This window comes from Podarcis gaigeae (assembly GCF_964106915.1).
Source record: "Podarcis gaigeae genome assembly, chromosome: 1".
Lineage (NCBI taxonomy): Eukaryota > Metazoa > Chordata > Lepidosauria > Squamata > Lacertidae > Podarcis > Podarcis gaigeae.
Window position 1 is genome coordinate 43,744,348 of NC_139678.1, and position 243,793 is coordinate 43,988,140.

Sequence of the window (243,793 nt, forward strand, 5' to 3'; positions counted from 1 at the left end):
CTGCTGTGCAGCACACCTGGAGTCCTGATTGCCAGATCAAGAGGAGCTGCAGTGACCTTGCCTCCCACTACATTATAAAATAAATATCAGCTGGCAGGTCAAATGCAGCCTTCTAGGCCTCACTGTTTCCCCCTCATGTCCTCCTCATGCCACACACTTTTCACCTCATATTTGCAGTACTTTGCACTCTACAGTGGTACCTCGGGTTAAGAACTTAATTCGTTCCAGAGGTCCGTTCTTAACCTGAAACTGTTCTTAACCTGAGGCACCACTTTAGCTAATGGGGCCTCCCACTGCTGCCACACCGCCACTGCCGCGCGATTTCTGTTCTCATCCTGAAGCAAAGTTCTTAATCCGAGGTACTATTTCAGGGTGAGCGGAGTCTGTAACCTGAAGTGTCTGTAACCTGAGGTACCACCGTACTTGAGTGCTTTTGCTTGGCTGCATTAGGAACCTGCCTTATACCGACCATGGTCCAGCTAGTAGCTAACAAAGTTTATTAATAACTTTACCATGGAAGCTTGTAAGGCAGTTTTAACACAAAGATGACTCTCTGTCAAAATCGCCCGCCACTCAGAGCACGAGTAACATGTAAGCTCTGGAGGGAAAACAAGGAGGGGAAAGCTGGATGAGCACACATAAGGACTCCTCCCTAATGGCCTATTGTGCAGCTGGCCCATGCGAGCCGAACCCTGTGGGGATCCTCTGTGGATGGGCCCTTTGCCCAGAGTGCGAGTGGCCCCATGGTTTTACTCTGACACCAATGGCAGGTCAAGCCCCACCGCATCTATAAACAAGAGCAAGATTTGGCAGGATATTGGTTTGAAAGCTGGACTGGGAGTTCGTTGTGTTCCGAGCTCAGGCCAAGTGGAATTTCAGTTGTGTTTTATGCTGCAACAGGAGAGCGGCGGGGGGAGCAGCAAGAGAAAATATTAATTCCACAGATGGTTTTTCACACTAGCCGGGTTGCTAATGATTAAGGTGTGGCAGCAGATAGCGCCCCCTGCTGGGGCAGCATGGGAGCACAGCCAAATGCAGTCATCAAGTCGCTAGGAACCGGTCTGAGCGCCTCCTTCTTGACCCAGGCAGATGAAAGCCACACGCTGCACTAGCTACAGTTTTGTAATCATAAATCAGCATGGGGGATGCAATTACCAAAGGAAACAAGGCTGGGCTATTTTCTAGCACCAAGTTACCAGTGAGTGCAACCAGCCTCTTTAAGAGGCATGATTGATCTCCTATGTGTGTCACATAGGTGTGAACTAGCTGCAACCTTCATCTTGTCTGCATAGCAAGACCAAGCTGCTATGCTAAGTTGTTGTTAGCCAACTTCAACACAACTGTTGAAGTATTCCAGATTCCTGCTGCTTCTTGGTTTTAAACCACCACTGCCCTGTAAGGCCAGAGGGCAAACCCTACGTACACAAAGCTAGAGTGGAGTCCCTAAAGCAGTTGGGTGGCGCCTTGTGCATCTCCTTCCGGCAACTCCTACAGCCAAGCTGGTGTCAACCATATTGTTCTATTTTCTTTTGGATCACATCAACAAAGCCAAAAGAGGGGTCTTGTTGTCTGGGCAGTCCAGGACCTCCATATACTCCATGCCTAGGCTTGCGCCCCAGGGAGGTCACTTTGCTGCTGCTGACATCGCAGTTTGGCTTCACCCCTGGAGGTGCACTCCACTGTCTCTTGAGACAGATGGATGACGACGACAACAACAACCTGGTATTAAGGCTGACCCTTTGCAAGATTTCCTCACAAAGTGAGCACTCTCTCCAAACCTATGGAATACTACAGAGTTTTACTCTAAAGTAGCTAGGCTTAGGCCAGGGTAGGAGAACCTCTGGCTCTCCAGACGTTCACAGCTCTCACCTTCATAGGAAATGTGTGCATGGGGGAGTACTGCCAAGTGGTGTGGCTTTTCGCATTCCAGGGCTGCTACATTTCATGCAGTTTCCCTTCCTATGGAACTGTTAAATGACAGCCAGGTACCCCTGAAGGGTCTGCATGGTGTATTGAGCCTCATGCTTTAAAGTCAAATCCAGATGTTGCTTTTAATAAAGCTCAAGTCATAGAACTAGAAAGTAGAAGAGAGCTCTGTGCAGCCTAAGGATCCTTGAGGTTTGTGGGCTTTACAGGGGAACCAAAATATCCAGACATGGCTTTCGATAGACAAAATCAGTTTTCAAAAAACATGCCAAGGAATAATAGAACACACACACCCCAAGTCTCTTTCCACCAGTTTTGCCCACTGCAGAAAACAGAAGACTAATATCAAGAACATCAGGCTGCATACACCAGAGATAAGCCCCAGAGAATCAATACTTTCAGGAACTATATTTTCAGCTATTGTTAAATGGCTTAACAGCAGATTTATTTTTATCTGCAGCTCAACCCCCAATCTCGCCTTCTCCCTCTGATAGTACCTAACATTCTTTTCTTGGTTTTCATCTATTTCCAAACAACGTAACACCAGTCACGTCAGTTGCACTATTTCTGTTTTAAACCTGTGTAGGTAGAAGATTATTGGGGCTCAATATAGCAGCACAAGATTGAAGGGGGAAAGGAATCAGGAACACTTATCTGGAATCATAGTTAATGGCATGTAAGAAGAACACAACCCTCACACAGCATGGACCATGTTCAATACAGAAGGCCTTGTATGCGAGCCCACTTCCTATTCACTCAGCCTGCTATCTCCTGCTGGCAATCAAATAGCTTCCCTCCCGTTCTTTAGAGCAAAAGCAATGCTAGGAAAATACTTGATGCATTATCTTCTCTAATCCTCTTCAATAGAAGGCAAACGGAGGACCAAACAGCAACAGTGTTATGAGGTTAAAATGGTAGGTACTTGTTTCAAATGGACAATGCAAGAAATGTGAACATCTTTTAAAAAAAACAAATCTGAGATTTACAGTACTTTTCTCTCAAGGAGCATATGGCAATTTGTGCTATTTTTCTAGAAAAAGAGGTGCCAGAGTTCATCATAAATGCTTCCCTTGTTCTCTTTTAATAGCAATGGCGCCCACCTGAGAGGTGCAGTTCTGGCTGAAGAAAAGCCCTGGGGGGTGAGTGAAAATGAAACTGGGGGGGGAAATGAAACTGGGTCAGATCAGCATCATACCAGCTCTTATACTACTTCATAGAGTCATGGAGAATCTTAGGAAGTGTAGTTTAAGAGTTCTGGGAATCGTGGGTCTATGAGCTCAGTATCCTTGGCAAACCAGGATTACATTGGGAGAAGCCATGACTGTTAAAGTGGAATAAGACTGCTTTTAATGACCTTAGTGAATCCTTAAAAGAATGCTACTGCTCCCCTTCAGTCCTTCACACCATTGCCTAATATTAATGGATTAAGTCAGGCTTCCTCAACCTCAGCCCTCCAGATGTTTTCGGTCTACAAATCCCATGATCCCTAGCTAGTAGGACCAGTGGTCAGGGATGTTGGGAATTATAGTCTCAAAACATCTGGAGGGCCAAGGCTGAGGAAGCCTGGATTAAGTATTTCAATGGCTAGTTAGAAGTTGTGCCACTGGTGGAAGTTAACATTAGAATGAGTTGGGAAGCTTGCTTGTCTTAGCCAGGATAATTTATGAAAACCATAGTGAAAGTTGAAAATCAGAAGTAGGGAATTTTTCAGGCACGGGTTCTTGTTTGGACAAGGAAAAGTCTATTGAGATCAGGTTGCATTCCCCCTGAAGGAAGAAGTCTGCAGCTTGGAGGTCCTCTTGATGTATATTTGTCTTTCCAAAACTTTAATATTTCTAGGCCCCACAACATGGTGACCCTACCCAGGCGTTGTGAATTACAACTTCCATCATTCCTGACTATTGGTCTTGCTGGCTAGGTCTGAGAGGTTGTAGCTCCTAACATCTGGAGGAAACCATGTTGGCTAGCTCTAGCCCAGCCTATGCTCCCAACCACTTTCAGAAGTCTTTGTTTTTCTTTCTGATTTAGGCTAAATATTCTTGTCCTGCGCTTTGTGTACAGTATTTGCAATCTCTGTGTTCAAGACAGGAAATCCTCATAGGCATGTGTCCCAGCTTGCTGTTTGAAATAGCAGCTTGTGATGCTTACTTGTGAGCAAAACCTCATGTGGATAGGTAACTAATTAGGTTGTTGATTAGGTATCATAAGATCCCGGCAGCTTCAACCAAATTCTGGCATTTGCAACATGGTGAGCTGTCTAGTTGGAGCTAGAAAAAGGCACTTCTGGCCACGGAGCCACCTGACACTCCAGGAGCAAGACTGGGTTCAAGAGGATCTCCAAGCTGTAAACCTTCTCCTTGAGGGGAATGTGAGCTGATATTGATAAGAGTAAGCTATTCACCAACTCCTTGGTGTAAGAGCTCACCTACCATCATCATATCTGTTGTCTCTGACCTGAGCTTCCATTTATTGACCTTTATCAGCTTGCACTGGTTCTAGGCTGCTTCTTGGGGATTGGAGGAGAATGATAGGATTGTCACCGTCAATTTACTCCAAAGCCACTGATGTCCTCCACCAACAGTTATGTATCAGAGTGGTTAACCTACAAATATTGTTGGTCTATCATGCCCATCAGCCTCAGCCAACATGGTCAGGGATGTTTTTGGTTGTATTCTAAGAACATCTGGAGGCTACTGGTTAGCCACCCTGTTGTAGATGTTAAAAAGCACATGGGACAGAAGAGAAGTTAGTAGCTCCCAGATAACTCACAAGAAAGTTTCCATGGGATACAGATGAGCTCCACCCCTTCACCCTGTGAGAAGTGAAATCACTGGAAACTGTGGCACTTACTGCCAACCCTGACTGAAGAAGGGTACTATGGTAAATTGTGTCAAAAGGTGCTGAGGGACACATCCCCACGGTCAGTCTCCCTTGGACTATTCCACAACTTTGTTTGCATTAGAAACAGATCCATCTGCTAATGCTTTCTTGAGGTTGGTGAGGCTAAGTAAACGATGAGAGGGCAGGCAGCGTCAGCCAAATAAAGTGAAGCAAGAAAAGCCACTCAGTCAGCTCTTCTTTTTCTCAAGAGGCTCTGTTAAGTAAGTCAATCCAAAGGTAGCTGAAATGTTATTTTCAGAAGTCAGAGTAAGTGGCACAGAGAAGATAAGTGCTGACATTTGCCACTTCTACTGTCCTCCTTGTATGAGGCAACAGATAGGACAAAGCTTTCTGCTATGTGATATTGTAGTTGTGTGTTGAGCAATACTGATGAATATGAACTGGAAGAACAAGGGAAGGGATGAAGACCTAAATGGCCTGGGACCAGATACCATCAGTGAACAGTTTCAGCCTGTTAAAGTCTCCCACCCACCCACCATGGACTTTGCTTTAGATCATCTTACGAGACCCTGCAGCAGCAAATACAGTCCTCGGAGGCTAAGTTCAAGCAGGGCTTTTCCAGTGGTGGCACCTAATGTTTTAGAACATTCTCCTTCTGGAGTACAAAGCCACATCTCAGCTGGCTTTTACGTCCCTTGTTCTTAAAGGCATTCAAGCAGTTTAACTATTGACTATAATGTCACTGCTTTCTGATTTGCTTTCATGGTGGTTTTTAGTGTTTAGCATTTTAATTGTTTTTTATTTTATAGGTTTGTTGACCAGACCAGATCAGAAGATGGGTTAAAGAAGCTTTTTTTAAAAAAAGGAAAATCCTGACTCTCCCAGTGTTAAGAGAAGCTGCATTATCCTGTTTTGCTTTGGTGATAGATGTAGTGGTGTAAAAAAAGAAAAAAAGAAAACTGGACTATCAATATTTTTTAATGAAAAATGGGCGCTATGAATCTGTCTGCAGTATACAATGGCTTTTCCATTTGCAGCCAAGCCAAGATGAATGAACAGAAAATGACTTTTCCTGCTTCCTCATCTCCATTTAAGTCTCTTCGGTAACCTTCTCTGGAAGAGAAACTATAGCTGAGGAAGTGCAAAGTTCTTACTATGCAAAGTTATCATTATGACCCTTGACGCCTGCCTGAATGTTATGATAATCCAGTGCAATGTAAGTAGTAACATATGGCAGGCTATGGCTGTGCTGCTCACCTGACCTCACTCTGGCGGAGTCACTGCTGTATACCAGGACAGAGAGGGAGAGAGGAGAGGCGGCAGCAGCAACACAGTGCAAACACACCGGCAGAACCAATCTGGTGCTCCTCTTGGTACATTTGCACCACACCCACCTTGACCCTCCCTTCTTTGCCTCAGTATGCAGCTGAAGGGGAGTTGGGTAAGCAAGCACAGTTCTACCATACCATCCACCATAGTATGCAAGTACTGGTATGCTCTGTAAACTAGTTATTGGCTGCATACACACCATGCATTTAAAACATGTCCTCTGTGCAAGATTCCTGGGAATTGTAGGGGTAAATTACGGTTCCAAGGATTTTGGGAGGAGGCACATCTCCGTGCTTTAAATGTATGACGTCTACACAGGGATTACGTCCCCACCCACATGTACTTCGATCCCTTTTCCAGTCTGTTCTATTATCTATTTTTAAATAAAGACATCATTTGTAAAATATTCTCTTCACCGTGCACTTAATCTCATCTTCATAGAACAGCATAGACATCATCATAGAACAGCTTCATAAATAAATCTTTACATGGTTTGCCTTGTGACAAGCTATCTGATGGGTGACGATTAGAATGAATGAATCTATCAAAGTCAACATATCTGGTTTCACTTTTGGCTCGAGCGCTGCTTGTGCTTTTTCATACATTAAAAATAAACGCTGGGAGATTAAGTGCATAATATGCTTTGAGCACTATATATAGTAGCATGTGTTGCATTGCTTACAGATTGTAGAACTGTTGAATTAGAAGGGGGGAAACAAGTAATGAGTAGAAGGCAATGATAGCAAATACCATTAATAAAATAAAATTATGTATTTATTTATTATTTTTATTATTATTAACTATGTTGGGTCTTTGCCAGGGCCTCAAAACCAGCAGAAGGTCCACCTCTGTACCAGGGCTACCGTTTCTACTTTGCACAGCATATCCAAAAAGGTCAGGGCAAGAGAATACTTAGCTCACATACTGTGTTACTCTAAGGGTAAGGAGCCTACCCTAAGGTTCCCCAAATCGCTGCTCACTTGGGAATAAATCCCATGAAACTGGGTAAGACTTCATAAGTTTATATAGCAGGGATGGAGAACCTGTGTGGCCCTCCAGATGTTGTCTGACTTCAGCTCCCATCATCCCAAAGCATTGGCAGGGCAGGGTTTTTGAGCATCATTCAGAGGGTGAAAGATTCCCCATCCCTGATATGTAAGGTTTGGCTGTCCTACTGAGCAAACTGCTGCAAAGGTAATGTAAAGGGCAGGATTTTGTTCTTCCAGTGATGACTGATTATTAGATTTCCCTGTAAGCAAAAACTTCATAAATGCAGTTAACATTCATTTCAACCTATAGGAGTCAGAGTTAATTTAATCTTATCAGGATGCAGTAACGCAATCTGAATGAGCTGGAACTGATCACAGGGAGGATAAATTTCCCTTTCAAGTTATCTGCTATAGAACCATCCTGCTCTTCTTTTTCAGGTCTAGAGACTCCAATTTATTCAATAGAATAAATTGGAGTATATTAAGTATAGTTTGCCTGGCAGGATAATTTGTCTTTTAGACTATTCCAATTTCTATTGCATTTTAAAACCTGCCCATTGCTCAGCCAAAGTTAAGAACTTTTAAGCTCCCACTGATTTCACCGGAAATGTTAAGCATGAATTCTTTGCCTCCACTGAAATCAGTGGAATGTAACATTGTTTTTGTTTGATCAGGACTTTTGACATAATTTTGTGTATCTAATTGAATTTTTTTTCTATAAACTTTATTATTTGATAATCGTTTGCTTAAAAAAAAATCAGAGATAGCTAATAGATCTATAAACATCTATATACAAGCTCCATCCCCCAGCCTTAATAAAATAACATTCTTTTTCACAAAATGATTCCATTGGACAAGTTTGTAATGAAAACCAGAAGTATCAGCTCACCAAAAAGAAGCAAGAATAATTAAAATTTAAAGTTAGCATGAAGATTTTGTGTTTGTAGCAAGTGACAAAGGCAAAGGGACTCCTGACCATTAGGTCCAGTCATGACCGACTCTGGGGTTGCGGCGCTCATCTTGCTTTATTGGCCGAGGGAGCTGGCGTACAGCTTCCAGGTCATGTGTCCAGCATGACTAAGCTGCTTCTGGCGAACCAGAGCAGCGCCCGGAAACGCCGTTTACCTTCCCGCCGGAGCGGTACCTATTTATCTACTTGCACTTTGACGTGCTTTCAAACTGCTAGGTTGGCAGGAGCAGGGACTGAGCAACGGGAGCTCACTCCGTCGCAGGGATTCGAACCACCGACCTTCTGATTGGCGAGTCCTAGGCTCTGTGGTTTAACCCACAGCGCCACCCGCATCCCATAGCAAGTGACAGGGAATCTTAAATGTTGGGTTGAATGATTGTAGCTGCTCAAAGACACTGTCTCTGCACACACAACATACACATAGAGCGCATGGTTTTCCCCCAAAGAATCCTGGGAACTGTTTGTTAAGGGTGCTGAGAATTGTAGCTGAGGGGGTAAACTACCATTCACAGGACTCTCTGTGGGAAGCTATGTGATTTATATGTGTGGTATGAACATAGCATGTTTTCCATCCATTCTTTACCTGCCAGAAGCATGTTTGCATGCTATAGGACTGATATAGGACATATCCTGCTTAATATACAGTATTACATATCTCACTTTAAATACATACTTACCAGATAAAGCATACTCATAAAGGGCATAATCTATTCTGCTGCACAAGCCCTCCTGAAATGTTTGCTGCTCTTTCGTGGGGAGGGCCAAATGGCCCCAGAGGTTGAGTTCCTGATAATTTCAGGCAGAGCAGGGCTGGGCTAGATTCTTGTCTGAAACCATGTAGAGATACTCCCAGTCCATTGAGGCAATACTGGGCTAAACAGACCAAGAGTCTGACTCCATATGCGGCATCTTCGTATATACCACACATTTCAACAGCACTTGTGCAGGACAGTGCCTCTGTGGCTCATGCCCTGTCAGGAGCCAGCCAGTAGCAAATCACACAAAGTAAGTGATGTTAACTTCACTAATGAGCACAGCAACTCATCTTCGGTAGGTCTTGCCCCTATGAGGCAGTTGCGGAGACCCCTCTGACCACTCATCGCCGTCCCACCACCAACTCCAGGGCTTTGAGCCTTCTTCCTTGTTCCCCAGCTGGTTCCTCCCACCATTCCTCTGCATCCAACCAATCCCTGACCTGCCCAAATTTTTTTAAAAGGGGCCTTCTGTAGAAAGAGAAATGCTTACATAGCACCTTAGCCTTTGTGGAACCATCTTCTGCCTGAGATGTGAAAAGCGCAGAATTTACTACTAATCATTGCCTTTTTTCAAGAACCTCAGACTTGAACACTTGCTATTTTACAGATGCTTTTGGCCTGGTTCAGACGACCATTCCAGAATTCATAAAACAAGGTTTACAAAGCTAGGAATGAGTGTTAGGGCTGGCACTTCCCCCCTCTCCTCATATGATATTTTAGCACTTGTTTTCTGGCTTGTATTAAGCCAGACCACCTCATGAGAAGAGAAGACTCCCTAGAAAAGACCCTGATGTTGGGAAAGATGGAGGGCACAAGGAGAAGGGGACAACAGAAGACGAGATGGTTGGACAGTGTTCTCAAAGCTATCAGCATGAGTTTGACCAAGCTGCGGGAGGCAGTGGAAGACAGGAGTGCCTGGCATGCTCTGGTCCATGGGGTCACGAAGAGTCGGACACGACTAAATGACTAAACAACAGCAACAACAACATTAAGCCAGAATTTCCTGTTACATCCCAACCAGGAAATATCAGTTAACACGTTTATTATCCTGGCTTGTTAAATGCCATTATACCAGAGTTCTCTAGTTCAGACAACATGGGGAACTCTGGCGTAATATAGTCCAGAAGTCGTTCCCAAAGGGAGAGGCCCTTAGTGCTGATGCTTCCTTGTTTATGAAGCAAAGTTTATAAACCATAGTTTATGAAGCCAGGAATGATTACCCAAATGGGGCCCATACCGTTACGTTCTTTCAAGATGTGAAAGACAGAACTATCCTCTCAAAAGTGTCATTTGATAATATCTCTTCTGCTGATGAAAGATTTCGGATTACAGTTCAAAGGCAGCTTTCAAAAAAAATTCAGTAGACAGATGGAAGGAAAATGATCTTTTGAGTACACAAAGGAGACCCGGGCCAAAGCAAGAATGTGTGATTCAAAGCACATATTAGCAGTAAGAGATTCTCTGGTGTTCATTTCCTCGGAAAGAGGTCAATAAAGCTCTAATTAATGGCTCCAGGAGAGGGAGGAATCTGCTGATGTTCCCATTAGACTGGGGGCTAAAATGTCAGCCCAGCGCAGGCATTAAACAAACCTTGGCAATGGGCCCAGTGGCTGGCATGGAAACTTCTAGCAGCAACCTGAAATTGCTGTACGATATGCATAGTTTCATGATCCAGGACCTAGGGATAACTTTATCCTTCAGCATGGTCAAGTGAACAACAAGTTAAAAGTTCTATTTCAGCCATATTATATTGGCCAAGTTGACATTTCGCAGGTGCGTTAGAGCTGCCATGTTTCACTATCAACTCCTGTCCTGTTTCTTTTGCAGAATTTTGTCATGTAACACTAGCAGGTTTTAGGCTGTGGAAAGCTTCCCGAATACTGTGCGACTACTGCTAAAGGCAAGGGAGAAACCCTAGTACGGTTTAGAAACAACAACAGGTCACTTGGCAACACAATTCTCCAGAAGCTCAACACTTCTATGGGAAAGGCAGAACCTACAGAAGGTCTAACTAACTTCAGTGCTCTTAAAGACACTGATCCTGGTAAAAGACAAAAGAAAAAGGAAATCCTGTATAGGGTACATATAATGAAAGTAGGTGTCTATGCATCTGTAGGAGATATAAATTACAGGCAGGTGTGAATAGGAGGTAGAACTATATATATTTATCTGCATATATCTGCATATACTCAAACCACAGAGTTTTCCACTTTGTTTTTCCCTTTCTGAATTGTACCTTCCACATTGTTTTGAGGTCTTCATCTTGCCCCTGTGTTGTCATGCATGATGGCTTAGGGCCATGATGTCTAGTTGTTAGGATCAATAGCCACCCTAAAGATCTCTGCATTAGAATAGAGTGAGAGTGCCTTGGCCCAGGGCAATGGGACTCCCAGATTTGCTATGTAAATCTATCTCTCCCAAATACAATCAGGATTTGTTTACAATACCTGCCACTCGAAAAGCACATTAAGGCAAATACAGGAATCAGAGGACAACAGGGGTAGAGAGCCTGTGGCCCTCCAGAAGTTGTTGAACTGCAACTCCCATAATCCCAGGAGTCTCCTGTGCAGATTGCTGGCAAGAGCTATACCCACCCCATCTTAACAAAGCTCTAGCACAGGGGTCTGCAACCTTTAAGACAAAAAGAGCCACTTGGACCCGTTTCCGAAGGAAAAAAAAAAAGGGAGCCGCAAAACTCGTCATTATAAAAATAACTTTTTTGTCACTTTTTTATTATTTCTTTGTTTGACCCCTCAGAATTACTCCTCCTCATAGAAATAAACGTTAAATTAACAGTTTACCTTTTTGTGTGTGTGTGTTCTTCACTCCCTTCAAAACAGTGACCAGCGTACATGCCCCCTTTCAATGCAGTGACCAGCGTACATGCCCCTTACAATGTAGCGGGCGGGCGGGGAGGTGACGTCGGGACAGCCATGCGACGTCACAGCCAGTACAGCGCCCGCCACAGTGGGGAGTGTTGGGGCGCACAATGTGCCTCTTCCCCTCGCTAGTATCCGCCCCGGAGCCGCGGCAAAGTTGTAAAAGAGCCACATGCGGCTCCGGAGCCGCGGGTTGCAGACCCCTGCTCTAGCATCTAGAGTTCTCAAACCACTTTCTGTATCCTCAAGAGTGACATCCACTTGAAACTCCCAGCTAGATGCCTGTGTGTGTGTGTGTGTGTGTGTGTGTGTCCCATCATTTTGCATTCCTGCCTGATGGGTGCCTGTTTTCTCATGGGAACAAACAAAAGGGCTGCAGAGGGAAGCAGACTTCAGTTCTACTGTCCATTAGCTGATGGGCGGTAGAGGGGCCTGCTTTCTGCAGACATCAATCCACCATGTTTGGGAGCTGCCACCCCTTCAGCTGATGGACTGTACAGCTAAAGCCTGCTTTCCCATGCCAATGTACAACTGGGAGCACACTCTAAGGCTCCCAACTGTGCATTGGCAGCTGAGTCTCCACCTGCTCTGCACATGGCATCACATATGATGTCAGCTGTGGGCAGAGAGTCATGGTTTGGGGAAACGGCATCTTGCAGGCCAAGTTTGGTCCCTAGGCTGGAGGTTCCTCATCCCTGCTGTACTGAAATTAACAGCAGTTGTTCCAAAGAGCCATGGTCAATGTGATTACAGAGGTAGGGAACCCATTCTGCTTTTGACCTTTAAAGCTCTTCACGGCCTAGGACCCTCGTACCTACGGGACCGCCTCTCCTGGTATGCCCCACGGAGAGCCTCAAGGTCCATAAATAACAACAGCCTAGTGGTCCCAGGCCCTAAGGAAGTTAGATTGGCTTCAACCAGAGCCAGGGCCTTTTCAACTCTGGCTCCGGCCTGGTGGAACGCTCTGCCTCATGAGACCAGGGCCCTGCAGGATCTGATTTCTTTCTGCAGGGCCTGTAAGACAGAGTTGTTCCGCCTGGCCTTTGGCTTGGAGCCAATTTGATTCCCTCCCTCTCTTTTTTTCCTTACTTTTCCTTCTCCTCCTACATTTTAATATTTTAATGTTCCATTATTTTAATGTTGTATTTTATTTTTGTTTTTAAGTTGTAATCATTCATCTTGTTTTTATTATTGCTTGTAAGCCGCTCTGAGCCCGGCCTTGGCTGGGGAGGGCGGGGTATAAAGAAAAAATTATTATTATTATTATTATTATCCTGTAGCCCTCCAGATATTGTTGGACACAAGCTCTCTGGCTACTGACCGTGATAGCTGGCACTGATGGGAGCTGGAATCAAGCAATATATGGAGGGCTCCATGTGTTCCCCACCTCTGACATATGGAATTTAAAGAGTGGGGTGTGTGGATGTGTGGGGTTGGGATGGAAGGTGAGGGGGAGAAAGGCAGAGAGGGAGAGGCAAATCTGGTGTTAGGAATCTTGCATGAGATCTTCAGCCTTCTGTTTAATAAACAGGAAGATGATTTGCCTGCAGCTTATAGCATTTAGTGCTCGGGACACCTCTACATTACAGCATTAATCTGCCTGACAATGCTTCCTCAATTCCTTCCACAGCAGATGACAAAAACATGTTCAAGATTTGTTTACTTCTTATCTAGTTACAAAGAGTAGCCCTGTTTTCTGAAAAACAAGTTCAAGTTCATTTCGGGTCATTGCTCTTGAAACAATGTTGAGAAAGTAGCATTTTCTAACCCATTGAGCACTTAAAACAAATCTGTTGGGGATAGATGTGGAAGGGGCACGTCGTGCTTACTATTAAATGCTGTTGGTAATTCAGAATGACAATGAGAGCCATGAAAAGCAGTGGTCTGAGAATCAGCAGCCTTCCAGTTTAGCCATATATACTGCTTACTTATCAAAAACCTCTAAGCAGTTTGCATAAAACTATATAAAATATATATAAAATATATAAAATATAAGGGACGCAGGTGGCGCTGTGGGTTAAAGCCTCAGCGCCTAGGACTTGCCGATCGAAAGGTCGGCGGTTCGAATCCCTGCGGCGGGGTGCGCTCCCGCTGCTCGGTCCCAGCGCCTGCCAACCTAGCAGTTCGAAAGCACCTCCAGGTGCAAGTAGATAAATAGGGACCGCTTACCAGCGGGAAGGTAAACGGCGTTTCCGTGTGCGGCTCTGGCTCGCCAGAGCAGCGATGTCACGCTGGCCACGTGACCCGGAAGTGTCTCCGGACAGCGCTGGCCCCTGGCCTCTTAAGTGAGATGGGCGCACAACCCCAGAGTCTGTCAAGACTGGCCCGTACGGGCAGGGGTACCTTTACCTTTACCTTTATATAAAATATGCATTTACACATATGTACCCAACCCCAGACAATAAAGGCTATCTATGTTAATTGTGTTCTTATTTTTATAGACTTGTCATAATTTCTATTTTAACAAAAGTTTGGAATGCATTACTAATATCTCTGCCCCCTTTGTCTTCTGCTTTGATATTTCCTACTTGTCTTCTGTGATGATTATTCTTTATGCTTGATTTTGCATTTTAATAAAACAAAACAGCAACATCAAGAAAATAGTAGTATAGACAAAACACTAAGATATCCCCAAGTTCAAAACTTCCCACTTCTTCCCTAAGTTCAAAGTGTGCTAATTAAAAACTCATGTTTTTACTCATGTTTAATTTAAGAATGCTGCCAGTGAGTTGGGGTTCCTCATGTGTTCTGCCAAGATGCAAAAAAATGGAGAGTGTTGAAATCTGGGTGTGTGTGTGTTTATTTATCTTTCTCTGTTACAGATAAATGGATTGGACCCCAACAGAGAATGTTGCAATATATACTGGTCCAGCAGGTGGAAGTAGTAGGCTCCAATAATTTCTCCAGAAAATTAGATTGTTGCAATTCCTGATTCAGCCAACAGGAATTTCAAAACAGATCCCAATTGCTAGGACAATCCAAAACTTTCCTTCCTACTTGAGTAGAGTCTTGGGTTTCATTCCAAAAGGAGACCTAGCATGGGGACTATGCTCCACATATTTGTGTGTATTTGAGACCAGTGGAAGCTAGTCTCCTTTCTGATACAGAGTGCAGTTAAATACATACCATCTCTGATATAGTTGGTTGATTTGGCCCATACCAAAGGTGGTTCTACCTTCGTAATGGCTTGAACTTCCATTTCAAAAGATCTAGCCGGTTAAGACCAGTTGAACTATTGTTAAAAAGGGGAGGGGGGATGAAAGTGGATTGGGGATAAAGCTAAGGATATTTGCTCCCAAACTGGATTTCATAATCTTAGTGCCTTTCCACATTTAGAGTAGTATAGTTGCTGTTTGATTTGACATTTTTAAGGGGGATTTTAAGTTGATTGTGACCTTTGGTCACAGGTTGCTGTTATTAAAGAGTGTAGGGTTTCCCTTTCCACACTAATGGCGGGTTGTGAATGAACTGAGGAAAATTGTATGGCTGCAGTCACACTCCTTATGGGCCTTTGCGTTCCTCCCGCCAGTAAATAGCAGAGTTATGAGCATATACAATGGGATAGCCCTTTCACAGCTAATCTTGCGGGAGTATAGTAAATTAGAAGAAGTACTATGTGTCCGCCTGAGCTATGGCAAATCTGGTTCTTGTGATGAAAGCTTGTCTGCAGCTAATGACTTATCAATGGACAGTATAGTCATCTCTATCTGCCGTATCTCTCCTTTGAACTGGGCTCAAAAACTGACAGCTCACACCAGTCAGAGGAAAGTGGCATGAAACGGGGGTCTCCAAAGCCACATCCACCAACCCCAAACTGGGGGTTGCTTGTACATGTCCCACACAAATGAAAATACTGAGGATCCTTTCCAGATCTTTCACAAATGTTGGGGTTTTTTTGCTGTGGAAGATGAAGCTGCTTTGTTCTTGTTTTTCAGTACATTATTCTGGAATGCTAACTGAATAATGGTGATGCCATGTGGCAGCATGCAAAAATCTGCAATTATACCATTATAAATTGTAAGTGCCCACTCTAGATAGCACTGCTGGTCTGTACAGTGGTACCTCGGGTTAAGAACTTATTTTGTTCCAAAGGTCCGTTCTTAACCTGAAACTGTTCTTAACCTGAGGAAACACTTTAGCTAATGGGGCCTCCTGCTGCCTCTGTGCCGCCGTCATGCGATTTCTGTTCTCATCCTGAAGCAAAGTTCTTAACCCGAGGTACTATTTCTGGGTTAGCTGAGTCTGTAACCTGAAGTGTCTGTAACCCGAGATACCACTGTACTGGAATACTACAGTTCCTCATGTTGTTTTGCTTACATGCAAATGTATCCAGGTTTAATGGATTGAGTGACTGATCAAAATTCAGACAATTCATTAAGCGTGCAATCCTGTGTACACTTACCTGGGAGTGTGACCTGAATGGAACTAAGATTTCTGGGGGAAATCCTATTGGAGTTACATTTCAATGCTCATTCCTACCAAGTGTCAGGCCCAAATGATAGGCTCCCTGCTAAACTGCACACAAAGATAAAGCTAATGGCTGGGAACTGCTACATGCATGACTAGCTAATGTGAGTCAGGTTGTCATGCATGCTGTGAAGATGGATGAAAGTATATGGAACTCTGTGCAATATTACAGTCTCAGGCCTTACAAATGGCAAACCCAAATGGATCTCTCTCACTCACACAAACACACTGCTCAATCATTAATATTCGGAATTTTACAATTTATACACAGTCATTGTCTTCCTGTCCGGCTTGTCTTGCAATGAAGAAACTATGATCTGACTTGCAAGGAATTTAAGAATACAAGGAGCAGATCAGGCATAGTCTGTACATGTTACAGAAGGGGGCAATAGTGAATCCTCCTCAAGCTTAATGGCTCTCCCAATCCTAATGCCTACTAGTCGGCCTCTTCTAAAATGCCACGTATTAGCCATTAATAGAATTTAAATATACAGCTTGGCAGGCTTCCCTGGGGAGAACATCCCATACCACTGGTGCCACTCAGGTATCAAAAGGGTTGCTGTCTCTTGTGTTCCCCTTCTATACCTTCTTTGCCAGGACAAGAGAATCAGAAGTCAAGGGAAGGGGCTGTGGAGCACCTGCTTTTATGCAACAGGTTGTGGGTTCAATACCCAGCCCTTCCAAGTAGGGCTGGGAGAGATTCCATTGGAAATCTTGGGGAGCTGGTGGTTGGTATCAATTCCACACGTCTTTTGCAATTAGTCTTATTTTTTCTAACTTTATAGATTTGTCAGGTTTTCTAGGCTATTGCTTGTTTACTACTTAGACTTCATTGCACAGGTAAAATATAATGTATGTATTCTCACTGAAACATACCAGTAACCATTCCACATGGAAATAGATGTTGACTACGTATCTTGTTTTATTAACTCGATGATTAAGCCCTTTTGTGGGAAGAAACGCTGAGTTTACTGGAACAACATCCAGGTGTTGTCTTATGAGTTGATGTTACTTCTATCAAACACACAAGTTATTGTAAAGAAAAAGACTACATCTATATTTGTCTGCTTGCCTACACTCCTTATTGTGGAGCACATGTCATTGGTGATATATTTTTCTGTGACTTTGTCTGTTGAAGCCAGCCAGGGTGGGCAATACTGAGCTAGCTTCCTGTTTACCCAGGTAATAGGTGATCTGCACTACCTGCATATGAGATTGTCTTGACGTGGGGAGCAGGGAAGTGGAAACAAATTAATACCATGCCTTCAGTCCAAAGTATGGTGTGCAGCATTTTGCAGATTCATTGTTTTTTTATCATTATGAGGATTTATATCCTGCCTTTTCATTGCCAGAAAACACTGAAGGCAGCTTACGTAAGTTTTAAAAATGTACAAAAGAGTCCATCAATGGATACAAACAATAACAATTATTATTTATATTAGCTCTCTGTAGGCTTTAGACATCTGCAGAAGCGAAAAGCTTCCTGATACAGGGCTGCCTTCAGATGTCTTCTAAAAGTTGCATAGTTCTTTATCGTCTTGACATGAGAAGGGAGGGCATTCCACAGGGTGGACACCACTACCAAGAAGGCCCTCTACCTGGTTTCCTATAACTTCACTTATCACCGTGAGGGACCTGCCAGACAGTGGTGAAGCTGCATGCTCTGGCACCAGGGGCGGAGACCAGGCGGGATCGTGGCTGGCGCAAGTCCTGGGGATGTGGTGTGTGGCCTGGGGCATGCCTCCCGCGGGGGGTGGCATGCATCCCAGGGGCATGGTGCGCTGCCCACGGGGACATCCTGGGAGCGTGATGTGCTGCCTGGGGGTGCCCGCATGTGTCCGGGGGGTGGCTGCGATGGTATCCCCCTCCCAGATGGTGCCGGGGGCAGTGTGCTCCCCCGCCCCGCCCCTCCGCCAGAAGGCCCTTGGAAGTGAACCATCACTTCTTAAAACCTTCACTTTTATTTAGTCACAGGAAATGGAAGAAGAACTTGTCCCAGTTTACATCCACGATTGGCGGTAAATAAGCACATCATTTTTATTGCCAGTGTTCAAACAAAATTCAGCCATCCCATTTTACAAGCAATTTTTTGAAACTTTGTTTTTGGCATGTAAGAGAGAGATCTCAACGGTCTTTAGAGAGCGGAACCTTCATAACCATCTGTCATTCATTAAAAGCAGTAAAGAACAGTAGTAATGGCACTAATTAGGCTGCATGCAAACATACACGTGCTTCAATAACTCCAGAGCATTCGGCAGGCAGGAACCAATTTTAATCAACTACTGTCCTTGTTGACAAGTACAAAATTCTCACAAGAGGCAGAATTAGGTTTTTTTAAAAATAGTCATTAAATTGGGGTTCTCAGATTCCTTTCTCTCCTTTAACAGTCCAATCTTCTGTATGTCTACTCAGAAGTAAGCCCCATTTTCAATGGGATTTGCTCACAGGTAAAACAGATTACAGCATTAATGGAGATGAAAACAAGCATTTAAAGATCTCACAGTTGCAAACATAGAGGTCATTCAGAAAGGCTCTTTCCCTCTTCCTCTAGTATTTACAGCACAATCTTATATGGGTCAAATAAATCACATTTAATTCAGTGGGACTAACCCACAGTATGTGGGTTAAGGATTGCAACATTTGCTATTTGATCTGTAGCTACCTCGTCCCAAAAGGTTTGGGGCAAGCAATGTTAACCAGTCCACAAAAATAAGCATAGAGTACAGAACTTTAAAAATCTTACAGATTAAAATATGACCCTCTCATACACCTGTATTACTGGTGAGAAAAGGAAGTAAAAAGAAAATTAAAAATCTAAATTTCAAAAAGATAATTTCACTCAGTCTCCAGGGGAACGGTATTCAACAATTGAGAGGTAACCACGAAGAACAACTCTCTATGTGCTGTTGCAGTCCAGTGCTATTTGTTGGAAATTATTAGGGGGGGGGGCTAATAAATGTTTCAGAAATATTGCTATAATTTTAGCCACAGGATCAAGACATACACCAGTGACCATGGCACCACAGGGTTCATTTCCCTTTTGTGTTTGGCTCTGACTTCTAATTTGCTGATTCTATGCCTATTAAATACTAACAAAGTGCTGCCTGCGCTTTGTTTGTTTGTTTTTTTAAAAAAATCCCACTCAAGAAGCATGCAAAAGCACACAGTCAAGCAATTGTAAATTTGCTTGTGCACTTTTCTGGTTTTGTGCAACTTTCAGGGATCAAAACTCCTGTGGGGGATGGAACGGAAGCAATTGTTAATTCTCAGCACACACTTTTCAGGTTGCTGCCCAATATATCAGTGTAGAAATTTTTAATGTGGCCTGCTTGATCTGAGGGATCAAAAGAAAAAGAAAAATATTCCTCTGCTCAGAAGTGCACCAGAAATCGTTATGAAGACAGTCAAAAATGAAATGAAAGCACTGAAGAAGCCATGGACATGGAACAGGGAGTAGCAGAGAGTGACAAATTATTCACCCACCTCAAAACAAATAATCGGCAACTCCAAGCTTGGAACCTGATTTTCACCCAGTTTATTACCACATCAGGTATGCCTGACTTGACAGGTGTTTGGTATTGTTTGAAGGTGCATCATGTACCCTACACAAATTAAATGGGAATGTAGACTCAGGTGTGGACAAGCCTTATGATCACATCATAGTCACCAAATCTATTACCTCTCCAAAATGTTATTGAAGCCTTGAAAGAATGTTGGCTTTAAATAATGATAAACTAAACCAATAAAAGATGCCTAAGAGAGTGGTGGCTCATATTTGGATCATTACAACATACTCTACCATACACTGCCAATTTCCCTCCCAATGTCTATCACTCTCTTATTATCAAAATGCCAAGGGAGGTGAGTCACATCTGTCCTGTTGTGAGTATTTTGGTTCACTAAAAGAACATCCTAATTCAATCTTCATCCAGATGGTCCAAACTCAAATACATAGTGCCCTTATGGAAAGCTCGTTGGTATTAGCATACATGACAGGCATCGTGCAATTAACAGTTCTAGCAATCTGATGTTTCTGTTAATTAAGCAAATTTGCAATCCTGCAGCAGGATAAGTCAAAGACAGCCAACGTAGGTAAACTCAGGAAATGAATGCTGTATCTAATGTAGCATTAACTCATTCTAGGTTGTACACACGCTGTTGTCTGAAAACGAAGGATGTCGGAAAACATCAGTGGTCTTAGGCTGAGGCACTGTACCAATTAATGTTGAATTGGCAAAGCGTCTATCAAAGATACAGCCAAAGCTGAGCTGTCAAGAGGAGAATAGGAGCTGGGAGCCACCAGGGGACAATTCATAGTAACATTTCCACCTCCATACTGCTATTTCATACTTTCTCATGATGCACAAATGCCACAAACTGTAACAATACTCCAACTTTGGCACATTTCTTCCAGAATTTTTCAAAATGCTTTTATGCTGACTTTTCCTCTTTTTTATAAGATTTTATTCATGCTTTTTATAATACAATGCAATAAAAAACTAAATGAAAACAGGAAAAGGAAGGAAGAAGAATGTGAAGTCTTTCCAAGGTTATGCTGACTTTTCCTACGTGAACCAATCTTGGTGGCAGTGATTTGTATCCCACAGAAGTGATTTGGCAAAAAGATAATAGTAAGGTACAGAAAAAATATTACAGAAAAGGACAAGAAAAGATGTTCTAAACACCAACCATTTTGTTATAAGCTGAGGTTCATACATATGGTTCTTCCAGGTGTGTATACAACATGTAATTATTGACAGCAGAACTACAGGCCAAATCCTGTAGTGAATCAGAGGGTGAATTTAAGTATTCTGTTCAATAATACTGAATATTTACAGAGATGCATTGAAGGGAGATAGTGATATATCCCTAAAATACAGAGTTTGCCGAACAGTCTAGCAGTCCTTAATTCAGAGAAAACTTGGACATGATTGAAAAGCTCAAAAATGATTTAAACTTCATGTATGAAAATGTTATTCCACAACTAGGTACTTACTTACTCTTCATTCCAGGCAGACACAATAAACTGGCTTCTTTTATCTCTGAAGTTACTATTTCCCAGCTAGTTGAAGGGAGATTAAAGGCAGGACAGTATATTACAGCACAGTGACCTGTGAAGGTTGTACTCGAAGAGAGATCAGATTATGACAAATATTATCTCTCCAGAGCGAGACCCTCTAGGCAGCCTCCATGAAATTAATGTGTTTTTTTAGTACGGATTCAGTGTGTTTTTTAAAACCACCTAAGCACACAAGAGGTGCCATTTGTGTTTGTACTACACAAAACAAAGTTACACAGAACATATGGCAAACAGAGCTACAATCCAACCAGGAGAGACAGTTCAAAATTCCAAGTTCATAAATACCGTAAAAGCTTTACTTGGTTGAAAGTGCCATGATATGAAAGAACAAATATTTCTATATTTCTGGGATTCTTTATATTTAATTAGGTATTTTTCTTTATACTACATTGTGCCATATTATCTGTACGTTTCATTATTAAAATAAAATTCTTCTTGTATTATTTGTTTCACACATATTTTAAAGACTTATTTAGTTGCTCATAGCTACTACATTTGGTTACTGAAGTTGAGCTGTGTTTGGTAATTCTGAGTCGTATTGTATCTGTTAATTTCACAGATTATGTGGAGTTTAATGGTCTTACATTGCTGCTTTTATGCATTGAGATTTGTACACTGGATAGAGCTTGTTTTTATATTACGCAGGTCATAAATATTTTAGAATAAATAAATGCTATAAACCTATGTGCTAGCTGAAGTTTATCCTCTGATGCTCACTTACTAGGGAGTAAGGCACATTAAACTCAACGGGACTTAATTCAGCATAAAGTAACGCTCCCATTCCTTTGGATGAAGGACTATTGCCGCTTTCCGTTTCTTCCCCTTTTGGTAGATGGAAGAGGCTATTTGTGGAGCCAGTGGTCAGAGCAATTTTGGAATCAATATTTATAAAGCCGTGCACTCTGAATGCTATTTCACACCTCATTGGACAAAAAGCAGCCTCTCTGTTTAAATCACATACCTGACCTTGCTGATGATCGAGGGGCTTCTTTGGGACAATGATGGGTTACCCACCCAGATCCCATGCTGCTGCATGAACATTGTGTGCACACTCTCCACCGATCTGCTTCCAAATCTTCACCCACCCTCCGCAATGAAGCCCTGAGGCAGGCACTACTTTGTGCCATTATGTTAAACTCTCATTAACAGCTTCCAACAAGGCATGCACTCATTAGGGGCAGCTGAACTGTGTAAAGAGCACATTAAGCCACCAATGTTCCCCACCCAGGGGAATTAGCTTTGTTTGTGCTTTTAATTAAGATTGATTGACTTATCTGTGAGGCATGCAAAATGAGTTCAGAGTGATTGCATTACACAACAAAACAATTATGGATGGATCAGCTGAAAAACAAGACATGGGAACAAGCCCCCCCCCCCCAAGAAAACCACTATAGCCCTCCATTTCCTATTTCTCCATTGTCCACATGATATTCTCCTCCAAATCACTGATTCCCACAATTACCCCTCTCTCAGTCCACATTTTCTCATATCCTCTCCTTGTTGGCGTGTCCCTGGTATGTGAAAACTAAAACTGAGGGAGAGGAGATTATGGGAAGGCAATAGTTTGGAGGAGGATGTCAAATGGGCAACAGAGAGTTCAACTGTGGGTAATGTGTGTTCCAGAGGTCCGTTCTTAACCTGAAACTGTTCTTAACCTGAAGCACCACTTTAGCTAATGGGGCCTCCCGCTGCTGCCACGCCGCCACCGCCACGCGATTTCTGTTCTCATCCTGAAGCAAAGTTCTTAACCCGAGGTACTATTTCTGGGTTGGCGGAGTCTGTAACCTGAAGTGTATGTAACCAGAAGCATATGTAACCCAAGGTACCACTACATCACTTCTGAAAACAGAAGTGGAAGCACACTGGACACAGAGTAAGCAAGAGTATGTACACAGTCTTACACTTTTAGGCTTATTCAGTTAGAATAGTTACCTTGGCATTTCATTTTTACAGTTGCAGTCGCTCAGTTCTCCATTTTCTTCATCCTTTTCCATCCCAACACAGTCCCTTCTTTATTATAAACAAGCAAGCAAACAAACGTTTGTTGTCTCATATCTATGCCTTAAACTATTAAGACATAGATAAGAGACAACACACATTTGTTTGTTTGCTTGTTTATAATAAAGAAGGGTCTTCAGTTCTTAGGCAGTGCCACTCCCCTTCCATAGTATTTTACTAGCTATGGCTGGTTTGATTTTTTAAATTAAGACCCTGGATCTACTTGTCTGAAATTTGGCAGGGTTAATCCCCCTTTGGGGGACTATTATGTCCACAGGTTTCATGTAGGAGGAAAACTGCAAAATCTTATGGCCACATTGGTTTCCTGATTACAAGTCCATTGGAGGACCTAAGCTTCAGGGTTTTTTAAAATATTATTTCATAAAATTTAATTCCATCTTATATGTAAAGAACAACATCCCTCAAAGCAGTTTTCTGAACATTGCTTTGGATTTGGGGTCTGAGGTGAAGCAAAGGCCCTCCAAAGTGATCTTCAGTGAATGAGGCCGATCAGTAGTGCTGCAGTAGGACCCGAAGTGAAGGTGGGGAGCTCACAGCCCTAGTTTTTAGGTAGCCTCTACCATTAACTTGTCCTTCCTGCCTGTCTCTCCTCTGCTAATAATGTGCATAGTTCCCCAAGCAAAAAGCTCTAGCAATTTAACATGCAACAGAAGATTTAAGTTCTATGCAAGAGAGGCCCTAAGGCTTGTTGTTGCTGCTGTTATTATTGTTGTTTTGGAGAATGGCGGAGAAAACAGGGTGCAATTAAGTCAATTGGATAGTCTGAGAAACTTCCTCAGGAATATGCAAAAAAAGCCCAAGTGATTTTGAGAGGCAGATGAAAAGGGAATTTCACATTTCTGTGAGAGACAATGGATAAAGCACCTGGTGACACGGCGGGCTGGAGCTGGGCTGAAAATTCTTAGAATACATTTTTATCAAACCGGTTCTGAGATCTGAGGCCACTTTGCAGAAGTTTATCTAAATAGTCTCCACATTTTTTGTGGCAGACACCATTTTCACTCTACAATGCCCCGGAACATCACTAGGTCTGGGTTGTTGTTGAGCATATAAAATGGTGGCCAGACTGCCAATACAGCTGTTGCTGCTGGCAGCAGCAAACAGAAAACTATTAGGTGGTGGGGAGAAAGAAAGAAGTTGTGCCACAGCAGGCACTGTGATTCTCCAGCGGTTTGACTTCACAACCACCAGAGGTTCACTCCATTGTCTCTTGAGACAAGCAGATGCAAACCACCTGACACCATTACTGTGGGGTCCCTAAATCACTTAAGATTTCCCAGCGCTCAATGGAGCACTGGGAAAGAAATCTGTTGCTGTATTTTAATCCGCCGAGACCATATAACACTGGTCCTGAAAGACCTACACTGGCTCCCAGTACATTTCCGAGCGCAATTCAAAGTGTTGGTACTGACCTTTAAAGCCCTAAATGGCCTCGATCCAGTATACCTGAAGGAGCGTCTCCAACCCCATCGTTGAGCCCAGACACTGAGGTCCAGCTCTGAAGGCCTTCTGGTGGTTCCCTCACTGCGAAGTTGCAGGAAATCAGGCAGAGGGCCTTCTTGGTTGTGGCGCTTGCCCTGTGGAATGCCCTCCTATCAGATGTCAAGGAAATAAACAACTATCTGGCTTTTAGAAGACATCTGAAGGCAGCCCTGTTTAGAGAAGTTTTTAATGTTTGATGTTTTAGCGTGTTTTTAGTATTCTGTTGGGAGCTGCTCAGAGTGGCTGGGGAAACCCAGCCAAATGGGCAGGGTATAAATTAATTATTATTATTATTAATCCAGCTGTTTCAAGTTGCAGTCACCCTTTGAAGTTCCTTTGCTCAGGATGGCCAGTCTATGGTCATTTACAGTCAGGGCTGGCTCAATATATTTTGCTGCCTGAGCCAAACCAGAAAACAGTGCCTCTTCATGAACTCACCTGGGAGTAGGCTCCATTGCACTTAACATCTCTGCTTTAAGTTCCTAAAATTACAGACACTTTGTATTTGTAGACAGGACTTCTGTCTGTGCCAGAAACCTCACCAAACCGTTTTCCTGCAAACTGCCTCTCCCTGCCCCATTTCCTACACAAAGGGCCGCTGACAGTTGCTTGCAACGACTCTTCACAACATTTGCAGGCCATGAGGGAGAGGGGACTATAGCATTCCCTTCCATTGGATCCCCATCTGATTTCTACATTGCAGGGTTTTCAGAAGACCTTGAATATATCTTTTTTCAATTGGCCTCTGAGGCATAATGATTATTAGCTGGGTGATGGTTTAGTTGAATTATGGGGTTTTTTTCTGGCTCTGCTCTGTTAACAACAACAAATATGTAACATGCAGCCAAGTTGTAGTTTTATGTGTTTTTTAAATGTATACTTTGTTGTCTTTGATTGTAAGTTGCTTTGGGCAAGCAGTTTCCCCCAAAATAAAATTAAACAGGCTACAAAGAAAAGCAAAAGGTCCCAAATGTGTTTTAGCCGATGGACTGCATTCTGGAAATGGCTCTCAAATGATAACAGTAAAGGATACTTGTCCTTTAGCATCCTTTTGCATTTAGACTTCTTCGCTGAATTGGCAGCTCTTCAGAGATCTTGTCCAGTGTAAACTTGTTTGCTGAACCAGAGCTGGTGCCGCAGTGCCAGACTTAGCATTAAACAAAATCAAGCAGTGGCTTCAGGCAGTACATTCCAGCAAAGTTCTTTCTCTCGCTTCCAACCAGCATTTCCTTGTTTCATTTATTTATTTTTTAAAAAAATAACACCATAAAATGGTAAGATAGAGTTGTCATTTGGATTTTTCACCCCAAGTTGCAAAAAATGTCTAAGCGTGGTAGTGTCTATCAAGCTAAATAAATGTCTTAAGCCTGGAGAGTCAAAAGATCTTGCATGATTGTGGAGGAGCAAATTATGATACTAAAACACCCCACCCAAACAAGCGAACTAAAGAGGGCCTGGGGTTGTACCCAGGCCCTCTTTAGAGTAGATCAAGTGAAATTAATGGCCAGGACTAATGTAGGCCCATTCATTTCAATGGGTCTACTCTCATTAGAACTTAGTTGAATACAGCTCCTCATCTACAGATAACTCCTGTCTTTGGCAAGATATATATGTGAACTATGAATGGCCCAAGATTACCTTTCACATTGGAGGTGAGATGAAGTTACATACCCATTTTTGTCTTTCGGTTTGTTTAAATTGTTATCTATTTCGTGACAGCCCCATCCAGGGGCCCCATCTTAAACATTTCATCTGTGTTCTTTGGAAACTGTCCCATGCAACCCTGGAGTAAAATCAATATCATACTTATATAATCATATGAAGCTTGCATGTTCCTTGATTCATTCGCTGTTTTGGGTTTTGTTTTACATATCAATGACTTCATTGATTGATTGATTTAAAAAAAAACCTTTCTGTCAAATATAAGCTATGGTAGTTAACAATCCAGAGTTGAAAAAATATTTTAAGCAACAAGAAAAACTAAAAAAACAAAACAAAACCCTACACAGCAATACTTCAAAATGTAGGAGCATCAAAACAACAGGAAATTAAAACAAATATAAGGACAAAAATAAACGATTAACAAAGGGCCTAATATATATACACACACATACATAATCCAAGGAAAAACCACCAGCCCAAGTTTTAGCCTGCTCTCTGAAGTCACTAAGAGAAGAACTCAGTGTTGCACTCAGATAGAACAATCTCCCTTCCCCTCCCACTGTGCACTGTTGTGTTCCAGGGGGGTCTCCTGACACACCAAGCCAATTTTGGGGTGTGCAAGGAGCATGCAGTGGAAGGAGAGGAGGAAAAGCCCTGTTGCACATCATTAGTTGAATCCCACTCATAGTGTGTGGACCTGATGGGTGTCCCACAGTGTGGTGCCACAACCAAAAAGCCTCTGCTTCCACAATACACCTGCCATAACTCGTTTTGCGGAAGCAGCTAAAGAAAGCTCTTTGACTTGATGCAGAATGATGTGCATGGAATGGCACAGATGAAAGGATGCACCATGTTGCTTTATCAGCAAATAACAAAATTTCACGCACATTTACAGCATGCAGTCAACTGCACTAAAATGGGGAAACAAGCTATGTAAGTATAATTTTAACATGAGTGTATCCTTTCAGCATTATTTCAAGATTGTGATGCTGTCAAGCTGATGACGAACCTGATGCACTATGGGAAGTCCAAGAAAGAGCACCACTCCAAAAAACAAAAACTATGCTTTGGAAAGGGTGTGTTGAACGTTCACTGAAAACTTTGGCACTAGTTTACATATGAACATCTCCAAAATAGACTTCGAATTCCAGTTTCTGGACTCAAATCAGGACCTGAAAAAAATCAAGAAAAGAACTGAATGCTTCTTTGCTATCTATGTTCATGCATATAAATATGCATATTAGCTATAGTCCTGGTCTTCAAGATCATGATATCAAGTTCAACCCTGTGCCGCATCCATTTTCAATGGTCTATCTTCTGTGGTTTTATTAGAAAGCAGTCACTTACCATCTTGATAATGGTCCAGCTGTCCAAAATAGCACATCAATGATCCCAGAAATGCCTCTCATAACACCAAAGGCTTCTAGACATTGATTGGGCATTTTTAAAAAGATGCGCTTCCCTTTTTCCCATTAATCTCTTCTGAATGACTTCTTTTTATTTGTTCTGTTAGTTTTCCTGGAATAAATAGCTGAAATCATCCGTGTTTTGCCATTTGAAAATAGCAAGCCTGATTAGAATAATCTGGTTCCCTTGACCAAAGTTAATTGATCTCTGCAAATCTGGAAAGGCTAGCAGGAGAATTCAAAGTTTTCTGCTAACAGTGGTTTCAATGTTCTCTCGTCTTCTCCTTCCCCTCATCTTTAGTAATGATGGCTGTCAAGACACAAGGCCCAGCTTCCAGCAGAATCAAGCCCAAGCTGCAATAGTGGTAGCCTAGTTTTGACAAGCTACAGAGCAGCCAGCATCAACAACTAAGTGGTTCATCCAAGTCAATTGTAAGCAGGAAGAACAAGGGAATATATGACACACACACAAACACTGAGAGAAAGAAAGACTTGCCAGAAGCACATATGAAAAATATAGTACATGAGTACACACGTGGCGCTGTGGGTTAAACCACAAAGCCTAGGACTTGCCAATCAGAAGGTCAGCTCCTGCCAACCTAGCAGTTCGAAAGCACGTGCAAGTAGATAAATAGGTACTTCTCCAGCAGGAAGGTAAACGGCGTTTCCATGTGCTGCTATGGTTCACCAGAAGCGGCTTTGTCATGCTGGCCACATGACCTGGAAGCTGTATGCTGGCTCCCTCAGCCAATAAAGCAAAATGAGCGCCACAACCCCAGAGTTGGCCACGACTGGACCTAATGGTCAGGGGTCCCTTTACCTTTACCTTTACCTTCACCTTACTGAAGGAAAAGAGGTCTGAACCTTATCCTATATTCAGGAAAAGGTCTGAACCTTATCCCATAAGGCTTGGCCTAAGGTAGGGATGGGCTGGGAAGCTGTGGCCCATTGCAGGACCACAGCTCCCATCATCCTGGAACATTAGTCATGCTGGCTCAGTTGTGAGTCCAGCAACATCTGGAGAGTCACAGGTTCTCCACACCTGGCTTAAGGCATGGTCACCAGAACCTGGCTATCTGTAAGCCTTTCTGGATTATAATGGTACAATTGGGTAAGTCAGCATGGTTTCACGGAGACCAAGGTTGCTGTTTCAATATCTCCTGGGCCAACGGTTGGGGTCTTCCTTCTTAGCCTTGTGTGGGTTTTTTTGGTCCGTTCTTGACATTATTTTGCCTAACTTTCTCCCTACCCCCAGCCTTATTTCTTAACTGTGAATAAGTTTTCACCAGCTGATCTTGTAAAAAATTGGAACAGTTGTACCAAAAAAAAATGCGAGTCATTTGAGTAGCCCATACCAAATTCAAAGGCTGCGTACCACTTTGCAATGCCTTGATGTGAAATGCTTTCAAGCAATGCAGCATTACAAAATATGAACCCAAATGTTCTTTTTGGGATCATGTGGATAGATGATGCTCACTTCCTAAATGATTTCTAAATTTGTTCCCTGTTCTTACTTAAGCAACTACTGCAACATGAAGAAAACCAGAATAAAAAGATATTTTTTGTAGCACACACAAAATGTAAGCAGGATGAACACCGACAGGACTAGCTGGGCTTTCAAACAAGCAATACTTTCCCTGTGTTTTTGAAGTCATAAATTTCTGTGCTGCCTTTCTGCATCATGGTCCAGGGCCCCGTTAGATGACTGGAGGTATATAAATTTAGTAAATAAAGCTCTTCTGCTTTCACATGAAAGGAGAGAAATTGCCTTATGCAAAGTCAGTATGCAATTGCAGTGTTATTGACAGATGGTTGTCCAGACTCTGCTTAAATATTTCCAGCAAATGAGGTCCTACCCGTTTCACATGCAGTCTGTTTCACTATCAAACAGCTTCTACTATTATGAGGTTTCTTCTAATATTTAGTCAAAAACTGCCTCCCTGCAATTTCCACCTTCCTGCTCCCTTGAGCAACAGAACAAGAAACTATCTAGAATAGAAACAGACTGAAATACAAAAGATGTTCACTAAACAAAAGGCTGGTGGATCAAGTGGCCTGCTTCCACAATTCACAGCTGTTCAGATGAGCCAATGTGGTGTAATGGTTAGAGCAGGCTTCCTCAGCCTCGGCCCTCCAGGTGTTTTTGGCCTACAACTCCCATGATCCCTAGCTAGCAGGACTAGTGGTCAGGGATGATGGGAATTACAGTCTCAAAACTGGAGGGCTGAGGTTGAGGAAGCCTGGGTTAGAGTGTTAGACCAAGACCTGTAAGACCAGAGTTTGAATCTGCAGTCAGCCATGGATCTCATTGGGTAACGCTGGGCCAGTCACCATCTCTTAGCCTAACCTACTTCACAGGTTTGCTGTGAGGGAGGATGAAATGGGGAGGAGAAGTACGTACACCACCTTGAGCTGCTTGGTAGAAAAGAAAGATGGCATATAAACCTAATAAAATAAATAAATATTCCCCTCACACAGCTACAGTTCTCATTGTGGTTTAACAGTTAACCCCTCTTCCCAAGGAACTGAGAATTGTGGCTCTGTGAGGGGACTACAGGGTCTCCTAATGACTCTCAGCACCCTTAACAGATGACACTTTGGGGGAAGACATGGCTGTTTAATGTGATATTATACAGCTTTCAATTTATAGTGCAGATGGGGCCTTAGTGAGAATAAGGGGCTAACATTGGAATGATCTAGTTTCAGAGAAGAACCTGTGTGGGGAGTTATGTTCTGAGCATTGCTGGCTAGTGACACTTGTGCTCCAAAGCGGGTTATTGCAAACTTTGAAGAAGGGGGGGGGGGGAATATAACCTGACCAAGACTGTCCATATTACGGGGCAGAGTGAGGCAGGCAGAACATAATGAGTGGGGGGACACATATTATGTACCTGCCAAACTAGCCTGCTACCCTCAGGTACCAAGGTGGGTGCTATTCCATTGCCAGTATTGAAGACTCAACTGTCAGACCAGTCGCCTTCTGTACATGAAATGAGGGGGGTGCCATTTTATCCTTTGCCTCAGATAGCAAAAGGTTTAGCGCTTGAGCTATAATACTGTGGTTCTGTTTTGAAATACATGCCTTCTGTACTGTGCCTGTCAGATGAGCCAGATGCATCAAATGAGGCTATTTACCCTGACCTTTTCAGAGCTTGATGCCAGAATGGTGTGACTACCTTACAATTCACCATTCATAAAGTTATTAACCATGAGGTTTTACAGACCACCAGCAGGCCACGTGAACAGAACAGATTACAAATTCAATCAAAGATAATAATGAAATGCTGACTCAAAGGGGAGAATAACTTTTATTTTCTTGAGGCAGAGACCTCCTGATTTCAATTTCATTTCTTTAATTCCTGCTGACTTAAATGTTGAAAAGATCAGCTGATCAAGGGTGCATTTTAGCGCTCCCTGAAGGGTGAAGAAACATAAATGTTTTCTCTTTTGTTGCCTATTCTGGCAAACGGACAAGCAGATGGCAATAAACTACAGCCCCTCTCTCAGCCAGTTAAGGTAAGGTAAAGAACCCCTGGACAGTTAAGTCCAGTCAAAGGCGACTATGGGGTGCGGCACTCATCTCGCTTCAGGCCGAGGGAGCCAGCGTTTTTCCACAGACAGCTTTCCAGGTCATGTGGCCAGCATGACTAAATTGCTTCTGGTGCAACGGAACACCATGATGGAAGCCACAGTGCACAGAAACGCCATTTACCTTCCTGCCGCAGCGGTACCTATTTATCTATTTGCAGTGGTGTGCTGTTGAACTGCTAGATTGGCAGAAGCTGGGACAGAGCAACAGGAACTCACCCCGTTGCGTGAATTTGAACCACCAACCTTCCAGTCAGCAAGCCCAAGAGACTCAGTGGTTTAGAGCATAGCGCCACCCACGTCCCTTCCCTTCCCTTCCCTTCCCAGCACAGCACAGCACACACTGGTACCCTTAAGGTACAGATTGAAAGGGTTCTCTAGCCTTGCTAGGATTCCCATTGCAAACTGATAGTGATGGAGTGGTGGATGGGAAGATCAAAGCACTGCAATGATGCAGGTCTATCACAACAGCAGCCTACTTGGTATAACAGGTCCAGAGCAAATCTCTCTAAAAGGTCATCCATAACCCTAACGGTGAGAATCTTCACAACTTAGTTAAAAACGGGTATTCATTTGTCGGAGACCTTTGGCATGGGAACAAGAAACTGGATGGAGAATAAAATGTATAAGGGCACGAAGCAATCAGAAATTCCTTTAGGCAAGGGGAGGAAAAGGAAGAGTTGCTGCCCGTTTTTACCACCACCACATTAATCTCCTAAAATAGAAGAGCCGTCTAGGAAATGATGATCCAGATCAGCCACTGAGAACAATATGAGTTGTAAATTCAAAATTTTATATGAGGCATAAAACTGGGGGTCTTGACCCCTTTCCAGTCATTAAAGATTACAAGGTCCATTTTCCCAAGACTTAATTCCAGTTACCTGAAAGTATTCCTGCATAGGAAGCTGCTTAGATTCTGCGCATTTGGGGGCTCGGGGGAGCTTAAATTGAACACACAGTATATTCCTCATTTGCATCAAGGAAAACTGTGATGTGGTGCCACTGTCAGCACGTTGTTTGCCAAGCCAGAGAAGTCCTTTTGACACTGAAGGAAGGATGTGGAGAAAGAAAGTAGCATGAGACTTACAGGTAACAGTAACTTATTTGAACTCCTCTTCCAGTCAGTGAAAGTAGAAGTAAATTGAGACACAAACAGAGAAACTGAGACACAAACCCTATGTGAGTTTATGTGTATATAGCTTAAGAGAACCCCCAGGTCCCGGTTCAACACGCTAACCGCTACTCCATACTGCCTCCCGATTCCTGACTTAGGGCCTTCGAATGCTGGCATCAGGAGATCAGCCTCTCTGTGTCAGGTCAACCCCAACCTGCCTTTTACTCTCTCACTCCAATCAGAATGGATTTGCATCACCCAGAACCCAGGAGAATGCTGTGGAATCCACGGGATGATTGATTCTTTCAATGTTGCACTACAGATCCATTAAGATAAATGAGAATTCAGGCAACAGCTTGCAGAGGATTGGGACTGTTTAAAAAGATGCAGTAACTCAATGCTGGTTTGTAAATATAAAATAGCAGGGACGGAAAAGCAAGGCAACAAATGATTTTGTCAGCAGTATGGCCTGCTGTGAGCTCCCCACCACTGGCAAACACACACACACACACACACACATCCCAGGGGGAATGCGAAACTTCAAACGCAACAAAACCTCCTGGCAAATCGCAGCCTGATCTATGGGAGACATGAAATATTGAAGCAATAAAGCTGAGTAGGTTTATTTCAATCAGGGTAAAAGGGTGCCAACAGCTAATCCTGGGAGTGTTAACCCTTTAGAGTAGGGGTGGCTTACCCAGGGCACTCCAGATGCAATTGGAGTCCAGCTCCCATCAGCCTCAGTCAGCATGGCCATTTGCCAGGGATGAAAGGATCTGCAGTCCAGCAACACCTGGAAGGCCACAGCTTCCCCACCCCTGCTTTAGAAATACTGGATATTTATTAGCATGCAGTGGTGCTGACCATTTGCCTGGCTTCTCATTCTTCAGAGGATGCAAAGACTCCATTGTGTTGATGGTTAGCTTCTGAAACAAAGGAGGAGCCAGGTTCAAGATGCTCACACTCTCCAACCTCTTAGGTGCTTGAATATGCTGTTTGATCAACAGGGTTCCCCCTCCCCCTGTGCCCCTTGCCCCTTGAAATAGCCTCAGGGGCTCGAGAGAACCCCCAGAACAGAACAACATGGAATTCCTCCCATATTATTTAACATAAGAGTAACAAAGACCTATACAGCTGCCCGACTACCAGTCATATAGGAGCAATATAATGTAATAAGAGCACAGTGGAATAGGTTTCTTCCCCTTTCTGCTGACATACATCTGAATCTGTGCGTTTTATGTTGTGTTTTTTCTTTGCTGAGTTTCACAGAAATGTGGGGAAATGTGTGCAGCTGCTGATAGGAAAGGCCCGCAAACCAGCCTGGTCAGCAGACCAAAACTCCCCTCTATCAATATTTTAAACCTATAAGGAATTAAAAATGAGCACACTTCAATCACCAGGTTCTTCCACCACCTTCAATGTCACTGGTATCTTTTAAGAAAACGTTTTTTGAAGAAGAAAATGGATTTTAAAAGCGCTATGGCAGCTTTTCTTCAAGTGGATCCAGTGACCTGAGGATTTTGAAGGTGTGTGTGTGTGTGTGTGTGTGTGTGTGTGTGTGTGTGTATCTACTGCCGCCCATCCTAATGGAAGACCAGCAACCACCACAAGAATAAACCCAGCTCAGCAAATGTTATTTGCTTGAGAGGTATGCAGCCTTTCCCAAACTGTTGCATGGGATCAAAATGCCATTACCCCAACTTGCTTTGGTTAGTATAAGGAAACTGCATTTTCCCAACTTTAAAACAAAAAGTTGCATTTGCTGGGAAAACACAGTTCCCTCTCCCTATCATGCCACTTATAGAAAATGGTACACAAAGTGTGTTTATGATGAGTGCTCCCACTCCCCTGATAATAGGCAACACTGATCTCCCTTCTGTCAGAGAACAGTCTGAAGATAGGAATATATTATAGGATAATGCAAATTTCAGTTCTACTTGTTTCTCATCAAAGGCCTTTAACAACAATAATCCATACCTGGGAGCAGCGCTTCTTTATATATAGAAAAAATGTTCCAGTACTGCGTCCCATTGAGTACTGACAGGAAAAAAGCACTGTATATTGTTTTAGAAAGTCCAAATATTCAATAAGTTTGCCTTTAAATGTCATCCTTAGCAAGAATCAACCATGTGAAGAGAGGAGGCCTGTTTCTTCTGTCCCTAATACAATCAGAACTCTCCCCACTCTTAGGAGAGAAAAAATCCTTAAGTGGTGTAGTTGTCTTGGGGGGGGGGTGACTGCAGTTTGGATCAGAAGAAATAAAACTGCAGCTCCTCCCATATTGTCAGCCATATTGGCACCTCTGCCAGCACAGCTGCTGCAATGCCTGGGCCACTGGCAGAGATTTGGCCCTGGCATCAGTGCTGATATCCATTGAGCGATCTCGACAAAATCTCGCAAGATCTCTCAAACTCCATGAGATCTCAAGAGATTTTGGTGAGATCTTGCGAGAGTTCATCAGAAATGGCTGCCAATGCCAGTACTGTTTCTCTGTTGGCATATTGCATCTCTAGTAAGGATCTCTTCCCCATCCCCCAGTGTGCCTGTAATTAATAACAGCGAAAAGCTGAAATTTTATATGTGTTACGCATTAAGCGTAGTGCGTAGTTTGGCCCTTGGTTGTGATTTTTGCTCTGATTTTGATGCTATACTAGCTTCCACCCACGCCTGTGCTTGCAAGCATGTTAGAATTCTTTACTTTCTCCTTTGTGTGGTTCAGCTGCATGTCATAAATAATCATCACCTAGATTTCCGTAACCAAAGCTTTAGCAAATTATACAAATAAGGCTGTCTATGAGAGCAGTGGGAATAATTAACCTGCACATTCACTTTTGATGTGAGTGGGAAATGGCACAGGGAAGACATTTAGAGATACAAATCAGCTGTGCCCTTCTCTGTGCTTTAGTAATGTCTTATTCAGGTTCAGGGACCTAGACTCATAATCAAATTTGGTTGCAAAATGTGTTTACATATTGCAGTACTTATAAAACCTTTCAGTTTGCTCTCTGAGTCTTCTGATTTCTCTTAGGCAAATCATGCCATCCATTTCCCCCGACTTTAGAAGTGCTCTTTTCTTTTTCTAAATACCCCATCAAAGTCTCTTTGAACCCATCATTCTTGACCTCCCTTTAACGCAAGCCCCCTCATTGGCCATCAGCCTTTCTATCCTGCCTTGTGTTCACTCTTTCCTGGGTGAGACAGGCAAAAATGGCCTCTGGAGATGGGAATAACTGTCAAGGTCGTGCTAAAATGATTAGCTTTGGGGGAAACCTGCTCACCGTTTGGATGAAGCTGCACACCCAGTTCTCACAACAAGAGCATTGCTATCACCCTGAGATGTAGAAGAGGCTGTCTAGAAGCTTGCTACTTTCAGTTTGAAAGCCAGGACTATTCTTAGGTGGGATGGCTAAGACAGGGGGCAGTTCCACCTGACTTCTGGATGCCAAACATTGCTCCTGCTTACAAAGAGGCGGAGAGGTGAGGTGCAAGGAGATCCAAGCAGCGTGGGCATAGCAGCAGGAATGTTGGATTAGTGGCAAAATTGCCTTCGCCGTGCTGAGCTCCCTGTGCCTTGTCCCTCTTCCTCTCTTTTAAGTGGCAGCGATGCTCAGTGTCTTAAAGCCCATTGCACAAGGCCACCCCACCTTTGACTGCTACTGGTGGTAAACAGCTTTTTTTAAAAAAACAAAAATGTTTCAGCAAGCCTATCCAGGCATGTAAACAAGATGTGTATCTCAGTTGGTTTTTTAAAAATTAAATCTTATTGGTATATTAATAGTTGTTTTTGGGGGATGTGAAACTTGTAGCAGTCAAGTACAACATTCCTATAGTGGACATGTTAGAAAACTTCCTGTTTCCTCCTGAGCTGGGTCAGACTTCCACTATATGTGACTTGAAGAGGGTGTGGACTATTCTGGGTAGAGGAGCACACCCCCTCCCTGTTCTGTTCTTCTTCTTCTTCTCCTCCATTTTGTGTTCCTGATCAGAAGGTCGGCGGTTCGAATCCCCGTGACGGGGTGAGCTCCCGTTGCTCGGTCCCTGCTCCTGCCAACCTAGCAGTTTGAAAGCACATCAAAGTGCAAGTAGATAAATAGGTACCGCTCCGGCGGGAAGGTAAACGGCGTTTCCGTGCGCTGCTCTGGTTCGCCAGAAGCGGATTAGTCATGCTGGCCACATGACCCAGAAGCTGTACACCGGCTCCCTCGGCCAATAAAGCGAGATGAGCGCCGCAACCCCAGAGTCGACCACGACTGGATCTAATGGTCAGGGGTCCCTTTACCTTTATGTTAGGAGAAGTGACTGCTCAGTCGCAGTCACTTGGGACTAATTCCCTTATGGGACAGTTTATATAGCTATATACTTGTGTAACCTAAGTCTGCCTTCAGGGATCTATCTGTGAACCTGAATGAATCTGTGAGGCAACTACTTTTATATTAAGTTTAATCAGAATCTTGTGTCTATTCTTTTGAGAGGGAATAAAAGGGAATTACCAGGAATCCTATATTTAAAAGAGGCTTAAGCAAACCTGCAACAAGTTAACCGCTGTGCAAATTTAAAAAGGGGAATGTTTGAAACTCTGCTAAGTTATAGAACTTGCTAACGCAAGTTAGGAAGGATATCATTAAATAATATATCCTCTCCTGCCTCCCTAAACATCCCCACAGTTTTGAATTGTTTTACATTTACCACTTACGAGTTCTTTGATCAAGTGGTTTATGGATGCCTCTAAATATAAGATAAAATGAAAGATGGCTGCTCCCACCTTTCGAGAAAAAGAACCTAAGAATGGCTTAGTTCTTCTTTGGGCCTTTCCAGTAATACATGCACACTGGACTCTTCATAGTCCTGTTGAATGGAAGACTTCGCCAAGGTATCTAGATGTCCTGGCCTACTCTATATCATGGTTGTTGGTCAGCCACCTATGTTTGGTAAACCTTTTAGTAAAGACAAGAATTTTAGTCTTTTGGTCATTTATTGTGAGCAGCTTCTCAGTACAGCAGACAAAGAGTGTTCGAAGGGTTCTCCAGAGGTCTTAAAAGATATAATGGCTGCGTACATCTGTGTAAAGTAAAACAGGGATTTGCTAATTTAAGGGGGTGGAAATCTGGGTTTGGCATAAGTTTGGTCTATAGAATTGATGTGAATAATAAGGATGACAGGATGAACCCCTGTTTCATTACCCTCTTCAATGGACCCAGGGGCAACAAATGACCTTGTGGGTTGCACTCTGAGGTAGTTGTTATCATGTAGCTTGCACATGAGGGCATATAGCCTGCAGTCTAAGGATAAAGTTTCCATTTTTGCCCATAGTCTCCCCTGGGATATTAACAAATGCTGATTCAAAGTCAACAAAAGCAGCACAAAGTGAATTTTGCTGTGCAGTTCTCCAAACATTTACAAAAATGCATCTATTAGAGGAGATCATGCATAAAAATGAAGATATTCATGAAACTAGCATACAAGAGAAGAAATTGCTTGCAGAAACGTGTACATTAGCCAAAACTGCATATAAAATGCATTTACCAGGTGAAATTCACACCAAAATGCTGATGAATTTTCATAATTATTTAAATAAAATAAATAGCAAACTGCTGCAAAATGTGAGGAACTGAATTTAAGATTGGAAAAACAAGGAACTTAGAGAACTAAAATTGACAGATCCTTCCATCCCTAGCTGATGGGAGCCGGGCTGAAGGAAGAGCAGGAAACACTACAAAAGTTAAAATACAAAGAAGATGCTGACAGTCTGTAGGCAGATACTGAAAATTATGAACATGCATTGAGATTACTGGAGCTGGTCCTTCCCTGGCATTTAGAGGCAGACCCTTTGTCCCTGTCGCACTGCCAGCATAGGATGGCCAAGAAGGAGAAGAAAATTTCCATCTCAGCATTTGGGACCATATTTGGCTCCCGGCTCAGATTTCCAATTAGTGAGAGCTGTGAATGTGCCAGCAAACCCAGGCTTTCTCTGCTACATTGCCCAGCGATTTAGATATAGCTTCCGTCTTTTCAACTCTCACCTTACATTTAGTTTAACTGTTGTAAATGTCTTACTCCCAACTTCACTGTCAGCTCAAATCTTAGCCACATAAACCAAGTGCCAGTTTGGGAATGCATCTAGGAGAATTATCCACCCTCTGACTCAGGACAGTTCTGGTCCTACTACCTTAGTAGCTGGGATGTCTAATGGTCGCAAAGTGAAACTGGAGGGGGGGAGGGTTATGAAGTCACCCCAGCTATTCAGCTATTTTTCTAAACACTGAAATGTAGTATCTGATAGCCACGACCCATCCCATATCTGAATGAATGAAAAGAGCCCAGCACAAATATCAATGCTGACTTAGTTCACAACTATTATTGCAGTAACTAACTGTATCTAGTTAATTTCTCATTGCTTTGCAATGAATATTTATACCGTTTCTTATATGGAAAGCTCCAGATTCCCTTTGCCCCACCTTTGTATTCTGAACCTGGACAATGGAGCCATATTTTTATGCAGGATAATATATTTGGTAAAAATAGGATATTTGTCTAAATGAGTGCATCTTTGTGCAAGGACATAAGAAAATTCTGTGAAATTTTCTACTGCAAATTGTGAAAATTCTACCGCAAGTTTTCATACACAACAACATAATTCAATGCATAATGAAAAATACAAAGTACCTATAACATAGTTCAAGGCCCTCTCTGGCTTATCTGGTTAGTTGATGTCTTTAGGATATATGATTTTATTTACACATATATACAACCTGAGCATAGCATTAACACTCCAGCAGATGTTGTTCATCCATTAGTCATAGGTTGGGATCCAGCACAGAGCAAGGGTGCCTGCTTGCAAGGGTGTAGTCTGCTTGCAGCTCAGTTTGCCCCTTCTCTCCACCCCACCTCCGGGTGCTAAGTGAGGGGAAAGCCAACCCATTCATTCTATGGCACAATCAACTTCTTTGGTTATGTTAATCATGGTCCTTAGTCCGTCACAACCATTGCCTAGACCAGGCTTCCTCAACCTCGGCCCTCCAGATGTTTTTGGCCTACAACTCCCATGATCCTTAGCTAGCAGGACTAGTTGTCAGGAATGATGGGAATTGTAGTCTCAAAGCATCTGGAGGGCCGAGGTTGAGGAAGCCTGGCCTAGACTGGTTTGGCAGGCTTGCTCTCATACATTCTACCCTCACAGAGACAAAAAGCCAAGAACTGGAAGGGACTCAGGGCATCATGCAGGCTGACACACACATACACACTGCAAACACACACAGAAAACCTGGCATGAGCACTCAAATCACTGGCAACGACAACAACAAATCTCTCACTGGAGTAGCCATTTCCTGCATCTTTCTCCCCCAAGATTTAGAAAGCAAAGATGCCTTACACAAAATGTCTTTCAGTAAACTTAAAATTGAAATATTTCATTTGAAAAACAGGTCAATATCAGTTGCTTCAAAAATCTACTCGCCTTATTAGTAAATATTTTCCCTTTACAAGGCAAACTGTAGATATGAAATAAAAGTGGCTTTCCTACCAAGATAGTAGCAGTGCAATCCTATTAATGTTTATTGAGAAGACAGTCTCACTGTTTCTAGTAGAGCTTACCCCCTGCTCAGCGCATCTAGGACTGAAGCCTAAAATGTCCAAGAGGAATACAGTTAAAAATAGGGAATGCCATTCTTCAGTAATCACAAACAAGAACTCATCAAAGAGGAGACAATCAACTGAGGTTGTAATCCAGTACTTACTGACCTGGCAGTAAGCCCATTGAATCCAACGGGACTTATTTCTATGCAAAGACATATGTAGGATCGTGCTGTGAAGATGCTTCACCTATTATATAACCCCAAATATGATGCTAATTATTCTAAGTTTGCTTATAAAGCAGAATAGAATTTCAGGTTTTTACCAACTGTGGATTTTTCTTAACTTCAAAATCCTGAGCAGAAAAGAAGAGGGAAGTTATAATCTAATATCCACTGTATCACACCTAATAAAAAGCACCAGACAGATAATTTTGTTTCACTCCTGTACAGATTAATTTACCAGTAATTGGTGGACACATTTGACCATGTTCTTTTAATTTAAAAAATCGATTTGATTTAAAAATGGCCATTGTGCCAATTCCTAACAATTGCTCAGAACACCCACCAAAACAAGATTTGACTAGGTTTTTTGAGTTTTAATTTGGTTGTCCAAAAACAGAAAATCCTCTTCTATATTTAGAGGATTTTTACTAATATTTTGTTCAGCAGCACCCTCTAGTGATTTATAGAAAGAACACACCATAACATTCTGCCAATGATGGGTTACCTTTGGTCACACCTGCACCATAAATTTTAAGTGGCAGCATACTATTTTAAGCAGTCATGGCTTCCCTCCAAGAATCTGGGGAACTGTAATTTATTAAGGGTACTAAGATTTATAAGGAGATTCCATATTTGGAAACCTTCTTGCCATAGCTTCTTCTTTATCCAACCTAAACTCTTCCCAAACACACAAAACATTAGTATTCATTTTTAAGTTTCATAAGTTCCCAGAGTATTGCTTGCATAAAACAGGAAACAGGCGTGGTAAATTTAGGAAAAACAATTAGCTCTTAGCTTAGTTCTTATTTTTCTCGGTAATTCAAACTGGAAAGTTGCTCACAGCTCTCAGGAAAGGAGAAAGGGAGAAATCAATGATTGTGCATTGATTTTATGAGGGACTGAATTGCAGCTGAGAGAGGCATGTCAGAACCAAGATTCAGAAAGTAAACAGCTGTCCTGTTCGGATCTTGCTCATCATCCTGTATATCTAGACATCAGTTTAGTGGCTCTTGGTCATGCTGAGCTTCTGTGGGGTGCAGGGACTGCATTTCCAACATGGCAAGGGATCTTGCAGAGAGGAAGCATCCCTCAAAAATCTCACCTTGTTTCCTCCTGTGAGCTGCTGCAGGCTCTGGTGCTCTGCCTCCCATTTGCTACTACTGTAGTTTGCAAGAAAACTTGTAGCAGCGGGTAGCCAACACAGTGGCCTTCAAATGTTTTGCACTGCAGTGTTTTCCCTAGGGAGTCTCATCACTACATATCTTTATGCGCCAGGCAAAACCTTTCCCCCCCCCACCCCACATTTGGCTTTTCATTATCTATGGCATCCTTTAATGAATGGGGTTTTTTTAAAATAGGAATGTCTCTTATGATTTTTTTATGTTTTATGATGGTTTCAATGTATGTTGTTCATTTATTGTTGTATGTTGCTTTAGGTTGCCCTGGCAAAAAAAAGGGGGGGGGAATGGTAATCGCTTCCTAATCACAGGAAGTGTGATTAAATGGCCTTGTCACTCAAACAGTGGCTGAGTTTAGACATCACAGAAAACTAGCTGAGATGGGAACAAGCCCAGACTCCCTTTGGGTTTTGCATGCTCCAGTGTGTCCCCTACAGATCCCTGACATGGCATCCCAGAGCATGCCTTCAGATTTATTAAGTTCCACCAACCACATTCTTCTTCTTTTGCTTTTGGGGAGTTGTAGCAGCTGCCAAAACATCCTGTTATGCGAAAGATAACTTTATTAAATATAATATGGTTAGAAAAACAAAGAGAGAGAAAACAGCTAATGCAGAGAGATTGGGGGTGGAGGGAACAGGTGGCTTGGCACAGAGATGGAGACGTCTAATGTCATTTCCCAAGATGTGTCAGGCGCAGAACAGCTGCAGGACTTAACAGCTTGTTCAAATCACTATCCCATGAACAATTCTGGTGAATCAGTTCCCACTTTCCCCAGATATTTCTACCCAAGTCATTGCACCAGGGACAGACTTTGGTAATCTTTCGGTGCCCTGTAAGAGCCCAAAATTTGGCACCCCCAAATGAATATTCTCAATTATGAATCTTCTTGATTTTACACCCCCTCGGCTCAGCACCCTGTGCAGAGGAACCACCCACTCCAAACTAAATCCAGTGCTGCATTACAGCCTTCCAGCCAAACCATAAGACTTAACATTCCAGGTACAGTGGTACCTCGGGTTAAGTACTTAATTCGTTCCAGAGGTCCATCTCTTAACCTGACACTGTTCTTAACCTGAAACACTACTTTAGCTAATGGGGCCGCCTGCTGCTGCTGCTGCGCCGCCGGAGCACGATTTCTGTTCTCATCCTGAAGAAAGTTCTTAACCCAAGGTAATACTTCTGGGTTAGTGGAGTCTGTAACCTGAAGCGTATGTAACCTGAGGTACCACTGTACATTTCACCACGTGCTACGAGAAAATTAAGCCTTTCTTTTTTCTAGTAAAAGATGCCAATAATCCTACTGGAATCTCACATTTGCATCACCTTTTATTTTTTTCCTAAAATCATTTGTCTTTCATCTTGGCAGAAACACTTGCTTGTCCAATTTCTTCCATCATGAAGAGTCAAGCCGCTTTCACAGAAACCATGCCAAGGCCAAGCCAGGCCAAGAGTGCAGATCCCTTCCTGTTGTGCTCCTCAGGCAAGGCAAGAGACCAGGAGGGTGACCGACCTCCTCTCCGGTCTTAGCACTGCTGCCCCCGCCACTGTCAGCTGCTGAGGTTCTTCTCTACAAATCTGATGCGAATGGCTCCTCCTTGGGCTGCTTCTTAGTCACGGTGTTCAGGTATTTCAGACGAATGGTGGGAAGCTGCTCATAAAGGTCAAAGCCCACCGGGCTCTCTTTATTTGGCAATTTATAGTAGAGAAGATGTCGCTTGAGTACCTGAAGAGTGTAGGAGGAAGCAGAGGGTGAATGAAAGATAAGCAGTTTCCCCAATATGGCTCAAACCCTGGAGATATGGGCCATTCCAGGCTATGCTTTTTCTCTTATGGGGAAAGCATAAGGAGCACAAGGGAACTAAGCAGTAGTCACTCAGATGCTGCAGCCCAAACACATGATGTCCATACTATCAGCACATCTGTTCTGGGGGAATTTGCACCTTAATAATGCTGCAACGCCTGCAGTATTTGTCATGTGACAAAGACACATGAGAGCAGAAGCAGCAAAGCAGGCTGGGAAGTGCTGGGACTGCACAATCCTTTGGGCCTACTAAAGTTATTCAGGCCTAACTGCTAACTGTTGAGTCACTCTGACATGTGACTTAGAAGCCATTTTCTCTCTGTGTTCTCTGTAAGATTTCAGTCAGAGTCAGTGTGCCTCAGTCATGAGCAGAGTCAGTATGTAATCTCAGTCAAACTGTTTGGAACCATGCTGTTTATGAAGAAGTTTATTTTAACTCAGTAAAGTTCTTATTCTTTCAATTAAAAACTCTGCGTTATTAATTTACGCTGCGCGTCAGTATTAGGTTGCTGGTAACTCAGCTGCAAACAGAGTTATTGTTTGAACTGTGCTGTAGTTTTAATGCTTGTTATGAAGGGGAAACAAGATTCCTAGCTATCAGCTTACAATATTGCTTGCTGAATCTCACAATCACATTTAGCGGATTGCCCAAGTCTCTAGTGAATTGGTGGCTGAGGTTAGGTTTGAACTAGATACATCCTGGCTCTTTCTGGTGACCAAGAAAAAGCCAGTGAGTGCTTCCTCCATTTAACTGCTCCAGTGCAGGAATATTCCTCACCCAACAGTCTGCCTTTCAGAAAATTACCCAACTGGCCACACAGTAAAATGTGCTCTGTCACATACCATATAGAATCGGGGCTTGCTTCTTAGTTGGACATTTTAATGCTAAACTGTGATTGTAAGAAGGGTGTTCAATAGTTTGCATGATCAACATCCCTCCATTCCTATGGAAATGATGTGTCCTTTGTGCTGCTGCGCAAGAAGACTCAGGAGAGAAACCAGAGCGATTGTTTGCAGTGAGCCAATGGGCTGAACTAATGTGTCTCAGCCAAACAACCCATAGAGCACTGTGAAAATTCATCATTCCACAAAACTCTCTTTTGTAGTATTACGAGGACTGGTTTTGAGAGCCAGCTGCAGGGTGCCTACCTCATCAGCCAAGAGCCAGGTCCTCTGGAGCATGCTTTTTCGGGCCACATCAGCCTCCTGAGATAAAAGTACCAATAAAATAAAAGTTAAACTTATAGTTGCTGGAAGACACAAGATTTACCCACCCGGGAAGAATGGCAGATGAAATTGATGGACTACATGGAACTGGCAGAAATGACTGGCAGAATCCGAGACCAGGGAGAAGAGTTGGTAGAAGAAGATTGGAAGAAATTCAAAGACTATTTACAGAAACACTGTAAAATTAAGGAATGTTAGAAGGATGCTGGAATGAAGTTATGTGGTTTTAGCAACAATGTTACAAAGGGGTATGTAAAAATGGATTGTTAACAGGTGGAAATGTAAAGTTACAATATATTAAGATAAAATATCAAGATAAAAGCAAAAATGGTAAGGATTTGCTGAAACAACTATTGAACTAGAATACAAAAAAGGGAGGTGTGAGGAGGTCAGGGAAACAAGTAAATGAAAGACAAGATATGGAAAGATTGATTGTTTTTAACTGTTTTTATTTTTTTGTATTTTGTATTTTTTGTTTTCTTTTTTGTTTTTTCATTGTTGTAACTCTTTTGAAACTTTAATAAATATTATTTTAAAAAAAACTTATAGTTGCTTTTCTAAAAGAAAGGAATCCAGCTCTTCAGAATCCCCAAGGGAATTGTTGGCCATCACAGGCAACAATGAACATGCAAGAGCCAAAATCTGTATATCCTATACAGATATATATATATCCTATATATCTGTATATCCTATACAGAAAAGCAACCTTTTCATCTTTACATATTGTTTCTTGGGCTGCTCTTTCTGAATTAAGTTTCTTGGCAAATCAGCTTTCCGCTGGCATGCATGACAAGCGGCCTGATAGACCTAGTGAGGATTCAGTGGTCTGGCTCACACTTCACTCTAAGCAAAAGCATGGCTTAGCATGTGGGCCAACCTTGAACAACCAGAGGTTCTAGTTTGTTCCAGGAGACCATTTCCCCCAAACTACAACTGCACACCCATCAGCTGACATCACTGTTGACATCAGCGGGTGGGCAGGAGGAGAGGATTTAATCCTGCATTGGCTGGGTGCCCTGTTCCCAACAGGAATGTGCAGCAAAGGCAGCAGGATTCAATCTCCTGAGCAGGGAATTAAAGCATTTCTCAAAAACAAAGTGTGAAGCAGCTCACACGCTTCTCCTATGAGCAGGAGGGCAGCAGTGGAGCACTCTGGACAAATGAAAATTTCCATATTGTCTTCAAAAGGCAACCCAACAACAATGCCACAGGCTATTTCTGTTATCTCTAAAAATCCCAGGTCCACACTGACAGCCCAGGACAAGACATTCATCCAGATCCTCCCTCCTAAAAGCTGACGGGCTTTTCACACAACCAATTGAGACAGAGCATCAAAACATAACAGGGAGGAACTGTGTGCATCAAACAACCAGCTTGGTAGAAGAACAGGATGCACCAGGGCCAAAAGATGATCGCATACCTGTGTGGTGCTATCCTGTGAGAAAATGAAGCTGTTGACATGGGCCACAGCAACCACATAAAGTACAGGGCACCAGTTCTGTCGCAAGGTCCCTGTGACCAAGGTCTGAAAGTACTGCCGGAGGAGGTTCAGGTTGTCTTCAGCAGGGGAAAGGTATCGCTCCAGGGACACAGGAAACTGCAACAAAACCAAGAAAGCAACACCACTCAAAAATATGTATTTTATGTTTTTTAAAAAGTATATTTTATAGAAAAATATACTGAAACACATTTATTGTGCACACACACACACACACACACTAATAATTGTACATGAAGAGTGTGTAAAATTTAACTGCGGGCTCTTCATGCATTTGTTCAGGGACGCAAGATAGGCTGGAATAGACCTATGACTGTCTCATGTAATTCTACTCAATATTGATCCAGAGCAGATTCCATCATAAAGTTAGTAGAGTAAAAACTTAAACACATTGCAGGATTTCCAAAAAAATAGACCAAAGGCAATTAATATTTCATCCAGCAGAGCGTTACTGCTACTGAAGGAAAAAAAGCATAATGGTCACAAATCCCATACATTCAGGATTGGCACTGTCCATAAGAAGTCCAGTTGCAGCAGACTTAAACTTACAATAACTTATACTATGTACAAAACACCTCACCAGAAGGAAAAGAGATAGAAAGTGAAACCCAGGCTCCTTCTGGCCTTACTTTTACAGTCAGCATGACCTTGACAGAAGAGATAACAGAACCAGTTTAAACCAGCTGTACTCAGCTTCTCTGAAGGAATAACCCAAACACATAGAACCTTCTGCTTGTTTTTTTCACACAAAAGTTTCCAGAACCCTCTTGAATTAATTAGAAAAGGAAAGATCGCTACACATCAGATCAATACTTTCTACACCAAGAAATGCAAACTGACAGACTGAGCTCCAGCAAAACTAAAAGTGGAGAGGTAATTAGGCTGCTCAGTCCATCCCTAGTGGGGAACAGAATTATGCTCCCCCTAATCCTGCCAGCTACTTCTGCCTCCTTATACGTTTCCTTCCTTCCCTCTCTCATAGTACTAGAATACAGGGACATGAAGATTCAGGGCAGGCAAAAGGAAGTACTTATTCACGCAGGACATAGCTAAACCCAAAGATGCAGTGAGGACCACCAACGTGGATGGATTTATAAGAGGGTTAGACACATTCATAAAGTGTTAAGGCTATCAGTGGCTACTGCTCATGACAGCTTTGCTGGGGATTACAAGTAGAGAGTTCTGCTACGCTCATGTGCTGTTTGTGGGGTTTTCATGGACATCTTGTTGGCCACAGGGGGAACAAGATGCTGGACTAAATGGGCCTTCAGTCTGATCCAGCAGGGCTTTCTTGAGCTTGCTTCCCACCTCCCAAAGACCACCCCTACCCCAAAACAAACCAGACTTATCTTGGGGAGACCTACCTGCTGGAGTGGAACTCCCAGTGCCCTCAAGGTGCTCACATGCTCTCCAAAGACAGCCATCCTTAGCTGCACACTAAACCGCCTCTGCAGAGGAAGAAGCACGAAGACGCCAAAGAGTGGGTCTCCAAAGGAGACTCCTTCAAACTGTTCAAGGAGGTTGATGTAGAGGTCATGGAAAGAAGCTAAGCCAGGGAGGGGAGCATCCAAGTTCAAGGAATCCAGGACTTTGGGCTGGCAGTAGAGGGAGAGTAGAGCGGCTGTGTGGCAATGGACAGGCCCTTCCAGGAACAAGTCGCTGCCCGTGAGGAAGACACACATAAGCCTTGCAAGTTTGGCTGCCGCCGAGATGCCCTGAAGAACCCTGGCTCTCCAAGTCTCCAGCAAGAGGACCCACTGCAGGTTCTGAGTCACTGTGCACACAAGATCCAGTGGGAGAGAACTCAGCCCAGCCCACCGGGTTTCTGCACCAGTCACACTGTTATAGAGGTTGATGAGAGGAAGGAACGGCCAATCGGAAGGCAGGATTGGCCCTTTGACCTCAGGAAGAATCATGGATTGGATTAAGTGTGTTCGGCCTTGGTAAACATCTCTGGAACGAACAAGGCCAGGCTCCAAATAAGCAAAGTGAGAGAGGTAGCAGGCCTGGATCAGTGGGAGATGCTGGTATGCTTCCTCCAGTAAGGCACCACGACTAGGGAGGGGAGGAACAGCAGCGGCTGAGCCTGGCTGTGCTGGCTTCGCCTTTGAGCTCAAGTGCAGGAGGTCTGAGAAATCAGCAGCTTCTGGCCCCCCTGATTTGCCTTCCCTGTACAAAAGAGGGGGTGGGGAGACAGGTGATGAATGCCAATGCTTTCTTGAATAATGCAATGATATTTGCTATTTGCTTATCTATTTCCTACAGCAAAAGAGTAATCCCCAACAGTCTTAGGATCTACATTTTCACAAACAGAGATGCAGCATGACTCCAGGGTGCTGCCCTAAGGAAATATATTCTACAGTGTGGCAGGTGCTGCTTATAAGTATGTAAGAAGTGCCTAGCTGGAGCAGAACAGAGATAAGATTGCTAGAATAAATGCACCTCCAGGAATAGCTAGGGCAACTCAGAAAGGGGTATAAAGGGGATTCCTGGATGTAGAAAGGGCCTCTGAGTGTGTAGCACTCATTATCATATCTTACAGCACCCTTCCCCATCTTGATGTTGCTGGACTCTAACTCCCAGCAACCACAGCCAACCGATGGCCAGGGATGATGGGAGTTGGAGTCTGTGTATGCAGAGGCCACCAACCATTTTTATACATGGGAATCCATCTTTCCAAGGAGACTGAAACATTCAATTCCTTTTCTCATGACTATAAGCAGCCTCAATGCAGTGAAATTTAATAACTTATTTTTGGGATGAGGAATATATTGAAGGGGAAATGGCCTGAACACGTGGCAATTCCTAACGCCCATTTTCAGCTTTCAGACTGACTCTTGTGGAGTGCAGTGCCGAAAGTGCCACGTTTGTGGACTAGGTCACCTTCTTAGGCCTCGGCAAATCTCTCACAGTTTAACCCACTTTGCAGTGTTTACGTTAAGGATATATCACCATCAACATAGAAGAAGTCAATTTTTTAAAAAATTGCACAAACATAACCTCCAACTTTTTGCACAGAAAAAGTTACAAGTGGAAAAGCAATAAAGATGGCACGGAGATTTAAAAGGCTTCACAGCTGGTGCAGAGAAGAGCAAGAAGTCACACTTTGTCCTTCGGGGCCACGGAGCTGCATCAAAATGTTTCTTCAGCTATGTGGACAGCACAAGTATTAGTCATGACGGCTATATATTATCTCCAGGATCAGAGACGGTGTGCCTCGGAATATCAATTGTTGGGGGTCAAAGAGGAACAGAATGATAAGATAGTTGTGTCCTGCTTGTCATAAGCATCTGCTTATGATCTAGACACACTTTTAGTAACATCCAGCAAGACTCGTTTTATGTCCTCAACTCCCACTGCAAGGAAACCTAGAACAGGCTCCCCAGTAGGTTACTGAAACTAAAGCTCTCCTGTAAATCTCTCTTTCCTTTTTTCCAAAACAGTTTCTCTACGTCCTCATCTTTGGAAGGGTTACTCAAGGGGAGTGATGGGGAAGAGGTGGAAAGAGGGAGTGGAACTTACGGAATCAGTTTTGCATTGAAAACAAGGCCCAATAGGAGCTCATGAGCCAGGTGCTCACTGCCTGGCAACAAACGGCTTAACAACGCCATGGCAACGCAGTGATGGAGCGAAGCATGCCGGCTGTAATCCGGACAAGTACCTGCCTGCACAGGAAACAAAAATCCAGCATGTGAAAATGTTGCAGCCATGCGCATTGACACAGATATATGGGTCATGATATGACACAGGAATAAAGGGAGATGCTCTATGCCAAGCTGCAAGAGCAGGCAGTTTTTTTTATCCTGATAAACATCCTCAAAAGACATCCCCCTACACATTGGCTTTTCACCACGAAGTCCGCGAATCAGCACAACACAGTGCAACTTTGCATGGTGTTTATGCAACGTGGTGGGAGACAAGTTAAGGCAGATACTTCGGTTGGCCAAAATCTGGGCTTTACACAGTGGATCACTCAGATTTTCAGCCAGTTTCACCTTATGGTGAATGAATACACATGACACAACCCCCAACTTTCCCACAACCCATAAGTCCCTTCAGATAGAGTCTACTGCTCATGTTTGGGTGGCAAGGGAGTGGGTGGGAGTAGAAGCAGACAGCTTTAGGTCTCTGCAGACTGCTAAGATGATGCAGTATGTTTTCTTTATGGGTGGCAAATTGGGATGGGAGGTGGGGGGAAAACACCTATTGGCTTCTTTTGTCCATTTCATTATCAAAGGTGGGGAACATTGTGTTATAACAGAGTGGGGAACATTGTAAAGTGAATCAGTAGGTGCCAAATACTATTGAGGAACCACGGCCTCATTCACCATATCCCCTCCCCAGCAGGTTTTGTAATATGTACATGGGCAAAGCCACCCTGGTGTTCCCCAGATGTTTTGGACTACAACTCCCATCAGTCACAACCAGCATGTGCTGTAGTAAAACACATCTGGAAGGCCCTAGGCTGGTGATGGGTGGGCTAAGCAAACCAGAAGTGAAGATGGATGCAAAGAGCTTACCATTTTCTGAGCCAGTGAAAGCACGTAATATTGAAAGTGGTATTCATGGCTCAAGAGCCAAGCAGAGGAAGGAGTTATAGAAGGTGGGTCAGCAGTCCAGCTCTGCAGCAGATAGTCTGTCACACCCTTCACGTCCAGTATGGAGACATACTGTGTTAAGAAAAGAAAAAAAGGTAATGTCAGTTCAAAAACACCTGGATCTAGAGGGTGATAGTCTCCTTTAGCTAGTTTTTTTCTGTCATATAGAAATGTCATTCATATGCTCAGCTACTACAACATCCTTCTCATTGTCTGCTGGGATAATTGAAAACTGATGGTTTCCCCAGAGAGAACAATGCATGCTATATTCACATTTTAAGAGACATAGGAAAAGAGCCCATTTGTCTGGAATAGTAATCATTTATGGTTAATGCTCCTTCTTTCTTACCAAGTCTGTCAATTTTACCTGCTCCGGGGCTTTTCAGACTTTTAACAACCCATCTGCAGAAGGAGAAAACAAGCTTGCTCCATCTTCCATGTGACAGCCCTTCAGATATTTGAAGATTGCTATTATGTCATTTCTCAGTCTTCTCTTCTTCTAGCTAAACATACCCAGCTCCTTCAGTTCCCTCAACCATTCCTCGTAAGGGTTGGTTTCCAACTGGAGTTCAAGACTGGAGGGAGGCTTGTACACAAACACGCTTATAAACCACCTACAGAATTTGCCAAGTCGGGGTGTGTTTTTGCATGCGGTTCACATAGCCTCATGCCTCCAAGCTTATAATTTTATAAAACCTGAAGAGGGTTTATATGCCCAAAGGCTAGACTTCAGGCTCTCATATTCCCAAGGGTTAGGCTTTCAGGGCTCACTCAACAAACTCCTGGCTTTATTGCATCTGGTTGCCTGAAACACTTAAATGGGACACTGTTACAGTGTCCTGTTTACCCTTTCTTCTCAGATGCAGGAAGTGTCCTCTGTTCTCTTTTTTGGAAAAGAGCATGTCTCCAACAGAAATGGCTTGAAGAACAGCAGAACAAAACACCAGGAGTGCTCACCTTGCCAACCAGCCCTTTGTGTACTGTGATGATGCTATCGACAAGCACCAGGAAGGCAGTAAGGAAAGGGAAAGGCGATTTAGAGCCTGCAAGGCTCATTGGGGGTTTGCCCCCAGTGCAGCTCAGAGAAACGATGCTGGGGAGAGATTCTGGCGCTGGAGAGCAGGTTAAAGGATTGCACACAGCAGAGCATGGCCTGTGTGGAAAAGAGAGAAAGAGAGGTTATACTTCAGAAGGCAAATACTACTGAGAAAAAAGCAACTTATTAAAAAAAATAATCCATGTGATTAAAGTGTTGCCAGCTAAAGAGAGAAATTCAATGGGACAATAGTACCAGAAAGGCAAGCATTCCCCACTCCACCCCGCATGCTGTTCTGGGAGTTCTGCTGACCAACCCAGGGCCAATTTGGGATTTGTTTCATGTGCTAGATTTGTCAGACAAAGTGGGACTCTACCCAGAGTGCCCTCCTTCACTCATTGGCTTCTTCAGCTTTGCCATATAGGTGGCTGCAGAAAGTACAATCCTGAATGTACGATGCAATGCTATCCTCTTGAAGAGAAGAAGAAGAAGAAGAAGAGTTTGGATTTGATATCCTGCTTTATCACTACCCAAATGAGTTTCAAAGCAGCTAACATTCTCCTTTCCCTTCCTCCCCCACAACAAACACTCTGTGAGGTGAGTGGGGCTGAGAGACTTCAGAGAAGTGTGACTAGCCCAAGGTCACCCAGCAGCTGCATGTGGAGGAGCAGGGAATCAAACCCGGTTCACCAGAATACGAGTCTACCGCTCTTAACCACTACACCACACTGGCAAGAATAAAGAACCCTCTGCACCAAGGTAAACTAATATTCTGTGCCACAAAGGAGGATTCTGTAACCCGTGTAAATGATGCAGTTTAATGTATGCCCACGTTGCATAATTTACTCTGACTTTATGAGCGAGATCAAAAGACAAATAGGGACAGGGGCAGAAGGAAAGAAGACACACAGCCCTGTCCATCCAGCTGAACTGTTTTGGCTGCCCAAAGAATGACAGCACAGCACCACTGCTGCTTGTTGGCTTGCTGCAGCAGCAACAGACATGGGCACAGATTTTACCTGAGCATTTCCCAGAGGTTCTGCATGACTGGCTGGCTGAGAAGAGGCAGCAGCAGCGCTGACGTCAGATGCTCCACTTCCTCTAAGGAGTCAATGGGGTTTACTGATGGCTGTGAGGGGGGAAATGGGAGGAAAAAGGCGTTTTTGTGAAAACTCTGAAATTAAGCCAACAACATATACAGTGCATGAGTCAGACCTATTGATTTCTTTCCTTTTTAAATTCAAGATGCTGCAGGCACATGATTTTGCCTCATGACATTGTCCAGGACAGTGATTTATTATGCATGATCAATGCCTCCAAACATATTTGCCTAGGGATGTTTTATTAAAGAACTTGAGTACAAGGCAAGAGCACATCAAGAAGGGGGTAATGTAGTGGTTCTCAAACTCATTGTCTCTTTCCCTGCTTCACTGGAAAATTGCAGGACATCTTGGCAGATCACTTAATAATTATTCTACCTGTTGTAGCAATTGTATGTTGAATGTGCTAGATGCTGCATGGTTTTTAATTGTATTAAAAGAGACCTGCCATTGTCCACCTGAATGAAGCTTGCAACCACTGCTGGTCCATGGACCAGAGTTTGGGAACTCCTGGGCTGGTGGAACTGCCCTAATGCTTCAAGTGGGACAGCTGAAGAGTCTCCTTACAGGCCCTTGCAAATCCAGGACTCTTTAATTCAGCTCTTTGCAAGATAGAGAGATCAATCACTACTTTTCTGTATGGAATTAGAAGTGGGTCAAGGGTGTCAAAATATATTGAACAACTGGCAAGGAGGAAACTGTTCTTTCCTGTTCATGCTCTACAGTTGACTATCACTGTCTCCTTCCCAACAGGAGCTCTTCCTCCATTCCTGTGCTGTAAGGGAGACATCAAACAAAACAGAGGAATACAGAGATGCACACTGTACTCCTCCTGCTCTAGATAAGCTTTAGATGAATGGGAAAAGTGCTCAGACACAAGCCTGGTTCACACGTAATGTTAATCCATAGTTTCTTTAGGTTAACAATGGCTTGTTTGAAGACTACCCATGATTTGCTTTCTGGCAACAAACCAATGCTTGAAAAGGTCCCTGGCGCTAGGTTTGAAAACAATACAGAACAAACACATATCTTTATTTGCTTTTTGTACGGTTTCTAAAACTATTTTTAGTTGTTTTTATGGTTTGTAAATTCCCTTGAGACTTGATATGTAGAAGGAGATTCGTAATCCCCCTCCCCCGGCATAAACTAATAACGTAAAATGAATAAATAAAAGTGAAGCTTATGAACCACAGCTTGTTTAACTATGGTTTGGTGTCAGGTCCAAACTAAGGAGCTGCTTCTGGCCATCCCAGATGCTCACCAAGCTATACAAGGTATACAAGAACAGCTGGAAAATAAATCAAGTTCTGGAAAAACAGCCCATGGCTTGTTTGCTTGTTGGTGAGTTGACTCATGGCTTGCTGGAAAAGCAATGGGTTACTGACATGTGTGAATGCAGCTACAGAATGCATATATGGCTCTGGCTATGGTCAGGCATCAAACAATCCAAGTATAATCAATAACAAATTTATTTTCATTTGCTTCGTGATTTCATAAAGAATTTTTGACTGGTAGTTGCTTCAAAAAAGCTCCTGAAGGTCATTTCAACAGGGGCTGAAAACTACTGTTAAATCTTTTCCACTTGATTTGGAAAGTTTCTGATGCTTTTGACACTCTCCCCATGAATGAGGGAAGAGATATATTAAGCTGATCCTGTCCAGAGTCATCCTAGTAAAGCCAGGTTAACCAAGGTAGGGCCTCAAGATGTTGTTGGACTCCAACTCCCATAAGCCCCAGCCAGGATGTCCAGTGGCCAGGAATGATGGGAACTGTGGTCCAGCAACATATGGAGGATACCATGGCAAATTATAAGACTGAAAGACACTGAAATCAGCTGCAAGGTTCACCTGAATTTACAAAGGAACCCAGAAGACAGGCACCTGTATCATTTCAGTTAAGACAACTGCACTTCCTTCCCTTGACTGTACCCCAAGCCTTGTCCAGATGGATAGTTGCACTGGGGAATAAAGGATCAACCCAGCAACCAGTTGCAAGAGATATTTCTTTGGTTTTCACAGGCCTCACCTGCTGATTGCAGTGACTGTAATAGGCCGCCATGTAAAGGACATAAGCTGTTGTGAGGGGGTGCAGTGCCTGCCAGATCTCCAGCTGGGTTATTTGTTCAAGGCATGCTTTCAGTTGCATTTCAATGATGGGCCTGAAGCCCGATACCTGACTCCAGGTGACTGGCGGAGGTGGAATCTGGCCACCGCCTTCTGGATCACTCCTGAAAGAGAAAAGAGAAACCATGAAGGGGAGAGGTAAAACTCAAACTGCTAATGCCAACTGACTGATCAGCCTAAAAGATTCAGTGACTGTGGAACATGTTTTAGGATGCTTTCATTGTTGTCCAGTTTTACTATTTAACACATTTTGAGAAGTGGTAGATATTCTGAATGAAATAAATGAACAAACTTTACTCATGAGAGTATCATTTATATCTAGTCTACAACTAGATGGCTTCACAAGCAAGCTGAACTGGTGCATTGCCCTAATCTTATCTATTATTAAATTATTACTACACTTATTTCCCAAGGAGTCAACACTGCATACATGGTGCCTCCCCTGCCCCCCCCCCCATTGTATCTTCACAACCCTGGCAGGTAGGTTAGCTGAGAGGTGAAGACCAGACCCATGTCACCCAGTAAACTACATGGATTAATGGGGATTTGAACTCTAACAATATTTACATGCCACCCTATAACTGTTTAATCAGAGCAGACCTACTAAAATGAATGAACCTAACTTAATCATGATCATTTCAGTGGGTCTCCTCTCAGTAAAACTAAGCTGAATATCAGATAAGTCCTCCGGGCAACTAACAATAATGGCACTATAAATAAAAACCAGAGAGTAAATATAACCCAACAACAACAACAACAACAACAACACACCACTCAGTGTATTAGTATAAATGGGGAAAGCAACATTACAGTCATAAGCTCCACTTATGGATGAGAATTGAAATGACCCTTTTCCAAGTAACTGAGAGAGGGGAAACAGGGGAGCAAAAGAAACAATAATGTGTTATTTCTAAGCAAGGTTTCAGCAGTTGTTTGGCTGGAGAGGATTCATCAAGTTGCAGTTTTAATATTTGTCAATTTTGTACATTCTGTAATATTTTCACTGATGTTTTGAAAGCTGCCAAGAGACTGCGAAACAAGCAGAATAAAAATTCATTCATTCATTCATTCATTCATTGTTTTAATTTAAGATAGGAAATGGTCAAGGCCCTTGGCTGATCAAAGATTAAGAGCCGCTTCACACATGCACAGATATCACTTGATTCCTAATTACAGAAACTCATGTGACTGATAATTTTTGGGCTCAGCCCAAAGGTGTCCCTTCGGCTTGCAAAAAAAGCTTTCAATTCAGATGATGTTACCACAAACAGAAGCAGGGGTTAATTAATAACCCCAGCAGGCTGCTGCATCACCTTCCATTCTGTTCTAGAAAGTTCTCCAACCTTCTGGAGCAGATTTACTGAGGGTGCAGGGGGCTGCAAAGGGAAATTGGCAAAAGTCACCTCCCTTCCTCTTCCACTAGCAGAGGCACACAATAGTTTTAAAGCCCCTCCACAAGCAAAAGAGAACAATGGGATTCAATCCATTTGGAAAACAATGGGATTCAACCCATTATGTCTGCAGCAGCGATGAGAGTTCCATTTGTGGGATGCAGGACACAAGCCAAATTCACACAGAACAGCTCTCATACTGCAACAGCACTTTTCTCTGATGCTGGACACATTGCACCTCTAGCAAAGTGTTTTTCCCTTGGTTTGCCCCTGCAGCCTACCAGGACCATATGCTTTCCTTCAAAGTGCTTCCACCCCAACCCCTGTCACTCTCTCTCATCAGAGCAACCTCTTTCACTGAGCCAGGTATTTATTTACACCCACCCAAATAATTATCTTCTCAATCAAATTCACTGCCAACCTCCACTGCAACAGCACGAACAAACCCCGGGCTTTGCTGGACTCAGCAGTGGATTCCTAGGGAATACCACAATCAGCTGCTCTTCAGCAAAGTCTAATTATTTCCTCCCACTCATCCTAAGAAGAGGGAAATGGAAGAAAAGAGATACAAAAATAGGGGACTAAAGCAGGACACACACAGGGAAGACTAGAATGCCTCTTTGAAGGGCAATTAATCTGACAAGACTGCTAGGCTGAAAGAACATTGACGGTCACAACCTTACTTGCTGAAGTGATCAGTTTTTACTGAGGTATCATCACCACCCTTATAAATACCTTCCTCACAACTATAGAAAGCCAGAGAAGCTCTGTCACAATTCTCATCACCAGTCGTGCACAGCTGTTATGAAAAGGACGGAAACTTCAATACCACTTTCAGTTACAGAACAGCATTTTTTTTGTCTCCAGGAAGCTTCCATCATGTTTGGTTATGTGTTGTACTCACTCAAAAGTTTTCAAAGACAAACAGCCTCCGGTAAATGAACCCTACTCCTAGACTCTCTTTGTCTGTATTCTGTATTTTAAAGTGACCATGTCAAGCAGGACACAGAGACAGCTCTTAAGTACAAAAAAATTAAAACATCCATATTTTTCACATTTAAAGCCCGAAGATGACTTTCCAACAATAGTGGTGGTGTTCACTCATTTTTGAACACAAAAGAATGGGTAAATTATCTTCACTTTGCTTCTCATAAAAGTCCCCGGGATTTATTATTTATCTGTACATATTCAACAGCCATCTCATGTTTTAAAAGCCTATAATAATCTCACACCAGAACCACAAGCATGTGGCTATGTCAGGCTGCATATGATATAATTTAGGAAAGCTGCTTTGTAAACTGTTCTCTTCCCCACCCACCCCACCATTTTGAAGGTAACTGGCTCCCCCCCCCATCATTTTAAATCCTCTCCTGCCCTTCACTTCAAGTGCCACTTTCCCAAAACAAGTGATGAGAATTCTGCACAGCCCATTTGAAAGAAAAACCAGAGAAATTGATTCACCTATATTTCAGAGAGAGCCAAGTCACTAACTGCTAGTTTCTCTTTGTAAGGAAGCACTTAACGGCAGAATTTCAACAAACCCTACATTTAGTGCTGAGTGTTATTTGGGCATTGCAGAAAGCTGACATGCGATGGCACCCTCGATTCTTAGAAGCAGGAGTGCCACAGCTCTCGTTCAAAATGAAATTTCTCTAAAAACAAGAATAAAGGCAAATAATAAGGTTGTGCTCACAAACCCATTCCCTTGCTCAGTTACCCTTTAGACAGAACCTGATATGGTGGATGGTTTATCTTGTGGCTTTGCAAATGCTTCTGCCTGGATGGAATGTGTCTTTGATATGGGATAAGGCCTCTTGGTTGCCAGGTACGGGCAAGTTTACCTCTGACTTTTGCATTGCCATTATGTGGAGGAAAAACATCCACACATACAGGCAGGGAATGGTTTTCAAGCAGATAACGCAGCAACCTCGCTGAAGCTACACAGAGCTGAGTCTGCTCAATGTATGAACTGGAATCTGATGGGAACCCTGCATGCAAGGTCCCCTGACAAATGAAAGGCAGCGTATGACCGTTTGTTGGCTTCTGTGAAGGCTGTTCTTTTTTGGGCAGGCTTTTTAAAATCAATGGCTGCTGTATACCACTTCCACACCGATATTTTGTCCCCCAAATCAGGATGTCAGGAGGGGAGCACTTTCCAGTCCGGTGCTCTGGCGATCGTGTGCAGGGTAGTCCCAGAGCGCCAGACCAGAAGGTGCTCTGGCACTCATCAACAGGGACATACCAAAGTGCCTTCTGTTCCAGCGCTCTGGCACGAGGATTCACACAAGAGCACTGGACAAAAAGTGGACTTGTAAAAGGGTAAAAGTATTGGGAAATGATATACAATGAATTGAAAAAAATGGTTTAAAGTACCTTTCCCCCAAAAAACCCAGAGTCCTTTCTGTCGGGGATAATTCAGAGGGAAATTCCCAGGTGTCAAAAAAGATGTATGCTACTACTGTGGCCCATGTTTTGCTAGTCCAAAAACGGAAAATGAGCGAGGTCCCAAGCTAAGAAGAATGGCAACTTAAACTGATGGAATACACACAGCTTGTAGATTTAACATACAGAATAAGAGAACAAGAACATATGTTTAAGGAAGACTGGAAAATGCTTACTGAATATATGGGTGAAAATTGTGTTCATTTAAAAACGCAGGTAGCTCTAAGATAAATTCAACAGTGCTTTGATGGATGTAATAATGGATTACTGAATGGTTTAGTTCATGTAAAATATGCAGGGATGTGTGGTATGCAAAATGAACCAAGGAAAAAGAAGCAGTCATTGATTTAAGGTTGTCTAAATGAATATTTGGAAATGTAATTTGGAAAAATTTAGTAAAAATTATAAAAAAGGGCACTGGACAAAAAAGAGGACATTTCAGGATCCTAACAGAAGGCATGACTGGCATCTAGGGAACAGCAGGTGAGGGCCAATACCCTCGTGTCTTACTTTCGAGTTTCCCATAGGCCTTTGCTTGAGATGCTGGACTAGATGGACCTTTGGTGTGATTGTAACTTATGTTACTAAGTTGTTAATTCATCATCTCCCTCATGTTTTAGTTTAGAGCATTATATCTGCTATTTCTTATCTCTTTTAACTGTTATTACTTGCGTACTGTTTGTTATATTGTAATCTGCCTTGACATCTGGTTTAAAAATTCAAACAAAAACCTTTACAAATAAATAATAATAATAATAATAATAATAATAATAATAATAGTAATAAAGCACTCCGGTGAGTGATGCAAACTCATGCTGCTACTGCAGAACGTGCCTTTTTAGGAACACACACACACACGACTGGCAAGAGAAGGTGGTGATACCTGCTAAGCTGGGCTTGCAGTTCTGCCCTGCAGCTGGCCGTCTGTGTCACTTGAGTAAGCAGAGTCACCATGGCTGTAGCTCGCTGGACAGAAAGTTCAAATAGAGAGTTGTTCTCCTGAAAACTGCCAGCCAATTGAGCCAGGGTTGGGACCATCTTCATTAGCACAGGATAGAGATCCCTGTAAATTGGAGAAAATGTATGAGGTGGGGGGGGGGAATCACAGGACATTGACTCATTGTTACAAATAATTTGTTTGTACACAATCCAAAATCCCATAGGACTTTGTGACTGACCCATATTCTGCAGAGAAAAGGCTTTCTGCTTCTCAAAGCGTTTGATAAAATGAACCAAAAGTTCATTTTTTAAAAGCAGGAAAAGTTAAAAGCTTGAACAGAAATGAGGATTTTCCTATGCAACCGAAAGACATCATTTCAACCTTACTTACATTGTTAACATCTTTCTCAGTAAAGATAAGAGAATTAACATCTTACATGGTCATGGCAGGCAGAACAGCCTATATGCCAAAATTTGAAGATGTAAAACAAGGCAACTTTGCAGAAAAGAGTATCACTCATTACCAATTTACTTTGGTTGCTGGTTTGAATACAGCTGTTTAGGGATCAGTTCTTGTGGCAATGATCAGCTGCACCTAGTGTCACTCACTGATACAAAACTAGCATTTGAGCATACATAACCATTACAAAGTGGACCCATTCTGGTTTGTGAAAACCAGTCTGGAGAACTGGATTTTCTGCTGGCCCAGAAGCGTCAACACCTCTCCCTGCTAATGAGCAGCCTCAAATCTGCAAGCCTCAGATACGGGCCTCGCTAACAAGCCCAGTGACTGAGCCCACAGATACCTCACCTCAATTCCAACCTCCTTCATTCAGGGGATGTTGCAGAAAAGGAGGCTAAGAGACCATTTCAGAGACAGTCATTATTTGCTTCCTAGATTCTTGTCAAACTGACTTCCCTGGTGGATTGGTGTGGATTGGTGTGTTTTTCCCGCTTGTTAGCCATCCTGGTTTAGAGATTAACAGGGGCAAAAAAACCCTATTGATCTTCTCAGATGTGGCCTTCTAATGTTCTTGATGACATGGGAGAGATATACCTCTCTCCTGCCAAGTCGCTGCTGCAGTTTATACAAGCTCCTTCCTCTCCTGCCTACTGCAAAAGAAAGAATGCAATACGCAGGTGGAGAAGGGAATGGAAGATCAACCACTATGGTGAGCCATCACTATGGTTCACACTAAAACTGCCTCTGCCAGTGCAATTGCACCAAACTCAACCACAGGGATGGTGATGGTGAGAAGAGGTTTCCTATGCTGCAGCTGGGCAAGGGTTTTTCTTTTTTGGCAGGTAGGGAGAAACCCCAGAAGATGTGCCTTATTCTGAAAACACACCCAAAGAGATCACAGGCCTGACCGTAGCCGGTGGCCACAGCCCACAAGCGGAAAGCTTCAGTGTTCATCCTTATGGCTTCCTCTATCCTCAGGGGAAGGTCTTTGGGATCTTCAGCTACGAAGCGACCCAGCCGACTCTTCAGTTCGAACTTATTAAGCTGTGAATAATAAGCAGACAGCAGAGTAAGATGCAGGACCTTAGGGGAGAGTAACCCATACGGACATCCGAGGAGGAACACCTAATGATAGCCACTGGAGGAGAGGGCTTTAAAATGGGATTGGGCAAGTCCATTAGGGATAGAACTGTCAATGGCTGGTGACCATGATGGTTAAATCCACAATCACATGCACTGAACTATGGAACAGCAGTTGCTAGCATCCCTTACTTGTGGACTTTCTGCGTGTAACTGGTTGGCTGCTATGGGAAGCGTGCTAGACCAGATGGATCATTGGGAGTGAGTCAGCCGGTCTCATACCCAATAGCAGATGGCTTGGTGTGGCGGCGGCAGCCACATGACCTCCAGTCAGTCCTATTGCTGCTACTTACTGGGAAGCAGAGGAGGAGGAGAGGAGAGGAGGTGGGGAGGCTGGCACAGTGCAAACACACCAGACTGACTCTGCCAGTGCAATTGCACCACACCCAAACTTGCCACCACCTTGTCCTGCCACCTCTGCATTTCAGTAAGCAGCAATGACACAACGGAACAAGGTCAGGTGAGTGGTGCTACCCTACCACCCGACCTCCTGCCACTGCTTCTACCCTTTCTTAAAGTTTCATGGAAATCAATGGAAGCAGCGTTAAAAATGAACACTCCTTTTCTTCTTACTTCCCATTGTACTTCCTTGGCACTGAACCTTCCCATCTCAGTGCCTGTCCTTCATCCACTTTCCCCTTGCCCTCTGCAACCAAAGTACTTCTTACACCTTCCCCTACCTTACCTCCACATAAAAGTTCTTTAGAAAATCTGAATTCCAAGCATTACTTATTTCAAGCACATGATTTGTTTCCATTGTACCAAAAATTGATGTGTGTCTGTGTGGATCTATAGAGAATGCCAACAGACCGGTCAGCCATCTCTGGGGAAATTGAGTACAATACAATAATCTTTATTGTCATTGTCCCATACAGAACAATGAAATTGAAAAAAATCTACATCAGACATTCAAAATTATTATTATTATTATTATTATTATTATTATTATTATTATTATTATTAATACCCCACCCATCTGGCTAGGTTTCCCCAACCACTCTGGGCGGCTTCCAACAGAACATTAAAATATAATAACCTATTAAACATTAAAAGCTTCCCTAAACAGGGCTGCCTTCAGATGTCTTCTAAAAGTTTGCTAGTTATTTTTCTCTTTGACATCTGGTGGGAGGGCGTTCCACAGGGCAGGTGCCACCACCCACAAGCCTGCTATCCCAGCTATCCCAGCCTGGATAGCCCCTAAAAACTCTGATACCCCATAATTGAATATAATATACTCACATAAAGACTACCTTACACTGCGTTTAAAACCAAAATTGCATTTGGATAGAAACTGTTTCTCAGGCAGCTCAGTAACCAGGCTTCTTCTTCTTTTTGTCTCAACCATCTTTTGAACTTCTGCCCCCCAGTTTAAATAGCTTAAGTGGAGAGGCCCTTACCAGCCTGGCAGCCACATTCCTCCCTCCAGATGCCAAGACTCTCATTAGCTTCATGGCAGTGGCGCATGGAACTCCATGCAGGCTTGTGAGCAACTGCCCAGGTTCAGCTACTCTTGGATTCCACTGGGTGGGGAGGAATTCTCTGATGACCATCTCAACTAGGCGAGGGCAATCCAGAATCTGCAAAACAGACATTTAAGAGAGAATATTTAAGAGCAGCACAAAGCCACTTATTTGTCAGGGCAGCAATGTAAAAAAGTTTACCATCTGGCCAAGTATATCTAAGGAATCTGAAATATTCGCAAATGATCTCTATTCTTCCACCTCAATTGGCATTTTCTCTGACCCAGAGAACACACACACGGGTACCTACCCGACTGCATGCTTCAGTAGAGTGCCTTCCTATGCGCGTTAGGATGTCTAGACTCTCCAGGACTACCAAAGGCACAGGTCGCATTACTTCCAGAATGTATCTCATGCGCTGAAGAATCTTGGTCTTTAGCAGTCCCTTGGAGATAATAATAAGATTTTGTAAGTCTAATACAAAAGCCCCAATTATGGCTCAGCAAACTTCCACTTCAGCCTATGAATCTGTAACAGATTATGTATGTTTTTTGTGTGTGTTTTTTACACAGATACTGCTTTATTGACAATGTTCTGGAAGTGACTAGAGGTTTTACCTTTATGGCATCATATTGTGCCACTTCTGGATCTGGTTTGTTTTCATCCTTTGGTCTTTTCCCCGGTGCCTTCTGGGTTGGAGCTTGTCCCTCATTCTCATCTTCCTCCTCCATCTCCTCCTCTTCGCCCTCGTTCGGGATAAAAGGGTAGACAGTGATACCCTGGTACCATGAAAATGTCTTGTCCAGACACTCCTGCAAGGAAATGAAAAACAAGAAGCTAGTTCTTGCTGAACAGCTGTCGAAAAAGGAGGAGAGGATGCTCTCATGTCCACTCCTAGGCGTCTTCAATAGCAAGGCTTGGAAAGAGCCCTCCCAGAGAAATTACTGGAATAAATGGTGTGAGAGGCAGCACTAGGACTTGAGAAACCATAGTTCAAATGCCCACTTAGCCAGTCACTGCCCCTCAGCCTAACGTACCTCACAGGGCGGCTGCAAGGATAAAATGAAGAGGAGAGAAGTGTGTGAACCACCTTCAGCTTCCTGGATTAAAGGTAGGACAAGAATATAATAATAAACTATAACAAACAAATATTCACAGTAAGTTCTAAAGGCATGGACCCAGAATTGTTCTTCTGGAAACATAAAATGCAAAGGATCCATTTAATGCCCAAGGAGGGAGCTGCCTCATGCAGAGTCAGAACACTGGTCCATCTAACTCAGTAGTGTCTCTCACCAGAGGATGGGAGCCTTAGGCTCAGGGGCCAAATGTGGCTCTCCATGCCTCTCTTTCTGGCCCTTGGAACTCAGCCCCTAGGTCTTACCCCTCATCAGCCCTGTTCCATACTCTCCTTAAATGCTTTTTGCCTGGCTGGAACGTGTCCTTCAACTATGATAACGCCCCTTGCTTGCCTGGATAGCAAAGTTGGAGAAAAATGTGTGGATCGCTGGAATGTGGTCTGCTGACACAAAGCTAAGAGCCACATCAATTGCTCTATCCACTTTCTGTCTCTGGCGCCATCCACCAGTGGTATGGCACACTACAAGGAGATGTGGCCACACTTGGGAGTGGCTCTGCATGATTTCAGACAAGAGTGTTTCCCAGCCCTGCCTGGAGACTGAACCTGGGACCTTCTGCATGCAAAGCAGTTGCCCCACCACTGAGCAGAAGGGAGCAGAAGCCCTTAATAACACGGAGATCTATCCCTACTGATACCAACACTCAAAACTATTTTACATGGATTCTTGGGTTCTACAGATAGACACCTCATCATCTGGAGAGACAAGCAGCGCATGGAGGGCGTGGACAGTGGCTGCAACGACATTATCCACTGGGTCATCCAAGGAGAAGCGAAGCAAAAAGAGGAAACCAGCGTCAAGCAGCACACGCAGGACACTTCCTTTCAGCAAGGAGGCAAACTCCCCTGCCTTGGCCTGAAAACACACACCACAATGACAAAGGTTAAAGAGAGAGAGAGAGAGAGAGAGAGAGAGAGAGAGAGAGAGAGTTGTTGTTTTTAGAAGGCAGCCACCAATGTTGCACAGGGACGCTTTCCCGGAAGTCCTTAGACTGGAAACTGATGGCAGCAAATCCATTCCACTTCTTCCACTTCAAATCATGACATTTTCTCTTTTTTTATGATGAAGATTGATATCTTTTGCATTCTTATCCTCTGGCAAAATGCACACAGCTATAAGGCAACTGAGTTTCTCCCTAGGGCTCCACAAATGAGAGCACTAAATACACCATGGGCAGCTGCATCTCTGGCCTCGAGGGGGAATGTTCTTCCCTTGGAATTCTGCCAAGGTGTGGTCATCTCTCTTGTCTCTGACGTTTGCCCTGTGCTTTGGAGGCCTTGTGAGTGCTTCCAAAGCACAATAATGGAATCAGGCCCCTCCACTCCCACCCGCACATCCTCTATGCATTCCACAAACAATGATGGTCTACCAGTGGGGACTAAGCCAGCCAAGATCTGTAGATTCTGGCTTACATCAATATACAATTAGGGCCAATTTCTGCCAGACTTCATAACCTTTTCTCGTTGCTTTAAAGCACTTAAGAACCTAATTTGGCTGTTCCCAATAGCCAACGTATTCAACTAAACCACAAATTAATACAATGCAGCAGATTTTTCTGAAACTTCACCATTAGCAGATTTGGCAGTCGCTAGTGAATTAAACTGCTAGCTGCCTTTTGTTTCCCTTAACTGAGAGCCAATTCCTATGCATGTTTATTCAGAAACAATCCACACTAGGTTTTAGTGGTGCTTGTTCCCAGGTAAATGTGCAAAAGAACATCACTCAAACCTTTCAGGTTAGATAATAACATGATAACAGCATCAGAAGACTAGTAAGATTTCAGTCTAGTCACCAAATATATGGAGAGATCCAAATAATGTTTTATTTACTCATTAAGGAGGTAGGAACCTTCAAAAATGTTTTAATACGGCCTTCCCCAGGCTGACTCCCTCCAGCTTTGCTGCTAAACTCCAACTTCCATCAGGTCTTAGCAGCACAGCTAGTGGTCAGTCTTAAAGCAACATCTGGAGGTGTCAGGCTGGGGAAGGCTGTTTTGATCACTGAAATGTCACAGTGGGAAGCTTTCTGTTGGAGCACCGTGGTCATTCTTCAACTTTGCAAAAATGACCACTTCAGATCAAACCCTGTGGATGTCTTGCATGTCACCAAACTGTCTTAATTTAGAGATTCCCTAGGGCCAATTAAAAGGTGAACAAGATCAGAAACCAAAAAGCACATTGGTGATTTGGTATATGTGGAGATGGTTTTTGTGACATCAGAAGAAACCTGGCCACGCCGTTTCTCTCTTGTCACCCCTACAAAGGTTAACTCACCTTCTGGACAATGTGACCAAGCACCTGCAAAGCCAGAGTCCTTTGCTGAATGACCTGGCTGCGAGACAAGTGGAAGAGCTCTTGGAGCGAGTAGCCAGCCCTCTAGCATAAAAATAAAACATCCAGACATTAGGGTATCTATCATTGTGTTACATTACATACTACTGAAGAGACACCATCCTTTCACCTGAACAGACTCTGAAAGAAGCAAAGAAGTCAACAGGACTGTCCTCTGCCAATCGCACCACACAATCCAGGTAACAGTGCAACACATGCAGAGAGCAGGGGCCACAAGGTTCCTGTGCTAAGCTTTAGATGAGTCAAGCATGCAAGACACATCAAACGCTACAAAGAAAGCATGGGGAAATATTCCAAGGTCGCTGAGCACCAACCTGATGGAGGTTATAGTAGGAGTCACCCTTTTTTATAAAGCTCCATTAGGCTCTAAGCAAAACACCAAAAACTGAGCCTTCCCAGAAGAAACACTCATTGGAATGCTACACTACACTATCCAATAGTCTGGGATCTACTGTTCAATAGGTTACTGCTACTCAAGAGGAGGGTGAGGGAATTTCCCATCCTCGTATGTGATGAGAAAAAGAAATCTTGCTCCAAGTAGCAATCTTATTTCACAGTAATTAATTCTCTGCTTCTTCCATTTTTGAAAGCATGAAAGTACTTTAGATGCCTTCAACTGAGAATCATTAATGGTCAGACCACCTAGCCCAGGACTACCTAAGAAGGAAAGACAGGAAAGAGAGTCAAACATGCAATGAGATCACAAGCATGTTCTAGCGATCAAGGCTGTTCTCCCCTTACTTCTGCTTCCTCTCCATGGTGGTGTAGGCCCAGATGTGTGGGGAGGTCTTTATCTGGGGGAATAAGATCTCCCTTCAGATTGAAGCGTGCCTGCATTGCCTATTGGAAAAAGAAACAAATAAAATTATAACCTTTATTGTCTACTGTGCCATTCAGCTATTCTACCAATTTAGCTGCTCACACTTAGTAGGATCTAAAACCCTTAACTACCCAAGCCAACTTTTACCATTTTTTGCTGACAACATGTTCTAGGGAAGGGGACCTGTGGCCTAGGGACCAAATGTGGTCCTCCAGGTCTCTCTGTCTGTTAGGGTTAGAAACTCAGAGATATAAAATAACCACCAAATGACACCTTGAACCTAGGTTACGGCCACCACAATGGACTGTCTAGGTGCCATTTTCTTTTACAGTGAAATTATTATTATAATCATCATCTCTATATCGCTTTATATCTTAAAGAAAAAATGTCTCAGAACGGTTTCCAATACATTAAAACATCAAATGAAACAATACAGGATTAAACAGCGACAAGACATCTCCACAGATCAGTCAGCCGGCTGCCACGCAGCAGTGTCTTTAGATGCTGGGATATTGGGGGGGGGGAGCAGAAACTGCTACTGTACACCAGCCAGATGGTGGAGATGTTAGTTGCCAAACCTGATGACAAGACATCTTCACATGGTCACAACTGAACCCGCAACTGGTGCCTGGGCGATTTCAAACACCTCTGTCTGGCCTTTGGGATTCTTTGTAGGCCAAATTGACTCTTCCAGGCCACACCCTCCTTGAGGGCTTCTGCCTGGCTAGAATGTCTCCTTGAACTGAGATAATGCCTCTTGCTGGCCTGGAAGGAGGATGGAAAGTGGTGTGGGGGTGGGTGGGTGTAGAAACAGCTTTTTCATGGCTGGAGTGTAATCTACTGTTACCAAGGCAAGAGTCACACCCATTGCTCTTTTGCCTCTGCCCCCCTACTGGGATGCAGCCTGCCCCCCGCCCCCCGAAGGTTCCCATAAAGGAAGGCAGCCCTCAGGCTGAAAAAGGTTACCTACCAATTTTCTAGGGGGAAGTTAATGTGAAAGCAAGAAAGAAGGGACTGTGTTTTATTCTCCTGACCTTTTTGGTTTTCTTCTGCCGAGGTTCAGGGAGGTCCTTCAACCACTGCAGCTTCTCCAACTCCACAGTGTCCATGTGGAGCCACTCTTTCTGAGGCTTCACTGGAAGGTCACTACCTTTTGGGAAAGCAAAGGCAGACATTGTTATTCTTGAGCGTGAAAGCAGAGCATGCATCACTTTCATTGTCAACATTTGTGGCTCTGAAGAAGTGCATCAAATACTGCTTTTATGACACTACAAGGGGAAGGGGGAAAAGCTCAGAGACTGACTCATCATTGATACATAAACATCAAAGGTCCACCAACAGTTTAATCTTCCATAAGATCTGGAGAAGGAAAGTGGATGGCGCCGTTAATAAAATTTGCAGCTGAAATGAAGATGAGCTGAATATCAACTTGGACGTGGAGTGAATACAATCAGATTAGAAAATCAAGAGCACAGAATAACATGAGGCTAATGATTTAAACTGCACTCCAACAACCCTAAGAAAAGAGTCTCAAAATAAAGATACCGAGGAGAGAAAACCGATAATATTGGAAAGTAAGAGTCTTGAAAGGCAAGTTCAGAGGGCTCCATTATTGCCATCTCACGAGCGATAATGTTTAGAATTCTGGGTCTTCACAAAGAGCCAGTGAGAAATTGAAAGGGGGAAAAAATCAACTAATTATACATTTTGGCTCTGCAGCAACAACTGAATAGGAGACTTTGAGCATAGCCAATAAGTTTTTTAATGGTTGGAACACCAAGAAGATCAATTATTTAGCATTATAGACTAGGCAGCAATAGAAGGAACAATTAGCACCTTGACAACCTCTTGAGATAAATCTACTGAGTTAACTCTGGAATGTTGTTCTAGGACAATGGGGCTTACAATTAGTAATGGAGTAAGCATCCAAATCAAGTTAAACAAAGCTCTAGTAAAATTACAGTAACAGCTTATTTTCAACCATTACCTATTGCTTATCTTTGGACTACAGTGGTACCTCGGATTACATACGCTTCAGGTTACAGACTCCGCTAACCCAGAAATAGAGTCCGATCTTAACCTGAAACTGTTCTTAACCTGAAGCACCACTTTAGCTAATGGGGCCTCCCGCTGCTGCCGCGCCACCAGAGCACGATTTCTGTTCTCATCCTGAAGCAAAGTTCTTAACCCGAGGTACTATTTCTGGGTTAGCAGAGTCTGTAACCTGAAGCGCCTGTAACCCAAGGTACCATTGTACCTCCATTATATATTTTTTAAAGAAATGCTAGAATGAAGAACAAACACACCAGTGGGGTGGGTGTGAAGCAGGAAGAAGCAGAAGAGTCTTCTGGTATTTGTTTTTCCCCTCTCCATTAATCACTAAATGGAGAAGGCGGATTAAACCATGCTCTGAGTCAAATTAGTAATGTGTACCACCAGACACTAGTATTGCAATCTTGTCAACAGTGGGGGGAAGACTATTATGTATTCTAGGATTATCAGCAGATTGTTGAACTGATGAGAAACCCCTTTAGAGAAACACAACCTGGCAGCCCGGATGGTGAATGTGCACTGAACCTTTCCAAGCTTATATTTTGTTTTTCAGAATTGGGCGTGCAACATATAGTCAGCCTATAGTGCCATTTCCTGCAGCTTGGCTCTCTCCTGCACACTGTTTTACAAGCACAGCCCCCACCAAGCCAAATCACTGCATCTGCTAAAGTTCTGGCTCTCTGGTTCTCGGATTCAGCCACAGATTCATCGGCACCATGACAGCATAAAGCAGAGTAGGAGGAAGGTGTTGCAGAGAAATGCCTCCTACATACATTAACTGGAGAAGATTACAGAGGCTTTTGCCAGGCTCCCTCACATGCACCATTACGTCTTCTGGGACACATGGCATAGAGTGCTGTGGAACTTGCACAAGAGGAAGTCTGGTTGAAACCCTGCTCAACAACAGAGGTCCTTGGGAAAGTGCAATAAACCTATTACACTATTTGCTGTGTGGCTAAAATGTTACTAGCCCTTGGGAGGAATAGGGTGCAGATATCACCCTAGGCTTGCAAGCTTCCCCATCCTGTGTTCTAGTGCAGCTACAAGGAGATCAGAAGCCTTTGTTGTTGTTTAGTCATTTAGTCGTGTCCGACTCTTGGTGACCCCATGGACCAGAGCACGCCAGGCACTTCTGTCTTCTACTGCCTCCCGCAGTTTGGTCAAACTCATGCTGGTAGCTTCGAGAACACTATCCAACCATCTCGCCCTCTGTCGTCCCCTTCTCCTTGTGCCCTCCATCTTTCCCAACATCAGGGTCTTTTCCAGGGAGTCTTCTCTTCTCATGAGGTGGCCAAAGTATTGGAGCCGCAGCTTCAGGATCTGTCCTTCCAGTGAGCACTCAGGGCTGATTTCCTTAAGAATGGAGAGGTTTGATCTTCTTGCAGTCCATGGGACTCTCAAGAGTCTCCTCCAGTACCATAATTCAAAAGCATCAATTATTCAGCGATCGGCCTTCTTTATGGTCCAGCTCTCACTTCCATACATCACTACTGGGAAAACCATAGCTTTTACTATACGGACCTTTGTTGGCAAGGTAATGTCTCTACTTCTGATGTCTCAGAAGCCTTAGCTCCTGCTTAACTTCAGTTTAGTGTGTCATTTGAGCCCCAAACCTTGGGTCATTTTTACCCACCTCATCAGTTACCTGTCTATTCTAAGCAGCTATAGTTCTCCAAGGTCTCAGATAGAGGGGTTTTCAATCGCTTGCTAGCCTTTTAGCTCACAGACAGCCAAGAGTGAAACCAGGGATCATCTGCATGTGAAGCATGCACTGGGCGATATATCAATATATAGCTCAGGACCGGTATTGGGAGGAGACCGTGACGACAGCTTCACTCGGCAGTATATCGGTGGTGAAACCACCATTGCACTCTGCCCTGGCAGAGGGAGAAACAAGTTGGATCAGTGAGTTGCCAATACAGCTTGTTCCTCCCTCTGCTTCTTTGAACTGCTTGGGCTGAGGAACGTGCTGCTGCCCTCCCCTCAGCAAAGCAGTTTCAACGAGGCTCCGACCCGCCACTGGCTCACAGGAACCAGTGGTGGGATGGGGGCTCATCGCGGCTGCTCAGCTGGGAAGCGCGAAGCCTGCCCTTCCCAGCTGAGAGAGCCCCAACCCTGCTCCTGCTTGCACTCAAGTAGGAGTGGGAATGGGGCCTGCAGCCTTGCTTGGCCTTCGCCTTGGGGTGCATGCTGTGCCTTTCCTCCCAGAAAGATGGAGCCCACCCTCCTGGTAGAAGGCAACCAGGTGGTGGAGGGGCTCTTTGATGATGCCGGCAGGTCTGCCGCTCGCCAGCAGCCCCTCTCCGCAAGGGGCAGGTAGGGTGGTTTTGCACCACCTTGCGGACTTTGCCCAGGAAGGTGGGCTGGAACTACACTGCCATGTTGAAAACCCAACATCGCCCAGCCCCGAATGTGAAGCGTGTGCTCTGTCACTGAGCTCTGACTGCAAGCTGCAATCTCTGCTTCCACTCCAGCAAAGAAAGTCCACTGGGGATTTCGAACCCCTTTCGGAGGAAGGATGGGATATAAATCAACACACCCTTGTTACGGAAAGCACACTGTGGCCCCACCTGAGAGGGACCTTGAGAATCAGAAGCCCAAATCGTTGACCTTGTTGAGAATGGGTTTCCCCTTCTGAATTAATTGCTCTCTTCCCGTTGCAAGCACAGGCTGCCTTCTTCCCTCTGGCAACATGGCTGCTGCTAAGTCTATTCAAGATGAATTTACTCCTTGGCATCAACAGTGGCAGCTTTCCAATGCTAAGTGCTAATGCAAAATTAATAATACGTCTCCTGCTGGGCACAATGTGCTGCATGCATAACCTCGGGCAGCTTGAAAAGCTCCATTGATTTTTATAATTGCTCCTCTCTTCCCAACGATATACTAAGTCACCCCACGGACAGTTGCCCTTCCTTGGTTCAACACACCTTTCCCTCTCCTCCCAGAACCAAGTTCTGCTTCCCTCCGCAATCACATCTTGCTTCTCCTCTCCCAATATGCAATCTCATAAATCCTTTGCTATCAATCTGCTGCTATCTCCACATTTTTTAAGGCTCAAAGGACCTTCCCCACCCCACCCCCCATCCTGGTGCAGAGGAAATACCCAACATTTCTCTTCAAGCAGTGCACCTTAACAAGCTATTGTTCTAGCGCCAGCCTGCTAAAAACTAAAACCCAATGCAGGAAAGCATATGAAAATGTGGGGGGAAGAAATTGTGGGCAGGGGAGGGGAAGCGGCTCTTGCGGAAGTGCTAATCCACCTGCTCTCGCTTCTTCTCCCTTCCCTCCTCTTGTACATTAAAGCTGCTCTCTCAAGAAGAGAAACAGTAAACACCACCCCTTATCGCACCAAACCACACCGCTCAAATCCAAGAGCGATTCAAAGATCTCATTAAGCAGGCTCCACGAGGCAGGGAGACCCAGAGAATATAGCACAACAAAGGATCAGACAGAAGGAAACAGCCAGCACAAGTATAGGGCCGGGGCAGAGAGGCAGCGGAGAGGTAAAACACTCAAGAAGAGAGGAATGCAACAAGGCGGGAGGGAAAGGAACAGGATGAAAAAAAGAATAAAAGCAGGGAAGTTTCAAATTAAAGCTTACGACAGAGCAGGTCTGCACAAACTGTGGCCAACAGAGCCAGGCACTACTGGCCATGTATCGTGGGCTGCCAGGTATCTGGCAATCCAGAAAGCTACCTTATACCAAGACAGTCCACTGGTCCATCCAGCTCCGTATCCTCTGCACTGATTGAAATTGACAGGGCTCTCTCCCACCAGCCCTATGTGGGGAGATGCCAGGGCCTGAACCTGGGACCTTCTGCGCTCAAAGCAGATGCTCTGCCACTGAGCTAGGGCCCTTCCCCTTGTTTCTGCAGTCCCAAGAACTCAGTAAAACCAAGGAGGTTAACTGTCCTCTTGGATCGACTTCATGGGTTGTGGTTTGTTTGTTAAGGGAAGCACAGAAAGCTGCCTTGTGGAGAGTCAGGCTGTTGGCCCACCTGGCTCAATTATCATTCATGATGGCAGGCAGTGGCTCTCCAAGATTTCAGACTGAGGCCTCTCCCAACCCTACCTGGACAACTCAGAGCCTTCTGTCTGAAAGCTCCTGCTCTATCACTGAGCTGCAGCCCTTCTGGAATACACTTGGAGCTTTATTGCAACGAAATGCTGAGGCAAGGAGCTAAAGAACAGGATCCCCAAACTGACCAAGATGAAGGCCTCAGAGATTCTGGCCTGACCCCTCAAGGTCTCACATTTGCAACTGAAATGAAGCCCTGAGTCTGCTCTGCTTTCTCTTTACCATTTCTTCCTCCCATCACTGTGGAAATTAAGATGTAAGTTCCTTGAGGCAGAACCTTTTCTCTCCCCGCCCCACCCTCAATTTTTTTTTTAATGCCTTCCCTCATTGTCTGGGGATAACAGAGGCAATGAGCAACTGCTTTTGGCTGTCCTTTAGCAAGAACTGCCTGCAGGTAACTCAATCTGGACCCACTAGCCAGATCACTTAAGTACAGGAAACAGAAAGGGACCTGCAGATATGGCAAGAGTACAAAGGGTATTATTGATCCATATCATCATCAGAACACAAGCTCCAGCAGAAGCCCACAGGTCCCTCTTACGGATTTGACTCCAATCTTGAGGCATCATAAACAATGTATTTCCTCCAATGCACATATTATCCCCATTCCTACAATTTGAAGGGGATGGAAAGTGGGTGCCCCTCTAGCCTGCCAATCAACCAATACCTCAAGCTGTGTGCCTTTTAAGCCTAGGTAATCTACACTGAGGACGAATATACCGTAATCTAAACACAGGATTCTTAAACCTCACAGGATTTATCTGTCTTGGGAGAGATTCCAGCTAGCTTTAAGCAGCTACCGAAATCTGCTTCCTCCACCCACAACCAAAGGCCTTTTGTTCACAGCAAGTTCTAGTTTGGGGGAGTAACTCCACCTGGCAGTCAATCTCCTTCCTGAAAACCACAACAATTTCTCACTGGCTTCACCCAACACCGCAGTGCTGTAGAAGCCGCAATGGAGACCGAGCTACATTAGCAGCTTCTGCAGGTGCAGCCACTAAAACCTGTTCCGACTTATCTTCACTCACTTCTGCAGAGCAAGCGGCCAATGATGTGGTTCCTGGACTCATTGCTAGCATACTTCTTTCTCCAGTCCCCAAACTTCCTACTGTTCATCCTTGTTCTCCAATCTCACAAATCAGATCCTTTTGCTGATTCTTCCTACAAAGCCTCTGCCCAATTTGACAGCTCTGTTGTTAACTTCAAACACATCGCTTCTGGGAAGCAAGAATCACCTTGCAGTAAAAATGGGTTTAGGGTCATCTCAGAGTGGAAGCAGAAAGAGACTGTAGCTGAAAGAGACTGTGGGGGCAGGGGGAGTCCCCGAAGCGGGCATATGTTCACAAGGAGCAGGTAATGTTGCCATATAGTGCCACACAGTGAATGAATCAGCAGCAGCAAATATATATATATATACACACACACACAAAAAAAAACAAACCCAAACATATTGATTGTTCCCAAAGGACATGCAGTCTGCCAAGAAGTGAGAGTGAAGGTGCCATTCAAAACTACTCTTATCAGCAGCTGCATCTGTAGTTGCCATACTTTTCATCTCTGCCACCCCTTGCCAGAGAGTACTGCAACACCAGCAAATATATGAAAACTGCATGTAGCAAGTTTCCCACCCCCACACCCCCTGAGGTTGGGTCAGGTAAAACAGCCTCTTCTTAGTTGTACGACAAAGCAAAATTACGGCCCTGCAATTGTTTCATTTGCACAACAGATTTGAGTTGAGAATACTTGGCCTCTAGAATTGAAGCAGTGATCAAAACCCTGGAAGAACAAGCATGTATATTATATGGAAACTTGGAAATTTTGCTCATCCATTGCAACAACGCGTAACTGTTCCTTACCTGTGCTATCCTCCATTCTTGTACCAACTTCTGTTTGCACGGACTCCTCCATGCCCTCCTCCTCTTCCATCACTGGCTTCTGTAACAAAGGAGCTTTCAGAGTTTCTTCTGCTTCATGCTGGGGTCTAGGCTGTGTTTCTGGATGAAGAAGCTTTCCTGGCCTCTCATGCTGCTTTTGGCTTTCTCCTTCCCGAGTTGCCTTACCATCACGTTGTGACTTTAAGAATGCAAGTAAACTAGGATCTGATAACCATGAAAATGGGACAAAATACTGTCAGCATTAAAATTCCTCCTTGATGCATGCGTCAATTCTTTCAGTCAATAGTGATTGATGCTATTACAGTGGTACCTCGGGTTAAGTACTTAATTCGTTTCGGAGGTCCGTTCTTAACCTGAAACTGTTCTTAACCTGAAGCACCACTTAAGCTAATGGGGCCTCCCTCTGCTGCTGTACCGCCGGAGCAAAATTTCTGTTCTCATCCTGAAGCAAAGTTTTTAACCTGAGGTACTACTTCTGGGTTAGCGGAATCTGTAACCTGAAGTGTATGTAACCCGAGGTACCACTGGATTATTATTATTATTATTATTAATTGTTGTTGACAATATAAAAACATAAAAATGCATAACATAGTAACAAGCAAAACCAATATCCCCACTCATATCCTCATCAGGTCCCCTCCCACCTGGCCTTCAGACAGATGACTGCTTTTCAGGTTGCAAGATAAAGACACGATATCACATTTGTGTCTCAGAAGCATCCCGTCCAAAAAAATTAATGTAAGCAGCTAACTTCAACAGACCCATGAGGTCTGTGAAAGAGGCTTTGCAGTTTGTGTGCCTGTTACAAAGTCGGCTGCATAAATTAAACATGCCAACAGGAAATCTTCAAGCGTGGAAGCGAGTCCTGGGAATGATTCCACATGTCTGAAGCTGGCTTTGCTGCTTTGGACAACGTTCTTTTGTGTAGAGTTCATGTTATGTTTTGTGCTTTCAAAACTGAAGGTAACTGCCCTGATCCTTAAAAATCAGAGTGGGGGGGGGGTTAATCCAAATCACTGAATAAGGTGTACAGAAGTCAGCAAGAAGTTCGTACCTAGCTGAGCCAGCAGTCGTTTCTGCTCCTCCAAGATCTGCTCTTGAGACATGGACTGCAGCTTCTCCAGGTTCTCCTTGTGGATGTTCTGGGCTTCTTGCTCTCCTCCCAGGCTTCCAAGACCTTTCCCAGTGACAATACTTGACCGCTGACTGTGTACACTACCAGCAGGCTTATCTAAAAACAAAGGGCACTGTGAGTGGTATTCATAAGTAAACCTAAACTGACAACATACTCCACTGAGTTGATTTACAATCTGGTGCATGTAGTCTCAGACATTAAGTCCCACTGAGTTCAATAGTGCTTACTCCAATGTAACTGTGCGCAGGATCACCGCCTCAATGCTAGGGCTCACCAGCACAACCTTTTAAGGAGATACTTGCTTCTCTATGCTAATATTCAATAAGCATCTTCAAGGCTTCCACATGCCATCAGGAACTGAGAAGACTTGCTCCACAGGTATCAACATTTACCTTCCTCACCCCTGCGGAATTGGGTCTCCAAGGCTTCAGAAGGTAGGGCAGCATCTGGAGCTGCTGATCCTACATTTGTCTGTTCAGCTTCCTCAAGAGAAAGAGAAGATATTTGAGCCACTTCGGCTGCCCTCTTAGCAGCTATCTTCTGAGCAAAGATACTTTTCTTTCCAGCTGCTGATTTTGCCTGCAAGAAGACAAAACAGCAAGTAAACACTCCTATGTCTTTCTCATATAACCAAAAAAACCAATTCATCAACATTCCTGTCACCCACTCCAATTGGGTCAATATGTGTTATCCAGATTTTCTGCTGCCTTCAACATGGATTTCTATATTGTGTCTTCAACTGCAAGCTGTAGATTAGACAATTTTAAGGGGGGGGGGGGTGGAGAGAGACAGAGTCACAGCCCTTCCTCACTCTTTCCCAGATACGATGTAATATATTACTTCGCTGTTAAGTGTTTAAACACCAGAAAGAGGAAAATAAATACATTTCTTGACAAAATGCAGCACGCAAGAAAGCATCTTGTTGTAGGTAAATTCTGACTAGCTTGTTCCACTCTGCCTCTATGATTAATCCAAGAGTCTGCTTATCTGAATGCTTTGCATTTCTGAGGATAAACAGACTTCACTGTCTTGGAAAAGCCATCTCTGAAGATTTTGGGACCGTAAGAGGGCAAGAATTTCACAGTAATAAATTTGATGAATAATGCTTAACTAATGGATTTTAAAATTTGCATAGCGTCTACACTCAGGCTCTATCAGAGACTTACTATTGTTAAGAAAAAAGCAGCATGAAGCATATCCACCTTGATGATACTAAGCCAAGAAGCTGCGATGGAAAGAAAAATGATATATTGCTACAGCCAAGATTGCACGACCGATATGCACACCATGAACTGTGTGGAAACTGGCAGCAGAGTTTCTGTGGATGCAGGTTTGCTTCCCTCCAACAAGAGCCAAAACAGCTGGATCAGCATGCAAAAGCCTGTCTGTGCATGCAGAAGAGACTCTCTGGATCGCGGCCCATGTCTCCCATCAGCATATTAAAAAACAGAGACAAATAGTAGCACCTTCTATATTCAAAATGGCAAAAACCAACATCGCACACCACAATAGAAAACTTTGCAATGCGCTCGAAAGACAGGCTTTTTTATTTAAAAAGCAAAACAGCATTCCCTGTAACAAGCTTTTCAGATGCTCCAGCACTTCAAGTCCATGCTGTCTCCCAGGAGACAAAACTCTTGCATGTTCTCCCCTTCTCTCCGTTGTTTTCTGAGCTGTTGCCTCCTAGAGTTCCAATCAGTAGTCTGATGGGAGTGTCTGCCAATTCTGACTGCAGCTCCCATAGTACAAATGTAAGTGAATAGGCCAGAGGTGCAGGGAAACACAAGGCCACACCACAGAACCCCCCCCCCCCCAAAAAAACCACATTTTGTAGCATGCCAAAAATGCAGTTCAGACTCCACTAAACTAGGAAGAACCCCAGGTAATTTCAGGGCTCTGCTAAGATTCATAAATGACTATGGTAGTAAAAACTGGGCAGAGAACCACTGGAAACACACGTAACTGCACAGAAGTAAGGAAAGTGCTTTGTAAAGGGCACTGAAGGAATGTGATAGATAATGTATTGCTTTATCTTACACTTCACTAATGTGAATCCACCACTCAGTGCTAGCAGGTATCCGAAAGTTTAGAATGGCTTCCTTCATCAATTTTGGAAATATGGAATAAAATGTTCAGTACCGTTAGGCTAAACTTCACCAGGAAGTGGTGTGACAATGACAACAGGAGTCACAAAAACCTGCTCTATTTCCAGACCTTGCCACTAAGGGGATAAACCAAATCAAGGGCATGTCCCACACTTGGGGTCAAGCTGGTGACCCCTCGAGGAAGCCCCATGGCTGTCATGAGCCAGCCACTGCCTCCCAAAATCCAACCAAAGCCCAACAACGTCCCATCCATCTAGCAGACTCATCACACACAACTGAAAATCCAACATGTGCGCTTTTAACGTAACTCACTGCATCCAGTTTGCCGAGTCTCCTATGTAACGCCCTAGAAGCCCCAACACTTCCTCTATTTATTTAAAGCATTTTTGGCTGCACAAAAAGTCCATCAGCAGCAGATTGCATTATGATGAAGCATAATACACAGAACTAAAAGAAGAAGAGTTTGGATTTGATATCCCGCTTTATCACTACCCGAAGCAGTCTCAAAGCGACTAACATTCTCCTTTCCCTTCCTCCCCCACAACAAACACTCTGTGAGGTGAAGGTAAGCTAAACAAAGCAGAAACAGGAGGCGAGGGGGCTGATAAATGTGAAGCTGCTTTTCTTACCTCTGTTTTTATTTCGGACCTGTGAAAGACTCTGGGAAACGCATCTCCAGTGAAGACAGGCATGGTCACGTTGGCAGTGCTTGTGTCACGTTCCTGCCACAAAGACACAATGTCAAATGAATACTGGTTTCATTCATTAAAGCATTACAGTGCTTTACAATGGCTCAGCAGAAGGAGTTTGGCCTTAGACTCCTGCTCAGGTCTTTCCTCAGCTATGAGATAGTAGCTGTTGCAAAAACTCCTCACTTCAGTTTTCATTTTGTACTTGTCTAAGAGTGGCCTACTTCTAAGAATGAAAGAGGCGCTAGGTTCATCAGCATTGGACGAGGACAGCTCCATCCTTTCCCCCAGAAAATGCATAGAATTGTGTCACTTGAGAGATGCCTCACTGAAAGACACTTGCCAACCATCAACACTTTCATGGTTTTTTAAAAAAACTTTCATTATGTATTTTTTAAGACAATGTAGCATAAATTGTAAAAAAGGCCAAGAGACCAGAAACAAATTCTTACTAGACAATAAAAACATTATCTTGGCATTAACAAAACCGGTGTTGAATCGTCAGTTAACCCATGGATTTCTAGCAACAAATACAACAGTGCAGCTGTGTCCTTCACAAGGTGTGATTTCACAACTGAAGCATATCCGCACATGCCTAGATCCAAACAGGCTACTAAATATTTGTAACTTCATTATTTGTAACTGAGGTCAAAGAGACTTGCTTCCAGTTAAGGGGGCAGAGAACTGCAGCCTTTCTAACAGAATGACTGACCGCCTCTGTCACATCCAGAGGCTGCTAATGGAAGGGTGGAGCAGAGATACGTACTTGGCCTCCCAGCAGGTTAGTCACGGCTGTTTACTGGGGGTGGGGGAGGTCAGTGTGGTGCATACGCACAGGGTAAGTCAATCTGGACACCCTCGCCCTGCTCTCTCCTAGAAAGCTAAGGTAAAGGGACCCCTGACCATTAGGTCCAGTCACGGAAGACTCTGGGGTTGCAGCGCTCATCTCGCTTTATTGGCCGAGGGAGCTGGCATCTGTCCGCAGAAAGCTTCCGGGTCATGTGGCCAGCATGACTAAGCTGCTACTGGTGAACCAGAGAAGTGCACGGAAACACCGTTTACCTTCCCGCCGGAGCGGTACCTATTTATCTACTTGCACTTTGCTGTGCTTTCGAACTGCTAGGTTGGCAGGAGCAGGGACCAAGCAATGGGAGCTCACCCCGTCGCAGGGGTTTGAACCGCTGACCTTCTGATCGGCAAGTCCTAGGCTCTGTGGTTTAACCCACAGCGCTAATAACTGTTAGTGAATATATAATCGGTTATGATGTCATTCAAAATATACGAATAAGCCACCTCAAAATGATGTATACATCATACAACACATCTCACAAAATATTCAAGTAACTACAAGTTGTTATACGTATCAGAGTCAAACAAAGAATCAAACAATTCAATGAATAGCGAGGAACGCCAAGCTGTCTCTCAAAGGAAGACGTCTCACAAAAGTCTCAAAAGGACAGTATATCTGGAATAGTTCAACTGTTTCAGAATAAAGTCTTCATCAGTGAATAATTATCAATGAAATATTCATATTAGTGGGGATCATGCTAGTGGGCACTGATCCACTAATGTCCAATGTGTTGCGTTTGCATCTTTGTAGATTGTTACATTTTGCAACACAGGGGTTTGTGTTTCTTCAGATTACTCTCCTAGAAAGCAGCAGTGAGTTACCTGTCAGAAGGTCAGGTAAGCGCCTCCTCCCCACCACCTTTCACACCTAACAACTTGTTCGCAACATGGGCTAAGTTCTGCTTGACCTTTTCTACTGGGGCGCACATCCCCAAATACAAAATAAATGTGTCTCATGTCAAATACCAAGGGCATCTTAAACAGATATATGTACCTTGAAAGAAGGACATGGTAAATGCATGTTGGTAAAATATATGTATACACTGTTTTGATAGCCAATCCATGTGTTTTGCTCTTGGGTATATGAAGCCAAGCTCTAGTGTAGCTACTACACTAAAGATCTCCGGCAGCAGGGCTAAGAAGGACCATTGACCTCATAGAATCATAGAGCTGTAAAGGATCCAAGGGTCATCGAGTCCAACCACCTGCAATGCAGGAACCTCAGAGAGCACCTGTCAGTAAGGCGGCACTCACTCCATACAAAGCAGCTTCCTATAAATTCAGTGGTCAGAAGGTGCCTTTGAGCCCCAGAAGGCTTCATTTCCCAGCAAAGAAGAATAAATTAAACAACAATAAGTAAAAACATGTATAGTTACAAATTACATAATTTCTGCTTTGGAATGCGTGTGTGCAATATCTGGGTTACTCTAAAGGATTATATCAGTTTAATTTTAAATGCATACTGCCCCAGCTTGGGTATTTATCAATAATTACCACAGGTCAATCAGAGGTTTAATCACTATTATTGTAGTTCTTATAAACAGGACGCACAATTATTTTGCTGAAGACAGCTGTGATGTGTTGATCACTGCGATCCAACTGCTCTCCTGGATCCTCATCAAAATGAACATGGGCACTTTTGAATTTGGATTTTTTGGGAGGTGCTGGTGTCAGTGGAGGGGGCACATCAGGGAAGTCTGAGAGAGAGAGAGAGAGAGAGAATATGCAAAGCATTAGTAATCTCCAGGTGTTTTATGGTGTTTTAGTATTTTGCTGGAACAACCCAGTCAGATGGGAGGCATATACAGTGGTACCTCGGGTTACATATGCTTCAGGTTACAGACTCCGCTAACACAGAAATAGTACCTCGGGTTAAGAACTTTGCTTCAGGATGAGAACAGAAATCGTGCGGCGGTGGCGCGGCAGCAGCAGGAGGCCCCATTAGCTAAAGTGGTGCTTCAGGTTAAGAACAGTTTCAGGTTAAGAACGGACCTCCGGAACGAATTAAGTACTTAACCCAAGGTACCACTGTATATAATAAAACTATTATTATTATTATTATTATTATTATTATTATTATTATTATTACTATTATTATTAAAAGATGCCTTTAATTCCAACTGGGTTGCCGTCTAGTCTTGACAACAATCTGGCACCAAAAATGGCTGCTTTGCAAACAGAAAGAGGGATGGCTGGGAACAGTAGCAAGTGCAGGCAAGGTTACAGTAAGAAAGCTGTTCAAATATACCTAGCAACTAACAGGCAACGAATAAGTGATTTTGGTTTTTGTTGACTACTAAACCAGCCTTCCCCAATCTGACATCCTCCAGATGGGACTGAGGGAGTTGCAATCCAAAACATTCAAAGAGCACTAGGTTGGGGAAGGCTGTACTAAACCATCAATACAAAACAAGACAATTTGAAATAAAAAAGGTAAACTTACCATCCAGCATCACCACATCCCTGTCATGCTGCAATGGGGGTCTCTCATCATCTCCACTCCCCAGATCCCCTCTTCTCTTATCTGCTTTCTTAACAACCTTCACCGCCGGAGAGGCTTTCGCTGCCAGGAACTGATTCTGGAACTTCAGCAAATCTGCCTCCGACTCCCCAGGCTTGGGTCTTGACAACATCTTTCTCCTTTTGGAGTCACAGCCTTCCTTTACAGAGCTTAAGGGTTAACCTGAATCAGGTGCAGAGAAAGGGAGGAAAAGGAACTTTACCTGGGAAAACAAGCTTTTGAAGAATTCTTATTACCCTCTACTTTCAGACACTTTTCAAATACCCCGAAGGGCCACAAAGAACAGGACTATTAATGGACAGCCCAGACATGTCAATGGCCTCCCCCTCTCCCACCTCAATTAAGGTGCCCTGCTATGACACTCATTTGAAACCAGAAATTTGTGCAGAATAGTTGTTGCACAATTCTCTGCAAACACATTCTCATACCAAAAAGGGGGAGGAAACACAGTGTTATTGCTGCTGTGGGTACTATTTAGGAAGGAGACAGAATATACACACACACACTGCAACCCACCTGCCTTTGATGTGACCTCTGCACAAACGGCTGTTTCTAAAGTGCTCCTTCCTTTCTTCTGTTCTTCACAGCACTTTCCCCCCAGTTTATTTATGGAAGCTTCAGACACAGTGGAGGAAATAGTAAACAAATCCCAACAAAATGGTCAAGTTTTTGTATGTACAGCAGCGCTATGGGGCTTCAGGGCCCAAGTGTTTGATATCCTAGAGAAACTGACTTCAAAAGACCGCCACAGAGCAAACTGCAACCGCTCACAGGGAAACATACGTGTGATCAAAGTTTCCTTCTGTCCTTGTCCTCCCTTCAGAACAAAATATGACAAATTTGTATACTTATTCTTACCTAGGCAGCAGTGGCCTAGTGGTCTGGGGTCATAGAGGGTTGAAGACCCATTCATTACTATTTCTGCAACAAGGTCCCTGCAAGGTCCTTGTCTCCAGTGTCCTAAAAAAGGTAAAGGTAAAGAACCCCTGACAGTTAAGTCCATTCGCAGACGACTCTGGGGTTGCGGCGCTCATCTTGCTTTACAGGCCGAGGGAGCCAGCATTTGTCCGCAGAGTTTTTCCAGGTCATGTGGCCAGCGTGACTAAGCCACTTCTGGCACAACGAACACCAAAAACAGAGCAGTGCATGGAAATGCTGTTTACCTTCCCGCCAGAGCAGTACCTATTTATCTACTTGCACTTTGCGGCATGCTTTCAAACTGCTAGGTTGGCAGGAGCTGGGACCGAGCAACGGGAGCTCACCCCATCACAGGGATTCGAACCACCAGCCTTCTGATTGGCAAGCCCAAGAGGCTCAGTGGTTTAGACCACAGCGCCAGCCTTCCAGTGCCCTACAGCCACTGTATTGCTAAGCATTTAGGAACACCAAAAACACAAGGTGCTTCTTTTTCAAGAGACCAGTGTGCAGGTTCTGTTACATACAAGGGAACTTCATGGAAAACACAATTTAAGTCACTCTGAAAGAAGATACCGGAGCACTCCAAATCACTTGCCCATGTATGTGCACAGAAAATAGTAGCTGAAAGGCAACCTGTGGAGACCTGCATTGATTGTTGCAATGCATCCCTAATTATTAGTATTGTATAATTTATAAAATTGTTGTATAATCTTAGAAGGGGCGTGGTTGTATCATCAAGGCACTTTGCACTTCTAAATTTCGCACTGCTCTACTGCTAAGCAGTCCAACGAGGTCCTTTGTTTTAAAGCACAACTTAAAACTTTTAAGGCACAACTTTAAGTCAGCAACACCCAACAAACATTAACAGACACCCCACATGTCAGAGCAATCGATACTAGTGGCCCAGAGTGATACCAGAACAGACCTCCTAGCAACTCAACTTTCACAATCTGAAGGCGAAACCATGTAAGGCCTTTGGTCCAAGATAAACGTTATGAAATGTTTTTGCAAGAAGCATGCCAAGGAAGAGAGTAATTTTATTTTATCTCTTTTCAGAATCAGATCTAGACCTGATTGAAACATTACTGAAAGCAGATATTCAGAAAACACATTTGATGTAGTGGATAGTTTTTTGAATAGGGCAGGAGTGGCTTACCTGGTGTGACAGAGTTGCAGCAATGTCTTCCTGGTAGGCATATCACTGCCGCTTAACAGAAAGAGGGACAGGGCAGTGGAGAGGCTGGAGCTGTGTGGGTGCAGCAGCGGGAATGCAAGATTGGGTCCCCTAGTGTACCTGCACAGGCCTGACATCCCCACTGCCTCATCCCTCCCTGTAAGCAGCAATGATGTCTCTTCTGGGAGGCTATTATTACAGCTCTGTCTAGGACTCAAGAGAGCAGAGTTCAGATCCCCTCTTAGTTATGAAGTTCATTGGGTTGACTTCTCACTGTCTTTTGGCCTAACCTACCTCACAGGGGAGGGAACTCTGAGCTACTTGGATGAAAGGTGGAATATAAATATAAATTTAAAAATAAATATATTACACAAATACACATATACACCATATATCTGAAATATATCTGAAGGAGCGTCTCCACCCCCATCGTTCAGCCTGAGGTCCAGCTCCAAGGGCCTTCTGGCAGTTCCCTCACTGCAAGTAGTGAGGCTACAGGGAACCAGGCAGAGGGCCTTCTCGGCAGTGGCACCTGCCCTGTGAAATGCTCTCCCATCAGATGTCAAGGAAATAAACAACTGTATGACTTTTAGAAGACATCTGAAGGCAGCCCTATTAAGGGACGTTTTTAATGTTTGATGTTTTATTGCTCTATTATTATTATTATTATTATTATTATTATTATTATTGATATTGTGTTGGAAGCTGCCCAGAGTGGCTGGGGAAAGCCAGCCAAATGGGCAGGGTATAAATAAATTATTATTATTATTATTATTATTATTAACTTAGTAACATATAAATAAATAAGAATAAAATGCAGGCACACTTCATTGGTTGTGCATCTATGCCTTATTTGCCGCTTACACTTTTAAAATAAACATTAAGCCTTCACTTCTGCCAGTTTTAAATAGGTAAGGGGCAAATAATGCATCTGTTGCACATCAGCAAGAGACATATACTTTGCTCTCAAGTATTAAAAACAGAGTACAAAAAATTGTGTGAGAAATCACCATTAATTACTAATTCCACCCACCTTATATGTGTTCAAACTATATTCTGTGCGTGTAGGCTGGATGAAGTCCAAAGGGTAAGACTCAAGTTCTGACTAGACTAGAAATTAAAATGCTGCTCGAGTTGTGTGAAACAAATTAGCCATCTTTTGATTGTGCATCTTGTATATTACACAACTTTTAGAAGACATCTGAAGGCAGCCCTGTGTTGGGAGGTTTCTAACACTTGATGTTTTAATTTTGTTGTTAGATATGCTGTAAGTTGCCCAGAGTGGCTGGGGAAACCCAGCCAGATGCGTGGTGTATAAATAATAAAATTTATTACTAATATTAGCATTATTATTATCATTTACACTGCCCTGCTGTGTTATAAAGGTAAAGGTAAAGGTACCCCTGCCCATACGGGCCAGTCTTGACAGACTCTGGGGTTGTGCGCCCATCTCACTCAAGAGGCCAGGGGCCAGCGCTGTCCGGAGACACTTCCGGGTCACGTGGCCAGCGTGACATCGCTGCTCTGGCGAGCCAGAGCCGCACACGGAAACGCCGTTTACCTTCCCGCTGGTAAGCGGTCCCTATTTATCTACTTGCACCCGGAGGTGCTTTCGAACTGCTAGGTTGGCAGGCGCTGGGACCGAGCAGCGGGAGCGCACCCCGCCGCAGGGATTCGAACCGGCGACCTTTCGATCAGCAAGTCCTAGGCGCTGAGGCTTTAACCCACAGCGCCACCTGCGTCCCACCCTGCTGTGTTATACCTTCCTGCAATTTTCTTCATGCTTTTTTTATCTCCCCACCCCCACCCCAGGGCCATCGTCTATGGATAGGACCAGCGTCATTCATTTCTGACATCATGCCATATGAAAAGGCACATCAGCTCTGGGCAGAAGAAACCCAGGGCTTGAATCTTTAAACTACATTTTTAAAAAGGAGGAAAACACACTTAAACTTGTACAGTAGTGTAGAGAGTTCATAGAAGGCCACGTGCTACTTCAAATGAGTGTTTGGGCATGGAAATTCTAACCCTTTGTTTTTCTACACAAGTTATGTGCCTATGTCTTTCCATTTGTATAGAATTTGGAATAAGGCTGTTAAATTTAATGAGCAAAGAATATCATGAGGAAGATTACAGCTAAACCATTGTGTATGATATGCAAGTCACCAAAGAAAGTAAAAAATCTATAAGGCAAATATACCGGTAATGTGTTCTGCAATACCTATCTATCTATCTGGACTTCAACACAGGTATTCTTATTGCATGGTACTTCCTTCCTTTTTTCTGTATACTGCAAACCCAGTACCTTAATTATCAGACTTAAACTTCAAGTCCACTCAGACTGCTGGATCTTCCTACAATCTGCTGTTCATAATCACACACAAGGAACTGATGCAATCTGCAAAGCATCCCTTTAACAGTTTAACCCATTGCTCTGGGAGGACACTTCTGTGTTTGTTTAAATAAAAGTTTTTATTTAAACGTGTAGTTTACTTTTCCAGCAGAGGCCCCAAATGCAATTCTGATATCACATTTCTTTGGGGGGGGGGGACTTGTGCTGTTCCTTCCTGGCTCCTGTCTTGCTTCTCCTACTACAACAATGGGGATTTTTCTAAAAAAAACAAACAAATAGGTAAAAATCCAGGGCTGAACATGTGCTGCTACACACATGCTAGAAACCGGTTTTGCCTTTCCTTTCTTCGCAAGTCATTCGCCGATTTCTTTTGTCTATGCAGGTACCATCGCCTCTTCTACTAGCCTCGCAGATACAACGGGCAGCCCACAGGCCCCAACTCGCCATTAGGGGCTCCTAGAAACAAGAGAATCCGATGCGTGGCAAAGCTCCCTTCAACCAATTCTAGCCTGCAGCTGTGGGGCATTTCCCCAGAGAGAGAGAAACCCGCATGAATGCACAGACAGCCCCATTGCAAACAAAAACGCCATGTTAGGGCTCGTGTCTTTAAAAGGAGTCCACGGCCCGCTAGGACGCATGCTCCATAGTCCCAAGCGTGCGGGGACGGGATGCAAAGAGTTTTCCGCGAAGGAAACGCTCTCTAGGCATGCTCAGAGGCACTTGAAAGCCCGGGTGCCCGAAGAAGCGGGCGGGCCGTGAGTCCCTAGGCCGCCACAACCTTCCTCCTCCGTGCTAGGAAGACGGAGGCTGCCCACCCAGGAGGAGAAGGAGGAGACGCGGAGGCTGCTGGCGATGCCCACTGACCTGTGCTGCGTGGGCTGTTTCTGCCATCCTTAGAGGGCGGCAGCGGCGCCTCCGCTCAGCCCAGCAGCGCTTTGACGCACATGCCTCTTGCTTCCGCCGCCGCCAGGATGGGGAGGTTTCCCGGGCGGCGCGTCGAGACGAGGCCCCGCCTTCGCTGCCATTTTGGGATGCGGAGAGAGGCGGCGAAGGGAAGCCCCGGCTGCGGCTGGGAGCGACCGGCGACCTTGCCCCGGGGCACGGGGGATGCACCCCAACCGCATGTCTATCCAATTAGAAGTTCGTCCCACTGGTTTCCATGCCCCCCCCCCCAAATAGGGTCGCATAGCCGCAGTGCCGGATTTACACATAAGCTATGTTGTAAACAAAATCTGCCCCTTTTCCCTTATGGGGTATCCAAGAGCCCGTATAGAGCTTACGTGGGTTCCCTATTGGTAGGAGAAAATAACAGAGGCCAACCAGAGAATATTGAGAAGCAAAGCAGCTAGTAAGCCTGCTCTTTATTAAAGCTGTTGCAACAGGGTCCTCCCCTATAGCTTAGGGCCCCACTCTCTTGGGGCCACCCAAAAAATTTAAAGGGGAAAAAACTGGATGTGCTTAAGTTAGAGCTTAATAATTATTTCACTATTAATAAACTTATTTTTGTATTTCACTATTAATATACTTCTTAATTGTATTTCAGGTCAACAATTGCTTTGATAAAGTACATATTTTGTTCTGTGCAAATGGCTTTAGATACCTATTAGGTTCCTAAATTACCATATAGCATATATTCAACACAAAAGCCAGCGACAATTTGTTGTTGCCAAAAGACAGCTGGACATATAAAGGGCCCCATTACCTTCAGTAGCTTAAGGGCCTCATCAAACCTAAATCCAGCCCTGTGCACCCCCCAAATAGGGTTGCGTAGCCGTCATGTCTCCTCTGTTCTGGCTCAAGGTTTCCCCCTTTCGCAAAGGGGTTCTAAGCCCAGGTGGATAAAAGATGCACAAACCTCTGCCGTGCGATGGGAGCGGGAATGGAGAGGCGGGTCAAGGCCGTGCAGCTACGATTCACCTTGTGAATCTCACTACTGTATAGTGGTTTATAATCATAAGAGTTGGAAGGGACCCCAAGAGTCATCTAGCCCACCCCCACCCCAATGCAGGAATAGGAATCTCAACTCAAGAATCCATGGCAGGGCTGAAGAAAGACGTAGTGCTTCACCATGTTAGATACTGTATTGGTAGGATCCTGAACCGGTGCAGTTTTTTCCAGTAGCACCTTAAAGACCAACTAAGTTAGTTCTTGGTATGAGCTTTCGTGTGCATGCACACTTCTTCAGATACACAGAAGAAGTGTGCATGCACACGAAAGCTCATACCAAGAACTAACTTAGTTGGTCTTTAAGGTGCTACTGGAAGGAATTTTTTTTGTTTTGACTATGGCAGACCAACACGGCTACCTATCTGTAACCGGTGCAGTTTTGTGGCTGGACCCAATCATTGTGCACCGGCCTCAAGTGGGCAGGTGTAAATATTACTTGTAAAAACCAAGTGCAATGCTTACAAAATGAATGTGAACTTTAATCTGAAGTGCATGGTGAAAGTGGGTGAGATGGAACAAAGACAGAGTACTAGCAAAATGGTCCATCTGCATTCACCACGGGGGGCTCCATCAGAAGATGGCAATTTCCATAAAACACTCTCCTCGTGCGTCTTCAATATTTTGCTTATTAGAAAGATTTTGAGAGTTGCCTTTCAACTTGGAAACTGGGTATGTAAGTTGACATATGCAGAAGCATCTCAAAGAGCCAGAATCAACAATGCAGTAAGCATATGCAGCATGATTCAGCAATATCAAAAGCAAGCAGGCGTAATCAGCTAGTGTCTAAAATTCATGACAAAAGAAATGTTTTCAAGTGGTGGCAAAACCATAAAGCAGAGGTTTTCGACCTTTTTGAGTCCATGGCTCCCTTGAGCAGCTATATTCTTTCTGTGGCTCCCCTGTGAGGAAACACGCTCCAAGCCTCAGAAGCCCAGTTATGTCACCCCTTTCCTGCAGAGCTGACAGCCCCTCACCCCTTTTCAAACACCCTCCCTTGTGGAGTGTTCCCTCAGCCTCCTCCTCCCACTCCTTGAGGACAGGTGCCTCCTCATGCCACCCCACAGGGACCTGGAAAGAGGATGTCCCCAGCCTTAACAGCCCAATGGAGACTAACCAAAGGTGACTGTGAGGCAAACAGCCACAAGAATTTGGGAGGCAGAAATGTGAGAGGGCATCAGAGGAGGGAGGTAAGGAAAGTGGGGCAGACTAATGTTGCCCGCAGCACCCCTGACCATCACTCAAGGCACCCCAGGGCACCACGGCACACTGGTTGAAAACCACTGCCGTAAAGTAAGGATGCCAAGTGCCAATTTGATCATCTCAGGGAGCTTATTTTAGGAAGGTTTATACTTTATTACCTGTATTATCTTGACTGCAATTTGTTTTAACTGATCTTAATGTTATACTTTAAGATTGTAACCTGCCCTAGGAGCTCATGGTGAAGTGCAAGTAAGCCTAATAATAATAATAATAATAATAATAGGTACTGCAACAGAGAAGGCCCTACTTAGCATCTTACCACAATACAACTAGACATGGAGGAAGAACTCCTCAGATAACTTAAATGAGTGGGTAAACGTGTGGGGAGAATAGTACATACCTGTACTTGGAACTGTTCTAAAGGGTTCAGTTTCCATGGTGTATTTCTCATGCCAAACAGTGAAAAAAAGGTTTTTTAACCACCTGTGGGTGATTATTGAACACTCCAATTGATCTAACTAAGGAGATAATGTCCCATTCAAGCTGGTGAACAGGGAAGTGGATTCAATTATTTATGAAGAGTGGGTTTCCCCCCACATGTAACACTCTTCGTTTTGCTCTTTGTCTTTAACATGGGTGTAAAAATGTTGCCTAGAATGAACATTTGATTAAAAAATGACCCTCTTTCTCTCTTCATTAGCAACATTATGTGTTACAAATAAGGAAACATAGACTCAAATATGCTTTCATTGATATGTGCAAAAACATTCCAGTGGTGCTGTGGCCTTTGGCCGCATTTTCATAAAACCATAAACCAAAAAGTGTGGCTTAATGATATTAGTAAAAATACTGTGTGTGGCTAGCATGCAGCTCAGCTGTTCACACAAACACTCCTCCCCTGGTGCGAGTGAGGAAACCAGGGGTGGGGGAACCTCAGGCCTGGGGTCAAATGTGGTCCTCCAGGCCTCTCTAGCCCTTGAGACTCAGTCTAGCCTAGGCCATGCCTCTCAGTAGGCCTATCTTGCTCCATCCCCCCCTTGACTGCATTTCCCTGGTACAAATGTGTCTCTGAACTGTTGCTGTGTCTCTTGCTCACCTGGATGGAGGATGGTGTGTTGGGGAAATTAAAAAAGAGGTTCCTAGACTGGCAGTTTCCCATACAGAAACCCAAAATAAATGGATGCAGGCTCCAAGTGAAAAGACCAGCCTTTATTGAAATACAAATGAGCATTGGGACAGCCTCAAAAATAAGAAGGCTGCAGGGAACCACATTCAAGGCAATGTTTTTTATACATTTTCAGATCACACGCATCATTTCATTTCACCAATCAAAGGATCACAGCCATTTTAATAGTTACAACCCAATGCCATCATCCTCAACCAATCAAAATCATTTGGCTCTTTAGATCACCCCTCATCATAATATCATGTGATTATATATAACCATTTTCAGTGTCTTTCTTTATTAAGACTTTTAACTAATTTTCCTATTCATTAAATGTCTTCCAGTGTCCTCTTTCATCTATCTATAAAACAATTCAAGATTAATAACAATTGCCATGCCTAGCTAATTCTCTCTTTTCAGGCATACAATGACCACCATAGATTCTAGCAATTTATTCTTTTCAGTGTTCTGGAACAGACATGCACTACATACAGTACCTAAAAGCAGCTAGTTCTGTACCTTAAAAGGTAGGCAGGCCCTTTTCAGTTTAGCTAGGCCATAGGCTTAAAAGAAGATGGAATCACCTAAATACAGTTTTATGAAATTATTATTTTCTCCAACAGGTGTGTGTGTACACCTCTGATTTAATACTGTGCAAAGTTAATAGGCCCATCCACCGCTCCATCCGCTTTTGCCTCTGGTGCTGCCCATAACTGGTATGTACCCCCCCCCCCGAGATATTTCTCATAAGGGAGTGTCGCCCTCAGGGTGAAAACAGTTCCCCACTCCTAGCATAAATGAAACAAGAAAAGGGATAGCTGAAGCAATGATATGTTGGCTTATGGATCATGGCTTGACAGGGAGCAATAAACCACACTCCCAGGCTCAAGATTAATGCTCAGATATCCCTTTTCTTCGTGTAGAATATGGTATACAAAGTCAAGCTATGTGACTTAACTGTCAGGTGTGAATGCAGTCCTGTCTGGATGTTCATTTTCCTTATCAAATGTACCCCTTTGTAACTATCTGAGGATTGCAGCATAACTGGTATTAAAAGTGCTAAAGCAATCAATCAAAATTAGGTTAAATTTCAGACATAATGATAAAGAAATTGAGTATCTTGCTGATATTATTATTAATAATAATGATTTATTAATTGTCTTCTAAACAACCGTCACAAGGCAATGTACACTAAAGTTAATTAAAAACAGCTAAAAGCTTCCAAACAGCAAATACATTTAAAACCAAACCAAAACCAAACAAAGTAAACACTTGTGGTAAAGACCCATTTATCCAGCTGGGAAAGCATCTCAGAACAAAAATGTCTTAAATTGTTTCTGGAAAGTGCAGATAGTGTCTCTGTGTTGTATCTTGACAGGAATGCTATTCCATGGGGGCTAAGTGCCCTGCAGCGTGGGCTTCCGGGATCTTCAAAAGATACTTCTTTTAAAAGATGTTTGTATTTCTTACACTGAGAACAGGAACAGTTCTTACTGTGAAATGTTGAAAACTCTATGCAATACAATTCGCCCAACCAATAATTAGCTATGGGGCAATTTCCTGACACATACTCAGACCAGACCCAGAGATATCAATGGACCTTAGTTTATAGCCTATAACACTGGATATCACCCAATGAAAATAAAGCAGTTCAAACCTGAATGTTAATGCTACTATTACTGTTTATCACATCTGTGCTTTTTTCAGTTTGGAGAGATTTACAGTATTTGTCATTTTTTTCTAGAATACCTAACTTGTATTACGCACACTATATGGATAAAAAATTGCAGCAATCCTTGCCTCCAGGCTTACTCTCAATTAAGTTGTAGCTTTAAATAACAGGGAGTTAAATGGAATCTTTCCACATTTCCCCCTTTCCTTTCTTTCCACAAAGACTCTGGTTGTCCAAAACACTTTGCAAGTGACCAAAAAGTGATGGAGCAGTTCTGTTGCGAGCCATTTTACCACTGAGATATTTAAAATGAAAAATACCGTATTTTTCGCTCTATAAGCCACGCCCGACCATAAGACGCACCTAGTTTTTGGAGGAGGAAAGCAAGAAAAAAAATATTCTGAATCCCAGAAACCAGAACAGCAAGAGGGATCGCTGCGCAGCGAAAGCAGCGCTCCCTCGTGCTGTTCTGGCTTCTGGGATAGCTGCGCAGCCTGCATTCGCTCCATAAGACACACACACATTTCCCCTTACTTTTTAGGAGGGAAAAAGTGAGTCATAGAGCAAAGAATACGGTAATCCAAATCTAAGGCTGTGTATATATTGCCATCTTAAAATGCATCTAGGCTCTTCCTTTTCTTAATAGAATTATATAATTATATAGTTCAAAGGAACCCCAAAGGCCATCCAGTCCAACCCCCACAATGCAGGAATCTCAACCAGCCATGACAGATGGCCATCCAACCTCGGCCTAAAACCACCAAGAAAGGAAAGTCCACCACCTCCCAAGGGAGTCCATTTCACTGGCAAACAGCTATTACAGTCAGAAAGTTTTTGCTGATGTTTAGTCAGAATCTCCTTTCTTGTAACTTTGAGTCATTGGATTGCGTCTTACCCTCTGGAGCAACAGAAAACAAGCTTGCTCCAACTTCCATGTGACAGCCCTTGATAAATTTGAAGATGGCTATCATATCTCCTCTCAATCTCCTCCAGGCTAAACATACCCAACTCCTTCAACTGCTCCTTATAAGGCTTGGTTTCCAGACCTTTGATCGTCTTGGTTGCCCTTCTCTGCACAAGTTCCAGCTTGTCAATATTCTTACATTGTGGTGCTCAGAACTGGACACAGTATTCCTAGTGGAGTTTGATCAAGGCAGAATAAAGTGGTACTGTACTATGATTTTCCTTGATTTGGACACTAGACTTATGTTGATACAGTCTAGAATAGCATTAGCTCCTTTTTTGCTTCTACATCATACTGTCGACTCATGTTAAACTTCTGGTCTACTAAGACCCCTAGATCCTCTTCACATGTACTACTAGTAAGCCAGGTGCCCCCCATCTTATATTTGTGCAGCTGGTTATTCCTGCCTATATGCAGAACTTTACATTTCTCCCCACTGAAATTCATTTTGTTAGTTTGGCCTAGTTCTCCAATCTGTGAATCCCGATTTTTCTTCTGTGGCATTCTACCCCTCTCAGTTTGATGCCATCTGCAAATTTGATGAGCATTCCTTCAATTCCTTCATCTGAGTAATTTAAAAAGACATTGGACAACAATAGGCCCAGGAGAGAACCCTGCGGCAATGCACTTGTCACTTTTCTCCAGGATTATGAGAAACAATTAGTGAGCACTCTTTGGGGTGGTTCAGTCAATCAGCTACAAATCCACCACACAGTGACTTGTCTAGCCGACATTTTATCAGCTTCTCCACAAGAATATCATGGGGGAATATGTCACAAATCTTACGAAATCAAGATACAGTGGTACCTCCGGTTGCGAATGGGATCCGTTCCGGAGGCCCGTTCGCAACCTGAACAGAATGCAACCTGCGTCTGCACTTCTGCGCATGATGTCATTTTGCACGTCTGTGCATGCATGAGCGGTGAAACTCGGAAGGAAGCCATTTTGTTACTTCTGGGTTGCCGCGGGACGCAACCTGAAGACGTAACATGAGGTATGACTGTACACTACATCCACAGCAGTCCCCTAATCCACTAAGCTGGTAACTCTGTCCAGAAAAAAAGAAATGAGGTTTGTCTAGCAGGATTTGTTTTTGAGAAACCGATACAGATATAAATATCAAATAGCATTAGGGATAAAATAGTGCCCTGTAATAACCCCGTGGCATAAAACCAATCACCTGATGCACCATTTTGGGTGTTTCCTCATAGACAGGACCAGAACCACAGTAACACAGTCCATAAATATTCTTCAGGGCAGGAAAGCCATTATGTTAGAACTGGTTGCAGATTTTTATGTTGTGTGTTATTTAGTGCACACCCAAGCACTCTTAAACCTCCCCCCACTCATGTCTATTGTGTTTCCAAGCTCTTTCAAGACAAAGCTGCTTATAATGGTTTCAGTTAGTCCTTAACACATAATACAGTAGTGTAAAAAGAGCCCTGCTAGATCAGATCCAGTCCATCATCCCTTTCTCACAGTGGCCAACCAGATGCCCATTGTAGAAAGTCCAAAGTGAGACACGAGTACAGCAACTCTCTCCTGTTCGTGATCCCCAGCAACCAGTCTTCAGAGGCATACCATTTTGCAACCCTTTCATTCTCAATTCAGATTGAAACTGGTTTCCAGTGAGATGGAGTGGGGGGCAGTATTTAATAAGAAACAAAAGGATAGAAACAGGATAGATAATGGCTAATGTCATGTGTACACTGTTCCCAAACCAGCAGCGCATTGGATACAGAGTAGACCCCAGTGTGCACACAGCCAAAAGCAATCTACAGTCTCAGGAGGAGGAAGCAGATATTTACTGGAAACATGTAAACAAAACAAAACAGTACGCAAGCAATGAGAGGTCTTTTGGCAGACAGAGTAGACAAAACTAGTGGTAGTATTATCAATGAGCTGACACCAGTATAAGACAGCTTCATATGTTTGTAAGTGAGGCAGAGCAAAACATTTAAAGACTGCAACAGAAGGATAAAGTTGTTGAATGCTCTGATTTCTCTCTACAGAAGTGGGGAACCTGTGGCCCTGCAACATCATTGAGCTACAGCTCTCGTCATCTCTCACCATTGGCTATGCTGGCTAGATCTGATGATAACGAGTCCAGCAACTTCTGGAGAGACACAGGTTCCCTACTCCTGCTCTCTAGCCTTCATTGCAACTATGCAGCCTTTTCAGTGTGAAATATTGCACTGTACAAATATTTACACTTGGCTTATATAACTTTGAAGGAAACTTGCTTTACTGCAACAGCACCAGAAGGGCGATAGCACTGGAATGTTTTCTGACAGACGGGCACTATATCATACCCAGATTTAAAGAGCCTCTCAACCCGAAGACTTCCTATCAAAGCTGTCAGTTCCCTGTATCCTTATTTCTCCCTTCATTAATATTTTAGAGCCAGTTTTAATAATATAGTCAAAGGTACTATGTATAGCACATGATCTATCAATAAATCATGCCCACACATCTTCATATTTGCCCTATAATTTATAACTAACAAGTTGGTTATCTAAAGTCTCTTAAATTATTCTGGTGACAAAAATGCTTGAACTCATTCGCAAGAGTCACCAGAGGTGAACTGTAATGCTCTTTATTTTAAGTGTTTCAAAAAGTAGAATTCTTGGATTTAAAACTGGAAGTGTTTCTCGTTTATCCTATGGAGCTTTTCAGCATCTTTCATTCTTAGCAGTTCAATACCAGTGGGCTGTCCAGCTATGATTTCTGCTGCTGCTTATGGGGGCACACATGTTCCAGGCCTGTAGCTTGATAGGTGGGGGGAATGAAGTTCATTCATAAAAGATTGACTTCAGAATGCTTGTAGATGTGGATGCACAGGAGTTGCCCTGGAGACAAACTGAGCTGTATGTTTCTGAATAGGTTCAGGAGAAATCAGGGAAACTCCCCACCAGGGTAGAAATCATATATCAAACAGATGGAAAGCTCTTTAACTTGAGTAGGCTGAAAGCAGAGAATAAGATTACCATAACTTCTGTCATAGAGCTTCAATATGCTGATGACAATGTAGTGTGTGCACACTCAGAGGATGACCTTCAAACCATTCTAAATATCTTACGGAAAGCTTGACCTATTGCTAAACTTCCAAAAAACCAAACAAGCACAAAACAACCCCTCTGTAGCACCACAAATCCAACTCAATGGTGTAACATTGGAAAATGTTGATCACTTCTCCTGCCTGGGCAGTTATCTTTTCAGAAAGGCCGACATTGATGCTGAAATCCAGCATCGCCTGAGCTCTGCGAGTGCAGCTTTCTCCCGACTGAAGTGCAGAGTGATTGAGGACCAGGACATTTGCAGGAAAACCAAAATGCTTGTTTACAAAGCTATTGTACTACCAACCTTACTGTATCTCCAACTCCTCAAAAGATACCATCAATAGCGTCTCCAAAAAAAATTACATATCACTTGGGAAGACAGGTAAACTAATGCCAGTGTACTGGAAGAAACAAAGATCACCAGTGTTGAAGCAAACACTTCAACATTAACTTTGTTGGACTGGTCATGTTGTTCGGATGCCTGATTATCGTCTTCCAAAGCTATTCCGAACATAAAAATGGAAAGCATAATGCTAGTGGTCACCAAAAGAGGTTTAAAGACTCTCTCAAAGCAAATCTAAAAATATGTAGTATAAAGACCGACAATTGGAAAACACTGGCCTGCGAGCCTCCAATTGGAGAACAGCCTTTAGCAAAGGTGTCATGGACTTTGAAGACACTCGAACTCAAGACAAAAGGGAGAAATGTGGTAAGAGGAAGGCATGTTTGGCAAATCCTCACCATGATAAACTCCTGTCTGGAAACCTATGTCCCCACTGTGGAAGGACATGTGGATCCAGAATTGGCCTCCACAGTCACTTATGGACTCACTGTTAAGAACATGTTCCTGGAAGATAATCTTACTCAGCTATGAGTGATCACCAGAGAAGAAGAAGAAAAAGAAGAATGTTCAAACATGGTTACTTCCCTAGAAGGCACTCATTTAGCCATGTGAAGTGGAAATATTTTATCTATCTAAGGAGATCATGAAACTGATAAAATGGGCTGTGCCTCATGAAGATTTATAGTACAATATATATTCAGTAATCATTAAGGTGCCATTGGACTGTCTGTCATTCTGACTGTTTGAAAATGAGACCTGACTGGATATGTTTCTCAAACAGTCAAATTAGATCAGACCAAACCATTACACTTGTTCCTGAGCAGCTCTACTACACAATGTTTCTACACGTGACAAATAATGGAATATTTCTTTAAAAAACTTATTCTGTAATTTAATGCCCTGCTCATCTTCAGTCCAATAGGCTTCTCAGAGCAGCTTTCGAAACCTGGACATTTGTAGGGAAACCAAAATGCTTGTTTACAAAGCTATTGTACTACCAACGTTTCTGTATGCTTGTGAAACATGGAAGCAATAATACCAGAAATTTGGAGGTTATCAGAGCATGGACAACTGTGGGGAAGCTATTTCTGCCCTGGGATTGCTGAAGCCAGCACAGCAGCCTCAGCTGATGACAAAGATCTATGAAAACCCCAAGACTGCAAACCTGATCCATTAAGCTAGGAAGCCAAAGTGGCACTTTGCAGGATGTGGCAGGGGAGAGTTTTACAGGATGCCTTGGGGAGAATTGCAGACAATTTTAGACACCACCATCACTACCTACAGAACAACAACTAGAAAGGATAGTAGAGAAGAGGAGCAAGAAGAGAATTGGTAGAAATATAATCTAAGCTGATCTCTTAAAAGACTTGTTTAAAAATAGGAGGCCATTTGCAGCCCTCAGGCTTTAGCCACGCCTAAATTTTAGGGGAAGTTCAACATCTAAAATGGGAAACAGTCCCTTCTTGAGGAAAAGAACAACCCACCATCAAAACTCCATTGTGTCAGGACTGAGCATTGGTTTATTGACCTTCAGACAGTCCATTACTGATTCTGGGCACCAGTTCACTTAATTGCCTGAGATTGAGGCTACCTGCAAAATAAACAGAGAGAGTGAACAAATAAGTCAATACCAGGAGTACCAGAAAGGTTGTGAAGGAGTTATGAAATATCAGCATAACCCATAGAGGTTTTGTAAACATGACAAGTGCAGGCCTTCTTTTCCCACTGTTCTGTGGACTGATCTCTGGAGAGAAATAAAAAGTGAGTTCACTCTGACAAAAATCAGAGCAAGGCCAAGCAAATGCAAAATGCTATATACCTGCTGAGATTTTTAAAACCAGACCAGCAGAGTAGATACTTGGGAATGAGTCTGGGAGCGTCTGCATGCAGTGCATGTGATACAGCAATATGCACCATCCTGGCATCAATGTGCTGGGCCATAGGTAACCAAAAGTACTGTCAGGATCAAGAGCCAGGCACTGCCAGGCAGGTCCAGTAGAAGTTTGTCAAAGTGCCAAGCTATGAAGATAGTCCCAAACAAGGTGGTTCACTGGCTAGAATCAAAGGCAGCCATGAGACCAAATTAGCTATTATTTCTGGCAAAGAGAACCCCAAACCTATCCTAGAAGTATCTGTAGCCAGGAATGAAATATAGAATTGGCGGGGCCCTAGAGTCATCTAGTCCAAACACAATGCAGGAATCACAGCTCAAGAATCCCTGACAGATCCAGCCTCTGTTTAAAATCTCCAGTGAAGGAGAGTCCACCACCTTCTGATGTTGCCTGTTCCACTGTTGAACATGTCTTACCATCAGAAAGTTCTTCCTGATGTTCCGTTGGAATTTCCTTTGTTGTGATGTTTTATCCTTTGCTTCAGGTCCTGCCCACGGGAACAACAGAAAGCAAGTTTGCTCCAACTTCCATGTGACTTCCCTTTAGATATTTGAAGGCAGCTATCATATCACCTCTAAGCCTTATCATCTCCATCACTTTGTGTATCCTCAGACAGGAAAACAAACACAAGGACTAGAAGTTTATCAGCACACTCTTGTATTTCTGGTGAACTTGTGTATCTCAGGTGGGATGGGAAGCAGCAATACTTATGAATACAACTAGCTGGAAACTGCTGGATGGGAAAGTGCTCCTGTGCTCAAATCCTGCTTGTGGGTTTCCCACAGGCATTTGGTTTGGCCACTGTGAGAACAATATGCTAGACTGGATGGGCCATTGGCCTCATCCAGCAGGCTCTTCTTAAACTGTTATGTGGCCTTCCAGATGTTGTTGGAGTCCAATTCCCATCGCCCCCCCACTGTTGTCTACTCTAGTTGGAGCTGATGGGAGTCCAACAACATCTGGTGGGCCACAAGTTCCTCATCCCTGTGTTAGGAATTTAGACATAATAAAAATTAAGTCCCAGCTTGATAATTCTTTGGAAGTTAAAACAGCTATTCCATGTTCTGCTGAATATCTAATTGCATTTTCACAGTGTTCACAAAACACAGGTGAAGAGAAGGTGAAGTGCCAGGATTTGGGTGTTCTCCAAACTGCCAGGATAGAAGCAGAGTCAAATATATTTTCACTGAGCTTGAATGACAAGGAAGAAACTGATGCTGTCAGCTTCAAATGAGGCAGATTGGGGCTGATGAAACTTCAGAACTTCAGTTTTGGCCATGTTTAGGTTTGAAGCCGAGAAGAAGTTATCAGAGAGACAAGCTGAGCTGTGAGACTGGTTGAAAGGGAATCAATTAGCAGCAAAAACAAAGTCTTGAACTTCCAGGTTCATAAGGATGCTTCTTGTATTGCATACCTCCAAGTGTCCTTATTTTCCAGGTACTGTCATGGAATTACAGAAGCTATCTCGGTTTCTGATTTGATCCCAGAATGTCTCGGTTTTCCTTTTTCCTCCCCTCCACGTCTAAGAGAACAATTAAAAGTGGTGTGTGTGTGTGTGTGTGTGTGTGTGTGTGTGTGTGTGCACCAAATGAAGGAAATGGTGATGTTGGCATACAAAGCCCTTTCTACAATTTTGAAGGGAAAGGTCACCAATCCACTTATTGAATTTAATTGAATTTTTTAATTGCAATGCTTCATCAGCCAGCCATTTCTTAGGAAATGCAGGGAGTGTTGATTCCTTTATTGTAAGTGGAGCCTTACACTGTCTACTCAGAAATAAGTCCCATGGTATTAAATGGAGCTAAAACTGGGCAGCCTTACACTGGAACCCTGATCATTTTTACTCAGAGGTAAGTCCCACTGAGTTCAACAGGATTTACTTTGTGGTATGTTCCTGAACAGTCTCACAGTTTCCATCATCATCATCATCATTGTCATCACTACTACTGTATCCTGCCTTTTCAACAATCCTGTGAAGTAGATTCAGTGGAGAGGATATATTTGACTCATGGTGAGTGGTGTAGATTTGCATAGGATGTCTACATGTTCAGCAAGATCAAACATGGGGGAATCTTCCTGGTGTAGAATAGAATGCCCCTATTTTCATCGGAGAAATGTTGGAGGGTATGGTGTTGCATATTAAAACTCATGTGAACTATTCTGAGAAACCCTCTGATTGGCCCATTGGCTAATATACGGCACAAATGAAGCCTTGCTCCTGAAGCAATTCCAGGGACATGTGGGAAGCCATGCAGAATGCATCCTATAACAGGAAGGTCACAGGAGGCTCGCTGAGCTGTCTGCTAGATCACTGGGGAAAAGCAATGCAAAGGGAAATAGGAGATTGAACAGGATGTGGCGGGGAGGTTGAACTTGTTCCTTAGAGGTGGAAATATGACTCTAAGGTGCAAACTATCCTTTGGGTATTGTGCACACAACAATAGTTTGAGAACAGCATACACAGTGGGAGTGGAGTCCAAGCCCGGCAGTGTCAGTGTCTCACCTGCATAAGGATTATGCTGGCAGGAGACTGCAGAATGTTATCCTTACACTTGTGCAGAACAGCAGGCTCACTGTGCCAGTGTATTGATGTATACTTTTCTTTTCAATTAATTGCTATTGCTTGTTTCCAAATATCCAGAGAAATACAAAGCAGATACATAACCAGAATCTCAGACAACAAAGCCCATATGAGACACCCAGACCCTACGTGAATCAAGTTTAAAGACAGTGGAGAATAAAAGCATTGAGATATAAAGATCAATCTGTCATGATATCCACAAGTTAGAGTACACCTTAGCGATCTTTCTGTTATTTTCTGAGTTGTTTGTAAAGGTAGTAACATTCCACCAATCTGCGGCAAACCTTTCTTTGTGTTTTCCCCCTCTAGCTAGTCTTAATTTTTGCATATGTTTCTCAGTTAAGACTATTTGCCATACCCTTTTGTGCTACGCTGGCCCTTTTATTATCTTTCCAAAAGGTGACAATGGTTATTTGTGCTGCTACCAACAGGTATGCTATCAGGATTTTATCCATCTGTGGAGCTTGTTCTGGAGTGTTTTTAATAGATTGATGAGTAATTTTGCTTATTTCATCAAATACCAGATCCCAGAATGTTGACACCTTTGCACGTGTCCACCACATATAACTACCCCCATCACTTCATCCCAGCCAACAGGATGCCTGCACGTTTTTTGTGAAAGTGGAATGGCTTTGCTGGGGGAAGATACCATTTCTGATTATCTTCCACATTAATCCTTTCGTTGTTCGCAGAGGTGAGCTTGTAAGGCAATCTCTCTCATATTTTTGCCCTCTGGGCTTCCTCTATCATCCAACATTTTTCTCATTCTTCTGAACTCACCACATATCCCTCTGCAGGGGTTGGGTCCTTGTGTAAAAAAATCACATTGACAGAAAAGGTTAAGGAGTTTAAAGGTCATACTAACATATTTTTACGGCAAAATTCCTGGTGGACCTGCAGAGATAGTCCTGGCATCAAGGTTTCCTTACCTGCCTTCCATAGTGGAACGACTGCCTGCATGGTGGTACATTGCAATAGTTTTAGCATGTTATTTCCTGTATTGATCTATTCCACCAGCAGAAGGGGATTACTTTTTAAAGGTCTCAGCACTTCCTGGTGCTTCACTTTTCCCTCTCCCAACCTTTCAAGTGTCCTGCCACAGAAAAATACACAAGGCCGAACTTGCTGAGTTTGAGAGCTGCTGTAGGTCAGAGGCAGTTGTCCCTCCTGAATATCGGTTGTTTTTGTGCTTGGGTCCTACCACTGTCAGAAGACAATGCTGGGCTGGATCCAGTAGGTCCTTCTCATGTCCTTAGGAACTGTTTCCATAGCTCCTCCTTTGAATGCACATGACTGGCAAAAGGCAAGATTAAAGCAGTTTGGGGCTGTATGCTAAATCCTAGATTGGGACGTCACCCAACCCTTTGATCATCTCCCCATGAGCTATAGTGGAAAATGTAGTGAAGCTCTTTCAAAATGGTGTTGTAATCACCATTTTAAAGATTTTCCCCTCTTAAAGTTGTCAGCTGTAGCCTTAAAATAGCTGCAGCAGATAACGGCCAGAACCAGCTTCTCAGTAAAATTAATTCCAGATCCTCATTTTCTGTTCATGTGAAAAACTGCCCCGCTCTGATGTTCAGCTATTAAGAGGTAAAATTAGCAGGGGGCAGCTGAGTGTGATATGCCTGCACACAAAGCACTTATCACACATTTAGCATGAAATACATAATTAATGTGTGTTAGACTAGGAAGAAAGGCTTATGAGGAAAGATAGCTCTCCTAGCAGCTAATGCCAATGACATTGATCCTAAACATTGATGGAATCCCAGAATTAACTTCTTAATGTGGATTTTGAAAACTCTGTTTGGTTCACTAGTTTTAGGACAGCTTTCTGAAGTCAGCCTTAATTGTAAAATATAGGCCATCTCTGCAACCATTGATACAAAATGGCATCGGACCCTACACAAATCCAGAGTGGATGGTGCCTTGTACACCTCCTTCTAGGTGCAGCCAAGCTGGCGTTAATCTTATTTCTCTGCTTTCCTTTGGATCACATCAGTGAGGCTAAGAGAGGGATCTTGTCATCTAGGCAGCCCAAGACCTCTATACACACTGCCCAGGGTGTATTTGCACCCTGGGGAGGTCACTTTAGTGCTGCTAGCGCAGGGGTTTGACTTCATCCTCAGAGGCAAACTCCATTGTCTCTCGAGACAGACAGGTGCCAGCAACTTACTAAAGAGGTTGTGTTTATTTTATCATAGCGGTTTTTGCAGTTAGAATGTATCTGTAGAAATATATCTGTCTGAACATTGAACATAAAGCATATGTCAGTCTCCAAGTAAGGTGTATGTGTTTGTGTGTGCACATGTGTGAGAGCCTGTGGCATTATTTTTATTCATAACAAAATGTTTCTTACAGAAGCTGGCTTCTACATTTCTGTTTCTACCTGGTGAGACTGAAATAATTACAGATGAATGTGTCACTGAATGTCCTCATATTGCATTTTAACCAATCCTCAGGCGTGGTGTTTGACAAAGGAAAGTGAACCCATGTTGTCTTTAAAAAGTTATATGAGAAGTATCTCTAGCAGGAAAAGTATGAAACTTTGAGCATGTTGTGATGCCCTCACCTTGGCTGAGCTGCTGTGATATAATGAGCACTCAAACTGATGAGGGGAGGACACAGTCCCTAAATGCTGAAAATCAGTACAGTTGTGCTCAGAGAAACTAAGTACCGTATTTTTCGTTCTATAAGACGCACCTAGTTTTGGGAGGAGGAAAACAGTGAAAGCAGCAATCCCTCGTGCTGTTCTGGCTTCTGGGATAGCTGCGCAGCCTGCATTCGCTCCATAAGACGCACACACATTTCCCCTTACTTTTTAGGAGGGAAAAAGTGAGTCTTATAGAGCAAAAAATACGGTAATTTGGCTGGACTTTCCTTTCCTTTCCAAAGAGCCCCAAGGCAGAGGATGTTGTGTATGTGTTTACCTGTGACAATGCACACTACAGGCCAACGATGCTGCACCCAAATAGCTGAATGGTGCTGTGCTCTAATTTGGCTGGAGGGACCTGACAGCAATAGATGTGTGACAGGGCACTGCTGTGGGTTGGAGCAGCGTCTGGAGGATCTTTCCTCCGTCCTAATTCGGCACATCTTAATTGGCTTTTAGTAAATTACACCTTCAGTTAATCTGTTTGCTGTGGTCTCATGGCCCTGAGACTCTCTCGTGCTGTAAAAAGAAGCAAGAAGGAACAGTTTGCAGGATGGCCAGCTGTGGTGCCTCCCTGTTCCTGAATCTGACTGGATTCCCCACTGCTACTTCCCGGTGGGTCAAAACTCAAAAGGGACACTGCCCCATTATCTCAGCCTGCTCTCAACCAGCCCCCACCTGCCTGCCTTCTTACTTGCAACCAGTCAGGAGGTGGCTCTGCCTCTCATTGGCTCTGGCCCCACCTACCCCCAGCCTCCCTGCCTTCCACCCTGCTAATCTCAATGAGCACCAGCCACCACTGTCCCCCAAAACGCTAACCTAAACCTTTTCCAGCTCTTTGTCTGCTCCCTATGGTGCTGAAGCTGCATAGATCACCCCCCTGAGTCAGTGGTGCAGCTTATGCCCTGACCTGTGAGTCCCTAACACAGGAATGGGGGGGGGGATCTGGGGCCCTCAAGTTTTTGCTGGACTACAACTGCCATCATCCTGGCCCAATAGCCATGTGTGATGGCCTGGGATTCCGATTCAGAGGATGAACCAGAGGAATCCCAGCCTGCACAGGAGTCCCCGCCTCCAGGGCCGGCTGAACTGGGGCAAGGCCTAGATGCTGAAGAGCCTGCACCTGTGGCAGAGCACCAGGAGCTGGCCCCAGGTGAAACCCTTCTGGCCCCAGAGGTGCTTGAGGACTCAGTGGCGTCAGGTGAGCCTCCTCCAGGGCCCAGTAACCCTTCGGCCTCTCCTGATCTGCAGAGGCTTAGGGCAGAGAGGCGAAGGGAACTGGTTGCTCCCAGGAGGAGTGCTCGCCTTAAGGCCAGAGGAGGCGGGGCTCCTGGGGGCCGGGACCGCCCCCGGCCTTAGAAGAGGATAAAAGCCTAGTCAGCCCAGTCCCAGGTTGTGGGAGCAACGTCGTTGTTGGCTTCGGACCTTCCTGTGTTCCTGACCCCTGCCCGGCCTCCTGTTCCTGACCATCCGGTGCTCCTGTTCCCTGCTCGGTCTCCTGTTCCAGCGTTCCTGTTCCCCTCCCGGCTCTCCGCCTCGGACCTCGCCCCTCTTCGTGTGGACTCTGCTTACGCCCACGGTACCTTACCCCCAGGACCAGCACACCATGCCTGCTTGGGCTGCTGGGTGCTGGAGTCCAGCAACATCTGGAGGGCCACAGGTTTCTGATGGACACTTTTTATTTTTGTGTTGCAGAAAGGGAAGGGAAGGGAAGGACTTTTGTATTTAAATCCCCATGCTGAAGGGTGGGGGTTCTGCAGGAAAGGGCTGAGCTTTTGAAAGTGCCAGTGGCATATGAATATCCATTCCCAAAATGAAAAGGAAAGCCTGCTCAGGACACCCAGGAGAAACAGCTTGGATGAGAAGGGTCATCAGAGGCTGCAAAGGTAATGAGACACGAAACAAACAGGCAGCAGTGTGGTGGCACCGCAGATATTCCTGGACAGCAGAAGAGAGAGAGAGAGAGAATAAGCACTATGAGCTGAGAATGCAGGCAGCAAATGGGGGCAATTGCCCTGCTCACCAAAGCAGAAAAAGTAGTGGTGGAAGTTGGTGATTGGAAATGCAATGGAACACCTAAAAGGGAATATGTGCCCAGTGATATTTAGAGGAAGGGAAGCAGAGGGAGAGAGCATGCAAGGAGGATGCATTTCTATGACCATTCAGAAGCTGAAGTGGATCCCAATGCCTATTTGGAAGGAATCAAACCAAAGTATGCCACTGGCCACTCAGTGCTATTCTTTTCAGCTTCCAGGGGGCAAAGCACCTACCTCACCACTTCTGCTGCCAAGAGGAAGGCGTTCTGGCATGTGGCATTGCTGCTCACCTTCCCAGGGGTGCAGCACTTTGAGGAGTGCCCTGGCTCCAGCCGAGTTTGGCAAGAGCTGAGCCATAGCAGTGGTAGAAGGAAGGGGGCACAGTAGGGGAGGGGGCAAGAGGCAGCAATTCCCAGAATGGTTTAGCAGTCAATCCCTCTTTACAGGGAACTCTAGGAATTGTATCTCTGTCAGGAGAATAGGGGTCTCCTAACAATTCTCAGCACCCTTAACAAACTACAGCTCCCAGGATTCTTTGGGGAAAGCCACGATTGTTTAAAGTGGAATCCTTAAATGCATGGTGTGAATGTGGCTTTTGTCGCTTGCAGCTAAAACAACAAAAAGTCTTGTGGCACTTTAAAGTCTAACAAATGGTACAAGCGTTCCTGGACGAGAGGCAGACAGAAACAGAAATTGGGGAGGGGGCTGTTTTGTTTGGCTTTGGTGTCCTAGCCCCTTTGCTAAATAACAGAAGAGGGACACCTTGGGATGAGGGGGTGGCAGCAGCATAATTTATGCATTTAATTAAATACTTTATACCACTTTTTTTTGAATATTCCATTTATATCCCACCTTTTCCTCCAAGGAGCTCAAGATGCTTCTCCTCCTCCTTGTTCTATCTTCACAACAACTCTGTGAGGTAGGTTAGGATGAGACCCAGTGACTGGCCCAAGGTCACCCAGTGAGCTTCATGGCTGAATGGGGATTTGAACCCTAGTCTCCCAGGTGGCTAGTCCAGCTCCCTAACCACAACACCACCTCAGGAGGGATATTCGGCTAAGTGCTTCACAGTGTAGATCCACTGAAACTGATGGATGCAACTTAGTCATGCTCATTATTTTCAATGGGTCTACTCTGAGCAGAAGTTAGTTAAATGCCACCCTTAGTACAACACTGTAAGTCAGAGGTTTTCAACCTTTTTGAGTCCACGGCTTTCTTGACCAATGACATTCTTTCTGCAGCACCCCTGTGGGGCTCAGTCACCACTTGGCTGCAGAGTTGGCAGCCTCTCACCTTTTTTCAAACACCCTCCCTTGTGGAGCGTTCCCTCTGCCGCTCCCCTCTCCTTGGGAGTCCTCCATCATTCAAGGCACCCCAGGGTGCCACGGCATACTGGTTGAAAACCACTGCTGTAAATAAACAATGTCAAGATTAAAACCACCACACCCACCCAAAGAGAAACAGAGAGATCCAGGATCACATCGCTTCTGTTAGGAGATGATAGACAACATCCCTGCTGCAGGATCATAGGACCAGTGGGATCAGAAGGGAACTAGCCACAAGTTACCCGAGCAGAAGGCAGACCCCATTATGGGAGAGTTCTACTCTTAGATTATGCCCGATATCCTAAAGTGTTGAATGGGGATCACGCATAACTTCCCGCGAGGCAAAAGCTCTTCCGACTTGGCTCTCGGCAGAGGCGACGAAGAGCAGGAGAGGCCCCTTGTGGCTTCTAGTCCTGGCAGGGGCTTCTGGGATGGCTCTGGCTGGGGTATCCGCTCACTAGCTGGCTAGGGAAGAGGAGTCAGGTTTCCGTGCCACCCTGCTGCCAGCTGGGCACTGGGCAGATGCCGTCAGCTCCCCTGGGATCTGCAGGAGAATCGCTCTCGGGGAGATCTTGCTTTCCTACGGCCAGCCTCGGGAATGCCAAGTGGGAGAGAGAGAGAGAAACCCACAGGCAAAGGGAAGCCCGAAGTTGGCAGCCCAGTGGCTCCACTGCAGAGTTGGGAACCGCAAAGGTTGAGGCTGCACCGTCCCTGGCGAGAGGAGGGGGGGGACCCGTCTCCCTGGGCCAGACATCCTCGCCAGCCTCTCGCCAGAGGCGCCTTCCGCGTCTTCACAACCCCCCCCTCCCCACCGCTGCCCGCCTCAAAGTTAACGAGCAGCCGCAGTGTTGTTTGCCGACCTGCCAGACAGGCGATGGTCACGGCAGCGGGAGCCCCCGAGCCCGAAGCGCCGAGGCTGCCCTGGAAGGGGACCACGCAACGCGCCGGATTGGTTCCCGCTCTGGGAGGCTGGCCGGCCGCTGGTAAGCACAGGCGATCGTTCAGGACCATGGACAGCGACCTGCGGCAGTCCCGGGGCAGAGTCCGGTAGGGGCCACCCGGCCCGCGCCTGCACTCCGGCCCGGCCCGCCAGCCTGTTCGCTGGCTCCCGGGGAGGAGGAACTTTCCGGTCCTGTTGGCTTCTATCGAGACGCGCGAGTAGGGCAGCGAGATCTGTAATGGCAAAGCATGTCTTCGGAGGGGGAGCCAGAGCCAGCCGCTGGAACAAGCGCAAATACTCCAGAAGAAGCAGGAGCTGCAGCTACAGCGGCTGGAGAGGAGGTGAGGACAAAAGGGAGGACAAGGACAAAGGGGAGCCCCGGTTGTTGTTGTTGGTTGTTGGTGTGTGTGTGTAATTTTGAAGGGGGGAGTCGTGTGGTTGAGTATCTGTATACAAGCAGACACGCAGTGTTGTATGCATGCGGGGACACAAACACACACAAGTTGGAGGGCGAGAGTGGAGCTGTGCATTTTGAAGACTCACTCAACTCCAGTGTGGTATTGGAGGGATGAGCTCTGGGTCAAAGCCCGGGACCAGGGTGCTTTCAGATTCCGGGTTGGTGAAACTCAAGCAAAATTGCCGCAAAAAGAACCGGGTCAGGAAAAGCCGCACCACTAAATGACAAGAACCGTTTTCGTTTTCCACCTCTACCCACCACCTTGAAATTTAGGAGGTTTGGAGAGCGGGACAGGAAGAGAGGGAGATAAGTTGTGGTGTAGACTTCTTTCTTGCGGATGCTCAGCTGGGGCAGTAAGCAGCCAGCTGGAATGAAGGTTCCAGCAAGTCAAAAGCGATCAAGCGACGGGTATGGAAGGGTAGGGAGCTCTCCGAGGTTCTGGAATTGGAGTATATGCTCCACCATAATTCAGGTTTAAGGAGCTCCAAAGACTGAAGCTTGGGTTTCTCTCCCTCCTTCCTTGTATGAAATCATCCCGCACCATCGAATGTCCTGCACAAACATCAAAGGCACATCCTAGTAATTAAGGGGCTTTTTTCATTCGATACAAAACCCTCTGCTTTTCTCTTATAAGAAAGTCAAAACAAGGGTTCTGCTGCTGTCTGGGTGGGATTGATACAGCTGAGTTTCCAAAATGCACTGCTGCAGTCTGGTGGATTGACCTCAACAAATCACTTTTCTCCATCAGGGTCATAAAGCAGTCTGCAAAGATTTGTGTGTTTGTGTGTGTCTTTCTGTGGACTGTCAACCATGTCAACAAAGTCTAAATAATCAGCAATGGTTGTATGTTTGGTGCTTTGGTTGTTTTATATAATAATAATTTTTAAAAAAAATATTAATATTAGGCAATATATGTTTCTGATTTTACACCATTGCAGAAATATCTTACTATTTTAATCTTTTACGCACACAAAAACCCACTCGATTTTACAATTAAAAATAAACTAGCCTGCAGCAACATAATTAAAAGATCATACAAACATATGTGATACAAAACGTTATGAACATCAGCATAAGAAAATAATATAATATATGGTGCATGAAGTTAAGCACTTTGTTGCTCCATTGATTTCAGTTATGACATAACCCACTTCACTGTGCATCTCTCATGAAACTTTGTGCCACAATAAATGTGTTAGTTTTTAAGGTGACACAAGGCTCTTGGTCACTGCAACCGACTAGCATGGCTATCCCTGTGAAATTTGATTTGAAGTAGAGATAGTGCCATCCATGACCAGCTATCACAGTTGAAATCAATGGGACTTGGGTGTGAATAACTTTGACTTGATAAGGCTCAAAGTAAATATCTCATTAATATGCTATGATATTCCTATCAAGCATGACTTTTGTGACAAATGGAATGTAAGGGGCAAAGTTTCTCAAATGAGCATGTCAGCTTTATGTTTCATAATATCCAACAATATATTATTAAAACATAACACGTCAGTCTTATTCAATGAGTTCAGTGGAAATTTCTGGAATATGGACGTATGGGCAGGCATCATTTGCCATGCTACTGCTAAATGGCAGATCTCTCGCAACTGACATAACTTGAGCAGCTGCATTTCTCACGCTCAGACCTGGCCTTGTGGCCTTGAGACATGATGAGCATTGGAAGAGACTCATGGGGCTATCACATTGGCACCTTGCTCAGAGCAGCAGCCATCAGTTTCACCACCTCTTAAATATGTGTGAGCTAATAACATCTGATCAATATCACCATAGGAATATTTTGAACTATTATTTCTTCCATGAAATCATTTTCATTTTACACAGTGGTCATTCCCTCCTAAAGATTAGTATCCAAATAGCAAGTCTACGTTCATGTAGATCTAGGCCAAATAACCCTGGGCCATCCCAAATAAAGGGGAAATCCTTAGGACATAAAATCACACCTGCCTTTTATGTCCCTTCCAGAGCCTACTTCTGTTAAACTAGTGGCTGTAATTTATGAAACTTTGGAGAGCTAGTGTAGTGCAAAGATTAACAGAGTTAGGAAATGCTTAGCTCAAATCTCACTTAAGCTATGAGCCTCTGGATTGCCTTAAGTAAGCTGTTATCTTTCAGTAGCAGCCTCCCATTTGTAATAAAGAGATGGTAATGATATTCGCTTATTTCAGAGAGTTGTTGTAAGGAATATTGAGGCAATATCAGTCTCCAAAGGGGTTGCCATGTTAGTCTGTTCAAGCAAAAACAATAAATTTACCCAGAAGTGCTGTTATCACCAATCACTGCTGCTGTGGAAGGGTCACTGTGCTCATTTTTGCATATATTTAAGTTCTAGCTGTATTGTCACTTAAGACAATCACCTTGGCACTGGTGAGAAATCACCAGTTACGGACGTGAATTGCCGTTTTGCATATATTTGAGCTCTAACCGAATTGTCACGGACTATACTTTTGCATTCTGTTGTCATTTTCACTCCAATATTTACATTGTTTCTGCTTTATACCCCTGTGCAAATTGAGCAGCATGCCCCAGGATTCTTGTTTAAACTGACAAGCGAGGATTGTTTCCCCTGCATTTCATGCAGTGAACTCTATTCCATGAAAGCTCATGCGCTAATAAAATGTCTTGGTCTTTACAGTGCCACAAGACTTTTGCTGATTTTGAGACATTGTATGTGGCCGTTAAAAAAAAAGCTAAAAGTGATATGTGAATACTACATGTTATCACGAGAAGCACTAAAATAAACTTAAAAAGCTAAATCTGACTTTGCAAAAGCAAACAGACGCACCTGTTCTAAGCTCAGTTTTGAAATGTGATCACCACAAGCCTTCCATTTTACACTGGGAAAAACATAAGGCTGCCCCTTCCTATCACATTTCGGTTTGCCCTCTTTGGGTTGGGGAATTCACAAAATTTTGAAAGTGAAACATTCCTTTCAGCACTAGCTGTAAGTGCTAGTGACTGAATCTCTGGATTAAGTCTAGTTGTTCCGGTTCTGGCTGTGGTCAGTAGCCCACAGTGTAAGGCAAAGTTTTTGCGAGACAGATCCTGCTAAAAGGATGCCTCCAATCCATCTGTTAAAGAAACATGTTTCCTTGGGCATGGGCTGTAATGCCAGCTGTAAAGATAGAGACAAATTAAGCTCTTCCATTCTTGTGCAGACCCAACTAAGCTCTGCCTTTCCCAGGGAGGGCCTCTCTGAAGTGACCATACTTACCCTGGGAGCCTGCACCCTTGTGCTCCTCATGGTTTCTTTGGAAGGCCCTTCAGCATCTCTGGCAGGTGGGGCTACACCTGAGATGATCTGGAAGAACACTGCTAGTTGCCCCCCTGGGTTTCAGATAAAAAGTAAAGGTAAAGGTACCCCTGCCCGTACGGGCCAGTCGTGTCAGACTCTAGGGTTGTGCGCCCATCTCACTTAAGAGGCCGGGGGCCAGTGCTGTCCAGAGACACTTCCAGGTCACGTGGCCAGGGTGACGAAGCTGCAACTGGCGAGCCAGCACCAGCGCAGCACATGGAAACGCCGTTTACCTTCCTGCTATAAAGTGGTAACTATTTATCTACTTGCACTTAGGGGTGCTTTTGAACTGCTAGGTGGGCAGGAGCAGGGACCGAAAGACGGGAGCTCACCCCGCCGCGGGGATTCGAACCGCCGACCATACGATTGGCAAGTCCTAGGCACTGAGGTTTTACCCACAGCGCCACCCACGTCCCGGGTTTCAGATAGCCATCTTCAAATATCCAAAGGTCTGTCACATGGAAGACATGGAGCGAGCTTGTTTTCTGTTGCTCCAGAGGATAGGACGCAACCCAGTGACTCAAAGTGACAAGAAAGGAGATGCTGAGTAAACATCAGCAAGAACTTTCTGGCAGTAAGAGCTGTTTGGCAGTGAAATGGACTCCCTTGGGAGGTGGTGGACTCTCCTTCCTTGGAGGTTTTTAAGCAGAGGTTGGATGGCCACCTGTCAAGAATGCTTTAGTTGAGATTCCTGCATTGCAGGAGGTTGGACTAGATAACCCTTCCAACTCTACAATTCCATGTTCCTTCATGATACCAGAGCCTCCATTGTACACTCTCTCCTCCTCAACGAGGTACATGTCTGGCTTACTGAGTGGGGCCATGACAATTTAAATGAGCCCCATTATTCAAACAGGTTATTTCCCAGTGGACCCTGTATGCCCATCCATTTTGGACCCATTTTGACACTGTCTCCTTAGGAGTCATTGGAGTCCACATTGGAAGACTCCTGGCTTTCTGGAATTGTAAGGAGGAATGTCAGGCTACAGAAGGAGGAAGACTAATGGAAAGGGGTGGAACTCCTGAGCATAAACAGCAGCTCAGCCCGCAGCTCTTTGGATCATGTTATTTATTTTGCTCACTTATCCCTGCAGTATTAAATGGCTGTAGTCCAGGGCTGCTTTTAACTTGCCACTTACATTTCAATATAAACATGGGAGCTGCAGAATCAAATTAGTTAATCTTTTTAAATGAAAGAGAGGGAGCTTCAAGGAGCCAAGGATGTGTATTAGTGAAATCTATTCTGTTGGGCAAGATCATACTCATGATACTGCAAATATAAAAATGGAAGTTTTAAATTAGCTAGGCCTGCCTCCTGTTGCCAATATGGAGACATGATGTAAGCGTATTTCCTATAATTTAAAAAGCACAGAAATGTTTGCTTGGTCTCCAATGTCTAAAAATACTGACTGCCAATTTGAAAGCTTGTCTCTTCCACACTTAATTATGAATCTTGATATTAGCAGCGAACAAAAAAAGCTATACTACCCAAACACCTGCCTTTGTATTGTGTTTGTATTGTTCTTGCCTGCCAAAATACAGAAATCTGCTCACAAGGATTAGTCAGTTTCCTGGGGATCTGATTGCTGTTTTAGTACTGTTAGCGTTTCAGTTTAATTATTTTTTTAGATTGAATGCCTAAAAGGTTTTCCTTCAACTGTCCTCCTCACTCCTGGCCTCCACTCAGAGTTATCCTCTGATAAAAGGTGGGCTATAAATATGCATCATAAATAAGTAATACTGGAAAATCCAAATATAAGGTCAATTTCAAGAACAAGACCCATTTCCCCCATACGTTCCCCATTACCTTGGTTACCGTACTCTCTATTATTCATTCATTCATTCATTCATTCATTCATTAGTTTATTCGTGTTGGATTACAACATATACATTTAGAAAGAATAATTTCTAGATGTCAAGATCCAAGTTTGGGGCAAGTACTCTTTGTTGAGCGAACCCCAGCAAAGCAAAGTATGGAAATATAGGCTGCTAGACATTTAAAATGTACCCTTCCAAGTGTTTTCCAAAAATTTCCCTCTTCCCTCAGCATAGGAAAGGACCACGTTTGGTAAGTTTAACATTGGTTTACTTATAAACTCTTCAAAGGTCTGGTTCATGTGCCTTTCTATACATCAGTCAGAAAAGTTGCACAGGTAGCAAAACTGTAAGGCAAGTGATATAACTAAGCCTGACAGTACAGTTTATTCTATGGTATTAACTCCTTCATGCATTAATTAGACTTAAGCATGTTGGTTATATGAGACTGCTTATCCCACAATTTTTATGCCACATATTCACAAAAAGAATCATGCTCAAAGCAGCTTACAACAAAGAAAACAAAAAATCAACTATTACAACAACAATTTCATAATAACACAATAAAGCAACAACATAATAGCAAATATAACATAGAGAACATTTCAGAATTATGAATACAACAAGGTTTTGTTGACAACATCCTTTCATTCACTGAATATGTGTAAATATCTTATAGCACCTCCTGTTCTCAGAAGGAAACATTACTTTTCTATACTCTATTGCATCTGATAAATGTAACACCCACCACAGGACACAGAGATGGGGAAAAACTATGGCCCTCCAGATGTCATTGGACTCTAGTTCCCATCAGCCCCAGCCAGCATGCCCACTGGACAGGGATGGTGGGAGACGTAGTCCAACAGCATTTCAAAGGCACCACGTTGGCTGCCCATGCAGTGAAAGATATGAAGAAGTGGCTGTTTGTTTTGTATTGGTGATAGAGCTGTAGTTACTGTGGAGCTTGAAACAGAAAATAGATCCCAACTTAAAGCACACTGCTGTTTTTCAATTTAGTCTTAAGTGTATTCAAGCACAGGACATTGATCCTTATCTGAGTCTCTCTCTCCTTACTAACATCTCTTTGCCCACCTGCATTTGATGCCTGAAATGGTGTGTTTGTGTGTGTGTGTGTGTGTGTGTGTGTGTATTTGGAGCTGTATGGCAATCATTGCTTCCCTGTGGCAAAACAGTCAGGACAAGAGGTGGTAGCTGGTCCATTTGTTACAGAAGAAATGCAAGGAGGCAGCTTTCTTTTAGCATCACTCTACTATTAATAGCAAAATCTTGATTGCATTTTTATAGCTGCCTCGTTCTAGGTTTATATTTCTGAACAAAGACTGATTCACACAGCCCATATCCCTGATTGTAGTGCTTGAAGATTGATCCACTTAGTTCATACTCCTCTCTAGTGTTATTATCCTTCCTTTATATATGTTTGCTCTGGAGTGTTTGCCTTCTGATGGCCCATTAGTCAGAATATGCAAAACCTTTGGAAGCAGGACCGAAAATTAGTGGCTATCCTTTCATTACCCAAGGAAGCTACCTATTAATAAGGCTCCATACAAATGCAGCCATCTTCTAAAGCACTACATATCCTCTCCCTATAATCCATATTAACAGTGTTTATGATAGGTCAGTATTCTTACTTTGATTTTGCGGAAGGAAGTTGAGAGGCAGTGGCTTTTCTTAGGACATGCTATGAGTGCTGGGTAAGACTTCAAACATTTATAGCCATTTACTTGGGAATAAGGGGCGCGGGTGGCACTGTGGGTTAAACCACAGAGTCTAGGACTTGCCAATCAGAAGGTCGGCAGTTTGAATCCCCGCGACAGGGTGAGCTCCCGTTGCTCGGACCCTGCTCCTACCAACCTAGCAGTTCGAAAGCACAGCAAAGTGAAAGTAGATAAATAGGTACCACTTGGGCGGGAAGGTAAACGGCGTTTCCGTGCACTGCTCTGGTTCGCCAGAAGTGGCTTAGTCATGCTGGCCACATGACCCAGAAGCTGTACGCCGGCTCCCTTGGCCAATAAAGTGAGATGAGTGCCGCAACCCCAGAGTCGGCCATGACTGGACCTAATGGTCAGGGGTCCCTTTACCCTTTTACTTGGGAATAAGCACAATTGAACTTACTTCCAAGTCTATATATGCGACTGTATACATACTCCTATTTACTCTGTATCCAGTGCGCTCCCATTCCTGGTTTGGGAAGTGATATATTGTCAGGGGCTCAGGAGCAGAGGCACAGGAGAGGGAGGAAATGGAGAGCGAGTGGGAGGAATCCGAGGGGAGCGTAGGTGGTGACAGTGGTCAGAGGGATTCCATGAGCCTCTCCAGCGAATCGGAAGATTCACAGAAGGGAGCGCCGATGACCAGGGCAAGGGGGGTGCCAAGGGGGAAACCCCAGAAGGGGCCAGCGGGGACTCCCAGAGCAGCAGTTGGAAATCAGGACCAGCTTCCCCACCAGAGCGCAGTGGGGGGGAGGAGTCCCAGGCATCGGGACCAGTGTTCTCACCACCAGCGAGAGGAGATGAGTCAGGATTGGCCACGCCTCCATCGGAGAGCGGGGAAACGGTCAAGAGGAAAGTTACCGGCTGGGCGCGCGCGCCAAGTTCAAATGTACAGGCGAGCGGCACAGCAGGTAGCCCGGATAGGGAGCCAGGTCCTAAAGCCCGCCGGAAGGAGGGGCAAGACTCAGGGGGGTCAGCGTCAGAAGAGTCCAGAAAGGAGGAAACCCCAGGGGGCAGAAGGACCCAGAGGAGGAAAGAACAACGGAAGAGGTGGAGTAAGGCTAGAGTCTTAAACTGGTGTCTAGGAGGCGGAGACTCAGATGGAGCTTCGCCGGTCTAGGTTCTAAGACGTAGAGTTGCACGCTGCGGTTTGGAAATGGAAACTAATCTTCAATAAAGACTTTTATACGTTATTACTGACTAGCGTTGGTCCTCTGTGAGCTGGGACCTAGAGGCAACTCTGACATATATGTACACAAATTAGCCACAGCCCACATCTATCCTGTTGTTTCTTATGAAATATTGCATTTTGATGCACTTCCCCCCCAACCAGCTTCAAATCAAATTAAGAAAAGAATGATAGCTGTGTTTTAAGCCACTAATGTGTACACAGCCTAGTTAAGGATTGACACGGGCAACAATTTAATAAAGAGTTAGGTGCACTTGAGGTTGCATTATTGGCTGCAGTTCTCTGTTGCGTCTACATTCAGCGGCAACCAGGATTTCTTTCTAATGGGTGAGGCATATAGGGATGTACTTTGAGACTATCGAAATCCTACTAGCTTTAGCATTCATTTCAGCCAGCGAACTCGGTGAAGGGATTGCAGCCAGTTTCTTTAAAAGTATAGCTTCTTTTCTCCTCTCTCCCATTTCCTTTTCAGAAAGCCTGGATGGATTGCAAGTGTGCCTCAAAGTTCTGCTGCTGCAGTATTGGGCAGTGACCAAAAATGAAGGTGTTCCGATTGAGTCGGTTGGTAGAGCTGTGCCCATTCACAGAGTCTGGGCATCACAAAGAGAGTGTTTATCTATCATATATTCACCCCAACTCTCCTCTAAGGCAGGGGTGAACCCATGACCCTTGACATGCATTGGACTACAGCTCCCATCAGCTGTGCCCATTAGCCGTGCTGGCTAGGGTTGATGGGAGTTGGGGTGCAGTAACATCTGAAGGGCCACTTGCTCACCCCTTCTCTGAGGAGTTTAGAGCCCTGTGCATTAAGCATTCCTGTTTTACCTTCACAACAACCTCATTTGATAGGTTGAGAGATGGTGACTTGCTCAAGAAGGCCCACCAAGTTTGTTTAATGGCTGGACACAGCACTGAATCCAAGGCTTCCTGGTTCACAACCAGGTTCCCTACACTGCCCTGGTTCCCTAGAATGCCAGCCTGCCATGCACAGCCATCCTTTTCTAGTCAATCTGGTACCTCAATTTAATGAAATGGAAGCAGATGTCTTGCAAGCGCTAAAAAGGCAAAACGAGAGAGAGAGAGAGAGAGAGAGAGAGAGAGAGAGAGAGGGCGATTTTTGCAAGGAAAGTGGTGGGAATGAGATAGGTACAGTCTTTGGGCAGGAATAAACAAATGCCTTTCCATTTATAAAACTGCAAAGGCATTGAGTGTGTGCAGGCTCCTTCTTTTGGTTTTAAATCAAAGGCAAGGAACATCCCTATTCAGCTTACAGAAGAAAAGATTGCCTAATGATCTCTGAAAACTTGTCCAGCAGCAAAGAACAACTTGTTGGCACACCCAGTAACAAGCAATAAACACAACATTTGTCCAGGTGCTGTGGGAAAATCCTCCCTAAAGCTGTTTTATTTTGCTTATGGCAGAGGCTCACAGCTTGGTTTCTTAGGTGTGCTGGGCCACTCCCAAGCCTCCCAACCAGGTATTTATGGACCCTGAGAAGATGATGCACCAGAGGCAGATCCTAGATGGCTTAATAAGAATGACTGAGACAAGCTCCTGATGAGGCTGAGGAAGGGGGCTGGTTGCTGATTTGAAGGGTTATACTGTAGGGCAGGAGGAGCCAAGATGGTGCCGGTCTGCTGTTTCTGAACTACAATTCCCATCATCCCTGATTATTGGCACACTGGCTCAGGCTGATAGGTGCTGTAATCCAACATCTGTGGGGTACCATACTGGGTATCCGCTGTAGGGTGCTGAAGAGTGGAAATCACCCAGTTTGTACGCCAAAGAACCCCAAATTTCCAAACCAAAAAACTCTACTTGCTGAGACTTTAAACGAGGAGAGTGCAGAATTTCACTGCCTTGTTCTATATGATGCATAGATCTGATTTCAGGAAGCAGCCTTCAAAGTTCTTGCAGAGCTTAATACAAATTATGCATGTGAAAGCACTGCTCTCAGGCACTGATATCTTGGCGCGGGGGGGGGGGGAGTATCAGGTAAATTGGAATGATGTTAGGTTAGCTTGGAACAGTATGTAGCAATCAAAGTCATGAGATCAAAAATAACTACAATTTTGTGTGGTTTTAATGGAATACCTGTTGGGAGTTCTCTGAGAAATGGGTGGATACTGTAATCATAAAACATGCTTGAAAATCACAGTCCTTCCAGACTGTCACTTTATATCACTAGAGATAGATCAAGAATGCCTTTCTCATCCATCCTGGGAACCACACACTCAGCTTTAAGCAGGCTAGATAAAGTCTGCAACTGTCTTCAACATTCAGGGCTATCAGGACTGGGAATCCTTCAATCTCTTTGCCCCTGACTTCCCTGTCCCTTAGCTTTCCCATGTCTCAAGATCTCTTCTCAATCTTACTGGTCATGCTGAAGCTGAATGAGGTTTAGTGCCAGCCAAACTGACAATCTTTCACTCCATCACAGGAGTACAAAGTGTTCTGCATCTGAACATTCTATGAAACCAGACAAGCTCAGCTAATTTCAATAAAAGGATTCATCCTCTCATGCACAATACAATAGAGATCCCATGAAGATCTGGCAAAACAGCGCTACTGACTGGCTAGAAGCCAGTTATCCCTGATCTAGAAGTATCAAAGGTTATTAAATCTGTTGGTATTTACTCTTCAGCACCTCATTTATGGCTGCAAAGAGTGTGTACAGGTGCTAATAACAGGTGTTGTGAACTAGATTCTAGGCTTCAGTCATTGACAGAACTTTTGAAACCCTATAAAATGACTGGTGGCCAGGGTCATGCAATTAATTTGAGATTCCAACGCTTTGTTGTTGTTGTTGTTGTTGTTTAGTCGTTTAGTTCTGTCCAACTCTTCATGACCCCATGGACCAGAGCACACCAGGCACTTCTGTCTTCCACTGCCTCCCGCAATTTGGTCAACTCATGTTTGCAGCTTCGAGAACACTGTCCAACCATCTCGTCCTCTGTCGTCCCCTTCTCCTTGTGCCCCCAATCTTTCCCAACATCAGGGTCTTTTCTAGGGAGTCTTCACTTCTCATGAGGTGGCCAACGCTTAATGAGCTGCAAATGAATGAACATTTTAAGCCTTAACAGGTGTATCTTAGAATGAGCAGCAATGCAGCTGGGCTGAATATATTTTGAAAAACGAAATAAATCATTCATACCAGATTTTCCGCTCATTTGCCTGTGTAATATGCATGTGGCAAAGGTACTAGAAATTCCAGTTCTAAATCTGCAGCCTCTGAAAGGTTTGTAAATATAATAACTACAAGAGCAATTTATATAATCCACCTGAAACAAGTCCTGCATCAGAAGTTTTCACACCATAAGCAGTAAACAAATGATGACTGATGCAAGTGCAAGTGATTAGCATGTTTCCATTAGCATATTTATTAACTTCAAATGAGTTGCTCTTGGAAAGCTTTTTGTAAGGTTCGGGAGTGGTCGATTCATTTGTTGCAAATAGATAACAGTATGTAGCAACCGTTATGCAAACTTCTCTTCAGCTGCACATTCTGATGCTAGGCAGGGGTGGGGTTTTTTGTTTTTACTATATTCGGTTTCATTTCATTTCTGTGAAAAGCAGCAATACATACAATAAAGGTAGCTAGGAATAAATTTGTCAAACTGGGGTGAATCGGACTAGGATTGGGAAACATTTTATTCTTTGGTGTGTGGTTGTATCACACAAGCCTAATGACCAGGAGCTGGTCCAAGAGGCAGAAATCCACTCAGTGAGGGTCAAGCCTTGCATCCAGTTTGTATCAGGGTGTTTGCAAATTGCCAGCATTTTCTGTGAAGGATTCAAGTGCACACCGAAGAAATTTAGGTTTGCTCAATTAAAGAGGGTTAAAGAGCTGTTCCCCCAGCACACCAGATCCATTTTTTAAAAAAAGGAAATTTAAAAGATTGCATCTAATACTTAAAATAGCAGTCCTGAACACCCTTCAGAAACTGGGTTTTGCCCCTCAAGCCCTTCTAAGTCTGGGGTTAGGCCAGGCAAACGCTACGGTCAGGCAAAGAATCATAGACACCGAGAGACAACAGGACTGCTCAAGGTGCCCCGACCATAAAATTGGAGAAATCGAGATATAGCCACACTGGCAGCATCTCTCTTCTTTCTCGTATCCAAAAATGCAAGAAGGGCTTTTACACTCTCCAGAAGCTCGGCTCTGCCCTCGCCAGTCCTGGAAGGATCCTTTAAAAAAATCCCATATGCTCAGAGACTTTGCACCTGTTCATTGGGGGATATAGGAAGCCCAGAGCACTTGTTCTTTAGATGTTCCTTTTATGAAGAGGCACGTAGTGAGACCATTGATCCCCTGCTGGTGAGGTGTGCTGACCTCCTGGAAAAGCAAAAATGTGACCTTTTCCTGTTAGGCAAAGATCATAAGACGACCCAGATGGTCGTCTGATTCTGTGTACAAATCTGTAGGTGCAGACCATCCCCTGACCCAAACTAGTTCATTAAGAAAATTCCCAGACTCGGTTCCATGGGTGACTCTGCGTTCTCTCTCTGCAGTAGCTTATCTTAAAGTTTTAAAACAACAACAACAACAAAAAATTCCTTCCAGTAGCACCTTAAAGACCAACAGAAGGAATTTTTTGTTTTGTTTTGACTATGGCAGACCAACACGGCTACCTATCTGTAACTTAAAGTTTTAAGTGTCTATACGCTCATCGCATTTATAAATTTTAAATTTATTGTTGTACATTGTTTTAAATGTTTGTTTTCCTTCTGGGATTGTACCCCCAAGTGTGTTTTATAAGCTGGTCTCTGACCGTAAAAAATATTAAATTACTTCAAATGATCTCACAATAAATCCTCTCTTTCTCTCCCCTCTTCCTTTCCCCACCCTGATCTCCTATTTTGCTGCCTGATTCTTAGCAACAACCAGTCAAGCAGTCTTTGAGCTCTTCCATGTGCAGAGAGTCCCACTGGAAATGCCTCCTTCTCTCCATCCTCATGTACGGCTGCCTGGGAGCTGTAGCTTGGTGCCAACTCACACAAGTCACTAAGCTCAGTTTTGACAGCTCTTTCAAAGGCAAATCCATGATCTACCACGACAGCCCTTGCTCTGACGGCTATGTCTACATTCCTTTAGCGTTCCTAGCCATGCTCTACGTAGTCTACTTGGTAGAGTGCTGGCACTGCCGCGCCAAAAGTGAACTCCAGTACAAGGCCGACGTGGAAAGTGTCTATGACCGAATTGCCAGGATGAAGCAAGCCACGCCATGCATATGGTGGAAGGCCATAAGCTACCACTTTGTCCGGCGAACCAGGCAAGTGACTCGGTACCGCAATGGGGATGCTTATACAACCACCCAGGTCTACCATGAAAGAGTCAACACCCATGTGGCTGAAGCTGAGTTTGACTATTCCCACTGTGGGTTCAAGGACATCTCTAAAGAGCTCATGGGCCTGGAATGTTTCTCAGCCACCCGACTGAAATTCACCAAATGTTTTAGCTTCGCCAACACAGAGTCCGAGAACTCTTACCTGACGCAGAGGGCTCATTTCTTCACAGAGATCGAAGGGCTAGATGACTACATGGAGGTCAGGGAAGGCATGAAGCTCAGGAACATAGACTTCAAAGAGCTCATGATGGCCTACGGTGACCCTGATCACCTCCCATGGTACGTGTCCCACTATACGTTCTGGGTAGCTGCTTTGATGATGGTCTCGTGGCCGCTGAGAGTTTTCATAGAATATCGAACTGCCTATGTGCACTACCACGTGGAGAAGCTCCTTGGGGTGGAGTACAGAGTGCCCACCGGGGCGGAGGAGCCCTTGTACAGATATCGCATCCCCAGGGTCAGCACTCAGGACAGCACGGAGCTCGAGTGGCACATCTGCACCAATCGCCAGCTGATCCCCAGTTACTCGGAGGCGATGCTCATGGAGCTGACCAGCTCTTCCGTCTGCAACGGCTACTCCATGTGCAGGTACAGCGAGATCACGCAGGACTGCGAGCGCTGCCACCACGCCTCCAGCACCTCCTCCATCTTCTCCCGACATGCCTTCCACAGCTGCAGCGGGAATTCGCAGCTCTCCCTCAACACCAGCCGCTTCTCCCTGTGCCGGATCCATGGCTCTCACAGGACAGGGCTCTGGAGGAGCCGCAGCAGCAGCATCGCTGACCGGGGCGGCCAGGATGACCCGTGCTGCTCCCACTCGAGTCAACTGGCCCTCAACGAAAACCCACCCACCTACCATGACGCTCGGTTTTTCCCAGTGCTCATTGTGCACAGGCCTGAAGGCCAGGAAGCGAGGCACTTCTGTCTCCGCCGAGCATCCTGCCTGGAAACGTCACTATGAAAGGGCACCCTGTCACTTTCCCGGGACAACTTCACTGCCAGAAGGCTGCTTGCCACTGACAGCAATACTAGGACGGCTGTGGGATGCAACTGGTTTAAAGTCCCAGCCGCCCACTTCTCCAAACAAGGAAGCATGCTCCCCCAGAAGCCTATGAAGGGTCACTTCTAAGCCAGTTCACGTGTTTTGTTTGTTTCTATTAAGTTAAAAGTTTTCCAACCTACACTTCATTAAAACAATTCCTGGATAGGATGCAATATATAGGATCCAAACATAAATAACATAAACCAAAAGAATGTTAAAAGAGCACCGGTTCAAGTCAGGCGGATCTAGTGAGTCTCCACCAAGGAACAAATTAGCAAATTTAACCAAAGGCCTGGGCAAATAAAGGAGTTTTTAACTGGTGCTGAAAACTGACCAGGCTTTGTTTGCCCTTCTTCCAAGGAGCTTGGGGCAGTCTTCATGGAATTAGCCTCTTTTAACGTGGGATTATCCCTTTTAATAGTAAGAACCTAAGGAGAGCGGTGCTGGATCAGACAGAAGGCCCATCTTGTCCATCTTCCTGCTCCCTACAGTAGCCAACTAGATGCCCATGAGAAGCTCACAGGCAGGACATGAGGTCAATGGCACTCTCCTGCATGTGATCTCCAACAACTGGCAACTGGAGGCAACATGCTTCTGAAGCTGGAGGTAGTCCCTAGACATCATGATGTCCCTAGACACTAGTAGTTCTTGATAGCCTTATCCTCCATGATGGTGTCTTATCTGTTTGTAAAGCTGTCCATGTTGGCAGCCATTGCTGTATGCTGTGGTGGCAAAGTCCATAGCTCAACCAAGTGCTTAACTTAAGGATTTGGGCCAGGGGGAGAGAAAATATCTTTCCCAAGGCCATTCAGTGAGCTCCATGTCTGAATAGCAATCTGTGCTCCAGTTTCCTCAGCTGAAGACCCCCCTCCGCCCACTGTCTAGTATGCAACACTAACCCCCATTTAGATATCAGGTGGCAGAACCCACCCATGGTGACATTGGGAGGAGTTCATTGTAGCGCTATGGCAATTGTTCTGTCAGTGCAAACTTTTCTGTTCTCCCTTCTTCTCCCTGCTTGCCATTCTGGGGTTTCCCTGGGTCAATTTCAGGGAGGAACAGGGGAGAAGAGGGAGAAAACCCCATTGTCTTAAAGGAAGTCCTTTCACAAGCATCCACCAGGGAGACTAGTTAGTTGAATCCTGCCCTTTGCTATCTCATTTCCACCCAGGGGAAACTATTGTGACTGGATCGCAAGACATGACTGAAACATTTGTCTGAAATTCCCTTCTCCATCTAACTTCATCTTCCTCTTTAATACAGCCTTTCCCCTTTACTTCCCACATTCTTATGCACTTCTCTTTTTCATTTCCCCCTCTTTTTTGCATTCATCTAAGTATATGCATTTGGCATCCACATGTTTGACATCTTCTACCCATCACTGTGGGACGCGGGTGGCACTGTGGGTTAAACCACAGAGCCTAGGGCTTGCCGATCGGAAGGTTGGCGGTTCGAATCCCCGTGATGGGGTGAGCTCCCGTTGCTCGGTCCCTGCTCCTGCCCACCTAGCAATTCAAAAGGACGTCAAAGTGCAAGTAGATAAATAGGTACCGCTCGGTGGGAAGGTAAACGGCGTTTCCGTACACTGCTCTGGTTCGCCAGAAGCGGCTTGGTCATGCTGGCCACATGACCCGGAAGCTGTACGCTGGCTCCTTTGGCCAATAAAGCAAAATGACCGCTGCAACCCCAGAGTTGGGCATGACTGGCCCTCATGGTCAGGGGTCCCTTTAGCTTTACCTTTACCCATCACTGTGAAAAGAGAACCAGTATGCTCCAATAGTGGCGGAGCATATGCCCTCTCTGCCCAGGGCAGGCATGCTTCTGAGGGAGGCATGGCGTGGAGGGTGCCCTCCCATGTGCAGGATAGCTGCTTGTGTGCCTGGAGCAGCATGCGCGCCCTGCAACCAGGGGCAGAGTGAGCTGCCCATGGTGGACATTCGGCGCATCACCCACCCACGACTCCCAAGCCTCCCCCAAGCTGTCAAAACAAAAGGGGAGGGGGGAATGCCACCGGCAAAGTGGCGCAGCTCCCCCCCTTACCCCGACAGATGGGGTAGGTTTGGGAGTCACAGGCAGGCAGGTGGCACACTGAATGTCACTCCCCTCAGTGAGGGCACCCAGGGTGATCTGCCCCCCCGTCCTACTCCCCTGCACTCCAGGCGCTCTAGGAGGAAACTGGTTTTCTAGATCCATTTCAAGTAGGGTTTAGGCTCAGTTTTGGCACAGAAACTGCATTGGTTACCCTGTATGATGACCCCTCTTGGGAGAGAGACAGGGGAAATGTGTCCCTGTAAAGTCTCCTCAACCTCTCTGTGGCTTTCGATACCATTGACCATGATATCCTTCTGAAGCAGCTTTCTGAGCTAGCAGTGGGTGACACTGCTTTGTGGTGATTCCAGTCCTTCCAAAATCTGTCCTGAGAACACCTAGTCTAAGTGTCCATCCTCGTTTTCAGCTGGCTCTGATATAAACTGTTTCCATTCTACCTAGATTTAACTGGGCAGGAGCTCTGGGGAGCTAGAAAAGATCAGCTGGCTTTAGCTGCGGGGGCAGAAGTGGTAAATGGAGCATCTGGGTCCCACACCTTTTATAAGGAGTGTTGGACAGACAACTGGGCACTACGTGGCTATTTCTTGCCTAACTCATCCTGTCTCACAACACAGGAGACTGTGCAAGGGAGGTGGAAAAAGCAAGAAGCTCCATTTCTGCCTTTGTGCACAATAGTATCGAAGGTTGTCAGTGCACCAGCAATGAGGTTTAGATAGGATGCTGGAACAAATGTGGAGGCTTAGTTATGCGTCAGTGCTGGGATCCTAGTCTTATGTATGTTTCTGATTATATTTCTAGTGGGCAAAATGCATTACAGAATTTATATTGTTTATCCTTAGAACAACCCAACAAGATCAGCTGATGAATAATATGTCCTGCCCTGCCCACAGGGGTTGGCTACAGGACCTTCAAGGCCTCATTCAACACCTATCCTAACTCTGATTCTCATTTTACATATAGGAAACTGAGAAGATGGTTAATGCACACATATGCTTCAATGTATGTCTCATTACTCAATTAGCTGATTCATGTGAACACAGAACTGTTTCCATGGGGGGGAACTGCATTATGAAATTTTAATTGTGGTGATACCATATTCAAACCTGCAAGTTGCTACTTGATGCTATAGTCCATGAGTGAAAAAGATATGTGTGAGGTGCATATCTCATATCACAGACCAAAGGTGACAGCTGCCCCACTTCCCTTTCACTGTAAGTCCCACCCCCTCTTAGGATTGCTTTTGCTTTAAGGATGCCATGGAAGATTCCCCCCATAGGCTACTTTGAGGTACTACCCTAAACAACTTTCAACATATGTTATGACCCCTCCATGTGTTCATATCATGTGATGCAATCATGTGACTCCAGAACCCCATATTGGTTTAAGGGCTTGATGAGCAGGAATATGGTTTTCAGGATGGCTTGAAACCCCTCCACATGACTATCCTATCACCCCCAATGATATGAAACAGGTTTTGAGTCGTTCCCCCTCCCCAAACTAACTGTAACCCTTGAACTCCCATTTCAGTTTACATGCCCTGTGATGGAAGAGATTGTTTTTGGTTGCCATCTCTACGGTCCCATGCCATCATCCTTGATAAAATAAAATAAAATGTTTTGTGTGTTCCCCAATCCTCCATGTGGCTTCAGGGTTTCCGTGGCCCAATGAACATAGAGTTTGTTTCAGGGAATCATGTAAAAACCTAAAGAGTGTTTCAGGGTTCAGGGGCTGCACAGAAGGTCAGGGCAACCCAAAACCCATTCCTTTTTAGATAGACTGATGAGATTCATAGATGGGTCACAGTTTGCCCTGAAAACTATGATTAGGGAATCTCCTCCAAATAGCCCATGGGGTCTCCTATATGGCATCCTAAAGGCAAGAGTGATCCTAAGTGTGTGGGGGGAGGACTTCCAGTGGATAGGGACTGGGCCACCTGCCACTTTTTCTTTGCGATATAGGATATGTGTGCTATTCTTCTCTGGTGACTTAACCAATGGGACCTGGTGAATCTATGATGACTGTACAGGGATTTGAACTCAGGTCATTTGTCCAGTGCTCTCCCCCTTGGACCACACCAGCACCCTGCTCTCCTCAGACAATGGCTCATATGAAAAGAGCCTGAGCAGCTAACACTGAATCAAGATCATGAGCATTGACCTCTGTTAAGAAGCGTGGGAAACACAGCTTTCCCTGCCTTTCTGAATATTCACTCAATCTCTTTAGATCTTAGAATCATAGAGAAGAATGTTAGAGTTAGAAGGGACCCCGGGGAGGGGGTTATCTAGTCCAATGCAGGAATCCTGCCTGCAGTTGTCTCTGGGTGGGCTTGAACCATCAACCTTCTGGTTAACAGCCTGACTCACTGACTCACTGCGCAACGACTGTTACTGTCTATACGGTCACTGGCCCTGGTGTCCACCCTTGTTGCCCCGATTCCTCTGCTTCTACACTTTGGATTTTAAAGCCATGTTATGTTAAGCATCCTTTAGTGCCAATCAGGAGCTGATGTAAAAATCTTGTATTAGAGCAGCCTTAGGCACTTTAAGTTTTGCTTTTCTTCCTCTTGTCCTCAAACACAGAATGTGGTGTGTTAAGCTATGCACCCTGGCCCACTCTCACACTTCCAATCCATACACCTTACAAGGAACACAATGAGCAGAGATGAAATCAAACATTCATTTTTGTGTGATCTTCTCAGGTACAGCTATGGACCACTTCAAAACACCAATTCCCTTCCCATCATCAGTCTTCACACACACACACACACACACACACACACACACACACTGAAGAAACCCTGGAAAGCGATTTTTTGTATATGGTTGGCGAATGCTGATGATCCTCGTTGGCCAAATGTTATTTGTTGTCTTTTCAGAGCAAAGTGTTCCAACCCCACAGCAAAGCAAATGTCATTAGCAAGCGGTGTCCAACTAGGGAGTGAGTCTTTGCTTCCATTATTTCTACCTGTATGTTGAAATTTGTAGTGTCTAGTATGTGTAGATAATTATATATGCATATCTGTGCACATATACGATTGTTTCTTACGGCACTGACTGTTGCATCACCTGAAATATAATTCCTTTTGGTATAATGATCCTGTTTTGCAATGGTGTGTTCCTTTTACCACAGAAGACGCAGGGTTTGTCTTACACAACTTGGCTGGTTGCACTGGAAGGTTACTGGAAACAGTGCAAAAGTCTTTCTGGGTTTTTTCCTGATAGCTAAATGGCATTCTGTTATATAAGCTGAAGGCTTACATCATGATGCCTTTATCTTGACAGACATTCTTATGGATTATCACATGCCCAGTTTTAACATAATTGTCCATCAGTCAACATAAATGGACAAACGAGCTAAATTATGGAGGCACATTAGAGTCTATATTAAAATATGTGGTTCTTTCTGTTTCACATTTCAATTTTGAGAAATATTTAAGACTGAATCGCTACAGCATTGAGTCAGTATTGAGTTGTGTATATATTTGTGAGTGAGTGTGTGCTGAATGCCTGGGCCCCCTTCTAATTCCTGGCTCCAGCATGGATTCAATTGCTGGAATAGCCAGGACAGCCTGGTAATGGCTCGCTAAATCTTCTTCTTTGACGATCACTTGTAGCCAAGTAAGATTGTCTTCAATAAATATGGTCTTAACAGTGAGTCCGTAAGTGACCATGGAGGCCAGTTCTGGATCCACATGTCTTTTCACAGTGAGGGTTTGCCAAATGTGCCTTCCTCTTAGTCTTCCCTTTCGTCCTGAGTTCGAGTGTCTTTGAAGTTCATGACACCTTTGGTAAAGGCTGTTCTCCAATTGGAGGGCTCACAGGCCAGTGTTTCCCAATTGTCTGTGCTTATACTACATTTTTTAAGATTTGCCTCAAGAGAATCTTTAAACCTCTTTTGTTGACCACCATTGTTATGCCTTCCATTTTTAAGTTCAGAACAAAGGACAGTTGTACCTCAGTTTTTCAACGTCTTGGAAGTCAAACATTTTGGTTTTTGAATGCCAAAAACCCAGAAGTAAATGCTTTGAAAACCGAGGTACCACTGTAGTTGCTTTGGAAGATGATAATCAGGCATCTGAACATGACCAATCCAATGAAACACTGGTGATCTTTGCTTCTTCCAATATACTGACATTAGTTCATGTACTTTGCTCACTAAGTATGGGTCATTAAGGGAGCAAAGCTGGACAAATGGGTGGGCTTCTCTCCCCCAACTATCTGTTAGTTAGAAAGACAAAAGGCCAGAGTGGAAAGGCAGAGAGAGAGACAGGCCTGGTTTCTGCTGGAATCCAAGGCTGTGGTTATGGGAGAAGCAGGACCTTCTTGGGGTGTTGACGGTGTGAACTCCTCCATCACAGGCTTAGGTTGTATACTGGTATAAATAAACCACATATCACAAAGACACTACAGTCTCCGCTGTGCTGTGCCTCATTCCAAAAGGAAACATGAACCCTGCGTAAGTGCCTGGAACACATGGAATCTCGCACCACTCAGAGTTTGGGGCAGCGTGCAACTATATACCCTTGATTTGATCAGCGATACAGTACAATTTTTTCAAAATGTGATAGTCATTTACACCTCCAGTGCCCACCTACATAATCCTCTCACGGGGGACATGGGTGGTGCTGTGCTGTGGTCTAAACCACTGAGCCTCTTGGGCTTGCCAATTGGAAGGTTGGCGGTTTGAATCCCCGCGATGGAGTGAGCTCCTGTTGCTCGGTCCCAGCACCTGCCAACCTAGCAGTTTGCAAGTAGATAAATAGGTACCGCTGTGGCGGGAAGGTAAACGGCGTTTCTGTGTGCTTTGGCTTCTGTCACGGTGTTCCATTGTGCCAGAAGCGGTATAGTCATGCTGGCCACATGACCCGGAAAGCTGTCTGTGGACAAATGCCGGCTCCCTCGGCCTGAAAAGCGAGATGAGCGCCGCAACACTAGAGTCGCCTTTGACTGGGCTTAACTGTCCAGGGGTCTTTTACCTTTACCTTATCCTCACAGGGGACGGTACTATCCACTTTGGAAACCACTGCACAAACAGCAACTCATGCGTTAACACTGCACCAGAGTGGTAACACTTCAAAGTGCAGGTGGGAGAGTGGCAGGCCCAAGGCTATGTGGTATAATTAGGCAGGGGCAGAGGCAGGTCTAGATTTGAAGAAACACTGGGCAATGGCCTCTCTGATGGAGTCTCTCCTGCAGCAGTGCCCCCCCCAGCAATCTTACCCGGTGCCAGCAGCAGCAGTGGCAGGCAGCAGTGCTGAGCGACGAGGAGCCAGCAAGCCACCACCTAAATTTCCTACCATGTGCTGGAGTGGCACTACATCAAGTGAAGTCTGGCATCAAGAAGAAATGTTTAAGGTGGGCCAAGGGCAGAATTTCTGGCGCCTGGACTTGAGATCGCCAGACATAGGTGGGGGCAGCAACCGGAGGGGAGAGAATAGCATGGAGAACAACACACTTCATGCAAGATGCACTGCAAGAATCCAGAGTATTTAAAGATTTAGCTGTGTCAAGGAAGAGGCACTTACGTTGCAACGTGATCCCTAGTCAGAGTTGTCATTGTGCAATTTTGCTATGCAATGTTTGCAAGTCTTAGAAATCCCATTATTGGAATGGGCAGGGCAAGCCTTCACCACCCAGGTGAAATCACCACGCTCATCATTTTTGTGTACACTCAGCCCAGCAGAATGTTCCTAGTTTGCATTCTCCTCCTCCTTTTTGTTTTGGTCCTCTGAGAATCTTAAGAAGCCATAAGAATTCTCCCTGTCCTTTTGTGTTCGAACATGCCTTCCACTATATATCAAAGCTCACCTAGACCACACAGATAACAAATCAATAGTATCTCTTCTTCAGGACACTCCTTAACATCAGATCCTGAATGTACTGGTTGCAAAATAAACCAATAACCAAGAAATTTAAAACGCATCACATTGTTGAAGCAGAGCAAGGAGTCATTCTGGATTTAGATTCCTACACTACTTGAATGCCATCTCACTGTCTTGTTCTTCATTCCATCAGCGAACCAAGCCAAAGATTTGTCTGCTAAAGGAATAACTGTGACCTCTCGTGAGTGGGCAAACAAACCACAAAGGTTTGTATGTCATCCGAACACAGGACCATGGTTTGTTTTGTCCTAACAAACTACAATCACTAGCCAGCTTTAGTCCGATGTTTGTTGTCAGCTTAGTGATAATTTCTACTTATTTGTTTCATTGACAATTTTTAAGCAGTTTGATCAAAACATCCCTAAGTGGTGATTTTTATGATATACAAAAGATATATATGAAACAATTATCAGTAATATACAAATAAAAGCTTTTTCTAAAAAGGATACATAACTAGCTTATATGTCCTGATAAGCTTGCTGTTCTGGACCTCTTGATAAGCACTGCAGAGGACATAATAAGTAAGGGGAACTAATTCCTCTCTGCCGCTGCAATCACTGAGTCTTTTGTGTGCCTCTGCTTATCAACCTCATTAGTGAAGCACTAAACAGTGACTTCATCAGGGATCTAGAATAAATGGTACCAGGAGTCCCCAAGACATATCCCAGGAAACAAACTAGTGCAGAAGAACAGATAAGGCTCCAGCTGCCATACAAGCTGAAGTGAGGGTAACAGTGACAGACAGCTCAGTAAGAGTCCTCAGCAGACTTCCTTTAGGAAACTATATTGCATGCAGAAGAACAGGTATGCATGCTTGGGATGACCTCACAAAAGGCTTTGTTTTATAGTAGCTAAAGGTTATGCCAGGGATTAAGAAACAGCCAATTTACCTTTTTTTCCAGCACTTGGATTCCTGCTGAACAAAACAGGTGCACATGTTATATTTCTGCACTATTTAGCACCTTTAAAGTTATTGTTTATGTCTATTAATTGAAAATCTGGAAGAAGAAAAATACAAAACACATTTCTTAAAGTGTTCCAGGTTATTACAAACAATTGTTTATATTGAACAACTTTCGATAATTATTTTCCAGCAATGAGTAGCAGCCCAGTCTATAATGTGCATTGAACCAAAGTATTTGTAGCGAGATTTGCTTAGATCCATTGATTTCAGTGATATTAAACTGGTTTCTGTCCTTTATTATATCTGAATTACAATGTTCTTTTTTTTTAAAATTCTTTTTATTGCTTCATTCCATAAAGGAAATAGAGACTAAAACACAGATAAACAAAAAAGAATATTACACAGACAAATAACAATAAAAAATAATAAAAAGGAAAAGAAAAAGAAAAAAGAAGATACACAAAATTATAATTTTCACATCAGCAAAGTTACCTAATCTTCCCTTTCGAGGCTTCCTTTAGCTTGTCCGAAAATCATTCGAAGTAATAATTTGGGTTACACATTTCTTAGCATATATTGTCATTGTACCTTTCTCTATCTCCTATTTTCTTTACACAATAACTCCTAGTCTATCACAGTGCATCTCTGAATCCCTTTAGCGTTGTTTTTCCCTCACTGATAGATTCCAGTTAGTCTACGTACTTTCCCCAATCCTTGATGAACTTTTGGTCTCTTATATACCTAACTTTTCCTGTAAGTTTATCCAATTCCGCGTAGTCTAGCAGCTTTGATCTCCACTCCTCCACCGTTGGTGTTTCCTGCTGTTTCCACATCTGGGCTAACACTACCCTTGCAGCTGTGACTGCATAGTATACTAATTTACAGTCTTCTTTTTTTATCTCGTGGCCTAGTATCCCTAATAGGAAAATTTCTGATTTCTTTGTGAACGTATATTTTAGGATCTTCTTTAGTTCAATGTAGATTTTTTCCCAAAACTGTTTTACTTTTCCACACTCCCACCACATGTGGTAAAAGGAGCCCTCTTTGTCCTTGCATTTCCAACACTTATTGTCCACCTTATACATTTTCGATAGTTTCATAGGTGTTAAGTACCACCTATAGAACATCTTCATGACATTTTCCTTTATCATTATACACGCCGTAAAATTTAATCCATCCTTCCAAAGTTTTTCCCAGTCCTCAAATAGTATACTATGTCCTACATCCTTTGCCCAGTGGATCATCACGGATTTGACTTCCTCGTCTCCCAAGTTCCAATCTAACAGTATTCTATACATTTTAGATATAATTTTCTCTTCATTATTTATAATCTCCGTCTGATATTTGGACTCTTTCTCTGCATAGCCTCTTTCTTTAATATCTTTTCTGAACATCTGACTCACCTGAAGATGGTGTAGCCAATCATAAACATGGTCCTTCACTTGTTCGTATGGTCTAACCTTCCATTTCCCATTCATTAGTTTTGCAAGGCAAAATGAATTAACCGCAGCGCCTGCACTGCAAACGGAAAGCATACTGTCATCAAGAGGAAGTGTTCAAAACAGATGCCCAACTTCCTCTCTTCTCCCACTTTTGTCATCTGCTCAATGTAGCTGCATCTTATTATTATGGGGTTATTATGAGGCTTGGGATTGCTACCGTGGTGGGGCGAGGGAGGTATGGCGGTGGGGGCAGATGTTATAAGCGAAGGAGATCGAGATACGGATATGCTCGTACCCCTTCCAATCTGCGCCCCATCCCGAGAGACGAGGGTAGGGTGAGCAAGGATTACTCACCTCCTTCACTGGTGTTGTGCAATGCCAGGTCTATAGGCAACAAAACCGCCACCCTGCGAGATTTCTTTACCTCGCAGGGGGTTGACCTGGCTTGTGTGACGGAGACCTGGGTGCGCGAAGGGGTAACTGTTACCTTACGAGAGATGGCGCCCCCGGGTTTCTCCGTCCTCCACCAGTCACGGACTGTGGGCCGGGGGGGAGGGGTGGCATTATTAATCCGGGAAGATTGTTCTTTCAGGGCTCTACCATCGCCATCGATCCCCGGCATTGAATGTGTTGGCCTAGTGTGGGGCTCCGAGGAGAGCTTGGCTGTCTGGCTGGTGTACCGGCCACCTAGCGCACCAGCAGCCACCCTGTCAAGCCTGCTGGAGGCGGTGGCCGGCTGGGCCTTGGAGTTCCCTAACCTATTGGTATTGGGAGACTTCAACTTCCATGCTGATGCCACTCCCTCCTCACAGGCTCTGGACCTGGTGTCTTCCATGGCGACACTAGGGCTCTCCCAGTTTGTTCCGGGCCCCACACATCAAGCAGGCCACACGCTGGATTTGATCTTTGGCGCTGGTATAGATGTGATTATGTCTCCTTCGATGAAGGTGCCATGGTCTGATCACTACGCCCTGAAAGCCAGGATTGACTTTCCACCCCCACCCTGCTTAGGTGGTGAGCCGATTTGGGCTCGCCCGCAGAGGCTGATGGACCCTGATAGATTCCGTCAAGCCTTGCGGGACCTTGCTCCCCCTGGCGACTCATTGACTGAGCTTGTTGAGGGCTGGAATACCCAGCTCCTGGCAGCCATCGATGAGATCGCACCTAAGCGCCCTCTGCGACCCCGCAGAAACCGGGCTCCCTGGTTTACCGAGGAGCTTCGGAAAATGAAGCGGGACCTCAGACGGCTAGAGCGAGTATGGCGGGGGGCCCGTGACGGAGCCTCAAGAACATCTTATAGGGCTTTTATGAAAACCTATGAGATGGCAGTGAAGGCCGCTAAGAAGTCCTACTTCTCGGCCTCCATTGCATCCGCTAGCTCTCGCCCGGTGCAATTATTTAGTATAATTCGGTCTTTAACGTCCCTTGAAGGACAGCCAAATTTAAATAATAATTTGAGACACAGCTGTGAGGCATTTGCGAGCTTTTTTGCGGAGAAGGTCCTGTTGCTCCGCCATGACCTCCCTGCCAATTTGGATACAATAAAGGAACTGGAGGCCCCTTGACTGTCCTCGGGTCCAGTATTGGACCACTTTGACCGGATATCTCCAGCCGATGTGGACAGACTCCTCCGAGCTGGAAAGCCCACCACCTGTCCTCTTGACCCGTGCCCGTCATGGCTGATTAGAGCGTGTCCAGACGAGGTGCGGGCCCCCCTGGGGGATATCATCAATTTGTCCCTTGGCACTGGGATATTCCCAGGGGAACTGAAGGAGGCAGTGGTGCGTCCGCTCTTAAAGAAAACATCATTAGATCCCTTAGATCTATCCAATTACCGCCCACTCTCGAATCTTCCATTCCTGGGTAAGGTGATTGAGAGAGCGGTTGCTGAACAGCTTGGTAGGTTTCTGGATGAAACATCTGCTCTGGATCCATTCCAGTCCGGCTTCCGCGCTGGCCATGGGACCGAGACGGCTTTGGTCGCCCTAACAGATGATCTCCGCAGGCAGCTGGATCGAGGCGGGTCGGGGCTGCTGATTCTTCTAGATCTGTCAGCAGCCTTCGACATGGTCGATCACGAACTCCTGGACCACCGCCTTGCCGACGTGGGGATCCAGGGCACAGTCCTTCAATGGCTGCGCTCGTTTCTCTCTGGTCGGGGACAGAGGGTGGTGCTTGGGGGGGAATTGTCATCGCACCACTCCTTGGTGTGTGGAGTGCCTCAGGGTGCGATTCTCTCCCCAATGCTTTTTATTTATTTTTTTAAATAAATATTTATTAAAGTTTTTTGATACAAATACCCAAATAATAAACAATGTTGCTTATATCAAAACGTGGTTTCATCACTTCTTTGGACTCCCTCACGTCTCCCGCTCCCACTTACATCGTTAAAAAGTTTTTCCAAGCAAATTATCAACTTGTTTACAATCTTGTATCCACTCATTTAAATACAATCTAGTAATTCTCCAAAAGGTTTGTGTTTTCTTTAACCTCACTTATAATCAAATTCAGATCTAGTTTAGTGGTGGCCAATTATTTATAATCTAGCATCCTTCTTAACATTCAAACAAATTACAATGTTTTTGTAAGTACATCTTAAATTTCTTCCAGTCTTCCTCAATCCTCTCTTCTCCCAGGTCTCGGATTCTGCCAGTCATCTCGGCCAATTGCATATAGTCCATCAGCTGCATCTGCCACTCTTCCAATGTGGGTAGATCTTGCGTTTTCCAGTTCTTGGCTCCCCAATGCTTTTTAACATCTTTATGTGCCCCCTCGCCCAGCTTGCCCGGAGTTTTGGGCTGGGCTGCCATCAGTATGCTGATGACACCCAACTCTATCTGTTGATGGATGGCCATCCTGACTCGGCCCCAGACACACTGGCGAGATGTCTGGAAGCTGTGGGTGGATGGTTACGTGGGAGCCGGTTGAAGTTAAATCCTTCGAAGACAGAGGTCCTCTGGCTGGGCCGGGACGATATGGGATTGAGGGGGCAACTCCCATCTCTTGCGGGGGTGCAATTGGTGCCAGCACCGTCCGTTAAGAGTTTGGGTGTAATCTTCGATACCTCCCTCTCTATGGAGGCGCAGATTACAGCTATAACAAAGGCGGCATTTTTTCATCTCCGCCAAGCTAAGCAGTTGGCCCCTTATCTCTCTCGCCCTGACCTAGCCACTGTGATCCATGCGACGGTCACCTCCAGACTGGATTATTGTAACTCGCTCTACGTGGGGCTGCCCTTGAGACTGACCCAGAAACTCCAGCGGGTGCAGAATGCCGCGACGAGACTCCTTATGGGGTCTTCACTGCGAGATCACATTCACCCAGTACTATACCAGCTGCACTGGCTCCCGGTGGAGTACAGGATCAGGTTTAAGGTGCTGGTTTTAACCTTTAAAGCCCTATACGGCCTAGGACCCTCGTACCTACGGGACCGCCTCTCCTGGTATGCCCCACAGAGAAACCTACGGTCTGCAAATAATAACATCCTCAAGGTCCCAGGCCTCAGAGAGGTTAGGCTGGCCTCAACTAGAGCCAGGGCCTTCTCGGCTGCGGCTCCAATCTGGTGGAACGCTCTGTCACAAGAGACTAGGGCCCTGCGGGACCTGACATCTTTCCGCAGGGCCTGCAAGACAGAGTTGTTCCACCAGGCCTTTGGTCAGGGCGCAGCCTGACTCCCTCCTCTGGCAACCTGCACAGAATATTGCTTAATTGGTTGCCATTAATTTGATTTTAATTAATTTTTATAATGAATATTTTGAATGTGTGATTATTTGGTTGTTTGATTATTTGATTATTGTTAGCCGCCCTGAGCCCGGCTTCGGCTGGGGAGGGCGGGATATAAATAAAATTTATTATTATTATTATTATTATCTCTGAAACTGAGCCATTCTGGGCCTCACCATGACTTCAATAGGTGTGTTCAGGGCAAGATTTAGGTTTGATGAGGCTGTAAGCTACTGAAGGTAATGGGGCCCTTTATATGTCCAGCTGTCCTTTGTCAACAACAAATTGTATTGGTTTTTGTGTGTTGAATATATGCTATATGGTAATTTATGGACCTAATAGGTATCTAAAGCAACTTGTACATGTTGCCATGCAACCAGTCCATGCAGAATGTAGGCACCCTATATATAGAAATGAGCAAGCCAGTGATATTTTAGGGAGCAGCCTAGCAGGCAGGGCCCATTACTTACATCATACACAACACAAAACACGGTTGCTGTATGTACGTTTTATTTTATTTGTTTTTTATCTTATATTTTGGAAATGTACATCCAATTTTTTCCTTTAATTTTTTGGGGGCCCCCCATGAGATTGGGATCCTAAGCTATAGCTTTTTTTAGCTTATATGTAAATCCAGCACTCGGTGTGTTCCGAGGAATCCAGGGACACTGCATGAAGCTCTTTGGAATAGAGATATAAATCCAACAATTGATAAATAAAACATTGTTTTAAATTAAACTATAATGATTGACGGAATTGTTATCTTATACCAAAGCTTCTACAAGAAGAATTGTTTAGAAACACCCAATGTAATCAAATGCAACGATGAACTAAATACAGCATAACAGAGCCCTTGTTAGCAAACCAAAACTAACTAAAAGAGCTGCAAGGTCTTCACCTCTAAAAGCACAATCATAATCGCCATCAAGTGGATCGAAAGCATAAAATGCGGAATTAGTTGGCAACCAATGTTAACAATTCCTAGAACAGTCATTCCATCTAGTAGCGCAACATATTATAATATTTCGTGGTTTTTATAAAGTGTGCAAGGAAGTCAAGGAGGAGACAAAAACATTAACAAAGTGGGTTCCTCCACTGTTCAAGGCAATATGCCTCTGAGAATATGAATTGCTGGGAATTGCATAAGGTGGGAGTGCTGTCTGTGCTTCAGGGCTTCTTCTATATATCTGGTTAGTCACTCTGAGAGTGGGATGCTAGACTGGATGTGCCATTGGCCTGGTTCAGCAGTCCTCTTCTTATACTCTTGTATTCCAATAGGGGATTTGTGTTTGTGTGTGCCATTGTGGAATATCTGACCCAAATCTGTTTTCAGGGCAGACAACCACTAGCTTGCTACACTCAGGTGCAGTGGAAGATATTGTCCTGTCACCCATCACGCAATGGGATTCATTCTTATTCACTTAAAAGGAATAAGGAAAAAGGGAAATCAGTACAATGTTTTTTTGGATATGAGAACCATCTGATTCATTTTATGTTATTTTCTGAAAGGCAATCACTCTACAGTGTAGGTTTAGCACAGGTACCTGAACTACGCATAGCTATCAATCCACATTTATATCTGACTAAGTTATACTCAGAGTAGATCCATTAAAATCATTGGATTTAAGGACTCCCTTTATCTTACTAAACTTAAGCAATGTAAAAATCCTAACGGAGAACCAATCATTAGCCAGTGCAAAAGATTAGTTGAGGCTGGATAGCTCAGTCGGTAGAGCATGAGCCTCTTAATCTCAGGGTTTTGGGTTCGAGCCCCACAATGGGTGAAAGATTCCTGCATTGCATTGCAGGGGGTTGGACTAGATGGGCCCTGAGGTCCCTTCCAACTATACATTTCTATGATTCTAAATGTAATCAATGGATGTACGAAACAGATCCCCAGTTAAATGCAGTCAATGAACATATGCCAGTTTACACCAGCAAAGACATTGTGAGACAAGTGTAGGATCTTAAAAAAAAAAAGTTTATATGTTGAATACAAGTGAAAAATGTTTGGTTGAAATAATTAATTTCCGTGAGATCACTTCAGCTAATGCAGGAGGAATAGTAGCAAGAGAAATGTCATGCAACAACATCATGTCAGCACAACTCATTAAAGATCCGGACTGCATTGCCAACATGCTTTGTTCAGAGTAATTGGAAGCCAGGTCAATGCCCAGGCAGCGCAGTTTCTGCAAGAGTGGTATGCACTAGAGAACTTTAAATGAGCACCAGGTGGCATTAATCTGAAAGCACCAATACTGTCTGCATATGGGAAAATATACATGTGTAACTCCTGCACTCCTTTGGGAGGAAGGGCAGAATCGAAATTGAATAAATAAATAATAAGAAATATAAATTCATAAAAATATACTGATGTTTTAAAAAGTGCTTCCCATAATCAGGCTCTGCTTATATTTATTTACAGTTTTCACCAACATGCATTTCAGTTGTGGACTTTGAGGGGACTTATTCAAGCAAATAGTATTGTGAGGGGTTTTTTTAATCATTATTATTTCACAGAAATCCATAATGACCATGAAAAACAGCACATTGTGAAGTACAAAAGCCCAACACAGAAGAAACCATTCGTAAACCAGCAACCATCCAGAGCTTGGTAACAAATATATGCAAAGAATATATTTAATAGCCTGAGAAAGTACCTGAGAACACCGTGCCTCTGAACAAGACCTTTCAAAGGATGTCATGCCCCAAGAGAACCAGGACTTCTTCTCAGTCTCTCGCCTACATGTGGTTTATCAGCCTCTCTTTTGGTGATTCTCCATTGAACAGGAGCAAAAGAGAAACACATTCTTATTCAAGTCATGGAGCCTGCTTGGCATTGTTCCAATGCTAGGGATTCCTCAAGGATATGAGTAATAGTATGATTGCAGAGCAGGCTTGGCAACTAACAGAGCAAAATAATTCTAACCAGGCCCCTTTGTATGCTGGGACGCAATAGGACTTGCCATGTTTAGAAAGAGAAATTTAAGCTTAACACGTACAGATTGCTTTAGCAAGCAGGCACCTTTAAAGTGCCACACGTCACCAGTGAGTTTAAAATAACTGCCTGCCTTCATCCTTTTATTAAAAGTGGTACCCTTGCCTTTTGCTCTGCACAAAGCTTTCCACAGCAGCCTATAACAGACTCAGGCTACGCCCATTGGATGGCATTCTAGTGCAATCCTAAGAATTTGTTATCAGAAGTAAGCCGTCTAAAACTCTATGGGACTTACTCACAGATAAGTGTGCATAGGATTGCAGCCTTAAAGTCCCAAAAATCATTTAAAGCAAATGCTCTACAATTTATTTATTTATTTATTAAGTTTGGGGGGCCTTGTAGGAGATTTTAGACTCAGAAAAAGTAGTAATCACCAAATGGGTACTTTCAATAGATTTTAATGCTTTTTGAATTTTCTTTTGGTCATGTAAAAACCAAACAGATAACGGAACGGAGCATTTTAAGCCACAGGGGCTGAAATCTATAAGCATGGTAGTGCAGTAAAATAAAACAACAGGTTCTATATTAGGAAATCAGAATCACATGGCACTAAATCATAAAAGGAAAGTAGGCATGTAGAAATATGGTAAGGAAAGTTGGCTTAAAAAGAACAAGGCTCATCCTTTCAAAGGATTTCATGGAACAGGAAACAGATTCCATGGAATAGGAAGCAGCCATTTGGATACGGTTACCTAGATTTTCAGGACAGATGAGCAGGATCAAACACATTTACTGGGTACCCCATAAGGGAAAAGGAACAGTTTTTTTCTTTTAACAATATCAATACTGATCTGCACCTGCAAATCTGAACGTCCCGGGAACTAGAGCTGCGACCTTTTATCAGGTGAAACCTCAATGATTGGAAAAATTGGCAAAATCCCTGTAGGGATCTCAATGCTTTAGAAGCAGAGCTTATTAAAAAACCAATCATAGAATCTTATGTTAATAAGAGGTCTCTATTTCCTATGCAAATAAGGGTAATTTGAACAGAGCACTCTTAAAGTGTTTAACTACTAGGCAGAACTAAGGGTGGGGGGGGACACATAATGGCTACTTGAAAGCCCATGAGTTAATCTGACAGAAATTAGGGCATTATTCCAGATCATTGATGTGTTGATGGGCAACAACCAACTTGGCAGAAAGAAGTGGGAGGGAAGTTAGGTTCTTGTTGCTATGGCAACAGACTAGAAATGCATGTGAGACATGCTATAGGCTGGCAGAGTTAGCTGCTGCAAAAAAAGGGGGGAGGGGTTGGATCTTTTTACCAATGGAAGCCAGAATGTCAGTCTAAGGGATTATGTGCATTATAGGTTTGCTCATTGCAGGCCTAAATTTCAAGTTATACGCACAAACTTGTGTTATAAAAGTCCAATAGCTGCTTTGGATTCATCTGCAGGAGGGGGATTTGCTTCAGAGATAATAGCAAAGGAAGAGGAGTTGCCTGTTGCTTCTCTACTCTAAATACCCCCAAACTATATTATAATATTAATGACTGTGTCAGTATCTATGTTCCCTGTGCTATGAAGAAACTCTTGCAATCTCAGTCTCTGTGAGAGGTAAGCAAAGGTTATATACAGTGGTACCTCGGGTTACATATGCTTCAGGTTACATACACTTCAGGTTACAGACTCCGCTAACCTCGGGTTAAGAACCTTGCTTCAGGATGAGAACAGAAATTGTGCTCCGGCGACACAGTGGCAGCGGGAGGCCCCATTAGCTAAAGTGGTGCTTCAGGTTAAGAACGGACCTCCGGAACAAATTAAGTACTTAACCCGAGGTACCACTGTATATGAATTTTGGGCATTGTTTCATTTAATTTTCACGAGTCAGAATGTTTACTCAGTTCCCATTTATTTTGACAATATTTGGGCAAATCCCAAATTCATAAGGAACGAAGAAATCAATTACTAACATATTGGAGCTAAGAAAGTGGGGTCAGAAGTTGAGGGCCCCACACGTGGGGGGATGTCATTGGGACTTCATGGGCCAGTTCTACCCTCTCCTGCTGATGTGTGCTGTAGCCCCCAACAACATCATGGGTACATTCATTTGAAGGGGCTCTCTGCTTGCCTTGAACCGCATATACAAAACTAATCAGAAAAGAGCACCCCAAATGATCAAAGGGATGGAGCAAGACACCTATGAAGAAATTTTAGTTCAGAGAAAACGTGAGCAAGAGTTGCTATATGATACAAGTGTAGAAAAGAACCCTGGAAACTGTTGGTTACCCCATGGGATTTCACTTCCCGAAAGCCCAGGTTCACAGCTGTGGGGGCCCCTCCTAGACTACGCAGTAGCGAGAAGTGACGTTTGCCAACTTAACCAGCTAATATGCCATCTCAACCCTATCAAGAGGAAGGACCTTACAGCCAGTCCATACCCCACTTATAATGTGGGTTGTGAAACCCTTGCAGCTCCTTTTATTCCTACATACCCATTTCCTATGCTTCGAAAATCCAAACAGGAGAGCTACATTGATTGCATGGCGAATCGTCAGAACTGTGGGAGAACAGCAGAACCATAGGTCATCTAGTGGGGCATCTGTGGGGCATCTAGTCCAGCCCCCTGTAATTCAGGGATCTTTTGCCCCATGGGTAGTTGGAAGAGAGCACCACATGGGAGGTGGGGTGTTAATGAATAGAGACACAAGGGGTTCACAGTCCTCATTAAGCCAAGGTATGGATGGGCCCTTCCTTAGTTGCTCTGGTTCCATCAAGACTCAACTATTGTAATGTGCTCTTTGTGGGGCTGCCTTTAAACATGTTCCAGAAACTTAAAATACAAAAATGCAGAATGTAAAATCCATGCAGGTTTTGAAAGAAATAACTAAGGACGACAGAATTTAGATCTGCGATTTCTCGCCCAAAGCCACACGGGTGCTTCATGCTTTCAAACTGCCTCGTGTGTGTTTACTCAGTATACATTCCTCCCCGGCTGTTCCTGCATGGAGGAAACGTATTACTTTATTTCAGAACTGGGCTTGATGTCTGATACTGGCTTTTCCTTTTCCGTTGTTAGAAACCACCAATGTACATTCATCTGAATGTTGGGTGAGGCCGACTTGGCCAGCGCGACAAAACTGCGTCTCTTTCCCCGGGTTGCTGGCGCAACAGGGGGTTGTTGGCGCGCGCGCTTCCAGCGCCCCTCTCGCGCCTCCCTCCGAAGGCGTAGAGAGGCCGCGACCACCCCCGAGAAGAAGCCCGCCATTTCCCACTCGGCGAGGCGGGTGGGAGTAGAGAGGGAGAAGGGGAAGGGCAATAAGTAGACAGGCTGGATAAATATTCATGATGAGGCCGGTGATGTCACGATGAGAAGCCGGGCTCTGCCGTGTGGCCTCGCGAAAGCGCCATTTCCTTGAGGAAAAGAGGCGGAGAAGGAGCAGGAGGAAGGCGAGGAGGAGGAGGAGAAGGCGACTTGTTGAAGGAAGTCGCGGCGGCGGCGGCGGCGGCAGAGCAGAAGCGGCGAGAGGGGGAGCTCCGAGCCCGTGCTCGCCGACTGAACTCCGCGTACCGCGCGAGGCCGGCAGGGGGGGAACTCCTCGGCTCGCGGATCTTGGATTACAAGCGCAGCGAGCAGAGGAGGAGGCGGGTCAGCCAGCCGGGAGCGAGCGCTGGTGCGGCTCCCCAATCTGCCGCCACCTCAGGCTCCCCTGGCTCGCTTGCCCTGTCAGGTCCCTTTCTCACGAGCGCGCGCGCGTGGAAAGGAGAGACCCTCGACGCGGCGGGACCCCCAGCCCTGCTGCTGCTGGAGGCGCCCAGCGCATTCCCGAATCTGAGGGCATCGCTTTGGCTCTCCTCGCGGCTTCCCCTCCCTCCCTCCCTCCCGATCCCGCTCTCCCCCAACACCCCCAAACCGCCTCTCCTTCTCGTTCGCCTCCTTTCCACCACCTCCCCACCCCCGTTTCATTTCTTCCTTGGAAGCGAGCGGAGGCAACCCGGCGTGGAGGAGGATGACAAAGATGATGATGTGGAAGAGATGGAGATGAAGCAGACTATGCAGATCCGGGAACTCCTGTTGCTGCTGCCGGCACTATGGGCTCTCCTTCTGCGGGACGTCGCGGCTGTCACAGGTAAGGCGGAGAAGGCATGGCTGGCCCCATGGACTTACTTGGCTGGTTGCTATTACTCTCCTCCCCGCGCTCCCTCTCCGGACTCGTTGGGGGTGCCTCTCCCCCCCCCCCCCAACTTTGTCCCTGTGGGAGCCCTTGCTCAGGTCTGACCTCTTGCGCGGATCTGGTCTAAAAATGCCCTCTTGATTTGATCCAGAAATGGGAATCCCTCCGCCTCGCGCGCGCCCACCCCCGTCCTTTGCAAGGCTGGCTTGTTCAGGCGGTTCAACAGACAAACAAACAAAACCCCTCACGTTGACAGCTCACTTTTTTCTCCCGGAAGGGACTCCCGGGAAGAGTTAGGAACAAGAGCTGATTGCCACTCTTAAGTACAGCGGCCATACATCCCAGTGTGTTGTGGAACTGGTCTAAATCAGAGTTGCTGGTCTGAGCTGAAACAAGTTACAGAACTTAATGGGGGGGGATGTATCTCTTCCCCACCCCTTACTTTCTTGGTCGAGTATCCTTTATTTGGATTGTGTATTGTTATTATTTCATTTTCCACCTTGTTGCTGTGCACATCAATAGTCTCTGCAGCAGAGTCAAGCTTGTAGTTCTTATGTTTTCTGAATTTGACTCGCTTCCCCACGGCCCCTTGCTATTTGCAGAAAGCCAGCTCTTCCAAAGAGAATGAATGCAGTCTTGGAGCTGTCACGATTTCAGATCTCACACCCCTGTTGTGAAATATGATCTCTTCACCTAAGTGCCTTAAGCGCCTCATTACTTTTCCAGAGGTCCTGAGTGAGGGCACAGCAACACTTACTGGCCCCAAGGGGACTGCTCTGAGGCTGGCATATTTGGAGGTGGAGGGGAAAGTCAGAAAATCTCAGATTGGATTGACATTCCTTGAAGCCATATTTTGGCAGCTAATCTATGGAGTACATCTGTTTTGAAATATTCCTGTCTTTAAAAGATCACTTGCTTTGACTGGCGTAATAATCACTGGAAATTTTGATATTAGGGTTTGCTTATTGAGCAGGCACTTTAAATGTGTGTAAGGCTTTTGCCGCCTAATTAATAAAAATAACTTATATTTTTGTATTTGAATATTGACCTCCTTGTTCTGTGTAACTTCTCCTTTTTCTGTGTAACTTGATCCCATGCGTTCACCATTATAGCAAGATATCTGATACACACACACACACACACACACCAGTGATACAAAAACTTTGGGAAACTTAAAATCCCCATGTGTGCTCATTGAGTATTCATTGTATTCATAGGGTATTTTGGGAATGCACAATGTTCTGTCTATTGTGACCCATTTGGTGATGGCATAAAAAGAGACATTCCTGCGAATGCTGCAATCGCAAAATATTTCCATTGCAGCAATATTTCCTCCTCTATTTAACATAACATAATCCTAAATACTCTTACTAGGGAGTAAGTCCTAGTAAGCCCAGTCAGAACTTACTTCTGAGAAAACATACATAAAGTTACATGGTTAGTATACATCATGAAGGGAAAGGGGTTATTCATTTCTACAGGTTTGATTTCACCTCCAACAGACAGAGTCAGTTGGGGAGACAACTGGAAGGATTCCAAACATTTACATTGAGAATTCATCTTCCTGTGGAATTGAACTAGCCTAAATAAAGCACTAATGAGTGAAACTGAATATGTGGCATGCTGTCACAAGGTGCAGTTTCTCAGTGTTGCTTGATAGGATGGGAGCCCACCTGTAGGTGAATCTGATGCTCTTGGCTGGGCTAGTTATTTGACTTCAGGTTTCTAGCTCCTGATCTGAAGACACGGCAAGGTACATTAACAGATCCAGGACACCTGCTGACTCCAGCCTTGATAACTGTGATGATCCATTTTCCCACTATTGTACTGGAATAGGAGTTACTCTTCCTGAATGATGTCTAGTGTCGTCGTGTTCTGTCTGGGCCATGAGCTGACAGTTTTAGGTGGGAGCTGTCAAGCATCAGTTTCCAGGCTTAGGTGTTTTGTGTGCTTGAAGGCTGGAGTCAATATAAATCAAAGTTGTCCATTGGCTGAGCAAACATAAGTAGATGAGAGCAAAAAGACAACAGAGGCTAGCCTGGAAGACAAGCCTAATACACTGGCACCACATTGACAGTACCCTATGGTGCCATGTTTTCAGTTCCCTATGATATAAAGTTGACAGCATCATAACCAGGAACAAAACTGATCAACATTATATAGAATTCCCAGCCAATCAGAGTCTGCAAATGCTCTTAAAAATATGGAAGAGTGAGAAAAGTCTGTGGCAGGAGTGGCTGGCCTGTGGCCCTCCATATGTTGTTGAACTACAACTCCCATCATCTTTAACTATTGGCCATGCTGACTAGGGCTGGTGCGAGTTGGAGTTCTATGACATCCAGAAAGCCACAGGTTAGGCACCCCTGGCTATGGTCCATTCCAAGTTCCAGGTTTGTTGTGGACCAGTTCAGTCATTACAGCAGTTATCCAGAACCTGTAGGAAATGCTGCTGCTGCTGCTGCTGCTGACAATGCATGGTGGCTATCATGCTGTACAATGTGCCCCTTTTCATGAAGAGCCTCCATGTCAGGAGCATGTTAGTTCAATGGTTCTAGCATGGAGCCCATATTCATTGACATAATAAACAGCTCCCATATGTTATGGTCATGATGTGGAGGCCCCAACTCTGAGGTCCCCTCTACAGTATACACAAAGGCTCTGGGGCTCTGGTCTTGCACACTTGGCATCTGAGAGAAAAGATTGCTCTCCCATGCAGACATGTTTCTCCAGTTTCCCATTTTCCTCCCTTAAGAATGCATTTTGGATTCCTTTTCTGGCAGTAATCTGCATTCTCAGAGAATTAAAGTTAACAAGCTGCTGTGCAAAAGAACTTAGCAGCACTGGGTTGTTGTCAAGTTTAGATAGCATATCGTTTCTGTAAAGAAATAGATGTCTGTTCCCTAATTGTCTTGGGAACAGTGGATGATTAAAGGCAAAGATCCATAGGAACCAGGCCTGGTAAGCAAGTACAACTCACAGGGTGTTCCCAGTGCTGCACTGTTTCCTGCTGAGCGTTTGTCAGGGGTGCTGGTGAAATATAGAGTGTCTCTTTCCCAGTCGTGCCATTTCCTCCTTTCATGACAAGACACACTTCGCAGTTGGGCAGGATTTTCTGCCCACATTGGACCCAAAAGGTGGAGCAGCTCAGCTAACTTCCCAGGCTGCCAAGTTGTCAGCTGAACTAACAGAGAAAGCCATCCCGGTTTGCGAGGAATGTTTATTATGTTTCCTACATAATATAATTGTATACAGTTACATAATTGTTGTCAATTCTCTAAGCAGCTGCCATCTGGCTAGGAAAGGTAGGTGGCTAAGAGCCACACTGCTTCTTGAGTCCAAATATGTAAGAATTGCGAAGCTGCACCTCCTAATTGAACAACATCTTTTGATTTCCATAATCATTACATTGTGAAGAGACGTTAATGACTAGGTTTTAATTATCTCTGTGCGTAAGAGCTTAATTAGGTAACAATCAGGGTTGGAAATTGGGAATATATATGTGTGTGTGTGTGTGCATGTGTACACATTCAATATATATTAAAATTAATCCCTGCTCTTTCCAAACCTTCCTCTCACTTAACCATTCGCCCTCTTCCTTTCATCAAGTGCCAAAAGAAGACTAAAGCCAATTGGTCCCTTAAAAATTCCTTCTCTCTGCGCAAAATCCGTCCTTCTTGTACTTTGCCCAGTACACTCCTTCAAATGTGACTTGCACATTTCTTAGAACCACAGCTGAGGGTGGGAATGTAAATCTTAAGTTGCCTCCCAGATATATCAATGCTTGTGTGTTATTAACCCTGTTAGCCAAGTGCATTACTGAAAGCTGAGCAGTCTTGTTGCCACAGGGTGCTGCCTACATTTCATAAGACTGCTTGTCATGTCATGCGTGTGTTTTAGGTGTATGTGTCGTGGCTATGCAGGGCTTGTTATATTCAGTTAGAGGGAGAGCTGAGAGGGAGGATGCTTTCTGGTACACACACTCACACACCATTTATGTCATTGTTGAATCAAATAATAAGGGGTTAGATCATGTTTCTTAGTGGCATGATTAATTCCTTAGCCCAACAACAACAAATGCTGCGTCTGAACATAAAGTATTATTTTGCCAGCTTCATCGCTCTTAGCAATTTCCACTAAGTTTACAGGAACAACAAAAGGAAGAAAAATTACAAGGAGTGCAGCATGGGAACCAGTGAATTAACAGGCTTTGTAATCCAATAAAAGTCCCAATAAAAGAACAACATGCTTTTCCCCTACAGAGGTTCTCTAGTAGGGAATAACATTACTGATGTTGTGCAGGTGGGCTGTACTAACCACAGTTGGGTCCCCTGACACTAGCTTCATGTTCTTACTTTTGCACAGTCAAAAAAATCCCCTAATTACTTTATCAGTCTCAGTATGAGCAATTGCTAGCATGCCATAGAAATATGAATGCAATTACGTTATATACGCAGGGGTATCCTATGGTCCTGGCATGCTGGGCACATCCTAGCGGGGCATCTTGGAAAGCCAGTGTCACAGCAGGCCTAGTACTCCCTGAGGTGGTAAACCTGTGTCTGGGCACTTCAGACTGCTGTTGAGAGCTCACATAAATGAATGCACCTTCATACAAAAATCCCACTTGACATAGGGTGCTTTCAGATGTGAGGTTGTTCAGGTACCATGAGTGGATTATTAGAAGCAGAATATTTTTTTTTAAGCCTGTTGGATTTTCTGCAGAAAGGGTTGTTGTTGTTTAGTTGTTTAGTCATGTCTGACTCTTCGTGACCCTATGGACCAGAGCATGCCAGGCACTCCTGTCTTCCACTGCCTCCTGCAGTTTGGTCAAACTCATGCTGGTAGCTTCGAGAACACTGTCCAACCATCTCGTCCTCTGTCGTCCCCTTCTCCTTGTGCCCTCCATCTTTCCCAACATCAGGGTCTTTTCCAGGGAATCTTCTCTTCTCATGAGGTGGCCAAAGTATTGGAGCCTCAGCTTCACGATCTGTCCTTCCAGTGAGCACTCAGGGCTGATTTCCTTAAGAATGGAGAGGTTTGATCTTCTTGCAGTCCATGGGACTCTCAAGAGTCTCCTCCAGCACCATAATTCAAAAGCATCAATTCTTCGGTGATCAGCCTTCTTTATGGTCCAGCTCTCACTTCCATACATCACTACTGGGAAAACACATCTGGAACCACCCATAGAGAATTAGGTGTTGGAGAGCCTAACCTCCTCCCTCATGGGCTGGTTTTCTATATAGAGGAACATTCAGTAATCTGAACTCTCCCCTGGGACCTGTAACTAGGTAATAGTTACAGCACTATGCTCAGTCTGTTGTAGGGTCAATAGCACAGCAATCCAACACACATCCAAAGCAGGGGTTGGGAAATGTTTTTGCCCAGAGGGCTACCTTTGTCTCTGTCCCTGCCCCTGTGGGCAGACTTTGACAGGTAGGTCGAGAAACCCACGTGTCAATCATCTGGTGTCATGATGTCAGCTGATAGTGCCCCACCCACTTGTCAAAGTCACTTATGCAGCTGTAGCTTTGCCAGGGGGCATGAGGAACATTACGCTGAGGGCCCACTCAGCTCTGGCACCAACCCTGTTCACTGTTTTTTAATGAGGAGCCTCACTTGTAGAGTACTGAGTGATGTAGTTTCTACTACAGAGGAGAAAAAGATGAACTTTGTGCATCACCACATTTCAGTTTTGTGTCCTATTGCACCTGATATGTTGCTGCCAGGCCATCTGGGGGTGACTCATGGTTAGCAGATGCACACGACAGTTTCCTTTACAAGGTTCTCCTTGAGGATTGCTACTTGAGTAAATGGAAGAAAGAGTGCTATCACCCACCTAGTTCCATTATGCATGCCTCAGCCTAGCTGCCCATTCTATCAGCAATTCTCTAATGTCAGTTTTTTGGAGGGTCACCTGTCAGGAAGGGAAATGTAACCACTGCAACGGTTACTCAACCCATCCACTGTAGGGAGTTGCATACTCTGCACTTTGGGTTTGTCTTGCTCCATGTGCCAAGGCTCTGATCCCATCAAGAAGAATATATCACAGATGTTTGGCCAGAAGAGACAATAGGCAGAGTGTGGTGTCTGGTGTTCGCTAACAAATGTGACAAAGCCCTTCATTGCCTTTGTCTGTGCATCACCAGAGTTTTTCTGGGTTCTGCATAAAACATGCTACTTACTATGTGCTCCCATGTACAGGATACTCTTGCTATCAGCTGTTGAGTAAGGGAGGGTTGTTAAGCAGCTTCCCCATGTTGCAGGCTTGATGACATTCTGTGACTGTGGGTGTCTGTATGCTTTGTGCATACACCATTCTTTCTTTGACAGAGGGAGTTAGAGGAGGGGTGAAGGAGGCCTGTGTCCTAATTTGAGACATCTTATTCTCCTTAGTGACTCCCTCTACCTTGCTTAACACTTTGGGGAATCTTATCCTTGCAGCCCAAGTTAGAGGGGTAGAGTTGAGGCTCTTGTTGAGAGTTCATGTCTGGGTCTTGAGATAGGTACCTGTTAGCAAGACTCCAGAAAAAACAAGTGCTGTTCATGATGATTCATTTAGTTTCATCAGACTGTTGAGTACTGTTGCTGGTATACAGTGTTTGCTTCATGTGCAGTGTCTCACCATAACTTAAGCACCAATGAATCTCCACCTTTGGGTGTTCCTTGAAATCAAAATGATTCAGCCCCATTATGTGCATTTTGATATCTGAAATCTGTATTTTCCCTCCTGGGGCTTTTATACCCTTGATGGGATGCCATGGTTGGCTGCAGAGGTAGTAGAAATTCAATCCTTGACTAAGCCTCTAAAGGCATTAAAAACAACAACAACAAACAAACACCTCCCAGCATGTTACAGTACAGGAAAAGGCTACTCTAGGGAAGATCTAGTACTTGCTACTGCTAAAATCAACATGTTAAAACAGAGTGAACCATCACTGCCTCTCATGCTGAAAATACTATTTATTTGTTTGCTGTGGGTTGTAAACAATGCTGCACACACAGAGTTCCACTCATGCATGGAACATCCACTTCCTCTCCCTGTGTGTCCCCAAAACCTGCTCCAGAGGTTCCTCCAATCCTCTGGAGCATATTTTGAGGGGGTGTGGGGGACTCCAGGGGAGAGCAGAAGAGGGGAAAGTTTTGTTGTATAAGTGGAAGCCTGTTGTGCAAGTAGAACAAAAGCACTGGATACAACCCTATGCCTATTTATTTTCAGTGGACTTTATATACTTGCCCCCTTTCCATTGGCATGCTGAAGCTGACAAATAAAGTCAGCACTGCACCAAGTAGTTACAGAAACTCAAGACAAAACTATTATAATAAAGATAAGACTATTATGATGAAAACCCATTAATAATTGGATAGGAAAATGACGGCTTGCACTTTCCTATTCTGCCAATGGTTAATACCTACAGCAGAGATGGTACAAAAGGCCTGGTCTTCTCTGGAAATTGGCAGCCACATTTTAATCCTCTACCTTGCAGCTTATTTACCATCTTGCTTATTTTCTTCCTTCCCACATATGCTCATCTTCTCCCCCAGCGTTCAAACAGTGTTTGTGCAGCTAACGTATTCCATACATTTTTCTTATTGTGGATGCAATAGCTCTCTCCACCCACTCACTTAAACACATTTGAGAGCCCTGGAGCACATTCTGAATGCGTCGAACCCCTCCACCCCCACCCCAAAGGAAATCTGAGAAACGCCACCACCTGCAAATGAATTGGTGACACTCATCCAAATGGGGAATGAGATCAGAAATTTGGCACTGCCTCCTGGGTTTGGGGGTTGCCTGGCTACTGGTTGAAATAATCCCACACCACAACATTAAGAAGGAGAGGGAGAAAAGTATGCTCTGTAAATGGTTAGTTTCCTTTCATGCCAAGGCTCTTCACCAGCCTTTTCTTCCGTGGTGTTTGCAAAACTGCTTGGGAGTTTTTGCAATAAAGAGAAAGTGCTTGCCGAACAACCCCCCTCTCCCCCTACGAATAACTTTCTAAAATGTCAGCTCTTTTCATAGGCGTAGATCAAAAGCCACAGTTTCCCAAAAGCGCATGAATATTACCTGGCAGCCAGAAATCCAGAGAGAATTTTGGGCGGAATTTGTGCTACTGTTCTGAGAATAGCACTTTCAAAAAGCATTGTCAGGGCACAGCTGCAGGGATGTCTTCTGCATCTGTATCTACCACTGACAGGTTGCTACTGTTTGGCTTTCACCCTGCTGATCTCCAAATTGGCATGTTGTTAACGAAGCCCTGCATGGATTTAACCTCCTCCATTATTCCCTAACTGGAATTTCAGTACTCTCATCCTATAATCATTCGGCAAATGTAATAAAGCTCTGATGAGGCGTTCAGGTGCCTGCATGTTCTGTTCTCTGGATGTATTGTTGCACTGCGGACCACCAACCTTGGCTAATTTGCTGTATTCCCGACCTCCGCGCTCCCCTTTTGTGGGTGTGGAGAGGAGGGAGGTTGCTTTCTTCCAGGTACAAAGGCTACTGGAATGCCAATCAAACTGAAGGTGTCCCAGGGACAGCCTGTGAAGCTGAACTGCAGCCTCGAGGGAATGGAAGACCCAGAGATGCTGTGGATCAAGGATGGAGCCGTGGTGCAGAGCGTAGACCAGGTGTACATCCCGGTAGATGAAGAACACTGGATTGGGTTCCTCAGGTAGGACTGATGTACACAACAAGGGCTTCCAAGTTATATTACATTATTAATTACTATCTTCATTATCATTATCATTATCATTATCACCATCCTCACTACCACCTGCATTTTTTTATCCTGTGACTGACCACTGGTCACTTAGTGAGCTTTGTGGTTGAATGGACATTTGAATCCTAGTCTCCCCAGTCCTAACTGTTGCACTCTATGGCACTTGGAGTCAGAGCTCAGTGCATTCCACATCTTTGCTGTGCAAAACATGGTATTTGCTCCCTGGAATTCCACCCAAACCTTTTTGTCTTCCCTTGTTTAAAATCTCAGGTGTGTGCCTAAGACCTTTCCCCATTCTTGTAGTTGACAATAATACTAAGTACTTGAATAGTACCTCAAAGCGCTCAAATGCATTATCTAGTGTGATCCAAGCAGTAACTCTGTAAGTACACCAGTATTATTATCTCCCAGATTTCAGATAGGAAGCCTGAGGCTGAGAGAGTGCCTTTACTAAGGCCACCTACTGAGTTCATGGCGGAGGTGAGATCCGAACTGCAGACTTTCTGATTCATAACTCGTAACCATTCTGCTGCAGCTATACCCGCCCTCCAGTTATGGAGGAAAGCGTAAAGGCAAATGAGCAACAGTCTGGTAAAAAATCAGAAACCAGAGGTAGGCTGAACAAGGCTTTCATTGGTCAGAATGAGATTTAGCTCTTCCCCCCACATTTTCTAATGGTTGTTTCCCAGCCTTACTATCTTCATGACCATCTCCTATTTTATTCATCACCCCAATATAAAATTTTGGTGTGTGGGACCTTGGGAACGGAGGGAGGCAGAGAGGGCTAGATTCCTCCCTAAGATTGAGGGCTAGATTCCTCCCTAGGTATATGAAGACGAGCAGCAAAGTCAGTCCTCAGGGAATGTGCAGGCGACCTTGGAACAGACAGATCACGGAAGAACCCCGACCAAACCTAAGAGGAGGCGTGTAGTGGTGATAGGGGATTCCCTACTGAGGGGAACGGAAGCAGTGATCTGTGGGCCTGACAAGATGTCTCGGGAAGTGTGCTGTCTCCCCAGGGCTAAGATCCAAGATGTAACTGAACGACTGCAAGGAATCATAAAACCCACTGACAAATACCCCTTCCTCTTGGTTCATGTGGGAACCAATGACACTGCAAGCAATAGCCTCCAGAAGATCAAAAGAGACTATGAGGCTCTGGGCAGGAAATTGAAGCAATTAAATGCACAAATTGTCATCTCATCTGTCCTCCCAGTTGAACGACGTGGCCCAGGGAGAGAGAGAAGAATAGTGGAAGTGAACAGCTGGCTTCGCAAATGGTGTAAACAGGAACGGTTTGGATTCTTAGATCACGGACTGCAGTTTCTTGAAGATGGACTTCTGGCAAGAGATGGGCTGCACCTCACAACGGTTGGGAGGAATGTTTTTGCCAAAAATCTCAGAAACCTCATCAGGAGGGCTTTAAACTGACTAATGTGGGGGAGGAAGACAGTGCTCCTGAAGGTAGGAGTCTATCAATTGATGAAGATGATCATCCAAATGTCATAGACCAAATGGAACAAACAGCACGCAGACCTAGTGGTGGGAGGAAAAAATCCTTAAATAAGAGACACGGGGGAATGATTAATGGACTTCAATGTCTGTACACTAATGCGCAAAGCATGGGTAATAAACAAGATGAGCTTGAGCTCTTGGTACAGCAAACTAAATATGACATAATAGGCATCACTGAAACCTGGTGGGATAAGTCCCACAACTGGAATGTAATAATGGAGGGTTACAATCTATTTCAGAGAAACAGACCAGACAAGAAAGGAGGAGGAGTGGTGTTATATGTCAGGGATGTGTATACCTGTGAAGAGATCCAAGATTTAGAACCTCAAAGCCAAAGTGAGAGCATTTGGGTCAAAATTAAGGGAGAGATGAATAACAGGGACCTCATTGTGGGAGTTTACTATAGATCCCCAAGCCAAACGGAGGACATAGATGATGCCTTCCTGGAACAGATGGCCAAGCATGCAAAAGGAAGGGAGATAGTAGTAATGGGGGACTTCAATTACCCGGATATTTGCTGGATGTCAAACTCAGCCAAGAGCATAAGGTCAAACAGATTCCTCCCTGGCCTTGCAGACAACTTTGTTGTCCAGAAAGTGGGAGAAGCAACAAGAGGAACAACCATTTTAGATCTGGTCCTAACCAATGTTGATGACCTGGTTAGTGGGGTAGAAGTGGAAGGATCATTAGGCGCGAGTGATCATGCTCTTCTGAAGTTTACTATACAGCGGAAAGGAGCAACCAAGCATACTAGGACTCAATTTCTTGACTTTAAGAAAGCCGACTTCATAAAACTTAGGGAAGTGCTGGGTGAGATCCCATGGACAGTAATATTAAAAGGAAAGGGAGTTCATGATGGCTGGGAGTTTGTTAAGAGGGAGACAGTAAAAGCACAACTTCAGGCAATACCAATGAGACGGAAACATGGAAGGTGCCTAAAGAAGCCAGGGTGGCTATCTAAAGAACTTTTAACTGAGTTAAGATTAAAAAAGGATGTGTACAAAAAATGGAAAAGGGGGGAAACCACCAAAGAGGAATTCAAACAAATAGCCAGCACGTGTAGACACAAAGTCAGAAAAGCTAAAGCACAGAATGAACTCAGGCTTGCTAGAGAGGTTAAAAGCAACAAAAAAGGCTTTTATGGGTATGTTCGTAGCAAAAGGAAGAACAAAGAAACAGTGGGATCACTCAGAGGAGAAGATGGTGAAATGCAAACAGGGGACACAGAAAGGGCTGAACTCCTCAATGCCTTCTTTGCCTCAGTCTTCTCCGACAAAGAAAACAATGCCCGACCTGAAGAATTTGGAGCAAATGATTCAGCAGAGGAAACACAGCCCAGAATAACTAAGGAGATAGTACAAGAATACTTGGCTAGTTTAGATGTATTCAAGTCTCCAGGGCCAGATGAACTGCATCCAAGAGTATTAAAAGAACTGGTAGATGTGATCTCAGAACCACTGGCAGTCATCTTTGAGAATTCCTGGAGAGCAGGCGAAGTCCCGGCAGACTGGAGGAGGGCAAATATTGTCCCTATTTTCAAAAAGAGGAAAAGAGAGGACCCAAATAATTACCGCCCAGTCAGTCTGACATCAATACCAGGGAAGATTCTGGAGCAGATCATTAAGCAAACAGTCTGTGAGCACCTAGAAAGGAATGCTGTGATCACCAATAGTCAGCATGGATTTCTGAAAAATAAGTCATGTCAGACTAACCTGATTTCGTTTTTTGACAGAATTACAAGCCTGGTAGATGAAGGGAACGCAGTGGATGTAGCCTACCTTGATTTCAGCAAGGCATTTGACAAGGTGCCCCATGATATTTTTGTAAAGAAGCTGGTAAAATGCGGTCTTAACTATGCTACCACTCAGTGGATTTGTAACTGGCTGACTGACCGAACCCAAAGGGTGCTTGCTCATCAATGGTTCCTCTTCATCCTGGAGAAGAGTGACTAGTGGGGTGCCACAGGGTTCTGTCTTGGGCCCGGTCTTATTCAACATCTTTATCAACGACTTGGATGATGGACTCAAGGGCATCCTGATCAAATTTGCGGATGACACCAAACTGGGAGGGGTGGCTAACACCCCAGAGGACAGGATCACACTTCAAAAAGACCTTGACAGATTAGAGAACTGGGCCAAAACAAACAAGATGAATTTTAATAGGGAGAAATGTAAAGTATTGCACTTGGGCAAAAAAAATGAGAGGCACAAATACAAGATGGGTGACACCTGGCTTGAGAGCAGTACATGTGAAAAGGATCTAGGAGTCTTGGTTGACCACAAACTTGACATGAGCCAACAGTGTGACGCAGCAGCTAAAAAAGCCAATGCAATTCTGGGCTGCATCAATAGGAGTATTGCATCTAGATCAAGGGAAGTAATAGTGCCACTGTATTCTGCTCTGGTCAGACCTCACCTAGAGTACTGTGTCCAGTTCTGGGCACCACAGTTCAAGAAGGACACTGACAAACTGGAACGTGTCCAGAGGAGGGCAACCAAAATGGTCAAAGGCTGGAAACGATGCCTTATGAGGAACGGCTAAGGGAGCTGGGCATGTTTAGCCTGGAGAAGAGGAGGTTAAGGGGTGATATGATAGCCATGTTCAAATATATAAAAGGATGTCACATAGAGGAGGGAGAAAGGTTGTTTTCTGCTGCTCCAGAGAAGCGGACACGGAGCAATGGTTCCAAACTACAAGAAAAAAGATTCCACCTAAACATTAGGAAGAACTTCCTGACAGTAAGAGCTGTTCGACAGTGGAATTTGCTGCCAAGGAGTGTGGTGGAGTCTCCTTCTTTGGAGGTCTTTAAGCAGAGGCTTGACAACCATATGTCAGGAGTGCTCTGATGGTGTTTCCTGCTTGGCAGGGGGTTGGACTCGATGGCCCTTGTGGTCTCTTCCAACTCTATGATTCTATGATTCTATGATTGGCCAGGAGGGCTGATTTCCCACAGGGGTGTTCAGGCAAAAGAAAGGCTTCTGTTGTAGTCAAGGTTAATTGATAAAGAAGAGGGGCAGGTGCTGTCCATTTGCTAAGACCCAGTGTTTTAAAAACTCGCATTGCATTGCTTTCTGTGCCTGGTGCAGAACTTTGCTGTAGAAGGAGGAGCTGATCTGAGCCAAACCAAACCAGTTTGGTTTCCATCCTCTAATTTTTCACAGGTTTTCAAGATGGCTTACAGAATAAAAGCAAATAGTTGAAAAAAAAATTTTTACACTGCAATCTGCTCAATGGGGCTCGGTCCAGAGTAGTCAGTAGCGGATGGCATGGTGGGGGAGCCCTCTTCAGATAACCTCTGGTTGGTCGCAGTGCTGCTGCTTAACAGGAGGTAGAAGGGGAAGGGCAAGAATAGCATGCAGGGGCACCGACTTATAAAAAATATTGGGGGGGCCCATACCGGGGTCCTGCCCCGGGAAGTTTTCTAAATTTTAGATGAAAATTAGTGAGTTTTAAAGTTTTTTAAAAGTATTTTAGAGTCATATGATCAACATTAGAACCCCGAAAACCCGACTCTCTATAACTCCACACTCTGGGAAACTCGACAAGCCTGAAACACTTTTTGGCTTTGAAAAAAGAAACAAAACATAAACACGCACGGTATTTTCGTAAAAAGCTAATTTAATTTACAGTAACAATTATGCTTATAGACTATTACAGAGCAGTGAATATATAGCTCTGAAAAGACTGAAATGATATTTAAATAAATCCTAAACTATCATTAAAAGAATAAAACATAAAATATTGCTGTTGCACAGTAATAGCACTTTGATTAATAAGTGAAATAGCTAATTTAAGCTTACTTTGAATAAGGCTGAGGGTTCATTAAATAAAAATAATATCTCAAAGTTAATGCTTTAATACAGTTAATAAAGTTAATACAGTATGCCTAATACTGTATGTAAATACTGTAATACTGTATGTAAATAACGGGCTTTAATTGGGTCTTACACCCTAAAAATATTTAAGTATTTGAAAATAACTAATACAGTACTATAGTAATATAGAAATACAGTACTAAACTAGTACTAATATTTCGAAACTGAAAAATTAACATTCTGTATGTATTTAATTCTCTATTTTATAAAGCTTTTTAATATCTGACAGTGAGTTTGGAGTAGCCCAATGCAAAAATCCTGAGGATCCATGTGGATCCGTGCTTTGTAACCACGTTTTTGCACCACTGTGACCCTAGGCAACAGTGGGTGCGTGATTTTTTTTGGTGCAAGATGTAGCCATGAACATGCTATGTGATCTGATGGTGAATTTGGGGTGACCCAGTGCAAAGATCCTGTGGATCCATGCTTTGTAACCACGTTTTTGCACCATTGCAGCCCCAGGCAACAGTGGGTGCGTGATTTTATTGGTACAGACTGTAGCCATGGACATGTAATGTGATCTGATGGTGAATTTGGGGTGACCCAATGCAAAAATCCTGAGGATCCATGTGGATCCGTGCTTTGTCACCACGTTTTAAATGGGGAGGGAAGGAAAAACACAGAAGGGACAAGAAGCACAAGGGGGTGTGCGGAGAAGCAGCTGGCTAAGAATGCAGGGGAGGAGTTTAACAGGGTGGGGGGGAGGAAAGGAAGGCAAAAGTCCCCCCCAAGCCAGCCCTCTCTCTCTCTCTCTCCCACCTGCATCCCTAGAGCACAGAGAGGAGGAGGTGGTGGGCTGGAGCCTGCACGCAGTGTGACTAGGAAAGAATTAGAAGGAAGGACTCGATCCTTTCCTTAACCCTCTGCTTGCCAGGAGGGCAGGGGATTCCCTGCTCTTTGTTGAGTTTGAGCAAACGCAGCAACAGAAGCGGGTGGGCAGTAAGACCCTGAGGCAGAATGCAGGAAAGCAGCAGCTTCCGCCTTCCCTCCGCCCGACCGCCCGATCTGATTTTTGCCTATTTTTGCCCTGCGCTCCGGAGAGTCAGCTCCAGGGACCACACATTCGCTCAATAACACGCACAGACATTTCCCCTTACTTTTTAGGAGAAAAAATCTGCGTGTTATAGAGCGAAATTTACGGTAATAATTTTCTTAAATTATTGGGGGGGCTGAGCCCCCCCAAACGAATTTTTGAGGGGGCTCGGGCCCCCTCAGGCCCCATGGAGTCGGCGCCTATGATAGCATGGTACAAGCCTACCAGTGGGAACACCAGATTGGTTCAACTCACTGGTGCATTGGCACCACACCAGCCTCCTTCCCCACCAGCTTACCTCTCCACCTCTGGGTAAGCATCAGCAATGCAACCGGCCAATGATTAGGTGAGTGGCAGAGCCTCGCCATGTCATCAGCTACTGTGAATGGTCATATATACCAGGTGTGAGGAACCTGTGCCTCTCCACATGTTGCCGAATTACAACTCCCATCAGCCCCAACAAGCGTATCCAACAGACAGGGATGATGGGAGCTAAAGTTCAGCAACATCTGGAAGGCCAAAGGTTCTCCACCTGATTATATAGCAGTAATGCAGTAAAAGAGGATGCACCATTAACCAAAACCATTCCAATCCAGTCTAGGACATCTTGAGGTGTACTGGCACCTGAAATGGCCAGCCCAACCTTTTCTCATGTTTGGTAGCTCCATTAGGCAGGAAGGCCCAGAGAGGCTATTAAGCTCCTTAGGGATGTAGGGAGTTGCCTTATATCATGGATATAATGGATCAGACCTTGGTCCATCTACATAAGTATTGCTTACACTGACTGGCAGCACCTGTCCAGGGTTTCAGGAAGAGGTCTTCTATCCCAGGGACCTCCTGCAAAGCAAGTTCACTACCATGGAGTTACAGCCCTTCCCTCAATTCCCCTGTGTGGTTCTCTAAGACCAGCATTGGCAGCAGATGTTGTTTCCGCCACCACTGATTGCATGTTCATGCTGTATCTGTCCTTCTGATACTGGGAGCTTTCCCCTTTTCTGGCCTAGCCTGAAGGCAAATGACAAGGAAAGCTTTACAGCCCCCCTTTCACCTTGTTTGTTCCAATGTTCTCTGCGGCAAAACTGGAGATGTACTTAAAAGTTTCCTTGCTCTCATTTATTCCCACCATGTCCCTTCCTTCTCTCCTGGTCTCTGACTAAAAAGAGATGCCCTAATTAAAATCAGACTTCTGAGACTAGATCGGAATCCTGTAGGGAGGGGAGAGGATGTGTCATACAAACCAAGTCTTAGTCATCCCCACAAGAGATGTTCCAGCACATTTACTCCATCATTTAAATCAAGCCAAGCGTTCTGCATTTGGGCCAATTATCATAGGGTAAAATATTCAAGGATAGTTTGCTTAGGATGTTGCGGCGGGACAGGTACAGCGGGTGGGCAGGGGGTGGGAGAGGAAAAGTGTCAGTCATCTTTCCAGATACTTTTTGCAAGTACAGTAATTACTGCAACAATTGCCAGAAGTATACAAGAATTACCTATTCCCAAATCCATCTCTCCGGAGGCCTTTTGAATTAAATAGTTACTTGAGAATCTTGGATTCCCAACAGAGCCCTTGAAATGAAAATGTGCTCCTGGAAACCCTTGTTTTACAAGGAGCCGGGATGGGTGGAGAGAGGATATATTGCTGCATTACAGCAAACAGCATTGAAATAGCACCTCTGGCAGCCCTAATTAAATACCCTGTAGGCTGTTGCACTGATGTCTGATTTAGCAAATTGATAGGCGGATCTGGAAAAGCTGAGAGTGTTGCTGCTGGTTGTCCCTTCCCAATCAGAATGACACTTGATCACTTGAGTTTCATATGGTCACCCTGTGATGATCTGCCACAGCTGGAATTGGTAGGGGCTGGACTGACTTTGTCCTGCGGCTATTGCAAGCTGAAGCCGTACAAAGCTGTCTTCAGTCTGATATAAATTGACATATGTGTCTGAACTTGAGGAACTGTGGACAGAATTTCTCCCTTGGTTCATGGTTTAAAGCAACATTCTATGCATTCAGTTCCTCTCTACCCTGCTTCCCACTTTGTAAGAAAATATTAGTATGTGAAATATTTATTTAGGTTTATGCGGTGCTGAATAAGGCCAGAGATGAAGAGCTCCAGCTCTGAGTCATCACCTTGATGAGGGAATGTTTGCTCCTTCCCTTTCACTCTTGTCTAACCAACACATTTGCTTTCTCCGCATGTTTTTAGACTCCAGTCTCAGGGTTAGAGCGGCTTGGCAGACTCTTTTTTCCAAGATGAGGACAGTTAGACTTCCTGGAACCAGGGAGTTAGCTAAGTCACGTTCTGCAAACAGGAATTGCATGGCACTTGGCTAATTAATTTGTGCAGTATTTCAAGATAAGCACTTATTTCTCCCGTGTGAGTGCTAAAGATTCCTTCACTGTTTTGAAAAGGGTAGCCTCCCCTCCAATCTCTCTCTCAGTCTCCAAAATCATATGTCTCTGGTGAAAGGGCTGTAGCTCAGTGATGGAGTATTGCTTGCAGGTTCGTCAGCATCTCCAGGTAAGGCTGGGGAAGACCCGTCTTTGAAATCCCACCAATCAATTTGGACCAGGGAGGCACAACGTAGCGCCCTCCATCTCTTCCTCCATCAGCTCCAGCCAGCATGGCTAGTGATCAGGGGTGATGGAAGTTGTAGCCCCAACAATATATGGAGAGTAGAGGACTAGAGGGACCAATATTCTTACTCAGGACGAGGCAGCTTCCTATGTTCCTGACCTATTTTCTGTCACTTGTGGTATGGCATATGCTCCTTCTGCTTATTGGTACCCACACAAATAGGTGGAAGACTCGCCACATGGTTTATTGCTTTCCTTGCATATTCAGGCTGGATGCAGTCATGGGCCACTATAAGGCCACAATTTAACATGTTCTCTGGAATCCTGGAAAACAAGTGCTTCTCAGGATATGGCAAACTGTATTTCTTTTGCAGAACCAAAAACCAGCGGTGACACTTGTGCTTTGCATTCAGCAAGTCCTGGTTTCATTTGCTGGCATCTGCAGCTGACATAAACCTGGGTTGCAGATGTGAGAGGCTTTGGGCAATTATTTGCAGTAATGGGCCAGATAGAGCCAGGGCCTCGTAGTTAGCACAGCTTTCTGTGATCACACGAGTACATGCTGAAGCAGGAGGGATTTGCTATTTCAGAAATGGCTCCAATGTTTGTAGATCACTGGATGGAAATGGAAGAGCTTGTGATGACAGCTGCTTGTTTATGCCACAGTGCCATTTACCATTCATCGCTCTCTCAACACTTTAGCTTGAAGTCTGTGGACCGGAAAGACTCTGGGAAGTACTGGTGCCAAGTGGAGACCAACGGGAAGAAAGAAGAATCGCAGCAAGTGTGGCTCATTGTGGAAGGTAAGGGCCCTGTCACTGGCTCTTGCCCAAGGCAGGCATGCTGAGGACGCAATACTTGGCTGCATGTAGAAATTGTGAGAAGAGACTGCCTGGCTGATGTTGGCTCATTTCCAGTGTCTATGCTGCTATGACCAAAACAATTATGCTGTCGCAGCGACCATCTAAAGATCAGAAGAGAGTAGTAGCTGGTGTAGGGGACCTATCACACAATTTTTGCTGGGTCTTTAGTTCTGCAAAATATTGAGTGCTTCCAACATTATGTCTGCCAACTTTCATTTGAAAGCATGCCCAAGAAACAGCTAGAATTAACATCTTCATAATGTTTTAATGGTGAGTGTGATGTCAGATAGGTTAACTATAGAATGAGGGCTCCAGAGAGCCTACCAAAATATGTGTGACTCTTCAGATGATATGAGAATCCATGTCTTCCATTTTCTTGCTTCTCCATATGCATGTTTAGATAGTGTCAGACCCTGGGGCTTAGCCTTGCAATTGGCTGCTGTGGGGCATGAGTCTGTATCAGGTTACGGGCTAGTCAGATGAGTAAGAAGCAGAAGACATGGTCAGAGACAGGCAAAACAAAAGTAGAAAACCAACAACCCCACAGAGTTAGAGGTAATAGACATGGTCAAAGAGAGAGACCAGAGTCTAGTACCAGATTGGGCAGAACTAAAGTACCAGAAGCAGAGACATAATTGAAAGGTGCCCTGGAGGTTAGGTACCACAGGAGGCAAGCTTCAGGCATCTCAGATTAAGGGGCTGGCTTGGAAATATATACTTTTTATAAGGCTGGGTGTGTCTCTATTAGCTTTTCAGGTCAGCTGACCACCTTCAGACTATAGCAGGCATCCCCAAACTTGGCCCTTCAGATGTTTTTGGGACTACAACTCCCATCATCCCTAGCTAACAGGACCAATGGTCAGGGATGATGGGAATTGTGGTCCCAAAACATATGGGGGCCCGAGTTTGGGGGTGCCTGGACTACAGTGTCCCATTAGAGCAATGAGAACAGTACCTCAGCCTAGAAAGCAGCCTTTACTTATAAAGTCTAGTCTGCCTGGTTCAGAAATCAGAATGCTAGTGACGTAGGAGACCTGGCTACTCTGGAAGTCCTGGTTCTAAATGTCCCTTTTTGCCTTATAGAAAATGATTTTTTGATTAATATAGGGCTGCAGTGGTTTTTCTAGGCTCATTGCTCAAGCCTTCAAATAACCCATGTTTCCAATGCCAGGGAGAACCTCACAAGACAGCCATTCTTTACCCGTGAGCCATGTTTTTAACTGTGCTAGAGAGGCATGTAGGGTTTCATCTGCCAGGTTTGCCCAGACTGACAGCATATTGGTTTTACACAGTATTTATTGTTATAATTTATTGTATTTAAATCCCACCTTTTTCTCCAAAGAGCTCATGGCTCCCCCTCTCCTCATTTAATCCCCACCACAACCCCATGACGTAGGTTAGGCTGAGATGCAGCGGTTGGCGCAAGGTCACCCAAATGAGGGTTTAAACCCTGGTCTCCCAGGTCCTAGTCTGCATCACCCTGGCTCACACAGACTGCACACACAAACCTAGAGGATACACTGAACAGCACTCTGGCCTGGTATCTACATAAATATGTACCATTTAGAGTGGGTGGCTCCCTGCATTTGCAGCTGTACGTCCTTCCAGGGTTATGATGCTAGCAGACCTCATAAAGCTGCCAGCGTCAGATCTGCACGCTCTCTGGAAGGGAATCTGCGGCGGCTGCAGGCTATCTGCAGCAGAGTTACATCGTTGATGGAGTAGGCAGCGCTCTCCTGTCTGACTCACAGCTGAATCAGTGTCCCAGCATGGGCTCAGAATTCTGTGCTGCTTCAGGTATTTGTCTTTTTCCATGAAGAACTTCGTATTTCCTAGTCATTTGAGGTTTCATAGTGGTTTGTTTTTAAGGAGAAGAGATGTAATCTCCCGTGGCAGTTGGTGCCTGGATGGTGTATGTTTAGACTTTGTCTGCCACGCTGGAGAGAAAAGAGGTGCCTGTTACTCCCAAGCCAGGAGTGTATAATACATCTTTTCTTTGTCCTTAGGGGTGTGCCTTTGCCACAACCATTAGGTGGAATGGGGCCCTTCTGTTTTGCAATGTCTATACTGTACTGGAGCTTGACAGCAAATTATTGACCCTTTACTGGCCAAGCTGCCAGGAAGCGCAGCTCAAGTCTATGTTGAATATTTGCTTGGAGATAAAGATAAGTGTCATTGATGGAGGCAAATTTCTATCAGGGTCAGATAGTATGATAAGACTGCAATTAACCGCCTGAAGGTGGAACAATTATTATTTGTTATTCTGTATATAACTGAGCTGCTGTTACTGGGCCACACTCTTTTTGTGGCTCTATAAATACAAAAAATATAAATAAAGGTATCTTCAGATTTGTGGCAGCAGGAGGATAATGGATGAACAGGATATGTGCTTGTGCAGTGTGGATCAGAATGGGTGTATGAGAAAGAGAATGACTGGGTGATTGAGGAGAGATGCATCTGATGAAGTGGAGTGTTGTCCACTGAAACTGATTCCATGGTACATGTTTTAAGCTTTAAGGTACCAAAAGATTCTGTAACAGAACATTTGATGAGCCTGAGTTCAAATTGCTTCTTAGTGCAAGGGCAGGGCATCCCTTTCAACCCAAGAGAGCTGTATTCCTTTGTGAACTATCATCCAGAGGCCACATGCCAGTAGTGAATGTGGTCCCAGTTTAGGCAAGGCCAAATGCACAATCACACACATCTGCCAATCCACTGTACACTCCATTTAGCCACGCATATACATGCACATCCCATTCACACACAGCCGTCCATTTCTGCCACTCACGCCTCTCTCTCTCTCTCTCTCTCTCTCTCTCTCTCTCTCTCTCTCTTTCGCTCTCTCTGTCTGCCACTCCATTTTCATTCTCTGCCCCTTTCTCCTCTCCACCATCCATTCATTCTCTCTTTCTGAGGCATCCCTTTTTATTCACACACCAGAAACGTATACCCCATTTATCCATTATCCTCTCTCATTCTCTCTCTCTCACCCACCCACACCCATGCATAACTGGATTTTTCAGGTTTTTCAGCTTGAGGATTGAAAAGAGCAAGTGATCTTTCTTCAGTCACCTCCCATTATCTGAAAAGAAAGGAGCTTCAGTTCTAAAGGGGATGCTATACTATCAGGCATGGTGAATCAGTCTGCCTTGGGCAGCTGATCAAGGGTAGGGTGGGGTTGGGGTGCAGTATGAATTTTCTGCCTTAGGCATCAAAATATATTGAGCCACTTCTTCATGTAGTTTCACTTTCCATTGTAGATCTATTTCCTACTATGGGTTATTATATATATATATATTGACATGGTAAAGCCACCATGCAGCAGTTTCTTTCCTTGGGATCAAATAGGCTGGAAGGTACTGTCCAATCGTAGGGTGGGGAGCATGAGCAAATCTCAAACCCTTGTCATTCACACAAAGATAATACATCCAAATATGTCTTATGCGCATAAAACCCAATTCTCAACCCAGTTGTGTGGCCAATTGCCAGATTTTCCCTATGAAATTGACCACATATTTATGGCTGTGCACAGTGAATGTTATTTGTGTAGAGGCCATATTTAGCTGCACCATCCCTATGTCAATGGATGGGGATGGGGCATATGGGGATGATGGAAAAGGAGAGGCTCATTCAGCCTATGGTGGATGCCTCAGTTCATTGTATCCTCACATAGATACATTAGCGCAGAAATTAGTTTTTAATAGTTTGGCTTGGCCTGGTATAAATACTAGAATTGTTCCTCATCCAGATTTCTATCGGAGTTATCTGATCTTGTTGGCAGAATAACCCCAGTGAGTTAGCAATCCACCAATCTTTCATTTGTTCAGAATGCAGCACATGCAAAGTTTGCCCCAATATTCAGCTTATGTCTCTCCTCACCCCCTAGTTTACCAATGTGCAGTATTACACTGATTAAATCACCATGCAATAAGAAGTCCTGCCATGGCCACACAGTTGTATCAGGTATCCTTTTCATGCAGCATTTTAATCAATGCACATATTTCGTCCTATGAATTAATATCCAGTTTGAGATGGGCAGGGATGATAACTAGGATGAACTGCTCATGTGCCATTTCCAACAAAGCTTTTAGAACTGGAAGGTTTGGGTGCACAATGAAGGACAAAGCCAATGTACTGCAGATAATAATTAAATGCAGGGATGTGGGAATCTGTGGCCCTCCATATGTTGTTGGACTACAGCTCCCTTCACCCTACCATTGGCCATGCTGGCTGGGGCTGGTGGGAGTTGGACTCCAACAACATCTGTAGGGTCACAGGCTTCCCATCCTTGATAACATGAGACACCTGCAGCCCTGATGAAGAGCCTGTCGTCATAGAATAGCATTGTACATCTCAGGGCAATAGAATATGCACTGTATAAGCATTTTGTGTCAACTTTATGGCAACTCAGAAAATGTTTGCCCTTCCAGAGGAAAATGTTTCAGCATACAAAGAGGGTTACTTTCCTCTCCCGCTCTTCAAGGTCTGCAGCAAGGATGAGTGAACATCCTTGAAATCTTAATGAGCAGCCATTAGTGATAATCATATAAAACCCTTGTAATATTGCAGAATACCGTGCATTCATATATTCTCTTACAATTTTGTTTGGTAATGAAATAGCACACCATTGCTAACGTACACAAAGTCTGCTACCCGTCTGCCTAAGATTAAAGGAGATTGAAAGAGACACTATTAGACTTTGGCATCCTTGTTATAAAAACACTCTGCATATATATAAACTATCCAGAAGCTAACCGGCTTCTGCTTCCTTAACCCGAAATCTAAAGGTCAAACTGTACTTAAGAATTTTTTTTATTGAATTTAGAGCCAGTACCGCCAGAGGGCTATAAGATTTGGCATTACGTTTCTTATTTAGGAGCTAAAACGAAAGAAGCTGCCATTTAAAATTGGTTCCCAATATTGAAGCAAGATTTCCTAATGTGGAACATATGTGTTATTTGGTGCTTGGAAGAATAATGCAGTAAGGAGCGAGCTAGGAGTAAAATGGCAGACGTAGGCGGCAGGCTTCCAACTTTTCTTTTTGGACCTCTCTGTCAAAGAGTGACAGAAGAAGGGGCCTCTTAAAATCTTTTCCCCTTGGTTGCTTGTCTTGCTCAAAATACCTCCCAGCTACTTTCCCACTTGCTTGGGCAAAGGCACAAGTACTCATTATCTTTTTCTCCTAAGGGTGCAAAAGCACTGCATGCTGGCAGGGAGTTGTCAGAGGGAAGCGTGCCCTATTAAGCTCCCCTTCCCTTCACTGCTCACATTTTGTGGCCTCCTTGCTTTTTAAAAAATGTATGAGACTGTTGAATGCGTCTGCTGCATAACATCCAGTTTTGCCTTTACCGTGTTACACTGCCAGGTATCAAATGACAGGTGTGTGTTAATGTTTGCACTAGACCTGAGATACCATATTTTTTGCTCTATAAGACTCACTTTTTCCCTCCTAAAAAGTAAGGGGAAATGTGTGTGTGTCTTATGGAGCGAATGCAGGCTGCGCAGCTATCCCAGAAGCCAGAAAAGCAAGAGGGATTGCTGCTTTCACTGTGCAGCGATCCCTTTTGCTGTTCTGGCTTCTGAGATTCAGATTATTATTTTTTCTTGTTTTCCTCCTCCAAAAACTAGGTGCGTCTTGTGGTCTGGTGTGTCTTATAGAGCGAAAAATACGGTACATAGGGCTGCCTCATGAATGGCTTAGCGAAAGAGACATTTGAATTAGGGACTCCATGACTCAGAACTCACCCATTTATCCTCTCTCATAAATAAAAAGGGCAGAAAGAGGAAACTTATATTTGATGGTAAGAAAGTTTGCTCAGGAGCTTATCATAGTTTTATTGTACACGTGTATCCACAGTAGCAAACAAGATTGGATGATAAGCAAATAAAAGTACTACAGTGGTGGGGGCGGTGGGGCAGTATCTATCCTGTGGCCTGGTTGCTGTGTGTGTGTGTAGTTAATTTCATTTCCTTTATCTTGTTTTGAGTAAAATAGCTAACTTGAATAGCTTATTTTGAAGTGCAAATATTTCCAGGTACTTACATAACAGAGAGCATGAAAGGTGTTGACAGGGAGTGTTGTCAGTTGTGTTTATCAGCACAGGAACGGAACCTCAAAACCTATATTTAGAGCCTTTAATAATAAGCTGATTGCCTGAGCTCCCACATATCAAATAGGTCTTCTGTCTACTTATTTTGCCATGATATCAACAGCAGCTCATGGTGTTTGGCGTGGGATCTATCTAGCTGTGTTGGATATTAGCAGAATGACATCTGACCATATTGCAATTCCTCTTCTAATCGGTTTCCAGGGAAGTCTTGTTTTCCTACTCTGTTTACCCAGGGACATGTGGTCTTTATCATATTCTTTGCTCTCCCCAAGATTTGACTATTGTGTTTTACATTGAATTGTACCTGAAATTCAGGGCTGGCCCAAGGCATTTGCTGCCTGAGGCAAAGGGCAAGAATCACCCACTCCTGTTTCACATATGGATGCTAACTTTATTGATTCTTGCTTAAATATTGATGATAGGACAGTGTGCTCCAACACACTTGTGGACAGTAGACTAGCTTTGAGGGCACAGGGCAGGGCAGGTGGCACACGCAGCTCTGTAGGCAAACACCTGCTCACTGCCCATTGCACGGTCCCAATACCTGCTGCCTGAGGCTGCTGCCTCAATCTGCATAATGGTTGGACTGGCCCTGTTGAAATCAGCAAAAATAATGTCACGTCTAGAATAATGGCTTTATCTGCAGCACAATGGCCATTGTTTTCAGGAATTGCAAAACTTCCACAGGATGATGGGACTGAGCTTTCAGGTGCTGTGTAGTCCAGAAAACCTCATGCTTCAAGCAGTCAGTGTTATCAGAAACTGTTTGCATGATTGCTATATTTGTGTATGGTCAAATAGTTAATCAGCGGTCAGTTGACTTGAAAGTGAGAAGAAGCATTAGCAAGGTCTCTTGCCTTGCCTTTGTTTAATCTAGTTGTGATGTCACGGTCTAAATATCTCCTTGTGGCATTATCCTGCCAAAGTTAAGCACTTTAAAAATTGCATTGATTTCATTGTGAGATGTGGGAATGTGTTTTGTTCTTTTCGTTTTAACTGATTTTTAATTTCAATTAACAAAACATATCCGTACAAAGGAATACATAGCTTAGTAGTTGTATAGAAAATAAAGAAACATTGTGGCTGATGGTTGTTCTCTCAGCTGTTTGTCTTCATTTGGTTGAAGTCCCAGTTGATTTTTTTAGTTTCCAGTTGTGTAGAGGCAGCTTTAGTTACTTCTTCATAAGTTATTAGGCGTTTGAATGGGTAATCCGATCACTTCCTTATCCCTGCTCAGAGGCAGACTTTGGTTTTTCAAATTTCAGCAGCACCGCCCCATCTCTTGCCTTCCGCTTTGCTCGGTTCACTATGTCATAGCTGCCATGCCCTGTGGCACCCCCAGGCTTGGCACCCAGTGTGGCAGAACTGGTCATGCAGCCTTAACTCCACCTCTGGCCTGCTTCATGGAGAGCTGTGGTGTAATTTTTAAGTTCACTTCTGCATTGCAGTGTCCCTGTGCAGAGATTATGGTGCATTCCTGGGAGGCCAGATCTGCTGCATCTGTGGCGCCTGCTGCCCGAGGCAATCACTTCACCTTGCCTCATGGGTGGGCCGGCCCTTAACCACATTATTGTTCACTTATTAACTGCAGCTTGTTAGGGAACAACAACCCATGAACACTATTTCAGATGAAACCAAAGCTTCCTGGTTTGTTTCTCCCGCTCACACCAATTGGGAGGAGCAATTGGGCAGCATGGTCAAGCAAGCATCTCATGTTTAGTAAACCACAATAAGCAAAGCCAGAAAGTCCAGTTTATTGTGATGTGTGAACGTGGCCAATGAGAGTGGCACAAGATTGTGTCATTTAGATACCCTCCCACCAATGTGAGCAAAGGACAGTTCAGGATAAGAACTGAAACTAAGACTTCAGCAGGAATTTTTAAGACGAATACTGTATATAGAAAAGAGAACAACAAGATAAGTCATGGCCATCAGTCTCACTCATCCAAGATCCAGCATTTCCAGATCCAACTTTGATCACAGGGAGGTACCATGGTGGGGTGGGGAGACTTTTTTGGCTCAGTGGGTCATATATTTATCTTCACTCACCCTCTTGGCCAACTTTGACGGGTGGGCAGAACAAGCCACATGTCAATCATGCGACACCACAATGATTACATGTGATTGACAGGTGGGCACATTTACTCACCTGTCAAAGGTAGCCTGCTGAGTGAGAGAGATGTGATCAGACTCCCTACATATCAGCTAATGTGTAGGGAGTTTAGCCCCGCTCCCTAGTCACATCTCTATCTGCCCCACACCTGATGTCCCATATGATGTAAGGTGTGAGGCTGCTGGGCATAGATTGGGGGAAATGGCCTGGTGAGTCAAATGAAGAGATTCCCCAATCCTGAACAATGGTTTTCATAGAGAAACTCACATTGTTCCCCAGAACAGGTCTATCTTGCAATCAAATTAACCTCAAAACTCATTTCTAGTATATTTTGAGCTATGCCTTCTCACACTCAAATTTTTGGTTTCTCTGAAATTTCATATTGTGGTATTTAGATTTGCAATCTAGTATAATTTTTCAATATTCCTTTTGAGTTCTAGCAAAAAAGTTACTGTTTTAAATAAGCAGTTGGTTTTTAGCTAAGTTACTGTCTGACAAAACTCCTTTTTCCCACAGACATTTTGAAAAATAATACAGGATATGTATTAATTATATTTCATGTTTAGAGTAAGGCATGGCTCCAGGTTCAGCATGACTCTGCGAATGCATTTTTAATATATTCCTAAAACCCCCAAGGAAAGGTGTTCAAAGTCAGAACATAAAAGAATAGTATATCTTCTAATTAACAGTGACTGTATTTAGAAGTTAGGCATCTTGCTTTCATTATGTCTTTGAAACATTTCCTTAGGAACCATGAGAGGTGTTTTATATGTGTATTATTACTAATGAATATCTTGGCATTTATTCTTACAATTTCTCAGATTTTCCACTTCGTAGCATTATTCTCCAAGCAGTTAGCTTTTAAAGCCACAATAAAACTGAAGCAAGGTACTCTTCCAATAGAGTGTGTTGACTAATAATTTCATGGCCTCAGACCAGCTGGGGAATTATCTATGAAAACAGATATTATTATTATTATTATTATTATTATTATTATTATTATTATTATTATTTCCTTCATCCTAAGGTCCCAGGACAGGTTACAGTAATAAAAACACATACATTTCCCAAGGGTAATCATGAAGCCACTTTTTAGAAATCTGGAATTTCACTGATCTGCTTGGGAGAACAAATGGAGAATTGAATCTGGTCCCCACCACCATTCCTCCTCCTCTGCTAAACAGCTGATTGGTGATATCCAAACTTTTCAACCAGGGCCATGCATTTGCAGCCTCCGCTGCTGCTCTGCTTAACTGGGGCCCCTGCCTGATAATTTCAAAGCCCATCAGGAAGTCTTTAAAAAGGCAGTCTTTAAAAATAACCTTTCCTACTGCTATTCCACTCAGTTATATCATAGTGTAAATGTACACGGGACAAAATGGATCCTGTACTGTAGGCAGCTCTAACCAAAGAGAAAAGGGCAAAGATGTACCATAAATGTAAAATGTTCCATTTCTTAAAATATGTGTGGGGTTTTTTTAGAGCCCTGGCAGCCAATGTTCCGTACAAACTACTGTGAAAGAATTTAAAGAAACGGTTTCAGCACATCATAATGAAAACTCTCCCACTGCTAACATTTATGCTTTGTTCTTCTAGGTGTTCCTTACTTCACTGTTGAGCCAGAAGATCTGTCTGTAATCCCCAATACTCCTTTCCAACTATTTTGTGCTGCAGCTGGCCCACCTGAGCCGGTGACAATTGTCTGGTGGATGGGCGATTCCAAAGTTGGTCGTTCCGACGTCTCCCCCTCCACCCTAAATGTGCCAGGTAAGGCTTCCTCCTAGGATAAATAAGGGCCTTAGAAAAGGAGTGGAGTGGCTGACGAAGAGACCATACAAATTGCACCAGTGTCATGTCGCTGGTGTTACGTGAGACTAAAAAGCAAGTATCTAGTATAGTCATACCTTGGAAGTTGAACATAATCCGTTCCAGAAGTCTGTTCGACTTCCAAAACATTCAGAAACCAAAGTGTGGCTTCTGGTTGGCTGCAGGAATCTCTTGCAGCCAATTGGAAGCCGCGGAAGCCCCATCGGACGTTCAGCTTCCAGAAATAGTTCGCAAACTGGAACAGTCACTTCTGTGTTCGAGAGCCAAAATGTTTGAGAACCAAACTGTTTGAAAACCAAGGTATGACTGTATACAGTAGAGGTCACCAAAGATGAGGTTATCTTTGGGAAAATTTCCTTAGAATTTCCATGTGGAGCAAACTAGATAACCGCAGAACAAATACACCTTCTCAAAAGAAATACTCCACTCATTCTAGGTATTCTTCTTGTATATTCTTGTTAACAGATTTTAATTTTTTCCAATTGGCTTATCAGTTCTAATGCCTTAAGCTGTTCTGAGTGCTTCTGTTTCCTCCAGCATGGCTAAAAGCCAGGCCCATTGCAGCTGAAGGGAAATATAATAGAACAGAGCAGCAATGGGAAACTCGCAGCTACTGAAACATTCCTATGCAGTTGAATGAGCCTTGTTAGAACTCTGTGGTCTAGCTATACAACCTTCCCAGACCTTCGTACTGAAAGGAGTAGAGGAAGGACTTGGTACTCACTCAGCAGTGTAATGTGACAAAAACTTCCACCAGAAACTTTCTCCCCCATTTTGTCCTAATGTCATAGACAAAGGGTTGATCCTACTGAGTCATCAGATTTTTTGCATCTAGCCTCACTGTTATGATCTCCTTTATCCCAAAACAACAGCAGTTAGGATGGTGAGATCAAAGGCAGGTCTCCTGCAGCTTTAATAAGTTGGGTAGAGGAAGAAATTTCAGCAAGTGCAATTTGCATGAAAGCCCATGATAGATGTAGCATGCATGGAAAGCAAACACACACACAAATTATGTGTACAAAGTAACACATAACCATAAAAACAGAAACAGCATTTCAGTATAAAACAAATTACAGAGATGCAGTTACTTACAGTAAAGCTTTTAAGATGAATATATGTAGACCAACCACAACGAGGACTGAGTCATGGGAGGAGTATTTATATAGTAAAAACAAAACAAAACATTGAGACCAGTCCGCATCAAAACTGCTCAATTTGGCTTCGGCCCAGACTACATGTTTTTGCCTGACCAGACATTCAGATGAAGCAATGTTACATACATTAGCAAATAGAACTTTTGATGCTTTCCAGTATTGGGCTATTACCAATCTGGCTGCTGATAGCAACATAAACAATTGATTTTTATAAGTTATAGGAGGATTGACATTTGTGTTCTCAAGAAAGAAGGGCCATGGAGCTTTGCATGTAGGTTCTTTCTCTGAAGGGAAGAGTAAGGATCAGAAGGTGAACCTTCGTGTGCTATCTCTGGGTCACGCAGTTCCTAGGGCATGCAAGAAGAAGCGTGTGGGTGTGGGGAGCTGGTGTTGCAGGAAAGAGCAGGAAAGAGCAGCAAAATGTTTAAAGGAAATAATAATTAGCCGAGGGGGTGGGGAAGTGGGGCAGGGCCAGTATTTCAGCAGTCAGTTGATTTATCTTCAAACGCTAGATTGCTGCACATTCCTCAGAGCAGAATACCTGCATTTTCTTTTTGTACCTTGAAAACACTGAGGACATTTTGGGTGTTACCACCGTCAAAAAAAGCAATGCTCTTAGCATTGCTCGATCTGTTATCAGCCAGGATATATCACCCTGTGTTTTAAAATGTATCTTGTCATCGCTCTCCATCTTTTGATCTTCCACTCCTACTCTTAATTTTCAGCAAGGGTAATGCAAGCTTACTTCAGACATGCTTTGTCAGTGCATCACGCTCCTAAAATGCAACCTCAGCTCCTGTTTCAGACTCTGGTTTGTCCTGTACCAAGGACAGTGAAGCAGGCAAAAGCTCAGATAGAAACTTCAGAGTCATTTCTCTGGCAAGCTTCACCAGGAGTGTCCCAATTCCGCTTTTAATTTGAAATAGACTAATCGTTTTGTCTTTCACAAAACTAGAGACATAAAAAGTAAACTTGCCCTTAAAGTAATAATATTGAAAAACAGAATAATACATTGAAAAAGAAACCTATCGTTAGCTCTCAAAGTCATCTGAGTCCAGTCTAAGGACCCAGTTTTTCTGAACAACAGTTTAGTGCTTCCTGTGAGCAGGATGTCAATAATGCTGAGTTAGGTGGCATTCCAGAGGCCTTGTTCTTTATCACTTAATCCCTATGTGTGTTAAAGGGCAAAGTAAACATTCCAATAAGTATTCCCTTCCTGGCTGAGCAACCTTCAGTCCTGTCATAATTACAGGCACCTTGAGACATTGCTGCTCGTCCAGGGACTCTCATATAGCTCACTTGCTACCAGCACTTTCTTTGAGCAAAGAGAAAGCCTGGTATTTATGGTTTCTCTGGGTGGGAAGATTGTCTGCAGCCATTTTGAATTGCTCTTCAGATGTATGGCAACCCATGTCAGAAGTGTAGATTTTGGCGGATTACTTTTTAAAAAGCTCAACAACTTTTCTCTCTGGATTTTCACCCTTATGAAATATGGTAACCCTACAAAATGGAGGGGCCTGATTTGAAGGCCTTGGTTCAAATATAGTACATGGTGTAGTCTACTGTAAATGGGGCCCTTGTCATCTGAATATTGTTACTGTTTCAGTTTTGACAATCTGAAAGGGCGGTTTTCTGCCTTGTGTTGAAACCCTCAATTTTAAAAGACTATTTATATAAACACTCATATTCTGGTGTACAGACAAAACTAAAATCCCTTTTCAGACATTTAGTCTTCTGCTGCTGCCCACATGAAAAATAACGTTTACCTGAAGTGTAACTCTGGGATTAAATGAAGGCTGGATTCCTCTCCCCCCGCCACCCCTTCCAGAGTACTGTACAGTGGTACCTCAGGTTACATACGTTTCAGGTTACATACACTTCAAGTTACAGACTCCGCTAACCCAGAAATAGTACCTCGGGTTAAGAACTTTGCTTCAGGATGAGAACAGAAATTGTGCTCCGGCGGCACAGCAGCAGCAGCAGGAGGAGGCCCCATTAGCTAAAGTGGTGCTTCAGGTTAAGAACAGTTTCAGGTTAAGTACGGACCTCCGGAACGAATTAAGTTCTTAACCCGAGGTACCACTGTATATTACTACTAAATTTGACATAAGACAGATGCAGGAAAAGTTGTGCTATTGTGGTGCTGGGGAACCTTTGGTCCCTCAGATGCTGGACTACAACTCCCATCATCCCTGGTCATTTGCCCATGCTGACTGGGCCTAATGGGAATTGGTTCCCCCAGCCCTGTGTTTTTGTCTTTGCTGGTTGGGGAGGTACTAGTTTTGCAGCTTTGTGTGCTCCAGACTCATGCCCGTATTAACAACCAGAAACCTACCGTGTGTTTCTAGACTCTTAGGCCAACATTACACAGACACATTAATGGTGTGTACACGCATTCCCCAATAAAAAGCGCAAAGTTGAAATTAGGAAATAGTAATTTGTTAACCGCAGCTAGTGACCTCTTTCCCAGAGGACACAATTAGTGTGCCCTTGGAAGAACGCTACATTTGTGTGTAAATGCTTACAAGGAGCACTTCATTACGATGGAGACAAAAGCACTGATTTCTGTGATGGCCGATTAAATAATCCTGTTGCCACTGAGTTGTGGAATCTCAGTGGCGTTAATCAGGCTGCAATTTAGTCATCATGCCTTTGGACACAGAGGTGCCTCTTGTTTCTAGTGGAGGTCGAGGGTATAATTTGAAATCAGCCAGAGACCTTGGCTAGGCCAAGCATCCTCTTTTCCTAGGCATTGCACAAACAAAGGGATGGAGAGTATACAAGCTTTAACTTAAGAGCAGCAAAACAATAGGAGAGAGTCCGGCCAAGGACAGCAGTGAGATAACAACAATGAGAGAGCTAACAGCCTAGTACTTGGGCTGCCCTCCCCCCAGCCCATTCCTGCCCTTCCCTTTCATATTTTGCAGAAGGAGCTTCCAGTGCAGGCTTCTCTGTGCCACATTCCTCCTGTTTTATAAAAAGAAAAGAAAAAACTGATTGACATGTTAATTACACCCAAATCCATGTGAGTTTGATCCGCTTCCAGCTCAGCCCCCAAAAGTTGCACATAGAGAGAGAGAGTCTGAGCTGCGTGTCAAACATAATTGAAATTCTGCTTGAGGTTGAAGCTGGGGGATTATTATACTGTACAGCAGTTTTGTGTGCTGCTTTCTTATTTCTCTCTCTCTCTCTCTCTCTCTCTCTCTCTCTCTCCCTTCCCCTCCTGCTCTCCCACTTCTTGGCTGTATTCCAGGTATTAATCAAAGCACAGTTTTCTCCTGCGAAGCCCACAACATAAAGGGACTGTCTTCATCCCGGACGGCCACTGTGCAGATTAAAGGTGAGAGAGATCCTTCCCTGTTCTTCCAGAAAAGGAAATTGGATGGACTGTCAGGAGTGGGAAGAAAGCAGGGAAAAACAGTTTCTGTTTCTCCCTCCTTCCCTGCCTCCCTTCTACCCACCCCCCCAACAGGAACAGTTTTGAGCTGCTTTCCAGCAGTGCCTTCTCTCTCTCTTCTCAGCAAATGAAATAAAGCACTGTGCTCACTGTTTGGTATGCGGGCCTGTGTCCCTGCAGCAAAATTTGCAATCAAAACCAAACCCCAACTGGCACAGGAAGGGAAGATGTGACACAAAATAACAGATTTTCCTTGAACCGGGGCATCAGAACTGTTTGTGGGAGGAAGGTGGGCCACAGTGATGTCATCTGTAGCGGACGAACAGGGAAATCTTCCTTTTCTGCACAAGTTTGATGCCTTCGTAGCAAAAATACCACCCCAAACCTTCTTCTGTCTTTTCTCCCCTCCCACACACCCACACTTCCCCCCCACCCTCTAATACATTGGCATCTCGTGAACTGCAGAGAACAGGAGGAGGCAGATCACCGTGAGGGCAATTAAATTTCAGGAATGTTATGCTTCTGTGGATTTCTGTGCTTTGCAGTGCCAAAGCTCTCATTTAAAGCTGGTAATTTGGAGCCCTATTAATAATTTTTGTTCCTTTCACAACTGCTACTTTCCTGCGGTGTTTCCTCCCCTCATAAGAAGCTAAAGTAGCTGCAGGCCAGGAGGGACTCATGCTCTTTCTTATTTTTAGGGCAAATCTACAGCTTTGTTTTGGTTGGTTGGTCATATTTTTTAGCAATGCAAAATGCGATTAGTTCATTTTATATGGGTGCATTGTTGTGGATGAGGATTACCAGAACCTTTATTTTCAAAGGGCTGTTTCTTTCTCCCCTCATTTTCAAAAAATGGCTTTGGTTGTTGTTTTTTGTTATTGTTTTTGCTCTGCCCACCATTGGAATGCGGCCACTGAGTCAAACCATTGTTGTGTCTTCCCCCAGTATTGTCCACTCGGACCATTTAAAATACAAAATAAAAGATTCAGAAGGTAAAACAATAAAACAGTAGAATTCTCTCAGACTGATGGTGGTTTTTGCAGGAGGTGATCTTCCTGTTCTGACATCAATGCATTTCACAGGACATATAGGTCTGATAAGCAGCACTGTGAAAATGAGGAAGGAGCTGTTCCAACTGAATTCACCCAGGCCATTGGTGGTCTTTGATGCTTATGGCGTGAATCCTCAGGCCTGGGCTTCTCATCAGCCCTCAGACGGTAGTCCCTCAGACGGTGGAGAGGGGCTTCCCCACCTAGACTCTTTCAGACTATTATTGGTTCCTTCAAGAGCTGATGGTGTAAGCTCCTTGGCTTCTCCTCCTCCACACATAAATTTCTGGAGGAGGCCAGGTGAGGTGAATCATCTCTTCAGTTTGAAATCAATATCCTTCCTCATCCTCAGGCTCTCTTTCTGAGCCAAACAGTTGGAGACTGCACCTCATATCAGCTACCCAGCAGCCATTGGATGCTGATGGTGGTTCATCTGCAGTCTTCAAATTGCACCTGTGGGGCTCTCTGGCTTCCTTGACCTTATACCAAGAATATCCAATGTGATGCCCCCTGATGTTGTTAGACTGAAGTTCCCATCAGCCTCAGCCAGCATAGACAACAGTCTGGGATGGTGGGAGCCCTCAACTACTGTTCCTGCATCACCTGGATATGCTAAGCTGCTTAAATTTATTAACAGTCGTAAAGAGATCGTAATTTAATGGTGGGACAAGTGCTTTGCATGCAGAAGGTCTCAGATTCATTCCCTGGCATCTTAGGAAAAAGGATGTCAGGTAATGGTAAAATCTTCGCCGGAGATCCTTGGGAGCTGCTGCTAGTCAGAGTAGACCAGGATTTCCCAAACTTGGCTCTCCAGCTGTTTTTGGACTACAATTGGCACCATCCCTGATCACTGGGCCTGGTAGCTAGGGATGATGGGAGTTGTAGTTCAACAACAGTTGGAGACCCAAGTTTGAGAAACCCTGGAGTAGATAATACTCAGTTTGATGGACAATTAGATCTGAAGTCAACTTCCTATGCATCTGTGTCTTGTTTATCACTGGAGAAACCCAGGGTTGAACCTGTGGTGTTCTACATGCAAACCGTTGTTACATACTCCTTCCAGAAGCTGGATACTGTTGAAACAAATTTCTGGCCTTGAGGGAACTTTGGCTTGATGCAGCAGAGTTCTTCGTACATTCCGAGGAATATACTGCACCGTGTCCACCCTCAACATAAAGGACCATTGTTACCAAACAGAACTGGGACTGATTGCACTGTCACACATGTTGCTGACAAAACATCTGGCAGTTAAGAATGTAAGGAGAGATGAATGAGTCCAAAGGCCTATGCAGTCCTACATTCTGTTCTTACGGGAGCCAACCTGATGCATATGGGAAACCCAAAAGCAGAAGGTGGGTGCAGCAGCACTCTTCTGTTCAGTTCAGGGCAAGCTGCAAGAACACCTTTCTTCCTTCTCCCTAGAAGCTTGTTGAGAGATAAAGAGATGCTGCCTCTTAGGGCCATATAGTTAGAGTTTATAGCCATGTTTACCAATCTTTGAAGCAAGACAAAGGACAGCGCTGCAAGGAAACAAAACGGAGAATAAGGGCAAATTGGATTTATGGAGAAGGATCCTGGCAAGGTGTGGGGAACCATTTCAAGAGAAAGTGGCAGCATGAATGGAACTGCTGAGCCAAGAGTGGGAGCAGGAGATGACGGGAGCAGGGAAGGGGTGGGCTGGAGGGAACATATGGAGTGAGAAGATTGGGAGTAAATCAGAGGAGCGGGGGCCAGAGCAGTAAAAGAAGCGAAGGGCAAACAGCCTGGGCTGACGTGGTTCAAAGACAACAAAACAAGCCAAGGAAGACATTGCAGATGGCTCAAAGCAGGGAGTCATACGCACACATGTAGTTTTTCCCAAGTGCAAATCCTCTGGGTGAAGTCCAAGGATGCCATTCTGCAGAGGCATCTGCTAACGTAAGAGAAAGAGAGGCAATTTCCATTCATTCTCCCTTCCCCTTTGAGCCCACTGCACCACCTCCCATGCTCCAAATCTAAATCTGGAACAGATTTCAGTGATTCTGAACCCAGCTTGGCTCCTGGAAAGAGATGCGGCAGGAGGAAGCTGTGATCTTGACCAGCTTCATCTGTGGCAACTCCAGCTTTTTTAAAATTTTGATCATGGCACAGTTACACAAGACCTGGTCACTTCAAGATTAAATTACTAACACATCCTACATGGAGTATGAAGAGTGTTCAGTAGCTTCAGTTGGTGTACATATTATATGGACCTGGAAGTCCATCAGATGGACTTTAAAATTCTGCAGGATTCACAACCTGTGGTTTGACTTGTACACTAATCTTAAGCCTCTTCTGTGTTTCACATCTCTGAAGTATTAACTATTTGCAACATCAGCCATTCCTCCTTCACCACTGGCTGGTTCAGCACTGTAGCTGGTTCCGCAGAAGGCTTCTCCTGTTTTTCTCCCATGTGAGCCTAGATTTTAAGTTTAAGTACTGTAAAGGCAAATGATGTGATTACTCCTTTAAAGCTAAGCGAGTCTCGGCCTGGTCAGCTGCTTGGAAGCCTCATGTGAGCTCTGAGCTTCAGAGTGGCGTATAAGTGCAACAAAAAGAATGGATTTTGGCTTAGCACTAAAGCATTTAAACTTGGTAAGCCACATGGATACATATGTGAATGTACGACACCCAACTGCTTTGGGTCCAGAATGACATTGTAGTGGTTGTTCAATAAGAGGAATAAGACAAGTTTGCATTTGTTTTATGAAATTGGCCCAAACATACCTAGATCTACTTGGAATTCTTTTTTTTAAAAAAAAAAAAAAACCCCAAACCTGTATACTTTCTGTGTTTAAAATAGGAATTAGTGGAAATCAACTCCCAGCATATCAGTTCTACCACCTGCCTATTAAAAGGACTAGGCTTTGCTTCCACGTTCCAGCACCCCTGTCCCTCTGACAAGAGAGATGCTATGCAAAGGTTTTAGGAACTTCAGGCTAGCACTGCTTGCATCTCAGATTCCACAGCAGAATGTTTTGAGAAGTGCCTGTGTCAAATGTTCTGTGTTTGCTATATCTGTTTAAATACCAAACACTGAATAAAGAGAATAAGTTATTCAGTGTTAATCAGGATTTATAATGCCACGTGCAAGCCACCCCTGTTCATACAAAGCTTGATTAGCACCTCTCAGGGACCTTATCCAAATTCCCAGACTGTAGCGTCTGCACATTTCCATATAAATATCTGCTCAGTTCTACATATGCTAAACAGCATCCGTCCTTCTTTTTCAGCTCTCCCCTTTCCACCTCTCAATGTGACAGTAACTCAAATCACCAGCAACAATGCCAGTATCACTTGGCTGCCAGGATTTGATGGCCGTTCTCCACTTCATTCTTGTACAGTTCAGGTATGTGACACGTGCATAATACCTCCTTGGCCAAAGCAAATAGTCAAACCCAGGAAATGTTTTGCTAGATAGCCCCTTGCTTTGCATGTCTGGGACCCTGGAGGCAGGGCTTTTCTACCCAGAAATTCTGTGGGCAACTGGCCTCAAAGGATGCAGTGCTTAATTTGTGACCAGAGCAGCATGGACCAAAATAAACTATTGACTTGGAAAGACCCTGCATAGGAAGATAATCAAGTGTCATTGCAAAGTTCTAGTTTGCTGTACAGTGATGATACAATGTGCATGCATAGAGCTCTCCCATGCACAGAATGAACCTGGACCAATTTGAATCCCTCTCCCCTTGCATGGAGGAGTGCTGTGTGATGGTACATGCACAGAGCCATTTCTCAGGCACGCTGATGAATCCCACTTGTAAGTTCTAGTAGTACATATTCCATGTGTTCATAGGCAAAATAAAATACATAATGTCCCATTTTATTTTTAATTTGGGGAACTGTCCTATTGATGGTCAAGAGACTTCTGCTATTTTTAAAAGGACTGCATCCAATGACTAATAAAGTATATGTAATCTCTGCCTCTGGTGTTTCACAATTTTTTATATAAGGTGTAAGCCACCCAGAGTGACTGGGGAAACCTAGCCAAATGGATGGGGTATAAATAATAAAATTGTTGTTATTGTTGTTGTTCCCTATATTGATACTATACATATTTTACGTAGTCCTTCCCCAGTGTTCAGTGCTGGCATGAGACTAAACCTGTGGTACCACGTGCTTTAGTGCCCAGAGAAGTCTTAACTTCTGATGTAACTTACAGCTCCTCCAGATAACCTATTTATTGAGTATTCATCTAGATTTTCTTGCATAAAGCTTATGTGAAACCTGTGGCTGATCTTTTTTTGGCATCTCTTGTGATAGGTTTGCAGGTATGCAACAATGAGCATTCATTCTGATTTTACTGACCAGTGTTTGTACGTCTTCCCATGAATCATTAGTTCATCCCAAACTTTTCAGTGGATTTCTTCTTCATGTGAAAAGTGTGTTTGTTTTTGTTTGTTTGTTTGTTTGTTTGTTTGTTTTAGTGGATCCGTTGCACTTTTAAATTTCCAGTATGTGCTTGAATCCCTCCTGTCTGACATTCTGGAGGTGACTTTACATATTTTTGAGTTGGCAACATGCAAGCCTAAATGGCAGTTCATTGATTGGTACTTTATTGCAGGTTGCACAGCAGTTTGAAACAAATGCACACCTGCATATTCCTGCATTGCAGGGGGTTGAACAAGATGATCCTCAGGATCCCTTCCAACTCTACAATTCTTTGATTCTGTGACTGAATTTCGGTGTTTAGAATGTGAGCTGAGTGGATTCTGTGCATTGTCCAGCAAGTAAGGTAGTTTTATGCTTGCTCGACAAGTGCTTGGTTGGCAACTCGCCCTACATTTGCAGTGCCACTGCAACCGCTGAACAATGGGTGTTGGGGAGATCACACAGTAAGTAAGGCTTAAACTGCAGACTGAACACGTGGTGAAGCAATTACGCAACCGCTTTAGTAAGGCCAGCTGCTTTTAACTCACGTTTTCTCTCATCATGTCAAGTTGGTCCATTTAATTGATCTTCCGAGTGAACCAATTCACGCTGTTCTCTGGTGTGCTGTTGTCAGAGATGAGTCATAGGCACAGCTGTCAAGCAAGAACTACCAGCCAGAACCAATAAAGATCACTCTTGCCCAGGCAGAGTCCCAGACTACTTCTCTTTGCCCCATAGCCGGCACCTAGTGCGGAAGCAGAAACCAAGGAGTTCTGGAACTTTTTAAGTGAGCACAAAGGAGTTCAGAAAGAGATCAATAAGGCCTTTAAGAACCATATTGTCAGGAAAGCAGTATTTAATGTCTGGACAAAATACAAAGACTTATTGGAAAATAAAACTCCGAGGTGGCTTTCACCCCTGGAAGCTAAGGCCCGAAAAAGACCCAATATGGAGGCCAAATGGCCAAAATATTGGGAAATATTAGAAAAAGATGGTGACAATTGGAAATTGCAGAGTTTGGAGAAAATGAAGGATAAAGTGCGAGACTGGTTACATTATGCTCAGATTAAAGAAGTCTTTAAAAACGACAAAAAGTTAGGGTTCCAGGTGGAGAAATCGAAGTTGGAAACAGAACTGTTAGAACCTAAGACTAAGGTACTTTCAAGAATGTATAACTTGCTGTTGAAATGGAACACACAAGACGAAATGGTTAAATCGGCTATGATAAAGTGGGCACAGGACATTGGGCATAACATTATGTTTGAGGACTGGGAAAGGTTGTGGACCACTGGGCTGAACTTCACTGCATGTAATGCTCTGAAGGAAAATGTAATGAAAATGATATATAGATGGTACATGACCCCAGTTAAACTTGCCAAAATATACCATTCGTCTGATAACAAATGTTGGAAATGTAAAGAAAATGAAGGAACATTCTTTCACCTCTGGTGGACTTGCCCTAAAGTGAAGGCCTTCTGGGAAATGATATATAATGAGTTGAAAAAGGTATTTAAGTATACCTTCACTAAGAAACCAGAGGCCTTCCTTCTGGGTATTGTCGGCCAGAAGGTGCTAAAGAAGGACCGAACATTTTTTATGTATGCAACAACTGCAGCAAGGATACTCATTGCTAAGAACTGGAAAACTCAAGATCTACCCACACTGGAAGAGTGGCAGATGCAGCTGATGGACTACATGGAATTGGCCAAGATGACTGGCAGAATCCGAGACCTGGGGGAAGAGAGGATTGAAGAAGACTGGAAGAAATTCAAGATTTATTTACAAAAACATTGTAATCTGGTTGAATGTTAAGAAGGATGCTTGATCATAAATAACTGCCTACCACGGAATTAGATTGGAATTTGATGATAAGTGAGATTAACGAAAATATGAATTTTTTGGAGAACTGCTAGACTCTATTTAAATGAGCGGATATAAGGTTGTAAACAAGATGATAATTTGCTTGAAAAACTTTATAACGATGTAAGTGGGAGCGGGAGACGTGAGGGAGTTCAAAGAAGTGATGAAATTATGTTATGATATAAGTAATTCTGTTTATTATTTATGCATTGTATTCAAAAAATCTCAATAAATATTTATTTAAAAAAAACAGAAAGAACTGTTAACCCAGCAAGGCTCTAGAGGAGATTGAGAGACTTGTATCTTCACTGCAAATTCCTCCTTCTCCTTCTAAGATTAACCTGCTGGATCATTGTTCACAGCTAAGTCTTCTTGCTTTTCCTGAATTGATCTTTGCACCCAAGGTGACACTTGGGCACCCGGGCACCTTTCATGCCAACTCTCAGATTCCCACTGTATCTGCTGCAGCTTTTGCTCTTGGAGCCCAGGTGGCAGAGAGAGAGAATCAGTGACCAGGGCAGGACACAGATAGATTATTGGAAGCACAAGCAAGACGTTCATTTGGGACTTGTTTGGTTCTCCCAGGTCCTAAGTTGCACTGGGGTTCTCTGCAGGGTCCAATGGTGGGATCCTGACACCCTTCTTGCTGACGAAAGCTTGGGGGCACAGAATCACCCAGATACCTGTAAACCCTTTATGGCCTAGGGGGGTGGTCCAACTCTTTTCTTCTTCTACATATTGGGCACCCGTGCACAGGACATCTCTGGATCCCAGGCTCTGGGCCCAGCTCAGTCCCAACAACATTCAGTTCATCCTTAAAAGACGCGAATGGTTAAAAACAGCACGATCTCCCTGGACTCTCCCCGCTTATTGCGTCAGAGAGTGGGTTCCCTGCACTGCCACCATTGTCAGCATTCTGCCTTGGAAGGGAATTAACAAAAGCCCAAGGCAAGCGGCTGAGGTGATCCAGCTTCCTTCTGCTTCGGCAGGGTTGCGGAAGGAGCTTGTGCATACTTCTTTTGTGAAATAAAAGAACCCATTGAGATGGCGATGATGACATGAGTCGTGACTCTCTGCACACAGTGGCTTTGCTCTTCTTTCTCGCACCATTTCTGCTGCTGCCGCTCTGCTAGAGAGGCTCTGTCTTGACAGATTAGAATGAATTTCCTCCTGTGCATTGGAATGCCACGCTTGCCCCGCCGAGTACAGCCTATTCTTCCTGGTTTGCACGTCCACCAGTCACTGTACAATGCTAATCTGTCTGGCTTCTGAGTCCCTCCCCCAACCTTCCTATTTCTCTTTTTCTTTTCTTTTCTTTTCTTTTCTTTGCAACCGGTGAAGTGGGGGGGGGGGGAACAAAGCGAGAGCAGCTCAGATTTCAACCTCCTCAGGCAGCCTCATTTTCCTAAGCTTCCCAGGCTTTTTTGTTCCATGCTGGAAGGGAAAAAGAAACAGGGATTTCACTCTTCAGTCAGGCTTAACATGACAGCCACCCTCAGTTATAGGGCCTTGGGGAATGGCAAAATGTTGAGTACCTCTCAGCTCTGATTTTTATTTACAGGCACCCTTGTCCACTGACCCATATTTCTACCTGCCTCTAACTGACAGAATGTTTGTCATTCTTGTAAGCAATGTTGTTGTTTTTTAAGCCAAAAAGTGGTACCCACACTTTTAACATCTGGGGGGGGGGGGGAGAGAAGGTCCTGTTCTTCATACCCTTGAGTACCTGCAGGAAAAAAAGCATTGCTGGTAGCGCTGCAGACAGCAACAGTTCCCTATGTCATGCCCACACAGGAACACCACCCCACTGTTTGTTGTTAACAGGTTTTATAGCTTCACAGACCTGCACTGTATGTTTGACCAAAGCTGACTGTACAGCTGACTGTACATCAGGAGCATGGTTAATGTAGTGCCCTCCAGATGTTGTTGGACTGGGCTTATGGGAGTTGTTATCTGAACTGGAGGGTGCTGTGACAGCTACCCTTGCCATTCACCATAGAAAACAATAATTCTATCATGTCACTTTCAAACAATAGTTTTTAAAATGATTAAGATTCTCTCTACAGTTCAGTGTGCAGGTGTGTATGTGTTTTTTTATAAAAAAAAAATAGGCATACAAAAGTACTAAGTCAAATTAAAAGGATCCAAGATCCAAACCCCCCATTATCCTGTGTGGAAGAACACAGCTACAAATTGCATCTTATTAGATAAACAGCAAAAGATAATACTGTTAAATGGGAGGAGTATTTCCTTCTGCTAACTGAGCACACAAAGCCAAATCCAGATTCAGAGGGCTATATCAGGGAGAACAATTAAGTTCCTCTAGAAATGCACATAACTGCAAGCCTTGAAGGATTTTGTTGAACGCTTATTTATTTTTTGTTGAACTGTCACTTCAAAATGTAGCTCATTTATAGTCTCCCTTCTTCTGTATCCTTGGTTTGTAAGACAGTTTTGTTGATAATGAGCAGTTCCCAGAGTCTATCATACCGTTGCTGGACAGATGGAGTTTATTGCTTTCCCATTTGTGCAGTTGATTGAAGTCTTGCTTCAATTAGAAGAGAGAGAAAAAAAATGTGGGGAGGCGGAAGGAACCAGTTTAATGCCAAGTGCTGGGAGTTGTTTTGTGCCCATGAGGCTCAGAAAGAGTATCTTTGGGCTCTTTGGAGGGCTGCAGTTGGTGATGATGATAGGTAAAGGTAAAGGGACCCCTGACCATTAGGTCCAGTCGTGACCGACTCTGGGGTTGCGGCGCTCATCTCGCTTTATTGGCTGAGGGAGCCGGCGTACAGCTTCCGGGTCATGTGGCCAGCATGACAAAGCCGCTTCTGGCGAACCAGAGCAGCGCATGGAAACGCCGTTTACCTTCCCGCTGGAGGAATTTATCTGCTTGCACTTTGACGTGCTTTTGAACTGCTAGGTTGGCAGGAGCAGGGACCGAGCAATGGGAGCTCACCCCGTCGTGGGGATTCGAACTGCCGACATTCTGATTGGCAAGTCCTAGGCTCTGTGGTTTAACCCACAGTGCCACCCGTGTCCCTCTGGTGATGATGATAACCATCTTCAAAACTCTTGGGCCATAGGGAATGCCCTCTAAATGGGACAATATGTTCCCACATGCCCAAGCAAGTGTCTCCTAGCCAAGAAGTTATTCTAGAGTTTTTGGTTTGCTTACAGCCTCTAGCATTTTGAAGAATTAGTCATTGCATATCAACGTTCTGAAGCTAAGATTATGTGAAATGTATTACTTGTTGGATGCAACTCTCCTAAAGATTTATGGGATAAAAAAAAATGAGTCACTTTATGTTAAATCCATGAGAGTGTATTTGGCTTGTGTGTTCATATCTGCTTTATCTCCCTTCTACAACAGGTGGCTGAAGTACAGGAAGATGACGTTTCCACAGAAGTTGTCCCTGTCCCCTCCTTTTCCCAGGCTTTTCCAGGATTAAAGCACTCTACCAATTATAGTGCTCGGGTCCAGTGCACTAATGAACTGGGCAGCTCCCCTTTTACAGACTGGGTCTATTTTCAGACCATGGGATTAGGTAAGAACATGGTTTCATGGAAATAGTGAAACATTTTTCCATTAAGCTATGCAGTTCTAGGGCAGAAAACCATTGAACAACTTGACCGCATCTCCCATTGTAGTAACTAAATACAAGGACCATATAATTCACATGGCTGATTCAAACAACCAGCCATCAGCTTCAGTTTTTTGCCATTGTTGTGCCTTAGACTGTAGTTTACGCATGGCAAATCATGTGAGGGTGTTCCTAGTTCATGCAGGTATAAAGGTGATGCTGGAGTTTCCCAGTATTCACAGCTTATTCCAGGAGAGAAAAAGAATCTTAGATGTTCCAGGACCTCAAGAGTCCCTTTGGTGAATTTGCAAGGGAACTAGCAAATGAAATAGCTTTTTGCCCTAAGGCTGTTCCATACCTCTCTGTCCCTGAGAGTTCTCTCTCTCTCTCTCTCTCTCTCTCTCTCTCTCTCTCTCTCTCTAACAACAGGATATATGTTGTGATTTTCTTTCCATTACAGCACCAAACAGTACTCCACAAAACGTACACATTATCCAAAGAGATTCTTGTCTGATTTTGGAATGGGAAACAATGGCTCCAGAAATGCATAGGGAAAATGCCCTTGGATACAGGTTGGAGTGGAGTCAAGATAACATCACTCAGGTAACGGACTGAGCAGCATAAACATTGCCTTAGTGGATCAGAGCATGGTCCAAATTCTGTTCTAACCGGAGCCAGCCAAACGTCCCTGGGATCTCACAAGTAGGTCATGATAATGAGGACCATCCGTTGTTGTTTGTCCTAGTCATCTAATATACTCAAGCTGTGTACACACTATAACTTAAATGCACATTTGAAACACTCTTTCTATCAAAGAATTCTGGACACTGTAGTTTACCCCTCACAGAATTGCAATTCCCAGCAGCCCTGAACAAACTACAGTACCCAGAATTCTTTGCAGGAAAGAATGTGCTTTGAATACGCTTTAAAGGCAGCACTTTTTTTCAGCCGGAATGTGCCTGTGAGTACCAGTGCCATTATAAGAGAACAAAGAAGGTGTTCATGGTGAATTATGGCACCTCTTTTTCTTGAAAAACAGCACAGTTTCAAGGTATAGTACATATATATCTTCAGATGCCTGAAAAGAGAAGTTTCATTCTGCTATGTTGGCTCATGGCAGTGATAGACTTATCCTCCACAAATGGGTCTAATCCTTTGAAGAAGCCATCAAAGCTAGTGGTTGTCACCACATCTTGTGGCAATGAATCCCACAAGTTCATTAATGCAAATTATGCAAAAGGACTTTCTTTGATCTGAGCCTACTGCCAATGTTTTTACACATGAGGCTTAAATGGATTTCTGCCTGTATCCCTCCATAATGAGAAAGGAATACCTATATCAGTTAGAATAGACTTTTGACTACATATTTTCATAGTATGCAACAGTTAACAATGGTTCTGTGACTTGTGTCAGGAACAGTAGAACACGATGCTTCTCTGTCTTGTCATGTGTAAAAATTGTGTTAGGCAGAGCAACTTGGATAGTAGATTCATCAGGAGGAAGCTGATAAAGGCTAATCATACATTCTGGATCAATAAAATTAATCATATTCTGTTTGTCACAGACTATTCCTTGTTCCAGATTTGCCAGGCAATATCTTGAGCTGTATCTCAAATTACAGTGGTACCTCGGGTTAAGTACTTAATTCGTTCCGGAGGTCCGTTCTTAACCTGAAACTGTTCTTAACTTGAAGCACTACTTTAGCTAATGGGGGCCTCCTGCTGCCACCGCGCCACCAGAGCACGATTTCTGTTCTTATCCTGAAGCAAAGTTCTTAACCTGAAGCACTATTTCTGGGTTAGCGACATCTGTAACCTGAAGCATATGTAACCTGAAGCATATGTAACCCGAGGTACCACTGTACCATCAATTATAAAAGTAAATTATAAAATTAATTCAGAGTGAGAAATTTAGTGCTTAGGGAAGGTTCTAGACCAGGGGTAGTCAACCTGGCATCCTCCAGGTATTGTTGGATTCCAGTTCCCATCATCCCTGACCATTGCCCATGCTAGCTGGGGCTGATGGGAGTTGTAGTCCAGCAACACCCTCTGGCATTTCCTCCTCTTAGATATTTGACTGGCTCCGTTTCTGTTGTCTTTTCATGGCCTTCTGAAAACCTTCCTCTTTCAACAAGCATTTTAAGTTGAGATCTTTCCCAGACTGCATCTGCGTTGGAATGGTTTTAAAGATGTTGTTATTGTCATTATCACTTCTTGTTTGCTGCCCTGGACTCCTTTGGGAAGAAGAGTGGAATATAGAAAAGTAATGAATAATAAATATCATCAGAGCACCATATTAGCTGCTTGTGTTCTAGACTGACAGCTTGGAAATGAATCCTAAAAAGCCACGCGCAAGTCTTAGGAATGGGTTTGTGTCAAACTGGAAGGTGGTAACATATGTTATCCGCAGTCTGTTCTGGGTTTGATTTTGTGCAACATACTCATTAAGGAGTAGAGAATTTCCTCCCCACCCCCCACCCCTCTCCTAATGCGGCTGTCACAGAGTTTGTAGGCACTACAATATGACAAAGAAAAAAAAGAGAGAGCGATTACAATCCCACATCTCTTCAAGTATTTATTGTACCTCTGCAGCTAAGCTTGCATTGATTATTAGGAATTTTAATAAAAGTAAAATTAAAAAAAGCAATGCAGGTACAATATATTAGTATACAGTGGTACCTCGGGTTACATATGCTTCAGGTTACATTCGCTTCAGGTTACAGACTCTGCTAACCCAGAAATAGGGCTTCAGGTTAAGAACTTTGCTTCAGGATAAGAACAGAAATCGTGCTCTGGTGGCGCGGCAGCAGCAGGAGGCCCCATTAGCTAAAGTGGTGCTTCAAGTTAAGAACAGTTTCAGGTTAAGTACGGACCTCCGGAACGAATTAAGTACTTAACCAGAGGTACCACTGTAATCGGTTTTGGGAAATCTCAGGGTTCAGAAAATTGTGGAGTTGCCTAAAAGTATACCTGCATTCAGGGAGCCTTACAGCTTCCTTGTGTGGTATTGTAAGCAAGTGCTGATCACCAATGGGTTTTTGTTTGCTTGCTTGCTTCAGGGGGAAATGATCGTACAGGAGACGAGAGCCAACCTCACTATGTGGAATCCCTTAAGAGATCTTACCATCAGGGTGTGTGTACTCAACTCAGCAGGCTGCGGGCCTTGGAGTGAACCCTTGCTGCTTACAGCTGAAGATTTAATAGGTGAGTTGCATGTGCTGTAAGCTTCTTCTTTTATAACTGCATCTTCTCCTCAAGGAAAATATTACGTCACTGTTAGTACTGTGCTTGCAATGAGCTGCTTGTTGCCACTGTGTTTTTCTATCTCTGCTCTTCCCAGCACTTACAACTGCATGTGTTGCATTTTTAAACGGAATGAGACCGAAGCGGAACAACGTGGAGCAATCTAGCAAAAGCAAAGCGAAACAAACTCAGCTGCAACTGAGTTGAAAAAATCTGTGCATGTGCGTTGAAAAATATAGTTCTCATAATCCTTACAAGTTTCTCTACACCTGGGTTTTGTGTTAATTTCTATACACTGAAGGTTCTGTTTGTGGATTGTGAGGGATTTGACTGTGAACAATAAAGTGTGTATATATGGATGGATGTACATTCCCAGTGCTTTTTTTTCTTAAAAAATGTTTAGGGGTACTCTCATTTTGACTCAAGAAAATCACCATTTTATAGTTCAAATCTGGAAAAATAAATACAGTAAAAGGACAAAAGGACAAAGATTAAAAAATGTTTAGGGGTATGCATACCCCTGCGTACCTCCCGCCCAGAAAAAAGCACTGTACATGCCTATACAGAAGTGCTTTGTGTGTAATAATCCCATAAGGTGTGAAGCAGGCCAAAGCTCTTTGAAAACATAGCAAATGGGTCTTACTTACACCAGTCCATTTAGCTCAGTGTTGTTGACACTGATTGTCAATGGCTCTTAAAAGGTTTCTGAAAGGATTATCTCCCAGCCCTGCCTGGAGATTCTGGGAGTGAACCTGGAGTCTTGTGCAAGCAAAGTGTGTTCCTTACCACCGGGCACTCCAAATCTGCAACTCTTAATCCTGTGCATGACGGTTTCCGATTCCCTACTTATCTGTGCACTGTGCATGGATGGCACATTCAGCAGTAAAGAAGGAGCTTGGGAAATCTTGTACCACATTGCACTTTCCCCCCTCTCAGGGTTCACTGTGCTGCTTCCTCCCCCATCCCTACCCAAAATTGTTGTTCCTTTTTTCCTCACAGACCTTTAAATACATAGACACCCCTCAGGGGTTTTTTTTAGTCTTTAAACTGCCCTTTCTTCCTTTGCTAATTATGGTTCTTCTTCATAGCAGAGAACGAAACAATACAAATAAACATCTTCCACAGGTTCGAAAATGTGACTGATGTCAAAACAGGGCTGAGAGATTGTAGATGAAGGCAACAATCTTATACAAAGTTAGGCGCTCTCAAGTCCAATTATTTCAGTGGACATAAAACACATTCTCTCTCCCTCTCCCTCAGCCTGAGGCTTGTTTGTGTCCCAACCACAGCCACACCTAACACAGTATGTTGCTGAGCTTATAAACGCTTGAAAATAAAGCTTCATTACGGAAATGCTGACACACCAAAACTATAGATCTGTAAAAATAATGAAACTTTGTTCTACGCTTGAGCCTGGTGGAAAATAAAAATTGCTTACTTTCTAGAATTAACTAGCTGGTACTGAATAGGCATTTCCAGTTCCCACTGCGTGTGAAATATCTGGGGCAGCTTGTTAGCATACGGGTGGGGAAGCTTATAAAAAGATTTAATGGTGCTGTTTGAGGAAACCAAATGCATTCTTATTTGAAGCACCCTCAGCCTGCACCCTCAGCCTTGCACCCTGTTCCTTCAGGGCTGTGGGAAAGGTCTGGTAGACTCTTTCTGTTGCTCTCATCAGTGTCAGCAACAGAAAACAACTGGGTGTATGTGTGGCACAGGAGGGGCAAGGTATATTTTTAGGTGGGTGAGTTGTGTCCCACATGTTAAGATCTCTGAAAGAAAAATAACAGTATATTTTAAATGGCGGAGTCTAGCAATGGGGAGGCAAATGGGGGCAGCTCCCTGTTCGTGGGGCACTTGTTTCCCCTGCCCTCTTCTAGTGCCACCTGTGGCTATCACTACTACTGGCACTGTACTATTGTGTCATTTACTTCATGCCAATCATGTTCTTAATGCATCAGAAGGGCCTTTTTCTGAATGGCGATGTGCCCAGTCTGTTTGAAGGCACTGCATTTGGCTGCCTTTGTCCCATCCCAGTTGAAGGAGGGTGCTGTGATTTCCACAGGAACACTGGAGACATTTTAACTTTGGAAGAAGAAGAAGAAATAGGGAGCTTTCATGCCTGCCCCCTAGCAATAACCACCAAGAACATGGGGTAGAGATGTGGGTTCTCACAACGCAACAGCCCCAATCCACATGGGAATACTCCCAAAGGTGATGACATGCGCCTGGCCCTCAGGTGTTTCTCCAAGTGATGCTAAGTGCAAGTTTTTGTATCTAATTCGGACTTTAAACTAACACACAAAACTTGTGGGTTTAAAGTGGCATGTAACGTGTGAAGTAAACATTTTTAATGTAGGATGATGCAGTCTGGAAATGGAGAGCTTTTTTGGGTTAAGTTCAATATTGAGCTACTGGACATTTTCCTGTTGTTCTTTTTAACAAGCATGGTTCCAGGGTAAGGGCTAGAGACTTCCTCCCTCCCTATATAGCAGACCAGAGAATGAAGACCATTTGTTCCTGGTGCCAGCACCACAGGTGTATTCCTGATGGCAAACCTCCCACTTTTGCCAAAACGAAACAAAAAAATCAGAAATACTGATTTCTCCTCCTGGTGTTGTGGGTGTGTACCTTTCACACTAAGCACAGTAATGATGTTGCTTGTCTGCTTCTTCGTTGCTGAGATAGAATTCCACCTTACTCCAGCATTTCCTGGTGAAAAATGCTGCCCGCCTGTACTAGTCCCACAATTTAAATTTTTAAAATAAAAACCACTGTCTGTATTTTAAGTGCAATTTTATTATGCATTCTTCGTTTGTGTGTTGCAAGTGTGGTCAATCTCTCTCAATTGCCATCTGTTGGTTGCACAGTCTTAAATGTTCTTGGGATCAATTGCAGCATATTTTGCAAGGTTTGGGGGGGGGAGAAGGGGGCTGAGCAAAGACCACCCAGCAGTAATATACCACCCACTCCTAGCTTTTCTAGAGTGATTCTGGAGGTGAAAGTTGCTGGAATTTAAAGGGCACAAAATCAGATGTGTAAGTGGAAAGGGAATAGATTGCAGCAAATCAAGGGAGAATAGAGTACAGCCCAAATGTTCTGGTATCAACATGAAGGTGTACAAAATAGAAAGGAGAATAGAAGCATCTCTTATGAGAAAAGCATTGGGTGGAGAAGAGTGAGGCTGAATCTAGCTAGGAACAGTATTAAGGATATGGACATCTGAGTGGAATGGTGTCAGGTGTCCATGCATCTGAGGAGGCTAAATGGATTTTCCTGTCTACAGATACAGTTTTAATAAGATTGTATATTAGCCAATAAAAATGGACTGGCAAGAACAAGCATTGCTCAGTTTTTCCTCATCATCACATGTCTAGGGCTTTTATAGCTTTAGTCTAAATTGGGATGCTTACAAATTGGCGGATTTCATAATCTAATTTCCCCCACTTTCTTTATGCTGATATTCAGAAGGCCTCTGGGGATGTTATCTTGCACAGCCTTAGGGTAAGGGAGGGGGAACGAATAAGTTATATTACAGCACTCCAAAATATCTGCATAATACTGTGTGCCACAACCGAAAAACACTCCATACACAAAAGATCAGGGGGGAAGTTTCCCTCTCTTTTGCTGATACAACAAATTTTAACAGGAAATTTCCTATGTCCTGGGCAGCTCGTATGCAGATTATTCCTGCTACAAGTTCCTTGTTCTGCTAAGATTTCCTTGTTCTCTTCAATAGCTAAAGGCCAATCCTAAAAGACTGCTGCAATTGCATCTGGGATTGAAAGCAAGTTCAGTAGTGACTACTTGAGTGCTGCTTTCACAGACCACAGTAGACGCTTCCAAAAAAATTGTGCAATCCCTCCACCCTCCATCCCTACACTCATGTAAATTCTGTCATTCTTGCTTTTATATTTTGCTGGAATTTTGTAGCAACCTTATCCTGGCCCAGCAAGGATAAGGTAAACTCTTCATCAGATTCTGTTGAGGCTTTGGGCAACGAGTTTCAGCTCTTAGTTATTTTTATTTATTTACTAAGTGTATATCCTGCCCTTCCTCGCAAAGGAGCCCATTGATCTTCAGAATATGCTCACCAAACCTGGAATTTGTAGTTAGGTTTTGAAGATGGTTGGTGGCTGCCACTCAAATGCTGGGATGTCCTGTCACAACAAGGTACACTCTATTGCTGTAACATCTTTTTCAGGTTCTTTGGGACATGGCAGATGTGTCTGCTTCTGATGTTTGAGTACTTACACTGTGGAACGTGCCCATTTTAAGATGGATTACTTTGAGTTGCAATTTTCTAAATGTGATTTCCTACTGTCTCACTGAGCATTTCTTTTGTACACAGGAGGACAGAGACAACCTCCCTATGGCACATCCTGGGTCCCTGTAGTATTAGGCATTCTTACTGCACTCGTCACAGCAGTTGCCTTGGCACTGATCCTGCTGCGGAAAAGAAGAAAAGAAACTCGCTTTGGGCAAGTTCTTGTCATCATCATCATCTCTTAATCTGGATGCATTAATGCAACCACATTGCATCACAGGGTTGCCCATAACTATGTAGCAACCCAGGTTGGATTGAGGGAAACCTCTCCTATTTACAAAGTAGAGCTGGCTTTTAGAGCAGGAAAACTGAACAGGGCAAGAAGGAAGTGCCATGGCCTGTGGCATTGGCTAGCACAAGGATAGGGAGCCTGCAGTCCTCCCCATGTTGTTGGTCTCCAAATCCCATCAGTCCCAGCCAGCATGGCCAGTTGTCAAGGATGATGGGCATTGCAGTCTAGCAACATCTGGAGGGACATGGCTACCCATTATTGGCCTGATAATGCATCACAGCTGGCCAATATAGCTTGCTCTGCTCTGATCATGCTACAGTTTGCTGTTAGAGACAGTAGAGGGAGGAGGAATAAGGGGAAGAGAGGGAGCTGTATTGGCAACCTGGACAAGAACGAGCAGCATTGTGGGTGCTTCAGTAGGCCCAGTGTTTCTTGCTGTAGCTCAGTGGTAGAACACCACGCAAAGGAATACAGAGAGATAAAGAAACACAGCTCACAGAACTCTGTATGCAATTATAATTCAGTGGTAGAGCATCTGTTTTGCATGCAAGCTCAATCTCCAGTATCTCCAAACCTGGCTGGGAAGTCTGCAGTCCAGGCTACCTCAACCTCGGCCCTCCAGATGTTTTGAGACTACAATTCCCATCATCCCTGACCACTGGTCCTGCTAGCTAGGGATCATGGGAGTTGTAGGCCAAAAACATCTGGAGGGCCGCGGTTGAGGAAGCCTGCTCCAGTCTGAAACCATGAAGAGGTGCTGTCAGTTAGTCATTGTAGACAATACTGAGTACAGTGTACCAATGGCCTGGTATTCAGTATAAAGCAGCTTCCTTTATTGCCGGGGTGGATACTGTTCCCGTGCTCCTCTTCATTCCTGAAGCCTTTGGAAAACCTGAGGCTGGAAGGGCCTGCCCAAGGAGCTCAGACCTTTTGCACAGCATCACTAAGATGAAATGGTCGGAAATTCAGAGAGTTTCTAAGCTGTTGTATATGTATGTGGAACAACAATGCACCTTTGTAGCACTCCAGTGATAGTTCGGTAATGAGATTTTCATTTTGCTTCTTTTTGCTTCTTTTAGTCATGCCTTTGGCAGTGTGGTGGGAGGGGATCCAGTCGTCCATTTCAGAGCGGTGAGATCTTTCAACAGAGAAGGCCCAGAGCTTATTGAGGCAACATGTAGGTAAAATGTTCTGAGTGATTCTTTACTACAGATCCCATTGATCCGATGAGTTTCCAAGGCTCTCAGGGCAAACTGCTATTTTCTCCCCTGCTACTCCATGCAAAATTTTCTCATTATTTCTGTCAGACACTAAACGTTCCTCATGCAGGCACTAAGAAAGGAACACAGTGATCTCACTGACAGACTTTGACAAAAGACTCATCTTGCCTCAGATGTAACTTTGAAATCCACCAAGATACTATAGTCAAAATCCCCTATCTAACTCTGCAATTTGTATATTGACTTCTTCAGCAGGCAAATCATACATTGCTGGATTGAGATGGAGGCAAGGGAATATTTTCCTTCTCTAGCCTAATCCGAACTATGGTTTAGAAACAAAATGACAATCCTATGCACATTAACTAGGGAGTAAGCCCTATTGACCAAAATGGGCCTTACTTCCAAGTAAGTGTGGCTAGGATTGAGTTTCATGTCTCATTGATTTCAGTGCGGCTAACCTCCAAATAAACACGCATATAATTGTGGCCCTAGATTTCACAAATTGTTTAAGTTATCAAGATGTACTGTACTGCAATAATAAGAAGCCTCGTCTCTCATAAGTTTCCCAACATCCAAGATAAATGGGGGCAACTGCTTTAATTACCATGGTCTGTTGCATATAGGACTGGCTTCAAGGGCCATCAACTTTTTAGTTTTGGTAGCCATGTTGTGAAATACCTTATATGAGTAAGCTTCCGAGGTCTTCTTTTGCCACTTTTTGGAGACTGATTAACATTTCTTATTCATACAGACATTTACTTAATGTTACTTGAGGTTATCTTGGTTTGGTTGCTGCTGATATAGCATTTAAAGTGTATTAACTGGTTTTATTTTTTGTTAGCAACTTAGACATCCCTTAGACATGACCTAGATATGGAATTTAAACCTGAAGTGTACAAAATAGCCTTTATAATATACCTCAAGTGGAAGTTCAGATAGTCCACAACTTCAAAGATCTAATGGCTTCCAAACAGCTGTGATTTATCATCCTCAAATGGCCGTCTGTCAAACGGACTGGTGCAAGTCTGATTCGTTTTTGCTGCTTAAACTTTTCCTTATTTCCTGTTAGCTGTTTAAGAGAAATTCTCTGAAACTTTAGCACTGGGCGGTGGTGCAAAGCAAGGAAATAAATCTGGAAGTTTGAAGCATCTCGTATTTCATAAGATTAGAAAGGGAATTACTGTCGCAGCAATCGTGAACATACAAGTAGCCCAGAGGCGGGAAACCAGATGTTAACTGGACTTCAGCTTTCATTATTACTGACCTGTAGTCATGTTGGCTGAGGCTGGTGGGAATTTGTGTCCAACAACATATGGAGGACCACAGGTTCCCCATCCCTATACCAGAGAGGAACATCCTCTCTGAGTAGAAAGGATGAGCATCTTTCAAAGTCGGTGTCTTATTCAACACCATCTGGAAACCTTGTGATTCTAGGGAATAGCAACAGTTAGGTTTACTGAGATTCTGTGCTTACATGCCCCTTTTTCTATCTCTCTTGTTTCTCCAGTGGACAGTATAGGTATCAGTGATGACTTGAAGACCAAACTGAAAGATGTCCTGATCCAGGAGCAACAATTTACTCTAGGAAGAATGCTAGGCAAAGGTGAGTGTGAACCAGAGCCTGGACCAGGGTTGGGGAACTCGTGGCCATCCATATATTGTTGTACTCCCAACTTTCATCAGTCCTAGCAGGTTTGACCAATGGGCCTTGGATGATGGAAGGTGTAGTCCAACAACCTCTGGAGGACCACATTTTCTGCACCCTTGCATCATTGGGATTAATCCCAATGTGGCTAGAAGCTGTCTTTTATCTGGGTCTTAACAATAATTCTGTATATCCTTTAGTCTGCCCAATAAAAGCAGTGTAGAGCTATGGTTGGCAGTTTGAGGTACCCTGGGAACTTGAGAAGTCAAATAAGGGAAGAGATTCCGCAAAGGAAAAGGTAGAGAGTACTTTGCAAAATATATGAAAAAGAAGGAGATGAACGGGAGGTAAACAGAGAGCAGAAAGGCTGTTAGGGGAAAAGGGGAAAGCAATAAGAGCCAGGGCTAAACTTCTAACTTCCATTGATTTTGGCTGACTTTGGTTGAATTATGCCCTAAGTTCCCGCTGGCTCTTAATTGTCTATATTTCCAGAAGAGAGAGAGAGAGAGAGAGAGAGAGAGAGAGAGAGAGAGAGAGAGAGAAAGAGAGAGAGAGAGAGTAGATTTGAATTTCAGTGTGATATTGCCCACGTACCTCTTTGAAAATCATTCCAGCAGGTGTTTCATTGGAAGAGACCCTCTACCTAACCACTCCATCCTTAATGGCCCCTTGGATTAAAAATCAGTTGCACTATGCTTAATGTTACCTTGTTCTCTTATTGTGATCCTTATTAGGGGAATTTGGGTCTGTAAGAGAGGGTCAGTTGAAGCTGCCTGATGGCTCTCTCCAGAAGGTTGCAGTGAAAATGCTCAAAGGTGAGTAATATGTAGGGTCCCTGAAATGTTCCCAGTGCCTCATTGTCACTACACATCTTGCTATGCCTGTGATCCTTGGAAGGGTCCATAGTTTAGTGGTAGAGCATGTGTTTTGCATACAAAAGGTGCCGGATTCAATTTTTATCTTATTTTAATATTTATCAAATTCATATACCTCCCTTCATCCAAAGATCACAGAGTAGATTACAATATTAAACTGTAGAAATACATACCAAAATAACAAACAAAACAATAACAATAACCCAGTCCACAGCATCTCCAGGTAAAATGCTGCCTGCCCCCAAGAATCCTAGAAACTGTGGTTTATTTAGGGTCTCCTAACAATTCTCCATTCCCTTAACGAACTACATTTCCTAGGATTCTTTGCAGGTACCGTATAAGTCATGACTCTTAAAGTGGAATACGAATGTTTTAAATGTATCTTGTGGATGTGGCTACAGGTTTTTTTAAAAATGGTATTCTATATAAATATTTAAGACAGTCTTGTAAACCCAGTTAGAGCTCTTTTGTCCTACTACATTATATGAATCTTGTTAAATATATAAAATGTGTCTGCATGCTTCTCAGTGGAAACGTTTAATGAAGGGTATCCAATGCTTCTAGGAGCTCTAACTTTTCTGCTTGTTTCCTTGGAAGTTACCCCCACCTAGTTCAAAAGGAAACCTCAGCATTCTTTTCTTTTATTGTAGCGGATATTTTCACCTCCAATGACATTGAGGAATTCCTGAGGGAAGCTGCCTGCATGAAAGAGTTTGACCATCCGCACGTTACTAAACTGATTGGTGAGCTCTTTTGCATCTCGTATTTAGCACCCAAAGCGTATTTCACAGCTCCTGTGCACAACAGCTCCTGACAATGCCATCCTGGCCACTTACCAGCAGCAAGGGCAGCGGGGCATGGGCACACTGCCCTTGCACCATCCCAGTTAGCAACAGTCATGCAAGTGGCGGGAGAGTGGCTCTGTGGCACCACCCCACCATGCTAGCCATTCCTAGCAGTGCTAAACTGGGAGACGGCAGCAGTAACGTCATGTACTGCCCTGTTTTGATACAGTATAAGTTCTCTGAGAACTTACATGCTCTCACATTCCAAATGCTCGTAACAGTACAGTGGTACCTTGGGTTAAGTACTTACTTCGTTCCGGAGGTCTGTTCTTAACCTGAAAATGTTCTTAACCTGAAGCACCACTTTAGCTAATGGGGCCTCCCGCTGCCGCCGCACCACCAGAGCACGATTTCTGTTCTCATCCTGAAGCAAAGTTCTTAACCTGAGGTACTATTTCTGGGTTAGCGGATTCTGTAACCTGAAGCGTATGTAACCCGAAATACCACTGTACACTGCTTCTCTTCTCTGACACTCATTTCGCCATCAAATAAACATTATATATCAGACAATTACATTCACTGCACTGTAGACAGAGATGCATTAGGTGAGCAGGTTAAGAAATGGGACCTCGGAGCACACACTATCCTGTTGTGTTAAATGGGAAGTTCCTGGGTTCAAGGGAAGGAAGAAAATGTCCATTTTTGGATTTATACTATATGGCACTGTGAAGTGCAGAGCTTTTTCTGACAACAACTTAGAGGAGAATGGTTAACATCTGGAAACGCATTAATGCTTACACATTCTTGTGTAGTAAATAAAAATAGATATCATTGAACACAGGGGCTGGATCAGACCAAAGGTTTAGATATTCAGCCCTCCAGAAAAAATAGCAATGCATTTTTATCAGATTATGAACAAAGGAGTACAATCCGGTGCCCTCCAGATGTTTTGGACTGAAACTTGCACCAGCCCCACTTAGTAGGCCAATGGTCAGGGACGATAGAAGCTGTAGCCCAAAACATCTGGAAGGCAATAGGTTTGGGCAGGTGATCAGGGATGACTATACTTGCTAGTTGCTCTTTTCTTCTCTCATATCAGGAGTCAGCTTGCGCAATCGGCCTAAAGGCCGGCTTCCAATCCCAATGGTTATCCTTCCGTTCATGAAGCATGGAGACCTTCACTCTTTTCTACTGATGTCCCGGATTGGAGAAAACCCTTTTGTAAGATTCTCTCTCATACCAGATCTCTCACAGAAGAATTAATTGGAAGGTCACACGTCTTTATTTGTTGAATGTACACTATGCATCTTCTTGTATTGGGGCAGGCCTCTTATACTCTGCATTAAGTTCAGGCATTCTACTTATTGCTGTCAGTTGAAGACAAATTACAAGCTTTGTTCATTGCTCAGCATATAAACATGTAAAGCTCACCCAGGGCACCTCCAGACATATGTGTGTGTGTGTGTGTGTGTGTGTGTGGTTGCAGTTGTGTTCTGCAACATTTATTAAATGCAATGGATGCAGTAACAGTGCATTAGTTGTGGCTGTATACTAGGCAGTCCGTACACCATTCTGCTTTATTAGTTCTGTGTTGATTCCCCAAAGTTTTTTGCACTATTGTTGGGAACTACAGCGCAACAAAAGCAGGTTGATTAAATCACCAGAACATTTGTGATATAAGAAGTTCCAGGATTTCAGCAGGAAGTATGTGAACTGCACTGACTGGAAATGAAACAGAATGCCTGCCCTGAAACCTTTGCAGGGGCAAACGGTATTGAGTGTGGGATCCCATGCAATTAGCACAAACCCATGATGAGCACAAATAATCACGCTTGCACAATAAAAGGATGCCCGGAGGAGCATGTAGTCAGATTGGAGCTAGCCACTAAGATTGTTTAAATTATATAGAGTTCCAAATGTGGAGTTCCATTTTTCCTAACCCAGTTTCTCATACAACGTTTGCAACACATTTAACTGAAACACTTATTTGATGTGTCTAGATCCAGTCTGGCTCTTCTAATCAGAGTTTGTCATCTCTGGAGTTGATAACAAATGGGAAAATGCCTGAACATAGCATGGCGAAACATTTGCAGTTTGTCCAATAATTGGATGTTTAATAACTGTTCTTCTTTTCTGCAGAACCTGCCTCTTCAGACACTCTTGAAGTTTATGATTGACATTGCTAGTGGCATGGAGTACCTGAGCTCCAAAAACTTCATCCACAGAGACCTTGCTGCTCGGAATTGCATGTAAGTCCACAAAGTCCTTATTGGTTAACTGAAACATTTGCAGAGATTAAGAGAAACAGAAAAGGTCAGTTGGGAAAGCCCAAGGCTCCCCAGGTGTGGCTGCAGCTGACTAAGTCCATGAAGGAAACTAGGTCATGGAGAGCCTTTGTGAACAATGAAACAATTCATTGATTGATTAGCTCTTGCAGGAGATGCAAACAACATTGCCTGCTGCTAATGCATCCATTGCAGGAAAGTTGCAATTTCCCAACATTCGGACTAGTATTGTGAGTTGACAAGGAAAATGTGATTTGCCTCCCTTCCAACGCCACGAGTGCTCTGAAAACGATTGGGTGGGGAACTTTTTGCTGTCTATATACGTCAAAGTGCAAGTAGATAAATAGGTACCTCTCCAGCGGGAAGGTAAACGGTGTTTCCATGTGCTGCTCTGGTTCGTCATAAGCGGCTTAGTCATGCTAGCCACATGACCCGGAAGCTTTACGCCAACTCCCTCGGGCAATAAAGCGAGATGAGCATCACAACCTCAGAGTCGGTCATGACTGGACCTAATGGTCAGGGGTCCCTTTACCCTTTACCTTATATTACTTGACTCCGGCTGATAGGAGTTGGAGTCCAATATCATCTGAAAGGCCACAGACTTCCCTTCCCTGCGCTAATATCATGGATGCATCTTTCACACTTCTCCATGTCATGAGCCTCACACCTTCCCAACTCCCCAGCCTGAACCTGTGCCATTTTGTCATGTTTTCCCCCCCAATATATTCCCTGTGGGTGTGTACTCTCCTGTTGAAGTTCTTAGATGTGACTAACCAAAAAGACAAGCAGCGAGCTCATATAACCCATCTCTTAGACTGCCTACCATTTCAGGAAGGTGGTGACATTGACTCAGAAAGACAAGGCAAGGAGAAATGTTTCAACAAAGGAAAATGTGGGAAGGCTTGCAGGAGAGGATAATTTTAATTTTTTTAAAGAAAGATACATAAAGGAAAAAGCTATTCCCCCCCCCCCGCCTCAAATTTTATTTATTGTTTATTTTATTTAGCAAATGTATAAACCTCTCAATCAAAAGAAAAATCTCTCTTAAGTGGCAAACAGTTTTCAAAAGTGTAACACAATATAAAATTCAAAACATGGGTAGAATTCAGAATCACGCTGTGACAAATGTTCCCTCTGCACAAGCATTTTAAATTGCTAGATGCAAGAATCCCCCTCCCCTGAATGTTGTTCTGGGGGCGGGATTCTCATGACCTCCCCCCCCCATACTTATTTTTTCAGGGAGCCCTGTTGTATAAGCGGAAATCCTTGCACAGGGCTCCACTGATAGGGCTTGTCAAGTGAATCCCATCCTTTATTTTTACTGAGACGAGGCAGATCAAAATCAAACAGAGCCATGAAAGTGTCAGAAGCAAGTCTGGAAGACCATAAGGAGGAGTTGTGTTTGGCTGTTCCTAAGCAGAAACCCTCTTCTCTCTCCTATCCTATTCTGTGGGGAATTGGATATTATGGTATGGATATTAGTATGCATATAGCACTTCATCTTTTTCTTTTTTTTAAATCTCTTTTGCAACATTGTCTGGAGAGGTGTTTAGAAAATTTAGACCAGTCAGATAAGTGGAGCAACTGGAAAAATCTATAGCAACTTTGTTACACAGACGTATGCTTGGGTACCATTCTGCTATTGTCATGGGTATTTCTCATGATATCAGTGGCCTCTTCAGCCTTCCTCTCAGGAGATGTGTGCAGGTCTTTGAGGAGCTGCTGTGAAGGGTGGGGAAGGGGCCTGTTGGGCCCTTCAAGAGCTGATGGCTCCCCTGCTTCTTCTCACTCCTCCCTGAAGGAGGCAAGCTGAAGTGAATCACCTCGTCCATTTGAAACCAGCATCCTCTCCCTGTCATATAGGAAGGTGCCTTCTACTGAGGCAGACCATTGGTTCATCTAGCTCTGCGTTGTCTACACTGACTGGCAATGGCTGTCCAGGCAGGAGTCTCTCCCAGCCTTACCTGGAGATGCCAGGGATTGAGGCTGGGACCTTCTTCCACTGAGCTATGCCCTATGGCCTTTAGACATAGGTAGCTCACTTCCTAAGGTAAACAGCTGGGAGACTACCAGTCCTGCCGACTACTCAGCAGGTGTTAGCTGCTGATGACTCAGGTTCACCAATAGTCTTAAGCATACTTAGCCCTGTGAGACTCTCAAGCCAGGGAAGGCAGTAGTGTTTGAAGGAGAAACCTGCACTTGTTGTTTCCTTCCTGAGTATGCCAAGTTGCTTGAATTCTTTTTTCTTTTTCTTTTTTAAATAATATTTATTACTTTTAAAGATTACAGAAAAGAAAAAGAAAAAGAAGAAAGACAAGAGAGAAAAGACACACACAAAAAAGGAACAATACAATACAATATATAAACAATACAAAACACAACCTAAACACATTTAACTAAACACATTTAACTAAGCTAAACAAAACCCTAACCCACCCTAACCCTAAACAAAATAAAACAAAAACCATTAAAAAAAACATACATCACAGCTTTTCCATGCTCTATCTTTCATTCCCTTGTTTCCTTGACATCCTCTCACCTCCCTTTTTGTATTCCACTTCTATTAATTGATTCAGCAAATCCTTTCCATCTTTCTCTATTTTCTGTCATATTATAAATATCTTAACATATTTTTTATCCTTATTTTCCATTAAAACTAAAATACTTATATATGCTTAACTCCTTATAACATTTCTGCTAAGACCATAAAATTTCTTCCCACCATTTTTCTATCACTCATTCTTCTTCTTTTTTGTTTCCTTTAGGTTGGATGAATACATGAACGTGTGCGTTGCTGATTTTGGGCTTTCAAAGAAAATCTATAGTGGAGACTATTACCGCCAGGGCTGTGCCTCCAAGCTGCCAGTCAAGTGGCTTGCCCTGGAAAGCCTGGCGGACAATCTCTACACAACACATAGTGATGTGGTGAGCCTTCTTTGCTCTTCCCAGGAGCACCTGCTTCCCTACGTACAAATTCTGTTGCCGCAAAAACCGTGATGATTCTTGTGGCACCTTAAAGACGATCACATTTATCCAGGCATAAGCCGGGGTGGAGACCTCCAGCCTTCTGGCCAAATTTGGCCTGGCACAGGTCTCCGTTTGGCCTGCCAGGCCATTTCCACCAAGCCACACTCACCTGCCCCAAATGTGATGTCAGCTGTGGGCAAGGGATATGTACAGTGGTACCTCAGGTTACATACGCTTCAGGTTATAGACTCCGTTAACCCAGAAATAGTGCTTCAGGTTAAGAACTTTGCTTCAGGATGAGAACAGAAATTGTGCTTTGGCGGTGCGGTGGCAGCAGGAGGCCCCATTAGCTAAAGTGGTGCTTCAGGTTAAGAACAGTTTCAGGTTAAGAACGGACCTCCAGAATGAATGTACTTAACCCGAGGTACCACTGTATATGGAAACTGGGAGGCTCAATTGCACAGGCAATCCCTTCAGAAAGCAACTTGGCCGCCCCATGCTTGGCCCTGGGAAACACTGAGCAAAGCACCTTGTGCAGCACTTCCCAAACACCCTACAGTCTGGTACTTGTTGGGAAGCACTGGGAAGCACCTTGGAAGCCCTGGGCTAACATAACACAACGTTTGTGCTCAACGTTTCCCAGTGCCCAAGCATAGGGCTGGCCAAGCTGCTTTCTGTGGCATTTGCCTGTGATGAGGGACCATCACGCTTCTCAGTCCAAAGCCAATGCTGGCAATTTTGCAAAATCGAAGTGTGGTGTGCGTGTGAAAGTGCCTTGCACGTCACCAGGGCTGTGACAGAGCTCGGAAACATAAAGCAGCATGAAACAAAAGAAGCGTTTGCAGAGTTGTTACTGTTCTTTATATCGTGTCATCAGGGCACACATGGTGCTTTTGACGCTAGGGAAACAACAGCGGAAAGGGAGGGAAGTGGAGGCAGGAGAAGAACACTGAGTCATGGGAACTAGACAGTGGGCCAGAGGCAGAGTGTTCTGTGGGGAACATCATTTTTTCTATGAACTGAAGAAGAACCCTGCTGGATCAGACCAAAGATCTATTTAGCCTAGCATCTCATTTCTCACAGTGGCCAGCCAGATGCTTCTGAGAAGCCCATAAAGAATAGCCCTCTCCTGCCCATTGAGCCCCGACACACACACATAAGGGAAAGAACGAAAGAACACATATCTTACATTTTATGCTGCCCATTATAACTTGGTTTTCTGTGCAGCTTCCGGAGACATCACAATACAATTCACACCGTTCTAACATGGTGCAATTACTGAGAAAGATCACTGATTGTCATATTGTATGGTACCCTGAGCTCCCATGTAAGGATACAAATATTGCATTTTGTTAATATAGCGTGATTGCTCTGCGAAAAGAAGACTGCCCCCTCTAGTGTAATGTTGTGGTAGTCCTCGGCCGAAGAGGGATGTTTGTGTTCATTAACAACTGGATTTTAAAAAGCAATGAGTTACATACCTATTAGCAGTTAGTTGTCTTTTCTGGGCCTGTTAAAATGATCCTCAGTTTGTGCAGGTAAAGAACCGCCTTTAATATTATTTAGGATTATTTACAGAAGGAGGAAAGATAGAAAATTATGACTGAAAGCACAGTCCTTTGACACACAGAGACTGAACTGCACTGGAACAGAAAATCCAGGAATCATCTCTGTCTGATTATACTGGGAGCAAGACTGAAAAAAAGACGACTAATATTCTAAGCATGTTTCTTCTCCTGAAATGGTTTTAAAATATGTTTCTCCCATTTGTTTAACTATATTTTCACCCTCCCCTACTGTATTTCAGTGGGCATTTGGTGTGACAATGTGGGAAATTGTGACGCGGGGGCAAACTCCTTATGCAGGCATTGAGAATGCAGAAATTTACAACTACCTCATCAGTGGAAACAGACTGAAACAGCCCCTGGAGTGCTTGGAAGATGTGTGAGTAGTTTATTAAGCCATTTGGTTTTCCAAACATGAACATTTTCTTCTGCAGTGCAGACCACACTATGATAAGCAGAAGTTCCACAAAAATACAGCCATACTTTGGGCCAGCTCAGATAGGAGGAAGTCCCATTGGGCTGTGCCCATTGTAGAGAATGCTTTCTTAATGGACAGAGGGGTGGGTTGCATGATTTAATTGAGATTCTTCCATATTATTTTGATATTGTTCAGCTTGCCTTCAATGTGCTTTTGCCAATGTGCTTTTGAAAATGTATTTTGCAATCAAAACAGAAACGAATCTGTTTAACCACTGTGTTCCACTGGGCAGAGGGAACACACACTGGTATGCAGCTTTTATTTTTAATATATAAATATATGTTCCCAGTGCTGCTTACACAGCCTTTGGTTGTCCTGAGGTGCTTCTTTTCTCATTTTGTTTTGTTCTGTTTGTCGTGCAGCTACGATCTCATGTGCAGATGCTGGCATTCAGAACCTAAGCTACGCCCCAGCTTTGGAGCCCTGAAACTGCAACTAGAAATGATCTTGGCCAGACTGTCTTTGCTCTCATCCAGTCAGGACCCCCTGTATGTCAACATTGGGAAGCCACAAGAAGCTTACAGGAATGACCCCTCCACGGATTGTCCCTTTGGAACATTGGACGGTGACGCGAACATTGCAGGAGCAGCTGCTGCCGCTGTCACGAGTGACTATCGTTACATCATGAGCCCCTTGTGCCTTGGGAGTGATGCTGAAAGCCAAAGGCATCCAGACGCATCTGAGGGGGAAGCCAGGAGCCTTCTTTATGATTTGGAGATGGGACCAAAACGATGTTAGCCTGAAAGGAAGGGGGGGGAATGACATCTCCTCCAATAAGATGTGTGCATTTTTATCATCATCTGGTACTGCTTTACAAAGACGGTTGTAGGCTGCTTTTAACCAGCATAGGTAGCTGTAAAATGAGCTACTTCTGCAGCTGTTTGAGTTGCTGTGGCTCATGCTCAAAATGACCACAAATCTTTATCACCTATTGGCCTTCTGAAACTAACTTCCTGCAATGGTGAAATGAAATCCAGTGGGAGTGGCCTAGTCTGTACTTACAGCCAGCGAATGCCTGTTTGTCAACTGAATTGATAACGGAATATTAGAGTTGAGCAGGGTGCTACTCAGCATGCTCTCTTTTTCAGTAAGATTTTCCAGCTCTGAGCAAGGAAGATTGGGACCAGATTGGGAAATGATCTTCTATTGATGGATACTGTATTTAAGGGCGTGAGCGGGAACAGTAGTTTAGCAGTACCACCTAGTCCTCTTGTCTACCTCAGTGGTTCTCAAACTGGCTGCTTCTGTACAATGAAGAAATATTGCGCCGTTTCTCAGATTGTTACAGTATTTGGTTGTTGGATGGAAGCATTCCTCAAGGCTGACATTGTAGCTAAGCAACAACATGCGGGCATGGTTTTTGCCAGCCTGATACCCTCCAGATCTTTTTTGGCTACAGTTCCTATCAGCGCCAAGCAGTGTGCAGCTGATGGGATTTGTAGAAGAAAACATCTAGAGGCCACCAAGTTGGTGAAGGCTGTTCTGACATCTCCCTGCAGAGTCGGCCTTCTTCCACACTGCAGGACTGGGTTTTCTTGTCTTTCTTTGCTTTTCGATGTTTGACGTGAAGTTGGTTGTACGCACAGTTGCCTTGTCAGCAAAACTCTATGACAGGGTGACAAATGCATACGGACGAAACCAAACTTCAGACAGACTTTGAGAGACCAGTGTAGGACAAGCAGTTAGTGCATGGGAAAATTTGATACTAAGGCTGCAGTAGCATACTTACCTATCTAGGAATAAATCCCACTAAACTCAGTGGGACTTACTTCTGAGCAGACACGTCTAGGATAGCGCTGTGTGGACAAAGTACAAAAAGTGCATATATGAAAAGGAGGTCTATAATGATAGTAAGAGACAGAACGTTAAATTAAAAACAGACGTTTATTTTGTAAACTTTATCCTAAAAAAATTAATATTAGCTGCAGCAAGGAAATTGCTCAGTTGACATCGGCAGAAAAACTCAGTAGGTACCAATGGAATGCTTTCCATGCAGAGAAGTAGTTTTCAGTCAGAAAGACTTTGAGAATCACTGGCTTACTTCATTAGAGGTTGTTCCAGCATCCTGCAGAGATTCAACTGCATTGGAGCATAACTTCACGTATTTTGGTAACCTTACAGAAGGAAATGTTCATTTTTGAGCTCTCATTTTTCCAATAAGCCTGTTTTGATTAATCATAACTGAAAAGAATAACATGCGCTTTGAAGAAGACTACTTTGACAATGTGTAAATCAGTCAGTGTTTCTGTATTTTGCTGTTCCTAACATAAGGTATGCCTAGGGCATTACACCTTACCATGGCTGCCTGAATTTTTAGCAAACCTAAATTCTTCCTATTGGGCTGTTAGAAAAATTCCCTGATGCAGCAGTATTCAATATGCAGCCACAGAATCGCATTGGGTACATCAATTTTTAAATTAAGTATTTTTCGGTCCAGCTGGTTTCCATGAGAATGCTTAACGTATGTGTAGCTCTCTGCTGTTGAAATCCAAAGGTATTAAAGCGGTGGGAGCAGGGGTATTGGATCATGCCTAGTATAATATATGTTTCCAGGCTGCAGGTCTCTTATAGCAGAGATGGGGAACCTGTTGACTTTCCCAATGTTATTGTATTCCTAACTCCCACCAGCCTCTGCCAGTAGGGTCAATGGTCACGGATTTTGAGAACAGTTCTCCAACAATCTTCCCCATCTCTGCCTTAGAGGCTCTTGGCACAACAAAACTCCACCCATGGTAAGAGAATACCACTGATAATATGTTTGCATTATTAGTTATGCTTAGAGCTGTTTTTCCTATTGGGCTTACTGGCGCGTTGCTCCAGGGCGCTAGCCTCTCAGGGGCACCACAGCGAGTGGGGGAGCTGCGCGCCTTTGCCGGCGGCCCCCCCTTTCCCTGCACGCCTGCCAGCTGTGCCCCACCAACTATATGACTGGCGGGCTGCAGCTTCCTTCCCAAGCCTCCGCGGAAGGAGAGCGACCCCCGCAGAGGCTTGGGAAAAGGTCAACAAGTCGACAACTTTGGAAAAGAGGGGGGCCTTGCACCATGACACCGGATTTGCACCATGACACCGGATATGCCTAAGACGGCCCTGGTCATGCTTTCCTTTTTTTGCTGTTTCATTTAGTGCTCACTGAGTCTACATTTCTTCCTGCCCCTTGTGAAACAAGGTAATCTAGAATTACTGGAATGCAAACCACCAAACAGATCCTCCTGAGAGACACTGACAAGGCCCCTTCTCATATTCCGTTTACCACTTTCAGGTTTTAACCAGTAATGTTCACATATGCTTTTCTAGATGGTTAAAAGACTGGAGGGGTCACTCTCATGTGCCAGGAACTTTGCAGAGTCAATAACTCATCAAAGCTTTTCCATCTCTGCCCCGCCTCTAGCACCATCCTTCAGCATGACTATGAAACAGAAGCCAGGACGGGGAGGGGCGGGCTATGCAGCTGCAACTAGGCCCTGTTCTCTCCTTTTATGCAACAGTAACCATGCTGATTGTGTGAACAAAGGAGTGGCTAAAGGTCTGGTGGTTTGCATTAAGTTTTCGTGAAAAGCAAGCATAGAAATATTACACGTATTAATAAATCTGTTAGGTTGTGAACCACCTTGAGATCGGCGGGTGAAGGGCAGTATACAAATTCAATTAATAATAATAATAAAGAAACAGCATGAGCTAGGGGGAAAGTTCTTGATTTGTGCAAACATCGTCAGTGGTATCCTTTTATTGCCCGTGGTATCTGTTGTGCATATGGGCTTCCCATCATCACAACACTATGTTACCAAAAGCAAGTAATAGATGTGTTGCTGGTGGTATGAGTTAAAAATGGTTTTATGAGTTAAAAATGGTTCTATGCAGTCAATGCTGATAAAGCCATATTCTGTGTTCTGGAATGAAGCATTAGATTTGGGATCAAAAAATTTCATTAGAACAGTTCCTCTATCTACTTAACAAAACTCACCAGTTCCTCTACAAAATATTGTGATGGAAGCCCAAGTTTCAAATTATACTTTTGAGTCTGAATGCATATGTGAAATAAGTATTTTGCAATTTCCAGCCTGGAAATTCTGCAGCATACTGCAGTTGTTTGAACCTGGGATTTTTATGGACACTCACCTGATTGAATTAAGACAGTCAAAGCAACTGTCCTACAGAAACCTTCCCAATGTATGGCCTATGCAATAATTCAACATGGGTGTCGAGTGGAGTTTGTTAGACGTTATGCCCTGCCTCCTTCAAGTTTACTAAACATGTTTACAGGAGACTGGTGAGAACATAGTTCTTAACCAAGTGCTGCCTTCTCACCATACCTGTGCTATCATAGCAAGCAGTGTGAAACATGTTGTTGAACAGACTGACCCTTTAGTTCCAGTATTCAAGAGTGAGCGTCTTTGCTTGTGTGATCAGAACAGCATCACCCAGACACAAGAGGGAAGTATCAACAGGTTAAAAGTTTGAAGTACCAAAAATAATGAAGGGGAAAACAAACCTAAGAGGGACCCTAAAGAGGCCTGAGCATGCTCAGTGGCTTAGAATGCTGCTTGACTGGGGAGGTGGGATGGAACCCTAAACAGAAGCAGTCCATGCTGCAACCTTTTGTTGCAGCTCCCACTTGTGCCTCTTTCATTCGGAATTACGTCTCATGAGTTCAGTGGGATTCATTCCCAAACAAATGTGCATCAGATTGCAGCTTATGTTTCCTGCAGCAGCCACCTAGCAAGCAGAGCAAGTGTATATATAAAATCTAATTTTCTGAAGCATGTCATTAGTTTTTATGCTTTTTTAAAATAAACTATGTACTGTGTCCTAGTGCTTGCTTTTTATTCCCTTCATGTCATCACTTTACCGTTGCTTTTTTAAAAGGTTCAAAATAGAAACAAACTTGACTGTTCCCAAGATCAAAGGTAAAGGTAAAGGGACCCCTGACAATTTAGTCCAGTCGCGAACAACTGCGGCGCTCATCTCGCTTTACAGGCCGAGGGAGCCGGCTTTTGTCTGCTTCCACAGACAGTTTTTTCCAGGTCATGTGGCCATGATGACTGGCGAAACCAGAGCAGCGCACGGAAACGCCGTTTACATTCCCGCCGGAGCGGTACCTATTTATCTACTTGCACTTTTTGGCCTGCTTTCGAACTGCTAGGTTGGCAGGAGCTGGGACCGAGCAACAGGAGCTCACCCCGTCACAGGGATTCCAAATGCCGGCCTTTCAATTGGTTTAACCCACAGCGCCACCCGCGTCCCCTCTCCCAAGATCAAACTACTGCTTAAAACATTGTTCTCAAGGTTGAGTTGACAAAATTGAAGGGAAGGATAGAAGTGTACCAGCTTTCTCATGATGCACGACTACTTTAGCACTGCAGCTGCCGAAGCCTTTCCTCCTGTTACAAACCATTCATCAAGCACTGCTTTGTGAAGTCTCATGCCAGCAACTTCTCAAAACTTCCTCATCAGAGTCGGTGTTGCCATTCGACAGAGTGAGGCGATTGCTTCAGGCAGCTGGTGCTGGGAAGCAGCCCCCTGGTTGTAACTTGTTGGAGGACAGAGCTGTGCATGCCTCGTGGCCTGCTCTGTGCCCCCACAACCTGCCTGCTGCCCTCAGGTACCACAGAGTATACTATCCCATTGCCAGTATTGAAATAAGATTCACCGGCCTGTCCAGGGCATGAAATTCTTCTTCACCTCAGGCAGCAAAATGTACTGGGCTGGCTCTGCTCCTGTTGTGGAATATTTGATCTGAGACGGATGCTATGGAGGGGCTTTCTGTCAAGATACTTCCAAGTCCTTTCAAAATGGACTTATCGACTCTTACATTTTATTACCCGCCACCCAAGGAACACGACACGAGAAACAAAGGTGGAGGTTGTTTAACAAGAGACAAGGAAGAGCTGTTAAATGGCACCGTCAAGCTAGGTGGGGAACCTCAGTCCTGGAGGGCCACATGTGGCCTCCTAGTCCTCTCTAGCTGGCCTCCAGGACTCTTCCCCACACCATGCCCTCACTGGCTCTGAACTGTGCCTTTCTTGAGTGCTTTTGCTTGACTGAAATGTTTGGATTTGGATTTGATATCCCGCCTTTCACTCCCCTTCAGGAGTCTCAAAGCGGCTAACATTCTCCTTTCCCTTCCTCCCCCACAACAAACACTCTGTGAGGTGAGTGAGGCTGAGAGACTTCAAAGAAGTGTGACTGGCCCAAGGTCACCCAGCAGCTGCATGTGGAGGAACGGGGAAGCGAACCCGGTTCACCAGATTACGAGTCCACCGCTCTTAACCACTACACCACACTGGCTCTCAAATGTGTCTTTCAATGCCTCTTGCTTGGCTGGATAGGGAGATTTGAGGGAGGGAGGAGGTGTAGTAGCCGCATTTACATCGCTGGAGCATACACACCAAGAGTCACAGTCATTGTTCTACCCACTTTTGTCTCTAGCCCCACCCACTTTTGCATCTGGCTCCGCCTACCTTTGACATGCAGCCCCCAGGGGGTTACTCATGAATGATACAAAAGGGCTCCCCGGTGTAAAAAAAAATCCCCTACTGTAAATATTCTGAATTTGCTTCTTTTTCTTGAGAAGTTGAAAGTGTTTTCAATTGCACTAAGCCCAAGTCTTGGGAATGCATTGTTGAGTTAATTTAATTTTTTTTTGTTTTTGTTTTTATTTATACTTCAGAAAATAGAAGTGTAAAAGATGTATTACAGTACTTATCACAGATGTATTACTTGTAACTTGAATCCATTGGTTTGGGCCCGACCCTCCGGAGGAGAAGACAAGCTTGCTCCATCTTCCATGTGACAGCCCTTCAGAGCAGGCTTCCTCAAACTCGGCCCTCCAGTTGTTTTTGGCCTACAACTCACATGATCCCTAGCTAGCAGGACCAGTGGTCAGGGATGATGGGAACTGCAGTCTCAAAACATCTGGAGGGCTGTTTGAGGAAGCCTGATTTAGATATTTGAAGGTGGCTATCAGCTCCTCTCAGGCTCCTCTTTTCCAGGCTAAACATACCAAACTCCCTCAACCCTTGATCACCTTCATCACCCTCCTCTGCACACGTTCCAGCTTGTCAATACCTTCTTAAATTTGTAAATTTGGTACTGTTATGTACTGAATTGAATAGGGTCCAAAATGTAGCAGTATGGTTGGTCCTAGAACAATAGGATCCAGAATGCAGCAGTATGATTGGTCCACAGGAGCCACCCAATCTAGCTCCAGGTGGAAATGAATCCGCAACCTGATTGGCCTACAGGAGAATCCCAGAATTAGCCAATCACGTGGGGCCCATTGTGTAAATAATGTATATAAAGCAGACATTCTTTCTGGGGGAACTTCCATTCCTCCTCACCACTATGAGCTGAATAAAGAGCATGAAATCCACTCTCGACTCTGAGTATATTTCAGGTACTGAGCACAGTACTCCAGGTACTGAATAGAGTGGTAATATTACTTCCATTGATCAGGACATTAGATGTCTGTTGATGCAGTATAGCATTTGGGGTTTTTTGGTGCTACATCACTCTGTAGACTCATGTTAAGCTTGTGTTCTACTAAGACCCCTATATCCTTTTCACATGTTCCACTGCCAACTTATTGGACAACTTCAAACATCACATTTGCTTGCACTTTATTTCTGAAATAGGCCACTGCTGTTTTTCAGATCTTCATTGCCTCTGTACAATCCACATTTGGTTATCCATCTGTGTGAGAAATGGCTAGTGAAGATTTTCTACACTGCTTTTCATCTGTGCCCAGATAAGCTCTGGTAACATCCTTTACTAGAAGACACTGAACCATATGCTCAGTGATTTGTTTTAGGTTATCTTTGTGCTGCTGGTTTGTAATTAATAATTAATAGATTTTATTTGTAATTGTTGTATTTTAATTTTATAAGCTGCCCTGAAAGGTTCCTTAGAATGGTACAAAATGTTTGTAATAAGCATTCAATATTGGTAATCTCTATACACAGACCACTTTAATATACAGTGGTACCTCAGGTTAAGTACTTAATTCATCCCGGAGGTCTGTTCTTAACCTGAAACTGTTCTTAACCTGAAGCACCACTTTAGCTAATGGGGCCTCCTGCTGCTACCGTGCCGCCAGAGCACAATTTCTGTTCTCATCCTGAAGCAAAGTTCTTAACCTGAGGTGCTATTTCTGGGTTAGCGGAGTCTGTAACCTGAAGCGTATGTAACCCGAGGTACCACAGTATTGTGGTTTCACACTCACTTTTTATTTTTTTTAACCTGGGGGCCTTTGTAAGAAGACTGTTCTTCCATTATGGAATGGAAGGTGGCAAATCCTTCACGTACAGTGGTATCTCAGGTTACATATGCTTCAGGCAGGTTACAGAAATAGTGCTTTGTACACCACAAATCCAATCTAGTTCTATATTTCCTTAGACCCTGGATGTGAACTTTATACAGCAAGTTCAGTTTGGACCATTGCTCACCTCCATCTCTTACATGATTAGGTTGCAATCATATGTTTTAAATCAGTATGTGGCTGTTTCACTCCATATGTATATCCAAGGATATCATGACTAGATAAAGTTCCTCAAGGGGTGGAGGAACCAAGTGTAAATAATCCTTTTGCTTCCCAGATTGCTGAACTCCACTTCTCATCAGCCCAGCCAGCACGGTCAGTGATCAGGTATGATGCGAGTTGGAACAGGTTCCCCTCACTGGTGTACAACACACTGCCCTATGCTCTCATTGCTCCTTTTTTGTTGGTAAGGGTGTAGCCAGGAGGGGGCAGCTGTCCCCCCCCCCCACATCAAGTAAATAAAAGAAAAATACTTAAAAAGTAGAAACGGTAGAAAATTCCGACAGATTATTCTGAGCACTTGGGATTAAAAGAAAGCAATTTAAAACAACTGTTGTTGAGACATTCCATTCCGAATCTGCTAGACTACTGATAATGACAGGAGGGTGTCCTCCTGCCCCCCATAAATCCTGGCTATGCCCATTGACCAATGGCTCTCTGCAAGAAAAATCCAAGCATCAAGTCTCTTAGGGTAGCAAGGAAAAAGGCAGCCCAAATTTGCAAGCAGCAATTGGAAATGGTTTGTTGAATATTTGCAGAGAAATTGTAAGCAGGTAAAGAAATTGGCAGGATTATTGCAACAATCTGCAGTTTAATAAGAGCATGTATTTAAAGAAGATGAATAAATGAGCACATTAAGTTCATTTGGATACGCAGAAGATATTAAGAATAAATTTAAGGAACCACAGAAAGAGGGGGGAGGAAGCTAAGTTTTGAAATGTCACAATGAAATGTATAAACCTGAAAAGTATACTTAAAAAAAGTAAGCCGCAACCCAACCCTTGCATTTGAAATTCGAAAGCAAGTCGCACTGAGCTGAGCGAGCCACATTCCGCGGGGATCAAGTTCCCACGTGCTTGCCAGCTTTGGATTCGAAAGGCGCAGGGGCGCCCGGCAGGAGGGGGCGCGCGCGTGCGTGGCAAGCCGGGGAAGGCTCGGCGTGCGAGCAGGTGGACAGGGAGCGAGCGCCATTCTCCTGGGCAGGTGGGACGAGGCCAGCGGCAGGCGCGCCCCTTTGGCTCCACTTCCCCTCATGCCACCCCCCCCCCCCGATATCTACATTTGCAGCTCCGCCCTGCGGGCTCCAAAGCAAGCCCCACCCCCCGCCTTCCACGGGTCTCGCTCCCAAGCCGACCCAGGTAAAGACTGCAGCCCTCAGGAGCCCCGTGCGAAGGAAGGGGAGGGCGTGCACGTGACCGCGCGTCGGCCCGCGCCGTGGAAGCTCTACGTCACGCGAGCGGACGGTCTGTGTCCGCCTGGCAGAAGCAGCAGCAGCACCACCACCACGTGTCTGTCTTGCCTCTGCAGCGGGAGGTGTGCGCGCGCGGGGCTGGGGGGCACCTGGGGCCCAGACCCGCCAGGTAGGCGTGAGGTAAAGCTGCGGGTCGGGAATGGCGGGCAGCGGAAGGCTCTCCTTCGCGGGCGCCCACCTTCCCTCGTGCCTCCCTTGCCACTTCCAGGCGGCGGGGGGGAATGGGAAGAGCCACCGACCATAAACATCCGGAGGGCGGGCGGGACAAAGCCCCGGATTGGCTCCAGGAGAGTGGAAAGGGCGAGCGAGTCGGTCAGAGTTTAGCGCCCGCGTGGCGGATTCATTCCCTCCCACCCCAGGTTTGTTGGTGCGGGAAGTTGGGGTGCAAGTCTCCCTCCCGCCCAATTGAGAGCGAGAAGGGCTGCACTTAGGTTTGGATGTCTGGAGGGACACCTGAGCAGCGCAGCCTGTGGGGCAGGAGCAGGGCTGATTCGACGCAACGGAAGCCTCCTTGAGGTATTTGGCTGAGGTGCGGGTGTAAAAAGAATGGCAGCAGCTTCCTTTGGTAGCTTTCCGTGTTCAGCTGGGTTATGCGCCTGCTGGACGCTGGACATGCAGCCCTCCCCGCCCCTCGCGCAAGAACCGCTGTCTCGTGCGCAAGTCCGTCTGATTTCTTGTCGGCGTAACTCCCACCTAGAAAAGGATAGCTTTTGCAAAGGCAATGGGGTTAGGTCGCGTGATGCACCAACACGGTACCTTTCTTATGGAGAGAAGATCAACATCAGAATTGCCTTCTCTTGCTTTGTTCACCTCACATAAACAATTTATGCAGCCAATGGGGAAAGATGTTGCTTTACTTTACTTTCCCCTTCTGATGCACAAAATATGAACTTTGTGAAACTCAGGACAAAGAGCGTGTTGGGGTGGGGGTTTGTGCCTTTGGGTACTGTGCACAGATTTACAGCATGAATTCTTCTTTAAAGTTTCGCCTTTGCTTTTTGAAATGCGGTTGATATGTGCTTGTTGGTGATGGGAACTGTTTAATGGGTTTTTTGGAATTGTTCTGATAACTGTGTGTGTGTGTTTGAAAGCTTCTTCGTGCTGCAGTGGCACAAAGAAAAGAATGAGCAAGGCCTTTGGGTGATGTAGCTCTGGTACTGAGGCTTAAACATGTCAGAAACACATTATCTTAGACATGCCAAGTGGATAAGCTGTTTGGATGCAGAACTGGGACTGGGAGTGTGCATCAAGAAAAGGAAGGCCTGAAGAGGTCATGATGGGCTGGGAACTTGCTTTAAAGGAACAAGCTGTTACAGTGGTACCTCGCCTTACGTACCGTCCCCCTTACAAATGCTTCAGGTTACGCGCTCTGCTACCCGGAAGTAGATGCCCCTTGTTGCAAACTTTGCAACAGTGGAAGTCATGCTCCAGCAGCATGGCAACAGTGGGAGGCGCCATTAGCGAAAGTGCGCCTCATGTTATGAGTGGTTCACGGTTATGAACGGACCTCCGGAACAGATTAAGTTCGTAACTGGAGGTACCACTGTACTCTACTGGTGTTGGGTTAAAAGTGTAATTGTGTTTTACGATCTGTTTTTGATGGTGTGTGTTTTAATGCCTTTTAAAAATTTGTCTGCTATTTTTCTACAGGGAAGCTGTTATTCTGTAGCTGGTTTGTACATCTAGGGGCAAATATCATAACCTTCCTTTACCTGGCTGTTGGTGAGAAGGACAAAGGCCAGAGATGTGTGAGAGAGCTAGAAGCTAGAATCAGGCTGAGAGACAGAGCCATGCCTGATTTCTGCTGGAATCTAAGGCTGTGAGTATGGGAGAAGCAAGATCTTCTTGGGATGTTAATACTGTGAGCCCCTTCATTGTAGGCTCAGGTGGTATATAAGTGTAAATAAATGATATATCATAAAGACACCACAGTCTCTGCTGTCCCTCATTCCGCAAAATCGATTTCTGCGTAAGTGCCTGGAACCCCTGGAATCTCTCACTGCTTGGAGATTGGGGTGGTGTGCAACAATGTTATCTATTCTGACCACCTAATCCTCTAATAAGCTGAAACACCTAGGCCTTGTTTACACATCATATTAAACCTCGGTTAAACTAAACTATTGTTAAATGTGTATGGGTTGGGGCATGCTGCTGAAATCACATGTGTTTTCCTCCTCCACTTATGTTCTTATTTCAAGTCTACCTTTATTGCAAATACTTATTGTGTATTTTGTTGTTTCTTAACAAGGTGTCCATGAGGGAAAGGCTGTCAGAACTCTTGCAACTTTGGAGTTGATATGATAATTTACAACACTGTACATGATGAAGAAGCAACCAATGGCCTTTGGGAATGAGGATGGTGGAAAGGCGTTGGGTAAAGTGCCTGCTCTTTATGTTCTCATGAAACAGCCGCAGATCACTGGAAAAGCTGACCAAGGAGACTTAGTTTCAGATCAAGAGGACAATGGCCTTGCTAGCAGTATAGCAACACCTGTAAAATCGAAAGTGAAGACCTGCCTTCCAGCAGATTGCACCTCAGGAAGCATTACTGTTACCTTGGACAACAACAATATGTGGAATGATTTCTACTATCGCGGCACAGAAATGATTCTGACTAAGCAGGGAAGGCGGATGTTTCCATACTGTCGATACTGGATAACAGGCTTAGACTCCAAGCTGAAGTATATTTTGGTCATGGATATTTCTCCAGTTGACAACTTACGCTATAAATGGAATGGCCATAGTTGGGAGCCCAGTTGGAAAGCAGAACCCCATGTGCTGGGAAGAGTATTCATTCACCCCGAATCACCTTCTACTGGCCGTTACTGGATGCACCAACCAGTCTCTTTCTACAAACTCAAACTTACTAACAATACCTTGGACCAGGAAGGGCATATCATTCTGCACTCTATGCACCGCTATCTACCTCGGCTACACTTGGTGCCTGCTGACAAAGCCACAGAGGTTATTCAGCTAAATGGTCCTGATGTCCATACTTTCATTTTCCCACAGACAGAGTTCTTTGCTGTGACTGCCTATCAAAACATACAAATGACACAACTGAAAATAGACTACAACCCATTTCTCAAAGGGTTCAAGAAAGCTGGCCTGAGCAGCAGACCTGAACATAAGGCAATGCAAAATGATTGCCCAGAGCAGAAAAGACGTAGAGTTTCTAACTTTACAAGCAGTTACAGGTGTCTCGCTGAAGGTGTTGTTTCGGATCTGAAGCAAAGAGACCTAGATGCTTCATGTAATGCTTGGAAGATGTATAAATCTTCTTTGGAGAAAGAAACACTTACTCCAGACACAAAATGTGATGCGTCTGAATGGTACAGTTACATATCTATCATTATTGGGGATGAGTGATTCCCATCAACTGGTAATTGGAGGCTTACTGCCTGTGATGGTGGAGGTAGAACACAGCGATCATTGCTGGTAGCCATTGATAAACTTGTCCTCTATGTATTTGTCTAATCCTCTTAAAGCCATGCAAGTTGGTGGCCATTGCTACACTTCATGGTAACAAATTTCATAGTTTAACTATGTGCTGTGTCCTAAATGGTTTGGGGCCATTCTATATGGATGGGTGAAATTTATTAGAAATGGCTTGGTTGGGTATTTTGGAGATGGGTTTTTGGGCCATATTAAGCCTGCAGATGAGATCTTCCCCACCAGTGAGTGCCCTGGCCTCCCTGCACCGCTTTCTGACTCACTTAGTGCTAAGTGTGCTTATGTCGTTCCTTTGATGCTATTTGTATCTGTTATCACTGCCGATAGCATGCAGAATTGGAGACGGGGGGCTAAAAAAAATTAAAGCTCTGTGAAAGTACCAGCTCAAATTATCATACTCTTCAGTTTACAGTGGTACCTTGGGTTAAGTACTTACTTTGTTCCGGAGGTCTGTTCTTAACCTGAAACTGTTCTTAACCTGAAGCACCACTTTAGCTAAAGGGGCCTCCCACTGCCGCCGCACCACCGGAGCACGGTTTCTGTTCTCATCCTGAAACAAAGTTCTTAACCCGAGGTAATATTTCTGGGTTAGCGGAGTCTGTAACCTGAAGCGTCTGTAACCTGAGGTACCACTGTAAATGCTAAACTAAAGCTGGCAGTCAGTCCCATTCTATGCATGCTTACTTAAAAGTAATTATTTCCAGGTAGGTACATGAGGCCAAAATTCTATGCATGCTTAATTGGGAGAAGGTCTCACTGGAACTTACTTCCAAATCAACCAAAAGAAGATGGGAATACAGAAGGGAATAATTTTGTGACACTAAAATGAAATTTGGTCTGAGTTTATAGCATCCAGAGAGACTATAGCATCCAGAGAGCCAGTGTGGTGTAGTGGTTAAGAGCGGTGGACTTGTAATCTGTTCGCGTCTCTGCTCCTCCACATGCAGCTGCAGGGTGACCTTGGACTAGTCACATTTCTCTGAAGTATCTCAGCCTCGCTCATCTCACAGAGTGTTTGTTGTGGGGGAGGAGGGGAAAAGGAGGTTGTTACTCCTTAGGGTAGTGATAAAGCAGGATATCAAATCCTAACTCTTCATCCAGCAAATGTATTGCTTTAGAAAATATATATGGTATCACAGGTAACCTGAATGATGTATGTATTGATTGATGGATAAAGGAAGGCTGATTTACTTTCACACTAGTAATGGAAGCTGCTAAAGCTATATATAAACTGCACAGCCATTAGGGTTTTGCATTACTTAGCAATAACAGATATATATTTTTTATACAAATGCATGATAAATTGGACAAAATAAATTTATCAGGATATTATTTAATTTCTGCAATTACATTGATCTAGTTTTTGTATTCCTTTCTCCAGTCCAACAGCTTGTGAAAGGGATTCCCATGTGAAATCACAGCTGAACTCAAATGATGATATCTGTATATCCATTAAAGATAAGCCTGTAGATGACTATGTTTATGGGCCAAGGGTACATACAGAGAGGATACTCATGAACCGGGAAGGCACTGATAAAGCAACAGAAAAATATTTCTGTAGAGATAGAAACAAGATTTCAGAGACGCAGTTGGAGAAAAACTGTAATGAAATAGGAAGAAGAGAAGTGGACCTTGAATCCCACAAGCAACCACAGAGCGTTGCCAAAGACAAAACTTTAAAATTGGGTAGTGGGACAGTGCCTGATGCCTCCTTAAAGTGCTGTGGTACCACCAAGAATATGACCATCTCTGTTCTTGAAGCTCTTTTGTCTTCTTATAAGACACAGAAGTCTTCTTTGAATCATTCAGTAATTTCTTTGCCTGTCTGTTTTGAAAATAACAAACCAGCTAGCCCGCTTAAAGTTGTGGAAGCAAAACATAAAGAACTTCATTTCAGAAGCAATAACACAGAGAAATGCTATTTGAGCAAAGATGCGCCATGGATAAATACTGAAACATACAGCAGCCATTTGGTAACAAAAAAAGCAATGAGTTTCAACCTCTTGCCCCCTACGTCAACCATATTTATTCAAGGAGGAAAAGAGAAAAATGTAGCCAAGAAGGCTGTGTTGGGAAGGGGTCTTGATAAGAAAGCAGATTATGTGTTGTTTGGTCCACCTAAAAGAGGAAGACCACGTAAAGTGATTGAGACTGAACCATCCCTGAAATTCACAGCAAAGTCTGCTATGACAAGCAATGTGGGACCAGATTTTGCCAAGCCAGAGCTCGTGCTTGATTACGAGGATATAGATGGAGTCCTCTTTGCATCCTTTGCATCAAAGGTAAATCTATCATTTAAATTTAATATTGTCCAGCATAGTTTATACTAGACAGATTGAAAGTTAAATGTGCATTTCTTTTTTAATTGTGAAAATTGCAGGTTTGGGGTGGCGGGACCTCTATGCTTTGACGCTCACCCTCTTAAGTTTCAATAGCTCTGAATGTAAGTGTCGAGAGACCATGTTGGGGATCATTAGGAAAGGATTAAAAATTAAATTGTCAGTGCCATAATCCTTTTCTATAAACCTGTGAGGCAACCATATTTGGAGAGTTCTGTGTACGGTTGTGTTAGCACCTCAAGAAGGATGCTACAGAGTTGAAAAAGGGCAACCAAAGTGAGGACAGTAGCAACTCACTGATAAGTTACAACATTTGGGGCTTTTAGCCTAGTAAAAACGTGGGTTAAGAAGGGATGTGATGGGTGTGTGTAAAAATTATAGTGTGGAGAAGTGGACAGGCAGACTTCTTTCTCCCTCTCAGAATACTTAGAACCCAGAGCAATCCAATGATGCTCAATGTGGGAAGATTCAAGACAGGCAAAAGGAAATACTTCTTCATTCAGTACATAGTAAAAACAATGGAATTTTTTGTTACAAGATGAAGTGATGGCTGTCAGTGTGGATGGCTTTAAAAGGGTGAATTTGTGGAGGAGAAGGCTATGTTAATGACATATATTAACTCCAATATCAGGGGAAGTGTGCTTCTAAGTACCAGTTGTTGGGAAAATGTGAGCTGGAGAGTGCCATTTTGCTCATATCCTGCATTTGGGCTTTTCATAGGCATCCAGCACACTAGACAAGATAGGCCTCTGGTCCAATCAGCAGGGTGTTCTTTTTATGTACTTGGGACCTTGCCTTTTGTATGTGATCATGCAGAATTTAAAATCCAGACCATTTTATTCAGCTCTAGTATGTATTAAATCTTGTTAATATTAATTTGACTCTTGGTAGGTTGTCTAGGCCACTTTTGCTTAAGCATTTAACACTCTTTATGCACAGGAAGTTCTTGATAAACACAGACTTGATAAAATTGGGGGAAGAGAAGGACTACAGACTGGAGAAGCTTCCTTCATGACTACATATGATTCAGGTACTCTTGACACTGCATAATTGAGATGGGGTGGCCTTAGTGCAAATGAAGACTGCTAAGCAAACAGTAGGTTTTTTTGGGTTTTTTTAATGTATCACATTCTTACCATTTGTATGTTAGAATATGATACACATTTTTTTTTTGTATTTGTATGTGTCAATAATACTTTTTTGTTCTATGACAGACTCTCAAATAAACCTACAACTTCTGGAAACAAAGCTCTTAGAAGATTTGAAGTCCTTCAGGCACAGACAAGTGATACATCCTAGTCTTCAAGAAGGTATGTTATCAGCAATAGATTCCGCAGCTGCTGTGATAGTTATCTAGAGCAGCATCTAATAAAACAGTTCAGCTAGCACAGTTTCGGCTGTGCAACATAACTTCTTGTCCCTCTCCTCTCTTAATGCCACCCCAAACAAAATGCTCTGAAGGGTTGAGGTAGAACCATAACCAATTTCAGGGGAATACAGAGAGGGGAGAGGGAAGTTCCACTGCACAGCCAGAAGTGACTGAGCTAGTAGAACAGTTTAGTTCGAAATTGCCCTTAGAACATAGTATTCAGATATTGTTTCTCATGTGTGTGCTCTGTAGTCTATTCAGCTAAACTTTGATGCAATGTGCAGTGGTACCTTGGTTTAAGAACAGCTTAGTTTATGAACAACTATATTAATGAATCCTGCCCACATTTGTATTAGAGCCCTTCACCTGTGCTTGAGGAGTTGGTGGCTTATAGATTGTCTCAGAAGTTGCCAACCTTTTTAAACTAGTAGCACATTTCAAATTTTGAGAGTGCTGGGGGCACCAGTCATGAAATGACTGATGTGGGGAGCATGACACAACCCAAACTGGAGAGTACTGGCGCAGTGAAGCTCTTATAATAATTGCATTTCCATACTAGAAAAGGCTTTACCTGAATTTCTGCCTGTCACAAGAACCATGTTTTTCTAAAATGCCAACCCTAAATCAAAGCCTAGGCTGCTATCAGTGAACCCACTTACCCAAGAGTAAGCTCCAGTAAACACAGAAACTTACTTCTGAGTAGGCTTAAATACCATTGTGGTTTAAGTTAACTATTCAGCAAATTCTTAATGAATGTCTGGTTTTTAGTTCCTGTACAGCAGACCTCAACCTCTTTGTGAAGTTTTCACATTTGCCTTTTTGAGGAAGTAGGGATATTTAATGTCTACCCACTCTTATTTTCTGTAGTATTTGCAGAAAATAACTCCTAGGGTCTACAGAATCAGACAAACACCCTATAGGAAAGGTGTATCCTCGTTGCTAGGTTAAAACAAAAGACAAACTAAGGAGATTTCATTAGAAAATAAGACGGGAGCAGGAAAACTACACTACAGTAGTACCTTGGTTGTTGAACTTAATCTGTTCTAGGAGCCTATTCAACTCCTGAAATGGTTCGAAAACCAAGGTGCGGCTTCCGATTGGCTGCAGGAGCTTCCTGCACTCAATTGGAAGCTGCATTGGATGTTCGGCTTCCAAAAAATGTTCACAAACTGGAACACTCATTTCCGGGTTTATGGCGTTCAGGAGCCAAAATGTCCGAGTACCAAGGTGTTCAAGAACCAAGGTACGACTGTGTATAGGAAGTGAAACAGCAACTCTTTAGGACCCTTGGATTCCTGCTGCCTGGTGTCTAAACAACTCACTTACCAATCACAGCTCTGACTCGCTCCTTGGCCAAAAACACTGAGAGGTAGGAGGAGCCATGGTGACTCATTTCAAATGAATTACTTAGAAGGGAATTTACACATTGTTTTATACCTTTCTTTTTAAGAGGGCTAGAGACATTTACGAAAGCTCAGAGTTTGGGAGGCCTGCCCGCAAAGACCTTCATGTGTGCTAGTTTGGCAACCACTGGCCACCCTGCCTTTCTTCATGCTTGTAAAGATCTCTAACGAGGGGTATTCTTGTTCTAGTGGGACTGAAGTTGGGTTCCGTGGACCCAACACTTAGCATTGACCTGAAATATTTGGGTGTGCAGCTTCCCCTGAGACCTTCAAAGGATTATGTATTTGGAGAAAACCAAGTGACAGATCTCAGTTGTCAAGGTAAATATAATGTATCTTTTCGAAATGTTAGAATGGTAAGCAGAGTCCATAAAACCCGGCTGCCTTTTGTTGGCCAGCCAGATATTATGAGAGTTTCACTTCACAATTAATGGGGTTTCCCTTATGACCTTGTGCTGCATCACAGAACGAGGTCAGGCACAACCCGTGCTCTCCATCTGAGCTCCAGGTTGTGGGAATATTCTTGCCCTCTTTTCCAGCTTGGGACAGGGAGATGGCAGGGTATATCGTCCCCATAGTTGCATTTCAGAGAGTCTTGGAAGCCTAGTGCAATGGAGAGGGCAATCCGTGTCCCCCTTTCTAGTTCCTGCTGGAGAGGAAGACTGGAGCTTGAAACTTCATGGCAGCCAGCAGTCTCAGCACTCCCAACTCCAGAAAGCAAGGCTGGGGCTTGTTGGTTTGCAAACTTTTTTTTTTAACCCATTCATTGTATTTTCTATGTACAACCATTGTCTTAGTAAATTACATTATCACTGCACGATGCGAACAGTATAGAACAAAGCTATAAATTATGTAAATTGTGCATCGTTAGGTCTGACTGTTCAGACAAGACTTTGTGGGGGTACATACATTTTGCCACCATATTTTTGAGGTGTTTGGAGGTGGAACACCAAAACAACCCCCAGATTTCTTCCCAACCTTAAAGCTTGAGAGAGATGGTACTTGCAGCTGTGTTGGGCTTCATTCAGCCATGTTCCAAAGCGCTGTGCAGCTGTAGGGAAACTCCTGTCTCCTCTCTCTCTAGATCCAAGTTTGGGAGGAAGGCTAAGGTTCATCTCTGGAGGAAAATGGAGTGCTCTCTATAGTATGTGCAACTGTAGAGCCCTCTGGGAATGAAGGACGTGACTGTTCTTATTTTAGTTATTATTTTCTAGAAGGAATTTTTGGTGAATTAACTTTGCTATTACTCAGGCCCTTGTCGCCTGTTGAGTACCCCTTTCAATAAATGCATGTGAAAATTAGTTTATAGTTCAATATATATACAGTTGTTTATAGACAGGAATATTGTGCCTCGTTAATAAACTTGCTTTGCTACCTTCATTTCTAGATACCGCCGTTTCCTTCATTTCCAAGACTGGGAAAACCAATGATTTTAGAAAGATAAAAGGCTGGCAAGGAAGACTTAACAACACTTCTAAGCAGGAAGGTAGGACATTGATTTTGTATATATTTTCCCTTCATGATGCTGCAGAAAGGAGATCTTTTGATAATTATTAGATAAACTTTTGTGAGTTTCCTTTTCTGCCAGAACTGGGATTGATGTATTTTCAGAGGTTGTGTTTGACTTCTTTCTCTATGTCATATTCTGGATTAATTCAGGTAGCATTTTAGAGGACTCACTGAAGAACCGATCTGCCTTCTGCAGTGATAAACTGGACAGATATTTGGAAAGGGAAGGGAAGCTAATGGAAAGTATGGGATTCTCTTCAAGCTTGTTTAGTTATCCCATGGATTGCCGGATTTCATCCAAAGGTGCCAGCAGTGCTCAAGCCCTTGATAAAGTTCCAGAGAAGAAACCCATCATTACTCCATCCAGCACTTACGCTTTCAAGCCTCTTTCTCTGCCTTCCATTTTTAGAAGGAGAAGAAAAACTAAGAATAAACAAACAACTTTTCGAGGCAGGGTAAAATCTTCCAAAAAGTTTACAGTGCCTTCAAAGCAGGAGCATGATTTCTCTGCCTTAGAAAACATCAATAGGTCTAGATCATATAGCCAAGTGGATGACAATGTGCGTGTGCCAGAATTTGATGGAAACATACAGAGAAAGCAAATAACTGTGCATGAAGCACAGCAGCCAAAAAAGAGTAGCTGTCCACTGCATTTATCTCAGATGAAACTGATGGAGCTGAAGGATTGTGCTTTGAGGGATGGGAAGCCGCAAACCTGTATTACTGAAGAATGGGCAGACCTTTCTCTGGATACTTTGATCATCTCTCAGGTAAGCTTCAATAATCTTTAGCATTTAGTCATTGGTTAGATATGCATATGCTAGAAATGGACCCACGTACTCACAAGTAATTTTTCTTTTGCAATCCTTTTTTGACTATTTTGCAGGAGGTGGGGAAGGTATACGTCATTGGTTTTTGGAAAAAGCATGAAAAACAAAGAGAAATACATAACTCAGTATACATATCTGCTGCATAGTAAAGAAGTTACATTCAGAAATCACAAGGCAAAACATGTCCATTTCTATTTCATTTTTATATGACCACCATGTCCTTGCAGATCATCTGCAAAATTCAGATGGGCCATTAGGATTCATTAATTCTGTTTCACATGCAATGTAACTGGCACAGTAAGATTAGCGTTAGAAAATAAAGGAACTTCTATTGTCTTCATGCATTAGAATTATTCATAAGTTCACGGTGTGTGACCTGTAACTTCTGGGATTTGTTTTCACATTTCTAAACCAATTTAGGGTTGTATTCAGGTGACGTCTGGCTCACAGCAGACCCATTGAAATATACGAACCTAAGTTAGTAATGTCCATGAATTTCAAAGGGTTTAGTCTGAGTAGGAGCAGGACCAAATATCACTATGTGCACATATGACTGCTATACATCCTCACGTTGCAGTACTTCAACATAAACTTCATCCTTGTTTTAAAATATTGCACTACCCTGCACTGCTACGAAGTACTCAGAGCCGCAGAATCATGGAATTGCAGAGTTGAAAGGACCCTGCATTCCTGTGCAATGCAGGAATATTGTCATATATATAGAGAGAGAGAGAGAGAGAGAGAGAGATATGATACTCTGTGCTCAGATTCAGGTAAAAATGTGGTGACATTAATTCATTTATAAGCAGGTTCCGGTGGAGTTAATGGAATTGGAAGGTTGTGCATTGCAGAATGGGAAGCCACGGACTTGCATTACCAAAGAGCGAGCAGACCTATCTCTAGCATCTCTGTTTAGCCCTCAGGTAAGTAGAAATGGCTGTTTCCTTTGCCTCCTTTGTCATTGCCTTCTCGCCATGATAGCTATGCTTTGTCTCCACAGCTGGAGGCAGTACAGTAATGCTTCCAAGTACCAGTTGCTGGAAACCACAGGTGGGAAAGAGTGCTCTTGTACTTGGCTCCTGCTTGTACATTTTTTCCCCGGGCATCTCGTTGGCCACTGTGAGAATGGGATGCTGGACTAGATGGGCTGTTGGCCTGCTACAGCATGCTCTTCTTATAATTACAGTTTATTCGCATTAATGTCCTATAAAAGACCAATCCTGGGGGAGAGGTGGGATTCTAATGTTCCCATGCACAAGACAATCCATTTTATTCAACAAAAAGTGTCTGGTAAGTCTCGCGAGACTGCTTTGAGATTCTGAACCAACAATCTAGTGAATGACCCTTGTGGAACTCTTAAGCAAGACTGCTGCTTGCAGAATGATGATCAAATTGGCTTGCTTTAGCCTGCTTAGAAGAATTTCTGTGATCAGACTCTAAACAGTAGTAAGAACAGAAGAAACAAATGAAAACTGCACAGGACATTCCTCTTTTTTCCTGATAATCTTGAACATTAATGCTTCCATGTTCTGTGTTTTAAAAGGCTATTGGATGTTAGCTTTCACTTTCTGTTACACACGGGGTACAATCCTGTTTCCCTTCATCTTTTGTGCATTTTTATACCATCCAGTTGAGGACAAGGTATAAATTATGTATCATAAAGTGTTGTGTAATTGATCTTATACCCTGTTGTTGTTGTTTAGTCGTTTAGTCGTGTCCGACTCTTCGTGACCCCATGGACCAGAGAACGCCAGGCACCTCTGTCCTCCACTGCCTCCCGCAGTTTGGTCAAACTCATGCTGGTAACCTCGAAAACACTATCCAACCATCTCGTCCTCTGCCGTCCCCTTCTCCTTGTGCCCTCCATCTTTCCCAACATCAGGGTCTTCTCCAGGGAGTCTTCTCTTCTCATGAGGTGGCCAAAGTACTGGAGCCTCAGCTTCACGATCTGTCCTTCCAGTGAGCACGTTCAAAATTTGTTGTGTCTAGGTTCTTGCCTAAATTCTTGAGATACATATTTGTATATTCTTTCAGACTTCACTCAAAAGCAAGCCTACCTGTAAGATAACCAGCAGCCAAGATCCAGCACACAGTGGCACCTGCCAGCTTGGGTGTGTCTGTGCTAGTTTAGCTTCTGGGATGTGCCAGCCTACACTTTCCTGCAAGACAGAGTGCACATTTGATTGTCTGAAGAAAAGGGTGGCCCTGTTAAAGGGAGTTTCTCTGCACAAGAAAAGCTTGAAGAAATATTTATGTGAAATTACTGAATGCTGCAACGGAAAAAGGGATTGGAAACTGGAGCATGTTAATAAACAGATGAGAAACAATGATGAATGTAAGTTTACTAGAAAAGTGTTTGAAATATTTTCAAAAACTTTTTTTCTGGGAGTTTGCTGAATAAACATTCTGGACTATCCAGGTGTGTTAAATCTTGACACTGTTATCAAATAGAAATGGAAACTACAACAAAATGTTACCGTGGTTTCTCTGGTAAAACATCTGATTATTATTTCTTTTGACTCCCCCCCCCCCCCTTCTATGTGCCTATCTTAGGTTGGGGATAAATAAGCTGCTTTTGGAACACTGACACGTTCATTCTAAGCCATGGTTTGGTTTACCATGATGTGTGAACCAGGCTGGTGTGGTGACCTGACGTTATTTCAGTGATATGGTTCCATTTCTGTTTTGCATGTGCGTTCAGAATATCCTTGCTAGGGGAGTCATGGATTTCTAAATGTCACTTGCTACGTCTTCTTTTTTTAGTCTTAGATGAGGGTGGAGGAGCAGAGAAGGTGCCATGCCTGCTTTTTAAGTTTCTATGATCAGCAGTGAATTGGAGGACTGTTCCTCCAACACCTGCCCTACTGGCACCCTTTAGTGCTGAACCCTTACACTCCTGGCTTCCTCCCATGGGTGAGCACCCAGTCATCCTACAAATTTCATCCACTCTGCCCTCCCATCCATCTCTGTGGCATGGATTTCCCCTACCTTTTCTCTTGCTCCGTTTAGGATGCTTTTCACCACTAAGGGTACTGCCGCTTATTGCATGTTTCAGTCTTTCCTCCCCTGTCTCTCACATGAAAGGATGCATGTACAATTGTCATGTTACTCTTTGTGGTGGGCTTATCCATTTTTTGGAAGATATATATGCTGGATCTGCAACACAAGGACCTATTTACAGTGCTATTTTTCTGGAAAAAGAGGCGCCTGAACTCGCCATGAACACCTCCCTTGTTCTCTTAGAATGGCAATGGTGCTGATGTAAGAATTATCAAGACCCAGGGTTTTCCTTTCTTAAAAAATTCAAAAATTCCAATACTGACTGTCTTGAACCTTTGGCTAGAATGTATTAGGCTTGATTCGGTTTGCCTGCATTTTAGGACTCCTACGCTGCATTCCTTTCCTATCTGACCCTGAAAGTGCCACAGATGGTCACTCAGGGTGTTTTGGTATGTCAGTTTTGAGTGAAATCCGGCATCTCCTTGAAAGTTTCCAAGGAACAGATAGGGATGGGAATGTCAACAACCCTGTTGAAGGCCTGGTTGCTAAGGAAACAGTGATAAAGTATGAAATGGCCTGAGCAGTTAGAGGCATCCCAAGGTAACTGAGTGGGTGATGGAGCCATGCGTGTTTTACTTCTCATGACCTTTCTGGACGTATGTAGAAGGATGTTTAAGAGTGTTTTGATATTTTATTCTTCGTGTGCTGTACACATTCACAGTCCTTATGAAGCCTTCTTTAAAACACCTTTCATTTTTTCCCTTCAGTTTTTTTGGCATCTGCATACTTCAGGGAACCCCTAAGCACACGGATCCCTCCCTTCCCTCATGGGCTACAAAACAAACGCCACTCATGACTGAGGATGGGTAATGGAATGATTTCAAAAAGAATGCCACTTTCAGTGTCTTCTTTGTTGCGCTAAATTTCAAAGCTCTTGCTTGATATTAATTGGAGTCTTGTGATGTGACCTTCGCTCCTACTTGTTGCTCCTTTCCCCGCTTTTGCCTAGTTTATTATTTACTAGAGGTAAAATGAACAGCACAGGATTTGTTTCAGTTCTTTTGCTGCTATTCCAGTGATTAGAGCATTAAAGCTGCTTGTTATCTTTCCTTCAGCAGTCTGTAGTGCAGAGCCAGACCAAGCTGTTATGGATTTGCCATTGCGGGTGAAGGAAGAAGGGGACATGTTTATTCCTGACAAAAGTGCAACTGCTACAAAGACTGCTCCAGACGGCGTGGGTGCAGGGGGAGAATTATTAAGTGGGGAACCTTCATTGCATCCTGACATTCCATCAGACACGATATTGGCAGACCATTCATATGTTTGCAGGAAGCCAAGTAAGACAGTTAAAGTTAAAGAGAAGCAGCATGTGAGGTACCTTGAAGGTATGTCAGATGAGGCTGAAGATGGTTTGCAAACTGACCTTCCTGTGTGTGATACATTACAGAAAAGCCCCACACGTCAGGAAGAGGCTCCGCATATGAAATGTTCAAATGGGGAGCAAACACACATTGCCCAAATGCAAAGGCCCATGACTGATTCGGAAGGACCTAAGCAGACACAGCCAACGTTGTTTGGTAAACTGCAGCGGATTGTAAGCATGGGCCATACAGAAAAGCAGCAGCAGAAAAGGGCCAAATCTCTTCAGAGTCAGCAGCAAAATCAACATGACTTTGAACTGCTAAGGAGGCACTGGAAAGAGAGGGGTGACTCCATGCAAATAGAAAATGTCAAGGAAACAGAGAGAGGAGAGCTTGAGATCTGCTGTACAAGGGTCCAGAATTACACACCAGGAAAGACGTGTGTGGATAGTGCCCAAGAATATCTTCCTAACAGTAGTGCTAATGTTCAGGAAAACTGTAACATTTCTTGCTATAAAAAAGGTCTTTCTGGTTTACGGGGAGAGAATCAAGCTTTTAAGGATGACCTTGCTGAGCCCAACAGAACTTGGAGCAAATCATCCCAGAATCCAGTTGCTAAATGCTTAGAAAAAAATGCATCTAAAACCAACTATTGGAAAAATGGTCCTATGTCATTTGGTATCACCAAGGATGATATAGGAAATGGTGAAAAAACAGATGATTCTGCAGAGGAAGATATTGATGGGAGTTCTGACCACCAGATTGAAACACTGGTGAGCATCCCACACCCCTTTAATTTGTAAAACAAATCTGGCAGCAAAATGTTTTTACTATAACACAATTTATTTGTGAACCATGGAAACCACTGTGACCAGTTGAGATTGCTGCTGTCACTTGCCTTGGATCTTTGGGTCCAAGGTGTATGCGTAAATTTTCTACTGTTTGCCTTTCCTTAACTTCTCTTTATACTAATTTCTCCAGTTTTACCATCCAAACTTAACTTTCCTCACAGAATTTGAACTTCTTGCAAAAATTCTGTTGTTGAGAATTTAACTTCTTCTGTGGTTAAAAAGTGTGTAAATATTTTCATGACTCAGTCAGAAATTGGAGTGTATGGAGTCTTGACAAATGCCACAGATGAGTTTTGTTTTGTGGTATTAGGCTAACTACAGTAGTTCAGTTTCCAGAGCTGAAAAACGTTCCAAACTCCACTGTCCATCTTGTTGTATCCCTCCAGGTAAAGAATACCAATTGGCAAGGAGAGTGCAGTTCTGTCAAGCTGGAAGAAAAAATACTACATTTGAAAACGGTGGAGGCCAAAGAGTCAGAAATCACAATATACAATACCAAATTAAAAGAAAATAAGTTGCCAGCACATCCTTCAGAGTTCCATACTGAAAGTATCATATGTGAGAGTAGTGCTACTACTTCAGAGATGGTCAAAAAGAATGCAGAAATTGTAGAGCGATTATCCAGTGATGCTCCCATCTTCCATCCTGATGCTGTATCTTTAGATCACACCTATAGCATTACAGCGATGTACAACAAGGAACATCATGTTAACTGTCCTGAAGAAGCTGCAGGTGATATTTCTCAATCGGTAAGACTCAATTTGTTACTTAATCTTCAGAACACCAAAGTTAAATAATTTTATACACCTTAACAAGTTGTTGCAACTTTACATTAAAACAGTGGTCTTTATTACCATTCTTCAGTTGTACCCTGAGCAGCTGTAAACATTAATGTTTGGGCAATAGGCCAGTTTCCATGTCACAAATAGCAAATGGTTTACCATGAACACATATCTCTATGCTGGTTGCCTCCTCTCTGCTAGCACATGGAAGAAACACACCACATTCTGAGTTTGAAATGAAACATTACCTGACTGGAGCTTCTCTGCAGGACTGAGTTTAACTGCCTTTTTAATGTTCTGTTTCAGAATGGAAGGGACTCCAGTCAAGGTGACAAGAAAATGAACACTGAACCTGGAGAGTTTTCAAAGAAAAGTATTATTACTACAGCAGCTCATGCCCTACTTCCTAGACAGTTGTAAGCAAGTTTTTTTAAGCAACAACAACAAAGACACACCAGCAAATGGATTTTTAGCATAGTGCTATTTTTTATTATGTCTAGTAGATATAGTTAATTTTAATGCAGTCCAAGGCTCTGCTCTGTGGTTTATTTGGTTCACACAGTGAGACTTTGCAATGATGCGTCACCCAGAAGCCCTTTTTAAAATATACTTAGCTCATAACCTCTTTAGGACAGGACTGGGGAACCATTTTGGCTGGAAAGGTGGCCTGCCCTCTGAACCACTTTTCAAGGATGCAATGTAGAATGTCAACCTTTGCAACCACAGCTTAAATTCAGCCCTTTTTGACCCCTCTACAGAACCCTTCCTCTTCCAACCCAGAGCAATCAAGCAGATAGCTGAAGGGCTGGATTCACTGATTGAGAAAAGAAATCTAGTGTCTCGTAAGAAACTGCAACTACACAGCAGACCTGGCACCTTGATTTGTAATGTGGGAATTCCTTCCTGCTATGACTGTACACACTTGTAGGCTAAATTTATTCCCTGGTAACTTGGCTTGATGATAGACCACTTGCTTGGTATGAAAAAGATTCTTGCCATCTCCACTTAAAAGAATCAAGAGATAGGAAACCTCAGGCTGGGACCAGTCCTGGGCTAGATGGACAAATAGCCTGATGTGCTGTTTCCTAATCACTAATGTTAGTACTCAAAGGTTAAATTTTTAAAAATAAAAAATATTAACAGCTATATAGGGCACCTTTAATTTGTATGTTAGTTCAAATTATATTTTTGAGAGTACTAAGAGCCTAAGATGTGCTATTTCAGGCAACCTTTGGTTCATTCATTTGTTTACTTCAAGAGACTTGAGTAGCATGCAGAGCAGAATAAGAAAGCAAAAAGGGCACAGCAGAAGGAGGGGACAGAGCAGGGACATTTCCTGTGTGACCAGAGCACAACTTCCTGATCCTTTTGGCACAAAGAAAGTTTTCTTGCAGTTTTGATTGAGGTTAAGCTATTATCTGAGCCAGATTGACTTGTGCAACTAAACACAACTTCTCTTTTTAAATCCTTCTAGGCATCTTACTCATGACTCTTCAAGTAAAGTGATGGCAATGTCCCCTAAGGTGAATATACATTTATTTTCTACTGTTGTGTCTTAGTGGTGTGTGTATTCCAGCTGAAATATACATTGACTGGTAGTGGGTTGTTGTTGTTTTTTTAAATTACTTAAGGGCATTGTTTGTTTTATGCGCGTGCCATGAGACAGGATTGGTAGTCAGGCCCTTTTCATTCTCCCCATCTCCCTTGGTGACCCAAGTGAGAATCCTAGCTGCTGCGCAGTAGCCTGTGTGGCTCCTTTGTTTTTCAGTGTTGCACCTTCAAAACCAAACAGCTGTTTAGCTTATTCATGCATTCCCATCCAGCATCTGGCAAGCTTTGTGGAGACATGCAGAAGCCCAGGTTTGGGGGATAATATAAAATCCCAAGTATTTATACCAGTCACTGTATATTTTTTTCCTGTCTGGTGAAAGTGCTGTTTCTTGTCCACAGCCGTCTGGACTCTGGAAAAGAGAACCAAAGAATTGGACACAAAGCATGACTTCTTATCGCCCGAAACACACAGCAGATGAACAGCGTCGGCGTAAAGAAATGAAAGAACTCTTTGAAAAACTGCAGGGGGCCTTGGGATTGCAGAGCACTCCCAGCATTGCCAAGCGCATCCTCCTTGAGCAGGTAGATGGTTCATCATTTAGCTTTATGTGGAAGGAAATGCCTTTTCATCAAGAGAACTTGATTTTTAACAGCAGCAAGATGAAAAATCTTAAATTGAAAGATATAAAAAAGAGAGATACAATTTTTTTGGGGGGGGGGGTTTCTAACGTGCCACAGCAACTCAGCTCCATGTTGGACAAATGCATCTGGCTTAATTTTCTTTCTCTGAGTACATTAGCCAATTAACTTGGCACATTGCCAAGATAATTATTTCCACCAATAGCATTTTTTGCCTTGTCTCCTCTGTCCCCAGCTGAAGTTTGCTCTGCTAATATACACAAAGGCCCTAATATTTTTAATGCAGCTGATTCGCTAACATGTCTGCAAAGTTTCTGCCATTGCTTTGTTTTTAGGGTGCTTTGAGAGTAGAGAAGAGAAGCTGTCCCCCCCCCCCTGTATTGCTCTGGAATGTAAAAATGACCTCTTTGTCCCTTTCCAGGCCACTGAAGATATCCAGAGGCTAAGAGATCAGGCAGACCAATTGACAAGCCACAAGAAGTTCCTGTTGTGCAAGCGCAACACCCTGATTCGTAAAGTGTCTACACTCTCAGGTGAGATGACTTCATGGACAGGTTTTCTTAAAAAATAAACAAAACCAAACATACATGTAGATGAAGAAAGAAATTCCATCATAGGAGAATACTAGGATGATTCAAAGTGGTTGGGATGAATTGTTCATGTAGGATTCTAAGGATTATACTTTCAAAGACGCAAATGCTATTAAATATGTTCTGCTTGCTAACTATATCCTTGCGTGCCATGTGTATTGGAAATTGTACTAATCTTGCACTATGAAATACTGTATTTTGAGCTAATGTGTGTTTTTGTTCCTTTGAATTGCAAAGTGAGGGATATCCAACTCTTTGTTTTCTCTGTAGGCAAGTCACAGGAAGCGATCTTGAAGAAGCTAGAATACATTTTTACAAAGCAGAAGGCACTAGAAGAACAGGAGAACCAGAACCAGCAAGATATGGTGGAAATCATTAAAACAGCGAGAACTACTAGTTCCACTGTGGAAAACAGCCCCTTTTCTCTTTCTAGAGAGACAAAACCGGTAATCCTGTCCAACAGGCATACGAAACCATTGATATGTTCCAAGAACAGAAGCAGTGTCACAGGTAGGCTGCAGAAAGGAGGCGATTTTTATACAAAGTGAAACCAAAATCCCCAGGGCATTCTGGGAAGCAGAGATCTGATGTGTACCTGAGTGGAGCAGCTCCTTTCCCACACTAATAATAAACAGTCTAGTTTTGCTTGCAGAAGTGTGTGGAGCCATCCCATAAAAGGCAGCTTGGGGCCTCCATCACATTGCCAGGCATACAGCATCCTACCCCAAGCCTTTCACTCAAAGGAAAGACATAGAGCTACACACAGGAAACTAATGAAGAACAAGCGGCTGGCTGTTCCTGGGGAGGTGCAGAAAGGCATCTCCTTAGAGTGAACAGCTTGGCTGGGAGAGGGACAGGAGGGGCAGAATTATACTGATTCCTATAAGGTGGCGCTGCACACTGCTCTTGTGGCTTGTGAATTGCCACTTGGAGGAGGAGGAGTTTGGATTTTATACCCTGCTTTATCACTACTCTAAGGAGTCTCAATCTCCTTTCCCTTCCTCCCCCACAACAAACACTCTGTGAGGTGAGTGAGACTGAGAGACTTCAGAGAAGTGTAACTAGACCAGGGTTACCCAGCAGCTGCATGTGGAGGCGCGGGGAAGCGAACCCAGTTCACCAGATTACAAGTCTACTGCTCTTAACCACTACACCACATTTGTGTTTTGGTTCATCATCATATAGGACACTTCTGTTCCTTTTTGCAGTTGATCTCTTATAGTTAGCATTTCTGTTTTTCAGATGGAATAAAAGCTTTTAGGCTTTTACTTTTCAAACAGTAGCCTCACATGCTATTTAACAAGCCCCTTTGAAACAGGGTGGACTTTTTTTGACATATCTGTGATACGTTCGGGGGGGGGGGGGCGGATTGGGAATCTTAAAAGTATCCCTCCAGGCTTTAGCAGTGCCAAAAGTTGCTCATTAGATCCCATTTCCTCTCTCACCAGTATTCTAACGGGCCTATCTTTGTTTGGGCTTACTTACAGAAAATGAAGACTCCTTAATGATGCCAAGGATAGTAAATGTGGTGTCACTGGCTACTGAAGAAAATACAAAGGAAATAGAAATAGTAAATGTGGTGTCACTGGCTACTGAAGAAAATACAAATTTACTCCTGGATTTAAATAAGAAACCTTATGTAACTCTGGATACAGATTCCCAGAAATGCTTACCTTCCATGCAGATAGTATTGCAGGAAACAACTGATTTTCAGTCTGAAGGAAATGCGGAACCGTCTTCCAGAAAACACAGGGATGCTACTGGAACAGCTCAAGTTTTTCTTAGCGAAAAAGAAAACTGTTTTCCACAAATAGTAAATGGATCCAGTATGAAGGGATCCCCAGAATTATTTGCAACAAAACTCTTCATTGAAGAGTTAAGTGAAAATCGGGTTAGGTTAAAAGATATATGCAAGGGAGGTGAGGGACAAAAGTCAAAGGATTCATCGTTTCAGAAGCTACAGATTAATGAACTCAAGGACTCTGGGGTAGAAATGGAACTGCAAAAAGTAGCCTCTGCAATACCTGAACCAGCACTGGATGCAAGTGGCTTAATGGACCTAAAGAATGATGGCACTGATGAAACACTCACCTCACTTCTGAATGAAATTGTATCCCTCAATCGGCAGCTGAATGATGCAGCCCCAGACAGATCAAAACTTCCCAACTCCCCAAGCACTGAGTTTTCTCTGGAAGGTATGGGAAACTGCACAGAATCAGCTGCTGCAGCAGCAGGCTTTCACTTTCAGTTTGGCAAATTGGGTGAGAGCTATAAGGACCTCTGTTTTGTGCAAGAGAGTAGTGGTTCTGTAACTCCACTCCTGCTTCAGTTGGAAGACGATGATCTCACTGATGGGGACAGGAACCTGAGAGATCCTTCATCTGAATCGGGTGTTTTCAATCTAATGCCGGACTCTGAAGTAAAGGACCCAAATTGTAACATTTCAACAACTAGTGGGAGAAGCTGGAAAAATGTACCATGCATGGCAAAAACTACAAATGTGTCTCTTCCAGTTCTGCAGATGAAAACTAATATGGAACCTGGCCACCTTGACACACAGTGGAAGCCCATGCCCAAACTGGCACCCTTTGGACTAAAAAGTGCAAGCTTCCTATTAGATTCAGGAAGGCAAAACACCAGGATGATGCCTTTGTTGGCACCTGTTGGTGCAAACGTGTCATCTGTTGATTTAAAAGCTGCCCATTCAGCAGTCAAGGACAGGTCTATAAAGTAACACCTACATTAGCAACTGTCCTTGCAAAATCAAAATAGTACTGCAGCTTTAATTTTATACCTATTGGCAGGTGCATGCCCTATTTTCTCAGAAAACTTCAACACATACATGGATTGAAGGTCATATGGTCCACTTTGAATAGAGGGGTTTGTGTCTAATTTATGAAGCTAGGTGATCTTTGTGAACGGTCTGATTAAGGATACACTAAATTCCTAGTAAAAATATTTGGGTGAGCCAAAATTAACTAATGATATAGCTCTATATCATTATAGAGCTATATAATTAGAATTAGTTTTGTAAGAAATCAGAATGACTTTGTCACATGTTCTCTTCGGGAAGTGGAACAAAAATTTAACATTTAGTTATAAATTAAAAAATAAATATAAATCAGTGGGAGTGTCATTTCCCAGCTCACCCTCAGACTACAAATTTATATGTTCCTCTAAACTTTCATTTGCCAATCCTCCCTCTCTTCTATCATTTTTAAAATGTATGCAACCTAGAGAGAGGACTGACTATATCTATTCGTCCCAAACTTCTTCCACAGTTTACTCAAAAGAATGGTTATGCTCTAAAAAGAAGCATGTTTGTATGCATACATAAGTCCTGCCATCTCACTATATAATTTATAAGACAAACTAAATCCTTTCAAGTGGGAATTGGGTCCCTATACTACTCCACATTGCCGTGGAGTATTTGCAGATTGTTATTACCTCAACTATATGAGCAGAGCTGATTGCCACCTTCCCAATATGAGGGCCAGGGGAAGAGATGTGCAGTTGGCTCAATTCACAGGATTTAAGTATTCACATGTATGGTGCAGTCACATGAAATAACATGACAAGTTTGGCAGCTTCCACATGCCTGTGGTTGTGTCTGAAGGAGGCCATATTTTTAGGTAACAATCAGTGTACTCTTTGTTCATTGCTTTTGGCTGGCTCCTCCTCCCTCTTGCCAAACTTCTGATACCAATTTAGTTGCAAAACTGCAAACTGTTTTACCCTGCTACAGGTAAATTAAACAGTTTTGATCAGGTTGTTCAACAATAATTGTTAATTTGCAAGATGTTTCAAGTTCATTTTGTAAGCGACAGCAAAGAATCTATAGAAACTCAGCTTTGAAATGTAAAGTAAAGGTATTTTGTAGTTTTATACAATTCATTCTTGTAGTTTTGGTAATGATTGAAACTTCAAGCCAGGAGGGAGTACTGAAGTAGAGTTAACAATTAGTACTTTTTCTTCCAATCATAAATCATACCAATAAATGTGAATTCCTTTTGATAGCCTACTCCTGAATAGCAAATTCAAAACAAAGAATCTTCTGAAAGAATACCTACCTTGTTTCATGCTACAGTTCCAGTTACATTTTGCTTTTGTGCAATTAAGTTTAATGTAAGGGTCCTTCCCCTCAGAGTCACATCCATCACACTACACATTTAGGGCAGCTTTTGTCTTATCTAGCAAATTTTCTTCTCTCAACTGCTCTGCTTAATTTTGAATATAGCTATATAAAACGTTGAAGGTAAGATATGTATTATGTCAGAAGGTCAGCAGTTCGAATCTGCACGACGGGGTGAGCTCCTGTTGCTCTGTCTCAGCTTCTGCCAACCTAGCAGTTCGAAAGCATACCAGTGCAAGTAGATAAATGGGTACCACTGTGGTGGGAAGGTAAACAGAGTTTCTGTGTGCTCTAACTCCCGTCACGGTGTTCTGTTGTGCCAGAAACAGTTTAGTCATGCTGGTCACATTACCTGGAAAGCGGTCTGTGGACAAACAGCAGCTCCCTTGGCCTGAAGCGAGATGGGCACTGCACCCCATAGTCACCTTTGACTGGACTTAACTGTCCAGGGGTCATTGGCCTTTACCTTATTATGTAAATAGCTCAGTTCTGCTTGCCTCAAACACTTAGGTGGGGGGGCACTCATGTTTTTAGGCCCATCGCCATTTTAGCAAGTGCTGTAGGAGCGCACACACTTGAGACAGAGAAACCATATGCATATCACATACTTTTTAGAAGGATTTGGGTAAAAGATGGACCTAGTAGAATTTGAGCCTTGCAAAGCTCAGAGCTGGAAAGAGCATCACTTGTCAGCCCTCCTTCCGCTCTTTGTACTTTGGGCTGGAGAAAAATAATTGCCCTCACCATCTCATGATTAAGGGGCTGTGAGTTGGGGGGCACAGAAGCACCATGGGAAAGACCATTGTGCCCATAGGTGCCTCATTTCACAAAGGGCCCCTTCCACTAGCTATCTTCACAAGCAGGAATGACCAGAGAAACTCCCTTCTCCCTTGTCATTCCTGCTCTACAGGAGCCACATCAAGCTTACCTTATTCTAAGCAGTTTATTGTTCATGGGAAGGTGGCTGTGATGAGCTGAGATTCTTATTCCTTCCATTATCTGTTAGCAATAAAAGCAAAAGGAGCAAGAACTCTGCCAGGCAGTTCCTTCCCTCAGCTGAGGATGAGTGTTATGGTTTTCCCTTCCCATGATTTTGCAAACTTTTTTGCAGATAAAATCGCTCAGATTCGGGAAGAAGTAGACTCCACCGTGGGAGCAGGGCCAGGGCGGGAGAGTGCTAGAGTCTTGTCTAGTCAGGTTGTGTGGGATCAATTCCAATCTGTTACCTCCGAGGATGTGGACAGGCTGCTTGGACGAGTGAAGCCAACCACCTGTCTCCTGGATCCTTGCCCATCCTGGCTTATAAAAGCTAGCCGGGAAGGACTGGGCGATGGGCTTCGTGGGGTGGTGAATGCTTCCCTCCGTGAGGGAGCCTTCCCAGACCCGCTGAAAGAGGCGGTTATTAAACCGCTTCTTAAAAAACCATCTTTAGATGTGGCCACGATGGCCAGTTATCGCCCAGTCTCAAATCTTCCATTCTTGGGCAAGGTGACTGAGCGAGTGGTTGCTGAACAACTCCAGGCACACCTGGAAGAAGCGGACCATTTGGATCCCTTCCAGTCGGAATTCAGGCCTCATCATGGGACTGAAACTGCCTTGGTCGCACTGGTTGATGATCTCCGGCGGGCTAGGGACAAAGGTGAGAGCTGTTTCCTAGTTGTGCTGGATCTCTCAGCGGCGTTTGATACCATCGACCATAACATCCTTCTGGACCGTCTTGAGGGTCTGGGAGCTGGGGGCACTGTCATACAGTGGTTCCGCTCCTTCCTCCTGGGCCATGTTCAGAAAGTGGTGGTGGGAGATGAGTGTTCAGACCCCTGTGCTCTCACTTGTGGGGTGCCTCAGGGTTCTGTCCTCTCCCCCATGCTTTTCAACATTTACATGCAGCCACTGGGAGAGATCATCAGGAGGTTTGGGCTGGGTGTTCATCAGTATGCGGATGATACCCAGCTCTACCTCGGTGAAGGTCC

The 243,793-nt window shown here is 43.9% G+C and overlaps 4 protein-coding genes and 2 long non-coding RNA genes across 26 annotated transcripts; 3 read left to right on the top strand and 3 right to left on the bottom strand.

Moving 5' to 3' along the window:
* Positions 1 to 42,023: 42,023 nt before the first annotated feature.
* On the bottom strand, positions 42,024 to 87,760 carry RPAP1 (RNA polymerase II associated protein 1). 5 transcript variants are annotated; one of them, XM_083744231.1, is made up of 26 exons: positions 87,640 to 87,743; positions 83,179 to 83,290; positions 82,253 to 82,492; positions 81,361 to 81,506; positions 78,901 to 78,993; positions 76,559 to 76,745; positions 76,086 to 76,262; positions 74,993 to 75,235; positions 68,041 to 68,156; positions 66,928 to 67,026; positions 66,109 to 66,210; positions 64,523 to 64,690; positions 63,317 to 63,511; positions 63,010 to 63,144; positions 62,637 to 62,816; positions 60,986 to 61,143; positions 59,581 to 59,760; positions 54,767 to 54,968; positions 52,661 to 52,770; positions 51,563 to 51,758; positions 50,528 to 50,677; positions 49,530 to 49,672; positions 47,372 to 48,176; positions 45,930 to 46,106; positions 44,432 to 44,488; positions 42,024 to 43,204 (listed from the first exon to the last, which is right to left on the bottom strand). In XM_083744231.1, the coding sequence occupies exons 3-26, from the start codon at positions 82,440 to 82,442 to the stop codon at positions 43,049 to 43,051; spliced, it is 4,365 nt and encodes a 1,454-aa protein (XP_083600357.1). In that variant the 5' UTR covers positions 82,443 to 82,492; positions 83,179 to 83,290; positions 87,640 to 87,743; the 3' UTR covers positions 42,024 to 43,048. The 5 variants fall into 5 exon arrangements, with proteins under 5 accessions (XP_083600357.1, XP_083600358.1, XP_083600356.1 ...); XM_083744232.1 differs by having other exon boundaries at positions 83,189 to 83,290; positions 87,640 to 87,737; XM_083744230.1 differs by lacking the exon at positions 83,179 to 83,290 and having other exon boundaries at positions 87,640 to 87,760.
* Positions 42,024 to 190,356, bottom strand: LOC310847759. Its single transcript, XR_014566000.1, has 2 exons — positions 190,236 to 190,356; positions 42,024 to 42,492 (listed from the first exon to the last, which is right to left on the bottom strand). It is a non-coding gene; the product is annotated as an uncharacterized lncRNA (long non-coding RNA).
* Positions 108,627 to 124,940, top strand: LOC310847309 (transmembrane protein 151B-like). Its single transcript, XM_083744901.1, has 2 exons — positions 108,627 to 108,890; positions 121,926 to 124,940. Exons 1-2 carry the CDS (start codon positions 108,798 to 108,800, stop codon positions 123,354 to 123,356), a joined length of 1,524 nt encoding a protein of 507 aa, XP_083601027.1. The 5' UTR covers positions 108,627 to 108,797; the 3' UTR covers positions 123,357 to 124,940.
* TYRO3 (TYRO3 protein tyrosine kinase) lies at positions 143,473 to 213,038 on the top strand. 2 transcript variants are annotated; one of them, XM_083744488.1, is made up of 19 exons: positions 143,473 to 144,503; positions 153,010 to 153,217; positions 162,968 to 163,068; positions 172,948 to 173,118; positions 177,586 to 177,672; positions 182,030 to 182,145; positions 188,398 to 188,572; positions 189,069 to 189,211; positions 191,667 to 191,811; positions 196,202 to 196,331; positions 197,489 to 197,586; positions 199,137 to 199,232; positions 200,009 to 200,089; positions 200,800 to 200,892; positions 202,034 to 202,155; positions 203,074 to 203,183; positions 205,985 to 206,144; positions 207,994 to 208,130; positions 208,592 to 213,038. In XM_083744488.1, the coding sequence occupies exons 1-19, from the start codon at positions 144,410 to 144,412 to the stop codon at positions 208,965 to 208,967; spliced, it is 2,643 nt and encodes an 880-aa protein (XP_083600614.1). In that variant the 5' UTR covers positions 143,473 to 144,409; the 3' UTR covers positions 208,968 to 213,038. The 2 variants fall into 2 exon arrangements, with proteins under 2 accessions (XP_083600614.1, XP_083600613.1); XM_083744487.1 differs by having other exon boundaries at positions 143,742 to 144,503; positions 153,034 to 153,217.
* Positions 213,039 to 217,675: 4,637 nt separating this feature from the next.
* Positions 217,676 to 241,705, top strand: LOC310846817 (MAX gene-associated protein-like). 16 transcript variants are annotated; one of them, XM_083743951.1, is made up of 19 exons: positions 217,676 to 217,901; positions 219,665 to 219,833; positions 220,263 to 221,346; positions 222,849 to 223,749; positions 224,746 to 224,836; positions 225,021 to 225,116; positions 226,768 to 226,899; positions 227,966 to 228,064; positions 228,238 to 228,857; positions 229,724 to 229,840; positions 230,952 to 231,252; positions 233,033 to 234,051; positions 234,516 to 234,878; positions 235,218 to 235,327; positions 236,386 to 236,434; positions 236,862 to 237,044; positions 237,523 to 237,634; positions 237,962 to 238,201; positions 239,179 to 241,705. In XM_083743951.1, the coding sequence occupies exons 3-19, from the start codon at positions 220,334 to 220,336 to the stop codon at positions 240,423 to 240,425; spliced, it is 6,693 nt and encodes a 2,230-aa protein (XP_083600077.1). In that variant the 5' UTR covers positions 217,676 to 217,901; positions 219,665 to 219,833; positions 220,263 to 220,333; the 3' UTR covers positions 240,426 to 241,705. The 16 variants fall into 16 exon arrangements, with proteins under 16 accessions (XP_083600077.1, XP_083600070.1, XP_083600081.1 ...); XM_083743944.1 differs by having other exon boundaries at positions 229,727 to 229,840; XM_083743955.1 differs by lacking the exon at positions 217,676 to 217,901 and adding an exon at positions 217,962 to 218,123.
* Positions 234,420 to 239,297, bottom strand: LOC310847700. Its single transcript, XR_014565971.1, has 3 exons — positions 239,177 to 239,297; positions 235,160 to 235,263; positions 234,420 to 234,557 (listed from the first exon to the last, which is right to left on the bottom strand). It is a non-coding gene; the product is annotated as an uncharacterized lncRNA (long non-coding RNA).
* Positions 241,706 to 243,793: the final 2,088 nt, after the last annotated feature.

Coding starts and splice junctions, on each gene's coding strand:
- RPAP1 (XM_083744230.1), bottom strand. CDS start 82,442: ATGTTGTCAAGACCCAAGCCTGGGGAGTCGGAGGCAGATTTGCTGAAG. Junction 61,144..62,636: donor GGAATGTGGCTGCCAGGCTG/GTAAGGGCCTCT, acceptor TATTATTCACAG/CTTAATAAGTTCGAACTGAA. Junction 46,107..47,371: donor TGGGAGTTCCACTCCAGCAG/GTAGGTCTCCCC, acceptor GTTTTGTTGCAG/TTTCCTGTGTCCCTGGAGCG.
- LOC310847309 (XM_083744901.1), top strand. CDS start 108,798: ATGTCTTCGGAGGGGGAGCCAGAGCCAGCCGCTGGAACAAGCGCAAAT. Junction 108,891..121,925: donor CTACAGCGGCTGGAGAGGAG/GTGAGGACAAAA, acceptor CCTGATTCTTAG/CAACAACCAGTCAAGCAGTC.
- TYRO3 (XM_083744488.1), top strand. CDS start 144,410: ATGGAGATGAAGCAGACTATGCAGATCCGGGAACTCCTGTTGCTGCTG. Junction 189,212..191,666: donor GTCAAGATAACATCACTCAG/GTAACGGACTGA, acceptor TGCTTGCTTCAG/GGGGAAATGATCGTACAGGA. Junction 200,893..202,033: donor GCACGTTACTAAACTGATTG/GTGAGCTCTTTT, acceptor CTCTCATATCAG/GAGTCAGCTTGCGCAATCGG.
- LOC310846817 (XM_083743951.1), top strand. CDS start 220,334: ATGATGAAGAAGCAACCAATGGCCTTTGGGAATGAGGATGGTGGAAAG. Junction 237,635..237,961: donor TAAAGTGTCTACACTCTCAG/GTGAGATGACTT, acceptor TTTTCTCTGTAG/GCAAGTCACAGGAAGCGATC. Junction 238,202..239,178: donor GAACAGAAGCAGTGTCACAG/GTAGGCTGCAGA, acceptor GCTTACTTACAG/AAAATGAAGACTCCTTAATG.